We start from the raw sequence: 288,358 nt of genomic DNA on the forward strand, positions 1-288,358 counted from the left end.
AATTATAACTTTGTAGAAAACACCCCATCTGAATTATAAGAGTTCCACAGAGCACTTTGGTTGGAATGACACTGTCACCAGCTATCTCAGTACATTTTTAATAAAAATTCTCCCACCTTAATCAATCCATGCTCTACAATTTAGAGCTGAGATTAATTCTCCAAGACACATTATGGTTCAGTATTAACACTTGAAATCATCTTATAACTGCTTGCTTTCATATTTGGCATGACTATTGTACCACCTCAGAAATGTCTTCTATTGACCTTTAGATTAAAGATATGTTGGATTATCATGATTGACACTTTTAAAATGACTCATTCTTGCCAAACACAGCATAACAACTTTTTAACATTTTCTTCTCTTTACAACTGCCTCTACTTTCATTATATGAAACATGGCTGTATTCTACACCACCTCTCGTTGCATAACATGCTTTTTTTTTTTTTCATAGTTCAAGATTTACATTTGGAGCTAAATGTTTCAGTGATTGCTCTGTTGGATTTCATTATACCAGTGTAGTTAATCAAAGCAAGTCTGGCCTTGCTACCATGATTCATTGTATGGTTTTGAACTTAATCATTTACACAGAATGAATATACACATTATCGCCAGGGCTAACTTTCTTTAACAGCCTGCATGACGTGGTACTGTAAATGCCTTTGTCAACTGCTTATTCCTGGGAACTGCAGAGTTGCTAGGGTTTTTGTTAAGACATTTCATTGATAGGCTTTCGATTAGAAAAAGGCAAATAGGAAGCCCCTAGGTGGAGCCGCAGAGAGCAGAGGAAATGCTGGTGGACCACTTATCTCCAAGTTGGGCTAACTGGGAATCCTTTCATTTGCACATAATGTTTCCTTTCATGTGTGTGTGGTCTTCACAGTCATAATTAACAAGTAACCTTTCTTCACTCTCATTCCTAATCCCATCATAAATTATTGGCTGCCGCTGTCTGGGTAGGGTTTGGCAGATCTGGGATTTTAAGTACAGCCTGAGGGAATTACAGGGTTGTTGTTTTTAAAGTGAAGAAGCTAATTGTGTAAGTATTAAGATATGGGGACTAGGTCTAACACCAGTAGTTTCTGTGTCTAACAAGTCAAGCCTAGTGTTGCTTCCATGGACACTCTTCCTCAACAAAGAAAGCAGATTCACGTTTAACCAGGAATGGTGAGAGTGGAAGCCTGCTCCAGATTTGTGGTAGTCGACTCCCAATTTTTCAGGAATTTTATACACTGGTTGTTAGGCATAGTTATTATTAAAAATCAAAGTATATAAACGTTTCATTACATTAATTTTTTAAACAGTAAATACTCATAGCTCATAACTTTCTAAATAGTTTACTACATTTCACTGCAAAACTAAATATTTTGCTACTAATTCTTGAGTAATGATTTGGCTGTGGGATTCCATGGCAGGTGTTTTCTGACTTCATTGTACTATTGTCCATGCTCTTGAGGTTATTTGTGTCCAGTGGATGTGTATGGTGGGAAATACTAAATACAGTAGTGCCCCCTTACCAGGGTTTTACTTCCCAAGGTTTCATACTAGATTGCGTGCCATTCTGAGTATTGTGATGAAATCCGTGCAGTCCTGCTCCATCCCGCCCAGGACATGAATCATCCCTTTTCTTCAGTGTATCCACACTGTATACACTACCCACCCTTCAGTCACTTAGTAGCCGTCTTGTTTATCAGACCAGTTATCAGAGAAAGAGACAGACAGACCACATTCACATAACTTTCATTACAGTATATTGTTGTAATTGTTCTATTTTATTGTTATTGTTGTTGTTGATCTTTTATGGTACTTAATTTATAAATTAAACTTTATCATTGGTATGTATATACAGGAAAAACATGATACACGTAGGGTTCAGTGCCACCCAACCCTGGGTGGCACTGAACCCTACGTGTATCATGTCCCCCTGCGGGACAATGGTGTCTTCCCAACTCCACATTCAATGACATCATGGCCTGAAGTCAGCCATAATGAGAGTATTTACTTCATAGAAATTGCAAATACTGCAAACCAGGACTTGATTTATGTTTTGGGCTCCTCCTTGTATATGAAGGAACTACTATTTTATTTTACCTACCAGAAAACTAAGTCTTAGAAAAGTTTAGCACGTGATTTGTCTGTAGAATTCCACTGTAGGTGTTTTCTGATTTCCAAATCCATTCTAAGTTCTGTATTCTATAGCTCTCTTTCAGTGGGCCTTTTACCTGCCCCTGATCCTGTATACTCATAAAGACTGCTGGTGCATGGCTGGTATATTCATTGTGTTTCTTGAGTAAGGTACAACTTACATACATTTAAGTTAAGTTGCCTTTTTCCCCCCCTGAGAGCCAGTTGTTATGCATTTACCAACACATCACCATCCAGAATTGGAGATTCAATTTAAACAAATCTATCCCCAGAAATAACTGAACTCAGCTGCAGCAATCCCATCATTTGACTTTAATATCTTCCTTGCATATCTTCCTCACCATCTCCTAACCCCAGAAAACACTGAGACGTACTCCTAGAAGTAACTATTTACTTTCTGTTTATGAAAAAAGTCCCAGTTACTAGAATTTACAAACTGTCAAACCTCTTACTGCTCTCATTCACCATTCTTCAGGACTCACCATCACTACCACCAACTGTGTTTTCCATCATTAGCCAAAATGCTCCCATTTGATTCAATGTGCAAGCAACATAAAGTCAACCGAATTAAAAATGAGAAAAGGAGGCAGTTACACAGGTGTGCAAAGAAGCACGAGCCCAAGCCTCAGGCTTCATGGGCTTTGAGAGAATCCGGTATTGGACTACCTGAGTCTGTCCTCTCTCTATGCCTTTCTGATTTGCTCCCCAGGGGGAACACAACCTCTCAATAGGGAACTAACTCAGGGTAACTGAGTTCTACTCAATACTACCTTGCTGATGTAGAATGAAGGAATCGAGTGAGGTGGTAGCTGAGAGACCGACTATAAGGCTGGTGAAATTAGAAGGGGCTCACCCACTTCTGTTTCTCCTTTCCTTAGCATTATTTGTGAGTACACTCACAAAAGAAGTACTAAGTCATTCTGCGTGTGTATGTATGTTCAAACATCTTACCAGCTGTGTCTGCTATTTAAATTTTGCGAGTGAGAATGGAATGTGCACGTGCTCTGTGGGTGCAGCTCCACTGATGGTATATTTTATCCCACCCATGCCCTCCAAAGCTCTTTAAATGGTGACCCCAAAACCTGACCTCCTGACACATTTCGGTCTTTCTGTTCATTATTGGTACCATATGCAGCAAGAATTACCTTCAGCTTTACCGCTGATCCTGGAAGTCATGGCTTCCTCACAACTTTATCTACTATGGCATAAAGAGTAGTTCTTCAAAATTATTAGTCACGGCAAATACTTTCCTCATGCGTACCGTCATCAACATCTTGGCCTGTTTGGTAACTTCTGATAGAAAGAAGCTGACAAGTTTCTGCCTCACTCCTGACTCAGAAGCCCACAGATCGCTCATAAATGAAATTGTTTGGTGTGTTGCAATTAGATACAAATCACACCCTAACTTTCCAAAAAGCTTTGTTATCAAGTAGAAAAGAAAGGAAAAATGATGGCAAACCTCTTGAGTTAAAAAAAAAAAAAAAAGCATCTATACGAAAGTGATATCAAGAAAAAAAGGTAAAAGAACTCATTTAGTTCAAGTAAAACCTAAAAATTAAAGAACCAAAGACTGCTTACCACAAAATTGTTGCCAGTTGTTGGGATTCTTTTTATTCTCTCATTACAAATGCACAGTAGCGGTTGTTTTCCTATACATATAAATATTTTCCTCCTCAGCTGGACTAGGGATAAATTATTTTTCAAAGAGTAGCTGCTCAAAAACACAAGTCCACTGGCTGACTTCAAAAGCTGTGGGATTCTACAAAGTTATCCATTAAACAGATGCTTCCATCTATAAGTTACTCCTGGTAACACTATAATGCAAAGTTAGGCCTCACATAGGCTTGGTAATGACACTCTCACCTAGTGTTTAAATCCAATATGTCAAAATTCCAATCAGGTAGCAGGATGCTGGGAACATAGGTGTTGGAGGGCCCGAAATTTTGACCTTCCAAGCTATGCTGTTCCGTGTTGTTTCATTAAGGAAAACTTCTAGCTAATTTACCTTAGAATTGAACTGGAAGAAAAATAAGCAGTGAATACATGCAGTAAAACGTTAGAGGCAAAAAATTAACAATGTGCTTTGGTGTAACTCAACTTGGTCAAAGGAGCAATTTCTGTTCTGGAGTTTGGCTTTAGATTGCTAGTATGTTCTATGACTTTGGCCAAGTCTCTTTAACTCACCCACTCTCATACCTTTTGTGAAAAGGGGAAAATAATACTGTCTTAGACTGTTTGTGCTACCATAAGAAAATACCATATGAAATTTATGTGTTAATGTAAAATACCAAAGTGACATAAACAACGGAGACTTATTTCTTATGGCTCTGGAAGCTGGAAGTCCAAGATTAGGTGCTGGGAGGACCTGCTTGCTGATTCATAATGGCCATCTTTCTGCTATGTCCTCACAGGGTGCAAGAGTAAGGGGTCTCTGGGGTCTCTTTTCTAAGGGCACTAATCCCATTCATGAAGGCTCCACCCGCATAATCTGATCACTTCCCAAAGGCCTCACTTCCCAACACCATCATATTGGGGATTAGGTTTCAACAAACAAATTTGGAGGAAGGGGGTTGGCTTTGGGGGGGTCAAGGGATGGGCTGGGAAAGGCACAAACATTCAGTCTATAGCAAATGCATCACTGGAAAGTTTCCCTAGAGTTTCAGAAGATGAGAATTCTGGCCTTGATAGCTGCAAGTGCTGGAGGGCTTGGTCTAGGAGCTGCTACGCATTTCTGGCACAATGGTAGGGAGATAAAGAGTCAGGCTGTAGGAGAGAGGCACAGCTGCAGCAAGACGCTTTCTCAGCTCATAGCAGGGTTCTGGCCTCCTGAGTCTCTGACACTCAGATTCACTGAATGCAGAGAGGAGGAGGACTATATGTATGTATATATTGATCTGCATGCAGTGGTTTCAAATGTGATTCATTATGTACTATTTCCTCTACCCTAATCCATCTGCTAGGGTTTTCTTCTGCTGTGCAGAAGGAATTTGAAAAAGAAATGCGACTTTAACTGAGAAGAGAGTAACAGCATGACATAGTTAGAACCACCTGCACTAAGAAAGATTCAAGATGGTATTTGTCAAATATTGGAAGATGTGTGTCTGCTAGCTGAGGGATAACGGGATGTTTTCAGAGACTGTTTTAAAGTTCTGTGGCCAAGAGGAAAAAAAAAAGCTGCATTTGCTTCTCATAATAGTGGTTATCATTTCTCTTGTGAAATGTTTATCTACTGGTGATCTCACTATGGCTTCCTTTGGATTGTCTTCTTGTTTTATTTTCTCTCACTAGCAAAAGCAAACATCTTGCTTCCTGTCTCTTTCTATTATAAGTACCAAGCATGTGCAAAGTTAAAACAAAGGGTGCACATTTCCAAGGAACTAGATAAGTATAGTCAAGTGGATCCTGATGGGAATGCCATGGTGTGGGCATTTGGTAACAAAGGCTTTTTGATTCTGTAAGAAGTGGAGGAGAGATGGATAAAGGAAAGGGGCTGGGAGAAAAGAGAGAATAAAATAGTCCTTAGGTGGGAGTGAATATCAGCTCAACTTAAAGCTGGTCGACTGTGCTCTGTGTGCACGTCATACTAAATTTCACGTGTTGAAATCTGCTGATTTTCAATCAGGGATAAGCAAAATTAAATATCACACCGATATGGGCATTTAAGTTTTAGTCTACTGATGTGTTTATTATCCACACATGGATAATATGAAAGATGTTAACTTCACAAAATTGTATTTTTGAGCTTGACTAGGGTATTTATTATACCTGTATATTTTCCTTTATTCTTGAGTCTAAAAGAAAATTTTTATCATAATAGTAATATAACCATGTTGCAAAAAATTTATAAAGGAGTGAAAATGAGAACCAGAAAATATCCAAAACGTACCCCATGACCATCTTAAGAATGTTGATGTATGGCCTTTTCCTTTTCATTCTTTTCTGTTTACCTTGCATTTTTACATTATGTTATAATCATTCACATATATATCATATATTTATATACATATAACTTTTATATATACATATACAAATTTTCTTTCCTGTCTTTTCTCCATAAAATTATATTTTTGTCATTCTCATGTTAGCATTTGCTTTATAAATAAAATTTAATGACTGCATATTTTTTCTTAGTGAATTATAATTTATTAAATCTAGCATTAAGTCCATACAAATATATGTTATTTCAATAACTAGGGGTCCAAAAATAAACAGATTGGAATACACCTAGTTGTGAAATTTAAAGATGTTCTTTTATAACATCCTCCTATCCTCCCAGAGAGGACCTCACCGTGCTCATTTCTCAAACTTAATTAAATATGGAACCAGTTCACTATGGAGCATTGTACAACATTGGTGTTCCTCAGGGCACACTTTAGAATACAATGGTTAACCATTTCCTATTGTTGGATAGCTCGGTTGTAAGAAATTTTTCACTAAAATAAATAAGACTTTAACATCATGTGCAAATAGATTTTTCTACACTTAGAATTATTTTCTGAGCCTAATTTCCAGCAGAAGTTAAAACAAAATAAAACAAGTGGAAAATTTTGTATATTTTTCTACATATAGCCAAATTTGCTTTCCAATTGCTTCACCAGTGTGTTAAATATCCTTTTGGCAAATATAACATCATTGCAGAGTCATTTATGATACGATGGACAATCACTGCTGCTCTTGGATTTGACTATGACTGAAAAAAATCAACAAGTATACAATCAGCAATATATTTCTACACCGCTTTAGGTGAACATACAGTCAGTATCCTGATGTATGTGCCCTGGGAGACTTCTCGATTTCATGAGCTGCAAAGTAAGCTACCTGCTACTGATATCATACACTCAGGTTGAAGGCTACGATTATTTTCTGCTGTTCATAATGAGACTGAAGATGATGGTGTTGTATTGTTGAGATACCAAGAAGGTTTCTGACACATGGTGTTCATTGGTAAATATTTGCTGAGTGAAAGAATGATCAAATATATGAATGCATACCAACAAAATGTTTCTTTTTAAACCAGCCATCTTGGAGTAGCCCTTATTTCACTCATTATCCCCTCACCCTGGGCTTCACCATTGCTCAAACCATGGATGCCGTAGCACTTAGATATGGCTGACAGGAGTGGTCGAGGTACTCAAAATGCTCATCAAAAGGGTGATATGAACAGCAGGCCTTGGAAGCTCTTCAGCAAATTTTAGACCTCTCTGAGTTTATTTCTTCATATACAAAATAAAATTAATAACTCCCTTTCCTGGGTATCAGGAAGCTCAGATAAATACAAAGGCGTTTTGAAAAGTTAATACCGCATTGAAAATATGAGGTATAATTATTATTTTTACCAACTTTGTATTACCCATTCCAAATAGTGAGTAAGTCTATAAAATGGAGCTCGTAGATTAAAGAGAAAAGTTAATGGAAGCCCTAGGCATTCATTTTCCTTCAGGTGGCAAGCCCAAAGACAACACCAATGTTTTCCCTAAAAGAACAAAAGTCTTTCCTCTTGCTGGGGTTTCCAAATTCTTCAGAAATTGCCAGGAGTAGCAAACCTCAGAGTAATTTTCTGACTTAAAACCGTACATTGTTGGCAAACTGGAATTAAATGGTATCTTTTTCCTGATATCACTTTTTATTGGGTTTTAGTCAGATCAGATCTTGTGAAATGCTTTGAAACTTGATTAAAAGGCAACATGAATAAAGGCGAAGGAGAAATAACAGCAGTGTTGCAGACCTAAATAATAAATTAACACAAATATAGTGGTAATTATATGTAATTAGAGTAGACACTTGACATTCGTCAGAGATACTGACTGAGATCTTTGGAATCCCCAAATTTGTGAATTCAGAAATATTAGTACAGACATTCCTGTTGAGAGTCATACATTTCTTGGACATATCTTTATAGCAAATTAAACATTATTTAAAACTTTGAAGTTTAGATCTTACCCAGTAATTTTGGCAGTGACTGGCACATTTTTCTGAACAGTTTCATGAATCTAATGTCCTGATTTCCATATAGAGTTTATGATGGTCTTATTTATTTTATTTTCTTAAGTCACTGCCAAATAGATATTGCACTTAATTATTTTCCTAAAATTCTTAGTTGTTGTTCAATAATCCATTATTTCTTCTTCTCTCCCTCTTCTTTCTTTCTATCTTCTTTCTTTCTTTCTTTCTTTCTTTCTTTCTTTCTTTCTTTCCTCCTTTCATGCTCCTAAAACATCTTACAATGTACAATGTACAGCAATTTTCAAATGGTGTGCTGCAAGAATTTTTAAGACATACAATACCTGACTATTTAGTCAGGGCACTGACCTCTTTTCCCTTAGATTGTCAAATAAAAAAATATAGCAGCCAACATGACAGTGTTGTGAATAAATCCAGTGTGAATGAATCAAAATTATAACCACTTTTTTGTGTTAGATAGGCAAAACGTATAACATATTTTTTGGTGTGCTGCAGAATTTTAGTAGTTTATGTGTGGCATGAGATGAAAAAAAAAAACGTTGAAAATTGCTGCCTTACAACAAAGAATTACCTGGCCCAACGGTCAATCATGTCAAGTATGAGTAAACCTGATCTAGAGTGAATTAGAGTAATGTTAAACTTAGGAATGGTTGAGGATTCTTAAACCAGTCCCTTGCCCTTCCTTTTTCTTTTTGTGACTTCCCTGCTTACAGAGACACACATTGCCATCAGCTTGCACTATTCCATGGGGTAAGTTTAGTGGGGCTTCTACCACCCACAGGGCAGACCTGCAGTTTGGGGGTATTCATTCAATTCAGGGGACTGATAGCAAACCCACATATCTGCATCCCCTAAGCCTTATTAGTTTATAAAAGGGGACATTTTAATCTCCTTTAGCTTTGAATCCTGTGTGTCTCTCTCTATTTATTCTAAACTTGGGAAGGAAAGGTTACTATTTGGGGGGCTCCCTCAAGCTCCAACATTATATATAATGAAGAAAGCATGAAACATGGATGCTTAGTGGCCACCTGGGTTTACTGACTAGCTACTCCTCTTCCATCCTCATACCAGCTCTACTAACAAACAATTGAAACGGTGATGGGTACAGCAATGGATGCTAAAGACCTGGCAATTGGAAAAATTAAGGTCTTGTAAAGGTAGGAAAATTAAAGATGGACGAATGACTATAAATGGAAACAACATATATTGACATGGTACCCATTTGGAATATGCCCACAAAATATATCTGTCCCCAACTTGGCCACTAGAGTGGACATGAGTTATTTTTGTCCAGAAAACATCCTTTCAAAACAAGACCTACATTTTCCTTGGGAAACCGCATTTCTTACTCTCTTGGTCCATGTGAGCCAATACCCAATATCTGGCTCCAGGGGTAGGCATGAAACGCAGACCTGGCCCAGGACACCCTTGATTTCCCTGGGACTCAGTATATGGAGCAGCAATGGGCACATGCCCCAGTCAGAGACAAATGAATGCCAGGATTTTTCTGAAACAAACAGAAGAGAGACACTTTATTTCTGTGGACTTGGTGCTATGAGCATGTTAGCCTGAGCTTCCATAAACAGGATGCATGAAATAGAAACCAACATACAAAATAAAATGAACTGAGAGATGGAAAGCACCCAGGACCTCATGGAATCATTTGATCACTGAGAACCAGTCGTGCCTAAATCTTGGATTCCTCAGTTAGCCAGTAAATTCCACCACATCACCCTTTAAGAAAAACAAAAAAACTTTATCATAGAGTCTTTAGTAAGACTTTACCAAATTATATAACAACACAAGTAATATTAATAGCACCTATCATACTATGTGATCAGTGCTTTACTGCTTTTCACATACTATATAAAGTGCTCTCTGTATTATCTCATTTAATGCTCCCACCAACCCTGTAATGTAGCTTTTATTTTCCTGCTTCATAGAGGGAGAATCATAGAGAGAGGTTAGTAAACTAACAGCAAGTTGCGCTATTGAGAATCAGATCAGACTCCAGACCCTGTGGCTCAAACCACCAGTTCTCTCTTACTTGTCAAGAGTACTTGCTAATGGGTACCCTTAACCAAGACTCAACGCAGTCAAGGGTGGGAATCAGTGATAGTCCCTCCTATTCATTTTTTTCCCAGGAAATCCATTCACAGATTGACTCCTTTATGACATCTACAGAGGACAATTTTAAAATAAAAGACTTACAGGTAAAAAAAATATATAGTAGGAGATGTGATGCCCCTGGGAAGACACAGTATTGGTCTGTGACCTTGGTCAGCCTCTTACCTCTCTCAGTCTCAGTTTTCCTATGTAAATAGGAAACCACTGTAGCTCGTCATGACAGCGGTGACCAGTGACTGAGGCCTACTATGTGGTCGGCATTGTACTTGCCTTTTATGCTCATTGGCTCTAAGCAATCTCCCAGGCCTTTTTAGATACAACCCCTTTTAGGTATTACCCTTCCATGATGATAGGCTCTCTCTACATTAAGATATTTTTGAAAGGGACAAATGAGAACACAAAAATGCAGCTGCTTCAAAGGGTTGGATTAGAAATTCCAAATCATACAGTTCCCCCAAAGTTCCTTTTGACTTTTTCTTCTTCACAGGGCAGCATTGTCTGTCCTTGGCAAGTGTACACACTGCAGCCATTATCCCTGTCCCGGGGCAGCCACCAGTGGATTTGGTGTGACTAAGAAATAAAGTGCTGAGAGCTGAGCTCTTGGTGGCCTGCTTAACCTTTGGCTGGGGCCCATTGCCCCGCCGACACCCCAATGGACACAGAAGAAGCCAGAGCGTTTTGTTAATATGCAGGGGTTTCCTCCGAGGGCCCTGAAAGGCCTCTATGACTCAGAGAAAATTAGGTTCCTCCGCAGTAAACTGCCCTGTGGGGAAAAGGAAGAGAAATTCCAGAGGAGGAAAGGAATAAAAAGAAAGAATACGTTTCAACTACTCCCCTCGAGTATTCTTTTTAAAAAGGAGCACAGTAAACGACAATTGCTCATTTGGGGTAAGCGCCGCCGGCCGCAGAGTCATCTTCAAACTGGTTTCCTCGGTCTGTATTTATTTTTCTTTAAATATCCTGGGACGCGCACATCATTATCTTCCCTGGACATCTTTAGTAAACAGGGAGCGCAGGCATGTTTGCATTGTTCTGGCTTGTTGCAGTTGTTGACCTGATTGGATCACGCACCGCTTTGATCACTTAAAAAATGAAAGCAGCTTTTACTGCAGATTGCGCTGGAATGATTTGAAAACTAAACAAACCCAAAGGACATGTTCTATTTATTCTTTATTACTTACACATTTAAAAGAACACACAGACCACCCTTCTCTCACTCCCCCAAATATGAATATGTTTAGAACATCCTTCTGAACCACCTCCTCTTTGAACATTCCAGGCAAAATCCTCCCGAAGGTGCCTCTGAAAATGGGTCGACAGGCTGCCAATTTCAGTTTGGAAAAGCACTTTGTGTTGTTGATTTTTCACCAGACCCTCACCGCAGCCCTGTTTTTTAGGCACGGGAGTCTTTGTCTTGTCCCCAGAACTTACTGGCCAAACAAATTTTGATTCAATAGCTAAAGTCTCTGAGACTCACTGGGGTAGTAGCTCAAAAGCTATTAAAAGGATTGAATTATTAAAGTACAGGGTAGGTATCTTTCAAGCAATGATGGATACTATTTTGGCAGGGGGAGGGGGCGGCAAAGAAGGAGTAATTGTTATTTTCAATTTATAAATGAAGAAATCAGATCCCAAAGAAAGTAAATGACCTAAGTACTCACAGCTCATGAGTGGTGGAAATTAGAAACAAACCCTATTCTTTCACCTTAAAATTCACTTCTTCCTACAATAGAGACAAAGTAAAAACTCCGTGTTTGCTATACATATATTTTAAGGTGAATCCGTCCTTGTCACCCTTCTTAGGTTGTCAGCTCAGAGTCCCTAGTATAATAGACATTCTACCCTGACCAGTGTGGCTCAGTGGTTGAGTGTCAACCTATGAACCAGGAGGTCATGGTTCCATTACCGGTCTGGCACATGCCTGGGTTTCAGGCTTGATCCCCAGTAGGGGGCATGATGGAGACAGCCAATCAATGAATCTCTCTCATCATTGATGTTTCTATCGCTCTCTCCCCCTCCCTTCCTCTCTGAAATCAATAATATATTATTGCTAGGGCAATAAAAATATATATTTTTAAAAGACATTCTGAAGCTGCCATTTTCTCTATCCTATTTTTTAATTAAAATGCTTCATAATTAAAAGATGATGTTCAGAAAATGAATTGAGAGACAGTGATCCTAAAACCACTATTTGCAAAATGATGTATGTGTTGCTGTAGTTGCCTTTTCTTGTCTATTTGATCAAGACAGCCTTATCTTTTCAATACTACAGTCATGAGGTTATTAAAAGGGACCAAACACCCTACCAGCCTTGTACCTTTGATTTTCTGCCATTCTCTCCAAGTTAATGAGTAAAAGGGTCAGGGGAATTTATTTCTGTGCTTTAGGAAATCTACAAACAATATTAAAAGAGAAGTTGGTGGCAGATTAAAAAACTTTTAATAACCTTGTGCAAACCTTCCAGACACTCATTACTCAGCTTCGGTTAGCACATATAGGTGATTGAAATATGCAATTTTAAAGTATGCCGTGGGAGCTAAGAGAGAGCCAGTGGCTGAGAGGAAAGTAGTTTGGGCAAGAAAAAGGAGATTTCAGGGCCAGGGAGTTCAGTAAAAGAGTTAGCTCTTCTATTTTATGGTATTTTTAGCTAGAATGCCACCTAAGAGGGAATGTTGGAAGCCTGGGAAAGTCTTGCACACACACCATTTTGAAACCCACTAAGGACCACTGATTGATTAACGTGAGACATGTATACTTTGGTTGAACGGGCACACTATATTCTCTCTCCTATCTTCCTTTTTCTCTTTTTCTTAAGATGCTATTTTCTCCAGGCAAGCAGGTTAGTTTCCTAACTGCTTTATTAGTTTGGGTCTAAGAAATGGAAATTCTGACATATTTCCCTATTCATCTTCGAACAGGCATTTATCTTCCTAATGCTATTTCTCAAAGCCAACTGCAAGTGTATATATATATCTTGAGATTATCAACTGGATTCTAACTTCTAGCCTTAGCTCTTTCCTGTTCTAGGAACTTGTGCTAGCCACATAATGGTTTACCATAGAACACGTTAGTATTTTACCCATGATTGATAGATGAGAATCTGAGGCTTAGAAAAATTAAGTCACAGAGCTACTGAGTGAAATATTGAACATGAGACGTAGATCAATCTAGCTCCAAAACCCTTGATACTGGACTACATTCTGGCATCAGTTTTTGCTCCATAAAATAATACTAATAACCTCTGCCTTACCTTCTCAAAGAAGTTTTTGTAAGAATCAGTGAACTAATATTTGTGAACGTGTTTTGTAAACTCTAGATAATAATAAATGAATGTGAAATTTTTAGAGAGAAGAGAGGAAGGATAACTCCAAGTAAGGAAACCACATGGTCAAGGGCATGGGAAGAGAGACGACGTACCTACAATACAGTCAAGATCACATTGACTTGAGTGGGGATCCGTGTGGTAGAATGGGGTCTGCAAATTTTTTTTGTAAAGGGCCAGTGAGCAAATATTTTAAGCATTGTGGCCTATCTGTTCTGTCTCAAATACTCAACTCTGCATGAAAGCAGCCATGGACCACATGTAAATAAATGAATGTGTCTCAATTCACATAAAATGTTAGTGATAGACATTGGCATTTGAATTTCATGTAATTTTCACATATCAAAAAATATTGTTCTTATTTTGATTTTAATTATTTTTAAATGAAAAAAAGAGCACAACATTTTTAAACCACTGGCCAACTAAAAACAGGCAGTGGGCCCACGGGGTATAGTTTGCAGATTTCCTCCAGAGCTATGAAAACTGATGAAGTAGCAGACTTTCCGATAGTGTTTAATAGGCAACACAATGTCACTACAGTTCATTACTAAGAGGATTACAGGCTATATTAGTTTGGAGTGCTTTGGGCTACATGGAAACCAAAAAAACTGACTAACATCAGCTTGGACTATAAGGAATCTCATGGTATAGTTAACAAGTTATCTGAAGGTGGAGATTTCAGGATCTGTTCCAATCCTGTCGTCAGTGACCCAAACCCATTCCATCCTTTTGCTCCTCCATTACCAGCATGTTGGCTTCCAGTATTTATGTTTGAGGCTGGATAGTGCTAAGATTGCTGCTATGGCTCCAAATATCATGTCCTCTTAGTAGCATCGCCAGCATAAAAGATGAGGAAGGCTGTTCACCAACAAACTCTCTCTCCACATCAGTGACCTTTGGGTAGGAAGCAAAGGCTTTCTGGGAAGGCATGCAGCAGACTACCCAGTGGCTAAAATTGAGACACATGGCCACATCTTTGCACTGCAGAGGACAATGCAATTGTCATTATTGGTTCAGATCATTTGCTGTAGTCACATTGGGCTGCCATATCAGAATACCATAGACTAGGTGGCATAAGCAACAGAAATTCATTTCTCACAGTCCAGGAGGCTAAGAAGTCCAAGATCAAGGCGCCAGCAGACCCGGCGTCTGGTGATATCCCTCCTCCTGGTTTGCAGAGGGCCATCTTCTTTCTGTGTCCTCACATGATGGAGAGTAGAGAATAACCATCTCTGTTGTGTTTCTCCTTCCTGAGGGCTCCATTGTCATGACCTCCCCAAGGCCCTACCTCCAAATACCATCACACCGGGAATTTAAGTTTCAACATATCAATTTGGACACAAACATTCAGTCCATAGTAATAATTTATCATATTGGTCAGACAAAATTAGGATTTCATTAATAGAGAGGAAGTGGAGTGATGACATTTGGGTATGCCACTAACAGGAGCTGCCCATTAATGAATGAAGCATTGTTTTACTTGATCGAGACACGAAGATGAGGCGGGAAGAAATTTCTGCATTCCCACAAAATCCTCTATCTCTTCCATACCACGAAATATGGAAAGTACCAATAAATACTTCTATTTTCTAATTTGACCATAAGATTGTGGAGGGCCAGGACCACACCTTATTGACTAGGGTGCTCTCAGTGTCTGGCACATGTCCGCAACTCAGTAGGATTTGGGAATACTCGTCGAATTGAAACCCTAGAGCTTGCAGATAAAGTTAAAGAAAACTTCCAACGTAAAAAAAAAAAAGAAAGAAAGAATCTGAATCAGAAAGGAGGAGGGAGACATAGAAATAAGAAAGAGGAATGTTCATGCACTGACACTTATATGACCTTAACTATTTATTATCCCTGTGGGAGAGACCGAAGCCCCCCCACAGCTTCCTGGTCCTGGTGCCTCCTCAGGGGAATGGAGAAAATGAGATCCAGTCTTTGTGCATCACGGTGAGTTAGCCAAGAAATGTTATCAGTGTCCCACTGTGAAAGGGCCAAGGAAAATTTGAATAAATGTAAAAGAAATTTCAGTGAAATTGAGAAGACAGACTCATAGTATGGGTGCTTCACCAGTAACAATTGGAAGCTAGATTCCAACAGCAGAAAGTTAGGTTTTTCATCTTCTGTTCCCTCATTTTATGAGAGATGTATTATGATGTGTTATAGTCCCTTCTAACTTGTAAATTGGTGGCCATGTACTCTGAGCAGATGGTAATACCCTAGTGAATTAGGTAAGCAAAGCTTTGTCTCTAGCAAAATAAGGAGAACAAAGAATGATAAATGCCTTTACTCACTAATTTTTGAGATCATGAATTATGTAAGTTCAATGTTGTCATCAAGTGAAGTGCACAACAAAGAGAATTTTTTACACCACCCGTAATATGCTTATTTGTCCCGCTGCACAGTAAAAAGACTAAGACGGTAAGCAGTTCATATACATGGCTGTAATTATTATTAATCTTACATAGCAAAGCCAGAGTTTCACAATTTATCTTTTCTTTATTAGTTTACCCTTATCTATAACCATGACAATGCCTTTGCCAACATTTTATATAGTTTTATCCCCATTAGACATAACGCCTCGTGTACTCAAACAGCACAGTTCATAGCAAGAATCACGCACGCTCATTTACAGGCCAGTTTCTGAGATCTGCTTCCTTCAGAGCTAGAGGTTTCTGTGTGCTTCACCCTCTTAGAACCAGGATCGAAGCCCCTTGCTCCCTCCATGCCTCATATGCTTGGTGACCTCAGACAGGGATTACAAAGTAGCTCGATCTGGGGTGCCAGCTTCAACTGTTTGGGACTGTCTGGTAGAAGAACTATGTTTAGAACATTTGTGAGCAATTCTCCTCTGGACCTGGGGCATAAAGAGAGCCAAGTATCTGTCTTCCTGCAGCTCAGTGGTTCTGAGAAGGTTTTGTTCAATCCTCCCCATTCCTAAGGAGGACCTGTCCTCAGTGTCAAGCTCCTGAAGGACTTGAGACAGCAAGAACCCAGGACATGAGACTGCCGTGGCCCAGGCCAGTGAGAGCATCCTTTCAGTCTGCCTAAGAAAGAGAGAGGACGGCCAAAGAATGAGCTGAAGACAGGCGTGGGGGTGGACTTAAGAAAGAAGCGTAAACAAGGAAAGAATAGAAAACCATTCAAGCAAGAGGAACTGCTTGCAGGCACAACATCTCATACCTGTGAAATCCATTCTCTATGCCCAGGACCTTTATGGGAACAAGCTCTTAACTAAACTGGGTCTGAGGAAAAAAATATCTAGTGGCTGCACAGTCTCTCAATGGGAGAGCAGTGCTGCCCATCCACCCACACGCACACCCACCACGTATAAGCACACACACGCACACACACACACACGCGCGCGCGCACACACGCACACACACGTACACAGTGCCTTAAGCCTTCTTCACCACTCGGGTTGCTCCCACGTGGACCTTCACACTTCTTATAACCATCATCCTTCTCTTGGATTCTCCTGTCACCACAGAGGAATTGGTTGTGCAGCCCTGGAGCTGAAAGTTGTTTCTTATCAGTACATGGCACTGACCTGGAGGCTTATTTTCATTTTAGGTATGTGTGTTGCCAGGAGAGCAGAGTAGGCGGCAGATTACAAATAGAGGCCTTAGGCAGCGGTAATGGAGGGCTGGTGCAACCACAGTGGCACAAAGCTGAGAGGGAATATTGCCCCTGACCCGGTGGAGAGAGGCGAGAAATTTCCTTGTGGAAATAAGTAGACAATGTCAGTGACTCTAAACAGCAAGTGTCTGGGGAATCTATTTGCAAGGTTGCGTTAAAGTCCTAAGGTTGAAATGAATCCTCTATATTGTAATATTGACTGTGCTGCCCACACCTAGCAATTTACCTGAGGTCATTTTAAAGTCTGTTCTCTCTCCCTTTCACATTCATTGATCTGCAGGACTTTCCACACAGAAGCTAAAAACTTCCATAATACAGTTCACATTGATGGAATATCGGTCATGTGTTAGGTATTAGGTGCTTTGGGAAATGAATTGTGCTTGCCTCAAGGAGAGTACCATCTGGAAAATTAGAGAAAGAAACTAATAATTAGAAAGAAAAGTAAGCCCGGCCAACATGGCTCAGTGGTTGAGCATCGACCTATGAACCAGGAGGTCATGGTGTGATTCCAGTCAGGGCACATGCTCAAGTTATGAGCTTGATACTCAATGTGGGGCATTCAGGAGGCAGCTGATCAATGATTCCCTCTCATTATCTCTCTCTCTCTCTCTCTCTCTCTCTCTCTCTCTCTCTCTCTCTCCCTCTCTCTCTCCATTCTTCTCTTAAGTCAATAAAAATATATTTTAAGAAAGAAAGAAAGAAAGAAAGAAAGAAAGAAAGAAAGAAAGAAAGAAAGAAAAAAAGGAAGAAAGGCAACATCCTGGCTTAAATTGGCATTCAGGTGCTTATCTCTCTCACTATCAGAAATGCCCTCTTGGATATATCTCAAAACTGTCCACAGAAGAACCTCAGTGATGAGGAGAATGAAGGCATATCACTGACACTTTGGAGACAATGCAACAAATGGTCCATCACAACCACAAAAATATTTGAAGACGTCATGCCTTTTATCAGTGGTTTTCAACCAAGTGTGACTTTGCCCCCCACCTCCGGAGGCCACTAGGCAATGTCTGAAGACATTTCTGTTGTTACAACAGGGAAGAGTATGCCTCTGGTATGCACTGGCCAGCAGTGCTACCAAACACCCTACAATGTACAGGACATTCCCCACAACAAAGAATTATCCAGCCCAAAATGTCAATAGTGCTGAGGTTGAGAAGCCCTGCTTTATATTAAATTGTATGCAAGTTTTGCATTCTAATCAATGTTGGGAATAATATTTACATGTGTGTGTCTTTCTTTGAGTAAAATTGACAATGAAAGAAAGTGGGATCATGTTTTTCTGGTGCCCTGGCCTGAGCTCTGGCCCATGGCAGAACACCGTGCTTTGAAAACCATGACCTCATCCCTGCCTCTCCACCTCTTCAGGTCACAGAAGCCAGTAGCTAAGGATTGCCAGATGAGGCAAATAAAAATATAGGGTGCCCTGATTAAATCTGAGTTTCAGAAAAATAATAATTTATAGTATGTCGCATCCAATAGTCTGGACAACTGAAATTTAGAATTTTAGTTTAAATTAGGTATTTGAATTTTTTAAATAAAGGGATATTTTTTAAATATAAGTGTGCTCAATATGATATTTGGAATATAGTTATACTAAAAATTATTCCTTTTTAAATCTAAAATTCAATTTCCACTGGATATCCTGCATTTTATCTGGCAGCACTGCCTAACCAGCCTTAAGTGTTTGCTGCCTCCTCTCAACTCCTGTGATGTGGGTTCTATTCCTCCCTTGAAACTGTGTTTATCAACTGTATTTGAGAAATTGTCCTTCAGCAAGCATGTTTTAGACCCCCAAGTAAAATCTAAGTTTCATGAGGCCAGGACCAGTCCCCCATCATTTTTGTTCTTTTTGGCTAGAGAAGTGCACTGAACATTCAGGTACTCATGTATTTTTTGTGGCTGATGCACCATATCATTTTAATGCTATGCTGGAAAACTAGAAACCTTCTCAGGTAGCATTACATGATCAGTGCACATAAGACCCAGATTTTAGTAGTGGGTATAGACTATATTGATTAGGATAAGCCAAGACCAAAAAAATACCCTTAAAACAAGGCAGAAATTAAGTCCTCTCTTGTGTAAAAACAGGTTGTGCATTAGCAGGGCAAAGTGATCATAGTCAGAAACTCGGGCTTCTTCCATCTTCTCACTTTACCATCCATAGGGTGTGGCCTTCATCCTCCTGTTCCAAATGGCTGCTGGAGATCCAGCCCTCGAATCCACATTCCAAGAGCTCAAAGGGCCTTTAAAGACAATTTCCTCCACTTACATCTCATGATATGAGAACCCAAACAGCCACACACAGCTGCAAGGGAAACTGACAAATGTGGTCTGTATTCAGGGAGAAGTGTGCCCAGATAAAGGTGAGGTTAATTTGAAAGCAAGTGGAGAATAAATATTTGCTGGGAAAGGAGCAATCTTTGATACAGGTCTCTTCCGGCCTCAGTCACTAACACTAGACCCACTTTTGACTTATAACCCTTATTCTAGAGTAACTGGAAAACAGATATTGGAAGAATTTCCAAACCTTTGTTGTTTTTAAATGCCACCTCCTTTACCTAGCCTTCGCGTCTTCCTCATGCTTATCGACCCCTTACGAACTATCCAAGCACTCTGTGTACCTTTCTTGGGTCTGCATGATTTTTATCTTGCATCTTCACTATTTGTGTGAGTTTGCATTCCCTCCCCCTTGTGCCCCCCTGCCCCCCCCCCCCCCAGACTGTAGACATCTTGAGGACAGAGTAAGCTTTGAAATCACGTCTGTGGCCTCAATGGCTCACGCACAGGAGAGGTTCAATATTTGTTCCACGGGTGAATGACCTGTGGGAAAGAAGGGCAGCCTGGCACAGACACACTGGCACACAAGGAAAGCCTCGTTATCTTTAACGGTCGCAAAGATAATGTATTGCGGAGATTATTTCATTTTGTTAAGCGGATTTCGTAAAGGAAACAGCGGAGTGTGTTTTGGGGACTACAGGGAGCTTTTAATATGACTGATGAGAGAGTCTCAAGATCTGGGATAAAACGCTCCCCCAACCTGCTCAGGAAAGCAGCACGTTTGCAAAACTCGCCATTACTGAATGACATGGTGTAGAAAGGCTGTTAGTGACGGCTAATGCCTCCACAGATGGTATAATGAAGAAATGGGAGGTTTAGGCTTGGGAAACCACAGCTCCAACAGCAGGAGCTGAAAAGATATAGATAAGATTAGCGACATATGTAAAGGCCCAGATACAGTGTGACAAAGTCTACCCAGCTGAGTAGGCTGGGGCCAGAAGTAATAGGTAGGCCATGTTCTCCCTAATCCTCCAAGATAAGCTGTTCCATCAAGAATTATCAGCCAACAATCTTCAGGGTATCAGGCTGAAAATGAAGTTTCAGACTGCTTTGATTCCTCATCCATAAATGAGAAAGTGCCTGAAGGATCTTTATTTATTCTCACTCCCACCGAAACACTCTTCAAAAAGTGCCAATATACTAGCAACAGATGCATAAAGCCTCCCTTCCTTTGATTGACAGAACATGATATAAAGCAACCCTCACTTGACATTTCAGTTTCATAAGTCCCCTAGCAGGGGGAGGGGCGGGGGGAAATCTTGAAGAAAAAAATCCACTGGAAAATAAAGAGGATTTATTCAAACTTGCATGAATGTCTCAGAATCAAATTTAACAGTTTTCCTTCGCTCCAGCCCTTATTGGTATTTTAGGTTGCAGATGAATCATTTCAGCAGGAGTAATTTCAGCCATGTGCTTATTAATGTTGATGGCTTATTAAAACAAAGTATTTACATGTTAATGTTTGTTGATTGCTGGGTGCTTAAGTTGCTTAGTTATAAATTATTGGGCTATTCACTCTCGGGAGGCGATATTTAATTTGTGCTGTGTGTGCTTTAATTTTGACTTCAAAATAAGTAACTCAATGGGAAAATGTCATCCACTCCTATGCATTTCAGTTTTGAAAGGTCATACCTTGGTTAGTTTGTACATTTAAAAATCCTTGTCACATTGTTCAATAAGATATGGAAGTCAACAGCACCCCTCTACATATTTCTTGCAATTGACATATAAATGTTCTGTTTGAAATAAGAACTGAATTTAATGCCTACATATTTCTTAAGGAAGGAGGGCCGAAAAATCTTCCAAATGAGCCTTTAAGGAAGCTATCCATTCTTTTTTGTTTCATCAATGGTATTTCTTTTTGTATTTAATTTCTCTCTGAGTTTTGGGAAAGGTTACCTGGAGTAGTTCGCTTCCTGTGGCAACCATAGTGGACTAGATTTCCAGCATGCCGGCGTTTTTCTGACAAACATCAAAGCTACTTGGATCCCAGGGCTGACTTTATGTCACTCAAATTGTGTTTCAAATGATAGCCTCCAGACTGCAAAGAAGACCGGATAACAGCAAGAGAAAGAATATACCAAATTTGACAAAGCTTGGCTAGATGAAAGTCAGTTTCATTGCGAACATAATTTACTTTTTTGTATCAGCCAATGTCCAAGGACCTCTAAGAACTCTTTAATGAAAAACAATCTTAACTTTAGAAGAGGAAGTGTCTGAATTCTTGCATCAGGAAAAGAGGAATTTTATTTAAAACTAGAGACCCAGTGCACAAAAATCTGTGCACTTGTGGGGGGGAGGGATGTCCCTCAGCTCGGACCCCTCAGGGGATGTCCACCTGCTGGCTTAGGCCAGCTTCCCAGGGGATCAGGCCTAAGCTGGCAGTCAGACATCCTTCTGGCAGCCCAGGAGCCCTTGGGGGATGTCCACTTGCCAGCGGGGAGCAGGCCTAAGCTGCAGTCAGATATCCTTAGTGCTGCTGAGGAGGCGGGAGAGGCTACCACCACCACCACCGCTGTACTGGCAGCTGTCAGCCTGGCTTGTGGCTGAGCAGAGCTCCCCCTGTGGGAGCCCACTGACCACCAGGGGGCAGCTCCTGCATTGAGCATCTGCCCCCTGATGGTCAATGTGTGTCATAGTGACCAGCCATTCCCAGTTTTTCTGCTGTTAGGGTCAATTTGCATATTACCCTTTTATTATATAGGATACTGAAGAAAAAGTATATAGACTATTTACATAAATTTAGCAGAATTCATTTTAAAAATAGACTTCTCCCTACCCCTCTTTCACTTAGGATCCAAATATTCATCTTAGGTATAATAATTCAAATGATACTGCCAAAATGGGTGAAGAGCATAGGATAGGATGGAGTATTGGGGCTACACAATTCAGCTCCAGAAAAATGGATTTGATCAAATTTTACATATAGGCTCATCTATAAATCCTGAATCAGAAATTAATTGTTAAAATTTTAAATATATATGTAATTGTCTCCTAAGAAGTTCCAATCTTAACTACCAAAGACATCGATGGGATATATATTTTGATTAACTGTAGTTCACAATGCCTGTACTCCCTTACATCTATTTTATCAGTTCACTTGGCAATTAAATAAATTAGGTCATGGCACAAATACCTTGTCTTCTCATTTAAACCTTGCAAAGATGATAAAGATAGGCACTTAACATACAAAAACTTCAAATATACAGATTCCCCAAAAGGCCAACATTCTGTGCTATATAGGCAAACCTGGCGTTGGTACAGGTCACGTATAAGCCGATGCATTTTACTACAACGCAAGGCCACTATTTATCATCCCAATTTTTGACAAATGCATAATGTCACCTGTAGAAGGACCAGGTAAGAATGGGATGAATCAGTCAAGATTCCCTTACTCCCTTACCACATCTTCTGTACAAGCCAGCAATAGATCATGTTTACAAAGAAAGACTATGTTGTATAAGGTCAATGTGGATATACCCTCATTAGCACAGGAAATGCATTCTTGGAAATGGGAATGCTCAGTGAGTCAGTACCCTCTGTGTGCTATGTCATTATAGCATAGCCCCTGTGAGGTTGTAGTTCCTGCATGGCATTTGTTCAATCATTAACAGTGCCGAAAATAGTCCTTGTTCAAGAGCAGACACTCAATAAATATTTGTTGAATGAGTGAATGGGTTACCCATTCACTTCAGTTTCCCCGAAGTCATCACATGCCTTTGAACATTGTTTTTTCTGGGTACTAGCCTGTCTCCCTGTCTGCAGGGATGTTTATCTGTCTGAGGGCTTCCGCCCTTCCTGGGAGCTAGCTGATCTTTACCCTCTCTCTTCCCACCTGCAAGCTCATCCCTTGAAGGTACCTAAAGCCATTGTCTACCTCATATTTTAAAAACCTCCTTGATAGTCTTCCTTGCACGGTTGGCCTCCTCTGGCATGTTTACAAATACACTTATTACTAACTATTCTGAGTCAACGTTGTTCAGCTGAACTCAAAGCAACAGCACAATTAGATTCTCAAGAGAGTCAACAAACTGTCTGGCAAACACCAGTCACACGGAGCTAAGGATCTCATGGCCAGCTACCAGCCTTGAAAGAGTCTTGCATTCTGCTGCTCTTTTCTGTATTGTCTGCCCTGGCATATGAAAATTAGGTATTAATTACATTGTGCAGGATAGACATATTTAATAAAAAGTATTTCTGAGACAGAGAAAAATGGCAAATCAGTAGTAACAGAGAGAGTCCTAAATATTTGCCTGCATTCTAGTTAGAAAACAACAGTTTTGTTTTGTTTTACTCTTTTATTACACTGTAGCATACATACCAGAAACTGTACAAATTTAACATAAACATTTTAAGGAACTTTACAAAAGAAACATAACCCCCACATAATCCAGATATAGATTATTGCCAGCAAACCAGAAGCCTCCTTCATACCCGCTTCTAAGGTATTACTTAACTCATTCCCACCACACAGCAAAGAAACTCTGGAATCTGCTACCAAAGATCTGTGTTCCTATATTTCACTTTTTATAAATGTGTTATATAGGCCTCATCTGTGTCTGTCTTCATTCATGCAAACTTTAATCACCTGATTCATCCACGTTGTTGTAGATAGCTGTCATTCATTCATTCTCATTGCTGTATAATATTCCATTGTATTCATGTATCACAATTTATTGATCCATTCACTTTTAATGGATGTTTGGATTTTGCCTAATTTGGGCTTGTTATGAACATTCCTGTACATGTTTTGGTACACATCTATAACATTTCTGTTGGGTATATATCAAGAAGGAAATTTATCAGTTTACAGAATAAGCAGATTTTTAATAATTAGAAGATATTGTCAGTTACCCAAAGTGTATGTGAGTTCAAATTACTCTACATCTCTCAAACACTTGAGGCATTCTGGAGTATTGTGATTTGGATTTAGTTTAGTCATTCTTGTGACTAATAAATAGTATCTCTATTTGCATTTTCCAGGTACCTAATGGTGTTGAAAATATTTCCACATGTTTATTGATCTTTAGATACCCTTTTTAATAAAATGCTTGTTCAAATTATTGCCCATTTATATTATGTTGTCTATTTTTTCTTATTTATATACAAAATGTGAGTTTTTTTTATCATATACAGCAAATATCTTCTTCCACTCTCTCACTGGTCTCTTCACTATCTGAATGATGTCATCTGATGAACTTGAATGCAGTCCACTTAATAAAACTTTCTTCTATAGCTATCATTCTTTGCATTCTATTTAAGAAAACTGCCTAACTGAAGGTTTTTTAAAAAAAAAAAAAAAAAAAAAAAAACAAAAACAACAAAAAAAACACCGCTTCTGTATATTTAATTTTATATATATATTTATATTTTATATATATTTAGTTTTAATTTGTCCATTTAGTTCTGTGATGCTTCTGGAAATGATTTTTGTGTCTGGTGTGAGTTGTTAAGTGTCAAGATTCATTTTCTTTTAAATAGGTATATCAAATTGATTGAGCACTGTTTTTTAAAAAGAACCTTGTTTTGCCCTAGCCGGTTTGGCTCAGTGGATAGAGCATTGGCCTGTGGACCAAAGGGTCCTGAGTTTGATTATGGTCAAGGGCACGTACCTTGGTTGCAGGCTCCTCCCCAGCCAAGGGCCCTGGCCGGGGCTCATGTAGGAGGCAACCAATCCATGTGTTTCTCTCACATCAGTGTTTCTCTCTGTCTTTCCCTCTCTCTTCCACTCTCTCTAAAAATCAATGGAAAAATATCCTCGGGTAAAGGTTAACAACAAAAAAAGAACCTTGTTTTGAATTGTGTTGAAGTGGCACATTTATTGTGACTCCCTACCTATGTTCATTTGTCTCCGGACTCTATTCTTTCCATTTGTCATCTTTGCAATAAAACTATTTTGATTAATGTCCTCTTAATAAATGCCTACATGGGCCTCTTCCTTCCTCTTCTTTAGATTGTCTTCGCTAATTTTGGCCATTTGTACTTTCATATCAATTTTAGGATTGAGTTGTTAATTTGCACACAATAAATATCTTAAATTTTAACTGGATTTCAAGGGACTTCATATAATTTTTGAGTGGATTCACATTTTAACTATAACAAGTCTTCTAATCCTTAATAATGGTATGCCCTTTCATTTATTTAGGTATTTTAAATTGTCTCAGTAATTTTTTTAGGTATTGGTGCAGAAATTTTGTTCTTTCTCTGTTAAATGTATCCCTAGGTACTATATTTTTATACTATTGTGCATGTATTTTTATTTTAATATTTAATATATTTTTCTAATATACAGATATAATAATTTATTATTGACTCTATTTTTAGATTTTCTATGTACACAATTACACCATCTGCCAATAAAATGCGTTCCTTCTTCTCTTTGCAATTATTCTACCTTTGTTTTCCTTGCTAAGACCTCTAGTTAAATGTTGAATTAAAATGATGAAAACTGACATCTTTATACTTTTTCCATTCTCAGGGTAAAACTTTCAATATTTCAAAGTGAAGTTGATTATTTTTTATATTTTTATGATATCCATTATAAAATTTAAAAGTTATTTTCTATTCCTAGTTTACTAGGTTATTATTATAAATAAATGCTGGGTTTATCAAGTATCATTAATACATCTGTATTGAGATGATCATATATTTTTTCTCCTTTACTCTATAAATGTAGTGAATTTCATTAATTCATTTTCCAATTTTATTGCTAGAAAACTCTTTCTATTATTCTTTTTATATGTTTCTGGATTTAATTTTTGCCTCTATGTTAATAAATAGAAATTTGCAAACTAATCAGTCCCTACTTCTGAATTAGTAGCATCAAGTAACTTCCTACAGATGTTCTGTTAAGCACAATAGCTTGTTTTAATAAGAAAATTGGCATTTGGTATTGCATCTCATAAATACTAAGCTACAATGTCTATATACAAATACAGATAAGAGTTTTGAGTCTTCCTTGGCTATGGATCTGCATAGCAGGAGGATGACTGGAGGCACTGTACAGTACTTTTTGGATATGTCTGTAAGCCCACAACTTTCTCTTATAGGTGGGTAGGATGAATCCATGTGATGGTCTTCCTTTAGCATAAAGTCCAAACTCCTTAATATAGAACCCAAGTGAGGTCCATTCCTTTCTGGCTTCACATGTCAGTCTTCTTCCTAGCTCCCCACTGCAATCCTCTTGAAATCTAAATGATTCAGCCATACTGACTTCCTTGCAGTTCCTTCAATACACCAGGCTTTCACTCATCTTGGAGACTGTGGCTTCTCCTGATAGCACCTACACTCTCTATTATTTTAATTTCTAATATAGTCAATATCATTTGATAAAACCCACATAAACAACAGCTCTTTTAAGTTCTCAAACATTTTTAGGAGCCTTAAAGGGGTCCTGAGACCAAAACGCTTGAGAACCTCTGGTTTAGCTGGTAGAGTTAACATCAGTAAAAGAAATACGATCAATAGATGAAGTGAAGATACTCAAGATTATATACTAGTACATAGATACAATTATCCCTGCTAACCCTCCAACTTTGAACACAAAATGACAGACAGCATCTGCCTGGAAACTGAGGCCTTCAGTCAAACATCTATAATCTTCCTGTAAACCCAATGTTTAGCAGGTTTGGGGCCAAACTCTCTGGGTATTTGAGTGAACGTGGGCAGGGCTCCATCGTGAGGGAGTTTCTCATCCAATTACTTAGTGCCTCATAAACCCAGCCTGCGCATCTTCTGTTTTAATTGGGAAAATTTACAGCCTCTTGTTTTTAGTACGAGGGATAGAAAACCAGGCCTCTGTAAGTAAAATAAAAATAGAACCAACTCCTCAATTTAAACTTGTGGAATCTCCTAAATGCTGCCTATACGTCTCTCCAACCCAATTACTCTGAACCAGGACTGCTCAGCCATTGTCCAAGGTGATCAAGCTTGACTGCATAAAATATTCACTCACTCCATACCTCTGCCTGCTCCCTAGGTACCAGGGCACAGCATCTCCATTGCGTTAAAGTCTGATTTCCACTTTTACTGGTAAATCTAAAAGTAATGCAAGAGCTAGCCATAAGAGATCTGTTATGGAGAAAACGTTTCTTCAACATTCATTAAAAGCATACAAACAATCAAAAAACAACAACAACAAAAAACTAACTTTAGTCTTCTGTCATTCCCTCCCCCCGCCCCCAAAAAAGTAATCTATTTCTCTTTGCAAAAGTCATGCATGTTTTACTGTGTATCTGAAACTAAATTAGAAGAATTCAGCAATAAAAGAAACCACCCCAACAAAAAAGAAAATAGCAGAATATATTTAATTGGCAGATTTTGAGGGCTATCCTTATAGCTTTGTTTAATGGGCTGAACCCTAAGAAACATTTATATTTGTGCCAGGTTTTCAAGCATAAATTACCATATAATTCTGAGAATCCTTCTGTTTGAATTTAACCTTTTGCAAGGTTCTGACTTTTCACGTTGTAAACATGCTCAAGCAGATTTATATGAGGTAATGTATATGAAAAGTGCTTTATACATAAAAATGTATACTTAATACTAGACCAGTATTAGAAGTAAAGGAATCAAATTAAATATGATCACTTTACATAAAAGTTATTGACAATATTCCTATCTAATCCCCCTCCATTGATCCCTAACAGTGCCTCTTGTTTCTTGACTAATGGAACGTTTCTAGACCGACCCTTTCAAGTACATGCTATCAAGTACTCAATCTGTAATCTGGAACCCTCTTTATTTAAAGATATCTCAGTCCTTCTTGGACACTAATTAATCTATTCCATAAAGATTCTCTATTAGCAAAGTTATACAATATGCATTCTTCTATGTACCTGAATATTTGAACAAAATAATGGTTTGCAGATGTTCTAATAGACACCCTTTACCATTATGTTTAAAATTATTTATTCTAATTTCTCTGAGTGCATTGATACGTTCTCCAGAGCTAGATTTTCCAATTTAGAGAGTTAGTGGGTTCTTAGAATTTTAGGGGAAAAAGAAACATGAAAAATCTAGCAAACTCATATTTGTCATTCCTGCTCTGAGGACTCAATTTATTTGAACACATTTAACTAAAAAATAATATCCAATGGATGTGAGGATGTAGAATTGTTATACATTTCCTTGAAATAGACTATTATTAAGAGTTAAAAAAAAAATCATGACACAGTAAGATGAAACTGCTTCGGTGTAATTATTCTGTTAAGGATTATAAACACATGAACACAAATTTTGTCAACAAAATTTTATAAAATTTTCCATAAAGTGATCATTTATTTGGAGGCCCTTGGTCATCATATCACTTTAATGTTTTTAAGCTTTTTAGCGCATTGCGACTATGATTTGTAAATGGAGACAGAGGCAGTGCAGAAAATAGTTACTTCATGGATTTGCTTGTATGTGATAATAATCCTTTCCTCCCCCAAAATTTCTATATCCATCTTCATTTTGCTAATAATGTCACTCTAAAATGAAGAAAGGAAAAGGGAAAAATATGAAAATTCTTTTTTAAAAATCTTCTACCAACTTCAGCAAACTCCGACTTCACCCCCAGTCTGAGAGAGAGAGAGATGCTCACAAATCATATTTGGGATCCAGCTGTCCTACAAAGAGATCTCCTATTCTTAAGTACATCATATACTGAGAAAGAAAAACACCTTTCTGAGGGGGAAAAAGAGAGAAAAGAGTAGAATTTCAAGATTCAGCTTTATGATATAAGTACCTTTGCTTCAGAGAAGAAAGACCCAGTCAAATCTGACAGTCCTTACACATTTCCAGGAGGCAATGGCATGCCCTACATTGCCTGGCTTTCATAATCACTTACAACAATAAAATCATGGATGTGCCCCAAATATGTCCATCTGTCAATCATGCATGATAAATTGAATTATAAAATTATTACAATAAATTAATTGTGTTTAAGTTCCCATTTGTACTGTTAATGGAGATTTATATAAATGTAGACTAGCACCAAAGTCTATATAATGAGGAAAATATAATGCTTAGCATAAATCAGGCAAAATATTTAGTTTAATAGTTGATGCATCAGAACACTTTTTATTAGCATTTCAAGTTTCTCTTTCTTCATCCTGTCTCTAGGTAAAGTTAACAATGCAAGAGTATAACATATCCAACCCCCCTTTTATTCTCCCTGGTTGGAGCTAAGCAGTCGACTGGCACATTCAGTGGGGCAGGGGCAATTAGTTGACAGAGTTAGGGTTGAGGGGAAAGCCTATGAGATCAGAATATTGGCTTCTTAGGGGTATTGAACAAATATACAAATAAGAAAAGGAGGATAATAGAAAGCAGATTTCTCACCAAGGAAGTGGGGGTTACAAATATAAAAAGAGGGAATGCTGGGATTAACCATGTAGTTCTGAATTAGAATTGGAAGAGTCAATGTAGAATCATGGTTTTCAAATATGCATAAATAGAAATAGATATACTATATGTGTGCATATGTGGGTATATGTATACATGCATCTATTCCTTAGTTTTGTATGCACAAAGGGCCTAGATACAATGACCCCTGGTAGCAATTAGCATCCAAGCTACTCAGATCTTGATTTCTAAATAGTATTCTCTATTAAAAGAAACCAAAGTCCTCATCACAAGAAAAATATTTTTGTAACTATGTATGGTAATGATGTTAATGAGACTTATTACAGTGATCATTTCACAATGTATATGAATACTGAATCATTATGTTGTATACCTAAAACTTATATAATGTTATGTGTCAATTATACCTCAATTTATTAGAAAGAAAGAAAGAAAGAAAGAAAGAGAGAGAGAGAGAGAGAGAGAGAGAGAGAGAGAGAGAGAGAGAGAGAGAAAGGAAGGAAGGAAGGAAGGAAGGAAGGAAGGAAGGAAGGAAGGAAGGAAGGAAGGAGTTCTGGAGAAATGACTGAATCTAGGGTGGGGGCAGGGAAACAAAAAAATATCTTGTGACAGAAAGTAAAAATATATCTAAAGAATCATGAAGGGGCTTTATTGGTAAATTTGATAATCAAGATATATAATAATAACTAGTGGCCTGGTACACAGATTCATGCACATTGAAAGGAAATTAATTAGAAGAAAGATTCATGTGGTAATTATGTTACTGCAAAATAGTATATACAATATAGTATTGTAAAATTGAAACACGTGTGTGAATAGTGCCAGCAAGAGCTTTATATGTATCATGCATGCACCAGTCAACATTTATTTTAAAATTGCCAGTGCGCATCATATGTACCAGCCAGTCAGTCAGACGGATGGTCAGTCAGTCGATTAGCCTTTTATATCTCCTAGTATACTAGAGGCCCATGCATGAAATACGTGCACGGGTGCGGTCCCTAGGCCTGGCCGGTGATTGAAGAGCAAGTATCTGGCATGGAAGGGCAGGTCCCAGCTGAACTCTGGGCCCTGGGAAGCCCCCGAACCCCCGTGCAACCCCCTCCGCCTGAGTGACGGCACCTGAGTCCCCACGCAGAGATGCGTAAGCGCAGCCGAATATTGTGGGCTGGGGTGCAGCATGGGCCTCTGGGCCTCCCAACAGCGCTGCATGGAAGCAAAGCAGGCAGTGTGCTCTCTTCCAGCTGGCCTCGCAGATCAGCTCCTGCGGAAACCCACGGGAAACCTGATGGGCCCCTGTGGTCCCAGCAGCTGCATCCCGGCTCACCCGGAAGATGCTATGTGGGTGCTGGGTGGGCTCCTCACGGGTGCCCAGCACCTGAACACAGGGGATTCCCTGGCGTGCAAGCCCTGAAGTCCTGGGGGAGAGTAGCAGGGGGAGTGAGAGCGAGCTCCGCAGACATCCTGCATTCTCACCGCACCTCCGACCCATCACCTTCGCCCCCAGGTAGCCAGCAAAAGGTTGCAGTCCCCCACCCGGATGCCACAGGAGGTTGGTCACTGCCACCCACCCCTAGTTCCCCATCCCAGCTCAGGGCCCAGCCCCAATCAGACAATCAGGGCCTGCTGGCCACTGGTCACCATCTGTAGGGCAATCGATGGGGCGATTGGGCCCCCGCTCGCACCCACCTTGGCCTGGTGCTGCCCACTCACCTGCTCCACCATCCCACTGTGGTCCCACTTTCGTCAGGGCCCATCAGGGCTGTCAGGGCCTCCACTACTGTCCACTGCCAGCACTGTGTCACCAACACCCGCCATGTTCCACACTACCCCCTGGTGGTCAGTGCCCGTCATAGCGAGGGGTCGAACTCCTGGTCTCTCAGTCAAACGACTGCCCAAGGGGACAATTTGCATATTAGGCTTTTATTATATAGGATATATAAAAGCCTAAGCAACTGGCTGACCAGCCAGTAGCTATGACACAAACTGACCACCAGTGGGCAGACACTCAACGCAGGAGCAGAAACCACAGGCATGGAAACATGGAACAGACTGATGAATTTCAGAGGGAAGGCGGGGAGGAGGTGGAATCTTATATGCATACTAGAGGCCTGGGGCACAGATTCATGCACCGGTGGGGTCCCTCCACCTGGCCTGTGGGTATCAGGCTGAAACCAGCAGTACAACATCCCCTGAGGAGTCCCAGATTTCAAGAGGGCACAGGCAGGCCAAAGGACCCTACTGGTGCATGAATCCGTGCACCGAGCCTCTAGTATATAGATAATGAATTATAAAACATTGAGTAAAACAGAAACCTGAGTCAATACTGATATAAATGACAGATGGATGGATAGATAGATCAATCGGTAGTTAGATAGAGATTCTCTCATAGAGAAGGGAAAGCTGTATTTTATAGTAGAATGTCATACATGTAAAAGGAATAATAGAATTTACAAAACCACCATTTGCCAACCATTATAGAAATAACTGATTCAGGAATAGGATGTTTACAAAGTCAAAACTTTTCAAATTAATTACAACGATAAAATCATTAATTAATAGATGCAAAATACATATTACATAACCTTACAACACAGAAACCTAGAATATACCATTTAAAGCAAGTGATAAGAATTAACAGCACCAAGAATGAAAAATATGGACATCAATGTACCTCTAGTAATGATGCACTGAGAAGACACACATCACTTCTATGATACTTCTGCCAAAAACCCATAAATTATAAGGAAACATCAGACAAACCAAAATTGTGGGACATTCTACAACGTAATTGGCTTGTATCCAAACATTTCAAGGTCATGCAAGACTAAGGACCTAGATTGTCTTTTAAATTGAAGACAACTGAATAAATATGTCAACTAAACAAAACATGTGATCTTGGGTTAGATCTTGGACTTCATAAAGGAAATTATTAGGACTGTTGGAAAATTTTGAATGGAACTGTAGATTAGATGGTAATATTTTATCAATGTCAATTCCTCGATGTTTGATTATGATTCTGTAGGAGAGTGTCCTCACTTTCAGAAAATACACATTGAAGTATTAAAGAGCCATGGGGTAAATTATCTGAAACTTTATTTCAAATGCTTCAAAAATATATTGTAATATGCACATCTATGTATAGTGTGTGCTTGTATGTGTGTGAGGGAGAGAGAGAATGGTAAAAATAAAAAATGTACTAAAATGTCAATATTTGGGAACCTGATTAAAGGGTATAACAGAGGTCTTTGAGATTTTGTACATTTTATGTAAGTTTAAAATGATTTCAAAATGAAAATTTAAGAAAAAAATCTTAATTTTCCCCACCCTTTAATAAAAGAGCATGAAGCCATGATTTTAAAATGCACGTGCGCACACACACACACACACACACACACACACACACAAACAAACACACATACACACACATAAGGAACAATGGTCCAGAGAGTCTACAAAAAATAATTCAGGGTTGTATTAAACTATCAAAATATAACAAGGAAAGATTGTTGTCTATTGCACCCAGTTCTGTCTTCCAGGAGATGGATATCAAAATTTGAGTTCCAAATTTATGTCCACTTTTCTCTATTTCAATTTATTGATTTCTAGTTTCTCAAAGAATCATTTTGGCAAAGTGCATCCCTTTCCAATATTTCTCAGTGAGGCCATCTTCCAAATATCCTGTCTAAAGCTTTATAAATGTTCTCAATATGACCACCTATCATATCTCTCCCCTATAGAAAAACAGAGAGATTTTTACATTCTTAGACAATACCTCATATTTTCATTTGAGGTATTGTACCTCAAAATTATCTCTTTTCTCTCCTAGAGTTTGGACTTTAAGGCGGGGGCCTTAGATGGTAGCAGAATATCTACACCCTCTCTCTGTTTCATTTAGGGGTAAGAATTTTGTAATACAGCCAATTTCATGTTTTGTTTTTTCTGTGATTTTCTTTAATTCTAGATACTGAGTTTTATGGCTAAAATTCAAGATTTTCTTTTAGGTATGATAATTTTTAAAGGGCATTTTTAATTATCAATATTTATTTACATTAGAAGCTACAATGAGCAGTATTTTCTCTGTCATATTCCTCTAAATTTTCAAATTCTTGATCAATTAACAATTGTGTTTTAGGAAATTAAAAACTTCTCCACCAAAAAATTAAATAGTGTGTTTGCGGTATTGGGAAGATACAGTAATTGAGTTCTGGTAGAAATCTACTGTTGCAGAGGTTGCAGCTAGATCTGAGATGGTGATGATGACGATGATGGCGATGATGTTGATGGTGATGATGATCAGGATGATGGTGGTGATGGTGGTAGTTATGATGGTAATAGAGGTCGTGATGGTGATGATGATGGTGAAGGAAGAGAGAGAAGGAAGGAGATAAAACGAAGATGATAATGGTTATAAGTGCTAACATTTGAGAATTAACTTAGACCCTCCTTTAAGACTTAAACCCAGGACCTCCTTTCAGTGCCTCACATGCCCTTGACATAGTCTTTAAAATAACCCTGTGAGGTAGGTATTATCACTATTCCCATTTTACAAATGCAGACACTGATTTTCAGAGAGGCAGGTAAGTTGCCAGAGGTCACAGAATCAACAACAAAAAATGGATCCAGGCTCCAAACGCAGGTCAGGATGCTTCTTTCACCCTAACATGTTGAATCAGGATTTCTGTCCCCCCTACAAAACACACCTGTTATAGTCCCTGAATTTTCATAGAACCCAGGATTTAAATGAGAAAAAGTGTTAGCATTTCTACTCTTGTAGTTCAGACATATATAGACATGTTGACACACTTACGGGGCAGGAGGACTATGGACACAAGATCATACAGATATCAATCAAGATGCTTGTGTTTGTGTGTGTGTGTGTGTGTGTGAGAGAGAGAGAGAGAGAGAGGGAGAGAGAGAGAGAGGCTGCTAAGGTGATAGCAGCCAGGTGGCTTCAGAGCAGTTCAGCACTCAGCCACCAATGGGACAGGCTGAGCAAGAACAACGGCCCAGGAGAGCAGAGGAGCAGGCAGGGTGAGGTGCATTTCACGGGAAGAAACCTCTTTTGGAAGCCTGAACTGATACCCAAGGAAGCAAAAGGGCTGAATGTCTCTCTTTGAGGGGCAAGGAGCTCTGGAGTTCTGAGCCTTAGGAGTCGTCTTAAAATGTGACTCATTCTCACCCCCACACACTCTCAGCACCCAAGGGCATCTGGGTTAACACTCATATTGAACAGTTGACTCTATTAGATTTGCTTATTATTATTGAGTTCTTAAGATCCCAACTTTTACTGCATACCTTTCTCTTATAAAATATGAGCCAGGAACAAACAAACAACTTCCAAGTCTGTATTTTCCTGACAAACCAGCCAACCATCCAAGTGTGACAACTGATCTTTTATGTTGTTCTTCCCAAATATATATAAAAGTTGGTTTGACATTTAAATGGATCTGGTACACTGCCATGCCTTCATTCATTCACTCATTCAGAAAACAGTTGTTGAGTGCTTACTCTTCACCAAGTAGATGATATACACTAAGAACAAAGTTTGTAATGTGGGGACAGATATCATTAACACCGTGCATAATTAATAAGTTAATTATTTGGGATGTTAGGAGTCTCAAGTGATATGGAGAACAGAAAAAAGTAGAGCAGAGTAAAGAGGATCAGGAAGGGCAGACGAGGGGCAGGGAAGGTAGGTTGCAGTATTAACTAGGATAAATAGCTTAATGTGTCGTAATGGAAACAAGTCAGAATTGTTTAACCTAACCCATTCCAGGCTGTTTCAAAGGTGCTGCCACTAAGCCATTGTAAAGTTGTCCAGATGAGAATTTCCAGTTGAAATGATGTAACTTGAATTTAACTATTGTATATGTTGATATTATTGAATGATAAATCACAGAATTATATAGTTCTAGAGCTAAAAATGTCTAATTACACAGCTGTTGGCTACTCATCCTATAGGTAAGAAAACTAGACACTGAGAGTTTAAGTGATTTGCCCAAAATTAGTCAGCCAGAAGGTCTTATAAAAACCAAAATATAGTTTTATCCAAAAAAAAGTATTTTTTGTAAACACAATTTTCCATAATGAAATTATTCTTCTACTAAAGGCCTGGCACATGAAATTCATGCACAGGTACAGTCCTTAGGCCTGGCCTGAAATCAGGGCCATCTTCCCCAGCTGCCCACTGCCAGCTCCGGCCCCTGCCACCACCGAACCCAAGTTCCCCATTCCCCATCAGGCAATTGGAGCCTGACGGCCGGGGAAAGGGACTGAGAGGTTGGCCGTTCCTGCCTGCTCACCGGCCCCGGCCCCGCCCCCGCCGTGGGTCGCTCTCTGTATGTGGGGTGACCAGCGGGATGGGGGCCTTGGCCTGGCACCGCCCGGGTCCCCTACCACCTACCCCCAGTTCCCTGTTCGCCATTGGGCAATCAGAGACTGCCGGCCAGGGAAAGGGACCACGAGGTGGTCAGTATGCCTCCTAGTGACTGGTTGATCAGTCGTTCTGGTCGTTCCGCCATTAGGGTAAATTTGCATATTACACTTTTATTATATGGGATAGAGGCCCAGTGCACAGGTAGGGACCAGCTGGCCTGCCCTGATGGGGGCCCTGGATCAGAGTGGGGGTCCCCACTAGGGGGTGGGCTGGCTGTGGCGAGGGGCCACAGGAGGTTTGCAGGCTGGCCAAGCCCCTGATTGGGGTGGGGGCCCTGCTGGGGGACAGGGCCAGCCGGCCAAGGGCCACGGTTGTTCTGGTCTCTGGTTGTTTTGGTTGTTCCACCATTTCTGTCGCTGGGCTTTTATTATATAGGATTTCCTGTTTAGCTTTTAATCCTCATTCCCTCGGCATGCCCACTCCATCCGTTCCTTCTTGCCCTTAGTTACATGGCTGTGCGTGTATTTGTCCTTTAAGTGTTTTTTATGTATGTACACGAAAATATGAATACACCATTTAATCTCTTAAACACAAAACGAACACACAGACACTGAACTGTACTTTCATTTACTCTGTTGCCTTTCTAATGAAAGCCCTTACCTATTACCTAAATTCTCCAGTTCCTATCTTTCAGTGAAGGATAGAATACTAGCAGTGATCTTTTCTTAGCAGAAATTGGGACTGTGGAACAGTTCTTTAATCAGTCTTTCAGTTGGAAAGACTGCCGTTTGACTGCAGATAACAGAAAACCTGACTTTCAGAGACTGGAACAAATAGACATTTTATTCTTCTCTTATAACAAGAATCCCTGAGGTAGGTGGTTGCTGGCATTGAGTCAGCAGCTCAACAATAGATCAGGGACCTGGATCTTGTTTTTCCATGCTCTCATTCTTGAAAGTTGGCTTTTATCCTCTTGCTGTCTCCTTGCAATTGTGAAAGGCTATTGCGCCTTTAGGCATTATCTACATTGGGAGGAGAGGGATTAAAAGACCTTGTTCTCAAGTAGCTTTGTATTATTAATCAGGAAGGAAAGTCTTCCCTACTAGCCCTCCCTTTACACTTTATTGGCCAGTTCAGAGTCATATGCCCTCTCCTTGACCAATCATAGGCCAAAGGGAATAAAGTCACCTTGGCCCATATAAACTAATTATCCTAGGGGATAAGGGGAGGATCCTATCTTCCCAGAGATCCAGAGATCTTTGGTCTCTACCTGAACAAGCAAGAAGGGGGTCAGGAATGATTATTAGGCAGGCAACAGACAATATCTGTCACTAGTAGTCACCAGAAGAAGTGGTTACTATGTGCAATATTATGAAATTGAATATTTTGAGAATAGTGAGTGTTCTATTATTTTTCGAGGGTATATTACATCTCCTCACAACCCACCCATTGTTTTATTATGTGCCCTTGCTTTAATATATTCTTTCAAGGGTGTAGATTTTTTTAAAATTATGAGGAAAAATTACATGAGAACAAGAAAATGAAAGAATTGGGAGGCTTAATTTCTTAGAGAAATTAAAGCTTCAAAACCTGGTCAGATTGAGGTTATGTCAAAATACAAAACCTGTGCTCCATTAAGGCTATCCTAAACTATATAATACATACAGATATAAATAAATACATATCAGAGCTCTATCCTTATAAATATTTACTAACTATTAAGGGGAAAAATAATAACTTTACAGTGAGAAATCTGGCAGACATGGCCTTAATCAAAGGATCAAAGTTAATATCCAGTAATGAGATAAATTGAAACCATGATAGGATACAATGAGAAGAATAACTTGCCAATTTTGTATAACCTATACAAATGAGGAAACATCAGACAAGCCCAAATACGGGATAGTCTACAAATTAACTGTGTCAAGGTCCTAAAAGTTCAGAGAAAACCATGAGTGAACACAGATTAGAACTCAATGGAAGCAAAATGAGATGCATGATTCTGGACTGCATCTTTTTGCTATTAAAAAAAAAAAAGGGGGACAATTAACAAAACTGGAAAGAAATCTGAGGAGTAGTTGGCAGGAATATACTGAGGTTAATTTCCTGATTTTGATGTTTGTATTAATGGTATGCTGGAGAATGCCTTATTTTGTAGGATTTTAAGTTGGAGTCAGAAGTGAGAAAGCATTATGTCTGCAACTTATTCTAAAAATTATATATATAGAAAAAAAGAATTTTGTATTATCTATGCAAGCATTCTATAAGTTGAGATTTTCAAAATTAAAGCACTCTTCTGTTTTACTTTCTTGATATACAGGCTTGCTTTGTTTTATTGCGCTTCACAGGTATTGCAGGTTTTTTTACACATTGAAGGTAAGACCCTTCACCAGTAGAAAGATTATAATTAATTGAAGGCTCATATGATGGTTAGCATTTTTAAGCAATAAAATACTTTAAAATTAAGATATTTACATTTTTAGATGTAATGCTTTTGCACACTTTCTAGACTCAGTATAATGTAAACATAATTTTTAGATCCACTAGGAAATTAAAAAAATGTGTGACTCATTTTATTGCTACATTCACTTTATTGTGGTGGTCTGGAATCAAACCCACAGTATCTGCGAGTATATGCTTGTATACAGATGCTCATTCTTGGTGATGGCTGCATAGAATTCCATTGTAACTAGTTTTCTGTTGACAGACATTTAGATTGCTTCAATCTTTGGCTATTATATTACAACTTATGCTGTAGTGAATATTTTTGTACTTAGGTTAATTTGCACATATGCCACTTTATTTGTAAAATAAATATCTAGAAACAAAAAGTATATTTTAACTAATTTTAAATGGAAGCCATGTTCCAAGACATATAGTGCACAGTGCAAAAGGATGAATTATTTACTAAATATTTTCAGGCTGATTGATCTGGTTTATTAATATTGTCATTAATTCATTCAACAGATTTTTTTTGCTTTGATACTATAGAATAAGCTCTGTAGTGATAATAAATGCAAACAAAATATTTTCCTTCAAAGGACATATGAGTTTGAGAAATTCAGCAAGCTGAAGTTAATTAATTTAAATATTCTTCCAATTTAAGATATGTCTTAATATTGACAATATTTAAATGGAGGCCAAAAAGAATCAATAACCCTTTCCCCGCTAAGGTATATATAAGATTTGTCAACATGGAAAGAAAACACTTTATTTTTTTTATTTTTTAAATATATTTTATTGATTTTCTACAGAGAGGAAGGGAGAGGGATAGAGAGTTAGAAACATCGATGAGAGAGAAACATCGATCAGCTGCCTCCTGCACACTCCCTTACTGGGTATGTGCCCGCAACCAAGGTACGTGCCCTTGACCAGAATCGAACGTGGGACCCTTGAGTCCGCAGGCAGACACTCTATTCACTGAGCCAAACCAGCTAGGGCGGAAAGAAAACACTTTAAAAGTTTTAGATACTTCACTACAATCACTTATCAGCCTTAGTGTCACTATTAATAGTGTATTAACATTGTCATTGTTAGGGTCATTTCAGTTAAGTCCATTTTGACACACTGATATCTCTGTGTTTTTCCCCTATACTTTAAGGTTTCACTGTGCTTCCTTAGATGTAAGTTTAGTCAATCACCTTCTGAAAGATGGAGCAAAAAAGCCATCTCTTCAAGAACAAAATATTATTTTCAAGGTTGTTTTTTCCACATATTTTCAGAAAAGAATTCGGAAGTAAAGACATTCATAAAAATGTTTGTAACATAAGTGGAGGCCTTTAGACACCCACTCTGAGAAATTGGCACTGACAGAGCTGACAAATTGCATAAAGAGCCTTCTATGGATACTCATACCAGCTGTGCAGACAGAGGAGGCTCTCCATCAAGAATTTATCAAGGAGATCCTCAAAAGAAATAATTGTGTAACTCTCAGACTATTCCTCGCCACGTTGTTAAGGAATAAATAATAACAATTAAGGCTGTAATTACAAGGAAATCTCTTACAATCAAAATGTAATCGAGGACCTTGGTGAAAAGATTTTGAGTTGGAATTAGAGCATCAGTTCCAAATTTGAAGTCAACCTCTGGTTTTTAAAGGGCCAGGCAAAGACTAGATGCAGAACAGTGCAGTGGTTGGGAGCAGAGGGACAGCTTAGAAGCATAGCCTTAGTATTTTATAGTGTGAGCATCTCATGGATCATGGTTGATCTTCTCTGAGTCTCACTTTTCCCAGCTATTTCATAGAGATAACAAGCCTACTTGTTATCAAAAACATCTTAATCTAACTAGTAGCCCTTCTGCATTGTGTTGAAACTTGCATATGTGTGTGTAGCTTGGCTTTTGTTGGGTGCCTTAATGAGCAGATCATTAAAGATCTGCCATCAGCCTGCTTTTCAGCCCTGTCTCCACACCCTCTCTTACTAATTTACAATTTAGAAATAGTCCCAAGACCACGTTGTAGTTCCCCATCTGTTTCACATGTCTGTTCGTCTTGCCTGAAATACTTCAAAGGTAGCATCCACCAGGAAGCCTCCTCTCACCACTGGCTTTCCCACCAGTCCAAGTCCTGCATGTGCATGTGTGCTTGTGGGTGTTGGGGGTGGGGAGAAGAGAGTGAAGGGATTGGGAGAGCAGGGGTATACAGGGAGTAAGAGGTGCATCAGGCTGCAGAGGTCCTATGGAGTCAGATTGGGAATTGCCTTACATGTTACGCTAAGGATTTTGGCTGAATCTTAAGGGCAAAATCTTATGGAAGCTAGAAATGGTTTTAGTAGAAGAGGGACAGGCTCAGATCTTGTTAAATTAGGAAGATGACCTGTCTGCAGTAAGGATAGATGGAGAGAGAGGAAATGTCACAACCAGCTGGGGCCTGCCAGATGATGAGAACGATCTTCCTGCATGCTTCCTTCACCTCCCCTTAAGGGTCTCAGGAGTTGGCTGGTTGATGCATGTGCCAGTGGGGTGGCATTTAACAGGAGTCTTGGAGACTTGCAAAGCATCAGGGGGTGAGTGTCGGGATCCCTGGTGTGCGAGTCTGATTGTGGAAACCCAGCCACTGCCCACGTTCTGCTCTCAGCACCCATTCCCTTATAACAGAGAAGACAGTAGGCAACACTAATATCCTACATAATAAAAGGTTAATATGCAAATTGACTGAACAGCAAAATGACCGGTTGCTATGACACACACTGACCATCAAGGGGCAGACGCTCATCGCAGGAGCTGTCAGTCAGACATCCTCTGAGGGCTCCCAGACAGCAAAAGGGCGCAGGCCGGGCTGAGGGACACCCCCCCCCCCCCCTACCTGCCTCCCAAGTGCACAAATTCTGTGCACCGAGCCTCTAGTATTTTAATAATGAAAACAGAGAGAGTTGAAAAAACAGGGGAGACAGCAAATGAAGAAGGATCATGCTTATAAAGGTAGTTACCATTTTTGCACATGGATTCTGTGCCAGGGCCTTTTCCTAATTCACTGGTTCTCAAATCACCAGAATCACCCGGCCGACTCATTAAACCATTGAATCAGTGACTCTCATTCGGTGGGCCTGGGGTGGAGCCAGTAACTTACAATACGAACAAGATCCCATGTGGGGCTGATGCTGCTGGTCCAGGTCCATACCTGGAGACCCTTTGTCCTATCTTTTTCTTTGTTGATCCTCTTAATACCTGGCAAGGTAGTATTTCAACAGAATAAGAAACAGCTATTGCAGAACTGAGGAACCTGTTTCCTGCCCTAGTCAACCAGTAAGTAGGAAACAAAACTTGGGGGCCAGCTTGCATTTGGCTCCAAAGCCCACGTTGTCCCACTTCACACTCCCCTTCCCTCCATAGCCATCTTGAGACCTTGTGTGGGACAAAGGGGGCTCCCAGCAGTTTCCTTTCCATCAGTGTCCTAATTGCCCGCAGCTCTCGAGTATGAAGGCGACGTGTACAGGAATATATTGTACTTCTGAGCATTCTTCTTCTCCAAAAACCAGTTCAACTCCTTGACCCGTGGTTCCTCACTCTGGCCCAAAAGGCAATATCCAGATATTACACATGGAGTTGCTTCTAGAACATTTCCTCTTATGAAGGCACAAAAGGAACGTCCCACTGTTCCACATACAACATAATGCCTGGAAGCCTGGGATCTGCCCATGCATCTTGCCCTTCCTTGATGCCTTTCCCAGTAATCCGAGCCTCCCCCTGCGCTCTCATTATTTCCCCTCAGCACCGACACAACCACGTGTTCTCTGTGGACCTTTCCGCCTTTTTCCTTTTATAATATTTCCATATGCTATGGATGTCTTGCCAAACCCTATTCTTGACTTTGAATCATTTGTTTGAGCATCTTTATCTGCTGGTTGTCCACTTTAGGCTAGGGCCATGGTTGGCAAACCACAGCTCGCTAGCCACATGCGGCTCTTTGGCCCGTTGAGTGTGGCTCTTCCACAAAATACCACGTGTGGGCACGCATGTACAGTGCGATTGAAACTTCCTGGCCCATGCGCAGAAGTTGGTATTTTGTGGAAGAGCCACACTCAAGGGGCCAAAGAGCCGCATGTGGCTCTCGAGCCGCAGTTTGCCGAGCCGCAGTTTGCTGACCACTGGGCTCGGGGAGAAAGAAAACAAAAACAGAGCAGGAAGGCATTTACTTTGAATGTACCTGTGCTTTGAAATTAGTCATAAGTCTGTAAAAAGCCAAGATTATTGTTTTGAGCCAAATAAAACATTGTAACCCAATGTTTCATTGTTGTTATTTTCTAAAAGGTAATATTCAATCTGTAAAATAGGCAAGATGGGCTTGAGGAATGGTTTTTTTGTTTGTTTTCTCTTTTTTTGAGGAATGTTTTAATTCTTTCTTTTTGTGTTATTTGTAATATGTGTGTTTCCTTATTTCAGTCATCAGAAGAAGGCTCATTGGCCTGAAATACTTTTTTCCTGCAAAAGGTTTTCTTTTTTTCTGGGAGGCACTAAGCATCAACAATGAATTTTGCCCACCTGATTTTGTCCAAAGCAGGACTTCATAATCCTTCTGAACTTCCAAACTTTCCTCTTCAGTACTGTTCTTAACTTAATTAACTTAGTATTAGTTGACTTAGGCTTGACATAGTTTAGTGTTCTTACGTAGATTCCAGGTGGCATTTTTAACCATGTGGATGGTTTTTGTGTGTGTGTGTGTGTTTTTAATCATCAGCCATATATAGTTTAGGTAAAGGGAAAAATTATTGTCATAAATGTAAATTTTAACTCTAATACATCCTTTTTCTTCCCTTCCCTGTCTCTTTCTTCCCTCATCCCTTTCCCTTTCATTCAGTTCCTTTCTCAACATTATAGCACAAAAGCTATCACATAGTACCCATCAAGGCAGACGGCGTGGAGGAGGGAAACAGCTCAGCTTGCCATGTCAAAACTTCAGTGAGGTGAAGAAGGTTCCGCACTTGGTCCAACTCAGCCTGTGAGGTTGGCAAATTTAGCAAATAAAAACACAGGAAGCCCAGTTAAATGTAAATTTCAGTTAAACAATGAATAATATTTTTAGTATAAGTATATCCCATGCAATATTTGGGACATACTTATATTTTAAAAAATTAGTGTTTGCCTGAAATTCTCATTTAACTGGATGTCCTATATTTTATCTGCCAACCCTACTAGTGTGAGATGGCAGAGCCCAGCCTAGATGAGGAGAGGGCATCGACATGGAGGAGGGGACAGGATGAGCTGCAGGTTAGCACAAGGTGTCAGAGCCAATGAGATGACAAGGATATCCCTAAAGTAGAGGGATGATGGCCTAGGAGCTTGCTTGTATACAAGGGAATTGATCCAATAAAGAAATATATTAAGGATTATGTTGGAGATGTGAGTTACAAATTTGGAAACGGAGAAAATTAGAATGAGTCCTGTGTTGTGGGATTGGGATTGGAGATATCAGTGTGAAGCCATGGTTGATCATTTGAAAATGTGTGTGTTTATGTATGTGTGTGTGTGTGTTTCTGTATATATATATATATATATATATATATATATATATATATATATACAGAAACACACACATATACTTTATATGCATACTGTAATATGCACATGAAATTTATAGCAGTGTTTACCTTTAGGGAATAAAATTGGGTGGCTGGGGCATGAGATGGAAAAATTACTTTTTTCTTTGTTACTTTTAAAATTGTGTGTCACGTGCTCACATTACCTACACTAAACAATATTTTAAAAATATTTAAACATTAAAAACTGGCTTTATTTTAAATCAGAATATTAGAGGTCACTTGGACCATAGAGATTTTTCTAAGCAACATTCCTGAATTTAGAATGGTGTAACTGAGGACTAGAGCAGTTAAGTGACCTTTAAGGCCATATACCAACTAGTGTGTTACGTGGAAAAAGAATGGCCTCTGCATTCAAATCCTAATTCTATCCCATAGCAGCCTCATGCCCTTAAGCAAGTCACTTGCCTCCCTACCCATCACTTTTCCTCACCATAGTACAGACTACAAACCAAGGACTTGGGAGTCAGCTTGCTCAGGGACAAAGTGGCCCAGCTTCACCTGTCACCATGCATGATCTTTGACAAGTTGACTGTCCTCTTTATACCTTAGACTCTTCATTTGTTATGATTGTATTCGCTTTATTTCATCAAATCTAAGAAGCCTTGATTATTTAAAATGCATCATTACTTCATATTCCATTAAGGAATTTTAAAAGTGCTGCAATTAATTGTGAGATGGCAACCACCATCAGATGCATGCTGATTTCAGAGATGTTAAAATGTGAAAAAATATGCATCTTAGAATCAATGTAATATGAGAGTATTTACTAAAGGGAAAAGATATATAATATACAAGGTGGTCCAATAGTAATTTAAAAATAAGCAGACATAAGTGTAGAAAATCAGGCTGCCATTGAAAAGAACATTTGAAAGATGGGGAAAAACAAGAAATAAAATGAAGATATAATGGGAAGTAAATACCTCAATCTTTGTGCAGTTTGGATTTAAAAAGCATAGACAGTTTGTACACATGGAATTAACCAAAAAGAAAAACATAAATGAAATAGAATTGGAGTTACTTCCCAGGAAGACATGCACGGATGTCAAATAATAGGGCCAAGAACTGAACCCCGTCCCTTGTCTTGCATTGAATGGCAGATTAACAGTAGGCACAGATGTGCAATTCTAAGTTGGGCATGGAGGTAGGCAGCACTGGGGACCAACCAGGCTGGGTGAGGAATACAGCTGGGCAAAGTCAAAAGAAGCAAGAAAATAAGAAAGGGGTTTTGTGAGGTCTTTAAAATATATCGATCTAAGCGTGAATGTCAGAACTGTGGGGGAACTCTGCTCTGCGCCTATTTAATCCTCCCATTGACCCTGATGAGGTACAGAAATAAAAATATAATGTGATTGTGTATCCAGGTTGCCTCCCCCATTCTATCAAATAATCAATACCGTGAACCAGATTCGAGTTTCAGAAGAAGAGAACTGTATACCAAAGGGGGAAGCAAAAGCTCTCCCTATCGACCCAGTCTGGGTGAGAAGTGTCCAGGCAGGCAGTGGATCAGGTCAACCAGGAGGGAGAGGTTGAAGAGGCATTGAACACTTATCTCATAGAGGTGTTATAAGAATTAAATGACATCACCACATCTGGCACATGACGAATGCTCAATAAATGTTACTTGTTGTCAAATGCGGAGAGGGGCTTTCTCAACCATAAAATGCTATACAAATATTTATATTATATAGTCTTTTAAGCACCACCATGAATAGATCCTGATTGTTGAGACTCACAGTCTAGACCTCTTTGCCACATGCCAGATTATGCTTATTTCATGCACTATTGCTTTAAATCGAACCCCTTTTCAACAAACTGCATTATATATACTTGTTCATAAACAATAGTTTTATGCATGGGGTGCTGTGTATCTTCTAGATATTTCCATAATACATACACACATTGTAACGTAGAAACATAGATTTTTCTTTTAAAGAGCAAAGCTTCAGCAGTTTCTCTTGAATTTTATTCCATCATTTGACTGCATTATATTTCTGATGCTCAACTTGCACTGAGTACCTTATGGACCTCTCTAGGGAACAGGAAGAAATTTTTTAGATGTAAACATAAACTGCTTTGATAAATCAAAACATGTGAATAAGAATTCTATTAAAAACGTTCCAATTTGTTTTGAGACTTGAAATAAAGCTCCATCTTTAACATAATAAAAACTGTTAACCCAAAGGCAACAACAAAATAATAATAACTTATTTGTTACAGAAGTAATGCATCAGGCTTATTTCAAAAGTTGTTATATGAATCACAAAAGAAATCTTGCAATGAACTAATTGTAAAGAAACTTAAAAGCTGACGAGTCTTTGCTATCTGATTTAAGCTGGCAATAGAAAATGTAAATTGTTTGGCATCCACATGTAATGGTTTATACCATAAAGTAGCCATAGTGTCTCCCACAATGAAAAGTCAACTATCTATCCTAATATACAAACAGCCAGGTGCTGTCACGACCGAAATGAATGAACGAACGAACGACTGGTCACCATGAAGTGCATGGAGCACCTCTGGGTCCCCCTCATCCCCCTGGCCCCTGAGCTGCTCACCATGGGAGGGGGGGCGGTGGGTGGGACTGGGGACTGTTGAGCAGCAGCAGCAGCAGCAGCAGCGGCAGAGGGCTGCTTCGCAGGGCAGCAGCAAGCTTAACAGAGCAGTCACCAGGCAGCAGTGAGTTTCATGAAGCAGTTGCAGGGTGGGGGGAGTTTCGCGGAGCAGTCATGGGGTGGGGGGAGCCTCGCAGAGCAGACATGGGGTGGGGGGAGCCTCGCGGAGCAGTGGTAGGGCAGGGGGAGTTTCACGGCGTGTCCAGCGGCGAGCTTGGGGGGGGGGTGGCAGCAAGCTTTACTGAGCACTGAAGGGGTGGGGCGAGCATCAGGGAACATCCCAGGGCAGTAAGCTTCACATAGCATCGCAGAGTGGCAGAGGCCAGCGATGGAGGCCAGGCTAGGCCTAGGAACCCTAACCGCACATGATTTCATGCACGCTGGGCCTCTAGTATATATATATATATATATTATGCTAAGTGTCCCTCTGACCATCTGACCGGTCGCTATGACACACACTAACCACCAAGGGGTAGATGCTCAATGCAGGACCTGCTGTGACGCGCACTGGCCATTTATAAAGAAACAGCACTTTGGACCTGGCGCCAACAAAGCAACACTTAGCTTCCCCCAAGTGGGACACAGGCCCCACCACCACCTCAGAGAGGCACCCCACCAAATCGCAGCTGACATTGCCAAGACCCCATGGCACAAAATGCAGCCCACAGCCCAGCCCAGCCTGGAAATGGTGGCTGTGGGCGCCAGGTAATGACATGACATAGCAATGCCTGGCTTCCTCTCCATAGAGACTAACCCCCTTGGAGTTTCTTCAGCCCAGGAACACGAATTGCTTTATAGCCAGGTATAAATATTTTACACTTTAACCAAACGTCTGTGAAGCATTTTCAGGTGCCTCATCTCATTTTATCCTCACAGAAGTCCTGGAGTAGGTATATAGGAGGCTTGGTAGAATCCTATTTTCTTTTCATTAGCCAGAAAACGGAGATTTAGAAAGCTTAGATAATTGACCCAACTGAAAAGAAGTAAGAAATGGCGGACCTTGAAAATGACTTCAGGTTTTCTCACTGCGCAGAATATAATCAAACACTGCTACAGTTAAATATTTCACCCTTTGTTCTCCCTGCGTGATCTACAATAATAATCTGCTTCATGTTGATATTTACTGCTGTGTTGCTGACAATTGCCAGAAAGAGAAGTTGGGGTGCTTCACTGGGCTGGAAAAAGTTTAGCTAAATCAAACAGCAAGTCTAATTAAGCAAGTTTATCTATATATATAAAAGGCTAAGTTGACTCACACATGCACAATACATATAAAGCTCTCATTGGTGCCAATTGCACATGTGTGTTTCGATCTGTCATTGTTGATTGTGAATTTGGTTGACACTTGTATTATAGAGAAAAGGCGAATAGTGATATTAAAATATTTCTTCTAATTAATTTCCTTTCAATGTGCACAAATTTGTGCACCAGGCCACTAGTTCTAAATATCATGGAATATCAATATTAGCTCTATGAATGGGCCAGCTGGCCCATTCACAGTGGTATTTCCAGTAACTAGAACCATGTCTGCTATGGTTCAATAAATGTCTTAAATAAATAAATGACATAGACATTCCATGATTTAGGAAATCTTAATAATCAAAATTCCAAATAGTAAAAACCTACTAATTGGGGAATGATTATTTAAAATGCAAAAGGGTCCCATGAGCTGGCAAGTTTGGCATAGTTCAAAGAGCAGTAGATCAGAGATCTGAAAAATCTCAACGCAGCTGAATAACCATTGTGTTTAGCAAGTCACATACCTAAGCCATTTAACTCTTCTGAGTTTTAGTTTCTTCACCCCTAAATGAAGGGAAAGGTAGATGGCTGGCCTGAATTATTCTAAGGGTCCTTCCAAATCTAAAATTCTATTATGCTGTGAAATATAAAGCCTCACCTTCAGGTATATATATGTGTGTGTGTGTGTGTATGTGTGTGTATATATATATATATATATATATATATTCACTTGAGATGAAAACCAGAGAAACTTGTGGCTTGATCACTATCAACATTGGCAATGTGGTAGGGACTTCTGGGTCTCCTCTCAAGCCTGTTCTTTCCTTCTTCTTGGGCACAGAGTTAAGTGAGATTTCCCATCCTCCTCTATAGTGAGGTGTGGCCATGTGTCCAAGTTCTAGGGATGGAATGTTAGGAAGTGGTGTGCAAGCTTGGCTCATAAAACCTCCCATGGATGCTCCTCCAAATCCTGCCCCTTCCAGCTGTCTGTGATGGTGACATGCCCCACCTTAAAAGCCATGTGTTGAACATAGTAGAGTCACCATAAGTCTGGAGCTTTGAATAACTTTGTGCAGTAGATCATCTCCCTCTCTCACCCCAGAAATGTTGGGAGATAATTCTCCAAAGGTCTTGCATGTTTCTGCATGTCCTGTGGGCACAGGCATTGGCTGCCTTTGTTTCAGACTATCTTTTCAAGGATATTGGTATAATGAGCAGCTTTAGAAAACAGTGCTACTATTTCCCTTAGAAGCAAAGGGAATGCTTCTTTATTGTCCAGTATAATAAAGGCAATATCCCCCTCTGGGGCAAAAGGCATTTTACTTGCAGCTCTCTATAAAAGATTGGGGTTTCCTAAATTCAAGGATCCTTAGCTTTGACTCAAGCCCATTCCATACGCAGAGTTCACCTGGGACCCTGCATGTTGCCCCTGTAAGGCTTGGGGGACACGAAGCTCACTTACCGTGCTGCTGTGGCGTGAGTAATAAAGTCGCTTGCCTCTAACCCAGATATTCAGTGTCTTCTGTGCGAGCTTTCCATGAAACTCATGAAAGTTACTCCAGGCTAGCTTGAGAGTCTGGTAAGACCTCAGATATTCACTGTTCTTAATGCCCACTCACTCTCCCACCCCAGAAAACCCCTGGACTCTATGTGAGCAAACCATTACACTTTGAGTCTGTGTTTTACAACCTTAACCAATACAGCAGCAGTCACATTCGTATTGGAAAATCAATAAAATATTAGAATAAATTACTTATTTTTATCAAATAAGGTAATAAAAATAAAGGATATGAATCTGATAAACAAGGAATTGAATTAGACATTTTCAAAATGTACCACAGTAGACACTAGTCCTATCCAATATCTGGTGAAAATAATGTTCTATATTCAAATATGTTTGCAATACAATCACTGTTTAAATCTTATTCCCCTCCCTCCCTGGAGAGCCACAATGCATAGAAGTTTATTAAAGATACTGAGGAATCCTGTAGCAAAGAAAATTATTTGCATTATTTAGGCAACAGTATTTCCTAAATTTTTTCAACATAACCTCTATTGACACTCATAGAAATAACAGTTCCATGAAATACATGGGGGAAATGCAGGGCTAGCTCATTTCTAAAATCCCTTTACACATCTATGATTCAAGTGTCTGAAAAGCAAGTAAGAAACACATTTCTTCATTTATTAGACAAGTGTGAGTATATTCAATGCTTCTTAAACTTTAACATACACCTGGAAATCTTGTTAAAATGCAGATTCAGACAGTCTGTGTAAGACCTGATACTTTGCATTATTAACAAGTTGCTAGGTTATATCAACACCTCAGGTTCATACACCATTTTTCAAGAAGCAAGGATCTAAAAAAAAAAAAAAAAAAAAAAAAAAAAAAAAAAGAAGCAAGGATCCACCAGGGGTGGGCAAACCTTTTGACTCGAGGGCCACAATGGGTTCTTAAACTGGACCGGAGGGCCGGAACAAAAGCATGGATGGAGTGTTTGTGTGAACTAATATAAATTCAAAGTAAACATCATTACATAAAAGGGTACGGTCTTTTTTTTTTTAGTTTTATTCATTTCAAACGGGCCGGATCGGGCCCGCAGGCCGTAGTTTGCCCACGGCTGCTCTAGACAATATAGGATCTGAAAAAAAATGATAGTCACAGTTAAACAATGATCGTTTTAAGGCATATAGGAAACTGGTAGATAAGGATATATTACTGCACATAAGTTTTTATTACTAGTACATATTTAAAAGGCCAATTTTGGGGCTTCATGTTAGACAACTTGAGGTGATTTCAGAATTTCTCAGTATCAGTATCACCTGATGAGTTAAGGGACATGTTTACTTACTAGAAAAATGTATCAGTTTATGATTCTGTATCATCATGTAGCCCATTCCCAATTTAAATGTTTGAACACAGAGTCAGGATCTTCCATAAAGACTGACAGCCCTGGCCAGGGTTGCACAGTGGTTAGAGTGTTGGCCCATGCACCAACAGGTCTCAGGTTCAATTCCTAGGCAAGGGCACATACCTGGGTTGCAGATTTGATCCCAGGCTCTGGTCAGGGCTCATGCGAGAGGCAACCAATCAGTGTTTCTCACATTGATATTTCTCTCTGTCTCTCCTTTCCACTCTCTCTAAAAAAAAAAAATGGAAAAAATATCTTCAGGTGAGGATTAACAAAACAAAACAAAAAAAAGCCGCTGACAAATAATTTGTGATTTAACCCAGAGGAAGGGATTAATCTCATCAGATTGTTACCTCTATGGTCTGGATTAAAGATGATTAAACATTTTTCTCTCCAGAAAATTTTTTTATTTCTTTTTTCCTAGCTCAGATTTGAACTTCCTGAGCCTATGCTTTAAGAATCACTTCCCCATTTTGCTCTAACAGTTCTATAGCAGACTTTTTCAACAAAATATAAAGGCATGTGAGATCAGATAGAAGGGTTATAATGAGATGAGTTTACAGGAGCATAAAAACTTATTATTAGCAAAGTTACTTCCAACAGTAAAAAAAAAAAAAAAAAAAAAAGTTTGGCATGTGCTAATTAAGGAATTTGATATGTGTGAATTTGTTTCCAATTAGGAGATCTGAGTCCAATAATGAATTCTTTGAACCTGTTTCCAAAGTAACATATTTGGTTCTATAATTAAATATCATACCAATCCCTAAATAAAAATAACTTGCAATCTTCATGATAGTGAGAGGAACAATGTACAAAAGATACTCTGCAAGCTCTCAATGGAAAAGTTAAAAAAACATTTCGCCCAATATGTATTGCTCAGTGGTTGAGTGTCAACCCCAGAGGTCACTGGTTCAATTCCCAGTCAGGGCACATGACAAGGTTTTGGGAGTTTTAGATGTGCAGGAGGCAGCCGATCAATGATATTTCTCTCTCATTGATGTTTCTATCTCTCTATCCCTCTCACTTCCTCTCTCTCCCTAAAAATACATAAAAACATATTTTTAAAAAATTTAAATTATAAGAATCTGGGAAAATTGATGATATAACATGTGAAAAAATAATAAACAAGGTCTGCTTTTCTTTTAAGTAGATGGTAAGAAAATGAAAGCAGTTTAGAATGTGGAGTGATAAAGCATAAGTGTATTTTTCTATCATTTTGATTTCAGCTAATTTTATATTTCCACTATTAGTAGACATTATGTTATTTAAAATAAGTCTGTTAAGACAGCTCTTGCTGATGGCTCTGTGGAAACAGTACTAGTTATGTCAAAGGGACTTGGAAAAATACCATGCTTTAATTTTGTTAACATGTTGGAGTGGGAGGAATGTTGATTGACCAGAACTTTCCATCATTGTAGTATATAAGACTAAGCTATACACAAGGAACACATAAGAAATTCAGCAGGAAACAGATGGCACACAAAAAGTGAACAGTTGAGAAAGGTTTAATAGACTATTTACAGAAGTGTGGGCAGGGTGTAGGGAAACCAATAATGTTAGGGCCGTTCCTGTGGGGGTAGTAAGCAAGGAGCTGTTGTCAACTTTGGGCTTGAAGCAACAAAGATGGAGCAGTCCCTGGGACCCAGGTTGGGCAGCTGATTGGAAAGGGCCACCGAAGAAGGGAGGCAGCTAAAGCACAGCATCCTGGCTCAGGGAGCCTGAGGAATAGATACCCCAACCTCGCTTGCTTCCTGCCCTCTCATCTCCGCTGATGCATCTTAATCATAGATCCCAACCAAAGCCAAAGGGAGCTGGGTGGTGCATGTCAGCTTCCCAGGCCCACAGCAGGAATGGAGACGGTGGCCCAGGGATCTGGAGGGGTAAGTGGAAGAGAGTAGACAAGGGGCTAGACCACAGGGCAGAAACAGGATCTACACAGGTTCACATGAGAGCATGCTAAGTGCTTCAGGCTAATGCTAATGCTGAAAATTTGACTAACGGCATTTCTGAAAACTTGGAGCATTGCATCAATACATTTATTTCTCCTCGTGTGCAAGAATGCCCATGCTGTGTTTGCTTGGCAGAAATAAACTGTTCCAAGACATCCTGCACTCTCCTTTGCATTAATAGCAAGGGCTAATGAATCTGAAAATGAGAACCTCGGTCAGACCTTTGTTTTAAAAATCTCTCCTGATCAGTAGGTATGTGTATGTATTAAACACCCTTATTCCCTCATTGCAACTTCCTTGACTTCCAAATTTCCCCCCAAAAGATACTCTTTTTTTTTGCTACAAGTGTAAATTAATGATGATGGTGATGATGATGATGATAATGATAGTTATCGCTTATTGAATGCTTACTATGTGTCAAAGCACCTATGAGTTAGGTACCATTATTGTCTCTATTTTAACATTGTGTGGGTGAAGAATTGAGGCTAAAGGAAGTTCATTAACTTCTTCATGTCACATCATCAAAAATAAATGACTGGTGTTGGAGAAATTAGAGCACAGAGTCCCAAATATTAAGCACAATGTTCTCTCTCTCTCTCTCTCTCTCTCTCTCTCTCTCTCTCTCTCTCTCTCCCTTCCTCCCTCCCTCCCTCCCTCCCTCCCTTTTTCTCTCCAGTGCATTATGCACTGCACTTTTTAAAATATTGGAAAGGATAATTGGTGTTCTTTAACATTTTTTAAAATTTAAATTCTTTATTGTTGAAAAATATTACATATGTTTCCTTTTTCCCCCATTGACCTCTTCTCGGCTATTCCCACCCCCCAGCACATGCCCTCACCCTCCTATTGTCTGTGTCCATTAGGTATGCTTATCTGCATGCATACAAGTCCTTTGGTTGATCACTTACACACACACACACACACACACACACACACACACGCACTCCTACCCTCCCCTGCTTTCCCTCCAATGTTTGAAGGTCTGTTTGATGCTTCCATGTCTCTGGATATACTTTTGTTCATCAGTTTATGTTGTTCATTATATTCCACAAATGAGAGGAATCATGTGATATTTATCTTTCTCTGACTGGCTTATTTCACTTTGCATAATGTTCTCCAGGTCCATCCAAGCTGTTGCAATGTTCTATAACATTTTTGCTTGAAAACTAACCAAATAAAATTCAAGACAGCCAAAGATGGAGAAAGAATATCAGAAAAGATATCAGAGGCAAGGTGAACCGAAGGGAAGTGTCAGAATGAGGAAGGTTCTATGTTCATCTGTTTACTTGCTGGCTTCTGCCATTCACACATGTTCTCTCATCTGTGCTTTTCTATCTAAACTGGAATATTTGTCCCTCCCTTTCCTAAATGATTTCAGTGAGTACTTGGGAGCCACATTTAATCATTTTGTTGAATCTGTATTGAAAGTCCTACATACAAAGCTCTAATCGAATGGTTTTGCCATAGGCCTCAAACTTGTCCCAGGCCAGCTTTGTTCAGTGAAATTCTGAGAGATGTGAAGCAATTGTGTAATATGCATATGGCACACTGCATCTGACAGTGTAAAGTGGCTTTATTAACATGTTAAGCTGCTTTTGTAAAAATACTGGCCAACCAAACCCACCAAATAAAGTATTTATAGACTCCAATGTTCAAAGCATTATCAAGAAATAATTAACAATTCTCACTTTGGAATATCAAAGGATAAATAGACAATTATAGATTATTGAGCCTTGATACTTCTCCAACTCTGGACTGCTTGGCCCATTTTTCTATTTATCAGATGATAGTTCAGAAAAATATATATAAATGGAACCCTTCACTAAGCTAATGTAATGACTTGTTAACAGTTTTGACAAAAAGGTTGGGGGTGAATTTAAAATGTTTATGTAAGATGACATATTGAGGTTAACAGTGGGATTCAATTATCCATGATACCCATTAGCATGGAAGGCTAAGATGTTGTTGTAAATTTCCTCAAGCTTGGACCGCCCTATAGTTAAGCCATATTTAGCAAAAGAGAAAGAATTCATTGGCTCCAAACTGATCTGATTTGCCTCGTGGTTGTGTGCCAGTCTGTGCTAGTGCAGATGTGTGAATTGTAGGCTGCTGAATACGATCTTGTTATATCCCTCATCTTTGCCACATGCTAGAAGAGACTTTATCAGGGCTGGACCTGGACTTCCGAAATAGCTTTCTGTAGTGCTTGTCTGTTGTTTTGCCCCTCTGATATCTACTCCCTTTTTTCCAAGAATATATCAAATTTCTTTTGGAAATCTACCCCATCCCAAATCTCAGATCATGTGGTTTGAGATGGATCACGTGACCCATGCTCAGGCAGTAAATGCGCTAAATTTCCTTAGCCATGTTGATTGGTTCAGTGATGGGCTCATGAACCAGGCCTGCCCTAGCATGAAAATTCCAATCTTCTGGGCACAATGTTTTGTTTAGAGATGGGCATAAACCCAAATTAGTCCAATCACAGTTCGTTTAGAGTGTTAAGAAGTTACACTGAAAAAAAGAGTCTTTTCTGGTAGAATGACTAGCATAACAATCATATAATCTTATTGTTATAGGGCACCTGTATGGCGTTCAAAAATAAAGTCCATGGATGTAATGCAGACAAAGCTGAGAAGCCAATCACTAATAATGCTATTTGAGCCCCTGGACCACATCATGCCTGAAGATATGAGTATTGGATTTTCCGTGATATTCATTAATTTGTCCTTCTTTTTGCTTAAATGAGTTTAGCTATTAGGTAGAGTTTTCTGTTATATGCAACAAGAGAGTTTTAAATAATCCATCTTCTAACTACATTTAGTCTCACATTCCAGTTCTAGAAAAATCCTACTATTGATCTTCTTTTTTGACCTAACATCCCCCTTTTAAAGAACATTTGACAATGAATCTTCAGCACTTAGCCTGATAGGCACCATCTAGTCTCTGCCTTACCTTGGCTGGAGCAGGTAAGTTGCTTAGCAGCATGAGGCCAGTTGGGAGAAGAACAAACAGTATCTCAACAGAAGTAATCAGAGGCCTATGGACTGCTTGGGAGAGGACAATTGTGGTGTCTGAGAACAGTGCCCTGAAGTCATTTCTAAAATCAGGAGTAAAAAAAACATGGACAATTGGAGATAATAACAAATATTTCAGAGACATCATTCTGGGAAATCTGAGTCATCAAAAGGAATAGCAGTGACACTGAAGCTGAAGTGCTAGGTGAGTTTCCCTCAGTCCACTAGTTCTGCCTGGTAGCCATGTGGTTGGGCCACCAGAGCTCCCTCTGGAAAGCAAGTCACCCTGTTGATATTTACTTAAGACGTCCTCAGATGGTCCCAAGTCTGCCACACGAGTCCTTCAGTAGCTTCAGCTGGAGAAATAGAGGCAGAGAAACAAGGAGGCTGCCAACAGGTGCAGCCCACTTTCCAACCCTGGTGTGGGGTTGTACGCATTGGCTTGGAAACCAACCTAGATCTGGGCTTAAGTCCCAGATCCACCACCAGCTAGTGAAAGGACCTTCAGCAAGTGTTTAAACTGTCTAGGCTTCAGTCATCTCATCCACAAAGTAGTTCTTTCCTCAGAAGTAATTGTGAGGATTAATCGAGAAAGATGTGTAAAATGCTTAGCACAGAGTACTCAATACATACTATCTCTCAGTACACCCATGTACTACAGATAAGCTGGATATACTGCTTCCTGTGCATAGCCGGTATTCCCCGTCTGTATACATTCTATTTTCTACCCTTATGTTTCCCTACTGAAATTCTACCCACCCATTAAGATTTAATTCAAAAGTCATCGTTTCTATGAAGGCTTTCTTTTCAACTAGATGGAATCTTTCTTTCAGCGCTAGCTCTTCATAACAGCTAGAAACCACATTAAAAATACATTTTTAGAAACCACATGGAAATCTATTAAAAATATTGATGTCTGGGCCCCTATCCCAACAATTCTGACTTAATTGGTCTGGGGTGATGTTCAAGCATCAATATATTTAAAAAGCTCCCTAGGTGATTCTAATGTGCAACCAAGATTTAGAACTACCAAGGGTTGAATATGTTCTTAAATAATATTTATCAACAAATTCAAGCTAAGATATTAATGGCTTAAAGTTTTAATGGACTAACCTTTAGAATACTTGCATTTTTATTAAAAGCAATGCAATACTATGCCCAACAATACAAAGGTCAATGAGATTTTTTAAATGTCTACCTAAAAAGAAGGAATCATAATTTAACTAGGGAGACATTTATGAAGCTGGGAGCATAGAATGTGATATATGAGTGGTATGCTAGAAATATATTTAAAGTATTTTGGGAGCATGAAGGCAAAAAGCCCAATTATTTGGATATGGCAGAAGAAGAAGAGAAAAAGAACTTCATAATATGAGTGCTGTGGAGCTGAGTGTTGAAAGGTGAAAACAGGTTTGCAAGGTCAGGGTTGGGGAGACTTTCCAGGCTATAGATGGTGGTATCAAAATGCATGGCTCATTCTAATTCATACACCTTCCTAACTCAAAGAATGAATTGCTAATAGTAAAACACTGCAACTCTAGCTGCCTAGGTCTTAGTTGTAGGAAGATGAGAGGATGTTTTGGGGGCAGGAGGACTATTCCAAATCTATAGCAGTTGCAATGGACTAACTCCCAACTTGAGTTTAAAGAGAGACAGAGGTGATAGGAAGGACAGATGTGACACTGTGACATGTTTCAGGGATAACTGCGCCAGGAGCTGGAATGCCCCCAAGCATTCATTCACCTCCTTTTTTCCCTGTTCCTCTCTGGATATCAATTTCATTGCTGCAGTCTTGCATCATCCACACTGCCTATGGCTGATGTCAATTCCTGAATTCACAGATTCTCAGCTCTTTCACCAGTGGAAGCATTTTGACTAACTTGAATGAGGCTATCTCCACAACTAGATCAAGCACTAAGGCAAGATATGGAGGACTCTGATTAATCTAAGTTGTGTCAGGTGCCCATCTCTGTCTAATTACTATGGCCAGGAAGCAGAGTCAATAGGGAGATGTCAGCTTCCTTTTAAATAAAGCCTGTGGTTAAAATAAGCATTTCTTAGAAGACAGGAGGTGCGTGCTGCTTGTAAAAGAATAGAAGAGTCCTGGGCAGATCTTAGAGATAAATCTCCACCACTGTCCCTCTCTTGGCCACCTAACTCTCTCATACACTTTAGGTAATTTCCCCAAAACCACTGTGGTTGATTGATTGCAAAAATATCTCCCATCCCCCACCTTGCCCCTTCCTCACGCCCTTTGCTATGTGACTTTGCAGCAACTTCCATCAAGAGGTAGAGTCTAGCCCTGGCAGGTTGCTCAATGGTTAGACCATCAGCCCTTGGACTGAAGGGTCAAGGGTTTGATTTCTGGTCATGTTGCAGGTTCAATCACCCGCCCCAGTAGGATGCATGAGGGAGGCAACTAATCAATGTGTCTCTCTCATGTTGATGTTTCTCTCTCTACTCCCTCCTGCCTCCCTTCTACTATGTCTAAAAATCAATGGAAAAAATGTCCTTGGGTGAGGATTTAAAAAAAAAGAAAGAGGTAGAGTCCATTTCCCCACTCTTTGAATTTGGGCTGGCCTGTAACTTGCTATGGAGATAGAATAGGCCAGAAGTAACAGGGCTAGTTTTGAGCCTAGGCTTCTGGTGTTTCCATTAGAACCCTACCACCATTAGAACAAGCTCAGGCTAGTTTAATGGAGGATGAAAAACTTTGGAGGCAGATCATGTTGGGTGAGGTCATTTTAGACCAGGCAGCCCCCAGCCAACTCACCAGCTGAGTCATAGACGCATGAGTGAGCTCAGCCAAGATCAGTCAAGCCTAGCCAAGACTGAAGGATTACCCAACCAACCCACAAACTCATGAACTAAATAAATGGTTGTTGTTTTAAGCCACTGGATTTTGTGGTTGCATGTTCATAAAATTTTTGTAGAGATAGATAACCAATATAGCCTCCAGATTACAAATGCAATAATCCCACATATAAACACAGACATATCCAGCCCACCTCAATGGCTGATTGTCCAGTATCACAGAGTGATGTCTGTTCCTGTCCATTAGGTACAAATGTGACTTTTCTGATATTAATATTTAATGTGGCATAAAATTAGAATGATGCCACTCAAACAAAGCTTCCCATTTAGAAATGAGAGATAGGGAAGCCACATGCAAGGGCAAATGCTACACACAGTACTGATCTTTGCTATTGATCCTTGCTCCAATTGCTTTTGGGAGTTGCCCTTAGGAATTATACCTATGTGGCCTTGGTAAGAGGTGGATTATAGCATTCCTCATCCCCACTCCCCCCCACACCCCCACACCCCCGCCAATCCCCCTCACCAAAAAAAAAAAAAATCCTTCTTGTCAGGGATAATAAGATAAATGATGACTTTGGTAGGTTTCATTGTTGAATCATTTCCCTGGCAGTATGCTGAGTTCTTTAATTGGCCAATCTGGTAGCTCAGGTTCTGCCAGCTGGGAAATCTTCCTCCTCCATTATCTTTAGCAGCAACCTCGAGAGAAGGGACAGAGGCTTTGGGAAGTGTGGAGATTTTAACCACTCAGCTCACCTACAATTGTTGTAGATCTAGAGGCTTAAGTATTTTCCTAGGGCCTACACAATCGCTGGCTCCTGGGTTCAGATTTGACATTTCTCTGGCAATATCATAACTGCTCGTTAACCAGCACCAGAAATGTAGTCCAGACTGATATTTGAAATAAACATCACTGTCACTTTTTCCTCCTAGCCTCTATCTGCCCTGTCTTAGTTTAAAGTAGCAGGTCTTGCCCTAGCCAGTTTGGCTCAGTGGATAGACTGTTGGCCTGTGGACAAAGGGTCCCAGGTTCTATTCTGGTCAAAGGCATGGCTCCTCCTTGGCTGGGTCTTGATCGGGGCTCATGCAGGAGGCAACCAATCGATGTGTTTCTCTCACATCGATGTTTCTCTCTGTCCCTCCCTCTCTCTTCCACTCTCTCTAAAAATCAATGGAAAAATATCCTTGGGTGAGGATTAACAATAAGTAAGTAAATAAATAATAAAAGAGCAGAGAGATGGGAAACTGCCCCACTGCGCTCCCAAGAAAAGAAAGAAAGAAAGAAAGAAAGAAAGAAAGAAAGAAAGAAAGAAAGAAAGGAAGGGAGAAAGAAAGGAAGGAAGGAAGGGAGAAAGAAAGAAAGAAAGAAAGAAAGAAAGAAAGAAAGAAAGAAAGAAAGAAAGAAAGAAAGAAAGAAAGAAAGAAAGAAAGGAAGAAAGAAAGGAAGGGAGAAAGAAAGAAAGAAAGAAAGAAAGAAAGAAAGAAAGAAAGAAAGAAAGAAAGAAAGAAAGAAAGGAAGGGAGAAAGAAAGAAAGAAAGAAAGAAAGAAAGAAAGAAAGAAAGAAAGAAAGGAAGAAAGAAAGAAAGAAAAAGAAAAAATAAGAAAGAAAATATCAGATCTCTGCCTCTGTCTCTGGGTAAGGGAGCCAAAACTAACCTCTCCTCTCACCCCAGCTAACACTTGAGAGGGCTGGTGAAATCAGACTTCCCAATTCCCCAGAGCTTTTCCCAGGATTCCACTTTAGCTTGGGCTGAGAAATGGACTTGTGCAACTTGCATCAATGTGAGACCTTCAGTAGAACAGGAATACTGCTGAGGGATAAAATGGGATTCTCCTAACACAGCCATTTCTCTTTCCTGAAGGTCTGCCTTTAACACGGCCAAAGCACACCTTTCTCTAGCAGCACCATACTGAATGCCCTAAGAGCTAGCTTCCTCACTCCACTAGCATGACATTTTTCTACCACATCCTTCATAGATAGACATCTTTTGGATCCCAAAGGACCATGGGCAACAGTCTAACTTCAAATCTGCTTCACAGCCCAGGGTTTGAACCACATGCTTGGAAGCCTTTTCCCAAGGAAGCAGGGTACACTCACATTCTGGGAAAACAAAAGAAATCCCTGACTCCTATGACTCCACATAGAACACTGCTCCTCTAGGGTTGCCAACTCTGATTGATGGGTGGGGCTGCTTCCAGTGCTGCCTTGAGAGGGACTCTGAGGCCACGTCTGGGCTCATGAGAAAGAATGTCATGATTAATGAGTTGTGTCTGCAAAGGTCAAGAGAGAGAAGAGTAACAAGACATATGCCATATTTCCCCATCTTTGTTCTTTACCAATTAGGCGTAAGATCAGGTCTGCTAGGTGGCTTTGTCTTTGCAAAGAATTTGAGAATTTGATGAGCATTTGAAATAAAATTTAAGAAGAGCCTAAGATGAAAAATAACCACCTAAAATTCCAAGTAGAATACCTTCACTTGTTGGTAAATTAGTTCATTTGTAGATATAAATCAACATTGTTTACAGAAACATGTGTTTGCCCTCCAAATTGCCCCAGGCTTAAGGTTATACATCTCTTTCTTTTTAAAATAAAAAAAGTCAGATAATAACTGAACACTTTATATGCCGTAAAAATAATCTCATCATTTTGAGGCTCAGATATAATACCTGCTCTGCCTATATCTCATTCTTGTGAAAATTAGATATACTTTGAAACCTTTACAATAATGTATGAAAGTTATTTTTACTGTTTTCCACTTTGAAAACTGTAATACTCTATCTAAATTATTTTTGCTATCACGCACTTTTTAAATTTATTTTGGCTACTTAACATTGATCCTTCTTCCCAGAGTCTACTATCTCTCTCCTTTGGGGGTTGTCCTTGGGCACTGGGAGTGTGACCTTGGCGGGAGGGTGAGTCCAATACTCCCATCCACAAAAAGTAGGGCAAGGGTGGAGGCATCAGGTCCTGCTTCCTCTCATTTCTGAAATTGCCAATGTGCAGGCCTGTGAGAAAGCTCCTCAGAATGGGATGCTTGCTTCTGAGATATTGGCTCTAGAATATGAGTGGAGGTCAGCAGCAGCAATAGATGTGGCCCATGCCTTATGGTGGCCTTGACCTGATTCTAACTTGACCATTCTTAGGGGTGAGCAGGGCTGTGCCTCCTGATGCCTTTCTTCCCTCCCTGTCTTCTGTCCATTTTCTAAGTCACATTTTCCATCTCCCAGGGCAACTCTCCAGTATCCAGTATCTTCTATGAAATATAAAATATTTTCTATTTTAATGTATTTATTCCAGTAATTTCTGATACAAACAGGAGCCCTGGGTGATGCCATAACTGACAGGAGAAATGAATATGGACCCTGTGTCTATGTCTTGTGCACTGGGCTGGAAATGTAGCAGGTGCTCAGAAAATAATTGTCGAATAAATGCAAGTAAGAAATAGAGCGAGCCTCTGACCTCTGAACTCTAGTCAGCCACGTGCTGATCCCATCATAGCCACAGACAACACGTCTGAGGTCAAGGCAGGAAGAGCCAGGCCCATTGCGTCCGTCCTCTTGGATAAGGGGCATAAATCTTTCCCAGAAACCATTGCCCTGGCATCTTCTGCTTACTCTTCTTTCACCATTCCCAGCTGCCATGGAGGTTGGGAATCACATATCCCACTTGGAACTGGGCCCTTTGTTGCCACCAACAGATATGGAGTTCTATTAGTAAGGAAGAATTGGGCAGACAAATAGTGATGTCTGCCAGAAACAAGAAAAATCTACTACAAAAGAGACAATAATCATGGCCCTCTGAGAGTTAGAAACCATGGGAATCTGGACCACAAAGGAAGTGGGAAACCTTCCTCATGAACACGAGCCTTGGTCCCCATGGCGCACTCCCTCGGCCCCATGCCAAGCAAGAGGAAATGCTAAGTCTGAATACGGGGCCCTCCTCTCTGATACACACACGTGAGCTCTGGCTGAGAGGTGGACTGACTTCTTCAGAGGAACCAGGATTACTGTAGGTCGCCCAGGGGTCTGCACCTGGAGGCAGAGATGGCCCTAAACTGCCCAAAATGAGCGGCTCCGGGCTGTAACGTGTTTTCCTGCTGCAGCTATGCTGGCCAAGCGTTCCAAACCCTGCCAACAATCCTGCTAAATCCTTCCTGACAGCCTTACAAGGGCTGCCACAGAGTCCTGACCCCGCCCTGGCCTGGCCCCCTCAGGATAGATGGTCCCAGGAGACCCCACTAACCCAGCAGTGACCCTTGCCACTCTGACCTCTCCCGAGCTCCCAGCCTTTGACCACAAGAGCTAAACAGTCCCATACTCTGCCTGGAGGAAGCCCCAAACACTGAGCCCAGGGAGCAGCTAATTGGTTTTTTACAAGCCTAAGATAATTCAGACATTTAAATATTGATGTTCATTTCTGGGCAGCTATAAACACAAAAGGGGAAAAAGAGCATGTTTAACTGCTTCTTCCCATTGGGTCTCACCGTGATAATGGTCTTTAATCAATAAGCCAAGCTTTCTAAAGAGGAGACTCATTTGCATTAAAAGGGATGTTCAGTGTATTCTCTCTCATTGTGACAGAATGGTCCATCCACTCAGTGGATACTCTGTTCGCCCAGCACACCCACCTTTGGGGGCTGCAGGAATCTGGAGCACCCGGCTGAAGGAAGAATAAAAGCAGATTACATTCAGCACCCAGAGAAGCATTTCCCAGTAGCTGATGAGACCCTGGTATTCAACTCCAGAGCAAGGGTGGGAGGTGCCCACTACCTTTCTCTCCCTGAGCCACAGCCCTCAGGGGGGCACAGGTGAGGACGTAAGATACCAGGGACAAAACATTGGAGTTGACATGTCCAAGGGGGACAGTGAGCCATTTCTATCCCTCTCCCAATCCTGCTTACCTCCTCCACAAAGTACTTGTCTTGTCAGGCCCTCAAAATGCACTTACCCGTATGTCCCTGACATCTGCTCACTTTTTTCTTTTACTGTTTTGCATTATATCTTGAAAAGGCCCTTTGGCAAGCAGACAATGATTTTTTTCCAACTCTGATACTTCTGTGTTCACATGTATTTAACTGTTACCATCAAAAGGATAGTAACCCACCCATAGCATCTGCTCCTTTCTTAATCAGGATCAGGGAGTACTATTAAGATGTAGAAACAATGTTAATAGAGACAGTATCCTTTGGTTCAATTGAAACACCATTAGTACTACAGTATAGGCCATAGACCAGGGGTGGGCAAACTTTTTGACTCAAGGGCCACAATGGGTTCTTAAACTGGACTGGAGGGCCGGAACAAAAGCATGGATGGAGTGTTTGTGTGAACTAATATAAATTCAAAGTAAACATCATTACATAAAAGGGTACGGTCTTTTTTTTCAATAGTTTTACTCATTTCAAACGGGCCGGATCCGGCCCGCGGGCCATAGTTTTCCCACGGCTGCCATAGAATCACAATTTGCTCATTTATGCATAGTTGAAAGATGATTTCTCATAGGCTCTTAGGTTAATGGGCACCTTATGCTATATTTATATAGGTTCTCATATTACTACTCTATGTTCTAGACTTTTTGAGAGTACTAGTAATCTCTTCATTATTCTGGGATCCTCAGATCACATTTTCACTTTTAGTAGAAATAAAATATTGATAGAAAACATAGTTTCTTTCCTTTTTATCTTCACTGATCTGCTTTATAAATGACTAACTGGGCATCAAGAAAATAACAGTGCCTAGGAACCTATGACACATCCCAGTGAATCCTGGTTTCAGGGATGTAAAAGTGTGAAAATATGAGTATATCAAATTAGCGAATCACTTACGTTCCTGTCCACCAAACGTTGGACTCAAGAAGAAATACAGAGACACAGGCCAGACCACTACTAACCTTCCTCTCTCATTTCCTTCTCTCCACAATCCTCTAGGCCAGTGGTCGGCAAACTCATTAGTCAACAGAGCCAAATATCAACAGTACAACGATTGAAATTTCTTGAGAGCCAAATTTTTTAAACTTAAACTATATAGGTAGGTACATTGTTATTAACTTAATTAGGGTACTCCTAAGCTGGCCTTTGCTAAAAACGTCCTCAATCTGATTGAGGTACGTTTGCTGAGGTCGACTCCTTCCAACTCTCACATCCACACTTGTCTTGTATACTTGTTTCGTCTATCTCTTTTCCAAAAACCGACTTCTGAGCATGGGCCATGAAGTTTCAATTGCACTGTACGTGCACGCCTGCACGTGGTATTTTGTGGAAGAGCCACACTCAAGGATCCAAAGAGCCATATGTGGCTCGAGAGCCGCGGTTTGCCCACCACTGGCCTAGGCCAAGAGGGATAAGCTTTGGGCTTTTTGTTTCTTGTCATTGCATCCTCCTGCTACCCCAGGGCAGCAAGCTTCACCATCTGGCTTCCCCTGCCCATGGAGGAAACTCATCCATTCAGCCATATCTAGCTCTTGACACGAGTATACAAAGAATATGGAAAGTCCTTTCTATTTCAGCCAAACCTGGCTTTCTAGACTACACTGACTGTGACAAAATCCTTTTGGGTATCAGAAATTGAATATTAGCTCTTTTTTTTCTTTTTAAACCACTTATATAAAAATCCTAAACTTCTAGAAAGCATGCTTTTTGTATGCCTCTGGCAGAATGGGGAGGAGCTCAGTTTAAGAAAATACAAAACAAATAAAAATCAAAGCACATTAAAAATTATACCTTGTTTCAACTTCCCCTCCCCACAAGGCCTACCATGGAGCACTGGGCAAAATCAACCTGTAATAAATTCTAGCAGAAAAACAAGGAATGACAATATTTCTACTTGTTCCCACAGACTTTTTGTGTGAGTACCACTGAAGGCAGCATTTGTGTCATTGACTTTCTTGGCAATTTCCCACCCCCCTCCCCCAAAATAAATAAATAAATAAGATCTAATTTTCAAGGGACCCAATTGTGGATGTTGACTTAGTAGCTGACCTTTTTGCCATTTTCAAGTTGATAATATCTCTCCCACCAAAAATAACTCTGGAGCCTTAGACAAGTTTGTGTTTCTCTGTGTTGTAATCTTGGGATAAGGAGCAAATATATAATATTTTCTATTTTAGTATCTCATAGGCGGAATAGAGATTACAAATGAAATTGTTATTATCTTATATAAATATGTCTTTTTAAAACTATTATTTTGGAGCATTCCAAAAGATAAATTCCAGGGGCAGGACTTATAATGTAGAGGTTTTGTGCTACTGCTGAGGCCTTTTCTTCATTGCATTTTTAACAAGAAACTTTATTGAGATTCCCAGTGAGGTGAAAGGAGTGGTTTCTCTGTCCAGGACTTAGCTAGATGCATAAGAAAGAATTATCTATAAGGGCCGTTCTCCTGGCTTGCCTGTCTTTTGTCAGTGATGACAAAATCTTAATATAAACCTAACGTAATTGGCAGGTCAACAGTTGATAGTACTAGAAGTATACAAAAGAGATTATAATATAATTGCCCCAAGTTTGCAAACTGGTAGATGAAAGAAGTGAAAAACTTACAGAATCACACAGACTTTTTCTTACTTTTTCTTCACCAAAACCTCATTATTTCTTCTACTTTCAGTGTCTTAATCACATAACCACCACTTAAAATACAATTTCTAGGAAACTATCATATTCTTTAAATATGCACTTCAAGTTGTGACCTTTACCATATTTCAGGACAAAATTGTGTGTGTGTGTGTGTTGTCTGTGTAGCACTTAATCTCTAGAATGCTTGACTTGAATAAGGAAATTGTCAAGAGCGGGAGTGAATGTTGCTGAAATTCACATTACAGACATTTCTTTAGGATTCTGATGGTGAGCTAAACTCTCATCAGCTTTGCAAACTGATATTTAGGATCTTAAAATGAATGAAATGTTTTAGTTAGGAGATTTTCACATATATTGGAAGGATTATTGGAGGTAGAACTTACGTGTACAAGGTGTGGCAAAAGTTGATTTACAGTTGTGAGTACATGAGATTTTATTCTTAAATTACTTATTCATTATTGTATTATTTTCCATATAAACAACTGTAAACCTATGTTTGCCCCACCCTGAATACACACATACACACAGCTATATATACATATATATACATATATATGTGTGAATATATATATATATATTCTGCTAATGGCTTTCTCCAGGTGCAAGTATGGTCCAGTATTTCCTCATCAGTTTTTTCTCCTGTTTGCAATTGCTCCTGTGCCTTACTCTGAGTAGCATTTCCCACCAGCAGGTTAATAGGATGCAACACACAAAAAGGGCCAGTGAATCTGTTTGTTACAGTCTACTTACTAAAGCTGTGGCTACAATACTCCAGTGCTGAAGTCAGTGAAAAGGCATCATCCAAATACAATCCAAGGAAAATGCAAGCTGATACAGCACAAAGATGCTTTGTTTAAGAATGGCAGAAATTTCCAGCAACTATCTGGAAAGAAAAAAATGCAGGATGGGAGGGAATGTAATCAAATAACAAAACAAACCCAAACTAAAAAGAGAATCTTTATAAACCAGCACAAGGACACTTTGTTTTTAAGTGCACACAATGAATTTTAAAGATCTTTGTTCAGAAGGGAAATAAAGTATTATGAAGGACTGACACATTTGATGGATGGATGGTTTCTGAAAAACCACATTATCAATTACTTTTTCCTTGTTTGGCTCCAGTCCAGTAATTTTTATTTGAACAAGCCACATGCTAGCATGGTTTTGATTGCAGGAAGCGACTGGTTGTTGTTAAAGGCTACTATTTCACTGATGGGCTTATCTCTTCCTCCCCCCTCCCCTTTCCGATGGGACAGTGATATGAAAGGCACAGCTTCAGTTGTTATAAACAGAGTCAGGGATTGTTTGACAGACCCACCCGTGTTTTGCTTTCAGCCTTCTGTGGTACAATCCGGACAATGTATTCGGCAGTGTTTCAGAACACAAACACTTGAATTCGGCTTATTTCTGTCCTCCACTTTGATATGAAATTTTGATTTTTCTGACAGTCATAGTGCTCATAAATCTAAGTTTGTTAGCAAAATAACAGTTAATAACATGATATTTTTTTTCTTTTCCTTTTCTATATTTTTTATAGTAGACTACTATCTCAAGTGAGCCTTGCTAAGAAAAAGGATCTTTATGAAATAGTCAACCTAAAATGTGTCAAGGGTCTGCTTCTCAAACAATACGGTGTCTTGTTCTAGCTTTACTTATTATTCATCTAATCAAAACAAGGGGTCCCAGATTGGAGAGGGTGCGGGCCGGGTTGAGAGACACTCCCCCCTTCCCATGCATGAATTTCATGCACCGGGCCACTAGTTAAAAAATAAAAAGATAGGCTTATAGAGTTGGTCATTTGTTTATTCATCATAACATGAAAACAATTTGAATTAGGTTTTAATCTTGTTCAATGGAGGGAATATAAACTTAGCAACCATTTGTTGACGCACTGGTTCATATCAAAATCCTTCTAAAGAAGATCCCACAACATAGAGAGATACATAACATGTGTCATTAACCACAGCTTACGCCCTGAAAATAAAAACAAAGTAAAACAAAACAAAAAACCTTTTAGAGTAAAACAGTCCTGGATTTAAATCTTACTCTCCAATTTGTAGGTTGGGAAATTTATGTAAGTTAGGGGACCTGTCCAAGAGTCCATGGACTCACCTTTAAAATGAAGATGAGATTAAGATTAAGATATTCTATTAGATCATTTATATGACATGTTTGACACACTCAATAAATGTTAGCTGCCGGTGGGGCTGATTACATGTAACCTAGCTGTAGAATAAGTACAGATCATTCCTAGGATATAACAGTTCTTTGAGTCAAGGTTCATAATAGAAATCAGAGGCTTTCCAGCATCCTAAGTCTTGATACTGAAAAGATTAAAAACAAAATTACACATCCCCCCACCCCTTTTTTTAAACCACTATTTAAATTTCCAGTTGAATGGGCCAGATAGTACTTTATTTGGTAATTCTTCCTTCGTAAGCTATGACTTCACATATATTTGGTTTTAATAATTAGTAAAGTTCTAGTTGTGCATGCAGTAGCTTTACAGATAATGAAAATTTAATTAAACTTACTTTGATGCAACTTTGATGATAAATTTTCCTAAGCATTGCATAAATAATTCAAAATGTATGTGACTAACATACTTCATTCAACAAAAAGCGAACTTTCAAAAGCTAACTGTTAAATATGGTTGTTTGTGTTAGGCTATTGTAAACATTCTAGAACAGACAGAAAATGTAAGTTAGCATACCTTTTGCCAGTATAGTTATTACTAGGTAGCATTTTTAGAGCTTAGAGTACATTTCTGAATCTAAGTTTTACAACATGATTCACATGTTTACTGTTTTGGGAGCAAGTTGTTAGAGAACATTGATTGCTGCATAGAAGTCTAAATGTTATAAAAAGGTTTCTGAATACAATTTGCAATAAACATTTGACAATTCTTCATTTTACACTTTAAATGTCTTATTAACTTTTACTTCTACATGACAATTACCATCATAATAAATCATTTGCCACATGATTAATTATATATTTTACAATTTTCAAAGAATATAAAGGCCTCCAAGGACTTAAAAACAAACTGTTTCCTTTCAAGAAAGCATAAGTGCCAAATTTCTTAAGCCTGCAAAGGAAAAAGAGTCTATGCTGCTATTTAAATCCTTGATGAATGTCATTCCTGGAGATTATAAGATGATTTCCAGCATAGCTTCCCTTTAAAAATCCTTAATTTCTATTTAGGTTATGAAAAACTGGATAAATTATTTTTTAAAAGTCTTGGTTTGGATTACAAATTGAGAATGGAGAATGAGCGAGTTATTTCTGCATTTCTCTTTTATATACAGATGTTGAAAAAATCCATCAGATTCAGAAATCAATCCTAAGCTACAAAAGCAGCACACAGTAGTAACTGTATAATAGAGAGGGATGCCTTATTGGGACCTTTCCTATGAGATGAGGGCAGATGAAGGAAGATTTGCTAGATGGAACAAAGCTGGGTGGTGTCTACGACTGAGCAATTGAACAGGACTGACATAACCAAGGGACAGGGATGGTTAATAGTCTACTTTCCTTTGGATGCCCTTCTGAGTTAACTTTCTCCATCATCCAAACCTTCAGTAAAAGTGTGCTTCATACACAGTTTGTATTGAGGGTGTTTTCGAAGAGTAGAAGAATATCCTAAAGTGTAGCCTGGTATAGAAAAGAGACAGATAAGCAGAGGCACAGAGTGGAGATCAAGCTTTCATCAGAAGCAAGAGATCACAGCCAGTGATGATTCAGAGAAACAGAGCTCCTCCAGAATCCCTGAGCTACAGAGAAGGCTGTCGGGTCTCTGAAGGTACGTAGCTGATGATGAATCATTCCTGTTGAAAGCTGTAAGAGCAAGGAGTCCAGCAGGCTGGAAGATGAGGGAGTCCAATTAGCTGACATATGGGATATGCTGATAACACCTTTCTGACTACATATATTTTAAGATATTAGCTATTATTTTATATCAATATACATATAAATATAGATTATAGAGTTGATGTGTACCTGTATTATATACACACATGAATCGGGCCAGTCACTTTTCTCTGACTTACAGTGTCACATTTGTAAGATGGTTGCAATACTTGCTCTCCCAACCTAAAAGGGTTTGTAAGAAAGGAAGAGGCACGTGGAAACACTTTGTAAAACACAAAGCATTACAATTGATCTGAGTCATTTAAAGGAAGTTGTAGTGTAGTGGAAAGAAGTGGAACCTGAAAGCTCAACTTTGATTTCCAACTTGCTTGCTTACTAGTTGTATACTTGAAGAGGCCAATGGTTCCTCTGACCGTTAGTTTCCTAGTCTGTAAAATGGGGATTTTAATACCCATCCTTGCTACCTCTCAGTGCCTTTACATTTCACCAGATGTAATAATATGTGACAGCACTATATAAACACTCATAATCCATATAGATATAAGGTATCGAATGGTTACTTTTGTGGACATATTTATAAAAATCCTATATAATAAAAGCCTAATATGCAAATCGACCGAACGGCCAAACGACCAGTCGCTATGATGCACACTGACCACCAGGGGGCAGACGCTCAATGCAGGAGCTGCCCCTTGGTGGTCAGTGTGCTCCCACAGTGGGAGCATCACTCGGCTGACCAGGATGAGTGACTGCTCCCACAGCAGGTTGATCCCCGCAGGCCACGCCCCCCCCCACCAGTGCACGATTTTCGTGCACTGGGCCTCTAGTCTATAATAAAAGCATTCAAATATTGTTCTATATAAAATCAAGCAGTGGAAGCAGCGGGGTATCTCCATGAATGAAAATTTCCCAGAATATTATAATCTTTTCTAAAAGTATTAGTGCACTGGACTAGATATTATGCTGTGAATGATGGCTCATTCACACTATTCTTACAGGATTTCTATTATAGGAAGTCATGTGATTTACCAGAATTGTTCCAGGCTACATAATATTGAGGACAAGTCCTGAATTAAATTATAGCAGTGGGAACCCACATCCTAGCATCAAGACTATAGATCCTTTCTGTTTTGATCACTTTATAAGAGAACTAATCAATTTTCAACAAAACGCGTCTGCTTCCACTTTCCCCAGATAATATTCATTCCAGAAGTTCATTTCTTTGGAGGCATTAAAAGGGGGCAGGGGGAAGTGATCAAGCTTAACAGATGACCTTGAATAAAAATCCATTCTCTACAACATTCTCAGGTTATAAAATGAAACCTTTTTAGAGCTATAAATATGTGCATTTAGCGGAGATGGGTTTAAAGATCATACCTCCTTTATGGGTGAGATACCATATGAATGAGATTAGAATGGTTAAAGGGACTAACCAAAGTTAATCAGATCATGGTAGGTTATGAATTGAGCCCCAGTTTCAGGGAAAATAATACTGGACTTACATGAATTTTCTCTCACAAACCAGTGTGGTATCTAGTTATTCTTTCCTACACCTACCTCATTCCCACGCCACCCATTTCAGAAAGTAAATACACAGTTTGTCTCCTGTAATATCTGCCCTACAGGCTATTGTGATAGTTAGCAGGAGTGGGAGCCTGTGTGAAGTCATGGAGAGAACTGCTGAATAGGTGTGAACCCTGCTGATAATGGAAAGTAAAGGACTAGAGCTTAAGCACCATTCATCTCTCTTGAACTATGCTGATCACACCTTCAGAGACTCCCAGGTTGGAGGTTGGAGAGAGGGAGGGAAGGAAGAAGAGAGCCAGGTTTGCTTCCTGCGGCCTTGGGAATCCTCAGGTTTAGCTTTTGCCCAGTGGCAGCTGCAACACAGTCATCTCCCTGATTCATCCTCTACCCCCACTTAAGCAATAAAACATCTGCTTGAAAAAGAGTAAAGCATGCAGGTGAGTTGGGTAATGCTTACATTGCATACTTTAATTGAATATCCACTTGTGGAACTCTGGTTTTATACAGGAATGAAATAAGGAGGCAGGGGACCCAAGTTCTGATCTCAGCTTCAATACAAGCTATATAACCGTAGGTAAGTAAACTTGTTTCTGAGCCTCAGTTGCCTAATCTTCAAAGTGGGAATAAGACTATCTTGTTTACTTAAAGGTAGGATAATGGAAAAGAAAAACACTCTTAAAGATACCTTCTAGATTCAAGGAAAGTAAAGATAACATGAGTTCTTGAGCAAGAGAGTTATTTTTCGTAATGTTTTTCTTATATATAATGTGCTTTATCAGCTTTGAGTATAAATAACTTCAAAGATGCTTTAAATATTGACAATTAATTGTTCAGACTAGCTAGAAGTCCTGGATTCCTCTCTGACACTCAGGATGACTGCGGATATAAGGTGTGACTATTGAAGACAGGGGTCCTATAAGACCTTTCCCATCCTTACGCACTCAGCCATTTTTCCCAAAGCACACTATTAGTGCCAGATGAGTAAGCCCCCAAGGGGATGCCTATCTGCAACCATGAGTTTTCAGAATAAGAAAGACCCACAACTCCCTGCCTATAGCTACTCAGGCGGAACCTGGTCAACAGGTCCATTCTTCTGTAGGCTTCACGGTGAGTTATAGACAACCTTCCACACCCCACCTTGTCTGGAAAAAAGGCCTCAGTGTCCCTCTTGCCAGCAGGCTTAATTAGGGACCATCTCAACGGATTCAAACAATGTAGCATTTAAATAAAGAGAGTTGTTTTCTTCCAGAAACCTCCTTGGTCCCTATGCAAATTTGTCCACCTTACCGCCAAGTCTAGTGCCCCCACTCAACAAACAGCAATGGGTGTCCACTTGCCTTTTATCCATCAAGTAATGAAAGAGGTATCTTAACAAAAAGACAGCTAAACATAGAGGCAGTCGGCAAAGATAAGGCTCAGCGTAACCAGACAAGTTCAGAAATTTGTCTCTCTCATGGACATTGATGTACTAAATCTTTTAAAATAATGGGTATAGGATACAGTTATGTCCACTTTCTCATAGAAGGGAAGGTGGTGTCAAGTCAATTACGGTTCTGGAAACGGATCGTGTCCTTGATTCTCTAAGATCATTGCTATTCCAGTTGTATATTCAAAGCAGAGCTTGACATTTCTGAATTGCACATTAAAATTTACCCATCACTCACTAGTGGGGATTAGGCAGTGGCAGTATCACTGCTCAAAATAAAAATAATGGTTATTCTTTAATATGGAAAAAGGTTTTTCTCAATATTAGGCCAAATGTGAATAAGGGCACTCCTAAACCACACCTTTGTAATGATCCTGTTACTCTCTGCTTACAATCCTTCCTCCCCCAACAATGGCTTTCCACTGCACTCAGAATATAAAACAAATGCCTTTATCAGGTATAAGAAGTTCCATATGATCTGGATTCAGAGATATGACTGTGAATTGATTTTACACTATTTTACTCTGGCACACACCAGTCATTTAAAAATCCTCACATTCACCAATACCTCCAGAGATGGAGCCTTTGCACCCACCTGAAATTCGCTTCCCAGTGATCTCTGCCATGGTGGCTCTTTTCTGACATCCAGGCCTCTGCTTAGTGTCAACTTCTCTGAGAAGATTTCCACCACTCCCCATTTGTCCAAGATCCACCATTCATTATTTCTACCCCCTTACCCTGCTTTATTTCTCTTCAGAGCATATACTGCCGCCTTCATATTATGCTACTTGTTCAACTGTTTGTCTACTTCCCTTTATCAGCATGTAAGCCCAACAGGGAAGAGACTTTGCTTATGCTGTTTACTATATTAGTCTAAGTTTAATTAGGAGAAAAAGCACATAGTAATTTGAGCAAGGAAAGTTCAGTATAAAGAATGATTAACTATAACCAGAAATGGGAATAAAGAGGGACTGGTGAGTAAGAAGTAAAGAGAGCCCTAAAGAATATAGAAAGAGCAGATATAAAGAGCAGCTGCTACCCCTGGGGCCGATATAGAGGACTCAAGAAAGCGCCTCCCCAAGACCTACCCGCCCCTATGGCTGAAATCTAGGTCTTTTTTGAGGATACACAGCTGGAGCAGATGGACCCTGCTGGAAATTGGCCTTCTGAAACTTGCCAGAAATCTATACTCCTGAACTTACTGGAAATCCATTCTCTGGGGGGCCAGGGAAAGCTATGCAGGGAGTTGTGTCATCAGAGGTACTCAACTCCAAAACCACTTAAGGAAGCTGTTGGCTGCTGGGTGCCCCTGATTGCCACCTGTGCTATCGGAACCTGTCTGGCTTGCATACCAGAACCAGGAAGCAAAACTCTTTCCTCTTGTAATGTTTCTTTAGTGCCTCTATTGCCAAAGCTTTGGCACCAGCTGGCAAAGGAAACTACTTAAGAGGCCCAGATCCATTTTCTCAGAGCAGGCAAAGAGGATGCATTTGGAACTCAGAGATAATAAATAAAAAATAGCCACATTTACTGTTCAGGTCCCTTATTCTGGCACATATTTGGTGCTCAAAAAATATTTGATGGAAGAATAAATGATGTGTAACATATAACATAAGCAAAAACAACATGCTTGCTTGTATACTCCACGTTAGGATTGGAATCCCCAGGCCTAGTTTCCAACGTGAATGCTGTTGCTAAGCTCTCCCATATGGAACTTCTGAAGCTCCCCACTGTGCGGTAGGGATAAAACAAGCACCCAAGTGACTTCACATCTCGGCTCAACAGTTTGTGAGAAGCACAGTGAGAGGAGACAAATGCAACCATGGGCACCCCTTTTGTTTGGGCCCAGGCTGAGCCACTGGTTGCTTCACTTGGCATCTTTGTGAGACAACGCTGTAGATTATGTAGATCTGTCTTGTAGGCAAAATGTGAAACACATCCAAGTGCTGTATTTTAAAACTTTTACAAAAATAAAGAAACATCCTCATTTCTCTAGACACTCTTCTGTTGACACAAACTGTTGAGAAAGTTGAGGAGGCATGACCCTGGCTACAAGTGATTTGATACTTCCTAACAGAGCAAAGTTTTCCCCTTTGTCCACTGACCCTTTCAATAGCTCCTCAGGAGCTTTTATTAGGATTCTCATTCCCTGTCCTGGGAAAGGACTGCAGAGAATTTCAAGAAGTGTGGCCCAAAAGATGAGGAAGCTTTCTACATTGACACAATGTGGCATTCACTCAGAATGCCTTCAACAGATATTTACTGAGTGCCAACTATGCGCAAGACATCATTCTAGAATTTGGAATGCAGCCATGAACACAACAGGTCCCTCTTCTCATGGAATTTGCTAAGATTCTGGCAAGAACAGGTAACATGGAACTTTCTACAGAGGCACTGTGGGTGATTTAAGAAACGATTGAAAAGCTCCAGTGGCAACGAATTACCAACTGCAGACTAAAGCATGGTCTTTGCTGATGCTCTTAGGAAATTCACTGTTCTCGTGTAGAAATGATATCATTCCATCTTCTAATTTTTGGTTCTTGCAAAGGTTTCAAAAACAATGCTGTCCAATGGAAATATGTGAGCCACATAAAGTAAGTTAAATTTTCCTAGTATCTGGGTTAAAAAAGTAAAAAGAAATATACAAATTAATGTTAGTAATATATTTCATTTAACTAATTATATTTAAAAAATTAGAATTTCAACATGCAATTATCATACATTATTGAGGTATTTCCTATTTTTGTACTAACTTTCCTATTTTTGTACTAACTTCAAAATTGGTGTCTGTGTATTTACAGCACATATCATTTGGGACTGTCCACATTTCAAGTGCCCAATGGCCATGAGTGGGGGATTGCACAAAGAAAGTTCAGAAAACTGCCCACGGAGCCCTTCATCCTCTTATTTTGGGGATGGAGAAGATATTTGCTTAATTGAAACATTTTGTGACCTCAAGTTCCAGGATTTTAATAATAATAAAAAGAACTTATTAGAGGAAGTTGAAGACCATCATGGCTTTTGCCTCAGCCCTCCATAGTGCACAACACAGAGAAAGGCTCATATAATGTGCTAGGTCATTGTTTGATCTGTCCACTAAGGCAAGGGATATCATTAAGGAGAATAGTTTTCCACTAATGATAAACCATCTTGGCCAATGTCTCAAGTGAGAGTAGGCAAAGGATGCCCAGAAATGAATGTCCAAAACCCAGCCAGACTCTTAAATTAGCCAATCCCTGGCTTGACTTTTTCCGAATTCCTTCCTCCCCCCAAAGTTATAGGCTCACCAGGAAAGGCTGCGAGCTTCCGGCCTCCTCTGGATGAGGACTAAGGGTGCAGGCGTGCCCGCCCCAGGCTGACCCTTCTGGCCACCGAGTTCTCGCCCACCTACTTAGCTCCTTCCCCCTAAGCGTGCCCCTCCCCAGCCTCTGGCCCCGGGCCACCTCCACCTTCCCAGCCCTCCTCCCGCGGCGGTGGACCCTCAGATCCTCAGACCTTCCATCTCTAGGCACGCGTCCTTTTCAACCAAGACCAACCTGACTAGTTCCTCCAAAAATCCGGAAAAAGGGGCAGTCTTCTTCCTACGGAACTGGGGGAGGGAGCATCTCAGGGTGCGCAGGGGCGTTTTCTTCCCAGTGCCTGGGGCTGGCCCTCAGTTGACACTGCTTCAGTGCGAGCCGACTCAGTCTGCGGGGTGCGGGTAGCCCCCACCACAAAGTTTCTTCGGGAGCCGAGCGACCCCTGCCACAGGCCTCCAGCCCCTCCACCGCCCCCCAGTACTCTTCGGCTACGTCCCCCACCCCTCCCCTCATCCTCCCCCCGACTCCCAGGCGAAGCATTCTGGGGCACTTCCTTGCAAAGTGGCTTGGGGAAGGTGCTCCGCTTCGGGGGTTAAACGGCAATCACAGCCCCCTCGGGGCTCAGAGAGGCACCCCCCCCCCCCTCCGGTCCGGATCTGCGTTTCGCAGCTCGGTCGCCCGCTCAAAACAAGAACAGGGGCCCGAGTCCGCGTTCACATGGAAAATTATGCCGGCTCCAGCGGCGCGTAAAATTGATGTGAACCGAACGAAGTGGGATCGGCCTGAGCCTCCCTCTCTTGTCTCAACAGGGGTTTCGGCGCGTTACACAAGGCCGAGCTTGTCTCTTTAAGGAGACATTGGACCCTAATTAGTCCGCATTCCTGGCAGGACCAGGGAGCGTGGGGATGGGGTGTTGGGGTTGGAGGGGGCGGGTGGGAGTCCGAGACTCGGAAGGAGACTAACCTCTAGTCTCACCGCCCCCCTCCACCCTCTTTACTTTGCCACCACCATCGCCACCAACACCCATTCTGAAGATGCAGCCGGGGCAGCAGCAACAGCAGCAGCAGCCACCGCCGCTTCTCCCAGGCCCACGTTACTTTGATTGACAGCTGAACAAATGTTTGCCGGGTTCGAACGCTCGCGCTAAGGAACGTCAGCCCGGGCGCAGCTCCGCCTAGGGCAGGCCAACTCCGCCCCGCCTACGCCAGCCCCATTTCGTTCTGTTCATTGGTCCCAACTATGGACGACGCCCGGCCCCCACGTGGGTTCCAGCTCGGCCGGCTCCACCCCCCTGGCTCGCCATTTGTCAGCAGTGAAATGATGGGCAGTAACACAGAACGGCGATTAATGTTCAGCCATCTCTGATTGGTTGCTGGAGACGCCTACTGCGCCGAAGGTGGGCGGGGCGCTAGGAGAGCGCCCCAGAGCGGTCGCGTGGCGGGCCGGTGATTGTAGTCAATCTGGCCGAATCCTCAGCTGTAGTCGCCAGGGGCGCACTACATCTCCCGGGATGCCCCGCGGTCCCTCCACGGCCGGTTGTGAATATGTATCAGAATGTTAATGATTAGCTGATGCTAAATTTGGTCATAGAAGTCACCTACACAGAGCGTGTTGTTAGAGCTGTTCTGAGCGGGTGTTTGGGCTGTTGGCTGCTGTCTTCCCCCTCTCTCACACACTTGTATATTATTTTGAGGTGGTGTTCGCAGAGTTTCAAAGGGGAGAGAATTTTTTAAAAAGCCGCAAGCGTTTCACTCTTATTTTTATAATCCCCTTCAATTTGGGGTTAAAAAAAAAAGACAAGAAAACAGGAAGGAAGAAAAATAAGGAAATGAGATGTGGTAAAAGAAGCTAAAAGGTGCCTTTAAAAGATCGTTGCTGTGAAGTGAAAAAAAAAAAAAAATCTCCAGAGAAACCAGAAAGCACCGCCGAGACCTCTTCCGAACCAAAGGAGTTTGTGTTTGCTTTTAGGAAAGAAGAGAGCGATCATTCATTCGAAGGAATAACAACCAATTAAAAGACAAATAAAAAAAAGTTTGGAGTGGGACGCGGAGCGAGCGAGCCGGCGGGCGTCGCTGCCGGCGGGCACTGGGGCGCGAAGCCCGCACTTTCCCGGCCGGGGGAGCGGCGCGGCTGCGGCGCCGGGCTCGGCGGAGCGAACGTCGGAGCGTGGCCGCGAGAGACGCGCGCCGGACAATGCCCGCGGCGGGCCAGTGACGCCCGCGGGGAATGCGGAGCGGCCCGGCGGCCCGCCCGCACCCAGTCGTCGCCTCGGCCGGACGTTCCTGCTGCCCGCATCGCGCGAGACCCGGCGGGGGTCGGGACCGCCCGAGCCGCCCCTCGGACCCGGCCGGCCGCCGCCGCCGCCTCCTCCTCCCCCGGGCCATTCAATCCAATGAGCCGCGCGCCTCTGCCCAGCGCAGCCCACTAAATCGGTTTGGATGATTCGCGACCTGAGCAAGATGTACCCGCAGACCAGACACCCGGTGAGTGCGGGCGGCGGGGGCGCGGGCTCGCCGGGCACGGGCGTGCGATTCCCCGCGTCGCCCCCCGAGCGCGGAGTTGCGTCTTGGGTCGCCGGGGCGTGGAGGGCGGCTCGGACCCTGCGTCCCGCTCAGGGGGCCGCCCGCCGCTCCTCACCCCCACCCCCCGCGCGGGGGCACTCTCGAAGAGGGGGTGCAGAGAGGCGATTGAGTTGTAGCCATTTTCTTATTGTTGTCTTTGAAGCCCCTGGAAGCTGTGCGGAGCCGTTCGTCGTCCCAGCGCCGCGTCTTGGAGGAGGGGGGTGGGGGGGCGAGCGATGAAGGAGGCGCGACTCCGCGCCGGGGCGGGGAGGGCGCCCTCGGCGGCGGCGGCGCGGCTGGTCCGGCGGCGGCTCGGGAGTGCGGGGCACCGGCCCCGAACGCTTCGGGCCCCGGGGACTAGCGAGCGAGGCAGCCGGCCGTCCAGCCGGAGAGGGTGGTGGCCTCGTCCCGCCCTTCCGAGACCTGGCTGCGGCCCGACGCCATGGCGCGGGTCCCCCCGACGGGCCAGTTTCGATTCCGGGTGGGGAGACGGGGTGGCTGGGTGCGCCGGCCCCTGGGCGCACGCCGTTGGCGAGGGAGGGGAGCGGTGTCCGGGGCGGGTAGGCTGACGCGGGGGCCCGGGGCCACCCGGAACCAGCTCCTGCGGGGCTGTGCGGCGAGGTGGGGGTGGCGGGAGGAGAGTTCTCATCGCTCTTTGCCAGCCTGCGCGGTGCCCCCCCCCCCCTCCAACGCCGCGTGGTGTGTTTTCTCCATCTCCCCGCCTCGCCTGTGATGTGGGCTAATGAAATATTTTATTGTTGTTCTTTAGGCACCGCATCAGCCTGCTCAACCCTTTAAATTTACAATATCCGAGTCCTGTGATCGGATTAAGGAAGAGTTTCAGTTTTTACAGGCTCAATATCACAGGTAATGATATTTACTTTAGCTGATCCTCCTGTTTGCTTAGCTCTTGTCTCCCCCTCCCCCACATATACACACAAACACCCCCCATCGGTCCCCTCCCCCCCAACTACAAATGCATCACTGTAATTTTTCCTTGTGGGCAGAAAGGGCATGTCAGGGCCTCTTTTTCTTAGGCAGGTGTAAAGAAATTAAGCATTTCCTCCCTTCTCCCTCCCGTAAATTAAAAAAAAAAAAAAAAAAAAGAGGCAGAACAATTGAAACTGGAGAGACTTGGAAAACGCTGAGGCTAAACTTTCGGTATTGATTTATTGGGGCCAGGAGAATGGAAGGTTGGGAAGATTCTGGGGCCTTTTGACTTCCTTGGCTCTTTATTACTCCGGGCTTGATTCTTTCTCACTTCTTTCTGCCATTTCACTGAAATACCATGAGCCGCGAGCTCTGGGAAGTCACAAGTGAGCGATTTCATTACTTTTAAGCTGAAAAAAAGAAATTTTTTTTTTGTTTGTTTTAGAAAGGATCAGTAGGCTTAGAGTGCTTTTGAAATATTTTTCTTTCACTGGCTTCTAAGTGACGTGTAATTCTTATTTTATAAATGCAAGAACCAAAACAAGGCACTGAACCCAATCCACACTTTGCCCCCTGGGTGGTGGTATTCAACTTGTCTCTGTTTTGGAGGGGGGAAAAAAAAAAGACGTCATTCATAAGGGATGGCTTGATTCATATTTTCATTAATCTCAGCGTGGAACACTAAAGAAAAAATTCCCTTGTGACATTTTGGGGGACTTATTTGTGCTTGGATCGATAGATATTGATGTTTATTTTCTTGTTCTTAAGTGAACTTAGTGAATATTCAAGTCTGGATGAGGTTCTGGAATTAAATTGGCTGGAGGGTTTTTGTTTGGTTTTTCTTAAAACAAAAACCCCACAGTTGATTCTCATTGAACGGGCAAGTCCAGGCTGTTTCCAATCATCCCTTTTCTCCCCTGCCTCACCTTGAATAATGAGGGTGGTATTAAGACCGTTGACTGGTGTGTTGCCGGTGGTGATTTGGAGGAGAGAATGTGCCTTTACATTTAAAGGAAGTAAGTCAGCATCTGTGCGGCGCTTAGATCTCCTTGTGTCTTCAACAGCCTGAAGCTGGAATGCGAGAAGCTGGCCAGTGAGAAGACGGAAATGCAGCGGCACTATGTCATGGTAAGAAGCCGTGTCGGGGTCGCCCTGCCTCCCCGTGGGGCCCCGAACGCCAGAATGCCGTCGCCTTGCGGGGGGACGCGGGATAGGCCGCCGTCTGCGTGTCCGGGCAGCGGAGGTTGTGGGACTGTGCCCACTAGCAGCAAGCTGTCATTCCAGGACATGACAGCTTGCCTCTGACCACCCGCTTTGATGTGAAATTTCAGAAAGTTCACCTGCACGGGTATAATTTTTCTGTGCTTTGTTTTTGCAGATTAGGAAGCAACAACAACACCCCACCTCATTTATGTTTTGTTCAGAGTCACAAGCAAAATGTTTTCGTTAGTGGTTTTCTTTGCTGTTTTATTGCTTTTGCCCCGAACAAGGTTAACCAGTTTTTCTGGAAACTGTTAAAATTTTAATGTTTTATTTCTTTTTAAGAATGATAACAAAAGACTCCAGATACCTTTTTAAATTTTCCCCACTCTATGTTATGTGTGTGTGTGTGTGTGTTGTGCGGTTTTCAATTTCCATAGTGTTACATTGGTTTGAGGAGTGTTGTCTTCTGTATAACCAAATTTCTATAATGCCAGTCATACCACATGTTCAGAAAAATCAGATCTGCTTTTTCAAAAGTATTACCAAGCATCTTTTTATGCTTGTTCATAAAGGATCCAGAGTAACTCATTCATTTCCTGTCAAGCCTTTTTCCTTTTAATGTATGAATATTAGCAGTGCACCCGTCTGAGAAACTGAACTCTGAAGTAGCATCACCTTTTTGAACAGTTCTTTCAAAGCATCTGCATGTGTCTGAGACACATATTTGCCATTAACTTGCCTGCTGTGCCTAGGAATTAGAGACTCTGTGGCACCAGATTTTCATCAGACCTTGTTCATTCACCTGCTTGTGATGTATAAAGACAACCAGAGCTGTTTAGAATGCTCTGTTTGAACTTGATCTGAGTTTTGTGAGTTATTCTCTTAGAGTCCCTGTTTTAGGGTGGCGCCTAGTTTATTAGGCTGAAGATAGTGGTAGAATGTTTCTCCTCATTTAACAGCATAGGTATGGATATTTTGGTTTAGGTGAGGCTTTTATGTTTGTTTTAAACATACTTGGGGGGCATTTTGAACAAACAAGGGAGATTATTTGATGAAAGACATAAAGTTAATTGCTTTTCCTTCTTTGACAGTATTATGAGATGTCCTATGGGTTGAATATAGAAATGCATAAGCAGGTGAGTTATTTATTTCTTTATAACCATTTTAAATGGCATTTTGGAAAGAAACTTGTATGTTTTGTAGTGTTATTATGCACATTTTTGTAACTACAGTATTTTAAAAGGCTACTGGTGTGAATGCTATTTTTTCAGGTATGGTTTTCCCATTTTTGTATGTATTATTTTAATTTTAGTCATTTAAAAATGTGATTTAAAATGTCTGCTGCATATTCAACTTTGTACCCTTTTGAAAGTAGGATGCTAAATTTTAAAATAGGTTTTATTTTTCATTTGAAAGAGTTAATTTTATGTATTTCGGGCATTGCAAACTTGTTAAGAGTTTTTCTTGGAAAATATTAAAAAAGGAAAACTAATTTGTGTGGAGCCTCATTGGCTTGATGTGAAAGAATGGGTAGAGGGTGAGCTGGGGTGATCAAAATGAAATCTGTGGCGCTACGAAAGAAATGGATGTAAAATCTTTGTACTGGTCCCCCTGAGGCTATTTAGTTGGATCTTACCTGTTGTTACTTCCAAAATTTGTAACACATAAACGCCGCTGATAGGAGGATGTGATAAGGTTCAACACTGGGTCTTGAAATCTATTAATTAGTACAGCCAAAAAAGGAAAAGAAAAAAGATAATCATTAGTCAGAAAGCATTGATTCAAACAGTCTGTGTGTGTGTGTGTGTATAAAATGGCTTACATTTCCTGGATAGACAAACAGCTTATACATAAAAAACATTGTTTGGCAATAATAATTCCTCTAGGAGACATTTGTTTTTAGTGATCGCCTAGTGAAAGTGCTTCAGGTCTGTGTCTCAACCATTTCAGAGTTAGGTGTGTATGTGTTTACTTGCTGGGATAAGACGAGGGAAACTTAATGCTTTTCATCCCTTATTATATTCCGGGTGGATGTCACTGCCTTCTAGGTTTAAAAAATATGAAATGATCACACATTATTAGGCTTTTATTACTTATGGATTCCCTTTTGGATGTAGTTAATTACCATGTACTCAATATACTCGGCAGAGTTTTAAAAGATGACTGTTAGATAATAAAAGTGATCAGATAGGCAGTATTTGAAAAAGTTGGGGGGAAAAATGAGTTGTTCCTTACACTGAGGAGTTTTTATTTCAGGTACCTTTTTTACTTTATATGCTATTTGGTTATGTCAATATTAACATTATAATATAGTTTGCTCCATGTTAAAATTAGATTCTTATTTTGGCATCTTTGCCATTTCTGTTTAGATTAGTAATGTAAATATCTCCTGCTTAAACAAAACCCATGAAGCTTATGGATGGACTCCCCGTAGCGCTACCTTACAGGAATAAATTACATGAGGGATACTATTTGTTAATTATCCTCATTACATGTCATTTTAGGTCTGAATCTTATATACAACTTGTCTTTTTTTTTTTTTGTCCTCACCCCACCATCCAAGATTAATTGGTGCCTTTTTAAAATTGGACCAGATGATTAATGTCCCTTTATTTTATCCTCTTGTATCTTATTTACCATAGCCAGTTAGCCTCCAGGTCTTTCTGTACCATTTACAGGATGCACAGAGTTGATAGTATTTGGCTGTATGTATTTTTTTGGTGGTGGTGGTGGTGGGGGGGGGGGGTGCTGTATGGGAGATCCCTTAATTTTGCACATTTTATACCTTTGTAATTCTGCCATTTTCTTTCGCCGGTTGGCCTCAAATGCCATCTATTTAAAATTGAGAATGGAGTACATTTTCCCTTTTTTTCTCTTGCTTTTAAATTCAATCATATCAAGAATCCTGAGGGCAGTTTATCACATTATGAAATACAGACAGCCCTGCAAACCACCTACTTATTATATTTTCTTTCTTTTCCCCCTTAAGCACAGAGGCATATCTGTCTTTATTTGTTTTCCTAGGCAGACAGCCTTGGTTCCTCTTGGCCTCTCTTCCAGATGCACTCGTTGGATACCCTCGTAATGGAAAGCAGCAATAATGCAGGGAAGTTGCCCTGCGGCATAATTGGGCCTAGTTCTCAAGATCGGGTTAGGCTTATTCACTTATTAGATTTGTGTCTCTGAAGGGTTCAAGAGTAGGAGTCCCCGGAGTCCTTGGAAGCACCCTAGTAATCGGTGGCCCTGATATTTGAAACCTTTGTGTATTTTTTTGGTTAGCGCTCCTGTTCTTCTTGGCTGCTGCCAGCCACAGAGTATTTATTTTTAGAGAAATTTTTCATTGGAACAGAAAATGATGGCTGTGATGGAGTCATGACTCTGTGACTTAGCAAATTGATAAAAGGATAAAAGCACACAGCAGTGACAAACAGGGTTGGGGGTCTGGTATTATGGCCCCTCCCCTTTCTGTATGATGCTCATTGTCAGTCACCCTGTGTTGATTCTGATAGAGGACTATAAAGTGAAACCTATGGGGAATTTGTCATTCTGAAATGAAAGCTAATGTAATTAGTACCAATTAAAGTACATTTAGTAAATTGGATTTAATCTTAATTAAGCCTGCATAATGTTGCCAATTTTTAACAATTATGTTTGAGAACATAATTAATTTAAATTTTGGTAACTGAGTAAATAGCATTAGTCTGGTAGAATTAGTTGAATTTTTTTTTAAAAGGGGAACTCGGTGACATGATATGGAATTAGAGCATAAAATATGAATCTAATTTCTTGTAATCTTTAGTAGGATTGATAGAGCTGAGCAGAGGAAGCTGGGGAAAAACCCCAGAAAAGTTAGGGAGGAGTAGTATCCTAGGCTGTAATGTGAGTTAATGCTTCGCCACTATCTTAAGTTAGTATGAAAGCGAAGGTGACAAATGGGACATGGTTAGAAATGGCACATGTTTTATTGTGATGTCTTCATAATGGGACTTTTAATAATGAGAGAACATTGGTGTTTATTCCCTAAGGATTTTCCTAAGTGTGGAGTTTTTGTGTTTTGTTTGTGGATAGAGTATTTTACCCATCCTTTAGTTGTTACATATTTTGCTGATTGTTCCTTTTTATAAACACAGTGTGGCTTCTAAATGGGTCAGTGGCCGTGGGCAGAACAGGGTGATGCATGCAGTTGATAACATTGCTAAATGCTGCTTGTTCCCAACCTTCACCTGTAATGCTGTAATTAAAGAAGACTGCCCTGATTTAATCTGACAGCAGTAGTTGCGACTTTAAAAAGTGAATATTGGATGCACATTAGGCAAAATAGGTAGTATGTGAATTCATCCTCTAGGAACTGTAAATGGAGATGAACTTTTGAGAGCATCTCGTGACTTCCTCATAGTTAATATTCTGTAGTCTGAATCTCTCTTTGCTTCTAAAAATATTTAGCTTAGTATTTGAATTTTAGAAGTTAGAACATTTTAGAAATCTATAACACTTAGAACCTAAAAAAGTACTACATATTTATATATGCGTGTGTGTGTGTAAATGCATGTGTGTATGCATGTATATGTATATATACATAAAATTACTATTTTTAAAAAATCTGAGCAAGGAAACTCCTGTTTCACTCCAAGCCATGTAACTTTTATTATGAGATTTGGGCCGCAACCATTTGAGTGCTGCTAAAATATTAATTGAATAGAAATGAAAGGGCCTTGCCAACTGATAGGATATCATAATCGTAGCCTCTCTGGTCGATGGTAAATGATGATAAATGACATTAGGAACCTTTTAGCAAACTGTAATAACTACAAGGAGGGAAGCAGTATGGATTTGCATTATATCTGATACCCTCTAGTACCAAGTGGATTGCCAATACTGCTTGTTTAGCATTTTCTAAGGGCAATAGGATATTGATTTCTGACTTACAAGGAACAGCTCTATTTTCACCATTGAAAAGTATTGCAGGTTGTTAAGAAGAAATTGACTTGAAGAGGCCGACTGCTGCCCATCATGGAGCAAATAAAGCAAAACTGCCGAAGCATGGTGGAGCAGGGAGACGGGCCCTCAGCAATTTGTTGCTATTAATTTACCATGCTCGACAGCAAATCAATCGGCATCTACTTCATCTGCTGGAGAAAATGCTGTCCAGGGCAGATAAAAGGCTCGGCATGGTAAAGAGAATAGACTGGATTGGCCAAAAAGTGGCTGCAGTTAATGTGTAAATAAGTGAAATCAAGGCCACAGTTGCAGAGGAAGCTGTTGTTAATTAGGTTGGTGCTTTTTCGTGAACTATTTTAGAAAGCAGCTGAGGATTTGGAGAGTAGAAAGAGATTTATTGAGGTTGAAGTAATATATGACTGGCATGACATTGCAGCTTTGAGTGTGCTTGATTTTAGGGTGCAGTAAATTTATTCCAGTGCTTGCATTGGAAGTCAGTTTGTTTAAAGTTCTGTTTAGACTAGATTTCCCATAAGAAAACTTTTCTTTTGATCATTACTGATTTCTTGTACATCTCCTGTCTTAGATTGTTTATGGTTAGATTTGCAGGAGTAGGTGTTTGAGAATATAGGCAAAAATGTGTTTTACACAATGACTTTTAGAAAAGGATGTGATTAAGTCTTGTATAATAATGGAAGTGAACTAATAGAGCTCAGGTGTTCTATCTGAAAGTTCTTAATAAAACAATAAAAATTTTGCTGAGGGAACTTATTTTTGCTGTATAAACACTGGTAAATAATCTAGAGGGGCTGAACAGTGAGTGGGTGGACTCCACTAGACTGGAAAATCCCAAAGAGAGACTATAAGTGAAATTTTGATGACTGCAAAAAAACTCCAGGTACCATTAGGTGATCATGCACATGTATGATGTGGGATTATTTGCATTTTTATTTGTTTTTCATTAAGGTTTAAAGCCACTTTTTCTAATTTAAGATTATTCATACTTCAATAATAAAAGCCTGTTATACAAATCAACTGAACGGCGGAATGACCGGTTGGTATGACATGCACTGACCACCAGGGGGCAGACGCTCATTGTAGGAGCTGCCCCCAGCCCACAGGCCCCAGGCCAGGCAAGGCAGGTGCCAGCGGGGGCCCCCCCCCCCCCCCATCACCCCGCTGGTTGCCTCACAGATCGGCCCTGATCGCTGGCCAGGCCTAGGGACCCTACCCGTGCATGAATTTCATGCACCGGGCCTCTAATACTTCAATAATATTCCACAATTAATAGTAGCCAAATGGATGTTATTGGTATTTTTTTTTCTCCCTGCTGCACTGAATTGGCCATTTTTGGGGGTAGGGAGACAACTTCTGCTCTGTTTGGTAAGTCTAGATATATGTAGATTTTGTTATATTTCTTACAAAACTGAGAGAGGATCTAGCATTAGGACAGTTGATACCAAGTGGCAGTGCCTTGGGCAGGACCCAGTGACCTGTCATTTTATTTATCACAGAATCTTCAAAAGAAGCCGATCTGGTGGAGGAAATTTTACCTGTTAGGGTATGTGCATAATTAGGAGTGTTTTCTGGATGTCATAGGTCCCCCCCCCCCCCTTTTCTTGCATGTTGGGTTCTTAATTTTCTCATTCTTGAGTTCTCATAGGATATCTGAACATGTTTCACCTACAGCAGTAATTGTGGCACAGTGGAATTGGAATTTCCTTTTAATGGAAGTGAATGTTTATTATATATCTAGCACATGCTTACCACTGATGGGGCACATTGCCAGACTTCTTTAATTCTCACAATGCTTCTAAGAAAGGGATTATGTCCAGTCAAAGGATGATTATACTGGATCAGATCTGTATAAGATGATATAGTTATTAGGTAGTAGATTCAGGATTTAGGATGAATTGACCTGGGAGGATTTCTCCTAGGTCACAGTGGTCAGCAAACTGCGGCTCTTGAGCCACATGCGGCTCTTTGGCCCTTTGAGTGTGGCTCTTCCACAAAATACCGATTTCTGCACATGGGGCATGAAGTTTCAGTCGCACTGTACATGCGCGCCTGCACACGGTATTTTGTGGAAGAGCCACACTCAAGGGGCCAAAGAGCCGCATGTGTCTCGCGAGCTGCAGTTTGCTGACCACTGTCTAGGACAGTGATGGCGAACCTATGACACGCGTGTCAGAGGTGACACGCGAACTCATTTTTTTGGTTGATTTTTCTTTGTTAAGTGGCATTTAAATATATAAAATAAATATCAAAAATATACATCTTTGTTTTACTATGGTTGCAAATATCAAAAAATTTCTATATGTGACACGGCATCAGAGTTAAGTTAGGGTTTTTCAAAATGCTGACACGCCGAGCTCTAAAGGTTCGCCATCTGGTCTAGGAGATGGGTCTATGCAGGGTGGAGATTCAGCCTCTGTTCATTTCAGGAATGGAGAGCCTCTGGAAGGCTCGGAGAGTCCTTGGGTTTGTCCTTGAGTCACTGAACTTCAGGCTCATACCCAGAACTCCTGGGTTGATAGGCATTCTTTGCAGCTCTGTCTACACAGAGGTAGAAAGTTGGCCCTGGACTCCATCCAGACTGTTTTTAGTGGATAAGAAGGCAGGCAATACTTTCTTTGACATGGAGTTTCCCCACAAATGGGGCAAAGAGCTGTTTGCTTATCAAGATCTCATTTGCTTCCTCCCTGGGCAACCTATTTCTCATTTGTTTATAAACTTGCTCTTCCATTTAACTTTCATCTTTTCCTTGTGGCTTCTAAAACTATGCCTGAAGACAAGAGGCTGTTTGTTAATCACCATCTTGTGGGTTTTTGAAGGGGGAAGCTGGGAGGGGAAAATGTGATGTTTTGTGGCCTCTTTGTAGTTCAGAAAGAGGTTTTTAGTTGCAGGAAATCACACGCAACTCAAACTTTTAAATGAAGGCAAATGTTTTGCTATTGTTAAAAGAGTTGCTTTACAGCATTCAAACAAAGGGATAGTCCCTTCTCACTGCCCCGTATTCTCCGCTGGATATCGTTTATGTATTTTTTTGTTTTGGTGTGCAAAGTTCTTTGTATCCTAAGTAATATTCCTTTAAGCTAGGTTGGACTAATGGGTTGAGAATAAGAAGAGTCTTACTGGTAGGTACTGTTGCAGCCTCCTTGGAGAAGTCAAGATAGTGCAGGCACCGGCATTACCTCACACTCTTTATTTTATCTTTCCTAGAATTTTCCTTTTTAAAAAAAATCTTTTTGCACAATCGAATAGGTAAAGTCATTTGGGAATTAAATGTTTAAAATGTGCACTTAGGAGTTATTTGTTTTTAATGAGAACATTTTTATTGCCTTTGATTTGACTGGTTAGTCTGGTTTATCACTTCAGCAATAGTATATTTGATGGCTTTGGAGCCCGTGAAAGGAATGTGATATTTAGAAGGTACTTTCCCTTGATCCCTCCCCCACTTCCTCTTAGAGAACTCTAGCACTGCAGCAGTGGTAGCACACCCAGGGCCCTGTGGCCAAGGTATCATCAGTTTGGCGAGCGTGGCTGTTAGGTGCCCGCAACTGAGTATTTCCACTGGTGATGACAGTCTGCAGGGCTTAGGACCTGACTTGTGTGGAATTAGTGCACTGCAAACAGTTCATGAAATTATTGCTCTACTTTAAGGGGGAAGGGCCTCAAAACTTACAGTCAAACAAAAATTGGAGTTGTTTTGACTTTGCCTTAGTAACAGCTGCTCGTGGTAGTTGTTTTATGTCTGTAAAGAGGGATTTAGCTGGCATTCATCAACGCAAATCTGTATACCCTCTCTGTTTTCATTGGACTTGACCCAGCGCTTATGCCAAGCTCTTGCTGTTTTTTACCACCAAGCCAAAACTTTCCTCAGAGGGTTGCAGTGTGTAATCTGTACTCGATCCAGGGGGACGAAGGTCAAGGTGTGAATTTTCTTAGCCGGCTTGTCAAAGAAGCAGAAGAGAAAGCCTTCCTGATGCCCCCTAAATATTCTGTTTTCTGGTGAGTAGATCAGTTTGTCTTCATTTTTGAGGATTTTGCCCACAGGTACTTTACAGTTTGTATTGTGAAGGGAGCTTCTGTGTTTCATGGAAAGAAAGGATGGCTGCTGTGCTGGCGCAGGCTTTGGGCTCCATTCACAGCCTGGCTGGTCACGGTGTGCCTCAGGTCCTGCCGTGACCTGGTATTTGCAGCAACTTAGGCAGTGAGAGGTTCAGGGAAGGGAGGTGGATATTGACTTTCTGGTTTTTTTAGCAAGCTTATTTCAGTTACTATTCTAATTAGGATTCTGTTCTTATTTTCTGACTATGTGTCCTGCTATGTATGGATTATTTTGGTTGAAGAATTTGAAAATGCAAGGACATATAACTGGAAAGAATAGTAATCGTAGAAATTATGAGTTCTAGTACTTTTTCTTTACAGAGAGCTTAAGGCATTTTATATGTTCTTCTTAACCTTCCTGATGTTCCTATAAAGCAAGTAGCACGCTTGGATCCATGTACTTATTTAAATAGCTTCTGTTGGTGGAGTACCCGACAGTTTGCCAAGCAGTGTCATTCCAATGGCCTTCTTAAACAGATGACACTGAGGCTTAAGGGCTTAGACTAGCCCAGTGTCAGAGTATTGGAGGATCAGCATGCTGGCGGGGACACCAGGATTTACGTAGGTCTGCAAACGGCCCGAGGTTGCATAGCCAGTCTCTGTCAGAAAAGGAAATGGGTTTCTTGACTGCCCTTCCAGGGTTCCTTTCACTGACCATCCTATTTTCAAACAGCAAATAGTGTGCTTGTTTCTATGATGTTCTTGACGCTATGCAATATGAGGAGCAGGGGGTGCTACTGGCAGTCTAGGAGGTGGTACGGTGTCATCTCTAGCTAGAGGTCTGATCTGTGTGGATGTGCATGAGTATAAAGCCTCTGTCTTATTCCTTCTGTGCCCGGGCCTTGCCCAAAGGGAGGCTAGGATCCACAACTTAAAATATGCAGCCTAGGTCCCCTTTTAGCAAAGCGCTTAATAAAACTGGCTGTTCCTGCATTCCAAATGCGTATTGTGCAAACACAATGTACTAGATAGAAACTTGTTTCTTGCCAGTCTCCCCTGTCCCACTAGAACAGTGGTTCTCAACCTTCTGGCCCTTTAAATACAGTTCCTCATGTTGTGACCCAACCATAAAATTATTTTCATTGCTGCTTCACAACTGTAATGTTGCTACTGTTATGAATCGTAATGTAAATATCTGATATGCAGGATGGTCTTAGGCGACCCCTGTGAAAGGGTCATTCGACTGCCAAAGGGGTCGCGACCCACAGGTTGAGAACCACTGCACTAGAAGGTAAGCTCCCTGGGAACAGGGGTGTTTATTGTTCTCTGTTGTGTCCCTGGTGCTGAGAACTGTGCCTCTCACACAGTAGGTGCTCGGAAATATTTGGTGAATGAGGGAATACTTGCATTCAGATTGAGCTAGCCAAGAATATATGTGGTTTAATAATTTTAAGGATATATATCAGTTGCTGGATAACAAATGCAGAGCTTCCAAACTTAGATAGGTCTGTGGTACCTGCTTGTTAAATTTGTGAAAAAATACAAGGCAGAAAGGAAAGTAAAAGCAACTGAACTTGGTGTGCCTTTCAGGAGAGAGTTAGGCCAGTTGCAGTAGAGTTTATTTTAGCATGAGGAATCTGCCTTTTTGAAAATGCAAGCATGAATCCTTCCTAACTGAATTTAAAATTCAGTTTGAACATCACTCTATCACTAGTCTGTGTGATGAAGAATTCTTGTACTATTAATAGGTCAGTATGCATGTGGTTTGAGTGAGTGTGGGGAGATATTGATCTTAACTACACTGTGGTGTGTTCAGCTAACTTCCCTCCAGATCAGTAAAAGTGTAAGCTTCTAGTTCAAGGGACAAGGAACTTTGAAGATATGTGTTTCTTATTAGTGAAGATGGGATAGTGTTGTTGAATGAGTAATAATCATAACAAAAAGCTATTTTAGAGAGCTTATCGTGCAGGTAATATTTTACTTAGTCTCTCAACAACTTTCTGAGATTATAATTGATTATATTTCTATTTTATATATGAGGAGGCTGAGATGTAGATAAATAACGTGAGATCAACCAGCCAGTAAAATAGGTCCTGTGTTTTGACTCAATTTCAGATCACTGGTATGATAGTTTTGTCTGCTCTATTCCATATGCTTCGTTTGGAACACTGTGTATTACCAGCTGTGTGATATTGCCTAGTACCTTAACTTCTCAGGACTATTCTTTTCAACTTAAAATTAGAGTGTAGGTGAAGACCAAGATCTTTTTTAGCTCATTCGGTCTAAGGTGACTGTTTGGTTTTAGTTTGTTATTTTCTGTGACCTAGTGAACAGAAATTGAGATATCTATCACTTCTTTGAGTCTCAGAAAGTCCCTTTTAACAATTATTTTCAGAGGTTTTATTAAGTCCAAAATTAACCTAGTAAAGTTATGAATATAAATGGATATCTGTCTACATTTTATATAGTACTTTCTATGTTATTTACACATGGTGGGACAAAAGTAGGTTTACAGTTGTGAGTATGAGAAATAGTTAATTCTTGTATTATTTATTAACTAGGGCCCCAGTGCACGGATTCGTGCACCTGGAAAGGAACTGTGGGCCACAAGGCTGCTGTAGGCACAGGGGCAGGTCTCGTCCCATCTGCTGCACCCCCACCTGGTCCCTCCTGCTGCGGCCCCCGGTCCCCTGTCTGCAGGCAGCCCCAATCCTGCCACCGCCGCCGCTCCCATATGCTGACGGTGCTGGCCCCGCTCACACCCACTGACAGCGCGGAGCAATTGGGGCCAGTGCCAGCAGCGGGTGCGAGTGGGGCCGGCACCGTCAGCGGGTGCAAGCAGCGGCTGCTGCCCTGATCGCCCCTTAGGAGCAGGGGGAGGTGGAGGAGCCCTCAGGGATGATTGGGGCTGGCAACCGCTGCTTGCACCCGCTGATGGCGCCAAGTGCTGGCAGTGGGTGTGAGAGGTGGCTTCCGGCCCCAATTGCCTCTCAGGAGCAGGAGGAGGTGGAGAAGCCCTGAGGAGCGATTGGAGCCAGCAGCTGCCACTTGCACCCACTGATGGCACCAAATGATTGGGGCGGTGCCAGATGCTGGCAGCAGGTGTGAATGGTGGCTCCAGAGCCGGCAGCAGGTGCAAGCGCAGGGTGAGACTGCGGCCTGCTGGAGCAAAGAATTTTCCATAACCACCAGAAGCTCGCCCCAATGACAGTGACCAGCACCCTGCCTTGGTTTGGCGCCCCTGCTCACCTGCCACACCATCTCGCTGTGGCCGATGGCCACCATGTTCTGCCCTCTGCCACCTGCTGCTGACGCCTGTCATGTTCCGCGCGCACCCCCTAGTGGTCAGCGCACATCATTGCGACTGGTTTGGTTGTTCTGCTATTTGGTCTATTTGCATATTAGCTTTTTATTATATAGGATTATTGTATTATTTTCCATGCAGACAACCTACTCTTGTCCTACCCTGTATATAGATAGATAAATAGATAGATATAGTACTTTATATTTTATTAGGTACTTTTTCATTCATATTATAATGTTGCTAAAGGATTTTCCTCTTCATGTATATGAATAAGATGACAGGTGTTAAAAGTCCCACAGTCAATTAGTAGATGGTTAGAATTCAGTGATTTTTTCAGGGCCGGCATTCAGACTAAAGTAACGATGATGCAGAACTAGAGCAGTTATTGTAAAACATGTAATAAAAGACATACTTATATATAATACCAGTGCTTTTAGTACAAAGATGATAGACTGGGCCACCTGAGAAATAAACATGACACCTTGGTCTGTTCTGTCCCATATGAGGATCAGGGCAGATCTTGCTGCAAAATAGTCCTCCTGCTCTTTCACTTAACTCATGCAAACATGTCAAACTCGTGGCCCGGGGGCCACACACCTCGTTTATTTGGTCCATGTTAACCAGGGGTCCTCAAACTTTTTAAACGGGGCCAGTTCACTGTCCCTCAGACCGTTGGAGGGCCGGACTATAGTTTAAAAAAAAACTATGAACAAATTCCTATGCACACTGCACATATCTTATTTTGAAGTAAAAAAACAAAACGGGAACAAATACAATATTTGTATTTGCATGTGGCCCGCGGGCCGTAGTTTGAGGACCCCTGGTGTTAACTTTTGAGTTTGACATGCTTGGCTTCATGGTTAGGTCAGAGTGCATTGTGCTTGTCTCTGTGTGGCCCTGATCATATTGTAATAAATAAACAAAATGGAATGTTGGATTTTCTAAGTAATGTGTGAGTCTGGAACATGGGTTCGTTTTATTTTTGAATGTGTGGGCACTGATCAGTGAACCTTAGTTTTACTTGGGCTGACTTTCCCCCCCTGCATATTCGGTTGTGTTGTGCTATAAATGTGGGTAACTATTTTAAAAGCTTTTGATTTTTTTGGGGGGGGGGGGGACACAGAACTGTTTTAGAGTGTGGCTTATTACTTCTAAGTATGCCTGCCTTGGTTAACCTCAAAAAATAATAGTTCACTTTAAGTGGCCAATAAAAAGCGTAGTGGTAATTCCACAGTTACTTGCTTGAACATTTTCTTGGCTAAGTTGGGAAAGACACAATGCTTGTTTGGGCTTTTTAATGGAGAAATTGTGTCCTGCAAAATTCCAGGGAGCTTTTCTTTTATGTAAGTTCCAGGAAAGTGGGGATGACAGCTCTACTTCCTTGTAAGCTTTTTCTTACATTCATGAGATTTAGGAGAGTCTAGATCAGGCATAGTACATCTGTGTACAAAAACCTTGCTTTTTTTTTTTTTTTTTAGCCCTAAATGGTTTGGCTCAGTGGATAGAGCGCCGGCCTGTGGACTCAAGGGTCCCGGGTTTGATTCCGGTCAAGGGCATGTACCTTGGTTGCAGGCACATACCCAGTAGGGAGTGTGCAGGAGGCAGCTGATTGATGTTACTCTCTCATCGATGTTTCTAACTCTCTATCCCTCTCCCTTCCTCTCTGTAAAAAATCAATAAAATATATTAAAAAACAACAACAAAACCTTGCTTTTTAACATGGCAGCTCATTTCCAAATGCTCGATATAGCTGGCCTAAGAAGGAGGCCCGTAGTTATGCCTGCTTTAACCAGATTTAAGGGGAGCTAATACTATTCCCTTATAAGCAAAAACTCAGGATATTTTGTATCAGTTTAGGATGCATACAGAAAAAGAAAATTGGTGAAATCCTTGTTGGATTGTGAGATGGAGTTCATGCCTTTTCCTAGATTAGATTTAAATTTCACTCTTCCTTTGTTATTTAGTTTATAGTTTGGGGTTATGCTTTTGTCGTTTTTGTGTGTTGTAGGCTCATCTCCAAAATTATCTTTCTAAATGAAAATATTTAGCTTCTCAAACTGAAATACCTAGAACTAGACTTACAAAGATAAAGAAGATCATAACCTAAAGACTTAAACCTGAAAAAGAACTTAATCCTCATGAGGTTCTTGTAGTCTTCCTTCACTGAGAGAGATACTTGGTTAAGGGAGAGTGCTGGACACCTCAGATGTAAGGTAAAAAGGCAATGATGGCTTTTAATCATTCATTCAACAAATGTTACTTGACCTCATATTATGTGCAGGGTGCTTTGAGGGCTAGGAGGTCGAGCACTTGCCTCCGTGGAGAGTCCAGTCTTTTTTGTGGCATTTGGCCTAGTGTGAACAGTACAAGGCAGTGTGGTGATGACACTGTTGTGACATAGGCAGAAGAGGAAAAAGTCTTTCTGGCTCAGGAGTGATTAAGGATGCTGTTATGGAGGATATAGGGACATTTTAGTGGCACCTCAGAGCAGAGAGTCACTTAGGCAGGAGGAAAGGAAAGGGGGAGGATTCCAAGTGGAAGCCACAAAGGAAAGAAACTGCTGTGCATATTCAGGCTGTGGTTAGCATTTCCAGCTTATTGGGTGATATAGGAGAGAATCCGTAAGAAGGTAGGTTTGGGATGCCTTATAATAGGCCTTGAATGCTAGCTCTAGTAGTGGGCTATTGAAGGAATGCAAGGGGAAGATTAATCAGACAGTAGGGAAGGATCATGTCTGTTTGGTTAATTTGCTTTATTCTCAGCAGCTAGCCTGGGATCTGACAGCAAATCTTCAATAAATATTAGAGAGGGACAGAGTTGAGCAGGTGACATGTGGCTGGAAAGGAGAAACCCAAGTTCCCCAACAGCTCATTGGATAGTGTGTAAATGCATAGAGAAAGGCCTACGACAGTGACCTCTGCAGACTGGCAGAATCAGAGTACCATTAATAGGAAAGGGAACTTGGTCTTGGTTATGCTAGCTGGTGAGGTGCCTAAGGCGTGACAGAAAGATGAGGAGGGAATGAAAGTGGGTTTGTTGCTTCTTTCACCTTTATTCATGTCTTCATATCAGCACTTTCCCCTTATCTCCTGGCAAATCGGTACTCTTGCCAAGAACCTCTCGGATTCTTTTTCAGCAAGACCTGTATTTGTGCCTTTATTTTGTACCCCAGACCATAGTGGACTTTGCCAGGTAGCCCTCTGTGGGCAGTGGTTTTAAAAACTTAGGATTTTAAGAAAGGTGTTCTACCTTTGTGTCAGTGTATGAGAGAGAGTGTTTTTCTTCATTTTGCTTGATCACTGCTTCTAGATACTAGCGGTCCCGTGCACAAATTCGTGCACTGGTGGGGTCCAGTCAGCCTGCCCCGATGGGGGCAATTGGTGGGCTGGCTGGGTGAGGGGCCGTGGGTGGGTCTAGCCAGGGTGAGGGGTTTGCTGGCCGGCCCCGCACCTGATCGGGGTGGGGGCAGGGCAAGGGGCCGCAGGTGTTCCAGTAGTTCTGCTGTTTGGTCAATTTGCATATTACCCTTTTATTATATAGGACTAGTATATAGGATAAAAGATATAAAATTACCTTTTTTTTTTCTTTTACTTTTTAAACTTTTTCTTAACATTGGAAATAGACACAAGATGCTCTAAATCAGCGGTTGCCAACCAGTGGTCTGAGGCCCACTGGTGGTCCATGAAGTCCAAAAGGTTGGCGACTGCTGGTTTAAGGAAACCTTTGGAGCAGCGGTTGCCAACCAGTGGTCCATGAGGTCTGAAAGGTTGGTGACTGCTGCTCTAAATTATTTATTAACTATGGAAACTCCTTGCTCAGTTATTCTTCTGTTTCTTTTTAATTTTTATATTATTGGCTAAGAACTGTGAACAGGTCAGCAATTCCTTATCCTTTTTGTGTTGAGAAATTTCATGTAAACATGAGACCAAGTCTGTAATTCTCTTGAGACATACTATATTTAAAAAAAATAATTCTTTTCATTGTTCATTATGTATGAGTTAAATACTAAAATGACAATGGATACTTTAGTCAATGTGAATTATAAGTGTGTGGTTAATTTTCTTCCTTTTTTCCTAATGTCAGGCATTTTAAACTGTATTTTAGACTTTCCCTCCTTTAGATGCTAGTCTTAAGCTGCTGTAGTTGAGTGAGAACAGCAGTGATGGTAAGGAAAGTTAAGTAAACATGAAATTAAAAAGGCCATAAGAGTACATTTTGGTAAACCAAAATATTGCTTGGTGGCATGAAGCCACAGATCCATTCCAAAAAAAAAAAAAAAAAAATGCGGAAATGTGGTTTTGCTGTCTGTCATGCAGTCTGTTTCAACTGTGAGAAACATACGTTGCTTTATGGGGTATTTTTTTTTCAAGTCTGACCGCAGCTTTTAATTTCCTTCACTCCACCCACACCTCCCACCGCATGCCCATGTATCTAGTGGTAGTTTATGGGCAATTTAAATGTAATGGCATAATCATCAACCACCAAAAGGGTCAGCAGTTGTGGCAGAAGTTTCTTGTCTTAGGTGTGTTAAGTATCAGGTCTCTGCTTTGGGAAACTTTTATAATCAGAACACAGTGTTTGTCCTTGTTTTTTGGACTTTTCAATGTAAGTTAAAGTGAGGTTTCTTTTAAAAGGTAGTTTTGAAGTGCTTTGTTTTTTTTGCTGAAAAAATAATGTATTCACATTAAAGAAATTTTAGAAAGCAAAAGAAGTTAAAAGACTCACCCATGGTTCTACTACTCTGACCTAAATGCTGTAGTAGATGGAGAATTATGCTCCTTACCCTCTATGGAAAATATAGGTTAAGTTCCAAAGGGTGGTACCTAAAATAAGCATAATGTACCCTTCTTTCTTTAAAAAGTACAGAAGTACAACATAATGTATAGTAAAATGAAACCTTAGATCTTTAAAATTAATTTTGGTTTATTGGTAACTGTGGTTGCTTCAACCTTTTTTTATGAGCAACACAATCCTAAATATTTTTTAGGATCTACTCTTAATTCAGCCAGTAACTTCCTGTAATCTTGGTAAATCATTTAACTTTTCTGAATCTCAGCTTCTTATCCATAGCCATAAAACAAGGGAATAGGACTCGATCAGTGTGTTTTATAAAATGCTGGTTCCTGGGTCCCTAACCTGGGACCTGGGCATCAGTATTTTTCTGAATGCTCCAAGGTAATTCTAAAGTAGGGTTGAGAACCAGTGAACTAGAGCAGTGCTTCTCAAACTTTAATGTGCATACAAGCCACTGGGGATCATGTTAAAGTCAGATTATTTCTGCAGGCCTAGAGTAGTGCCTGATATTCTCCATTTCTAATGCCCAGATGCTGCTGGTTCACTGACCACAGTTTGAGTAGCAAGGAGCCAGAAACCTCCAAAATGTCTTTCATATTTATGTCATTTCTTATTTCCATGGTTTAATTTATATAGTACATGGGAATCCATGTGCTGCTTGAATGAGACCCCTGATTAGGATGTCTATATACATAGAGTGGTATCTGCGTAACCTTTGTTGCATCTCTGGAATAAGTCAGCCAATTCAAGTAATTTTAATGGTACTGTACCTTGCTTTAGGTAGCCTGCCTGAGCTCCAGCTGGCAGCTGAAGAGTTGGCACACTACTGCCTAGAAGAGGGGTACTTTCCATTTCTCCCTTCTCTGTTCACTGAGACCCTACTCTAATAGTTACTTACACTTTCAAATTCTGTCTCTCTTCTTTTTATCCTTGAGTGGCTACCCTACCCATAGTAGTGCCTTCTAATTCCTGAGCTGTATTTTAGTTAAATGGGCAAAAAGAATCATGAAGTAGTACATTTTATTTTAATTTGGTTTCTCTTTGAGCACATTCTCTGCAGAAAATACATTAAACGTAATTTAAAGAGCAAGCAAAACTCCAGTTTTGCAGTTTATTTTGTTGTGGTAGAAGCACAAACATCCTTGTACTGTCATGTTTTTCATGCTCTTCTTTAACCCTGTCATTTGGGAATAAGAAAATACTGTTTAGAACTGTGTAGTCCCTTATTTTTGTTTGTTGTAGCACAGCAACAGACTAGCAGGCAGCATGATGAGTGGGAAGACCTTGGCTGGCGTATCTGCAGAGCTGATTTTTAGGCTGTCACCTACCTTTAAGTAGTTAAGTACAATTTTGAACACTTCCCTTTTCTGCATAAACTAGCACGGGGATCATGTACTGCACCATTTATCAGGGCTGTGTTGGAGAGTTTTGTTGCCCTGAAGGAATATCCCTGTCACCTATTCTGAAGTCCCAGGCAGTTTAGGATTTAGAAGTGTTGCTCTAGAGCAGTGCTACTCAGTGAGGTCTGTAGGCTGCTGCAGGTCTGTGAACTATTTTTTAAAGGTGGGCGATATGATAAGGAGCTTGTGCTAGACTGTAAGTCAATATACTACTTCATCAAGAATGTCTTTATTAAGAAAAGAAAAAGAATTAAAAAATGCACCTAACTGAATTAAACAATAGTTTATTTAATTCCAGTACAAGCCCATTATCTTCTTGTCAATGGATAACAATTTCGGGATTGACTGCTTTCAGTAGCACTGCAATAGAGGTTTATTAGGGTTGTTTTTATAAATTAGGAATAGACTGAAGTCAAAGTTAGTAAAATAAAGGGAAATGTAACCCAAAAAAATAAAAGGTAAGTTTAAAGACAAGTTAGGTTAAAGGTATGATTCAGTTCAAGGTGGTGGGGACATGTGCAAAATAGTTAAGGCAGTTTACACAGATTCTGCAAGTAGGAAGCTGTAAGAGACAGTACAGTTTGCTTTGGTTAATGCAAAACTCCTTTAAGTTCTTTTAGTACTTCTGAATTCTGAATAGCTTGCCTTAAACAATTTTTGTTTTTCATTTTACCATCTACTCAATGGAAAGCACATATTTCTATAGGTCTCACACAACTGTTATTATGTAGTCTTAAATTGCAAGCTTTGAAATTCAGCCTGACTTCCTCTCCACCTCTCTTCTCCTCCCTCCCCCCAGCCTTATAGTCTTTACTTTTTTACTACTATATATAAAATTTACTTCATCCAGGGCAAGTATCTGTTTGCCAAGAAAAGAGGAAGAGAGATTCTTTGCCAGTAGCGAAACATAAATACTGACAATGTCTTTTCTGGGTCACAGTTCAAGAAAGTGGAGAAATAGCAAATTTTCTGGGACTAGGCCTGTGACCTCACTTCTCTTTTCAGTCAGTCCGGAGGCACTGACCTACTGTCCTCTGTTACTGTGCCAGTGGGTCTGCTCCCCAACCTCCCACCCCAGGGATGTCTTCTTAATTGAGAGGCAGGAAGAGCCCTAAGTTTGAATCAATAGGTAACAATACAGCTACTCAACTTGTAGCACTATCTAATCTCAGTTCTGTCTTAGAACAGAACTATTTACTTTAAGGCAGTGGTTCTCAACCTTCTGGCCCTTTAAATACAGTTCCTCATGTTGTGACCCAACTATAAAATTATTTTCGTTGCTACTCCATAACTGTGATGTTGCTACTGTTATGGGTCGTAATGTAAATACCTGATATGCAGGATGGTTTTAGGAGACCCCTGTGAAAGGGTTGTTCGACCGCCAAAGGGGTTGAAAACCGCTGGCTTAGAGTATAGTTCAGCTGGATTAGTAATTAGGGTCAACATGGGAATTGACTTCACAGTTGTATTGTTCACAATATGTGGTGTGCTTTCCAAATTGTTTTATCACTTGAATCTGGATTTTTCCCTTGCCTTTCCATTACTGTCCCCCAAAGCAAACCTTGAAATCAGCCTTGTGACTTCCTATTTTAATGAACAGTAGCACCATATCCAGGCTTTACACATTGGAATCATGGACTTCTTACTTTCATTGTTGCTTGTCTCCCTGTGCAGTGTGTCTCCTTTCCTCACCATCGTTCCACCAGACTCTTATTATGCCTGGATTGCTGTGCTGGCCTCCGGCTAATCACTGCATCTGCAGCCTTTGCCTCTCTGCTCCTTTATCTGGGCTGCAGGAGCTCAGGGTACGCTTCTCTATCTATTCACATTGGGTTGTTATTTGGGGGCCCTCTCTACTCCTGGAAATCCAGCTAGTATCTCCAACATGCCTCTGCTCTTCTCTGCTCCTTTTACCCATTACATAGGTGATCTTGTCCATGCTGCTAAGTAGATGGCTCACCAAATTTTTTCAATAGCCTGGATGTCTCTTCTGAGACCATTATATGTAACTTTGAGAATTCATGGGTACTTAAACTCAGCATGTCTTAAAAAGACATCCTCCTGCACAAGCCTGCTCTTGGTCCAGTGATCTCTATCTCAGGAAATGCCAGCAGCATCCACCCAATTTCTCAAGCCAGAAATCCAGAGGCAGGTGAGGATTGCTTTTCCCTCTCACTCTTTAGCTGCACACAGGCCATCATCTGGTTTCTTGAAATCTACTCCCAGTTACTCCTCCATTTGTTTACTTCTCTCCAGCTGTCTGATCATGGTGAGTTAACATTTGACACTTCCTTGGTTTGATCTTTAAAATGGGACAGCAGTAATCCTCTTAAAATTGTTCTGAGTTTAAGGAGCTTTCCATGAATTTTAGGATGATGGTGATGATGGCGACGATGATGACTAGCACCCTTAGACACCATAATTAAGATGGCTCTCATCTCCTACCTGGTCTAACCTTGGTGGAGATAATCCTGGTACACTAGGCTCTGCTGGATCTGCTTTTCCAGCCTCATTCTGTGCCGCCCGTTCCCTTTCACTTGGTCCCATGTGTCCAATTTGAATGAATTTGGACAATTTGTCCATTCACTTTTTGGAATGTTTTCCCCTTTCCCTGCTCTTTGTCTAGCAGACTCACTCCACCATCAGTTACTCAGGGAAACAGTCCCCTGTTAAGCATTTAAAACTACCCTACATTTTACTTAAATGTCTGTCTCATTTGCTAGATTATGAGCTCTATAAATCTTTCCTGTTCACCTACTCTTTTTCTCAGACTGTTACACTGGCCTGACAGTATTGTAGACAACTGCTGAAAACCCGAATTGATATGGATTACATGTTGCTCTCTCCCCAAAGCCGCTGTAATGACTTCAGCCAGAAGGGGTTTCTGCCATCCTCACACTTGGTTTCTAGGGCTCCTCTGTGTACCACCTTGATACCACATGATGTCTGTTACTATGCTTATTTCCATTTGTTCGTCTGGTTCACTCAATTATAAACACTTCAAGGCCCAGATCGATTGGGCATTCACTGCTTTTTCTGCCGTAGCTGCTAGCTTAGGGTAAGAGTGAATGAATGAGCCGGTATCTGAAAGCATCTTGTTGAATTTCCTAAGTCTGTGGTGTTATGGGAATTCATAATGTTTCTATTCTGAAATTATCTTTCATCCTCCATCTTTCCTCTTTTGGTATGTTTTGTGGTTATAAATCTTTTCTGTCCTTCCACAGCCACTTAAATATAATCAGTGGCAAGAAAGGGGTGTGCAGGGCAGAAATACACTGGAGTGTCTTAACCTCCTGTCTGGTATTTATCACAGCTTTCCTAGGAATCGTCCTTGATAGGTCCTTGCTGCCTTCCAAATAAAGTTCAAGCTCTTTAGCGTGGCATTCAAGACCTTCCACAGTCTGACCCCAGTGAACCCTTTCTGTCCTTATTTTCCACTTGGTTTTTTATTGCATGCATCCTGTGCTCTGGCTTAATGGTTTTCAATTTTGGCCTGTACATTAGAATCACCCCAGGAGCTTTAAAATAAAATACTAGCAGGTGGGTTCTACCCTCTGAGAGTGTGAGTTCATTGGTCTGGGGTGAAGCCTGTGTGTTGGTGTTTGTGAAAGATCCACTTGTAATGCTAGTGCAAAGCCAGGGCTGGAGACCATTGACTGACTCAGTGTTGCCCACAAAATATAATCTCCTATAAGAGCTTTGAGAAGAAAGGATTTTATAGTAAAAGAAGTTTGATTAGGACTGCATTTTATGTACTCCCTTCTAGAGATTTATAACATTATCAAGTAAGAGGCTCTGAGATGTTCAACAAGAAAGAAACCGGTTTAACCTCTGTGAAGTAATCTGATCAGAGAGCTCTTTATGTATGTGATACCTGTTAATGACATCTGCTAAACTTAGTCTAGAATCTGCTTTGGGCCATGCTGTACCCAGCCACATCTCAGCTTTTAAGTCACTTTTTTATTTGTCTTTCCTTGATTGTATCTAAACTGTACCACCCCCTGCCTCAGGCTTCTCTCTCAGCATTTTTCAGCATCTCTAATTCTTCTTTACATACTTATATGTTTGCTTCTGTCTCCCGCTCTGTGATGTGAACTCCATGACAGCAGGAACTTATTTGTCTTGTTTACCCTTGTGTCTCCATTCATCCCCTAAAATAGGCCTGATAGATAGTAGGTGCTTAATAAATATTTGAATGAACAGAAAGCAATACCTTCATGTTTTTGGCTTTTACTAATGTACATATGTTTAAATAATTTAAACTGCCTGCACAATTTAAAAGCTTGAAATACATTTTTAAAAGTAATAGGAATACAGGAGCAAATATAGATGACAGTAGTTTTCTATACCTTTAATTTTCTCAACCTGCCTAGTAAAGTATTAAAACAAAGAAAACAAGGAAAAATAGATATGAGCCTGATTGTAGAGAGAATACTATTACTTTTCCGATTAGAGAGAGTTCTTGGTCCATGGCAGTGATGGCGAACCTTTTGAGCTCGGCATGCCAGCATTTTGAAAAACCCTAACTTAACTCTGGTGCCGTGTCACATATAGAAATTTTTTGATATTTGCAACCATAGTAAAACAAAGACTTATATTTTTGATATTTATTTTATATATTTAAATGCCATTTAACAAAGAAAAATCTACCAAAAAATGAGTTTGCGTGTCAGAGGTGACCTGACATATGTCATAGGTTCGCCATCACTGGTCTATGGGATTGGCAGTTATTTTTTCTCTCTTAATTTTTTAACCAGAGTACCAGGGGTCACACCTATGTGAGACATTATAAGAGTTTAGGTGAGGAATCAGTGAGCAATAGTGGGCTTTTGTGTAGGACACACAGTATCAATGACAAAAAATAAAAACAGGCAAGGAACTAGTGGGTTCTAAGTAAAAACTTCTAATTATTAGAACTCTCTACAGTGAGAGTATTTCAACAGGTTTGTCAGGGCCAGTGGGTAGGGTCTTTGTGTACCTGAATCCATACTTGGAATCCCATTCATGTGGAGCTGCGGCATTCCTGGGCTTCGTTTGGAAGGAATTCCCATGGCATGTTCTCTCTAGAAGTCCTCATGCTATAGCTGTGCCCCTGGCTTCCTACACCTGTTTCTGACTCTCCAGGTGCTGAGTGTATCCGGAACCACTCTTTTATTTCCTGTGACACCAGGGATGTTGGTGCCTGGGTAGGGCCTTTTTTGGGGGGGGGGGGGGGGGCTCTTGGATTCATCCCCCTGGTTCACTCTGGAGATATCATTGTGGAGATTATTGTGACTCAGCACACAAGGTGCCCATCCATTGTGCTGTCTTAATGGTTACCCTAATTCCAGTGAATCAAGTGGGGGCAGTCTGGTGTGAGTTATTTCAGGAGGGAGGTTAAGTGGCATCTCCTTTATTGCATTTCTAAAATAGTCTTTTAAAACATGTCCTGCAAAGATTTCAGAATGGAACTTTAATCATTTACTTATCAGTGAGGAATTGTCTTAAATGAATTAGTATTTCCTTTGGGGGTCCACTATGATCACTTACTATTTTTGAGTTGCTTGGCATCCTAAATGCCAGAAAAGGTGTGTGTGAGGAAGGTTAACAAACCAAATCAGACTCTAAAGCAGGTCTTGCTCTAACTTTCCCAATTTCAGCATGCTTGCAAAGATTTCCGGAGCTTGCAACCTAACCTGAGCTGCAGTTACTTCTGTTCATTCAATTAGTGTTATTGAGTGTCTTCTACATACCAGGCAATTCTTTGGAACCTTGCTTCTTGGGGTGTGGTCTGTGGACCCCACAGCATAATGTCACCTGAGGGTTGTTAGAAGTATAGACTCTCAGGTCCCACTCCAGGCTGGATTTGAACAAGATTCCCATGTGATTAGTGTGCACATTAAAGTTGTTGAAGTACTACTCTTTAGTTCATGAAAACAAAAACATGTTAGCTGATTTCAGATGATTATAAATGCTGTGAAGAAAAGACTGTAATAGGCAGAGTGAGTGGGATGAGTGTGAGGAGTCATAGAGGAGGGGTGAGTAAGGATGTCTGAGGAGGTGTCCTGTGGGCTAAGACTTAAATGATGAGTTGGGACTAGCCCTGGGAAGATAAGGGGAAGGCAGGTCAGACGAGGGACCCTCCTTCATCCTTGCAGTGCTTTGTCCACACCTGTCTTTTTTGAAGCCGGGGTCACATCTTTGCTTCTCCCCCTTTGTGCTCTATCTGCGGAGTCACTTGTCTGCTGTGCCTGGACCTGGTTGGTAATGGTATTATTTGGCAAGTGCAAATAGCAGAAGAGCAACACTTTTGTTTTAGTAAGAGCTGGCTATTTATCATGGCAAGAACATAATCCAAGGGGATGGAAGGGTAACTTGGCGCAGTGATGGCTTCAGAGAGTTGAAATTATATATACTTGGGAGGAGGAAGGGCAATAGAGGCTAGAATTGAACGGAGAAGAGGAAAGGAAGTGTTGAGGGGTTTGGATATTGATGAAGTTTTGTTGAGAAATGGAGATAAATAAGAAAAAAAGAGACAAAGTCTTTGGCCTCACCTGTGGGTGAGAAATACAGCATATTTCTCAGTGTATAGCAGGTGTCTTATTGTTTCCCTGGTTATAGCTATCCTTGATGAGAACTTGGTAAGAAGCTAGTGTTTTTCTTTTTGGTTTTATTCTAGTATCCAAAGTTCCTTTGTCTTTTAGGCATTTTATCGCATACATTTTATTCATATACATCATGTGGGAGAAAAATACAGTGAATGATCTTCACCTATGATGGGCACAGGAATATTTGTCCCCTCCACTATGGTTAATTATCATAATGCTTAATCATGCATCAGCATTCGAAGGCCCCTATGCATTTATGTCAGTAGGAAATAGTCCGGGGGAAAAGAGAAAGAGAGAGCAGGAGATTGAGATTCAGAGAGAGAGAGATTCTGAGATAGAGGGAGAGAAAAGAGACATCAAAAAGTAGCTGGTAGTGCTTGCTGGCCCAGGAGTACTGAGTAAATGAGCATTTGCACAACTTGGGTGTGTGTGTTTTAGTACAGAATAATCTGGGTCTGTGACCAAACCCACTTTGTTCTCTGAAGGCTGAAGTTAAGCTCATCAGAGAAAAACATTTTCTTTCCCTACTCCTGACATCCCACTTTTCTCTCCCACCTTTTTTCCATTTTCCCTGCCCCACCTCTGTGGTAGAGCTGAGTATAACAGTGATTACATTGGTTACAGTGTTATTTAGACTTGAGAACTGAAATGATTTGACCTTTTAGGAGTAACTGGATATCAGGCACAGTGATCATCAGTCATTCTCAGCCATGATACTGTATCACTCTTAACATTTGAAACAGTATTTAACTACAATAACCAGAGCCCAGAAGATGTAGATAAAATAATAGTCAAATACGGGTATCTGGGATTTCCCTTAAAGGCCTTTTAAAAGCTTAAGGGGTGAGAGATAGGGGCCCTTTTTTCTAACAATTGCAAAAATGCTTTAGTAAAATACTACTTCACCTTTTGAGGACAGATGGGAATAGTTTCACGAAATGCAGGTGTACTGTGATAACTCCGGGAAAGACATTGTCCTGCATATTCCTACTGTAGCACTCCTATGTCTTCCTAGGACAAACAAATGGAGTACTTCAGTGTGTGCAGTTAGCTGAACTGTGCACACGGAGCACCCAGGAAAATCGAGTTCAAAACACAAAGAAGATTGCTTTCGTTAAACTTCTGGGGTTAGGGGCAAAAATATGGTTGAACATTGGCACTTTCAATTCTAAATGAGCACTCCTTAGCACCACTTTCTTCTTGGTACTAGAGAAATATACTTGGTAAAAAAAAGTGTTGGTAGTTTGAATCAGTCTTTTAGGGAACTGATAGATATCCTATTAAATTGATTATTAATATGTTACTACTTCATTATATTGCTTTATTAGTAATATAAAGTAATCACTTGAAGTATGCTGACAATATTTTGATCTAAATCTCTAAGCCTTATTCCAGTCTGGCTTTTAAAATAAAACGAAACAAAAAACACATAGAATTTGTGTTATCCATTACATGTTCTTAGATCTTTTGTAAAGTTGAATTTTGATAAGATAAAGTCTGAGTTGTCAGTGTAGAGCAGTGGTTCTCAACGTGTGGGTCGCGACCCCTTTGGGGGTCGAACGACCCTTTCACAGGGGTCGCCTAACTGTGGTCGGCAAACCGCGGCTCGCGAGCCACATGCGGCTCTTTGGCCCTTTGAGTGTGGCTCTTCCACAAAATACCACGTGTGGGTACACATGTATAGTGCGATTGAAACTTCGTGGCCCATGCGCAGAAAGAAGTCCGTATTTTGTGGAAGAGCCACACTCAAGGGGCCAAAGAGCCGCATGTGGCTTGCGAGCCGCGGTTTGCCTAGCCGCAGTTTGCCGACCACTGGAAGACCATTGGAAAACACATATATAATTACATATTGTTTTAATGATTAATCACTATGCTTTAATTATGTTCAATTTGTAACAATGAAAATACATCCTGCATATCAGATATTTACATTACGATTCATAATAGTAGCAAAATTACAGTTGTGAAGTAGCAACGAAAGTAATTTTATGGTTGGGGGTCACCACAACATGAGGAACTGTATTAAAGGGTCCCGGCATTAGGAAGGTTGAGAACCACTGGCGTAGAGCAGTAGTACTACTTGAATATTTTCATTACAGTTAGTATGGATTTTTATTAAGTTGGGAATAATTTCTCATTAGTTCTCTGATTTTTTTTTTTTTTAAATCTAGAGGCAGGCAAAATCAGTTCCAAAAGTTGTACTGTTTCTCAGAAAATTTGGAGTAGGTTGATGAGCAAATCGAGATAATTTTCTGATTGAATTAAAATTATAGCCTTTGATTCTGTAGTGGTAAAGGGAGGGTGAAGGAGAGAATTGCAAGATTTATTTGTACTTATTCCAAAACAAATTTCAGACAGAATAAGAAGGAATTATTCTTCACTTTAAAAAAAAATGTTTATACATAGTGGGTGTTATGTTCTTGATAAGCACATAATAAAATAAATAGATTCATCTTCGGAAAAAAATTTTGGCAAAGAAACTGCTGTAGAAAACATTATTCATGAGATGTTATTAAAGAATGTTTTTCTGAAACTATAATTGTTTAGATATTTTTTGTTCTTTTTTAATTTTTTTCTGGTTGGCTGCTAAAATGGTTTTCTAATGTTTTGTTATTCTGTTTTATTTCAATAATATGTAATAGTGTTTTTCCTATTTCAATGAGAGGCTAAAAATTCTAAGAAAAATTTTAAAATGATTGATTTTGATATGACTCTTTGGTTACTAAAATAAAGTCATCTGTACTTTCTCTCAAGTTTATTATGTGGTTAAAATAAAATTTGTTTAATTTTTTTAAAGGATATTATGTAGGCGGAAATAATATAAATAAAATTTAGATTTATTGTATTAGAACTGTTTGAGAGATTGCAATTCAATTTAAGCATAGGCTTAACCAGTTTTTTGTCTTACTTAAATGACTAATGTAATTTGTTATATATGATAAAGAAAATATGTTTCTGATACTGTGTGCTTTAGTATTTGTTGCTTTGTAATCTAGTGATTGAATCATGACATTCTTTTCAGTGCATGGCATTGCTTTTCCATGTTGCATGGTAGTTAATAATTTTCAATGATTCTTGAGTTGGAGTGTGAAGATGAAAGGGATAAAAGGTTCTCAGCATTTTTCTGTTTCATTACTGACTGGTTATGCTACTAGTCCACTGGCCATCACCACTTTGGAGTTAGCTTGTCAGCATTCATGTGCCAGGTATGGAGTGCATAGGTAAAGGATTTTCATAGCATGCCTTTTTTAAAGTTAACTTTTTTCTAAAATATTTAGCTCAAACGTTTTTTTTTAATTAGAGACGGTTATCAATTTTATTGCCTCTTTATTGGAGGGATGGAATAAAGCTGGGAAATTATAGAAGAGAGAAATAGAATGATAGTTGAGGGTGGGAAAATATGTGCAACTAGTTTTTTTGTTGTTTTTTTTTTTACTATATTTTATTGATTTTTTACAGAGAGGAAGGGAGAGAGATAGAGAGTTAGAAACATCGATGAGAGAGAAACATCGATCAGCTGCCTCCTGCACATCTCCTACTGGGATTGTGCCCGCAACCCAGGTACATGCCCTTGACCGGAATCGAACCTGGGACCATTCAGTCCACAAGCTGACGCTCTGTCCACTGAGCCAAACTGGTTTTGGCATAACTAGTGTTTTTTAATGAATATTTTGATGGATAGAGGAAGACATAATAGAAGTGTCAAAAATTGTTAATCTATTTGACAAACTATGGCTGCAAAAACAATCTTTTTGTTATATATTGACATGAACAATTGTTCTTTTATTGGGGCCGTTAATGCTATTTTGGTATGTCATGGGCAACTGAAGGCAATAGTTAGCGGTGTCCATAAAGCATCGAATACCATGATAACATCCAGTAATCCTAACAGCAGTATTTCAGAATCTCTGCCTGTTTAAATGGGCTATCTGTGAATGTACTTGCTCAGGGATGCATGAGCCACATCACCTATAAATTTGATTGGAAGCTACAGAGCTGGCCTAGGCTGATGGATAGCAGATTAGAACCCTGATTAACCATGTGATTCAAAGACTGGGAATATATTGTCTAAGCAAGATTCATCAGATGCAATCAGAATTTCAAGTGGTCAGATGAAATTCAAATGTGTATTGTGGCTTTTTCTCCCCTAGTGCTTTTCCTCCTAGGTTGCCTATTTTCCCCCTCTCTTTCCCCAAAGCTGAAAAATACTTCTTTGATGAATCTGCTCCTTACCCTAAAGCTAGCTGTCTGTTATTCATCAGAAAGCAGGTCGCAGTTCAGTGAGCAGAAGAAAAGATTTTAATAGAAGCTATGCCAAGGGCTGTAATGCATCATTTTAGGGCCCTAATTACATTACAATGACAAATATCAATGGTGACAACAGCAATAACCTACATCCCTTAATGGCTGTGCTGGAAAAGGAGTTTGGACCTCACGCCATTAGATTAGACTCAGTTTCAAAACATAGGCCATTAGAAGTGTGTGTCCGCAGTATTATTGGCTGACCACTGAAGCCCAGTGGAAAGGCCTGTAAATAAATGATGCCTCCCTAAAGCTGGATCCTATGGGACAAAAGAAGCAAAATTAGATGACCATGGAAGCAGCAGTGTTTCCGAGGCAACTTTAGCTTTCAAAGTGAAGAATGACTGGCTTAATTTTATGAAATCACACACACATCCCACCCCCCTGCTGCCAATTAGCCTGACCATGAAAATCCATTGGCATGACAACTCAAAGAAATTAAGAAGTCTTTTAAACAAAAGGAGGCCTTTAAAGAAAATGTTTGGGAGGTCGCCCCTCTGCTTTTTCTGTTAGGTGTGCATGTAAACATATATGAACCAATAAAACGACTTTTCTACATTTTTAAAGAAAATACAGACTTTTTTCCATATTTGTTTAGACTTGAAATAGCCTAGGTCCAAAGTTAAAGAAGCCAGATAAATACCTCTTGGTCTTTGTTTTGCCAGCTAAGTTTCCTTAGAGTAGTTTTTATTGCCTATAGGCAAACTAGAGAACTCAGTTTTCTTATGTGCCCACACATTTTTCAACTCTCCTAGCAAGGGACTATTTTATTTATGTAAACAACATAATGAGGAAAATATGCTTGGCAGATGGTTCTAAGCATTAGAATCATCAGTTTGGTCTGCCCCAAAGTGTCTCATTATCTTTTATTCTCTCTCCCTCCACCTCTTGCTACAGAAAGCTTAACAACCAAATGCCTTTGAGACACCGTGCTTTTAGTCTGGCGAATGCTACTCTCTTTTCTCAGCTCACACTGGAATTTCACCCCATAACCACTGTGGTATGTTCGTCCAGGTGGAGAGTGATTTGGTGATTCCCATTGCAGCTTTTCATGGTGGTTTAAGCATTCTTAAAGGATAGCTAAATGCTCCATGGGGCAAGTGCCATAAATTAAATCAGGTCAGCACAGTTGGGTCCTTATTCACTGCTGCTTGTTGGTGCTGGGTTTTTGTCCATCCTGTTAGGAATGCAGAATTGGAATGGAAAATTTAGGTTTGGAACTTGGTTAATTTGTGTTTTCTCCTGGCTGGCAAAGTTTGTAAGGTGCTGGAATTTAAAAGATGCTTTGCTATCAAGTCAAGGGTTGCTGATGAGAGAAGGAAACCTAGAATGCACAAGGCGTGTCGCTATCATTCTGGTAATGACTTAGTAAGAAAGAGAGCATTTTGTTCTTTTAAAAAATGAGGAACTGACCCTGATGGAATTTATTTTCAGAATGTTTGAAAAATAGTAATTGCTTTATGTTATCTGCCTTTCAGTACTCCTCTCCTTTTGCCCACCTCATCAGTAAAATATAAGCTATTTTATTTGTATGTATATAAAAGAAATGTGTTTACCTGTCACATGCCAAAGTCTATAAGGAGCCATCTATAATAATAAAAGCATAATATGCTAATTAGACTGGACAGCTGAATGACTTTCTGGACGTCATTCCGGACATCCAGACGAAGCCTCGGCAGCGGGGGCCGAGGCAGAGGCGGTTAGGGATGATGAGGCAGGTAAGCAGTTAGGGGCGATCAGGGAGGCAGGCATGCGAGTGGTTAGCGGCGATGAGGCAGGCAGGCAGAGTGGTTAGGGGTAATCAGGCAGGCAGGCGAGCAGTTAGGAGCCAGCGGCGCCAGATTGCGAGAGGGATGTCAACTGCCGGATTGGGCCTAAACCAGCAGTCGGACATCCCCCAAGGGGTCCCCGAATTTGGAGAGGGTGCAAGCTGGGCTGAGGGACATTCCCCCCGCCCTCCCCGTGCAAGAATTTCCTGCACCGGGCCTCTAGTCTGATAATACAAATTTACAAATTAAGATGAACATTGGTGAAGCTTTGAGTAGTGTTTTAAAGGAAACATAGTGGCAACCTTCCTTTCTTTCCTCCCTCCCTTCCTCCCTCCTTCCTTCAAACTTACTGCAGCATCCTGTTTTTGTAAAATGTGTATACTTACAAAAATTATTAGAGAAAAATCTGTTATCTGACATTATTGGGACTTTTACAGATATATAGTGCTATGATTAGTTCCCAAGGTTAGTTCCCATATACACACAAATTGCTTGTATAGGACGACTTTTAGCATGTTCTAAACCTCTTCACACAGAAAATCTTGGTTAATACACTTGGGAATTTTTATGGTTAAAGATAACATGCCATTTTTCAACAATTTATTGCTAAGGATATGAATTAATCAACTTTTGGGGGTTGGTTGGGTGCTATTTTTGGGGAGAGGTTGGGGACTTAATTATAAAATCCCAGTGAGTACTAATTGAGAGAAGTTGAGATATAGAGAAGAATGTATATTTATTATCTAAATTCTAAAAACTTGGGTTTTTATGAAAAACCACATCAGATTGAATAAGGGTCCTGTTGAAGCTTTTGAAACTGATTTCCAGTTATGAAAATTAAATTTTTTTATGTTGTCCTGGTTCTTGAAGGTTGACTTTTTAAGATGAATTCTGGTTAATAAATTGTGCTATTAGTGTGGCACTGTTGTCACTGCTGCCCTTTAGTGGGCTAGCTGATGAGTGTTTTCCTCTTCCTTATGAAGTATACCAGCCAGAATATAAAGTGTGTGTTAATATCATCTTGTTAATATTTTGGGAATTTGTAACCAGCTGACTGTTCTCTTCATTGCTTTCCTTTCCTTTTTTTTGTTTTTGTTTTTGTTTTTTTTTTTACAGGCAGAGATTGTCAAGAGGCTGAATGCTATCTGTGCACAAGTCATTCCTTTCCTGTCCCAAGAGGTAAGGCAGTTGGTTTCAGGCACTGGGCTAGAAGGTGCCGTTTTAGTGGTTTTGCAGAAGGGGGATTGTGGGACTGACTCTTTGCCCTTGTCGGCCTCTTGGTGTTTGTATTACGCATTTCTAAGGTGCAGTGTTCGAATTCCAACTTCTACACCTTACATTCAGTGGAAAATAATTGTGTTTATATAATGGAATGTTTCTAATATGCGAAGGAAAATTCAATTGTTAAAATATCTCCTGTCATTGGACAATGTAGTGTTACTCAGAATTATGACTGTTTGTCTTAATGGCATCTAATAGGGTAGTTTAAAAAATTTCCCAGAAGACAAAAGCTTGTTCTACACTTGTGTCACTGGGCAATGAGTTGTCAGAAGAGGCATCAAATAGAAACTACTTTATGTAGTAAACACAAACTAATGTAACTTTTGTGTAGCTGCTCTTAAAAAGTTACTATTGTTACCTCATGAAGTCTTTGTATTGCCTGTGCATTTGAGAAAAGATGCAAGATGGGCTCAGTGGACTCACTGCTCTGAACGCCATGGACTTCATGCATTGCCAAGGCCAGGGGGACATGCGGCTCTCTCGCTCTCTCTTGCTCACCACCTGTCCACAGATGTACACGTGCTGGAATGAGGAGGTGCATTTCTAGTGTATGGTGGCTTCCATGTGGCTTTTTTTGTTGTTGTTCATTTGCTTGCTTGCTTTGGGTAGTTAGAAATTTAGGTAAGCATGCTGGAAAGGGATGCTTTTTGATTTTGTATTACTGAATCCTTCATTGCTCAGGGGAGATAAGCTGTGAGAAGAAGCTAGCTAATGAAACATCTGCATGTCCTGCGGTCACAGAGCTATGTATTGTAGGGTAGAAAGTACTGAGCGACTTTCCTCCTACCCTTCTGTTCTTTTAAGTGTGTCTGTCCCTGCTTTGAAGGAGAGTGGTTTGTCGCCTGCCTATCAGTGGGCACGATCTGCTGATGTTAGTGTGCAGAGGGTATTTGTGATGCACGTATGTTACAGAGATGTGGATTCTCTGTGACTTCTTATTTGGTCTGAACTGGGTTAGACTTGAGTAACCATGGCTCCCTTTCATTGGGTATATATCCCTTTCTGGTGCTCATATTCACAAATCCTGGGCATAAGTTAAAATCCTGAATTCAAATGTTCTTCTGGATCACAAACAGTAAAGGGTGTTTTGTCTTTCTCCCCCTTTAGCTGTTACCACAGAACCACCACCCACTGTATCTCCATTTACCTATTTCCACTCGGGATTTGCTTATAACTAGATTAGATGGGGTGGTGAAGGAGAGGTAAGGGCCTGTAGGCATTCCTTTAGGAAGCCTGGGTGCCCTTTGCTCACTCCAGACCAGTGTGTGCTTCTTCTGACTTGAAGCAGCTCTGCTTTATAGAGAATGGGAAGACTGCGTAACCCACAGAGCTGTAACCAGGCTGAGGTGACACAACCCAAGGCAGAAGAAGTTTGAATTATCCCTGAGGTGGTATTAGACCTCTGCAGGCACAGACCTCTATATTATCACTAGACAGTTTCTTCCCATGGCATTACTGCAGGCTCGGTGGTGTTATATTTAGAAGTGGAAGGAGGTCTTGGGGATGTTGGTGGAGCTGATTTACCAGTAGGTGGTTTTCCCACATGAGTTATGTTGTTTATGTAAGCAGGTCCAGTAGGAGCAAAATGTGTAATGGTAGTGTTGCTGAGCAAGACTGGACTGGAATTAATTGGCTGAGAAGTTGTACCCTGTAGAGGAAAGCCATGGGGGTGATACTGGCAGCTCCTTTTATGCGTGAGGTGCGAGAGTAGGCATCATAATCTCATCACTTACTGTTTATTTCACCACTACCTTTGACATTTCTTGGTTGAAATGCTTGATTCATGTGTAATGAATGACCTATGTCATGGTTTTCTAAATCCTAATGCTGTGTATATCTTTTCTTCTGCTTACTTTGGATTAATTGGCTCATCTTTTTTTAGTTTCTTAAGGTGTGTTTATATCTTCTCATGTGTGGGCCACAGACATGTTTGTTCCTGACCAATCCAGTCCTTTCTGATGTTTTGTGTCTGAACATTGCCCACCTTCTTTCTCCTTCTGGGCATTCTGTGAGCATCAGACTCCTTGCCTTTACCCTGAGGCCAGATGGACGGTAATCTGGAGGGAGGCGAGGAGGCAGGTTATTAGAGGAAGATGAATTCTATTTCCTGTCTCTTCAGAGGCATGGAAAATCACTCTTGCATGGCTGCGAGCCTCACTGGTGCCAGGACTGAAGGCTCTTAATCTGATCTTTTAACACCAGCTCTCTGTGTGACAGTCTCACTGCCAAAACGGCAGCTGCGGTATTAGAATTTATTTTAAAATGTTTTTATTTTAAAATTAAATGATTGCATTTAGAGAAAAGAAAAAAAAAAAACCTTCCCTAAAGGACTAGTACATGAGATACCGGACAGTGGTTGGAGAGATTTTTTTTTCCCAATTTGATAGGAACAAGAGGCAAATTTACATAAATTTAGGTAAAGTCTATTTTTAAGTTAGCCCCCATGAGCTGATTAATGTACTTGCTTAATGCTTGTGTCTAGTGTACCACATTTTCTGAAATTAAAAAACACACACACACATAGTACTGATTGAAACTATTAAATTTAGTTTTAATTGCAAGACCTTATTTTAGAAATAAGTTGTATAAGTGTAAATCAAAAGTACTTGAAGGATCTTGGCCAGTGGGTTCAGTGGTTAGAGTGACAGTCTATGGACAGAAGGGTCAAGGGGCTCCATTCCCAGTCAAGGGCATGTACCTGAGTTGTGTGAGGGAGGCAGCCAGTCAATGTGTGATGGGTCTTTCTCACATCAATGCTTATCTCTCACTCTCTCCCCCCACCTCTCCCTCTCTTCCTCCTTTCTACTTTCTCTGAAAATCAGTGGAAAAAATATCCTTAGATGAAGATAAACACAACAAAAAAAGTTCTTGAAATGTATGCATATAATACAGAGAAAATTAATTTTCTATTAGATTTCACTAAAGCATTTTGAAGATTTTAAAAAATTATAGTCTATATATTTTAATGATGTACTTGTTTACTCACATACAACTACTTCCAAAGTCCAGACATTAAAAAAAGATATTGCCAACTCTTGTCATTAAAGTAACTTCATTAAAGTAACTATCAGTTATAGTTCTTAGAATTTTATAGGATTCCTAATATCAGAATTTAGAGAAAGCTTGTGTGTCTGTACCCATCTAAAGCTGGGTTTTTTCCCCCCTTTTCTTTTGGCTTTTAGGAATGGGTAAAGACTAATCTATAATCTGCTGCCCTCAAATTTCTTCTTAAAAGGCAAACCTCAAAGTAGTAAGTGGGAAGCTCTTCTCTATCCCACTTTGGGCCTTATTTTCAGGGAAGGAACTAAAAATAATCAGCTCCCCAGTTGGCAGTTCCATAGCAAGAAATGCCAGTATGATGACAGTCAGATCTGGGCCAAGTCTTGGCCTCCCTATTATAAATTGAGTGGCTTTCTATAACCGAGTTAAGCTGGGTGACCTTTAGCAAGTGATTTGCCTCTCTAAGCCTCAGTTTCCTCATCTGTGTGATGAGGTTAATAATAGCATGGAACACACAGTCACTTTGGGGATTACTTGGATTATGTACATGAAATTTAGCACATAGTAAGCACCTCCTGATGTTTACTACTAGCATCAGTACTAGCTACAGCAGCAGTGAAGTGCTAGATTTCCTTGTGAGAGGACCTGGAGTCAGCCCTCCTGCCTCCTTGTAGTCATTGCTTTTTGGGAAATTGTGAATTTCTCATCTTTCTCTCTAATATCCTTCTGGTAAAGGAAAAAAAGTGTAAATTAAAACCAAACCTGTGGCTGACACTAGCTGAAAATCTTAGTGAGCATTAGGTAGCCTCCAAAGTGATTCTCTTCTAGCTCCAAAAATTAATTTTCCCATTTAGCAAACAACTGTCTCTCCCCAGTCAGCAAGCAAAGGTCCCTCCATAAGACGACAGCTATTCAGGGTGCTCAACCAGTAGCACTCACCTCAGAAGAAATCGTGGTTTTGGATGGGGCCTGTGTTTTACCCACAAAGTTATACAGAAAAATAAACTTCTCAATCCCATTGAGATCTGGCCGTTTTCAAAATATACCTGATGGCTTAGCTGAAGTTGGTTTTGATTTTACAAGTAGATTATGTGGATGGATTCTTTTTTTCATCAGCGATTTCAGGATATAGCTTTTGTAGACCCTTAGACATTAGGGCCCTGAGCAAAGTTGGAGGATGCCAGTAAGTAGACTTGCCACCAGTGTCCCCCTCCTCCTTTCCCAAGAACATATCTTTAAGGAATTCCTAATGTAGATTGAAAAAGTATAGGCTCTTGTTACACCCTGGCAGCAAGGTGCAATGTTTCTGCTAATTTGAAATCAGACCAACTCTGCCTCTTCCTGGCTTTATGTTGGGAAAGTTGATCTATCTGAGCCTTAGTACTCCTGTAGAATGGTGGGAATAGCCCCATCTTAATAATGTATATCGCATGTACTGAAATGTAAAGCACTTGGGATAGTAAAGGCCAGTATTGTTTTGTTTTCCTTTTACTGGGAGATGGATTCTGTCCAGCTTATTTTGAGTCCCAAGACGTTTGGAGAGGAAGGACTTATAAACGCTGGGAAGAGTTCATGGTAGTATTTCAGAATGCTGGCTGGCAGCGTTCCTGTGAAGGTAGGTTGGCCTTGCAGCTTTAGGGGCTGCTTTTAGCAGCTGGCAGGTAGCTCCACACAGATTATCTTTCAGAGGGGGGGGGGGGGTACTTTATTTTTTGGTGAAGCAGTAAGTACGGTCTTAACCTGTTAGATTAAGCATTAAATTAGGCAGTAGCTGAGGACCTGATTTGGAGGACAGTTGTGTTTTTTGAACTCTTGTTTTCCTAAATTATAAAATTCTTTACTTTTGAGACAAGCAGGGTATGGTTCATGGTGATCAACAGATGTTCCTAAGACCTTTAAGAGCTTCAAACCCCTGATAGGCTGTAGGTGAAAATTTATTACGTTATAGTTGGAAATCTTCTCTCCTCAGGGCACAGTTGTATTTTTCAGAAACTCACTGGTCCTCTAACAAGGAACAGAGTACATTGGTAGAGTTATGCTATGTGAGAGGCAGTGTGATAAGATCCTGAGGGGTGGCACACCTGGAGCCCAGTCCCGGCTCAGCCACTTGCTTCCTTTATCTTACTGGGTAAAATACTTCACTTCCTGGGCTGCAGTCTTCTCATCCATGTAATGGGAAACCTATACTATTGGGTTGTTTTATATGGATTCGTGACAGTGTAAAGAACCTACCTGGATATTTGGCTGCTTTAATATCAAAGGAATAATAGTTTAGTTAAGATAAAAGCTGTTTTCTCTCACAGAACAGTTTGCATAGAAACAGCTGTAGCTAGTTTGGTGACTTAAGGGAGTTTCTGAAAAATACAACTGTGTCCTGAGTTAAGAAGATTTTCAACTATAATGTAATAAATTTCCACCAACAGCCTCTGGTGTTCTTCTTGTATTACCATCATCACTAGTAGCATCATATCCTGCCCCAGCCAGAGGAAGTAGAAGACAGAGCATATGCCATTTTTTTTAATGGTATGATGTTGAAGATGTTCAAATTTTTGCTCACTTTGCAATGAACAATGCCTAATTACCTGCCCACAGTTAGCTGCAAGGAAGACTTGGAAATGTTGGCTGAGTGGCCGTTAGGTTCACCTAAACCTTATACCAATTAAGAGAAGGAATATCAGGGGACAATTAGCGGTTTCTTCTAGACATCATGCTGCATATAAAATAAAAGCAGTGGCCATTGTTATTACTGCCATTGTTGATATGAAGGGAAGTCATATGAGCCAGTGGCGTGTCTTTATATGAAAACTCTAGCTCTGACTTTATAATTAGTACAACTTGTATTTTAATCTATCACATAAAATATAAACACATATGTCTTGTTATAGAATATAGAAGTCTCCTCCAAAAGTATGAATTATAAGGAGGAAAACACCCATCAGAGATTGTTTATCCTTCATACATTCACAGGAGGTGGAAAGGAACCCATATGAACAGTTGGCCCCTCTAGGCTGTCTAGGTCTACATCAGGGGTGGGGAAACTTTTTTTTGCCAAGGGTCATTTGGATATTCATAACATTATTGGTGGGCCATGCAAAATTATCAACTTAAAAATTAGCCTGCTATATTTGATCAAGCATTTAATTGACTCACCCCTAATGCCTTGTCACGGCCAGACCAAATGATTTTGAAGGCCTTAAACAGCCCACGGACTGGACAGTTCCCCACCCTGTTCTAGATTCACAGCTTATGTTTATGCCTGTATTTTTCAAAGTACAAAGACTCTTGAAGAGCTCTTAATTGAAGGGTGCGATGTAGCAGAGCATACATAGGCCTGCCCTATTTTGTAGTAGACTGGCTGGAAGGAAAATGCTAATTGAATTGAGAAGTTATGTTAAGAAAGTCTCTTCTGGTGCGTGCAACATTTTGCAAGTCTTTAACTTAGAACTTTCTCCTCACATATCTCAGACATCAGGCATATTCTTGTGAATATGTATTGCCTTTGATCTGGAGAGAATGGGATTAAAATTTTTTGCAATCTCCCCTCCCCTGTCCCCCCAAAAAATATCGAGTATATTTTGGATTAATCACTGTTTTGTTTTGTGGAATTATAAGACAGCTCAGAAAAATGAGCTCAGGTTGGTTGGTTTGCAGCGTCAGACTTGATCCATTTTACTGGTCTCGGGCCTCAAACCATTTCCAGACCCCAGCCTAAAGTAACTTGAAATGTGTGTACTGTATGGAGAGAGCAAGAGACCATAAAAGCAGTTCCTTATGACCAGTGGCTTTCTAATTCCCATTTATTAAACCCCTGGTCATCGTTACCTTCAGAGAAATAGCATTCATCTTTAACCTTGTTTTCAGCAGAATGTTACAACTTGTTTCGGTGCCAAGGAGGATAGATATCCCTTACCTCCCCCACTTCTCTGTAAATCCATAGCTAAGTTTCTTGGTGACTGAGTTACTTAAGTGGAAGGAGGGCTGCTTAGAGGCTGGTGGGGGAGCGCTGTAGCAGAGTCCTCATGGGGCTCACCTTTTGGCCTGGTTTTACCAGAGAGCAGCTATTTTTCCTTGCATCTGTAAATACTGATTTAACAAATGAAATAAAGAATTCAAATTAGCCCTAGCCCAGTGGTCGGCAAACTCATTAGTCAACAGAGCCAAATATCAATAGTACAACGATTGAAATTTCTTTTGAGAGCCAAATTTTTTAAACTTAAACTATATAGGTAGGTACATTGTTATTAATTTTATTAGGGTACTCCTAAGGCTTAGGAAGAGCCACACTCAAGGGGCCAAAGAGCCGCATGTGGCTCGCGAGCCGCAGTTTGCCGACCACGACCCTAGCCAATTTGGATCAGTGGATAGAACGTCGGCCTGACCGAAGGGTCCTGGGTTCAATTCGGGTCAAGAGCAAGTACCTAGGTTGCAGGCTCCTCCCCGCCCCAGGCCCTGGTTGGGGGGGCGTGCTTGGGAGGCAACCAATCGATGTGTTTCTTTCAGATTGATATTTCTCCCTCTCTTTTCCTCTTTCTAAAAATCACTGGTGCCAAAACCAGTTTGGCTCAGTGGATAGAGCGTCGGCCTGCGGACTGAAAGGTCCCATGTTCGATTCCGGTCAAGGGCATGTACCTGGGTTGCGGGCACATCCCCAGTGGGAGATGTGCAGGAGGCAGCTGATCGATGTTTCTCTCTCATCGATGTTTCTAACTCTCTATCTCTCTCCCTTTCTCTCTGTGAAAAATCAACAAAATATATTTTAAAAAAATAAATAAATAAATAAAAATAAAAATTAATGGAAAAATATCCTTGGGTAAGGATAAAAAAATGGAAATCATTCTTCTGACCACATTTAACAATACTTCTATGATCATTAGAAGTTTTGGAATATAAAAGGAAAATCAGAAGTGAACATTTTAAGCTTTCTTTTTTTATTCTTATATTTACCCAGGGAAAGAGAACATCCCAACTTGAATGCTTTCTGGTGCAAATTTAACTTAACCCCAAATTCGGGATTTATTTCCCTGTTAGCTTTTCTAGTGAGTAGTACCAAGTAGTTAAGAGTTTTGCTCCAGAATTCCGTAGATTTATTTGGGTGCTCTACATTACATCTAAATAGTAGAAAATAATACAGAATTACATAATAATGATAATATGCATTTATATAAATTCTAATTCCAATAGGCTAGAGTAACTAGTCAAATGAAATGACACATGAATTTCTATATAAGACATGCTATTGATTTGATCCTTTTAATTTGATATAAAACATACCCTTTCTACATTATGAGATATGGGTGTATCTTAAATGCTACTTATTTGGCATCTGGGTTAATTTAAAATGGTGCTGAATTACTCTGAACCACATTTTGCATGTATGGAATAATTGTAAAATGGAAGTTGAAAAATGTGATCAGCCACTTTCATATTGAGCCTCAGGGAGGAAATGAACAAAATACAGTGGTTACATGCACTGGTGGCAGTGTTCTCGCTTCATAATGGCACCAGGTTAACTCCTCTTACTGCTTGTTAACTTTGTAAGGAAATCAATGACTTGTGATAACATGGTTTGATGTAGGAGAGGCTGGGTGAAATCACCAGAGATCTCCTGATAAGTATGCAGTGACACCGGGAAGACCATCTTCAGAAGTCATTCATTAAGTATCAGCAGCCTTCACAGTGTCGTCTGCTTCCCAGTCAGGGTCATTTTTGTCAGTGTTGGTTAATGTGTCATGACAGTTCTGTATATCTAAGGAATGTCTGGAACTAAGTACACCTAGATTGGGGCTTCAGGGGATTTGGTACAGTTTTCTGATTCTTGCATAGGATAACCTTTAATTTAAAATCCGCCTCCCCCCCCAATACTGAATGAGGCATCAGAGAGCATAATCCTGTCCCATGTTCCCTGGTTGACTAATTGGCTTAGTGTATGTGATTGCGGTGGCAATTGGATGTTTGGTGAAATCCTTATAGTGACATGATGGCCAATTTGCCCTCCGTAAGTGAAAGATGATTCTCAGGAGGGGTTTCAGTGTAGGCCTCCTTCCAAAGAGCAGGGCCAATCCTTATTTGTGTGTCTAAAAAAAATTAACGTATATTTGAGAAACTGACTCATGTCTTTGACTTTCAGTTAGGTAGTGATTAGTTTATTACTAAAGCTAAGCTTTAAAATACTTTAAGTAGGGCAGCAATGTCTAATATAGTAGCCATAGCCACATGTGGCTATTTAGATTTACATTAAAATTAATTAAAGTTAAAAATTAAGTTCCCCAGCCCCAGTAGCCACAGTTGCACTGCTCTGTGCCCACTCATATGTGGCTAGTGGTTATATTAGCACAGACCTAGGACAATTTCAGCATTGCAGAAAGTTCTCTTGGAAGCACATACTTGTGGAGCTTATTGGACATATCAGTGAAGAATACCCTGTCTCTGTGTGAGTGAGAGTGGAGAAGGCAGGGCTAAACCCAAATCCCACAGTGTGCTGAGAGCTTTAATTCCAAAATTCCACAGCCGAAATTGTTTATAAAGCTTTGCATGCATACTCACTCTCTGTGAGATTTGAAGCTCAGAGAAGACCTGCAGTTTACCAGGTATTAGCTAAATTAATCATGATGGGGTTGTTTTGTAACACCTAATTTCTTGTGGGTCTAACATTTTTTGGAATACCATTTAGGAAAGGCTGACTTGAGTTTTGGTTAAGTTTAAAGCTTATTTGTGTCAATAAACTTGGTAGAGTTTCTGAAAAAAGGCTTGGTAGGATTTCAGCCTGACTTACTGCACATGGAGTGACACTTTTCACTCAGATTTGATCTGCTCAGCTGTACCTGAAGTATTGTGTTTAGTTGCATTGAGCAATACCAGAGGAGTAGCCAGAAGAATGAGAGGCCGAGAGCCAATGACCTGGGGATGTTCAACCTGGAATACAGAAAATTGAAAACACACATTATTCCATTTTCAAATACTGAAAGTGCACTCCAGTGGAGGAGAATTTAGAGGCAAAAGACTGGGTCCAGTGGGAAGAAGTTATCTACTTCAATTTCTACTCAGTATTAGAGTCCATTATCCCCAAAGGGAAAAAGCTTATCCATGAGGTAGTGCATTCCTTTTCAAAGGATGTGATCAAGTAGAGACAGCCTGACTACCTGTTGGATATAGTAATGGCCTTTGGCCTGTTGTTGGTAAGGCAGTGCCACCATCCCAATCCCCTCAACCCAGGCAGCATTTGGAAATATGTAAGCATTTGGAAATATGGAGAGATTTGTTGGTTGGTTGGTTGTTACAGTGCTTGGGCACTACTGGATTCTGGGTGTCACAATTTCTAAAGATCCTTTCTAGTTCTGAGTGAGTGGCTTTTTGTATCTGTGGATAGTGATTACTATTAGCAGGAAGGGATTTGGTCCAAGTTCAGGCCTATCTAAATTTCACCCTAGATTATTAGATTAACCCTCTAACTGTGCTCCCTCTAGTCTGGTTCACTTCCCTGCCATCCACCTTCTTACTGTTACCAGGTATATTTTACTAAAATGCAGAACTTATAGCACTCAGCTGCTTAAAACATTTTTAGTAAAAAATGTTTTACTGGGATCAGGCCCAACTTCTTTGCACATTTGAAGCCCTTCTCTGTTTGGCCTCCTCTTGCCTTGTGGATTCCACTTCCCACTAGTACGTGGTTCTATAGAGCAGAGGTCCTCAAACTTTTTAAACAGGGGGCCAGTTCACTGTCCCTCAGACATTCCACACATGTGCACTGCTTGCCCAGGACGAGTCGGCTGCTAAGCAGGACAGGCAGCGGCGGCAAAAACACCCGGCGGGTCGGATAAGTGTTTTCGGCGGGCCGCATGTGGCCTGCGGGCCGTAGTTTGAGGACCCCTGCTATAGAGTATGTGTATGCTGTACTCTAATGATTTCATGCACTTGCCTTTGTTGTTCTTTCTGTGAATATCTCTTCCACTTTAAAGAGTTTAGAATTGTGTCTTGCCATTCCCAAGAAGGCCCTCAAAATCCAATCTGCCTGTCTCTCCCAACTTTTCCTGTACCCTGTATCCTCTTCTAGACACACATTCTTCTAATTAAAAGAAAAAATAAAAATAAAAAAAATAAATAAATAAAATAAAAAAAAGAAAAAGTATTGAAAATATATACAACATAAGCTCCTAAGTCCAACAAAGCCTGCTAAGAAACAGACCTTAGCAAACCACGAACTACAGTGTGTACAATGGGTGTTCAATACTCTCAGGAGATTATATGACAATACCTGCCGTGCAAAAACTTTTCAAGCATGGCAATAGATATTGTACTTTTGATAAAATAATTTAAAAAATACTACTCTACAGTAGTATTTGACAGACAAGCTTCTTTCTCCTTCAGGGACCTTAGCCAAACTGTTCGCTCTCCCAGAAATTCTTTTCTCCTTGCTCTCCATCCACAAGACTCCTGCAAATCCTTTAGGTTTCAGTTGTCGGGTCAGCTCCCCTAGGGAATCTCCCCCAAGCCTGAGATTCAATTAGATATTTCCCTGGTAAGTGATTGCGTAGCATCCTGTAATTTTCATCATGAAAATGATCCTCTAATTGTAATTACAAAACCTCTTGAGTATTATTAATTCACTGAATGTCTTGTTATTACTTTTATCTCAATTCCTACTAAAGTGCCAGGTACATAGTAGGTGCTAAATAAATACTTAACGGATGAAAATGCTTTTGTCATTTCTTTTTATAACCTTCCTTAGTATTTTATATCCTGCATTCCTGTATGTCTGGGAGCTCTTTGAGGAGTGGGGCTATTATCTGTTTCTCACTATTGGATCTCCATATGTAAGGAACATTATTGTTCATTATAAGAACCCCACTTATTTTACATCGTTGCCCTTACTTTCCCTTTACTATCCCTGTTGATAAATGGGGGTATTAAAAAAAAATACCACAAGATCTCACTCATTTATTGACAATAAAGAACATTACAAACTGTTGGACAAACATAGAGGGAAAGAAGGATTGAACAGACTGTCAAACTACAGCAGGAAGGTAGGGGAGGGTTGGAGGAGTAAGAGATCAACCAAAGGACTTGTAGCATGCATATAAACACAACCAACAGATGCAAGACACTGGGGGCGAGGGGACAAGGGCAAGTGCCGGGGGGTAGGGGAGGCCGGGGGAGGTCAGGGGGGGAAAAAAGAGACATATGTACTACTATGTGTAATACTTTAAACAATAAAATAAAAAATGTGTATATAAAAAAATTCTAAGTTACTGTAGAGTAGTATTTTTTAAATTATTTTATCAAAAGTACAATATCTATTGCCATGCTTGAAAAGTTTTTGCACGGCAGGTATTGTCATATAATCTCCTGAGAGTATTGAACACCCATTGTACACACTGTAGTTCGTGGTTTGCTAAGGTCTGTTTCTTAGCAGGCTTTGTTGGACTTAGGAGCTTATGTTGTATATATTTTCAATACTTTTTCTTTTTTTTATTTTATTTATTTATTTTTTTTATTTTTATTTTTTCTTTTAATTAAATCTTTATTGTTCAGATTATTACATTTGTTCCTCTTTTTTCCCCCCCATAACTCCCCTCCTCCCAGTTCCCACCCCACCCTCCGCCCTCACTCCCCACCCACTGTCCTCATCCATAGGTGCACGATTTTTGTCCAGTCTCTTCCCACAGCTCCCACACCCCTTTCCCCCCCCCAAGAATAGTCAGTCCATTCCCTTTCTATGTCCCTGATTCTATTATAATCAACAGTTCATTCTGTTCATCAGATTATTTATTCACTTGATTCTTAGATTCACTTGTTGATAGATGCATGTTTGTTGTTCATAATTTGTATCTTTACCTTTTTCTTCCTCTTCCTCTTCTTAAAGGATACCTTTCAGCATTTCATATAATCCTGGTTTGGTGGTGATGAACTCCTTTAGCTTTTCCTTATCTGTGAAGCTCTTTATCTGACCTTCAATTCTGAATGATAGCTTTGCTGGATAAAGTAATCTTGATTGTAGGTTCTTGGTATTCATCACTTTGAATATTTCTTGCCACTCCCTTCTGGCCTGCAAAGTTTCTGTTGAGAAATCAGCTGACAGTCGTATGGGTATTCCCTTGTAGGTAACTGAGTTTCTTTCTCTTGCTGTTTTTAAGATTCTCTCTTTGTCTTTTGCTCTTGGCATTTTAATTATGATGTGTCTTGGTGTGGTCCTCTTTGGATTCCTTTTGTTTGGGGTTCTCCGCGCTTCTTGGACCTGTAAGTCCATTTCTTTCACCAGGTGGGGGAAGTTTTCTGTCATTATTTCTTCAAATAGGTTTTCAATATCTTGGTCTCTCTCATCTTCTGGCACCCCTATAATTCTGATGTTGGTACGTTTGAAGCTGTCCCAGAGGCTCCTTACACTATCCTCGCATTTTTGGATTCTTTTTTCATTTTGCTTTTCCGGTTGGGTGTTTTTTGCTTCCTCGCATTTCAAATCATTGACTTGATTCTTGCGCTCCTCTGGTCTGCTGTCGGGAGTCTGTATAATATTTGTTATTTCAGTCCGTGTATGCTTAATTTCTAGGTGGTTCCCCAATATAAGATCGAGGGTCTCATTAGTTTTCTTGTAGATCTCATTAAGTTTATTGGCGGCTTCTAAACAGTTCTTGAGAGACCTTAAAAGTGTGGTTCTGAACTCTAGATCTTCCATTGACAATTTTGTCCTGTTTCTTTGTCTCCGCATTTTGTTATGCTTCCTTGGTGCACCCCCTAGTGGTCTTTGTGCGCAGTCTTATAGTTAAACCTTGATTGTTGTAGCTAATACCAGGGAGGGTTTGACCTCCAGGCCAAGTGGCTATGAGAATCAGCTGTGTCTGCAGTGAGAGAACTTCTGTCCTCTAGGGAGGTGCTAATCTAGCCTTTGCCTGAGGCTATCCGGCAAATGCCTCTGTGCAGGGCTTGGGCGGGGCGGGGCGGATCAATAGGGTGGGCCGGAGAGAGCAGTTATGGCGGCTCTCAGCCCTGTCCCCAGGGGCTCTGCCTCTCTGAGTCCCAGCAATGGCTGCAAACCTCGGAGAGAAAGCTGCACTCGCTCTGACCGAAGCCAGACAGTCCCGCTTCTCCCGTTTGAGTCTGGGTCCCTAAAGACTCGCCCGGATCTGGAGCTCAGAGTCTGCGACTCCCTCCCGATTGAAAACGCCAACCGCGCCCTCCGCCGCCAGCCCGCTCTGCGAGCACTCCGCACCTCAGACTTTGACTTCAGCACTGCGCCTCCTCTGAGTGTCCGTATGCGTTTCTCTTTCCTCCTAGTTGTAGGACTTCCACTCAGCCAGCGTTCCTGTGGTTCTGGGTGATGTCCCTTCCGTTTTTTGGTTTCACTTTTGAAGTAGTTGTTCAAAGCAGCAAACTCCGGCGTTAACCTATGCCGCCATCTTGGTTCTTCCAATACTTTTTCTGAACAAATGCAAAAAAATAATTTTATGATGAAAGTAAGTAGGCAGTTGATTTAATGTATAGAATTTCATTTAGTGACCATGTTTCCCAAAGATGCTTGTATTCCTTAAATCACAGTATTTTATTGAGATATAATTTACACATCATAATATTTACACATTTTAAGTGCACAATTAAATGATTTTTAGTAAATTTAGAGTTGTATAACCATAACCACAATGTTGGTGTTTTTTTTTTAATAAGGATTCTTTAAAAATTATACATCAGAGTATTTTAAAGAATAATTAGGTCTCTCTCCCTCTCTCTCATCCAATTCCTGGTTAAAGGAACTCCCATCTTACCTTTGGATTATTAATACATTCTTAGTGGTATTTTATTTGTTGGTGCTGGTATAAAGTTCAAACTAGGAGCTTAGCTGAGTGAGCAGCTTGAGCAATAAAAGAGGCCATAAGGATTATTGCTTAATGCAGATTTACTGGGTCTAGAGTGGCTTCACCACTTGTGGTGAGGTGGCAGAGGGGATAGGCAGGAAGTGGGAGAGGAAATGAGATGTGGTGTGGAGTGGGAGGAGAGGAACAGATGGGGAAGGGAAGGAAAAGGGGAAGCGGTGGCAGAAATAATGGGAAAGCCATTCTGTTTCTAAGAAGATGTGAAAAACTTTTGCTGTATTTTCTAATTCAGATAGGTTATTTGTTAAAATTTGAACATAGAAAAAAATGCTTCCTTTGGGTCAGTTTATGAGAGTACTGTGGGCTGCTTCTGTGTTTTTTCTTCTCATTTGCCCCTTCTCTCGTTTTAATTTGCACACCTTGTGCACACTTCTTTAGTCTGGTATAATGGTAGTGTGTTGCTGAGTGAGCCATGTGGGGGTGTTTCTGGTGCTTTCAGAGCACACAGGGGAGGAAGCATATTTTGCCTTAAGGAGCTTCTGTTCAAAGACTCTTTCCTTAAACAGCAGATGATTCGAAGAAATAGGGAAGTAAAATTCTGAACTATAAGTAAGTTCAGATGTGGCATAATATGGCCAGTGCCGTGAGAGACAAGGAAGGAGCTGAATCATGACTTCCATTGTCATTCTGGCTTTTTAATAAGTTTCTATAGGAACATCAGATGTCCGTGTTATGGCTCACTGGTGTGTTTCTGGTTTTCTCAATCAATGCATTTGATTTTAATACTGAGGCAGAAAGATATCCCCACAGCCTAAGGCAGCTTTGCCTATCTTGGCAGCTGGAATACAGTTTAAGAAGCAAGAGTTGAACAATCTTTATGGTAGAAAGGCCCTAACTAGATGTATTTTCTGCATCTTTATCTTTTGGAACTGTTCTTTGAATGCTTAATACAAAGTATTTTAGTAATATGATATTTTAATAATATACAGAAATGGCAGAGGGTAAGACACGCTTAAAAGCTTATTGAGTGAATGGATGCATGAGTAGAATGAACGATATGTGCGTTGGATATGTGTACATGTGGTTCCTGGGCTTTCGGGTTTTTAGAAGTTTTGAGCAGCCATTGTTGAATTTCAACAATTTCATTGTTGAAAATAAAAGGTGGAAAAGATCATAAAAATTTCTGTCCATATACAGTGGGGCCTTGACTTAAGAGTTTAATTCGTTCCGTGACGGAGCTCATAACTCAAATTACTTGTATGTCAAATCACCAGTGAACGAGTGAGACACGTGATGCTGGGCTGATGTTGTGGTGTTCACTGTGACATTCGCTGCGCCAACTAGCAGTGGGGTATCTGAAGCTGGCTCTTAACCAGAATTTTAGCTCTCAACTGAAAGCAAAAAATCGGCTGAGAGACAGCTCATATCTCAAGATACTCGTTATTGTGGACACTCGTAAGTCAAGGCCCCACTGTACTTACTTTGGGTATTAACCCTTTGAGTGCCAACCAATATCCTAGGAACTATGCTAAAATTGCCAAGGCATTTTTGCTGATTTTACAGCAGTTTAGGAAAAAAATTATGAATCGCAAGTAAATGAAGTGACATGTTCAAAAACTTAAGGAAACCTTTACATTTGTTTTCATCTTTGACATATATTGTTTGCTGATTGTATTGTAAAATACTAGTAGAAAAAAAATTTGAACAAAACATATAATGTTAAAATAGAGGGACACCCTTCTCCAATATCTTCCACAAAATCGTCATCTTCACAGCAAGAATTGACATATTTAGCAATATCATCATCACTAATAAAAGCAGACTTAGAACTGGACGCCATTTTGAAGCTTTAGGGCTACAAAATCTGAGTAAACTTCATAAAACGTAGTACCTGTAAAAAATTAGGCAGATAAATGCCAGTGGTCGATTTTAGAACCACAAACATTCGGCATCATAAATAATCTGCACTTAGGTGCCATTTGTCAATAAAGAGTGAACTACTAGCATCTAATAGTGACACTGCAGGAGGAGCGCGATCGCGCTCCCCGGCACACTAGAGGTTATATGAATCCTAGAATTGTCCTACATGTTGTCTTTTTCTCTGCTTTCCAAATACTGCCATTTTCATTACTCAGAATACCAAATAATCTAAATGTGAGCTCTGTACTTGGGCACATAGTAAGTAGGTACTCAGTAAGCATACATAGTCAGGTTGGCTTTAAGGGAAAATTACTATTATAACTGGTCATTTTATTGATTGTGCCTCTCCTAGTGTTTTCATAAATTTTTAGGTTTTTTTTTCTAAATATATTTTCATTGATGTCAGAGAGGGAGGGAGAGAGAGTGAGATAGGAACAGCAATGATGAAAGAGAATCATTGATTGGCTGCCTCCTGGATGCCCTGACCAAGAGTCAAACCACGACCCCCTGGTTCATAGGTCTATGCTTCACCACTACCCACACCAGCTGGGCAATTTTTTAGGGTTTTTACTTTTCTTCAGAGAAAGAGAGAAATGAGGTATTTCACCTTGGCAGACATATTATTAAAGAGTAAGAGAGTGAACAGGGATATCTATAAAGACGTTGGGATTGCTTCTTAAGCCCTTGTTTTAAAAGTCTTACCATTAAAAATAATCAAAGGTATATTTAATGTTTAGAGTTTATTAAAAGCTTCAAATGCAATGATCTGTTTTTTGACATGTTTTTTCCCATTAGTTGTAGGCACAAAATACATATTACTGTTAGGAAATCAAGGGTGAAAACACCACATGTAGATAACTGATTTAAAGCAGTTTCCTCTCTCACATCACCTCCTCCACTACCCCTATACAGCTTGGAGGTGGAAATGGTGGTCACCCTAGTTAACCTCAGTAATTATTTATTTGAGGGTTTTGGAATGTGTAGTACCAGGTAGCTCAAGGGGAATTTCATGTTTCATGATGGCCTAGCTCTTTGTATGTACTACTTAGTATGATAACTGAGCTTTATATTCACTTCAAAGCAGTGGAGAAAGTTAGCTACTTTTCTCAATTAGGATCAACCAAAACAAGACTGTTCCCAGGGACACATAACAGCCCCTTTGGCTCTTCATTCACTCAACTGAGTTAAAAGGAGTGCAGAAGAGACCTATTTTAGACTGATCCTAGAATGTTAAGTGTATTTAGGTGGGAAAGACATTTATATTTGGAGCACTTGTGTATGTCCAGATGTGAGTGCCTCCATGTGGAGAGTTCTGTGCTATTTAATTTTTCTAATGTTACACAGATCATTTTTTGTAGAACTGAATCATGGATAGAGAAATGACCGTATACTATCCATCTTAGCCCCCCCCCCCCCCAAAAAAAAAATGACTTAAAATTGTAGGTTTTAGTTTTTCCATCGCATTTAAAAGAAATACCTGGAATTTTTAAACTTGACTAGTAGCAAGAGTTGTACATTTTAAATCCCTTTCAAATATGTAGCCCCTCATTACATTAAGATATGAACTCTTTTCACATTTATAGAGGAAACATCAATGTTCAGTTTTGCATATCCTTCTAGTGTTTAACAAAATTAGGAAAAATTTAAAAAATAAGTGTTTCTAGGAAATATTTTGAATATTTTTTTGTGTAGGTAGATAGAGAAGAGGAAGAACAAAGAAAGCAGATGAAATGAGTTGTTGTATTTTGTTTGTTAGTACTGGTGGGATGAGGTTGAGTCAAAGTGTACCACTGAGATGAAAGTAACATTTAAACTGCTTTTACCAGTTGTAAGGGAGCATCTTTCATGGGGGCACAGTTGGATGCCCAGTTGCTTCTCAGCAGCCTAGACCCAAATGTACTGTAGACGTTTAGTCATCTACTATCCAGGCGTTTCTTTGAAATGTGGAGACCCATAAATCCTGTTTTGCATGTAATTGAAGTTAGAGGACATGCTAGGGAAAGCTATTCTTGATCTACTAGAAAACAAATAATGGTATTCTGTTTCTGATCTTCATTTATAGCACCAGCAACAAGTGGTGCAGGCTGTGGAACGGGCCAAGCAGGTGACCATGGCAGAACTGAACGCCATCATTGGGGTACGTGGCCTTTCCATTTTAGCTCTGATTTTGGTGTTTGTCATCAGTTCTCTCATTCTCTTTTAAATTTCATTCCATCAAAAGGGCAAAAGGCAGTAAAGGACCACAAAATGAAATTAAGCACTTTACCTTTAATCTCATGTGAATTTTGGTGGCTACCTTAGAAACTTTGGATGGTACTCTCATCAAGTCAGGTTGACATATTTCCGAAAACTTTCCCCTAAAGAGAGACTGATTAGTTTTCACAATATTTCTTTCCTTTGCAATCAGCTTCTGTTGCTAACCGATGCTAGAAAAAGATTCATATCTTCCTGATATTAAAATGACCCGGTTTCTTTTATCTTTCCTCAAATACAGAGTATCTTAATTTCATTTTTAATGAAATGAAATTTTTGCATCACCCTACTATATCCTGTGATGAGTGGTTCTTATGGACTAGCATCCATTTGTAGTAGAAATGATAGATGAACAACACTTTTTAGAAAATCAGTGGCCCAGTTAAAAAATCTTTCCTGGTGATAGTAGCATTAATAATGTTGCTGGAATTCATGGATTTGGGCAGTCACTCCAACTCCACTTGTATTTTTGTTCACCCCAGATTAAAGTAACAAGTGATAAAATAAGGTGCGAAAACTTAGAAATCAAGTGAGAACTTGTAGCTGAAAGAGCACAGTATTCACATCTCTATTTATATGGCCCGTACAAGCAGTTCCTTCCTTATTGTAATGAAGACACTACAACTGTACTTGCCTCTTTCTGCCCCTCCCCAATTTTTTCTTTTGTGTATAGATTACACACAAAAGTCTTCTCTCTTTTTTCCCCCCAGTGTATCAAACACACTTTGAAATGCTAATTATTCCATTTACTTTCATTAAAATTCAAATTGCTGAGTGAAGATGCGGATAAGGGTCGCTTGATAATCAATCTGAAGTGAAGATATTGCTTCAATTATGCCTCTGTCTTTTAACAAGGAAATCAGAACTCTGGGATGACTGTGATGGTGGCAGAGCAGATAGTCTGATTGTAGCTTGTATGTTAATGAGCTGTTTTGAGCTTTATTTTCTGTCCCTCTGACCACAGAAAAATACTGATAGTAAATTAGAAGACATAATGCATGGAATAAAGTGACCTTTATTTCTTTGGAAGTGCCCTTGGAAAGAAGAGGCTGAATCAGAACAAACCATGTAGACTCATTTGTCACACATTTTCTTTCCTGGGGGGTTGCGGGAGAGATCAGAGAGGAAAATTTCATAGTTATTTCCTAAAATTTCAGAGCATTGTTTTTAAAGTTAGAATTATATGTAAAGCTAGTGTCCCTTGGCCTGGCCTACACCCTCTCACATCCCGGGACCCTTCGGGGGATGTTGGACTGCCAGTTTCAGCCCTATCCCCCCAGGCCAAGCTGCGGGACCCCACCGGTGCACAAATCCGTGCACCAGGCCTCTAGTATGCATATAAGATCTTTAGTGAATCTCTTCCCACCCTCCCACTTTCCCTGTGAGATTCATCTGTTCCATATTTCCATGCCTGTGCATTGAGCATCTGCCCCCTGGTGGTCAGTGCACATCATAGCTACCGGTTGAATGGTCTAATGGTCGCTTAGGCATATATATCTAATCTAATAAAAGACAAATAGGGTAATTAACCGTGCCTCCGACACGCTTCCCATTGGCTAATCAGGGTGATATGCAAAATAACTGCCAACCAAGATGGCGGCCGGCAGCCACGCAGCTGAAGCAAACAGGAGGCTTGGTTGCCCCGGCGATGGAGGAAGCCAAGATTCCCCGCCTGCTGCGCCGGGCTCTGAGCTGCACTCTAAGCAACTGTGTTGCAATTATAGAAGCTAAACAAACCCCAGAAACCTGCTTTCAGCCAGCCGGGCCTCAGAGCTGGAGCTGCAACAGTGTTTCAATTATAGAAGCTAAACAAATCTCAGATACCTGCTTTCAGCAGCCGAGGCCTCAAACTGGAGCCGGCTCTCAGCTCCAATGACAACCATAGAAGGTAAATAAATCCCAGAATAAAAAAAGAAAAAAAAGGAGGGGTTGGGAGCTTCAGTCACCCACCAGCCTGAAAACAGCCCTCAGCCCCTCACCCAGACTGGCCAGGCACACCAGTGGGGACCCCACCCTGAAGGGGGTGCAACCAGCTGCAAACAGCCATCGTCCCCTCATCCAAGCTGGCCAGGCACCCAAGCTGGACCCCCACCCTGATCCAGGACACCCTTCAGGGCAAACCAGCCAGCCCCCACCTGTGCACCAGGCCTCTTTCCTATATAGTAAAAGGGTAATATGCAAACTGACTCTAACAGAAGAAAGACTGGGAATGACTGGTCACTATGACACACACTGACCACCAGGGGGCAGACGCTCAATGCAGGAGCTGCCCTCTGGTGGTCAGGGTACTCTCCCATGGGGAGCTCTGCTCAGCCACAAGCCAGGCTGATGGCTGCCAGTACAGTGGTGGTGGTGGGAGCCTCTCCTGCCTCCTCAGCAGCACTAAGGATGTCCGACTGCAGTTTAGGCCTGCTCCCCGCTGGCAAGTGGACATCCCCTGAGGGCTTCTGGGCTGCCAGAGGGATGTCTGACTGCCAGCTTGGGCCCGATCCCCCCAGGGAGCAGGCCTAAGCCAGCAAGTGGTCATCCCCTGAGGGGTCCCAGACTGCGAGAGGGCACAGGCCGGGCTGAGGGGACCCCCCCCCCACCCCAAGTGCACAAATTTTTGTGCACCGGGCCTCTAGTGTGTGTGTGTGTGTGTGTGTGTGTGTGTGTGTGTGTGTGCACACATACACACACACACACGCACGAATTTGTACACGGGTGGGGTCCTTCAGGGTGGCCTGCGGAGATTGGTCTCCAGCTCGCGCCCCCAGCCTCGCAGCCCTGCAGCCCTGCCTGGCACCCTGCCTTGGCTTCGCCCCCTTACCTGCTCCACCATCCTGCCTGCGGGTTGATCGATCAGAGCCTGGCCTTCCCCCTGGTTCCTTCAGCGCCTGTGAGCTGGGCAGCGGCCCTGCTCCCCCGCCGTCACCACTGGAAGCCGTCTGTGGGGCGATTGGTGGGGCAGTTGGCGGGGAGATCGGGCCCTGCTCGCACCCACTCACCTGCTCCACCATCCCTCGCACCCACTCACCTGCTCCACCATCCCGTCGCGGTTCCACTCTCGTCGGGGCCAGTTGGAACCGGCAGCGTCTCCACTGCCATCCGCTGCTAGCGCCACATTGCCGACGTATGCCATGTTCCGTGCCACCCCCTGGTGGTCAGTGCACGTCATAGCAAGTGGTCGAACTCCCGGTCTCCTGGTCAAACGACCGCCTGAGGGGATAATTAGCATATTAGGCTTTTATTATATAGGATTGTTATATAGATACCAGTTGTGCTTGCTTGAAATGTGTGCTGTGTTCACCTAGGGATGTATTATTAGGTCATTAAGGATAGAACCTACATTTGTCAGGCACTGCACTGTTCGCTGGTGAAGGAGTGAGAATGGGTGAAATGCGAGCTTGCTGGGTCATTTCTGGCTTAGTGTTCATTGTTTGTAGGAACTACTAAAATATAGGTATCTATCCTACCTTATGTCTGGTTGGCAGTCTTCTCTAGAAAAACAGAACACTTATTTTGTTTCTTTTTTGAGTCTTACTAGTTACTGTCTCTACAGTGGAGAGATTAATCTAAATAAAAAACATTGTTTTGTGTCGGATGTTGCTTAAAAATATGAGGGAAGATATAAAAATCAGAACAAGTTTCCTTCCCTTCACATAAAGTATATTTTATTACTCTTTTGTATCTATTTCATTTTACATGCTTGGTTTTGAATGGGATGGCAGGTTGCCTTTTCTCAGGGAAAGGGCGATTTATTAGACTGTAGCCGAATAACCGATATAGATTGTGTATATATGGATTTAATTATTAAAATAAAACTAAATTTAATTTTGTGACCTCAAAACTTATTTGAAGAACTAACTCAGTAGATCTGCATGCTGTCAAAAGCAGCATATGTATAGCTGGTGGATCTGGTGGCAATTCCAGATTATTTGTATCTGAGCAGAAAATGAAGTCTAAATCACATAGTCTGACTTCTGAAAAATAGGTTGCAGAAATAGAAAAACAAACCTCCTAGATAGGGAGAAGGAAAGAGCTTGAAAATAAACTCACATGATGCATTTCTGCTGCTGCTGTTCTGTCTCCTTGGTCTTTGTTTCATCCCGGATAGTGCCTTGTGTCCAGTAGTTTCTGAGTTGTAACATTTTGGAATTTTAAATGCACCTGCTGTTGCCCTTGGGCATGGCTGAGTTGTGAGGTGATGGTGATTTGACCTGCAAGCAAAAGTGATGAGGGGTCAATTCTAGATTGTTACTTGAGTCTTAGACTGTAGTCTGCAATGATTATATGCACCGAGGGGATGAAAATTTTTCTCCTGAGAAGCAAAGACCCACCTAAGCTCCTGCAGACCTTCATTTATTTATCGCTATATGTGTATCTTTTTTTATATGTATGCATACCATCCAGACAAGTGCAAATGTTCCCAGGTTTAATGAAATCTGATGAAGCACCTTTTTAACTCTGCAATATTATTCTACCTTCATTGGTAAATGAGCCAAACCAGTGATCCATGCCGTTTAAATGCAAAATGCTGAAGTGAGCCCGGAACCTGCAGAGGCTGCTTGTTCTCCTGACAATGAGCTAGTTGTGCTTAATGGAATGAAACACAGTTATAATGATTTCTTTCACAGGTCATGTTCAGTTTAAAACTGTTGATAGATTGAAATAAGTTAAATATCATTTGTCTCTTATTTATAAGAAAAAAATCAGGAAAATTCCTGTGTTTTCTACAATTAATATTTTGTGTTTTGTTTTGAATTTGTTGTAGCTCTTGTTTCCTTGAAGCTTCCTGGAGTTCCCTCGAAATGGGCTAAGGGAGTGTTATGCATTTAGCTTGATCTTGTCATGTGTTCTACTAGCCACTGTGTTTTTAAATTAGAATCTCTGCGAGATCACACTGTTGGAACAACACACAAATTGTAGTTTTAAATCAGTAATATGATCTAATTAGAAATGATGTTTTCATTTCCTATATTATTAAATTGAGTCATATGACTATCTTAGAATGCTTTTTAAATCCATTACACTATATAATCAGCACATGCTGTGTGAATGTGGTTATGCTTAATAAAGGAGGCTGACATAGGAACCTCATAAAATTTCACCAAAGAAACTACCATAAAGAAACAAAAGTTTTATTAGGGATAAACATTGGAAAAGAAAATGTTTGGCTTGTAAAAATAGGAAATGAGGTTCCTGTGGATTCCCCCCACTTTTTAAACCCAACTCTTTGGAGAAAAAACATGATAGAAATAATGCATTTTTTTAAAAAAGCACACCCCTTAAAAAATCCTTCAAGAACAGGTATGCTATGGTGTTGTAGGAAAATGCAGTTTAGCACAAGAAATGCTGAACCTCAATTTTTAGCAGTGACATTTTAATGATAGGAAGTCTGCAAAATTATTTGCCATCAATTGTGAAGGCAATAACAAGCCTTGGTGGTTTTTCACACTCTCTGTGTTAAGTGCTTTCAGAATGACAGCGTAAACTGTGTTAGAGAACTCCAAGGAAGTAAAACTGATTAAAATGTTCATGCTTGAATGGTGCTGATGGAATAGTTCATTTGGACTTTCTCTACCTCCTGCAGCTCAAGCTGAAATATTAAAATTCAGTGGATTTAAATCTCTCTCCTCTCAGCTCAGGAGAAAAACATTACATTTTAATAGGTTTTAAACCCATAATTCATTGGTTTGGAGCAGCACTATTAAATCTATTTAAATATTACTTGTATTACTAAGGAAATGATTTAAATGACTTTGCCTTTACTACCCTATGTGTTAGAGTTATGTTTTTTAAAAAAGAAAGACAACACCTTTGGGGTTTTTTTCTTCCTCTTAGCATTTTGTTTTATTGTCCTTGTCATATGATTTGCCCTTAAATTATATATGTATACATTCCAGATTGGCATTTTGGCAGAAGGTTTTGCAGTATGACAGTTTTCAAATATATGCCACTCTTTTTCCATGGTAGATTTCAAAACTGCCATTTTAAGTTTCAGAGGCATTTAGATGTACCATTGTGGTAATTTCCCTTGTAGTCCCTTTAAAAAATGATTAGCATTAAGGCAAAAAACACTAAAAGATATAAATATGTGGGCATATATAAAAACGAGTGTGTTTTCCCCTCCCTTACAACACAGACTTTAACACAAAATTTGAAATAAAATAAAAAATGTAACTGCTTTTAAACAAAAGCAAAAATGTATTAAGTATCCAAGAGCCCTGTTTTCATCTCTTCTGTGTTTGATAATAAAGGGCTTTCTAGAGGTATTGTTCGTTTTACAGTAGTTGTGCTATTATCTTTCTGAGACACAAATGTTGTTCTTCCTGGGCCCACTCATAACCCCTGTCTCTCTAGCCATTGATTGCCTTTACCTATGGCCTGGCTGGACAACTCTGCTCAGCTACAGTGCTTTTCCTGGGGCCTTTGTGGGACTCCACTCTTCATTTATGCATATGCAGCTCTGAAAGGTGGGAGAGTCACTACCCTATGGGGCAAATCCCGGATCTACAGGCAAATAGGCAGTGGAATGTGCCCCTCCTGCCCCGTGGGTGGACAATTTTGAAGTGCTTTCTACATTCCTCCACAAAGGGTCACAGTGGGGTGGAGCTTAAGTTGCCCATGGTAGTGATCAACTCTTGGTGTAGTGATCAAGAATACATCCTCGTTTTGTGTTTCCCTCCTCTGATTAATTTTCCCTGCTCTGGGATCATCTCTCAAAATTATCTGTAGCCAAGCCCTGTTCCTCCTCTGCTTCCCTCTAGGACAGTGGTTCTCAACCTTCCTAATGCCGCGACCCTTTAATACAGTTCCTCATGTTGTGGTGACCCCCCAACCATAAAATTATTTTCGTTGCTACTTCATAACTGTAATTTTGCTGCTGTTATGAATCGTAATGTAAATATCTGATATGCAGGATGTATTTTCATTCTTACAAATTGAACATAATTAAAGCATAGTGATTAATCACTAAAACCATATGTAATTATACATGTGTTTTCCAATGGTCTTAGGCGACCCCGTGAAAGGGTCGTTCGACCCCCAAAGGGGTCGCGACCTACAGGTTGAGAACCGCTGCTCTAGGAACAGACACTGGGGACTGGACTCAGGCCTCAGGCTCTGTAAGGGGGTTTTCTGGTATAGGTAGCTCATCTCACGGGCTAGAAGCATGATTTGTGAACAGCTCATCTTTTACATTATTTTTAAAATAAATAGTTTTCAATAAACTTATTAGGTGAGCTTCCCTTTCTTGTTCTTCTCCCAACTGATTACTACTGCTATTTTCTAAATGTATATTACATAAGATAAACTTAAAACTGAGTTATAACCTAGATTTGCATTTTATCAGAGATTGTTCTAGCTTTGTTACTGTCTTCACTGAACAATGTGCATGGAGTTTAAAGGCTTTATATAAAATATTCTGGCCACTGGCTACTTCATGTACACAGCTTGCTGGGATGGAGGTTGGGAGCCAAAGAGAGGTTTTCTGCAATTGTAAGGCTTTGCTCACCACTCTCACGGAGTATGATGAAGCTGTGATTGCTCATAAGCCAAAGCAGTTTTATGTTGTAGGTCTGCACTTCACCCTTGTTTTTAACTGGTTCATGTACTGTCGATCAGTGATGTAGTCATAATCTAATCTTTGTGCTATAATTCAGTGAGGCTCTAAGAGGCAATAATTTCTCTTCTCATAACAAAGACTCATTATTTAAATCATTTTTTAGCTCTGCCTCCATTTCAGAACTCCCAAAAAATCTAGGTAAAGGACAGGATTTCTAATTTGTTCTTATGTTCTGTACTCCATTAATTTCTATTGCAAAGTTTCTCTAGAAGAAATTTCTAGAACCTAGTCTCAGATTTTGTTGTTTTTTAATTGTTGCTACCACGAAGTGCTACTGTTTTTTTGTTCCGGAAAGGAGCCCTTCTTTCCCTCCTTCTAATGTATTTCCACAGGTCAGGGTAGAGTTCAGCACACCGTGTTACAAGAGATGCTGAGTGTGTCTGGGTGGGTGTATCTTACATTGTTTAAGGCTTGTGGACACTGGGCTTCCACTCTAGAAAGCAGTTTCCCAGGTCTGTGAATCTGCATTTCATTCACTCCAGGCCTGTATAGGGGCCCAGGGATCCTGATGGAAATGTTACAGAGAAGCAGCTTACACTCATAGCAGTTTGCAAGCTTGTACATTGTTATCCTTTTTTTTTATTGCTTAGGTTTTTATTCTTTCCATTTTGCTACATCTTTTCTAATTTTCTTACTGACTGCTTCCCAGTAGTGTTCCTACAAGCAACATCACCAACTTCCATTTAGTCAGACCTTTTCCCTGTGGACCCAGCCTGCCTTGTGTCTCTGAGAGTTGGGAGGGAGGGATGAGGTAGGCTCATTCCAAATAGGCCACTTAAAGGTTAATAGCTTAAGCTAAGTTTTAAGCAGGATTGGAAATCTCTGGGAAATCATTCGGGGAATTCTTTTACCCAAAAAATGCATTTGTGATTTTGAGTGTTCTAAGCATCTTTGCAAAAAGGGTAGAATCTTTTAGGAGAATAATAAGAGTGATTAATCATTACATCCACTCATTCATTCAGCAAATATTTAAGTACCTTTACTAAGTCCTATTAAAGGGGCACATTTTATTTTCACTTAGAATGATATTTTTCAATGTTTTCTGAAATGTATTCTGAAATGATCTTCAAATTACGTTTAAATCATCTTACTAAAGTTTTGGTAGTTGCAAGATTCCAGGTTTTACATTTTACTATACCTAATCAACTTTTAATTAACACACTTTAATTTAAATAAAACTTTAGTTTCCAAGGATAGCAGAGTAAAGGGAAACAGACAATTAAAAAAATAATAATAAAAATGAGGTTGTATACGTTTACAAATTTGTATATTTCTTTATACTTGTGGATATGTGGAATTAGGAATCTAGCAGTACACATTCATTGCTTATATATTCTGTATTCTTTTTTAAAGTCAGATTTATCAACGTATAATTTGTGTAAAGTAAAATTTACCCCTTCTAGCATACAGTTCTGTGAAACTTGACAACCGAATACAGTCATCTACCACCACTATCAAGATCTAGAACAAGCATGTCAAACTCGCGGCTGGTGGGCATGCAGCCTGCCAGCCGTGAGTTTGACATGCTTGACTAGAATATCTCTCTTCTGCTCTGCCCTACTCCTTCAAATTCCTTTGTTCTTTGTAGTCAGTTCTTTTCCCTATCCTAGACCTTGTCCAATCCAGGAGAGGCCTTTTAAAATATTTTTATTGATTTTTTAGGGAGAGGAAGGACAAGAGAGAAACATCAATGTGTAAGAGAAACATTGATTGGTTGCCTCCTGCAGTGCCTGGGATGAAACCTGAAACTTGGGCATGTATCTTGACTAGGAATAAAATTTGCACCTTTCGGTGCACAGGACGTCACTCCAATCAACTGAGCCACACCAACTAGGGCCCAAAGTAGGCCTTTTTGAGGCTATCATATATATGGAATTATATACCATGTATGTAGCCTTTTGAGTTTTCATCTTGCATTAAATACAATGCGTGATTTGGTTGTTTTTATCAGTAGTGAGTTCCTTTTTATAGGTGAATAATATATTGCATTGTGCAGATATAACACTTTATCTAGCCATTCACTCCTTGAAGGACAGTTGGATTTATCTCCACTTTTTGGTGATTGTGAATAAAGCTCCAATAAATATTCATATACAGGCAGAGGTACTCAAACTACGGCCTGCGGGCCACATGCGGCTCGCCGAAAACATTTATCCGGCCCGCTGGGTGTTTTTGCCACCGCTGCCTGTCCTGCTTAGCAGCCGACTCGTCCCGGGCCCGCAGTGCGCATGTGTGGAATGTCTGAGGGACAGTGAACTGGCCCCCTGTTTAAAAAGTTTGAGGACCCCTGATATACAGGTTTTTGTATATGAATATGTTTTCCTTCCTTTTGGGTCATTACCTAGAAGTGGGATTGCTGAGTTATATGGTAAGTCTGTATTTAACTTTCTAAGTAACTGACATACTGTTTTTCAAAGTGACCACAGTGTTTGTAGTCTCACTAAGATGTGGGAGAGAGTTTTGCTCCACATCCTTATCAGCACTTGGAATTGTAGGTTTTTAGCCATTTCTGATAGATCAATAGTGGAACCTGTGTTTTTTTGTTGTTGTTGTTTATTTTTTCCCACCCCCCTAGCACATGCCTGCTCACCCCCCTACTGTCTGTATCCATTGGTTATGCTCATATGCATGCATACAAGTCCTTTGGTTGATCTCTTACCCCCTCACCCCCCGCCTCCCCTCATAGTTTGGATAGTCCGTTTGATGCTTCTATGTCTCTGGATCTATTTTTGTTCTTCAGTTTATATTGTTCATTATACTCCACAAATGAGTGAGATCATGTGATATTTATCTTTCTTCGATCGGCTTACTTCACTTAGCATAATGCTCTCCAGTTCCATCCATGCTGTTGCAAATGGTAAGAGTTCCTTCTTTTATATAGCAGCATAGTATTCCATTGTTTAGATGTACCACAGTTTTTTAATCCACTCATCTGCTGATGGGCACTTAGGCTGTTTCCAAATCTTAGCTATGGTGAATTGTGCTGCTATGAACATAGGGGTGCATATATCCTTTCTGATTGGTGTTTCTGATTTCTTGGGATATATTCCTAGAAGTGCGATCACTGGGTCAAATGGGAGTTCCATTTTTAGTTTTTTGAGGAAACTCCATACTGTTCTCCACAGTGGCTGCACCAGTCTGCAATCCCACCAGCAGTGCATGAGGGTTCCTTTTTCTCCGCATCCTCACCAACACTTGTCGTTTGTTGATTTGTTGATGATAGCCATTCTGACAGGTGTGAGATGGGACCTCATTGTTATTTTGATTTGCATCTCTCAGATGATTAGTGACTTTGAGCATCTATCCTATCTAATAATCCTATCTAATAAAAGAGTAATATGCAAATTGACCATGACTCCAACACACAAGATGGCCGCCCCCATGTGGTCAAAGATGGCCTGCAGGGGAGGGCAGTTGGGAGGGACCGGGTCTGCAGGGGAGGACGGTTGGGGGCAGTCGGGCCAGCAGGGGAGCAGTTAGGCATCTATCAGGCTGGCAGGGGAGTGGTTAAAGGCAATCAGGCAGGTGAGCTACTGGGAGCCAGCAGTCCTGGATTGTGAGAGGGATGTCCGACTGCCTCTTTAGGCCTGATCCCATCGAGGGAGGGGTCCCAGATTGGAGAGGGTGCAGGCTGGGCTGAGGGACACTGACCTCCCCCCCAGTGCATGAATTTTGTGCACCGGGCCTCTAGTATATATATAAGTCTAAGGGACCAGTTGACCAGCCTACTGGCCGGTAGCTATGATGCGCACTGACCATCAGGGGGCAGATGCTCAACGCAGGAGCTGCCGAGCAACAACTTTGCAGAGTGCCCTGTCACACTCCAGAACCCCTCAGGGGATGTCCGACTACTGGTTTCAGCTGGATCCCTGAAGGTCAGGCCAAGGGACTCCACTGGTGCAGGAATAGATGCACTGGGCCTCTAGTGTTTTCATATTTCTCTTGGCCTTCTGTATGTCCTCTTTTGAAAAGTATCTATTTAGGTCTGTTGCCCAATTTTTGATTGGTGGAACTTGTGTTTTCATGCACTTCCACAACAGCTAATGACCTTGAATGTCTTTTTTTTTTCGGTGGGGGGGGGGGTGTTTATTTGCTATCTTCTTTGATAAGTATCTTTACCTCATTTTTCCCTTGTCTGTTATTTTTATTAAGTTTTGAGAGCTTTTTAATATTCTGGATATAATTCATTTATGTATTTTGCAAATTTCTTTTTTACAATCTGTAGTTGTCTTTTATTTTTTTAATGGTATCTTTTGAAGAGCAGAAGTAACATTGATGAACTCTTGTTTATGTATTTTTTTTTCTTTATGAGTGTTACTTTTGGTATTATCTGTCAGTAATCTTTTCCTCATTCAAGACCACAAAGATTTTCTCCCTGATTTTCTTCTAGAAATTTTATGTTTAGGCCCATGATACAGTTTCAGTTAATTTTTGTTTATGGTTTGAGATGTAGGTTGAGTTTCTTCCTTAATTCCTCTCTTTCTCCTTTCTTTCTTTCTCTTCCTCTCTCTCTTTCCCTGCTGTCCTTCCTTCCGTTTTCCAGATGGACATCTGGTTCAGTTGTTCAGCATCATTTTTTAAATATACTGTCTTTTCTCTATTGAATTTCCTTTGTACCATTGTTGAAAATCTATTGACAATATATGTGGGTCCATTTCTGGACTGTATTCTCTTATGTTAAAATGAGTGTTCTTTTGCCAACGATATGTGTCTTGCATTCTTAGCATTCATTATTGATATTTTCCATTACATTTTGTGCTTATTTAGTACTTTACAGTTTTTTTTTCGTCTTTCCAGTACCCCTCAGATCTCAGGTTCTTACTGTTGGTATCCTAGAGACTGACATATGGGAAAGAATCCAATCTCAATAGAAAAACTTTCTCTTATGTCAAAAATGGTATCTCTTCTGACCCCAAACTGTTCCCTCAAGTGTGAGTACATCTTCCATCTCCTCCTGGCCCCAGGTACACCCTCTTCTAGTCGTTAGTAGCCTCCTCCTTATGAGGCTTGTTTGTGCATTTGTTTTCTGCACTTTATTCTGCACACAGCAACCTGAGTAATCTTTTTCTGAAATATAAATTAGATCTAGTTGCTCCCCTGCTTAAAACCTTTCACTGATGGCTGCCCATTTTTCTTAGAATGAAGCTTAAGTTTCTTACCACGGCCTTCAAGACTGTGTGAACCTACCCTTCACCTGCCTCCCTGACTTCACACACCACTCTCTCTCTTCACTTGACTGCCTTTCAGCCATGTTGGCCTTTTTCTTCTGTCCCTGGGTCACCCCAGGCATCCTCTTGATTGAGGGTGTGTGCATCAGCTCTTCCACCTCTAGAAACTCATCCTCTGTGTCTTGACATGGTCTTCCTCATGTCATCCTTAAAGTCCCAGCTCAGATGTAACTTCCTGAGAAAGGACTTCCCTGGCTGGCAGACTTTAGTAGCTCCTTCACCCAGTTCACTCTCTGTCCCATTAACATGTTTTATTTTCCATATGGCACTTAACCATTTATTGATGTGTGTGTCACTTTCCCTTCACTAGCAAGTGAGATCTTGTTCACTTTTATAGCCATGGTGCCTAGAACAATATGTAGTTCATTAATTTCATTAAATATTTGTACAGTGTATACTCAGTAACTATTTGTTCAATACACATGCAGTACTGTGTTTATAATAGTTAATGAAGATATGTCCAGTAAGTATTTATTAAAGGAACAGATATTCTGTTTTGAGCTATTTTCACATTTGGATTTTTCCCTCTGCAATTTTGAACCAAGATTGAAAGAAAACATGGGCTAGTAGGAAATACACTATCCTGGGTGTCACTTACAGTATGATCTTAGGGATTTCATTTTCTCGCCTGCAGAATTCAAGGATGGAGCTAATAGTTTCTAAAGTGCTATCTAGTTTTCTGACATTGTATAGCTTTGTAAACATATTTGTTTCTTTTGTTTTATATTTTATTGATTTTTTACAGAGAGGAAGGGAGAGAGAGAGAGAGTTAGAAACATCGATGAGAGAGAAACATCGATCAGCTGCCTCCTGAACATCTAACATATTTGTTTTGATGACTATGGAGTCCTTTGTTCTTTTAGTTTAGGGGCCTTCCTGTCAGTTATTTCTCTAGATTTGGCATATCCTCAGGCTTATATTTTTTCCCCCCAAATGGGTAACTAAAAATAGAAAATATTTATTGAGTACTTGCTTTTTGTCAGGTACTGTACTGTGCTAAGCATTTGCATGTGTTATTTTGTTTAATCTTCACATCAACCCATGTGGAAGGCGGTACGATTATTGTCCCGTCCCCGCTTTACAAATAATGAGACCAAGGCTCTGAAGGGGGGGATAAGTAGTTTTCTGAAGGCCACACAGGGTCAAAGTGGCAGAACTGGGATCTAAACTTAGACTTCAGAGCTCACGCACTAACACTTGTCTTTTTTTTTGTTCCCTCAACTCCTGTTCTTTTTTCTTTTACACTAAGATCAGTAGTTTCTTCATCCCTATCCACTAATAGGATTGCCCAGTGTTTAGTGTTCAGAGCTCAACAAGGGAAATGGAAATTGGGTGTGCCTGATGCACATACTAATTGGTTAGCATAAATTGTCTGAATTATATTAGTTCCATAGTACACTTGGATACCCTTGACTCATATGATACTAGGTTTCTTCCTGTGTGTTGTCACTCTCATATGTAAGAATCAAGAGACTTCATAAACACCACTGCAAGGCAGGCGTTTTAAACCTAGGTCCGTGGATCTTCTCAGATTTCATGCTTGGGTGTTAGGCTGTCCATTAATTCCCTGAAATGTTTGCAGAATTGAGTGTCTGTTGGGGGGGAGTGGGGGTGGTAGTGGTGCACATTTTCTGGGGAAGAAATTTTGGTCTTAGAATCATAAAGGTTCCCATGACATCAAAAAAAGGTTTGAACCTGTGCTTTACAGGACTAGAACTATACAATATCTAGATGTGAAATAATAAAATATTTGGTGGAGTACATGTAGACAGAAAACAGTTGTCTATAGCATTATAAGGAGATAATACTGGACGATGGTTCAGAAGCCTGGAAGTCCTGAGTTTACACTGAATTTGTTTGTAAATATTGCCCAGGAGTTGGGGAGTTTCTTGAACTGTTGACAGGTTAAAACACACACACACACACACACACACACACACAAAACAACAAAGCTATGTTTTGTTTGTACTGTCAGAGGTATTATGAAAAATAAGTTAGCCAAATTAAACTTTTAAGCTTTAACTAACAATGAATAATAATGACTGCATGGGATTATGCTTAGATTAAGAAGAAATAATTGGAGCTAGCAGCTCATGTATTCATATCAGAAGAAAAAACATGCAAGTAAATATTCCTTCAGTTTACTTGTTTCTGGTTGTTTGTTTCCTATTCGTGGAGTCATCCATTAAAGCAGCAATTTTTAACTGGTGTACTGCATGAATTTAAAAACAGTGCAATACTTGACTACTTAGTCAAGCCCTACCTATTTTCCCTTTAGTCAAATAAAAAAAAAATGACAACAGCCATCCAGTGTGAATGAATCAAAAGTGATACTTATTTTTTTTTTATCAGATTGGTAAAAAATATAGTTTTTGATGTGCTACAGAATTTTAGTAATATATGTGTGCCATAAGAAGAAAAAGGATGAAAATCACTGCTTAAAAGTTCTGGGGCTCAATGACAGCTCAGAACTGGCCCCTGCCTCTTTGGTGTTTCTGGTTTCTTGGGAAGGATACATACAATACATAGATGGATAAGTCATCTATACTAAAAAAGGATAATATGCTAATTAGACTGGGAGATTTTCTGGACAAAGCCGTGGTGGCGGGGCCAAGACAGAGGCAGTTAGGGGCAATTAAGCCAGGAAGGGAGAGTAGTTGGGGGTGATCAGGCTGGCGCGGGGTGGGGTCAGTTGGGGGCAAGAAGGCCAGCCGGGGGTGGGGGGCAGTTAGGCGCAAGCAGGCCGGCGGGTGGAGTGGTTAGGGGCGATCAGGCAGGCAGGCAGGTGAGCTGTTAGGAGTCAGTAGTCCTGGATTGCGAGAGGGATGTCTGACTGCCGGTTTAGGCCCGATACCTGTGGGATCGGGCCTAAACCGGCAGTCGGACATCTCCTGAGGGGTCCCAGATTGGAGAGGGTGCAGGCTGGACTGAGGGAACACCGCCCCCCCCCCCCCCCATCATGCACAAATTTCATGTACCAGGCCACTAGTGTTTATATAAAGTTATGAACGGACAGGGGGAGTTAGAATGGGGTAGCAGTTACCAGGTGAATGAGGGAGCAGTGAGGGAGGGAGGGAGATGACTGGTAGGGGAGGACAATCAAAGGCTCACATCAGAGGCCAATCAGGGATCATTGGTTTAGAACCATAGGCATTGCCAGCATATTTTTGAAATTATTTCATTGCCATATGATATACTGTACTTTTCCTCTGCCTCTGTTTCTCCATCTTGAGAAAATTTTGTCCTACTTGTGAATAACAGCTAATTCTTGGGATGTAGTAATATTAAAAACTTAAATAACAATGTTGACCTAATAATTATCAAGAATTTAGAGCAAACCCCTTTCCCTCCACCCTAGACTTTGTAGAAAAACTAGAAATGGCACATTTCTTGAACCCTTTTTACTCCACAGCTAGTCTGCTCTTTGTGGTTCTCATACATTTTCCCCTTTGGTAGATTCATAAAAAAGGGGATAGCTTATCTTGGCCAACGTGGTCTTCTGTGACCAATAAGGGCAGTGCCACTATGGTCCCAAAGCAAAGTGGCAGTCACGTTGTATGTTTATTTAGTTATTTCCCTAGAGTGTTTCTGGTTTGACCCAAAGCAATTTGTAGACACAGTAATATCTGGGAGAAGAAACTGTTGAGGGGAGAAAGACAGTTTCAGCTGCTGTCTACTGGGATTGAAAGCTCAGAGGTTACTTTTGGGTTTCTTTCAGCTAATAACCTCAGAATAGCTTCTGAGCAAAGTTAGGTGTTGAGGCAGGCTTGCGGGTGTGTTTTCTTGCAGGCAGAACAGATCCTACCTCCTACTATGGAAGGTAAAGCATTCGAGGGGCTCTGTTCAGCCTTCCTCACAGCTGAAGACTTACTAGTCTTTATGTCGGCCAGTGAAATAAAGTACTCCAAACAGGCCCATTCGAATGTCAGAAGGACCATCTCTGTGTGGGGAAAGATGGACAGTAGTAAATAGTACCAGGGGGATAGATATTTTTGTGCTAAAAGTGAAATTGGATCTACTTGTCTAATGTGCAAAACCTTTTCAGAAAAAGAAAAAAAATTTTTATCTTGGGGTAGAAAAGGATTTCTTACTGGGTCACAGGAAACTTAAACTATAAGCAAAAGATTGCTAATATTGCTCAGTTAAAATTAAAAACATCTGTTTATCAAAAGATATCCTAAAGAAAAGAAAAAGCAAAGCCAGTAACTGAGAGAAGAAATTTGCAACACATAGCCAGCACATGATTATGGTCCAGTGTATACCAGTAACTACAAACTAAAAGTCTAACTTAAAACAAAAAAAACCTCACCACAGCCTAAAGGTCTCAGTATTCTTACGTGAGTCTGAAACCATGATCTGATTTCCGTTATATTTGCATTGTACCGCACTTTCTCTTGCTCGTTGGGTTCCCACCAGACTTCCTTTTTCTTCCTTGGTTGCTACAGAGCCTTTCCTATTCTGGGCCTTTGCAACTGCTTTTCTCTCATCTCTGATTCTCTTCTCCCAGCTCTCTGCAAGGTGCTCTCATTCTCATCCCTCAGGTGGCAGTTCAGCTCATTTCCCAGAGTGTCTGTCTCTATTGATTCTTATGAATAAATGATTGCTTACCTCTTACAGTAAGACTTTGCTAGTTAGGCAAGGCCCTGATGGTGTAGCCAGTACACCACTGGACTGGATGGTAGGGACTTGTGCTCCATTCTCGATGATGATAGATCTCCCATAACTTTATCTTGGGCCTCACATGGGCTGGTGTTGGACTGTAAAATCCTGCACCCAATTCCAATGTGGGGGTGGTTTTTCCACCCACCCAAGCTATTCTCTGACACTATCTGGGTACCCTACAATTCACCTCGATTCTGATGCTATTTGGCGATAGTATTAGATCCCAAAAGTTCAGGGCTTAGCCCTATAACAGAGCTCCCCACCCCACTTCAGATGACAGTTGCAAGTCCAGGTTGTCATCTGTGCTGCCAACAACCCCCTTCTTCGGTTTGATTAATTTGCTAAAGCAGTTCAGTCCTGGAAACTTGTTAAACAGGTGTTATAATCTATTACAGTTATGATGCTTATGTTGTCTCAAGTTTTGCCAAAGAATACTCCTATTTTGTTCGTTGTCCTATTTGTCACTCCTCATTAGACTACTTCCTTGCTCACCTTTTTTTTTTTTTAAAGCAACTAAGCTATGGCACTAAGTGTTCTCATTGCTACTAGGTATCATTGCATCTAAGCAAGATTTTAAGGTTCCTTCTGCTGTTGATAGTGTAGAAGAAATGTAGCGTGGTAGAAAGAAAACTTCTGCCTAGTTTCTCAATTTTGTTTACATAGAGTGTATTTTATTTAAATACTAGGGGCCCGGTGCACGAAATTTGTGCACTGGGTGTGTGTGTGGGGGGGGGGGCGGGGCGGGGAGAGTGTCCCTCAGCCCAGCCTGCCCCCTCTCACATACTGGGAGCCCTCAGGCGTTGACCCCCATCACCCTCCGATCGCCTGATCGGCCCCTTGCCCAGGCCTGACGCCTCCGCCAGAGGTGTCAGGCTTGGACAGGGGACCCCCATTTCCCCCCGATCACTGGCTCTGGCCCCCGCCCAGGCCTGAGGCCTCTGGCCCAGGAATCATGCCTGGGCAGGGGACCCCCATCTCCCTCTGATCGCTTGCTCCACCCCCCGCCCAAGCCTGACGCCTCTGACCCAGGCTTCAGGCCTGGGCAAGGGGACCATCATATCCCCCCAATCCCCGGCTCCGCCCCCCACCCAGGCCTGATGCCTCAGCCAGAGGAGTTGACCCTCATCACCCTCCGATCACCAATCACCGGATCGGCCCCTTGACCAGGCCTGAGGCCTCCGGCAGAGGTGTCAGGCCTGGGCAGGGGACCCCCAGCTCCCCGCGGTTGCAGGCTCCGCCCCTGCCCAGGCCTAAGGCCTCTGGCCTAGGCGTCCGGCCCGGGCAGCGGGGACCTGCAGTGGCAGCGGGGGGTGCCGCGATCGTGGGCTTCCCTTTAGGCCCAGGCAAGGGACCCCTAGCTCCTGGGACTGCCAGCTTCAACCATGCCCAGCTCCCATCGCTGGCTCCACCCCTACTTCCTGCTATCACTGGCCAGGGCGGCAAAGGTGCCTGATTCTCCGATCATGGCTGGGGGGCAGGGCAAAGGCGGCCCCAGGGCGGCCTTTGCCCTGCCCCCCAGCTCTTAGCTCCCCCCTGGGTTTCCGATCACTGTCAGTGGCAGGGGGCTTCTTCTTGCTTTCCCTTTCGCCTCCCTGCATTGTGCCTACATATGCAAATTAGCCGCCATCTTGTTGGCAGTTAACTGCCAATCTTAGTTGGCAGTTAATTTGCATATAGCCCTGATTAGCCAATGAAAACGGTATCGCCGTACGCCAATTACCATTTTTCTCTTTTATTAGTGTAGATTTAATTGGTCTGTGCCCTCCTCTTTGATTCTTTGGCTTGATCGTTTTGATTTTTTTTCTTCTGAAGTCAAACTTTTTAAACTGCAAAATTATAATTATCGTGAGTGAGGATTTATCTTAAATTATTTTAGTAACAAATCAGTGCTCTTATCCTTTTCCTTTCCTTTGTCTGTATTTCTTAGTGTGAGTGTGACTAGAGGATAAAGCAGTAAACCTTTGCAGGTTAATTGCTCCATGATTAACACTGATGGGGCAGAGGCAGAGCTCAGAGGACGGGGGAAACTCTAGGGAAGAATGAGCAAGCTTTTCCTGTGTTGTAGGACAGTCCCTGAGGTGACACTCTTCTCAGTTCCCTGAACAATAGCCACAGAGATCTGACTCTGTTTCCTGGGAGTCTGCTTTGAGTTGCTCTCTGTTGTTGAGAAGACTTGATAGAGATTTTTAAAATATATTAAATTCTTGTGTTTTGTTTTGTTTTAAATTTGACAAGTTAAAGCCATTTATTTAAAACTGGAGGCCTGAAGCATGAAAGTTGTGCAACAGTAGGCCTTCCTTGCCCCGGCTGCCTGCACCAGCTTCCCTCCAGCCGCTGGCAGGCACCCGGGACCCGGGCTTTCCTCGCCGCCCTGGCTTTGTCCAGAAGGACATCTGGTCTAATAAGCATATTACATTTTTATTATTATTAAAGACTAGAGGCCCGGCGCACGAAATTCGTGCACGTGGGGTGGGGGTGTGTGTCCCTCAGCCCAGCCTGCACCCTCTCCAATCTGGGACCCCTTGAGGGATGTTCGACTGCCCATTTAGGCCCGATCCCACCGGGCAGTCGGACATCCTTCTCATAATCCAGGATTGCTGGCTCCCAACCACTCGCCTGCCTGCCTGCCTGCCTGATTGCCCCTAACTGCTTCTGCCTGCCAACCTGATCACCCCCTAACCACTCCCCTGCCAGCCTGATCGATGCCTAATTGCTGCCCTGCCGGCCTGATTGCCCCCAACTGCTCTCCTTTGCCAGCCTGGTCTCCCCCATCTTCCCTCCCCTGCCAGCCTGATCACCCCAACTGCCCTCCTCTGCAGGCCTGCTCACCCCAACTGCCCTCCCATGCCGGGCACCTTGTGTCCACATGGGGGCGGCCATCTTGTGTGTTGGAGTGATGGTCATTTTGCATATTACTCTTTTATTCTCACAATCCAGGACTGCTGGCTCCCAGCCGCTCACCTGCCTGCCTGATTGCCGCTAACCGCTTCTGCCTGCCAGCCTGATCAACGCCTAACTGCTCCCCTGCCAGCCCAATTGCCCCTAACTGATAGGATAGAGGAAAGGGTGAAATTCGGGTTAGCTGTTGGTGACATTAGTGTTTTTATTTAAAGACTAGAGGCCCGGTGCATGAAATTTGTGTACCAGTAGGGTCTCATGCAGCAATCAGGGCTGTCCAGCTGCAGGCCAGGGCCTTCTTTTGTTCTGCACCGCTCCCTGGTTTGTCAACGCACGTCATAGCAAGTGATCGAACTCCCGGTCTCCTGGTCAAATTCCCGAGGGGACACTTTGCATATTAGCCTTTTATACATATAAATTGCCTCTAATACATTGGTTGTACTGACTAATTGGGAGTCATTATCAATTACAAGTACATCTGCCACTCTACTGCTAAGGTAGTTTCTAAGGGGAAAACTTACAAAGAAGCTTAAAAATGACCACTGAATACAGAAAGTGGTCTGTTTTACTGATGTAAACATTTTAAAACCTACTATAAGTACTTCAGTATATTTCTCTTAATTTTTGTCATATGCCTTTGGTGACTTATTTAATCTTATAATTTTATATGATAAAAATTGCTCTTTTCTATAGGACTCTCTACTGAGTGTGCTTTTGTTTATTTGATTTTAATGTATAATGGATGATTTGTAAAATAGGTTTATGGTAGCCAACTCTCAATTTATTTCTCACCTAAGCTCAAGGAGTATTCTGCTAAGCAATTTGACTATAATGTGGATATTGCCATTCATAAAATCTTGAAAATGGCTTTATTATTTTGGAATGATAACAAGGGAAAAATCAGAACCTCTCTAAATGCAGTGTAACATCCTGGATCATGACATTAGTGGGAAAACTGGGGAACTCTGAAGAAAGTTTATAGTCTGATTAATAGTAATGTATTTATGTTAATTTTTTAGTTTTGATAAAAATCTATGTTTATATAAGATGATAACATTAGTAGATGCTGGTTAAAAGGTATATAGGAACTCTCTTCATATTTAGTAGAAATTTAATTCATCAAGTGCTTTAAATGCATATTCATATGACTAAATAGTGGTGCTCTAGGTGCCAGGCGTGCAAAGAGGCCTGATACTGGTCTCTTCATTCCAGAGTCTTGCAATCTTACTGGCAGGCCAGGTCTTCTTGTTCATAAAAAGATGGATAACTGTGCCTTTAAAAGGCAGATTGTATCAGTGAATGGTACCAGGAGCCCTGTAAGACCCTTGGGGTGTTTGGAAAAGCCTTTGCAGAACAGATGAAACATAAGCTGAGCTGAGATCGGTGAGTGCAGCTTAATTTAGATAAGTAATAGAGAGGTTGTTCTAAGAGAGGAAAGATGACATGAATTTTGAAAAAGAAATTGCCCATGATAATGCAGGATTGGAATGGAAATGAGCTAATGGAGACTTGTGGTAATCAAAGTATGGGGTGATAAGGGTCTGACTAGTGTGGTGGCAGTAGAAATAAAAGGTTATTTGAGAATGGACAGGAGTCGGTGTTTATGAGTAGAGGAGCACAGAGGAAAAATGAATTGATGGTGACTGATAGATATCTTGACCCAGTGGAAGTTACTTTGGGAATTTGTGTTAAACATTTTCATTTTCAGAAAATGCTGGACTGCCAAGTGGAACTGTTTGGCAAGAAACTAGACCAGAGATCCTGGAGCATGGAAGAGGAGCTAAAGATTTAGGACTCTTCCCCTTTAGTGAGCAGGAGAAGGAAAAGCCCAGAAGGAGATGTAAGGGGTGCAGTCAGAGAGTTGCAGAGCTGCCCTGGTGGTGGCAGAAGCTGAAGAGGGCAAAAGAAGGTTATTTTAATTAAATTTAAAAATATTTATGTGCCAATTAATGTGTAAGGCACTGTTAGGGGCAATGGAGGACACAAAATGTCATTAAAATATAGTTTTTTCCCTCCTGAAAAAAAATGCTACCTCAAATTCTTTTGGCATTAGATAGGCAGTTCATCTTAAGCAAAATGTTAGGGATCCTGGTATTAAGCTTGCAAGCAGTAGGGCACAATCAGTGGCAGAACAATGAAGATGGGGGAGAGAGATGAACTGATGGAGCAATGAGATAAGGAGGGGGAAAGATGATCCCCTTGTGCTGGTGAGGGTCAGCCTTGGCGGGAAAGGGGGGCCTCCTCCTCTAAGGCATAGGGCAGAAGAGGGTAAGGGAGTGTTAGAGCTCTTTGGAGGTAGAATAGAGCACAAGTGAGGATCCCAGGAAGTCTTCACTATGAATAGCATGTGCAACTGACAGAATAGGGGTATAGTTTCTGTCTTTGAAAAGTTCCTGGTCAGATGGAAAAATGGGAATGTTGGTGCTTACTTTTCTCACTATAAGAAAATATTAAAAGTGAAACACCTGCATCTCTGAAGGTGTTGCTTTTGGCTGCAGGTTTGTTTGTTTTTTGATGTCTAAAGAAATATACGTATCTTTTTAAATAGCTCAGATATTATGTGAGTGTCTTGGTGCTCTTTAGTCATCTAGGGTTTGTGTCAGACGTATGTTCTCACAGAGCTTTAGAGTCTAGGAAAGATGATCAGAGAGACATATATGCTGGCTCTTAATAAATGCTTGCCAATTGCACTCTGGTCTGAGATAGAAAGTAGCTATGTGCTCAGCCCGTACACACAAAGTAAAATATTAGGGGATTTAGAGGAGAAAGAGAATTGGAGCAATTTTCTGGCAATTTCACATGAACAAGGTCTTGAAATAAATTTGCCATATATTTACCTGAAGTCCTTGTTTTCTTCATAGACATTATTTTCAACTCAATTAGAAAATGTGATTGTGTGCTCATACTTTCTGGTCACAACTAAATAACAGTACATAAAGAATTACGAACATGATTTTGGCCACACAAATGAAGAAATACATTATTTTGAACTAGACAGCTAGTTACTGCTTTGGCGGGGCTTGGGTGTGGGCATGGCTGGGTGGAGTATCTGGATCATGGCACTGATTTTTCCATCTTATGTATGTCAGCTTGCCTTAGAAGTGTTAGTGCCTTACTACAGTATTTTAAGTGCACGAAGCCAGAATATAGGTGCAGGTCAATTGGAGAAAAGAGCTAGTAATTAGTGCTATGCTTTCACTTTTATAGTCGGACACAGGAAGCCAAATAGAGGGGAAGAGGAAGGAAATAGAAGTAATTTTAGGAGCAGAAATAAATTCTTATTTTTTTCTTTGAAGTACTTTCTTTAAAAATAAACACATTTCAGGATCCTTCTGACCAGTGAAGGGAGGCAGAATTTGCCACCTTACATATTTTTAATGAGCTATTTTTTGAAATTCTGCTTAGAAAATTATAGAAAAGACTATTGGGCTATCATCGGATGGCCCTGACAGGTCATTTATTTAAAGGCATTAGTTAAAATGTAATCACTACAGAAGTTAGAGAATTTCTCAGCACTTGTTCTCATAGAACATTGTTAAGCAGGGTCTCAAGTTGGAGGGATTTCTTTTGAGGGACGTATTAACTCAACATCCTCCTGTCATCTCTCCCCTCCCCCTTTCCACTAGAAGAGGCAGCAAGGCCTGCCCACAGCCAAGCTTGATGCGGCCTCAATCTAGATGCGGCCTCTGCTGAGGTCAAGCACTCCCATTCCAGCCTCTTGAGGGCTTTCTCCGTGTGTTGCCAGTGTGCTGGTAAAAATGACTTTAAACTCTTGTCAGCACAGTTACTGGTGCATGCCTCACAGTCCCACTCAGATAAACCTGTCACAACACAGAGGCGGCTGCCGGGGAAGCGTACAAGGGCAGGCTCTAGCTTTTCATTCGAGCATCACTAAACGTGCACAGAGTGCCCAATTATTTCAGCATTATTGAGCAAGCCTACAGGAGGACCCAAGCCTTGCTACATTAGATTTTCTTTAGTAATTTGCTCAAGTACCGCTGAGGACACTTAAAGGGGCTTAAAACGGTGGCTGCAACCAGTTTCCCTCTCTGGGTTGTTAATTCAGGTTTTCTCTTTCAAATTAACTCGCACTGCATGCTGTGCAGTGATTCTGGGAGAACTGTTTAACACTAATTTTCTCAGTTTTCAGCTTTTTTGTTCAACATAACTGCTTTAACAGTTAGTCACGTATATGTTTTGATTAGAAATGCATGATGGTGCGGCCTTATGTTTTGGAGAACAAAATACACATGCTTTATTAAAGGAAGCTGAATTTCGGCTATTAAAAGTTACTTAGATAATTTCAGTATTTAAAAATTAAGTTATTTACAGTGCATTGCAAAATCCTCAGATCTAAGTCAAAAGACAACATTTCTCCATTAAACATCTTCCTCCCTCCTCTTTTGAATATATATAAAGGTTAAATCTTTCCTTCATGGGTGCTGAGTTTTCCATGATCTTATCGTATGTCTTCTCTCCTTTTATTGGGGTGGGGGCAGGTGCAGATTTAGGGAACAAGTTCAATATCTTGGTCTCATTTCTCACAGCAGCAACAACTCCAGGCCCAGCATTTATCACATGGACATGGTCTGCCTGTGCCTCTGACCCCACACCCTTCGGGACTGCCGCCTCCTGCCATTCCACCCATTGGTAGCAGTGCCGGCCTTCTGGCCCTCTCCAGTGCCCTGGGAGGCCAGTCCCACCTTCCAATTAAAGATGAGAAGAAGCACCATGACAATGATCACCAAAGAGGTGAGCCTGACATTACCTACCTGCTGCTCATGCCATTGTTTATTCTGTTTCTCTCTGGATTTAATTTTACCATAGACTAAACAAAGGATTTCTGCTGGAAGGTAAATTAATTATTGGAAGCAGTCTTTTGCCAAAAGATACCCTAGTGGTTGGCAAGAGTTAACGGCACTCCTCCTAGGTAAGGGCTTCTGTGTCCTAGTAATTACCTTTGATCCCTTGCTACTGTCTCCTAGGTTCCCTGAGTCTAAATCAATAATGAAATTCCACAGTGCTCTGTGTTTGAAATAGTGAGTGTCATTAATAGCTAATTTTCACCAAATCTATTTTGGGGAAAGACTTGCTGATAAAGGCTCACTTTATTGTTTGACAGAATCAATTATTATTTATGAATCAGATCAGCCTATGTAGTACAGTAAAAATCTCACAGGTATGAAAACAATTTTAGTAGTCTGAGTAATTGAGGAAATACAGCCCAAATTAGTGAATCTGTTGGTTTAACTACCTTTCTCATCCAGTCTGATTACAAGCATGAAATTAACTCCTTTCTTTCTATAAAAACACAATTGTTTGTGCAGCATAATTGATTTAAAGGCCAGTTCTGCTCCTTTAGGTTGGTTTCCTCTCTACACTAAAGGAGGTGATGGTGCAGAGACCTTTTGATGTGACTGTATGTTTGTATGGTGCTTACTAATAATTTTTTTTTAGTTAATGGCAGAAAAGCAAATGAAAAGGTCTCTCCCAGCCTTCCTTTGTGGGAATTTACTTTTAGCACCAGGATGGTTCATTGGTTGGAAGGGTGTGGCTCATAATTAAAACCTTTTACCTACTCTTGTTGCAATGTCATTACCATGAATTATAATCCTAGGTAAATGATATTTATCACATGAAATAAATTTCCCATCTCTGATGTTAGAAGCACTGCAATATTTGTCGTCCGGTTATCTTACTGTTATGGTTCTGAGTTAAGGCATGATTATAAACACTTTTATAAGCGGGGAAGTTGATAAGAATATGAATAGGAATATCCAGCTTTAGTTTCCAAAATTGTGTTAAAGGTAGATTGGCTTTTGTGAATCTGGTTGAGTGTTATTAATAATTAACTTTACTGCAAAGTTGACATCTCTGTCATTTATGATTTAGCAGTGTTCAGGTTTGATAAATGTATGCTTTTATGTAAACTAACTAGTTCTTTTCCTTTTTTCTTCTTCCCACCACTTGATCTACGTGTGTTGTTGCTGTTTTGCCTGTAGACAGAGACTCCATCAAGGTAGGACTCAAATTCACAGGCGAAGGAATGGTTGTAAGGGGCTCAGAGTGATCTGAGTATAGTGAATAATGGATTCGAAATTTAGAGAATGATTTGGTGGGCCTTACCAAATAGTGGTTAGCTGCATTTTTGGATTACTTTCAGTTGTGTGGTTAAAATTTTTGAAAATATTAGTTCCATTTCTCTATCAGAATTAGATTTGTATACCAAGATTGAATTATGAGATCTGGCTTACATTGCTCATTTTTTTATGTCTTGACATGTGAAAAACGAACAAATGGAAAAACTGTTTTTCTTCAGATTTTGGATATAAGATAAATAATAAGGAAATGAAGTAAATAAATTAGTTTATAAGGAAATATGCATTAGTCTCATAGTTTGGGAAATAATTTCATCCTACAAAACTCCTTATCAAAACATTTGTTTAAAATTTTTCTTCACCAGAGATAATCTATAATAATAAAAGCCTAATATGCTGATTAGACCAGATAGCCGAAAGACCTTCTGGATGACGCCATGGCTGCGAGGCAACCCCCTTTGCACAAATTTCGTGTACTGGGCCTCTAGTTTTTTGTGTTTTTTTTTTTTTTTTAATTCAGTAACATCTTGGTTTCCAGTATAGCAAGTTATTCTCCTTAAGTTTTGCATCTGTCTTATTTGCCTTCTTTGTCTCTGAAAACAAGTTTTCAGGAACGTAAAAGTATCGAGGGCCTAATGCTTTGGATATGCTTGTGTAATACCAGAATGGGATATGCTAAGGATCCCTGATTTTATATAGTAAGCACATAAGAAAAACAGGCTACCATGGCAGGAAATGAGTAAAATAGGATGAAAATTGCTTGATCGCTTTTGAGCCAGGCACAATGTAAACATGGTACTGATTATGTATAATTGTATTGTGTATGCCATTGTGGTCTGTGTAAATTAGGAAGGACAGGACAGTTCTCAAGCGATGGCCAAAGTACAGATGCTGTCAGTTACTTTGCTTGTATTTCAGTTGAATGTTTTGGAGCACAGGCAGTGAAGTTCTGTATGAAGACTAAAATCTTCCCTTAGAGCCACCTCTGCTATCACTTGGAATGCCTCTTATTTCTGTCCTTACTTAATCAAAGGGAAGTAGGGTTTTTGCCAAAGGCCTTAAATAATGGAAAATAAAAATTAATGTCTTTTACCCTTTGAGAATCTTTATAATTTGAAAGGGCATCTGCCTACCCATAGAAATGTCAACATTTACAATTAGAACACACATTGAATTATTTAATTAATGCATTTACAGTAGTATTTTGTTATATAATATACATATCAATACCTAGATTTAAAAGCATTCTTAGATTATAGTAAGTGTTCCACCCTTGTGTGCTTAGGCTGTAGTAAGTATATGCACTGATCAGGATTAGCTGGTAGCAGCCATTGGAAAGCCTGTCTAGTTATTCTGAATCCATAATATAAACAGTGCCTGCCTTTTTATGATAAACTAGAGGCCTGGTGCACAAAAATTTGTGCACTTGGGGGAGTCCCTCAGCCTGTCCTCTCGCAGTCTGGGACCTCTCGGGGAATGACCACCTGCTTGCTTAGGCCCACTCCCTGGGGAATTGGGCCTAAGCTGGCAGTCAGACATCCCTCTGGCAGTCCGGGAGCCCTCAGGGGATGTCCACTTGCCAGTGGGGAGCAGGCCTAGCTGCAGTCAGACATCCTTAGCATTGCTGAGGAGGCGGGAGAGGCTCCCACCACCACCGCTGTACTGGCAGCCGTCAGCCTGGCTTGTGGCTGAGCAGAGCTCCCCCTGTGAGAGCACACTGACCAACAGGGGGCAGCTCCTGCATTGAGCGTCTGCCCCCTGGTGGTCAGTGTGTGTCATAGTGACCAGTTATTCCCAGTTGTTCTGCTGTTAGGGTCAATTTGCACATTACCCTTTTATTATAGAGGATACATACCTTTAGGCAGGCCAGTGAACTAAACAAAAGCCTCCCCTCCTGCCCCACTCACAGAAGACTGTGAAAATATTTACACTCCAGTGCACACTTTTGTGTCAATTACATTTCATACTCTCTCACATTAGAGTAGGGTGTATTTTGAAATCATCTATAATCATTCAGTATGAGTCTGGGAGTGAGTTTCTAAATGGCTAGAAGCAAGGGGAAAAACATAAAGGAAATAGAGGTGGATGGTTTTTCTTGATTTGTTATGGAATGGTAGCCACAAATAGATTGGGGGAGGAGGGTATCCTTCCCAAATTTGAAGTCATCGAGTACCGTTCTGGGCTGGCCTATGGCTTTGCAAGGTGAAATAGTTTGCTAATTTTCTGAACTGTGTTCTGTGATGCTCAGAGAGCAGTTAGTTGCTTGTTCCATCCATCGTTCTCATCCTGTAAGTGGTTCCTGGTTAAGAGGGGCTTTTTATGATTGTCTGCTGTGTGACTTGAGATGGTTTGTATCAGCCAGAGCATGCCAGTTGCCTGCAGCTGGAGTCAGGCTTGTATGGAATAATTTATTCATGCAGGATAATGCTCCTTAACATTTAACAGGTAATGAACGTGACATAAATTTCCTTCTTGCTTTTAATTTTTCCCTTTCCTCTTCTAATGTGCAAACAGGCAGCTCTGGTACTCTAAATAATAAGTAATTTTTGGCCATCTGTCAAAAGGAAATTTCAATACAAATTTAAATTAATGGTGCCTGAAATTTTTTATAGCTCCTCTAAAAGCCTGTAATGTGCAGAAAATTCTGAATCTGCTGGTAGTAATTAGTGTTGCATGTAATGAGGATGTGGGCAGTGTTATACAGCCCCAGTGTAACATTTTGATATGGTAGCAAAATTTTGATTTATACAAGGTTGTGGATAGGTTTAATTGTGAAAGACACTTTAAAATGTTTTCTTGATGTTACAGATTATTAAACAGAGCAGATGTCAGAATAGCTCATAAAATATAAATTTAAAGTTAATGTAAAGATTCAGGTAATTAAAGTGCTTTACCTTTAGGTGTCAAATAAAATGAAAGAAATTCACCTTTAAAAGTGTTGAGCTTTTTCCTCTTTTTTAAATGTTCTGGGACACTAAACCATATGCTATTGGCTTTATTGATCTTGTTTTCTATATCTCCAGTATCCAGGTTCATTCCTAAGCCTGTTATTTGCAGGCCTGTATCTGAAGTTTTTCAACACTGGTGGTGAATGTAAATATGGACCTAAAGGACAAAGCACTGTAGGAGCCCAAGAATCAACTTATTTGGTGATAAGAAACCAGAACGGTGTATGTTGTAGGGTTGTTGACACCCGCTTGTCACTTGGCTACCCAGTGACTCCATGTGCCCAACAGTAAACCCCAGATTTGGGAGCTTAAAATAGCAAGAAACAGACCATGATCCACTCTCACGATAGTGGTAGGGTAGAAAGCCCAAAGCTCTAAAAAGCCTCCAAATAGGTTCCCATTTCTCTTTTCTGGGTGGGGGCTTCTCATAGCCTTCTAGAGTGTTTAAAACCATTTCTCTCATCCATCCCATGAAAAAGCATAAGTGAAAACCAAGGAAGTATGTTCTGAGGTGATGGGTCTTTCCCCTTCCTCCTGCCCATCACTCCTACTGAGGACTGAGAGGTAGAAGTTGGTTGGCTACAAGTGGTGGCAGAGAGGACATTCCCACATGCTGCCAATTGCTTCCCAGTTGCTTGAGGTTCCGGCTCATGAAGGAGTCATTAGTTTCCTCACATCACTGTCTGTTTTCATCTGAGTGGCTGGAATGAGGGTGATGATTCAGAGCTGTGAAGGACAAATTGCCTAAATCTCAGTACGAATTTAAAGTTGAGAAATTAGTCTAATTATCCACCCCCTTCCAAATGTCTGACAGTTCTAATACCTTCGAGCAAAAAATAGGCACCAAAATCAAGACCAGCTTGAATATAAAGAGCAAAATTCACTATCACCAGCTATTGATTACCCCTATGGCCTCTCCCAACTTGGTATTCTCTTGTATGGTTTATTACTGCATAAGACCTTAATATGTAGTATCTACATGGTCCTCCTGAACACAGTAATCTCCTCAAGTCAGGTCTATGAGGGATTTGCCATGTTCTATTTGTAAAATATTGCATTAGTACCTTCCTTACCTCTAAGTGGTATTATTTTTATTATTTCATTGGAATATCTTCCCCCAAATGCTATATGGTCATCAAATAGTATGATCATTTTTAGTGACTTATACATTGCCAAATTTATCTCCAGAAACACTATCATTTTAACATGCCACCTGCACTTGAGTATGTTTCCACACGATCCTCCAATATTGAACTTTATAGTTTTTGCAATTTTTGCTAGGCTAAGTATGAATTGTGTACTTTAAAAAATTAATATGCAGAGTAGGGCAAAAGTAGGTTTACAGTTGTTTGTAGGGAAAATAATACAATAATTAACAAATAATTCAAGAATAAACTGTTTTACATACTCACAACAGTAAACCTACTTTTGCCCCACCCTGTATACAGTTATTTTTTAAGCTGAATACTTTTCTGTGAGTGTATATGCTAAGCTTTTTCTCCTCCTCTGTGGATTCTTTATTTTTAAGTGTTTTCATAATGATCCATTCATTACTTATTATAAGGCAATGCCTGTTTATTCAACCCCAGCTATATTTTGGTGTATATTCTATGGAGATGACTAAACCATCATGCATTGCTTTTATTCTTGTCTCTTTCACTTATTTTCTGTTGGCAGTAAAGGTTTATCAGTGGGAAATTAGACTAGAGCTGTTTTTCTGTTCAAATTGAAGCGTATGTATGCTTCAGACCAAAAAAGAACTTATGCTGCTGTTAGTTGGTGTTACAGGTGAAAGTGGGTTTTTAGTCTGAATTAACAGAATGATTACATCTTTTTGTCTCTTCTCTTTGTAAATCCAGACTTAATGGTCAGGGTTATAGTCCAGGATCTTGTGTGACCTGTGTGACTTGGTCCACCACCCCCATTTTTCCTGTCTCAGAGGAATATCAGTCTGAAAAGAGATGCCTTTAAGATGTTTACCCCTTGGCATGTACTGTGTGGGAGAAGACCAGAGAAGAAACCACTTGAGGAAAGGAGAGCCAGTAGAAGATGGATGGCCACGTTGGTAGAAAAACTAAGTCTAGATTTGTATGTACATGTTAGTGATGAACAGTTTAATGAAGTTTACCAGTAATTAAGGGAGTAAAATATCTAGAAATGTATGCTGATCATCAATAAATAGAATTCTTTTTGCATCCTTTAATCTTTAAATACAGACTGTGATGTGCTTAAAATTCAACTCCCCTTTCCAAACATAAGTATTAAGGTATACTTTCAAGTATATTTTTAAGTAGGGTTTTTAAAATATATTAAGTAAAATTATTTCCTTGTAGGTGGTGCCCCTGATGCCTGTTTCCCACAGAGTAAAGTTCTTTCCCACTAAATTTTTAGCTCCTTGAGGGCAAGAATCAAACTTCTTTGTGGAAGTTCATAGGACAAATCAAGGATTAATTTGAGAAAGGAATTGTAATAGAATTAGGAAAACCCCGACTCTGTGCTAGATATCCTCTCTCCCCCTCTAGGCAAGCTGTGTGTCAGTGGGCAAGTCACTTAACTTCCTGTATCTCGAAACTACTACTCTACGCATTTGGAATGTGGATATTTTCTTATGTCATTCAACCCTATCCTAGAAATGAATTTTACAATAAAAACCTTATACCAAAGGATATGTTTCAGCAATAAAATTAGCCATATTATTAGCCAAATAAACACAACGGTGATTATATTTTATTTTGGGTGTTTGGTTGTAGGGGAATAGTTTAGTGGTTTAAATTATGCCTTTTAAGCATTTAATGTTTAACTGGTAATTTGAAGTTCAGTGTTTCGGTACTACTGTTGCTTTTTAATTGTCGAGACATTTGTTTCTACCATGTATTTTACTTTACCTTATCAAAGAACAATCTGGAAGTTTTATTCTATGGGTTTATGATGCAGTACTTTTTCAGTATTAATTGGTACCTGCCTCTGGGTGTGTAAGGTTTGTGAAATGTAACAGGTGCTTTAATTCCAGAAAATATGTTGTAATTGTTTGTCCAACAGATGAATAAATATATTTAGGGCACAGCCAGTCCGCATGCGGTGAGCATGATTGGGGGAGACATGCTTGTTTGTTGTGCCCTCTTGTAGGAGTCACCAAAGCAGAACAAATATTAATTAACGGTGGGCTGGTTGTGGGGTCTACCTTTTCAAGCTGATTTTTGGCAAGGGTGGTTTAATTCTTTTCCTCCATAAATGAACCCTCTTAGTTATAACAAACATTTTCATCCTGATGTCCAATGTCTTTAATTTTCTTAATTAGAATGCATTTCATCTCTTGCAAAAATACTACACCATAAAGTTTTATATAACTGGCACATGAACTTCACATTTGCTTCTCAAAATGTAGATAATTCTTCCAAATAATTGTTCACCTTTTCTGTATTCTTATACTAACATTTTCCCATAAACCATTCTGGGAAAACCATAAAATCACCTGGGGGATGTGTATTACTCTCATTTCTTGCATTCTTAAATCTACCTCTATCCAACTTAAATATTTTGTTCTACAGTGATTTAAAGTAATTCTGGGTTAAAGACTATACTTGGGGGCCACTACTAACAAAGTTTATAATTTTGGACATGAAGAGGAGTCATATCTAATTATTACATGGCAACTGCTTTGGGACGGGATTGAACAGAATTCCGGCTTCATGAAAGAGGGCTAGAAAGAAGTTTGCTAAGTAATACTTTGTGTGTAATTCTTTTAAATAAACTTGCTCTTAAGTGAAAGTAATAAAATTGTATTTCAAGATTAAATAATGCTCTTAGATATGACAAATCAAAACTTTAAATCTTGGAAATGATCTAAATATTGAATAAAGTATTACTTTAAGTTGATCAGATTCATTATGCAGAACCAATCCATTTATTTCTGTATGTAATAAATTATACTGCTTTAAAAAACATTTTAAGCTTCAAATACTAGTATTAGAACTTTAATTTGTGTTTATGTGTAATAGTTGTAATTAGTGGCCAAGTCCCGCCTTCCCCAGGTTCTATGAGGCCTCCAGTTTTGCTTCCTCAGAAACAGGAAAACAACAACAGCAAAACACACACACACACACACACACACACACACACACATACATATACACACATAATCCACTCACGCACAGCCTGCCTGTCTTCCCTCACACTGCTTGATATTCTGTCGCCTCTTCAACCATTTGAATGTTTGTAAAAAGCTTACTCTTTCCTGTCCTTTACTACCCTCTCCTTGACTGAATTGCAGGCAGTGAGATGGACATTAAAATGGCTTAAGTATTGTAAGTGAATTTTCGAAGATAAGGAGATAAGGTGAGCTTGAGGAATTCTTTTTTATGGAAATGACTCATTAATGAATTGTGTCACACCCTAAGGATTCTTGAACTATTTTTCCTAAATTTGTACTTTTCAAGTTGCTGAATGTTCAAATGTAAGGACCAAGGAGGTGGTTAGGTAAATAGGTTAATGATACCACCCAATGAGAGAAGCCATATAATACCACCTCATTTTTATGCATTCTTCCTTATGGTCATTTTCATTATTCTAGAAAATTTTGAGTATTTCATTCATTGATCTTTTTTAAACTTCTGTTTTCTTGAGCGACATTTGGCCTTTTGAACAACAAAATAAAATTGGAAATGCTAATGTTTTAAGCCAACTAAAGGAGGAAAATAAAAATGTCGCCATGGTAACAAAGCTGCTTTCTAGATGGTTTCCTAAGATATGCCTGAACTAGAAGCAGATGTCTGATTTGAGAATCTTGCCTCCTTCAATGTAAACAAATAACTTCTGGGCAGGTGTTGGAAATAATATGGAAATCCTATTAAGGGGCCCTGGGTTCCTGTCAGTCAGGAAGCCCGTGCCACAAAAGGGCTGGTTGTCACATAAAGGAGCAGAGTAAATTCTCATTAGGCTTGAGCTTTTCCCAGGAAATGATTGTCTCGGTGTGTTCTTTCTCCTGTGAATTTTGAATGTAAGCTGTTGCTTCTACTGATCTATTCACTGGTTTTATTTTCTCCCTCTTCATTCCAGATCCTCTCTCACCCCATCAGCCTGTATTCTCCCCCTCAGCCACCCCTTCCCGTTAGATTAACACTTGATCTGTGCTACTGTTCTGAGAGTTGTGACATTTGTGATTTTAACCTCCCACCTTGAGTGGAGAAGGGGAGGGGAAGAAAAGGAAGGGGGAAGTCAGTCTTCATTCCTGGGCCTTTTGGACAAAGAACCAGGCTGCTGAGGCTGAGTGCTGAGAACTATTTGGAACTGGCACAGCGAGCAGCAGCCGCAGTCCTGAATGCTGTTCTGTGTACATTTACTTGGAGTTATATTTTTTATGAATTAAGCAGAAACTATAAAAGCATGGAGAGATAGCTTTTTATGAACTTTTATAAACCTCCACTGGTAAGCCTCTAAACCTCCACCGTCCGTCCAATATGGTAGCCACTAGCCACATGAAGCAATTTAAATTTAAATTAGTTTAAATGAAATGATATTGGAAACCCCAGTTTCTCAGTTGCATTAGCCACATTTCAAGGGCTCAGTTGCCACATGTGGCTGTGGCAACTGCCCTACCAATGCAGAGGCAGAACATTCCCGTCCTCGTTGGACATTCTGTTTGATAGGAAGAGACTTGGGGCTGATAAGCCTGCTGTTTCTGCTGTTCCATCTGTGAAAACTGACTACCAAAACTGCAAAGCAAGGTTCTTCCCGATGCCCAGGAAATAAATGGCATGTGTGTATTGTGGTTTTGTAGCTTCTGTGCTTCTCAGGCATGGCCGATGTGGTTGGCTGCACTAATATAGCGATCTTTAAATGGTTGTAGGTGTTCTTTTTCCCTGTGGAACTGATTGAGCAGTTTAACATGGATCTTCTCAAAATGGACCCCTAGGAGATGCATTTTAATGTTCCTAGATAGAAAGAAGTTGTGAGGCAGTTTGGAGGCGATGGTGATGGTGGTGGTGGTGGTGATGGTAGGGGGTTTGAAGGCTATGCATAACGATGCTCTTTATAATACTCAGAAGGTTAAATGTGGATAAACACAAAACAAGGCTTTAGAAAAGCTACACTATTATTATGCAGCATTCTCGGACTATAGCCCCCGCGACGCACTTCATAAAGCCAATAAAGCTCGAACTGGTGGTCTCCCGTTGCCCTAGCAACCGACCATGGGGCACAGTGTATGTGAAATGCATGAACATCTGTGAATTAATCTCTTTCAGTTTGTTCTTTTCTTGGCACTGATTGGGCCACTCAGGCTTGTGCCTGTGACATGGTGAGTGGAGGGGTAATCTGGAGCGTTCCCCCGGGCCTTGCCCTAAAGTGGATGGTGGAATGGCAAGTAAGGGGAGATTTATCCTGGTAGTGCATTCAGCAGTGGAGGGATTGGGCCTGACAACTCTCAGTAGGACATTATTAGCTTACTTTCTGGTGCATGGGGAAATGAATAAAAATTTTTCTAGTAAATCTGAGCATTATTGGGCTGCCCTGAAAAAATAATCTTTAGAGAAAATTGAAATAATCACTTGCGTTTATACCACAGTTATCAGGATTTGAAAGGTCTCTGAGTTATATTCTACATCTTTGTCCCAGCCCCAAACCCAGGCCCAGCCTGTGCCCTGGGGATCTCCACCCCGGAGATCTTCCCCCCAGGGATTATAACCAAACTATATTGGACTAGTCTGAACGGGACTCCGGAATTGGCTGCCTTGTCTGGGATCTGTTTTGATAAATCGGGTAGTATCCTAGTCGGACCTTACTTAGAGAAATTTTAAACTAAACTGGTGGCATTTTTGCCCTAGGGAGAATAGAACGAACAATGACTAAATAGAGAAGCATTCAGGAGCAATCCTTTGGTTAGTTACTCCCTCTCTCCTAACAGGCTTTTCCTCACTTCTTCCCCTTTCCTGCCCTTGCCCCCCTCTTGAGACCAGTGCACCACTCTGCAGCCAGTTCAGTTCCTCCTGCCCTGTGCCAGATGCTAACTTGTAACTGTTTTACTCACCTTTGTCATTTTCAACTAGAGGCCCGGTGCATGGAATTTGTGCACTGGGTGGGGGCGGGGGCGGCGGGCCCTCAGCCGGCCTGCGCCCTCTGGCAGTCTGGGAGTCCTTGGACATCCTTAGCACTGCCGTGGAGGCGGGAAAGGATTCCACCACCGCCACTGCACTCACCAGCCATGCGCCTGGCTTCTGGCTGAGTGGCGCTCCCCCTGTGGGAGCACACTAACCACCAGGGGGCAGCTCCTGCATCGAGTGTCTGCCCCCTGGTGGTCAATGCACATCATAGCGACCTGTCATTTCACTATTCAGTCAATTTGCATATTAAGCTTTTATTATACCCATCTCTTCTCTTCCTTTTTCTCCTCCCCTTATTTTTCCTCTTCTTGCATTATTCCTTAAGGGTCAACCCTTTTTCTTTCAAGGGAAGAAAGAAAGACTATTACATTTGACTCCTCACTCATGCTGGATGTGGTCCGTATGTTTAATATTTAGGATGAGAAATTTCTCTAATAAGTGTATTAAGACTAAAGTGTGAGCTGCATGCTAGTCCATTCAATTTGCTTGATTGCCATTAATATTGAGGGCACTTAAGTAGGAAGAACTACTTGTTGATCTGTTCATGTTTTCCTTTGGACATTAAAAAGGTACCACTGTAGTTTTGTAGCGGAGAGATTTTCTGATTTACTGTTAGATAACTAACCAAAAATGATTATTTTAATGGTTTCTGACTTTGAAACCTGTTGGTGTTGATAGATAAGCTTAAAAATTGAGCAATGAAGTCTAAATAAAATATTTAAAGGTAGTAGGTATTGATTTGGCAGCCAGAGGGCAAATAGGTCTGCATTGCATTATTGGGGGCACATAGTAAAGATTAGATTCAATTCCTGGCCTCAAACCATTTTTCTATTAAAGTATGGAACTGAGATAATGCTGCCTTCTGTGGAGAGTAAAATATATTAATAGATTGTTGTTCTTCATTTCTCTCAGCTTCCGGTTAGTTCTGAATTCCTTAAAAATGTGCACGTAAAACTAGCTTATGATGATTGGAGGGCTGGCTTCTGAAGGCAGTATTCCCAGGAAGCTGCCAGGGCTGATGTGCAAATACATGCAAACAGGGAGCCTTTAGCAAACATTGACAGCAACACTAGTGGTGACCGTCTATAGACTCCCAATCTTGACTCTGCCTTTTGCTGGCATTCAGTTAGTGTTTTGTAGGAATCAGCAAAAGAAAATACTCATTTCGGACTTGTGGGTGTTTGAACCCCCTCACTTGCTTTACTGGCAGTTTCTTTTAAAAGTTTTTTATTGCTGCTCTCAGTAAATAGCCCCATTTCTATTCAGATGATATTTTATTCTTTCAGGTACCAACTTTCTAGAAATACAGCTTCAGAAATACAACAGTTAAAAGCATTACTAGAGCCCGTTAGAAGGAAGTAGAGCCCTAACCGGTTTGGCTCAGTGGATAGAGCGTCGGCCTGCGGACTAAAGGGTCCCAGGTTCGATTCTGGTCAAGGGCATGTACCTTGGTTGTGGGCACATCCCCAGTGGGGGGCATGCAGGAGGCAGCTAATCGATGTTTCTCTCTCATCGATGTTTCTAATTCTCTATCCCTCTCCCTTCCTCTCTGTAAAAAATCAATAAAATATATTTTTTTTATAAAGAAGGAAGTAGAATTCTCAAGTTGTGTTTTTCATATCCTATGTTAGTATTTGGTTTTTGAAAGCACAATTCTTTATGCCCCAAACTGAAAAATTTTAGACCCTTGTAGTAAGAAGGGAAAATTCCACCACAGTGATAAATGGCAGTGAGTAAACTGGCTATGATGAAGAATGAAAATTAGTTTGAATGAGTTCGACTCTGTTGTTTCCTTCATCTGTGTTTGACTGTGTTAAAAGCAGTAATTTTGTAATGTGGATGTTCAAAGGCTGGGAAGGGAAAGAGATCACAAACAATCTAGAAGAGAAAAGGTCTCTAGCATTCATATTTTTTTATCCCAACTGTATGTGATAGCCCAACAAACAGCAATAATCTTTGACTTTTATTTTTAATTATTACTGTATTTTTAAAGAATTTATAGAAATAAAATGAGCATTTTCATTACTGGTGTGCATATGTGGACCTGTAAAAACAAAAGGTATTCAGGAGGAAAAATTCTTGCATGGTTTTCTTAAATATAGATTATAGTGCATTGGGTAATAGGACTCATCTCAAAAGGTGGAGTCCCTAAAACTGAATATACCACCTTCCTGTTGGGACCACCCCTGGCAGTTGTGGTGCCTGGAAAAGAATAAAAGTGAAGGCCCTCATGTATGTCTGAGTATTTAAAAGTTATAAATCCACTTAATAAATATACCCTCATTATGATCTGAAAGGCCAAGTTTGAACTTTAATTTCTCAGGCTCCTTGCCTTTTATTGCTGGCACTGCGGGGCTATCCCCCTCCTCCCCTTTTTTTTCTTCCTCACATCAAAGCTTCCTTTCACCCCAGTGGCTTCCCTTAGGTCTGAGTGTGCTCAAACCAACAGCTTAGTTTACCCCTGAAAATCCCAGGAAAAAGACTGATCAATCCTGAACTTGGGCTTTGGGGAAGAGAATCTCAGGGTCCTGGTATCCAGCTCATGGTCTAGAGCGGGTGGGCAGAGTATGGGTGTGTTCCCTTGGTCCTGAGGAGGGGCTTAGCCACATGAGGGCCCAGACCCCAGGTCAGGGGCCCCTCTTGCCAGGCTGTTCGGTTTGTATATGATTTCACGAGCCATACATTTAAGAGGAAGGAAAGGGAAGTGGGAATTTGCAACTGTTGCCTCTCAAAATAATTCTTTGTTAAATGAACATCAACATTTTAATCAAAATTAGTCCATAAATTGATATTCTAAAATACAATCTTTAGAAACAGGTATTTTTAAACTACGCTTTGTAACTTGTTAATACATGTCTAACTGTATTTTAAAATACTCCTAAAAGTCATAAACACATACTGCACCTATTGGCAGCGCTTATGAAAGGGAGAGGTTAATTTTTAAAGTCGAACAAGGTAAAAGATGGCCAAGGGCCATGGTTGTGGGTTGTTCTGACGGCTGAGTCCCAGACTGGTCCATAGTGAAGCTTCAGCCTGTGGTGGTAGTGCCAAGCCAGGTTAGACTTAACAGGATTAGATGGAGAGGCTGGGCTCGAGATTATCCCTGGGAACTAACCCGGGTCACGATTCCTGTTTTCATCTGTTTTTGTTCCTTTCTTGTGCTTCCACATGGGCAGTTGGACAGCTGGAAGTGTCACAGAAATATTTCAAGAGCCCTGTTTAGTAGTTTACATGGAAAGTTGTTGAATAATTCACATAACAAATGACTAGACAAGCACTTGTCCATCTGACTGAATTATTGTCCGTGTTTGCCCACACAGCATAGGAGGCGCAAGGCGTTTCCTCCTCCAGTGGGTATGCAGTGGCTGGATTGGCCCATCTAGTTATTGGGTTTCAGTCTTTTGTTGACACTGTTGTAAATGAAAGCAGCCCAAGTGAGCTCAGAGCAGTTGGGCTGGATAATTGTGAAGGATTCATGCTTGTTGCTGTTACCCCCAGTGTTTGCAGTGGGTTGTTTGCTTTGACTTTTGTTGAACTGTTGACAAAAGCATTAGATACAAATGGGAACAAATAAAGTGGTGAGATGCCAGGAGGGCTTGGCAGCAGTTGTGGTTTTCATTCTGACTTAAATGGGGGATGTCAGAACTTATCTAGATGGGAAATGGAAGGTGTAAAGTGTGTGTGTGTGTGTGTGTGTGTGTGTGTGTGTAGCTGTTTTCTTTTCAGGTACCAAACTGGAAAGTCCTTTGCTGTTTATTACCTTGGCTCAAAGAGGTGAGAGAATTAAGGAGCCACCATGTCTTATAACCTTTAAAAAGCCACCTTATACGTATGTCCTTCAGGTGTGTTGCTGGCCAGGAATGCTGTAACAGAAATAGTTTCTGGACTCCCCCTCCCCAACTTAGAAAAAAAAAGCTTTTTTAATAATGGAAGTATTTTGGCTTGGGGAGATGACAGGCATGACATTGAGGTAGAGAGGATTAAGAAAAACAGTATACGCTAAAATAGTATAGCTAGGAAAATGGAAGTCATTTACTGGAACGCTTTTAATTTGGTTTAAACAAAATACTCTTTTGTATATTCAAATTGGGAGTAGCTCAGCTGTTGTGAAGCCAGAAAATTAATGGTATTTTTAGTGAAATAGCAAAAGCATGTCAACAACATAGCTGCGGATGATAATGCTGGCACTTTATTCATGAGGAATTATCAATGCAGGTTACCGGACAGCGTAGTGTGACTGAAAATGATTGAGTGTCGGGGAAGCCGCTGTCCTTCTGCTCGGTGATTTCATTTTGCATTTAGTCCTTCCACAGGCTTCATTTGTGCATGTATTTTCCCTAGCACCAACCAAAATATAGAGTCTTCTTGGCTGAGGATTGTGTGCATATTTCTCCCTTTAAAATTTCTTGAAATGAAAGTTCTCTTTGAGTATGGCCTTAAAAGCTACAGAGTGTGTTTTCTGTGCGCAGATGGTCAGTGGAGGTGGGCAGGCTTCAGAGAAAAGTCTCTGCAGATTTCATCTGAATAGGTCTACAGGAGTTGTTTAAAGGCACTAACCAGCACAGCTCACCAGAATGCAGTAGGTGGATAACTGGCACAGAATTGCCTTCCCTGGCAAGGAAAGGATTTGGAATACTGGGGAGTCCCAGTGCTGGACCAAGGAGAAACCTGGTGCTTCCTCTTTCTGTGTTCTGTTCTCCTACCTCCTCTGTTACATTCCCCTCCCCCACTAGTGACAAGAAGAATGGCTTGTACCTTTGTGTCATTGTTCTTTGGTTCCAGTACCTCATATGACCAAGTCCTAAGGAATTATAGCGGGAAATGATAAGAATCTACTATGTTATGTTAAAAATGGGAATGGTAGACTGTTTTGATCATTTTAGCATCTCTGGTCCTAGAGACTAGTAGTCAGTTGATAGGTGGTGACTTTATGGGTAAACAGAAATGGTAGTGTATATTACGTGACTGTGCTCTGTAGTTTGCTAAAAAGAAACGCAAAATTAATGCTCCCCAGGTTTCAGGTCACAGGTGACATTTTGCTTATTTCAATACTAGATCATTAAGTGTAGGCACCTAGATCTGAAGTTTGTAAGGAAGAAGCCCCTGAAAGATCTGGTATTGAGTGGAGGAAAATGCATCCCTGTGACTGAGAAGTTGGTGTCTTCTGGGGTTTTGTCCTCAGGAGACGGGGTGAGGAAATCATACAAGTTAGGAAACTTTAAAAGATAGTGAGGCAAGAAGTTTATCATTGTTAACAAGCTAGAAGAAGAAAAGAGAGATTGAGCCGAGACTCCAGACTTGACTCAGCATGACTCCAAAATTATGAGTGACCGTGGGCAAAAACACAATAAAAGGCTCACAAGTGAAAAAAATGAGTTCAAGAGAAATTGACTTAGCCAAGACAAATAGATTGGTACCTGCACCCCTCAGGCAGTGTCCAGAGCTACAAGAGTAAGCATATTTTGGAAGAGGCCGGTTTTATAGACAGATGGGTCTGTCTTCCCTCCTCCTCCTTTCCCACTACTCAATGGGTATTATTATGCTCACTGTGCTCTTACAGCTAAAATAACACGCTTGAAAAGAGTGACTCAGGGTGGCTCTTTGTATGCTCTGTATGAACCACATTACTGAAGTGGGAAGCTGGTGTGTGTTGTGACCTATCCACATCTGTGCATGTGACACCCTGTGACCTCTAGTCAGCCTGCAGGTGAGAGACAGTGATGGGGATACTGGTTAGAAACTCAAGCTCAGGAGTCAGGGGGCTGGGTTCAACTCCTGCCTTCGACATTTACCAACCTGTGACTTTGGCGAGCTACTTCTCTCACATTCTGTTTACTCCTAACAGGGATAGTAAAGGCAACTTTTCAAAGGTGCCTGATACTTAGGTACTGTTTTTGGTTTTTTTTAGTACACAATATCGATAATTTGAAAATAACTTATTTTTCATTTATTCTTTTGGGGTTTAATCTTTAAATTAACTTGCATTCCACAGGCAAGCACCAGACTGACAGCAGAAAAGAAGTAAACTAGAAATGTGCCAGGCTGCAGGGAAAATTATTCTGGGATTAAAATTTTGCTGTAAAAAAAATCTACAAAATGGATCTTGTACGTGCAGATGGTTGAGAATTAACTTTAGCTGATCTGAGCACATATTTAATTCCAAAAGGGATTTCAGGTTTCGGGGTAGTTCAGCCTCGGCTGAGAACGTGACTTTTATGTATTTTACAGCAAAAACCACTTGCCACTCATAATAGATGAAATTGGAGACCAAACAGGGAGAACCTTGTGGGTTCCTGTCAGTCTCAATCTAAATCCTCCTTTTACAAGTGATTGACCTGCTGTGCTGGCTCTGTGTGCTTCTGGTGGGAGGAGAAGCTACTAACTAGCCTGACAGGCACTGAGGGAGTGGCCTTCGACCATGGTCCTTGCGTTTTGCAGAGTGTTAGAGCCATGTCAGATTATCTGTAAAATGGACTTCTCCCGCCAGTCTGGTAAGCCATAACAATTCTGGCGCCACCCCCCCCCCCCCCGCCCCTAATTGTGTGGGGAGAAGGGAATACACCCAACAGATGCTTGTGGAGCAGGGGAGAGACTTGCTGCTTTCCATTATTTTACTACCCAGACGCCTAATCCCCTGTCAGCAGGTTGGCTGTTTTGGAAAGGAACATATTTCCCTGCACTGTAACGCTGATTGATCTGCAGCTCCTTTTTTCCCTTCAGGCTGAGTTAACAGGAGTCTCACGAGGCAGTGACAAGCAGGCTGGAAACATATTTTGGCAGGGGTGCCTCTGAGGAAAAAGGGACATTTGCAATATTGAGGGGCTCTGGGGACAGCAGGCCCAGGCCCAGCGGGGCAGGTAAGGACAGGGCCCAGCCCTGTTTGAGGAACGCTCCTAAATGTGCATGGTGAGAGGAGGAGGGTTCCCGCGGGGTGTTAGCCTGGTTGCTGTGTTTTCAGAGTCGAGTTTAGCCCCAGTTTCTCAAAAAAGTGTCAGTCTGAAAGATTTTATACTGCCTGTGCTTTTTAGGCTGTTGGAATATTACTTTGCTTGTCTTCGCTTATTTTTTGGCGTGTGCCATTTCAGTGATCCGATCTCTCTGCACACTGTCTTTCTCAGAGCTGACCAAATGAGGGGGCCCTCCTGTCTCCTCTCATGGGGAGAGGCTGTCCAGAACGTGAATTCGCATTACTCAGAGTCACGCCAACAGGGTTCTAGCAAATTTCCATGTTATCTTAATAGGAATGATGAGAGGGCCAGAGTTCTGGAAAGAGGATCCACTCTGGGCATAGGGTGGTGCTTGCCCTCATGGGGAGGATGCTGACAGAGCCAGGGTTCCCACTGGGGCTGGGCTTCCAAGGGCGTTTGAGCAGATAGGATGTCAGCTCTCCACGGTGCCAGGGCCACCTGGCAAAGCCTTGCAAGTGTCTTTCAGGTGACTGTTTTTATAAGAATTACCTCCTGGAAGTTCAGTGCCATCTCCCTAGATGATGTTTTCTTTGAGAATCGGACCTGGGAGCCATCAAGTGGCCCATTCAACAACCACCAAACCTTCGTATTTAGGAAAGTGATATCTCCACCAAAGGCCCAGGAAGCCTTGCTGGGGTCAGCTGTGCTTGAGAATTCCTGGCTCTTTGCATCTCTCTCCTTTCTCCTACCTGAGATGTCACTTCGGAAAGTTTTTTAGCTCAGGTTGGGAATCTGTTGAAGAGGAATTCAGATTTTTCTGGTTATCAAACTAAACAACAACCCTGTTTTTTTTTGTGGAGATTTATTTTGTTTAAAAGATAAGGAAAGGGAATATGCATTAATGTAACTTAGAAACTTATTGAGAAAAGGATTTGAAGTGGAAACTTTCTATGCCACCGTTAGAGTTCTGGTAAAGAAACAAGTGCAAGTGAGGGGCAGGTGAGGTGTAGAACACTCTGAGCCCAGGGACTCAATTAAAAATGCTTTCAAAATGTAATTCCAATCAATTTGGATAGTCTTAGAACATTGCAAGATGTGTGAAAACATGCTTTAAATGCCAGCAACCAGTGAAAAGGGCACGGTTTCAGAAACCGTGCTATAAATTATCTGCCCTTGGCTTTCAAAAATGTGGGAGCTACATCACTGAAATATTCAGAATAAATATCAGAGAGAATTGTACATTCTACATTGCACATTCTACAAGGAATGAAATTTTTAAAGATCTAGTTTTGTTTGACCTAAGATCCTAGAAATTTTTTTAATGGTTGTCACAACATTTTTTTGGGGAGACATACAAATCAAATCTGATTATAACAAATATCTTTACAACAAAAATATCCTTACAACCAAACATTTTCTAGATCCCCAACCAGTTGTCCACTTACTTAAAACAATATTGAATGGAACCCAATTCCATTAAAAGAAAACAAAGTGGGTTAGTCTTGGACGTTTTTTCTTCATGTTTTCTTACCTCCTGGAATCCATGTACATGGATTGGTGGTAATTGATTTAAAAAATACTTGTCTATCTTTGAAATATACTAAATGATCTTTAAAATGTAGTTTCCCTTACAGATTACTTTCCATATTGAAGTATTTTCTTTTGTGGGAAGAGTCTACCCCAAATGAAATGCTCCTGTCGATTCCCTACTTTGCATGTTTTAGATTGTTATTTTAATACCTAGAAAGTTTTTCATGTAAACTTTTCCCTAAAAAGAAATTAAAAGTAGTAGCATAATTTACATTTCATTCATTGTCAGCCACCAAAACCATAAGCCACAACTAGATCAAATGTAGTAAATGTGAAACAAAACACAGGCTCAGAGTAGTTACAGTGATTGGTCATTGTCATGTGTGAGTAGTTTGTGCCCAGTTGCTTCCAGCCCTGGCTGTGTATGCCCTCCTCTGTGGCATGACTTTGTAGAGGGGCAGTTCTGGTCAGTGCCAGATGGCTCCTGCTTCTGGCTGGCCCTGGGCCCATCACCCCGGGTTCTTCCTCATAATTGTCCTCACCTTCTCTAGTCTTAGCACATGACACTTGCCTCAGGCTTTCCTTCCCAGATAAGAAAAATTCAGAGGTGGCTTATTGCTTTTTCTCTATGTTTATGAAAATTGCTAGAAGGCTGCTTAGCACAGAATGAAAAGCGTGTGCTTTGTGGCTGCTGTTAAGGGTTCTAGAGACAACTCTGCCACCTGCTAGCTTTTTGACCTTGGACAATGATAAAAATAATTAGTACTAAGGGTGCATTTCCTGTGTGCTGGCCAGGTCCTTACTGCCTTCCCTTTGTTCAGTCATAAGAGCCCCTAAGGTGGAGTTTATTGTTATTTCTAAATTGCAAATGAGGAAAATAAGACACAGCAACAGGCTAAGCAACTTGTTCACAGTCACCCAGAATGTAACCTATCAGCTGAGCTATTCAGAACCAAGTTAATCTCTAAAGCCCATCCTCTTAATCTCTATACCAGGGTCAGTTTAAACCTCATCTGGGATGTACCTTATTTGGTGTGCGTCAAGTAAATATTAGAGCCATCTATGAGGAGACCCAGCCTGCCATGCAGGAAGTCAATTAATAAGTCATACATGAGCTTCTTCCCTTTCTTGTCTGTCACATCCACAAAAATCCAAACTAAATAGATGCTGATTTTGTATATCTGTAGCAATGCTGTTGTGATGTATTCTTTTGTGTCACTTACCTGTCATATTCCTTAGGGTATAAGCTTTGCACGAAGGGAGGAGGTGGCATATTTTTAATAGTTCATATTTTGTATGCCTTCAAAATGGTGATTTGAGACCATTTTTATTTCACAGCATTTTGGAATGTCATCACACACACATGGTTAGTTCTATGTGTGTTTTGTGTTAAATGTCTCATATCTAGCAGATGTATCCTCCTCCTCTTACAGCTCAGAATCTGGTTAATTAAAATTTATGCAAATTAAAATATCTGACAAAGAATTTAACTTATAGTCTCATCAGTTTTTGGAGGTTAATAGGAATATTCTTACAATAACAGAATTCCTTAATTTGGATTTTATAGTTAGTTGTCATTTTCATTTCATGGAGAAGCAAGAGTAGTTTTTTGTTTTGTTTTGTGTTTTTAAAAACCACTACCTACATTTAGTGATTTTTTTTAACTAAATACCATAATAACTTATAATTTTTAAATTTATTTATGCTTTCTGATCTTTAATTGATGAACAAAGACTCATGCTTTCAGTGTTTTGGCTGCTGACCTATCAACCGACTTTTGGAGATTTATGACATGAATTGAGGAGGGACTGACAATTAAATACCTTTAGAATAGAATAAATGGGGTGATTGGGTGGGAGTCATAGAGGAATGAGTGCTTGATTCCAGTGCTATATCAGTTTGTTGAGGATAACTGGAGGAATTAAGTTGAGGGCTGCATGTGATGGTGATTTATACTTTTAGAATACCAATTAGGCCCCATGGTTTGACAAAAGCATTTTTGTACTGATTTGTGAATCCACTTAAAAAGAATTAAGACAGAGAAATTAAATCTCATTTATTCTACATTTAACAAGCCACCTTTATTGAAAACAAAAATAAAGCATGCTACCAGGCTATCCTGTAAATCCAGAATATGTAATCATTAACAGCTATTTGTGATGGGGGGGGGGGGTTGTTAATCATTTTCAAGATTCCTCTTTTGTTAACTAAGCATTGTCAGTGTCACTGTGATTAGTCATTTTGCTCCTCTTTTAAACACAATTTTCAGCTTACATTAGGGACCTAAAGTTAGGTGAAAGAGATGTCTTAGAATCCTATTCCAGCCAATTTGATCTGATTGGATCACAGGCATCATGCAAGATACTTAAACCTAGTGTGCCCTGGTAAAGAGAGGCAGTAAGGGAACCTATTTTATTATGCACATTTTATTCTACTGTCATATTTGATGATCTGTTAATTGCCACTGATATTTGTTTCAGACACTCTAATTAATGGGATCTTCACTGTTTTTGTTCCCCAAGGCCTTTCTAGCAAAGGGCACAGTGGATAAAGTAAATAAATTCTTGCTTTTGTTACCACTGACACTGTCTTGATTAAGTAGTCTAACTCATTGTTGTTGTTTTTTAATATGTAGGGGGGGGGGGGCGGGGGAAGCCAACCAGGGATATTGTAGAAAGAGCTCTGGACTGGGAATCGGAATCTGTCACCAGCATCTGGCCTCGAGTGTGCCCTCTGTTCTCTTTCAGCCACAGGTTTCTCACCATATTGCATGGCTGGTCAGGTTCTCTTGAACCTAGAGTTTATTGGTGTATTCATGATAAGCCCTTTGAAGTGTTTTTCGTATTAGCAGTAGTTCACTATGCAGAAGGCCCAGTATGTGAGAGCCAGGTGTTATTTCCCTCTGCATTCAGGTATTCTAAATGGAATGTTGGAGCTGACTCAGACATGTATTTCAAAAATTTTTTCGATATTTTAATTTATTTTCTGTTTGAAGCTTTATTTCCCCCAAAAAATTGAGTGAGAATTTTGGATTTAGCCATGAATCAGTGGTATAATGGAAGGAGCCTAGATTTGGAATTGGATAGATTTAGGTTCAAATCACAGTCTTTCACAGATTAGGGATAGATGACTTAGCAAATTACTGTTTCTTCCAACAGTGATACTGTCATTTTCAAAATAATGACAACATTAATGATATTACCCATTTCATTGTGTTATTACAAAATTAAATGAGACAATGTGTGTAAAGTCCTTTGCAAAGTTCTTGGCAACCAGTCTCAGTTCCCAGTAAATACTAACATCATGTATTTAAAGTGGTATTCTGGCTCCTTGCATGCTAAAAGTTGTAGTGCCTAGATTAATTCAGTTTGTGGCATCTTCATGATTTTATCTTCTTCTGAAGATGCATCCACAGTGGAAACAGCATTAATAGCTTCACTAAGCATGTGGAGCGCGTGTTGTGGGTCAGACATGTGGTCCATGTGCTTTTGTGCCTTGTCACATTTTAGGGTGTCCTTTCCTTGTTCTTCAAGATTTTAATTACCTGTAAGTACTGGACTAAGATAACAGCAGGGACAAGATGACAGTAGAAAATTTTAAATTTTTAAAATTGATAATCGTGGGTCCTATAAACTTGTTAATAGTTACTTATTCATTAATCTCTTTTATAAGATACTTCTGTATTCTGAAATTATATATAACCAAAACGAACTTATATTGAGTCTGCACTGTCCTAGAAGTTTTAAGATTTGACTTCCTCACAACCATCAGGATTTTTTAGGCTTGTCATTAATTTCCCATCTGTATAAATGTGGTCTAATTGTGGGTGCTCTTTAACTTATAGAATCAGAAGTAGACAATGTAAAACATTCTTTACACTTACCAATCTCAGAAACTTCAGAAGGAACATTACTGAGAGGTTAACCTTACCCCAGATAGTCTTAGGAAAATTCTTTTTTCTGTGTTTGTGTGTAAAGGTGAGTATGAAATCAGAATCTTGTTAGCAAAGCAAGTAGTAAGTGATGCAACTGCTGTACAAGTTCAGGGAACTATTTACTACTGAATACAGTCCCTGTGTTTGTTTTAGAAAATAGTAGGAAATACGTGAACTATGAGGCAGAAAAGGAATTGTACACAGGCTTACCAAGGATCCAGGATATTTAGGTCCAGGGATGATGAGCTTCATCCAGTTACATATGATACTGTCTCTTTGATAATTAGAACCTGTGTTTCCTCTTAATTCTGACTCTGTGGACCTAATGTAGTAAGACCAAAAACAATCTGTAGACTTTAATCTGTACATATTGTATTCGATAAACGTACTAGTTTATCAACAGAATTTCATTGCCAGCTTGAATTTGAAACCACATGCAGACACCTTATTTTAATCCTAGCTTTGCTTCTTACTAACGATAGGACTTCAGACAAGTCCCTTCATTTGCTTTTACTTAGTATTAACATTAAAGTATTTGGACTAAAAGCTCTCTAAGCTTGTGTCTACATCTAAACATTAAGTTAAGATTCAATCTGGGGCAAGTTATGTATTGAGTCTTGGATATACTCTATCCACTCTGGTAAAAGGAACTTGCCATCCGCCAATTCAATTAATGATATGTTTTGTTCTTCATGTTTAGGTATACCAATGAAAATGGCTTTCATGTATTTGTTAGATTTTGACAAGGGGCTTGCTGTATACAGATCTTATAGCAGAAGCAAAGGTGAATTGGGCAAGACTTTTCCCCTATAGAGTGACAGGACATATACACTGAGAGGGTCAGAAGATCGCTAGCTTTCTTACTGGGTGTTTGAGCGTGTTCTCTTGGTATTTAGTGATTTAATTGGTAATTTATTAGGAAAGCTATGCTACATAATTCCCAAAGATTCTTAACTACCTCCTAGATGTATTTTTTAATCTGCTTTTTTAATGACTCTTCTGTGGCAGAAGAAAATGCTACTAAAAGTCAAGTCTTAATTAGCTTGAACTCACCTCACAGGTGTATCTGGTGACCTATTCCTGTAAGGATCTGATGCCATAAAGAAGGCCACATTAGTTCAGGAGAGGTTGGCAATTGCTTAGAATTTGGATCTGAAATCACTACATCCTGTGGCTCTCTTAAGTTAAAATTTTATTTTAAAAGAGAGAGAGAGAGATAAAATAAATTTGCCAACTCTTCTAAGATTAGACAGGCCCACAATCCCTTATCCACTACTCTGAAAGCAGGGTTTGTTTTTGTTTGTTCTTGCATCTCCTTTGGTAACAAAATTGACTTGACTATAGAAATTTTAACGCTTGACTGTCGTGGTGTTATCTTAGCCACTGCTATTATAAATGTATCGTTACCTTTCCCCTCAGATTATTAAAGTACTGAATTTCAAAGCACACCTGGCCCCAAAGGATTTTCTGACATGCAGTCTCTAGTTGTAGCCTTGGAATTTATGTGCTTATCTTATCTCTAACTTTTCAAGACTCTTTTAGGGCAAAGACCTTGTCCTTTTCAGCTTTGAACATCCTTGTATTCCTGTAACCTCTGTTATAATAGTCATTTGTTACACTCCTGAATAAATCAGTGAAGGGGGAGAAGAATGTTCAGGCAGCTTTAGCCCATTCTACCCCAAATAAGTCAGCCAACATTTTCTCCAGTGTCCTAGACATAAGTTAAAACATGAAACTGAGTTGACTAATAACTGAAGTTATCAGATCATGACTTACGACCTTTCCCCTGCATTTAAAATTGTGAAAATTAAATTACTTAAGCATCTCAGAGTGGTGAAATGACTCCTGGGTGGAACTGGAGATCATATCTGCAGACCCTCATCTCTCCTTTCTGGAGTCCTATTTAGTGCACCCTGAGGAGCGAATGCTAGACTCTTGATAAGATTGTCATGGTGATAGTTTTTGGATGATAAAAATTGTAGGAATACACCACATTCTGTTTTAGCTACATGGACGAGGGGGTGGGCAAGCTGTAGTCCACAGGCTAAGTCCATTTTCTGGGTTTGTTTGTAGCCTGTGAGCTAAGACTAGTTTTTATATTTTTAAAGAGTTGTAAACAAAGAAACAAGAATATGGTCATTCTTCTAGGGCTTAGGTGGTACTTTTTTCATGAGATGCTAACCCTAAAAGATGAATGCTTTTTATCCCCTTTCAACATTCTTTTCAGGAAGAAATTTTAATGAAAACGATATGTAGAATTAAGCTGAGCATAAACATGAGAATTCTTTTAATAATAAAATGTGGAGAGAACCAATTATAGAGCTTCCACAGTGCCTGTCGAGACTAATTTTATGATGGTATTCATTACTTTCGTCCCTTTATCTTAAAAATTCCTTTGATTCACAAAGTTGTATACACAATTTGAATACTGAAAATATTTTTAAAAATACTGATTTGGGAAAATAGTCACTGTTTTTTAAATAAACGACTTTTTAAAACAACGCTACATGGATAAATTATGTAATCCTGGAATATCAAGGTAATTTAGGGTGCATACTGTGAGACATTCTTTTTCCTCTGAATTATTTCAGGTACATCAGTATATCTTCTTTTATTACTCTATGAATTGATAAAGTGAGTAATGTCACTGACCTTTTCATATTCTTATTTCTTATGAGGGTATTAGTGAAAATCAGTTGAGGTCTACAGTGAGGTGTCCTATATTCTAATACCAGCTTTATTTCTTTCTATCTGTATGACCTTAAGCAGTCACTGAATCTTGCTAAAGTTCTGTTTGCTCATCACTAACATAGTGATAATAATACTATCCTAACAAACTTGTGGAGCGGAGGGCATATACAATGATATGTGGAAACAATCTGAAAATTAGGGAGTGTTTTCAAATGTTACTTGGTTTGAGTTTATGATCATTTACCATTTCTATATATTTTGATTCATTTCTTAAAGTATTAGTGTTTGTGTCAACTGTCAGGGGAAGTCCTTTTCCCTGAGCTGGGCTTGGCTGATCTTGGCTGAACTTGCTCATGTGTCTTCAGTCAGCTGGGTGCTCTAGAATGTCTTCAGCTCAGCTAACCTGGCTCTTCCCCAGGGATCTCATTACCCTCCAGCAGGCTTGTTCTTTTGACAGTGGCATTGCCCAAGAGGGCCTCTCTTTGCATCAGGTATGTTACTGAGTCCTTGGCCAAAGCAAGTCACATAACCAAGTCTGACATCAGTATGACAGAGCACTGCCAAATGCAGATACAGGGAGGTGTGAAAAATCGTGGCCACTATTAAAGCTTGTCTACACAGTGGTCTTGCAGGTAAAGAAAAATGTGCCCAAGTGGAAACAAGATTGTAGCCTGGTGTTATGAGTCCTGGTGGTGCCACGTTCTTATGAATGGCTTGCATAATTTCAGAGCTTACATACACTCACATTCCTCATCACTAAACTAGAGCCTTGGAAACCTCACAATCTGACTGCTGGGAAAGAAATATCCCATGCCCAAATACACACTTCTTGTGTTTTAAATAATACAAAGAATATTGTTTCCAAGACAACTTTGATGAAATGTCAGCTTTCTCTAGGTTATCCTCATCCCTGCTGGGTAATTTGTATACTGCAGGAGTTTGTTTGGAAACATGCCTATTGTTCTTTAAAATATGCTTAATGCTAGATTAGAGAACAGATTTTTTTTCTGTTTATGCAAGCTCATTTCTAAAGCATTTAAAGTAAAGAGCTTGGGCATGTATGGTATTTAAAAACCCTTCACATGATGTTTTTAAAACAGATCAATTTCAGCATTAAAATGTTAGGAATTCAGCCAAGGAAAATTCAACTTGGTTTGTATGGCTATAATGATAATGTATTATAGCCATCTTCTTTGAAAGTGATTGTACCAGCAGAACTGAACCTGGCGAATTACATAATTTAAGAGTGTTTGCCAGAAAAACGTTTTAGGGAGATTATTCAAGCCTTTTCTAAACAAAAGCAAAACGAAAGATGGATTTTATTATGAGGTACTTAAATTCCAAGAATAGTCGTCACAAAATATCTAAAGATAACTCATGTGAATTGAACAGAAGGTCATATGTCTGAATGTGAATTATCACACTTAACTTCTTGGCAGATATTAGGATGTAAGAGAGTATGATTTTTGCTTTTTAGCTATGTTGGCTTGAATTTTGAAAAGGTCCTGAGTTTGCTTATTGCTTACCCAAAAAGTAGTTTCAGATCAGAAGTAACTTCATGGTTGAAACTTTATTGGTGGCACATATTGACTCCTAAGTAATAAAGAAAATTTATGTATCCACATTATTTAGGCATATCATTAAACTTAAAAAAAAATTTTTTTTCAAGGAAATAGCTCATGTACTTTTAGCTCTTCTTTAACTCAGTAGCCCTGTGTCTCAAAGGACCCACCCTATATTGCATAAGGAGCATTTTTGTGGGTCTGTCACACCTTGTTTGTTGCTGCTTTCACTCATTTAAGTTGAGTCAGAGAATGTTTGGATGGTCATGTTAATCATTTTTGTATTGTAAATATTGTTTTCTGGAGAAGGGCTACAGGTTGAATTCCTTAGGTGGAGATGATGCAAGTGTCCAAAAGAAATAGGAAATGGATGGGAGAACTTTTGTATAGGAATCCTAGCTTTAAAAAGCCAGCCATATGGATATGGTGAGAAAGTCATCTAGAAGAAATAGTTACTGAGATACTTCAGTGACATTGTCATCATTGCTGGTAGTTGGTGTGGGGACAGGGAAGTACATAAACTAGAAAGAAGGCGGCCATGTGAAGGTAGGGGCAGGCATTGGAGTTATGCTACCACAAACCCAGCAATGCTAGATTTGCCAGCAACCACCAGAATCTAGAGGCAAGGAAGGAATTTTCCCAGAACTTTCAGAGTGGCCTGCAGACACCTTGATCTTGGGCCTCTCTTCTCTAGAACTGTGGAAGAATACATTTATATTGTTTTAACCTATCTGCTTTGTTGGAAGTATGCTAGGTCAGCCCTAGGAAACCAATATGGCTCCCAAGAGTTAAGTTTATCTGTCAGCATCTATATATAATAAGCCACAAAATTGTTATGTGTTAAATGTTTTCAAAAATTTGTTATCTCATGCCTAGCCAAGTGTCAGCACTGAGCTATAGCTGTGGGGCTATAGTGGTTAAAAAAGACAATGAAGTGTCTACCCTCGTGGAGCTTACATTTCATTGGGGGGAGACATTCATTATATGATTAACAAGTCTGATGAAATTGTCTCAGTTGGCTTCTATGTAGCCTACACTCTTGTTCCTTTTTTTTTTTTTAATTCCCTGGAATTCTAATTGACCTTTCAATCCAATCTTAGATGAAGCAACAAACTTGCCCATGGGCTTGGGTGGCCCGTGCAGTAGTGCAGCGCACAGTCACAGTCCTGACTTGTGCAACTCACACCCTCTGCAGTCACATGTAGAGGCCCCTTGGATGCCACATTTTCCACATTTTTTTCCTCTCCCTTCAAAAAAATAGCCTTTCTAAGTTTTGTTTTGTTTGGGGCGGGGGAGGGGGGTTGCACATTTTAAGGTCCTTTTCATCTTTCGTTTTTACAGAATTTGTAAGTTTTCACTTCATACATGTTTGATAGAGTTCTTGGCCTAAGTCAAATAGATATGAACCCAGATCTGTCAGACTTAATGAAGCAGGCCCCTTTGTCATTCCCTTGACCTCTTTTGTGTCCTCTTTTATTAATGGTGTTTTGCTGCTCTAGAAACCAGTTTGTTTCTTTTCACAGTATCCAGGCACCATTTCTTGTGCCTGTTATTAAAGTCAGAGGGCTGGATTGTCTTCTAGATTTGTCTGAGTTACGTTGTGTGAGTTACGTCATTCCTTGGGATTCAGGTTTCTTCCTATAGGAAGTGAAGGGGTTGAAGCAGATAGGTGCTCCTCGAACCTTTAGTGAGCATAAGAAGCACACATGTGACTTAAAATGCAGATTCTGATTCAGTAGGTCTGGGGAGTTGGGGCCAGAGATGCAGAATTTCTAGCAAGTGCTCACATCTCAGTGCTGCTAGACTGTGCACCACACTGTGTGTAGCAAGGGGCTACATGTCTTCTCTGGTCTCTCCCAGCTAACTATGAGAACTTCCTTGCCTTGTTTGGTAGAGCCTATTGGTAGCTGCGACCTTCACACTGAGCCCCACTGCTTGCTGGTCTTCACATTCCGGGATTCTTACTATCCCTGCACACTGTGTTCAAAGGAGAGTGCGAAGTGCACGCGGTGCCATCCGATAGTGCTCCATAGACCTGCTGTCTGAACTTCTTGTTTTATAGCTTGGCCCCCTCCTTTTTTTTCTGAGTCTAAAGCTAAACCCACTATCCAATGCATAATTAGCATTCTCCTTCAGGCTACATAGTTCTTGTGGCTATTTGCCTTGGGTTTCCCCCATTCCTTCATCACACAGCAATGGTAGATTTATAATCATCCTGCTAACTATGATTAAATGTCTCAGTTCTTTTGCTTTATGTGGCGTTCTTGGCCACTTAATTACGCCACATTAAATGGTATGTTGTTGCTGTCAGTGCAGTTGGGTTGCATTGTGGATAGCATCTTTGGGTATTTTGAAAAATGTTCCTGTCATACAATTTGAGCTGGTAAATAGAAATGCTGAGCATGCATAAATGCGCTTAAGAAATTATTTCTTTATTACTGTTTAGTTGAACTGATGGTGACACTAAACATCAAGGCTTTGATGTTTTATACGGCATTCTTCCCCACTAATTAACTTCATTAGCACAGTTAATTACTGGGAAAAAATACTGTATAAAACATCAAAGTCTCGATGTTTAATCACAGCTTAAAAAAGAAGTTTTATACTCTTCGATTGCCACATACATTCCAATTACCCGAAGGAAGGTCAAAATTTCTGTTTTCACTCTTCTGGCCTTCAAAGCGTTTCCTGATTCTTTTCTGGTTGACCAGTAGTTACTGGAGCCTGACAAAATGTAGACAAGCTGACAATGGCATCTGCAGGGCGAAATACCTTCCCACCAGCCTAACTGAGACTCGGTTTTTGCAAAGGCAGGGAAGACCTCTCCTCTAATGTGCTAATGGGTTGGAGGGTGCAACTCAAGAAGTTGTGGCATTTTTTTTTTCTTGTAGCCACTGTTTATATGATTAGTTTAGAGCCTCTTCATTTTTCTATATGTTAACACATACTGCCCTTCTGAGCCACTTCTCTTATGTCTGATAGGCATGTTTCCCTAGTGAACTCAGACTGCAAAGCTGAGAAAACATACTTTAAAGGGATAGGGTTGCTTACTGGAATTTTTAAATGACCAGTAGTCAAGCAACAAGAACTCCTCAAGTATTTCCCTGTGGTGTGTGTTAGATCAGTTTTTATAGTTTTATTTTTTTAATCAAGTGGGGTTTACAGTAGCAATAATGTAATTCAGATAAGCAATTATTGTAATTGACCTTGGCAGTGAGTATCCTTGGCTTTTACCACAGTTTGCTTAATACCTGAGGAGGGCCAATTATCTCATAATGCCCACTTTATTGAGGTTATTGTTTTAATTGTGGCAATCAAAATACATCACTTTGTCAGCATTGTAGGGTCACACATAGGAACACCACATTCAGGCAATTCAGAGAGCATATAAAGAGCATCATGCCTCATTTTGTGACATGGTTGTGATTGAATTGTTCTCTCTCCCAACTCCAAACTTTGATTTTGAAATATGTTATTTCTTACTAGTTAAATGTAGTTCATCATGACGAGAACAACCACAGAGATGAAGTCACTACCACTGAGCTAACTGTGTGCCCTCTGAAAGGGCTGGAGGTGTGGTGGGTGCTAATGGGTTGGTGGGTCTCGTTGATGAGGCCTCATACCTGACAGCAGTCACAGTGCCTGCTGATTCTCAGTATGCCTAAGACCAGAGGCTCTCAGCCTCTGAATCACCTGGGGGCTTCCAAAGAGTCAGGCTGGGCCCAGGCTGGCCTATTTTTGTTTCAGGGTTTGTTTGTTTTTTTAAGCTCCATAGGTAATTCTGACAAGCAGCCAGGGTTGAATTTTGTTTGAAACCTGCCGGTTTGTCTTATCCCTCCCAGCTCATGACCTTGTCCATTGTCCCACAAGACAGGACACCTTTTGGGCTTTGCTGCTCTGTACGTTTCTCCTTCCTTCATTTCCTCAAAAACAGCTTCCTCACATGCCTGAAACTCCACAGTCCGGGTGTGGGCCCTGCAGTGTTTACTTCCCCATCCCAAGCAGTTCCTGGGCCTGTGTCTCCCATGGGAAGTCTCAGTGGATAACACGCACTTCTGAAACCTGAGAGCACCGTTTCTTATTAATGTCTCCCTGTGCTTTTATAATTCAGTTTTCTGTTGATCATAGAAATGTGTCTTCCTTTCCTTTTTTCCAAGTTTCTTTGAGTAAGGATCAGCATTTATGCTTCAGCATCTGTCTCAAATACCTGGTCTACCACTCTGTGGAAATGCAATTCAGGTTTATTAGGTCAGCAGTTCTAACCCTCCCAGTTGTGTTTCTCCCTTCTGTAATAAACTCAGAGGATGTGGGTCCCATGAGCCACTTGAGGTTGGGAGCATTCTTGTGGGCTACCTAAGACTCTTGCTCTTTCTTTTTCCAGTAAGAGCCTATATCAGATTGCAGATGCATGAAGATGACATCAGTATGTTGACACACTTGATCCCATTCTAATTATACACATGCATATATACTTACACCCATGCATACTTATGTGCACACACATACCCAATATTTGTATGAGTCAGTGGGTTACACCTCTGTATGTCTCTCAATCCATCTTCTTCCCTTCTCCAGTACCTTTTCTAGTCCGAGACACCAGCATCTCCCCAGACGCTGCTTCCCTCCAAAGCTCTGTTACCTTGCAGGCCCACTCATACCCACGCTGACAGCACTTGGAAAGCAGGGACACCAAAAGTGATGACAGCTCAGCTTGGATGAGTTGATTGGGAATTTTACTATTTTATTTTTAACATACCTATAAGGTTTATAGTGTGTGCTTAATATTGGGCAACACAGTCTCTTCTGGTCTGAAGTGCTTTTAAAAGTATTACTCTGACTTCGGTCCTAGAACTTTCTGAAGATCTCCTGGGAGATTTTAATACACACACGTATGTCATCTCATTATTCCCCTTCGGTGGCACTTAGCATAAAACCCAGACTTCACCATGGCCTTCTGGGCCCTGTGCAGCCCCTCTCTCCTCCCCACATTGTCTCCTCATGCTCTCCCTCCATGGCCACACCTAGCCTTCTTGTCCCTCCAGTATCACCTTAAGTTTTCCCCTTCGGGGCCTATGCATGGGCCATTCCCTCTGTCTGCAGCATTCTTTTCCTGGCTATTCAAATGGTTGGCTCCAACATTTGTTTTCAGTGTTAGACTGAATGTTGTCTCTTTGAAGAGGCCACCGCTGACCACTTTGTTGTCTCAGTCTTAGCATTCTGTTTATCTCCGTTGTACCACATTGTCATTTGTACTTTTTTAAAATTAATTTTATTAATAATAATTTAATTGACTTTATTCGTGCATGACTTACTAGAACGAGTGCTCTATGAGGGCAGGGTCCTCCCACTCTCTTTAATTGTGTTCCCAGTCTCAGTGCTGTAGGGCCCAGCAGACTGCCCTGCACATAGTTGGGACTCCATTCAGCAGCTGATGGTATTCAGTTATTAAGAAGGGATACGTGCTGTGTTCCCTCACCCCATTAGTCCTGATGCCTCACTCACTTTAGAGTCATTTGCCAGGTTCCAGTGTCACTCTTAATTCAAGGTCATGCCAAAAGGTGGGTTTGACATGCATTCTACAGATAAGAAGAAAGAGCTGAACTTTGAAAGGAGGCACCAAGCAGAGAAGGCAGGTAGATGCCTGGACTGAAGAACATGCCATCTGAAATGTTTGAATCTGGACAGTCGGTTTTCCCCAGAATCCAAGGCTTGAGGAAGTGCCAATTGACCTCTTTCAAAGGAAGGCCAAGAGGAGACAGTCACAGCCTCACTGCTGCTCTCCAGGCCTCCTGCTGTGCCTGGATTGGGTTGAGTTGCTAGTAAAAGCTTGGCCTTTGACTGTTAGATCAGATTCCAGAAATAAGCATGAAAGGAAGAGTAGTGTGTCTGCCACTTCATGTAGTTATCTCATTTAGACTTTATGACAATTCAGTAGGATAAATATCCTTATCTCTATTTTACAGGTATGAAAATTGAGGCCTTGAGAGGTTAATGTTGCCAGTACACAGTTAATAAGTACTGGAGTTGAGATTTGAAACCGGAGTGCTCTTCACTCTGGAGCAGCAATTTTCAACTGGTGTGCCTCAAGAATTTGTGAAGCGTGCAGTATCTGACTATTGAGTCAGGGGCACTGATCTCTTTTCCCTTAGATTATCAAATTAAAAAATGGTAAGAGCCAGCACAACAATAGGTGTACGGTATGAGTGAATCAAAATTACGCCCCCCCCCCTTTTTTTGTCATATCAGCAAAGACTATTTTTTGGTGTGCTGCAGAATTTTAGTAATTTATGTGTGCCATGAGATGAAAAAGGTTGAAAATCGCTGCTAGAGCCAGTAATTATTATTCCATTCCATCCCCTTCCCTCTAGACCCCACAGTGCTGTGACACTGGTGCCTTATTCACTTGGTGTCCGCAGTGTCTAGCAAAGAGTAGCCATTCAGCTACACTACAGTATTCGACTGGCGTCACAACATGAGCCTTTGCTTGCAGAGCCTATTATTCTTCAGATAGAGGAGTAAAGCCTCATTTTTCCATTTACTAAATAATATTGAAAGTACTAGAGCAGTGGTTGGCAAGCCGCGGCTCGCAAGCCACATGCGGCTCTTTGGCCCCTTGAGTGTGGCTCTTCCACAAAATACCACGTGCGGGTGTGCACGTACAGTGCGATTGAAACTTCGTGGCCCATGCGCAGAAGTCGGTTTTCAGCCTGGGCGAGTCTATTTTGAAGAAGTGGCGTTAGAAGAAGTGGGGGTACGTTTGTGAAGTCGATCCCTCAGATTGAGGACGTTTTTTAGCAAAGGCCAGCTTAGGAGTACCCTAATTAAGTTGATAACAATGTACCTACCTATATAGTTTAAGTTTAAAAAATTTGGCTCTCTAAAGAAATTTCAGTCGTTGTACTGTTGATATTTGGCTCTGTTGACTAATGAGTTTGCCGACCACTGTACTAGAGAGCCACCTGCTTTCAGTGGTCTGGCTGGCTTTGTCAAGGCTGCTAATGGCCTTTCTGACCCACTCTCTATTCCCCGTAGAAGGAAGGCCATGGGTACCTGTCCTAGCAAACTTTGTCAATGGCTCACAGGTCTGCGACCTGACATTTTTATTAATCCTATGCTCATGGATGCTTTTTTGTTTATACTAGGTTGTGGAATCTTCTGCATCTAAGGTGCCTGTTCCCTGGATGCTTATAAATCAAAAGGTTAGCATAATAGTAGACTGTTGGTTGACAGCAGAGGGCTGTCCTGTAATGGGATGTGTGTGTGCGCACATGTGAAGAGACTGACGTGCCCAAAAATCATACCTACACTTGTAGTTATTTTTATCTTTAGTCATTCGTTCAGCAAATACTTACTAGAATGTACTTATGCTACAAAGTGCAGGATGTCCTTCCAGCCATATTTCCTATTAAATAGCAAAGGCATTCCACTGAGCTGATGTTCTTCCTTTTTAATAAAATAGTGATTGATCGAATGGTATTCGCCTCGTTTCCCAGTGTGGTGAGTGAGAGTATTTTCTTCTAGTCCATTTTCAGCATGCTGCTATTACCGCACCATTTAGCTCGATGCCAAATTGCAGTTGGCTCCATTCAGTTCTGTTTACCCGAGTAGCACTATAATGATTAAATGTCACTGGGTACACTGAGTATACAAAAGTAATTAACCTAAAAGGACATGTTAGAATAAGGGTCAACAACCTCTTTAGCCCATAGTGCAACTGGCAGGACTAAGTATTGACAGAGGTATTGCTGGCAGGTGGGGGCTGGCTAAGGGGGAGGGAGATGGAGGAGGGAAAGGTCAGAGGAGTAGGAGCTGCAGAGCAGCACTCACACTTGCTTGGGATGGCAATAGACAGAGCTCTGGGACATTTTGCATAGTGACCTATGATTATTTGAGGGGAGCAGGGAGATTTGACCTTGACCTGATTTCCCTTTCAGCAGCTCAGCCGTGGCTGGACCGGAGTCATTGTGGCACATGTTTGATGAATTGACCTGTTCTTCCAATGTTTGTTCATTTTGTTCAAATACTCGCAACTTTAGGTCTAAGTTGTCAAATGAAAGCTGCGACTTGAAATCATTTCTTTGGAATGATTTTAAATTATGTCTCTAAGTAGCTGTGTCTCATTTGTTTTCATTCCTCCGTATACTGAAGTCATTGTTAAACTGACATTAATGCTTTATATACAAAAAATTCACATAGAGTTCTAGAAGATGTTCTATGATTTAAAAATAGACAATGTAAAGCTCTTTAAAAAACAAAACAAAAAGTATTATATTGTCTACCCTATATTTGGCTTTCTCTTTCATCACCTGTATGGTGGTGATTTACTATCCAGAAAAAAAAGGAAGTACTGAGGATTTTTTTCTTTTTACTGCATACCTCCTTGAGGGATAGACATTTCCAGGAATTCTCCAGGGATCCCCATTCTCCAAATAAGCAGCCACAGAAAAACTGCTGGTGCTGTACTCTTCACGTGGTGGTCAGTTAAGCAGGATTCATTTAAATCCTACCTTTTCAGTAGCCAGACTTGAGTGAGATTTGTTTCTCCCTGGTCATAAACACACATGATGAAAGATGAGGACAAGGACTAACCAGTTGAAAAGTGTCTCCCTTATGCTGAAGATTTATCTCCTTTTGAATAAAGAAAAATTGGAGGCCTTGATACAGTTATGCAACAACACATATTGCATGCCTACCCAGAGGTCAAGCCTGTGCTAACCTTGGGGGAAGGGGCCTGTGTGTTTGATTAGAGGAGCAAACAGGGAAAAGGCTCCACTCTTGACCTTCTTCTCTACATGGTACCATTCTGATCTTTGTTTCACTTTTATTTTTTGTATTACCTCTTGATATCAGCACAATCCTGAAAATTGTTTTACTGCTATATCACTTTCAAAATTACCACTTTTGAAGGCTGTCTCCTTCCTTTCGTGTGCCTACATACATGCCCCTGCATATACCACACACACACACACACACACACACACACACACACAGCTGTTGTTCTGACTCTGGCAATCATATTGAGTGCTAAGAATACAAAGAAGTAAGATACAATAGTGCATGCCTGTTAGGAATGCCTAATCTCTAATCTCAACATAATGAAAATAATGTGGGCACAAGGAAGGCATACGCATAAGCATTGGTGCATGAGCAAGTCAAGTGCTGTTCTCATTTGTCCAGCAACTGTTCATTGAGGCATTAAAGCAAGTACTGGATTTTCATGTGATGAAACCAGGCATAGACTTTGCCTTCCAGGAACTTCTAATCAAAGTAATAGTTGTGATACAAATGCTAGGAAATTTTAAAAGGGGGCTTTGATAGAGATTTTCAGGAGGAATCTTGGATAGCATCATTCACCAGATCTTTCTAAGAAGGTGGCATTTAAAGCTAAGATATAAAAGGTGGAAAGAGGTTAGTCACTCAGAGTCTGGGGAAAAGAGTTCTTGGCAGAAGCCTGTGCTGAAAGGTGAAAGAGATGGGGTGTCAGCACTCCAAGGAAAAGAGGCTTTCAACTGAGATTGGAGGAAAGAGGCAGCAGCCACATCGGGCCTGTACTTCTATAAAGCACTAGATGCTTCTATTAATAGGTGTTGATTCCTATTCAAGAAATTTTAGACCTGTGCCATCTAGTATGGTAGCCACAAGCCACATGTGGTTATTGAGCACCAGAAATATATGGCTAGTCCAAATTGAGATGTGCTAAAGTGTGCACCAGATTTTAAAGACCTAGTACTAAAAAAGAATGCAAAATATCTCATTAATAATTTAGATATTGATTACCTGTTGACATGGCGTTTTTGGATACATTGGGCTAAATAAAATTCATTACAATTTTATATGTTTATTTTAATTTTTTAATATCTGGCTACTAGAAAAATTTAAAATACATATGTAGCTCATATTCTATTTCTGTCTGTCAGTTATGTTCTAAAACACAACTCATGTCAATACTTTAATGAAAGGCCTTAAAACCACATTGACTAAGTGATCACTAGAAACTATTTCACCCTTTGTGGTGGTACAAAGACCTGGAGTTTTTAAGGATTAGCAATCCTAAAACTGCTAGGCAGCCTACCTTTAAATTGATGTACTGTCATTTCCTTCTCTGTTCCTGTGGAATTACCCTCCAAGATTATAGAGTACATTTGCATACATAATACATAAGGATATATATGAGGCTCTGTAGAGTTAACACTCTTTGGAAGAAAAAAATATGTTTAGCCTTTCAGATAGATTAAAACAGTTTACTGGAAAAAAATAAGCAACATGAAAATACTTTCTTTTTCAATAAATGTTAATAGTTACTAAAATGAGGATTCTGGTCCATTAAGATACAGCTTGCCAAATCTTAAAGCTGAGTCACTTATTTTCTCTGAGCAGCTAGCTACCCTACTTTAACTTCTTTCAAAGCAGCTGTTAGAAAAAGTATGTACATATTTTGATTCAAGAACAGAGCACAGTAGAAGAATAAATCTAACACCAATCACCTTCTCAGAAAATTCAGGAAGGAAATTTTTGGGCTCCACCCCCCTTGTTTTTAGGGCAATCAAACTCCTATACTGATTTGTATTTGTCAGTGAGACTTAGTAACATCCTATCTAATAAAGAGGGAATATGTTAATTGACCCTCATGCCATCACAAAGATGGTGGCGCCCACAGCCAATAAGGAGGGAATATGCTAATTGACTGCCCTGCCCTCAAAGATGGCGGCACCCATAGCCACAAGATGGCGGCACCCAGTCCCCTCAGCCCCACTGGGGCTGCAGGCATGTGGCAAGGACGCGCCTGCCCCCAGGCGGGCCCGACCACTCCATGTGCCTGCCTCTGGAGATCCCCAGTCCCCTCAGTCCCCCAGCCACCCAGGGCTGGCCCGAGGCACAGGCAAACCTCAGATGGTGGCTGCCCAGCTGCCCAGGGCTGCCCGAGGCTTGTGCTGCCGGCAGTGGCAGCAGCAGATGTGTGATTGGGCATCGCCTTCCCCTGATCGCCGGGTTGCCTCCCGCCCCAGAGGGCTCCCGGACTGTGAGAGGGGGCAGGCTGGGCTGAGGGACATAACCCCCCCCCCCTTCAGTGCATGAATTTTCATTCACCGGGCCTCTAGTTGATTATAAGGCAATAGGTGAATAAATGATTTAGGATATATTTGATAGGTGCTAAACAGAAAAAAGTAATCTCAGAATAAGGTGGTGAGTCTTTATGATTAATTTACATACTGTGTCTGCATACAAGATTTGTAGAGGGAAGGGATTTCTTGGTGGAGTACAAGTGCACTTAGGAATGTTAGGTCTTGCAAACTTGGAGGAGGTCCATTGGATTGGAGAGCATGCAGTGGCCTTGGGTGATTAGACAGTTTACTTGTAAAAGATGTAAGTGACTTCTTTGCTACATTTATGTGCACTGGCTTTTTTTTTTTTACAGTCTGTGGGAGGCTGTTAATCCTCTGCCATCTCTAAACTCAGGAGTGAGATTACTTAACTAATTTAGCTTGTGCTTGGGCTCTCCTCCATCAGTGGTCAGGGAATGTACTTGTCTTCTCTCAGTTCCTCTAGTTCCTTCCTCATGTGAACCAGTTTGGACCACATGTAGCCAGTGGCTGTCAAGAGGAAACTAAGGCGCCTACACGAGATTTAAACCTATATCTTTGGTGTCAAAGCATCTTGTTCCAGCAGCTCAGCTCACCTGCTAAAGTAACAGTATTTAATGAAATTTTTGGGGTGGAGCCAACAGCTTTATTCCAGGAAGAGGAAATAACAGTCAAGAAACCCCAAGAGGACATTAAGTTAATGTTCTAATTTAAAATCAATTTTATTGATGCCTTATAAATTATTACGGCATTTTATCCTGACCAAGTAATATATAATGCTGAGTCCATGGCAACAAAACATGAGTGACTGAATACCGGAGTACTGTATATTGTACCACATGAAGGAAAAAACTATATCGGACTTCTGTATTCTAAGTACTTTCACCTCAGGGATCCTTATTGGAGGGCAAGGGTACTCAGTAAATACTGAGTGAATCCATAATTGGACTACGATTGTGTGGTGGGTTCCACATTAGCAGCAGCTCTTCGAGGTGCTGGGTGCTGTGCTTCACAGCATGCAGGCACTCCTGCATCCTTGCAGCAACCTTTCAAGGAAGTACTCTTATTATCCTCTTTTTACCCACCGGGGAAACAGAAGCTTGGAGAGATTCATTAACTTGTCTGTGGTCGTAGAACAAATGGTACAGCCTGGCTTTGAGCCCAGGGCTCTCTGACTCGAGTACCCATAGCATGACCATTGTAGCTACTGCCTCTCTGGTTTGATAGAATTTTGATTATCTGCGAAAGAAATTCATTGTAAACCAAGTGTGTCTTATCCGGTGAGAAGTTGGAAGACAAAGACAACAATGGAACATTTTAAAGAACATGTTGTTCATGAAATGTTATAAAAGGTGAAACCTTTATTAAGAACAGACTCATTACTTTATATAGAGATTATATTAAATCTTGTTTTAGCAAGGGCAGGTCTGCAGAAAGTCCCAGTCATTTTTGAAGATGAATTTTGATTTACATTAATTTGAAAAAAGTGAGTTCTGTGAGGGTTATATACAGATTGTGTTCTTAATGACTTCCTTAATTTTAAAAAGCTTTATTGTAATGAACAATAAACTGACACCATAGTCAAGTATTTCACCACTAACATGTGAGACATTTTAAACTAATTTACATTCAATTGCATGTGTTATCAGGCAGTAAGATATGTGCATTTTGACCAAATTTTTTTTTAAAGTTCTTATATTTACTTTTTCCCAGTTGAATATTATTTTTTTCATCTCTCCTAATTATTTTCTTATAAATGAGATAATAAACTTTAAAATGTTTTATCAGTTAAAAAGAGTTCTGTAAACAGGAACATGTAAACATTTTGTTTACATAAAATCTCAATCAGAAATGCACTGGGATGGGGTTTGGTGTACATAGGTTTATTCAGGATACTCTTTTCTTCAGGACTTGCTGAAACTATTTTGTAACTGAAATGCCTGAGGACTGGTGACCAGAGTTGATTCTGAATGACTGTGGTTGTGGGTTTCTGCTTAGGAGTGGGTTTAGTCCCTGCAGAGCTCCAGGAGTACATTGGCCTTTCTGAATTAAAGGAAGTCACCAATATTCATCTCTGCTCTAGGTATTGGTCTTTTGCAGAGGAAATGGTGATTGGGTACTTTGGTTATAGCATCAGTAAAGGGTCTACAAGGCTCAAGACCCTGTCCTCTCCATCCTACCCATCTCCACTGCCATAGACAGACTCCCCCTGAATTATTCCTGACCAAACTAATTCCTGTACAGAATGAACTACAGGTAGAGTAGATTTTTGTTGTGTCCCTGCCCTGTCATCATCCCCTTTATCTGTTTGAAAATGGATTTACCATTTGGTGCCAAGTAGATGGGGTATTTGAAGGCTGTAGCTGATGGTCACACAGATAGTAACGAAGGAGTTGAGAGTTCTTGATCCTGGTTGTCCAGTTGGCCTTTAGCATATTCTTTCTGGTTGGAATCTTGTAAGTGAGCAGGGAAGTCTGAGCGCTACACCTATGCAAAGGGAAAGCATAATCAGCTTGATGTGCATTTGAAATCAAATTAGAAAGTCCAATGTGGAGGTGGTATTTATAGTCCTGCCTGCAGTATTGAACCAAAAGCTTACTGTGATTGTTGAAAGGAGATGTTTTGGTTAATAGCAGCCCATTGGAACCCTGTCATTATGGACCATTTGTATATCTATGCTGAAGGGGTAGTGCTACACAAATACCTAGAATAGTCCTTATGTGAGGCTTAAAATAGAAGATCCACACCAGCTCTATAGTAAATAGAGTGCAGTCCACAGTAGTGCTGAGTTGCTATTGTAGAGGGCTCAGTTGTCTGCCTGGGACTGTGCCTTGTACCTTATGTGGATTCTTTCACTTAGTTCTCCAAGCAGTGCAGTTGAGGAAGTGGGTGGGGTGTTGTTGACCACAGACGGGTGAAACTGAGCAGCATCCAAGGCTACACACCTATTAAGTGGAAAACTCTAGACTCAAACCCAGGCAGTCTGACTCAGAGAGATGATCTTGCCTGCTAGTAAAGTCTGGGCTACCTGTTATTCAAATTAGCTAATTATAACAATACTACCTCTTCTAGGGGTAATAGTTTTTATAGAACTCTTTCTTATACAAGGCCATCTTTGATCCTGAGGTGGCAGAGGAATAAAGTGAAGGGGCGAGTCATTTCTTTAGATTGCTGGAGGTATCACTTTTTCCAGCTGACTTGTCAGTCTTACTAAGTCTAGGTTGGATTTCAAACTAGGATCTATAATTTTTCTCATTTTGAGATAAACATAATTTGTAATGTTACTTACAACTGTCTTTAAAGCTTATCTCTTACTAACAAAGCAATTAGAATTTTCCGTAGAATAAGGCTTATAAATTATTTTCCTTAGTTTCTCCTTGTTTATTTCCCTCTTCTTTTTCTCTCATTAAACCTCTATCGTGTTCTTTTTAATATTCCAATAGAAGTGTTCATTTTTTAAAAATACAGAGCTTTTTTAAAAGTTAATTCTAGATGATTGTTTTATTTTTCACAGCTTTTTACTAAATATTCACATTTAAGGTATTTTGCCTTCTTTAGATTGGCCACAGGCTTTCTGTTCATAACAAATTTGCTAGTATATTTATATGATCAAACTATAGTAAGAAAAGATTTATGTTTAATGTTTCTAGATGTATAGATTTTTACAGAATCATGATGCAGCTCCAGTAGTTTCTTATGTAGTAAGAAAGGGAAATAGCTCACCTAGGTAAGCTTTTAAAATCAGAATAAATAAATTAATGTAAGCATTTCTTGTAAAAGTGAGACGCTGTTTTATCAGCATTTATTTAATCCCTCCTGTTCACATGCCCAGCAAAGACCAAGGTGGTCTTCAGTGGCAGAATGGTGGATTTGTAAGATTCATGAGAGTCCATGCCAAGTCCAATTTGATTTCAGAGCAATCATGCTATTAAACATCACTTATTGCCCAGTGCCCATTGTTCAGCTTAACCTTTAAATGCTAGTGATAATTAACTACTTTATTGTTCTACCAGGAAACTCCAACATGTACCTCTGATCTACAGTAAAATTCACAAATAAAATACTGCTCTTTGTATATGTGTGCCAATAAATAAGCATAAAAATCTAAATAAGCATTATCATTTAGTATTAATTTTTAAGAAAGTACTTAATCATTATTTACAAATCAATGTGTCCTTTTGGATAGAATGGAAATAACTTTTAATAAAGTATATCAGAATCAAAATAATCAGATAGTTATTAATCATACACATGTACATTAATTTTTTTTAATATCAAATTAGTAAGATTAAGGTATTTAGACGTAGGTTATCACTTCTTGGTCTTTTGGCTAAAATCGATTGTAGAAGTAGTGAAGGAGTAAAGGTGAAGAGACAGACATTCCATAATGCCAGTTCCAAGGGGCATCACTACTCAGATCTTACTGTAGCGAATGGTTTCCCGTTGAAACTGTTCAGCCTAGAGGCCAATCTGAAGGAAAATGTATCATAGGAATTTGGGATTAAGATTTTAAGGAATGCAGAGGGGATGTTTTGTCATTTATGTTCAACAACATTTCTGGGCAGTTCTGTGCCGCTCCCTATGCCAGGTTCCCCTGCCCCCAGGATCCTACAGCTGGAGTGGGAAGTGGCCTTGCAAACAAATAGCCATAAATTGATTATCAGGGCTCTGTTCCTTGGGTGAACAAAATGTTAAGGGGACAGAGGAATGAGTAATTCTACCTACCAGTGTCTGAAGGAGCTTTGAAAAGTGATAGTAGAGCTGGTTCTTAAGAATGAGGAAATTTCAAAAGATGTTGAGGGAAAGGGCATTCTCGGGAGCCTGGCAAAAAGGCTACAGATGCAATATAAATACATGGAGAATGGGGGAACAATACTAGGGGTAAGCTCATAATGCTGAGAGATGCCAGGACCCTGCATCGAAGCAAGAAGTGAAGGCCTTTAGAAAAGAAACTTTACTCAGAAATTTGGATGGTGGGAAACCACTTGTTCCTTTTTTTAAGGATTCAGTTTGTTGAATATCTGGGAAGTATGAGTCTCAGAAATGTAGAGGATAGACTGGAGAGGGGAGGAACTAGATAAGGGGCTCTGGCATTAACTGTGGTAACTCACAAATGATGGTTGTGTGCATGATTTCAGTGGAGCAATGGTCATAAAAACCTGAGTTCATTGGTGTGAAAGCAAAGCAGAAGCATTGAACCAAGTCTTATATCTTGGGATGGAGGACTCAGTGGAGATATATGATTGTCAAGAAGCAATCCACTTTTAAAACCGTTTGGCTTCTAATGTTTTAGTCTTCCTCCTTACTAAATAATGCCTGCCGTCTTTTCTACCACTAAGCTTAAGGATGAACGTTTGATATGGATAATGACAGGTTTTGGTGCATGCATGAAGAGTATTCATAAAAAATCTTGAGAGGAATTGGTACAGGAAGGAAGAATTTAGAAATATCCAGCCCCTATCAGTGGGAACCCACTCACTGGTCATTCTGATGGTTCTCCTCCTCTAAACTCCCACCTTATATCCCTGCCTTTGGAGCTGGTGGTGGAGTTGTCATCACTACAGAAGACCTCTAGGGGGTGATATCTTGGTAGCTACACCAGCCTGGGTGAGGAAAAAGTTTATTGGTTTTCCTCTAACTACATGCATGAAAGTTTAGCCAGAAAGGAGAATATGGCATCATGGTACAATGGAAGTAAAACAGAATATAGAGCCCAAAGTTCTGCCTTCCATAGTTAGTTAAAATGTCCTTGGAGATTTTGTGTATCTTTATATGTGTTCAGTATTACTAGCAAACTAAGATAAAGGAAAAAAAGTACAGGAATTAATTTTATTATTTTTATTTATTTATTTGTTTGTTTGTTTGTTTGTTTAAAGTATTACAAATAGTAGTACACATGTCTCCTTTTCCCCCATTGACCTCCCTCCAACCTCCTCTACCCCCCTCCCCCACACATGCCCTTACACCTTGACACCCCCCCCCCCCCCGCCACGCCAGTGTCTGTGTCCATTGGTTATCCTTATATGCATGCATGCATACAAGTCCTTTGGTTGATCTCTTACGCCCCCCCTCCCCAACCCTTCCCTGCCTTCCTCTGTAGTTTGACAGTCTGTTCAGTGCTTCTTTGTCTCTGTATCTATTTCTGTTCATCAGTTTATGATGTTCATTATAGTCCATAAATGAGTGAGATCATGTGATATTTATCTTTCTCTGACTGGCTTATTTCGCTTAGCATAATGCTCTCCAGTTCCATCCATGTGGTGTTGCAAATGGTAAGAATTCCTTCTTTTTTACAGCATCGTAGTATTCCATTGTGTAGATGTACCACAATTTTCTAATCCACTCATCTGCTGTAGGGCAATTTAGGCCTGTTTCCAAATCTTAGCTATTGTAAATTGTGCTGCTATGAACATAGGGCTGCATATATCCTTTCTGATTGGTGTTTCTGTTTTCTTGAGATATATACCTAGAAGTGATATTACTGGGTCAAGTGGCAGTTCCATTTTTAATTTTTTGAGGAAACGCCATACTGTCTTCCATAGTGGCTTCACCAGTCTGCATTCCCACCAGCAGTGCAAGAGGGTTCCTTTTTCTCCGCATCCTCTCCAGCACTTGTCCTTTGTTGATTTGTTGATGACAGCCATTTTAACAGGTGTGAGATGGTACCTCATGGTTGTTTTGATTTGCATTTCTAGGATGATTAGTGACTTTGAACATGTTTTCATATGTCTCTTAGCCTTCTGTATGTCCTCTTTCAAAAAGTGTCTGTTTAGGTCCTTGCACATTTTTGATTGGATTGTTTATTTTCCTTTTGTTAAGTTCCCTATAAATTGTGGAGATTAAACCCTTATCAGAGATAACATTGCAAATATGTTCTCCCATGCAGTGGGCTTTCTTGTTTTGTTGATGGTTTCTTTTGCTGTGCAGAAGCTTTTTATTTTGATGTAGTCCCATTTGTTTATTTTCTCCTTACTTCCCATCGCCCTAGGAGTTGTGTCAGTAAAGATTTTGCTACAACAAATGTCTGCTATTTTGCTAAGGAGTTAATTTTATAGAAGACCTTCACTGAACAAATTTTCTGAACTGATTTGGGTGCCAGGCAAGGATATTCTTGTGGTGATTCTTTGTTCTTCCTAGAACTATTGTTCTTATCTTCAAGTATTCTTGCCCTTTAAATCAGCCCTTTGCGACCTCAGGTTGGGCTAATTTAGCACTTGGAGTCTTGCCCTGGTGCCTACTAAGGGACTGGCTTCTCAGGCGTTTTCAGTCCTCCCTCAGCTGGTTAGCCCTACACTCAGCCCTGAGCCTTCTCTTACACCTCACCTTTATGGAGAGCTTCCGTTTGATCTTTCTGAAACTGAGCCACTAGCCACTCAGTTCTTAAGGTTAGTTCCAGTTTTTATCAATGCTTTCTTCATCTATGGGTTTAAGCTCTCAAACCATGTAGATGTGCCCAGTAACCACTTGGCCTTAATGGCAGACAGACTCATTCATTTTCTGTGCTTCAGATCTTGTCTGTGGTATTTGTTTTCTGTGTATGGAACTCCTCAGGTTAAGAGCTCTTTGAAAGAGCAGAGATGACAGAGGTGACATGAGCTCATACAGATTGCCCCTGACCTTGATCCAGAAGGAGGGACCACCTTCCTCCACTCCCTGGGCCTAATGGGGTACCTGGGATTCCAGAGAGAAAAAAGAGTGGGGTTATACTAGCTCCAAGAGTCAGAAAGGAATAAAGTGTATTTTTGTAGGTGTAGGTTTTATTGTTTTGTTTTAATCTGTCACTGCATCTCCCAAGCCCTTAAGGTATGGGATGAAGCGAAATTCTGTAAATTGTGCACATGATCATCATATTAGGATGCTTAAATCCCCAAAGAGTACCTCTCCTCTTTTTCTCATTGAGGAACTACTAAATATCTCTCAAGTTGACCTCTAAATTATTCAGTTTCTTTGTAGAGCCTTAAAATACTGACTTCCCATTAACCAGCCAACTTCAAAAAAAGAAGCCTGCCTCTTCTTCCTTACTTTTTCTTTTGTATTTGCCTCCTTTCTCAGTTCTCTAAAGCTCCTTTAATAGTTTAATATTAGCAACTCATTTAGACAAAGCCATTCTCTGTCTTTGGAGTTTGCACTATTCCCTGCCTCCTTTTTATTCCTCTGTTCCCTCTGTCTCATCTCTGATTCTGTCTTGTTCTTTCCTTTTTTCCTGCTCCTCTTCTCTTTCTTCTTTTTCTCCTTGTTTTTCTCTCTATATCTGTTTTCTTTTTCACTTCACCCTCTCTCCTATTTCTTGGTTCCAGCTTTGCAAGTGTGTACTAATGAACAAAAAGGAGATAAAGTCTCAAAATGATAAAGGACTTGTATGCATGCATATAAGCAATACCCAATGGACACAGACACTAGTGGGGTGAGGGCACGAGCCGGGGGGATAAGGACACATATGTAATACCTTAATCAATAAAGAAAAAAAAATAAAATTAAAAAACAACAACACACTGTTAAATGGCTGATAGTCTCTCAACCTTGCTTCCCTTTCTGATTTCAGAGCTCTTCAGTATCTCCGTCAGCCAGTTTCCGAGGTGCTGAGAAGCACAGAAACTCCACAGACTACTCCTCTGATAGCAAAAAGCAGAAAACTGAAGAAAAGGAAATTGCAGCTCGTTATGTAGGTTCATTCACCTTTGCTTTGGGGGAGGCCAATTTACCTTGCTTTTTATCAGTAGCCATGTTATCCTTTAACTGTTACCAGCCAAAACTAGAATACAGGATAACAACATCCTAGGAAGGAGGAAAATTTATTGCAGTCAAAGTTTTGTCTTAACTGATTAGCCCGAAGTCCTGTAGTGCACACATGTATGTGATGGGAACAGAGTGCTTTATCTGGCAACTAATAGAAAACTCGGGTGTTCTATATTATTTCTATAGACCTATTTGTTTCCCTCCATATATTTCCAGGTGGCTGAATTTTTTGTGGTCAGCTAGAAATGTGAAAGAAAAATACAAAATCATAGGAAACCTGTTACAATGTTTAGATGACCTCCTGTGCTGAGGAGTACAGAAAGCCTATGGTCTGGGACTTGCAGAGACATCCAGTATGTCCCTGGCGTTGGTTGACACTCATTTTTCTTCAGTGACTGGTTCTTTAGGCCGCGTAGTAAAGGGAGCAAGCTGGATGGGATGGGGATGGAGGCAAGCAGTCCCCACTCTACTTCCTGTGATGATGCCTAGCAGGACTGCAGGCCTGAAGGGCAGACCGGGGGTGGGGTGGGGAGTGTAGGCTGAAAATGAGGATTTTCTTGTGAAAACTGCCAATTTTAAAATTATGGCTACTTATATCCGGATTTTAAAAAAACACTAACAGAACAAACACAGCACATCCATGTGTAGGCAGATTCAGTGTGGGTGTGCCAGTTTGCTGCTGATACTATAGGGTAACAAGGAAGCTATAAGCTTCAGTTTTTTCAACTGTAGAATGGAATCATCATATTACCTACCTCAGAGCTTCCAGCATGAGGATTAAAGGACATAGTACACTGTAGAGTGTTTAGCATCGTTTGGTACAGTTCATTTTTATAAGACATGACCAGTTAGTCTGGACTTCTGTGGTTTTTTTTTTGTGAACTGGGGAAGGAGATAAAACTTGTCACTTGTCAATACAGGACAGTGATGGTGAGAAGAGTGATGACAACTTGGTGGTTGACGTCTCCAATGAGGTATGTTTACGGCTCATCTAACTTCCTATTTTTACCTAGCTTTAACAATGACTAGTGTCCTAAAAATTGGTATCCACAATGTTTTCTTAATTTCTAAAAGGACCTGCTTTATAGTTACCTGGAAAATTTGTGTATTACTGACTTTCTATGGTACCGATCCTTGTTATTGTTATTATTTTCTATGATGTGCAAGTGTGTTTTGCTACCACCATAAATGCACACCAGACCTCTGAGTTAGCCTATAGATCTTATTGACAAGTGACTTGCCAATTTTTAGAGTTTGGATTTTTGTTTTAAATAAATACTAAAAATATGTAGTATTTTCTTTGACCTCGATACTGAATATTTTCTTCAGTGATTCGGTGACTCTTATCTATTCCAGAACATTTTGCGCTTCTAAGCTATTAAATACGTAAAGTTAGAAACGTCCACACGCACGTACTCAGCATTGTGAATGTTCCACGCTGCATTAATACCCGAGATGTTACTTTGTAGGATCCGTCTTCCCCTCGAGGGAGCCCAGCACATTCCCCCAGAGAGAATGGCCTGGACAAGACTCGCCTGCTCAAGAAAGATGCCCCCATCAGCCCAGCCTCAATTGCATCCTCCAGCAGTACTCCTTCCTCCAAATCCAAAGAACTTAGCCTTGTAAGCAGTTCACCATCTTTCTCAGTATTGCTGTTTCAGGATGGTTGGGTTTGACCTTTTTTTTTCTTTTCACATTTTTCTATAGGACATTTATTTCCAAATGTATGTATATGTTCAGCATTCCAGTTTAATTGACAAGCGTTTTTGGAACAGATGGGTTTACCGACTTGTCAGTGATGGATGTTTGTCTTGTGAGTCTTTCTGCCAGGCGAGAGGGGGAGGTGGGGACATTGAGTAAAACATGTCTTAGTGAAGATGGAGAAATGCACGCTGGGGTCACAGAGATAGTTTTGTCACCTGTGGTTTATGGTAAATTTAGTTTTTGGCATGGATGTGATTTTGTTGCTAGTTTTGGTTGAATTACCACGCTATATATGACTGCAATAATTTTCCTTTTCTATCTAAAAAATATTCTCTCATTTAAAAAAATCCACCTTGACTCACACTACAAATCAGAAATGCAAATGTAACTGCTCGCAAGTCAGGATGATCTCCTCATAACCCCTTCTGTGGCTATGCAGTTAATTTTGTTTTTTGTGGCGCCCTCCTTTTTCCTCACCTGTTATTTCCTTGTAACATAACATTAACAACAACAACAAAAATGCAAATTTAGTTTTGAAGTAACCTTTTGAAATCACTGCTAAAAGAAAGAAAATTCATCAGTTTTTCTGCAAATTAATGGAGTATGTCTGACCGAGAGCTAGATTAATTTTTTTGTTTGTTTGTTTCTCGGGCCTTTTTGCCTTTTCGTAATGGCAACTCCTCTGTGCTGATCTGTATGATGATTCAGGCTTGGATCTTTTCTAATGGGATCTGTTAACCAGGAAGTCCCAGTGACTTAAACTGTCCACCAGGAGCCCAACTCACACCATTCAATATTAAAGCCACCAGCAAGTGGCGGTCATAGAACGCATGACCTGTCCGCCTCCATAGGACACTCACCGGTTTTCTGGAAGTGGTCTACTTTACTCTAGTAAATTCAGCTTCCTTGTATGTTCTCCTGAACATTGGTTTTATGGTCTTGGGGGACTCTTTTTAGCTTTCTTTAATTAATGAAAATAGAGGCCCAAACTGAAGAACCTTTTCCTGTTTTTCTTTTTTCTTTACCTTTTAAAATGTAAAACATCATTGTTTTTAAACACCATTGTTTTTAAACATTATTCTTAAAACTGTGTTCTCATTGCCAGTGTATCTTATTGCATCTCTTGTTAGAATGAAAAATCTACTACTCCTGTTTCAAAGTCCAATACCCCTACTCCACGAACCGATGCACCCACCCCAGGCAGTAATTCCACTCCTGGATTGAGGCCTGTACCTGGAAAACCGCCAGGTGTCGACCCCTTGGGTTAGTAAAAAAAAAAAAAGCTTTCTCCATATTTATATGTTGCTTGTTTTTTACAGAAATTAAAGCAGTTTAAAGAGTACAGTTCTTTAAGAGTATTAATAACCAGCATTTATTGGCTGTTTGACTAAGTTGTTTAACCCGACCAGGCATGATGTACCTACTATGTCTGGCACATAGTAGATGTTTAGTAAAATAGAGTGAATGAACGAACTCTGATGAAGGCCTGAATGATTTTTGAGAATATAAAAATAAGCTTATTTGAATCACTGATCCTATTTTTAATGTATATAAGAATGTCTTCATTATTGTTACCTGTGTTCTTTGTTTTTCTCTTTCCTCCTCTATCCTTGCCTGTAGCTTCAAGCCTAAGGACCCCAATGGCAGTTCCTTGTCCATATCCAACCCCGTTTGGGATCGTGCCCCATGCTGGGATGAATGGGGAGTTGACCAGCCCTGGAGCCGCCTATGCAGGGCTGCACAACATCTCCCCGCAGATGAGTGCTGCTGCTGCCGCCGCCGCCGCAGCCGCTGCCTATGGGAGATCACCAGTGGTACGTCTGTGGGTTTTTTACAAAATAAACATTTCAGAGCACAGAGGATTGTTCATGCATGTTCTTTTAATGCGGTCTGTATAATTTGAGTTATTTATAGTGTGTATTTATAAATTAAACTATATGTAATTATATCATGAGATCCATTTTCTCTTGTGAGGGAATTTCTTTTTTTTAATTTATATTCCATTTAAAATGTTTATAAATGTATCAAAGAACAGCAAGTAGTTTAATAATTTTGTGAGTGCTTCCTTTCCTTCATAAGCATGAATAATTAGCAGTATATTTTTAAGTATATGCCACTCCCAATTATGTTACCTTGAAATCATACACATCCCATCATTTCATCAATAAATAGATAATTCCATGTATGTTTCTAAAATGTTATTTTTAAAGAATCTGTTCTCTCAGGTTTTAGAAAAGATATTAAGATGAAATGAGTAAATGTAACTGTCTGTTTTTATTATTTTTCTTGCAAAAAAAAAAAAAATGTAGGTTGGATTTGATCCACACCATCACATGCGTGTGCCAGCAATACCTCCAAACCTGACAGGCATTCCAGGAGGAAAACCGTGAGTATCTCTGTCCCCCACCTCACCATGCGCCAGGCCCTGGGCTCTGCAGGCCCTTTAAACTTTGGGCACTGCTAGACAGTGTAGGGCAGTTCCCGTGGCTTGCATTTTTTTCTGTGCAAAGTATTTTCCATTTTCTCTTAGCATAGGAAAGAGGTAATGAGGTGGGGTTTGTGTTTTCAATTTAAAATCTTGAGCTGCTAATATGAAAATGCAAATTGCTGAGGCATCTCCAGCAATCAGGTTTTCTCTACGTCTGTTTCTGTTTTTGAGGCAGTTCTTTTGTTGCCTTAAAAAAAAAGTCTCATATGTAAACCTGGATGCTCAAAATTTGAGCATGTTGGGAAAAGACATGCCAGACTTTAACGGCTGAAAAGAAAGAAGTGTGGTTTTATGCTCGATTGTGTTTCCAGAAAAGGTGGCTTGCTCTGTTGTCAGCTGGCTTCTTGTCTTGGGAGCTGGGTATTTGGAGTCCATGTATTCACAGCCCCCTTGAGTCATGAATGCAAAACCTGTACACATCATTGTTCCAGCCTCTTCTTGAACATTCCGATCTTGCCATATCTCATTCCACATCCTTCATTTCAATCCAGTGTAACTTTCAGTTAATATAACCGTAGACCGGTCTCTCTGCTATTTGGCTTCATCTTCCCAGATACAAAGCATTTACTATGAAATAACACTGGCTTTTCCTTTAAAATCCCAGCTCGCTTCCTTTCTCCTTCCTCTCTTTGGGAAGTATCCCCTCAGGCCCTCCCTACCTTATTAGTCACATGTGTTTTCTGTCCTCATTGCTCTTTCCCCTGGTATCCTGTCTGTCACCTATACACACCATATAAATGCTGCTTCCCCAATCACTGCTGCTTTCTCACCTGCCCTCTGCTTTCATAACTTGGCCCTTAGTAGCAGCTGAATCCCCTTCGCACAGAGTCTTCCCTACTGGCTTGCCTACCTTGGGACATTTGCTCTCTCTAGTTCTTCATGCACATCCAGGTCTTCTGTGGCCTATTGTCTCACTTCGGGTCTATACTAAGATGTCACTTTGAGTATTCAGCCCTAACAACCTTATCTAAAATAGCATCCTCCTTGCCTTTTCTCCCCATCCTTCTTTTCTGTTCCTTGCCTTTTTCATACTTGCCTATAGCCATTATCTGTCTCTCCCTACTTGAATGTAAGTTCCATGATAACAGAGCAGAAGAGCTCTTGGCTGTTCAGAATGGTACCTGGTTCATAGTTGTTGATCACAATTTATACCTATTGGATGGATGGATGGATGGATGGAAGAAAATATGTGCCAATCTCTCCCTTTTCTGACCTCCCATTGCTTAGTTATTTACTAAGTATACACTCAGGGACTGGTCACATTTTTGTTTCCTATGTGTTCTCTTTCTCTCCCCAAGTTGCCTGCCCCTCAGTGTTAATCATTCCTGACCGTAATCCTTTTCTTCACTTTCCACTGATACATCAAACTCTTGGTTCTTCCTTCTGTAATTTATTGCTTTACAGACGCTTTTCTGTTGGATCAGACACGTGCTGGCTCTGTAGTCAAGTTGCTCAGTAAATATTTGACTGATTAATAAGGGAGGCAAGACAAATTAGACTTCAAGTTCCTTGAGAGTTGAAGGTATAATCAATTATCATAAAATTCTGTGTACTTATGTGTGTTCTGGAAATAGTTGTTTATTGACAAGTCTTGTTGATCAAGAACTCTGATGTATTTGAAGGTGAAAAGTTTGGTCTATTGCAAGCAGTGACTAAATAACAAGGTCAAAGGATTAATCAAATAATTCAAATACCTATCAGTTCTATATGAAGCTATGGGGATGGAAGGGTCCCTTAGGGAAGAGGTATTATCCCATGTTCAGGTGCTGCAGTCACTGCTTAAACAGCAGTTGCACCCACAGCTATAGTAAAACCACCAGAGTAGATGAGGTGGTGCTTCTCTCAGCTGCTGCCCAGAGACTCCCTTCCTTCCTCCAGTCTTGACTCCCAGTATTATAGACATTGTGAAAGCCTTTTAGAAGGGTTGATGGGTTGGAGGATGGTTGAGAAATTTTGTTCCTGGGAATGTTAAGAGTCACAACTAATGTAATTGGCAGATGACACCAGGAATCCCAAAGAGAATGTGGGATGGTCCTCAGAGTATGGGCTCTGGAGTGAGGCAGATGCAAGTTCGATTCTGACTCTGCCAATTGACAACTGTGAAGAGAGTGACTTCATTCAGTTTCTTAACTTTGTGAGCTTCAGTTGGCTTATCTGTAAACTAGGGCTTGCATCACCAAACAAGGAGGATGTGAGGATGAAATAAGACAGTATGTTACATGTTTAGTACCATGTTTGATACACAGTAGCTATTCACTCAACTGCAGTATTATTTTCTGTTTAACTTTGCCCCAGGGTTTTACCAGTTTTTCAACCTCATATTGTAGGGTGCAGAAATGGCCAAAGAAGTTTAGATTGAGTACATTAAACTCCGCATTCCTGTTATTGCTGTGTCTTTCTATAATGGCATCAAGGCGTAAATTCACATTCATTTACACATATAGAGATAATATACTTTTATTATAGATGTTTACAGAAGAAATGATTATAATGATTATGTGACTCTTCAGATTATAAGATACAAAATTGTGAAACTTTGTGTTGTGCATACTTTTCAACAGAAAAACTATATTTTGTGCTAGAACATCTGTATATATAAAAGGCTAATATGCTCTAAGTGTCCATCCAGGTAATGACATCATGTAGCAATGCCCGGCTTCCTCTCCCTAGCGATTAGCCTCCTTGCAGTTTCTTCAGCCCAGGAACCCAACTTGCTTTATAGCCAGGTGGAAACATTTTACTCTTTAACCAAATGTCTGTGAAGTGTTTCCCGTGCCTCATCTCATTTGATCCTTACAGAAGTCCTGGAATAGGTAGATAGGAGACTTGGTGGAATCCTATTTTCTTTTCATTAGCTGGAAAATGGAGATATAGAAAGCTTAGAAATGTGACCCTACTAAAAAGAAGTAAGAAATGGTGGAACTTGAAAATGACTTCAGGTTTTCTCACTGCACAGAGTATAGTCAAACACTGCTGCAATTAAATATTTTACCCTTTGTTCTCCCTGTGTGATCTACAATAATCTGCTTCATGTTGATATTTACTGCTGTGTTGCTGACAATTACCTGAAAGAGAAGTTGGGTGCTTCACTGGGCTGGAAGAAGTTTAGCTAAATCAGAAAGCAGGTCTAATTAAGCAAGTTTATCTATATATATAAAAGGCTAAGGTGACTCGCGCTTGCAAGATACATTTAAAGCTCTCGCTGGCACCAATCACACACACGTGTGTTTCAGTCTGTCATTGTCGATTGTAAATTTGGTTGACACTTCTATTATAGAGAAAGGGCAAATAGCGCTGTTAAAATATTCTTCTAATTAATTTCCTTTCAATGTGCATGGATCTGTGCACCAGGACACTAGTAAAACAGAATAAATCACCTAAGGTCTCCCCCACCCCACACATACACACACACACACACACACAGACACACACAGAGTAACTGCCTTTCCCCAGAAAGACTTTAAAAGTTGAGCATCTCTGTCCTAATTAGTTTTACAAAATGAATTGCTAGGTATTATAAAAAATTATAATTAAATGCATGTTCTAAACTAATGAATAAAATAGCATTTATTTGATAATTCACATTGGGTGCTCTCGTCTCTTCTGGTGAATTAGCAAGGGTTCCACTCAGTATGTAATTGGAATGACAACATAGTTTAATTTCAACATAAGCCAAAATGGACTTTCTCTCTCAACTCTGCTTAAATGAGGCTTCTATAAATAGTGTGAAACTATTCAATTAAAACCATGGTACTAATTGTATTATAGGCTATGGCATGTGAATTCAGCCATAACAAAGACCTCAGGTTTATGGGGTTTAGGCTGCTCACAATTCAGAAGTCTTTTCATGCTGGGGTTTTTTTTTTTTTGGGGGGGGGGTTCATTTTCTGAATAAAGCAAGATTTTTCAAAATAGGAACAATGCTTGAAACATGGTAAATCCTCAAGTATTTGTTGACTGGCTAACCTACTAGTAAGTTCATGTGCTACTTATAGAACCTACTTTTCTATCATACTTTATAAAGTATAACAGCCAGACCTTTAATTGTGAATTCAAGGTCTAGTTCAGTCTTGAAACATTGAAAAATTGGAGAGGGTGTTGCAAAGTATGAGAAGGGAGAATGTAACATTACAGAATTGGGCCTCTTAGGGAGGGTAAAGGAGGTGGATTGTGGGAAGGCCAAGGACCTTCTTTAAGCTGGGATTTCATCAAAAGGTGATGATCCAAATAAAATAATTGTAATGAGCTTTTTTAAAAAAAGAATGATTTGCAGATTCCTTGATTGTTTGAAGTACAGTTCTGTCAGAAAGTTCAAACTTCCTATGTTCTCTTCACCATCTGCTTTAGAGATCCGTTCTTAGCTCTTAGTAGCTTCATCTGCCTTGTGCACGGCTGGTCACTATATATTTCTCTGGCTCCCCACACCCTCTCCCTCCAGCCCTGTGTTTCTAAGTATTTGCTGGTCTTCTCAGCTAGGCATCATGAGTATGTATTACTTCCTCTTCAAATTCATCATATTCACAAAATCCCTCTCCCAATTTACCCATTTTTCAGTAACTACTAATATTGTTTCTTTTTTTCCTGAAGTCAGAAACTCAGTTATTGGCTCCTTCCTCACATCTCATAATTTCAGTCCTACAGAATCTTCTGTCTGTTGCTTCTAGTGAGTTAGCCTTCTTCTCCTTCCTAGTTCAGGACCCTCAATACCTCTCATCTAGATTATTGAAATAAGTGTGTGTGATTCCTCCTACCAGCATACTCCTTGTTACCAAATATATATATATATATATATATATATATATATATATATATATATATATATATATTTGCACTTAATCACTAAGCATTCACTGAATCTATTATAACATCAGTGCAACAGTGGTATTATAGTCACTTCTGTACTTTTCTCATCACACTGCCTGGATGATAAACCATTTGTGGGTAAGGCCAGTGCCCTGCCTGATTTTGTATTCTTAGCATGACATATCAGAGTATGTGGCTTGGAGTGTACTTCCTGATGCATCTAATTGGATAGAAAAAGAATAGTTCTTAAAGCTTGGGTAGCTCTGATTTCTAGAAAGTTTGGCTTTTAGTACTCATGCCAGTACTTATTGCAATGTACACATCAAAGAGTTTGTTGAAATTTGATACATAGTATGTACTAGAGCTTTATTTTATTTTTTTTAGTCTTAAGTATCTCACATAAACTTGTAGCAAACAGAGGACCACATTATGTCCTTCATGCAAATAGGCTTTTGAAATTCTTAATAAGGGAGTTCAGGACCACCGTATGTGTTCACAGAGTGGTTGTGGTTAAATTGAAGAATTCTCCTATTGAAAACCTCAAAAGAAATAATATGTCTGGTTTCTTAACTATTTAAATTCTCAAAGCTCTTTAAAAACCACTTAGTGATTCTAGAGAGGAGAGAAGGGATGTCTTTTCAAGTAAATTATCATTAAGAATGTATAACACCGTCTAAACTTGGAATAACCTTTCTTTCCCTGCCTTTAAGATTTAGTCTTCATGACCTCTTAATTGCTAAATCAATTAGCCTTTTTTTCGGTCATCATCCCTCAGAATCTCGGCCTTTCTCTACAGGCAGCACCACCTTCACCCTCCTTGCCTGAGCCGACACCTGGCTCTCTCGTGAGGGGCCCCTCCACTGCAGCCCTGTTTCATAGCCACAATCCTCAGGGCCATGGCATGGTGATAAAGGCTGTGTTGTCATTGTCCTCCGTCCCCACTCGCTTCTCCTATCTCTTCTAGAATCAGACTCTTTTACCTTTTTTCTGAAAACACTGTGCCTTTCAGGCTCAAGCCCTTGGACTCTAGCTGCTTTTTTACCCTATTGGGGGACTTTCTCCAATTTATTAAGGTCTTGGCACTGGCTTAGGGTCTCCCTCCCAGCAGAGTCCACCATCATCCTGGCTGACCTGGTGTTCGTTCACAAGGTCAGTCCCACAGTAATTGCATCTTGGGCCTTGGACTGGGTCACCTCCAGTGAGTTTTTGCCTTTTTCAACTTTTGTTACCTACTCACACACTCACAAAGAAGACCTTGTCATCACCCCTCACTGTGTCACCTTCAAAATTCAAATGTCCCATCCAACACAGCTTCCTCTACCTTCACCCAGCCAGAGTAATTTTTTGAATTGCAAATTTATTCCCAGCTTTCTCACAGTCTCCCAAGCCCTAGCTTCCCACTTCTCCCCTAGATTGCCGCACTAGCCCCTGGCTTCTTTTCCTTCTTTTATCCTGCCACTAACATTTCACTCTTCACCCAGCAATCAGAATGATCTTTGAAACATTAACTGAATCATGTCACTCCCCTGTACAAAGTCTTCCGTGACTTCCCATTCTACTCAGAAAAATGCCCACACTCCTCATGACAACCTAACAAAGTCCTTGTGAACATGGCCCTGCCTCTCTTCATCTTGTCCTTCTCCACTGGGCCGGGCCTTCTTGCTTGGTTCTGCTTCGAGGACTTTGTATTTGCTGCTCCTCTTCCATAACATTCCCCTTCACATGTGCAAGGCCTGTGTCCTTCCTTCTGGCCTCGTTCAGACACTACCTCAGACCTCTCCCTGCGTCTTTAGTCTCTTTTATCTGAAAATAAAGTGTGTGTGTGTGTGTGTGAGAGAGAGAGAGAGAGAGAGAGAGAGAGAGAGAGAGAGAGAGAGAGAGAGAGGGAGGGAGGGAGAGAGAGAGAGAGAGAGAGAGAGAGAGAGAGAGAGTTTAACCACCATTGAGGTTATTTATCTGCTGATATGATGTCTTTTCCCTTCTGGGATGTAGGCTCTGGTGGATAGGGGCTTTGTCTGTCTTACTCACTGATTCTCCAGCACCTGCTAGAATGGGGCTCTTGAGGCATTTAATAAATATTCTCTGACTAAATGATAAGCATTGTATCTCACTCTACTCTTCAGTTTTCCATGCTCTTCCTCCTCATACTACCCTTGCTGAGGAAGTTAACACCCATTCCTAGATTGCAGCCCCATTGCCATTTCCCTGTCCTCTCACCATGTCAAGTTGCCAGAGTGCTGTGGTATGAGCAGTGTTCACAGCATTGACCATCTGACGTTTTAATATTTATTTATGTGAATCTGTCACTAATGAAGTTGCCCTTGCACCCACCTGCTGCCACCTACCCCCAGGCTGTAACTTCAGGAGAACAGGGGTACGTGGATTTTTTCTTTCTGTTGTATCCCCAGTCCTGTTAGCATAGTGCTTGGCACACTGGGGTACCCAGGAAATGAGTGTTGAATGAATGAATCTCTTGGTTGTCATATAATGAACCATCTTCTCCCCCTTTCTTTCCATTGCATCTTCTCTCCTGATTATCTGCCTCCCTGGTTGTTCTTGCTGTAGATTCCTTAAAGGTAGCCTGCTCTTAGATTCTGCATTTGTTCTGCTTATGACATACTCTGCTCCAGATTATTCTTCCTGCTCCTTAGCTTCACTGTCACTTCTTTGTGGGTGACCAGACTGATCTTTTAGCCTGACTTCTCTCCTGAATCTCAGTGCTCAACTTCTTGTTGAGTTGTTTGGGTTTTCCTAGACCCTCAAGTTAAAGAAAACCAAACCTTTTAATGTACTGCAGTCAACCTAGTCACCTGGGCTCCAAGCCTTAGAGTCCTCCTCAGTACCTCTCTGTGTCAGGTCACACATCCACGGTCTCTCCAAGTTCTATTGATTTGACCAGAGAAGTACCTTGTGTCTGTTGTGTTCCTAGCTTCCCCCCTCCTTCCCCCTCAGCAAGTCTGACATGCTGCTTTTCTTGTACAGACAGTTCTGAAGTCCGCACAGACAGAGAAAGCGCTCCCCCTCTCTGGTGCCCACATCTTCCATAGCCACATACTTGCTTCATCCTCATGGGGTCCCTCAGTGATGGGCTGAATTTTGATGAATGTGTCTGTCCTGTAGATGTTTGCATTAAGGAACCATAAACTGTTTTAATTTGATTCTAAATCTTCTCTGCAGTTGCTCCAAGTGCTTGTTTTTTGTGTACCCACAGATGCTTTCCCTTGGTATGACTTTGGTCAACTTCTTCCATAAACAGCACATTCTGAAGCTCCATGCAAAGCAGAATGGCATCATTTCAAATGGGCTCTGTACCCCCAAGACAGGCCCAACCCCACACCCCACCCCCACCACCGCCCACACCTCCTGCCTCCAGAGGCATAACAGCCCACTCTCATCCCCGGCTGACTTAAGTGCCCTCAAGAATAGAGAGGTCCGTGAGGGAGATGCTTTAACTTCAGTTGCATTGAGAACCAGGTACTTTACTGGAGATGGAGCTGCTGAGAGGTATCCACAGGTGGGCCTGGGGGCAGTCGCACAGGACACTTTCAGTTTCTAATTTCATTTAGAATTACTAGGATTTGTTATTCAAGTCCTATAGGACTTTTTTTTTTTTTTTCTTGTGCGGCACGTTTGCCATCTCACCATGTAGGCCTGGAGCCTCCTTAAGCTCCATAGTTTTGGCTTATTGATCTCCAATCAGTAAGTCCTGATTGGTGTGAAGTGATCTATAGGCAAAATCTCATCCCAGGTTCTGAATCATCCAGAGGGGAAGGCAGTGCCCTACGTGACTACTGAAGTCATACAGCGCCTAGTAAAGAGTTGACCTGAGGAGTGATTATAGTTCTAGCTGTGACTCTGGAAATTATATTCTTTCCACTGTACTGGGTAAATCTGACTTGTTTGCAAATCATAAGTAGCGCTGAGAATGTTTAATGTTTCATCTCATTGCACTGATCAGTTAAGTGCCACCTTTCACATTCCCTTCTTCCTGTCTTTTCTCCCCTCCGCGGCCTTAGAGCATACTCCTTCCATGTGACGGCAGACGGGCAGATGCAGCCTGTCCCTTTCCCCCCCGACGCCCTCATCGGACCCGGCATCCCCCGACACGCTCGCCAGATCAACACCCTGAACCACGGGGAGGTGGTGTGCGCAGTGACCATCAGCAACCCCACGAGACACGTGTACACGGGTGGGAAGGGCTGCGTCAAGGTCTGGGACATCAGCCACCCCGGCAATAAGAGCCCCGTCTCTCAGCTTGACTGTCTGGTGAGTGAGCATGATGCACAGGGCTTAGACCTCCTTTTAGAAAACGGGGTGGGGCGGTGAGAGACCAGGATGTACGAGCCACACGGTGTTGACCCCACGTGGGCAGTTGTTTTCTGTGGTTTGTAGTCTTTCACGTGAAGATGTGAAGCGCTGGCGAGGGTGCATGTCTTCTTTCAGTTCCTTAGGGCGGAATTATCCAGTTGTTCATGTGACACTGCACCAGGGTAGCTGTCATCAGCTGGCTCAGTGCCTAGGAGCCTGCAAACCTCTTGTTTTTCCGTCTGGTAAAGGGGTGTAGGAAAAGGAAGAGCCCACGTGGTTTCTGGGAGAGTGCACCTAACTGTCCTAATCTGTCACATTGCGAGAGGAGAGTAACTTCATATATCCTGTGACAAACACTGCAGACCCCCTTGGCTGTTTCATGGGTATTTGTCCTTGAGTTTTTAAGGAAATTTTAGTTTGGATTTTTGCTACAGCACGATGCTAGGTCAGTTTAACATAATTAACTTACACAAGATTCCCGTGACCTTATGAACTGAGAAGAGATTGGTTTTTTTCCCTGTCATTTAATGCTCCTTAATCATATTTTGCCTCCAGCTGATGCTGCTTAATCAATCAAACCCACGAAGCCTTTAGCCAGGTAATGCAGGGCCAGGTGGAAGGAGGAGACTGTTAGGTCTCCTCAGCAGCCTGGCAGTTTGGCAGCAGTGGTGGGGCCTCTCCCCCGCCAGGTCGAGTGTGCCAGGTCCCCAGGCGTGGCTGCTTCAGGACTGCGTGGGTCGCTGCGCTAATGAGCGTGCGCGCCTGTGTGTGCAAATGACTCAGGCAGCTGGTTGCTTTGGTGGTGGTGGGAGTAGGTCTAGATCTTTGCATTTATATGCTAATTAAGATTAAATATCTCAGTGCTAAATTTTGTAGATCAAGTTTAAGTACTTCTCTAATTTCATGTAATTTTCTAGCATTAATCCACTTTATCATTGTCATAAGTAAAAATGGCTCATTAAAACCAGGAGGGAACACAATACTTTATGGATTTCTGCTCTCGTGTTAATGCTGTTTTCCTTTCCTCATGAGTAATCTCTTGATGGTTTTTGTCTCTACAGAACAGGGATAACTACATCCGTTCCTGCCGATTGCTCCCTGATGGTCGCACCCTAATTGTGGGAGGGGAGGCCAGCACTCTGTCCATCTGGGACCTGGCCGCCCCGACCCCTCGCATCAAGGCGGAGCTGACGTCCTCGGCCCCTGCCTGCTACGCCCTGGCCATCAGCCCCGACTCCAAGGTCTGCTTCTCCTGCTGCAGCGACGGCAACATCGCCGTGTGGGACCTGCACAACCAGACGCTGGTGAGGTGGGTCAGCAAGATTCCTCACCAGGGAAGGAGGAAGAGCTGTTGTACCACATTGTACCCGAGATCTGCATGCGTGTCTGTCTGCCTAAAAGATGAAATAGAACTATCTGACTAAAAATTGTTATAAATAGGCCCATTTTAAGATGCTAGGAACATTATTAATATAAAATCTTTGTTTTCTGCTGTAAACTTTATCAAATGAATGGGGTTGCCTTCTTCCTTTTTTTCTTTTCGACATTATATTAACTGGTGTCATTCAGGTTTTTAAAAAATGAGGTCACTTTTACATAAGTAATGTGCATAAGGTTCTCGTGACCTCATGACTTGTTAAACATCCGTAATTTGCCATCTGTGCTTGCTAACAAACTGCCATTGTCGATAGCCGCTCTCTGAGAAGACTCACAGTGCGTGGTGCTATTGGTGCCACGTGCATCTGATATGGTCGTTCTTCAGCAAGTGACTGTTGAGCACCTGCCATGGGCCAGGCATGTGTTCGGAGCTGTTCACCCTGAAAAGTCTGGATTATCTGTAGTCCCACCTTTAAGGGTGGATAGACATAACTAAGATGTCTGCTTAGAAATGAGATTGTAGAAGGTGGTGTTGATATGTAAGGCCCTAAAACAAGCCTCCACATGTCAGCACCAGAGAGAGCAGGAAGCAAGAGGTGTGATCCGCTAACGGGTGTGGGAAGGTTGTAATCAAGCCTAGCTACAAGTCGGGGGCGTGTGCAGGAGAAGAGGCCTCTGCTGTCTGTTGCAAGATATGTGGCAGGACGAAGCTCTGTGTATGATTCCAATAACAAAATAGTCATTACTGTGTTCCCTTTGGGTAAGGTTCTTACGAGGAACTGCTTCTAATCCCTTCTTCCCCCAGTGCCTTTGACAGTGTACCAGCTCCTGCGGCATCTGAGTCACCCCGAGTTTCTTTCCTGTGCCTTACCTGAGAACACAGCCTCCTGCACTTGCACCTGGAAGAATTCCTTCTCCCTGCGCCCTTCCCCATAGTCTGTAAAGGGAGCTATTCCCCCCTCCCTCTTGCACTCTCTCCTCCCCTCATATCTCAGCAAGAGGATAAGCCTCAAATGTGGCTTATATAGTCCATACATATGCCACAGTGTGTTTTTGTTTACTTCAGTTGGAGATTTTTTCCATCAGTTATTGCTTACCAGTAATTTCAAGTATTTCCTACGTGGTTAAGGATAAATAAAAATACAGCCTCTCAATTTACCTTTAATCTCTCTTATATATGTGCTTTTTCATTACTAAGAATAATCAGAAAATATAATGAAATCCACAAATAAGACCTGCAATAAAATTGATTGCTGAGGAATTCTAAAGCAAATTCACCTAAAAACTAACTTTTCAAGGATTTTTCTCTCCATTTTGACATTTTTAGGCAATTCCAGGGCCACACAGACGGGGCCAGCTGTATTGACATTTCTAATGATGGTACCAAGCTCTGGACGGGCGGCCTGGACAACACGGTCAGATCCTGGGACCTGCGCGAAGGGCGGCAGCTGCAGCAGCACGACTTCACCTCACAGGTGTGGTCTTGCACCATAACGTTTCAGAAGCCTTCGTTTTGTGAAATAGGTGGCATGCTTAAGAAGGGGCACTTCCTTTATAGTGAGACAAAGTCACTTTTGACTCTGGATTAGACAGCTGAAAATTCCATTGTTTTCTATCAACATAAAACAGTAAATATCCTATTAAAGGATTAATAAATCTCTTTTATTATAAGCTTTTAGCATGTTTTTATTTCAAAGTCCATTACTCTATATATAGTTGACTTGTACATCATTTATTACTAAATTATATTGGTGGAGATCTGTCTCATTAATTTGGCATCACTTGTGTGGCTTTGATTTTTTCCCCTGTACAATGTAAATAATCTTGATTTCCTTTTAATTTAAGTAGTATACTCAGAAGAAACAGTGCCTCCCAGTTAAAGGAAAGTGTGTCTTCTGTAGCCATTATAACTGTCACCTGTTTTAATTCTAGATATTTTCTCTGGGCTATTGCCCAACTGGAGAGTGGCTCGCAGTGGGGATGGAGAACAGTAACGTGGAAGTGCTCCATGTCACCAAGCCAGACAAGTATCAGCTCCATCTGCACGAGAGCTGCGTGCTGTCGCTCAAGTTTGCCCACTGTGGTAAGCAAGCCCTCTGTCCTCTCCGGTCAGCCAGAATCCTGCCTTCTGACCTCCTGCTGATGCATTTGAAGTCAGACCCTGCAGCTCATGAACATGTCTCTCCTCAAAACTACCACTTCCTTACACAAGCCTACTTCCCTGACGCCATGCCATTTCCTGGCATTCAGCCACTGTCATAGTATAATCGACTGAATGTAGGAGCGTGAGCTATAATTTTCAGTGAAAACAACTCTTATTTGTTGCAAATTAGATGAGTTTCCTGTGAATAGCTTGAAGCTCTGTAAAGCAGGTCTCAGTGTCTGACAGAGTATCACGAACTGCTTTTCTCGAAATCTTCTTCCTGTAGGCAAATGGTTTGTGAGCACTGGAAAGGACAACCTTCTGAACGCCTGGAGAACACCGTATGGAGCCAGTATATTCCAGGTAACAGCTGGTTTAGCTTTCACTTACCTTGTGCTCACTGCATGGGAGTAGTTTAACAAGCTCTTTCCGTGCATCCTTGCAGATTAGTAATGGGTAGGTAAGTGTCTAGGACAGTGGTTCTCAACCTTCTGGCCCTTTAAATATAGTTCCTCATGTTGTGACCCAACCATAAAATTATTTTCGTTGCTACTTCATAACCGTAATGTTGCTACTGTTATGAATCGTAATGTAAATATCTGATACGCAGGATGGTCTTAGGCGACCCCTGAGAAAGGGTTGTTCAACCACCAAAGGGGTCGCGACCCACAGGTTGAGAACCGCTGGTCTGGGAAGTAGGAGTTAGTGTGACTCCTGTTGCACAGAAAGAAGACTGTGCCTGGGGAGGCTAGTGTCACAGCCACAAGCCGTGGAGCCGGGAGCCTCTCCGGTTCTCTCTGCGCCCAGAGCCCAGGTGCTGTGCCTGCTGCATGGCCAGCTCTTTGTGCCTCAACCCCCTTAGACGCTGTCATGGAGGGGTTTTGTTTCTGTAATTCTTTTTTGTTTGCATGGTTTATTTAAAATTTTTGTTTAATATTTTAGCATTTTGCTGACTATTATTATTGCTCTTTCTTTGAATTCCCACCCCCCCAAAAAGAGAAAAGAGTGTTATGGAAAAAAGTTCAGTGAATCTTTATTAATTTTATAAACTTTTATTCTTATTGACTTAATGCTACTTTTTGTAGTTTGTGAAATTATTTGTAAAAGAAATAAATTTTAGACATGATACACACAATCTCCTCAATCTCTTATTGGTATGGAGAATTTTATAGGCAAGTTAAAGAAGATTCTCTTTATAACCTTATTTAATTAGGATGTTATTTTTATAGGTTCTTTTCTTTTTGTATTAATAACATAACTGATTTGCAGTTTTTTTTGACCTAGTGATATTAAGTCATCGTAGAGTAGGTTATAATTGAATCAAAAAATACATAGATTAAGTGAAAATACTGTGCAAGGTAATCAATAGAAGAAAAATTGCTGATTCTTGCTGTCATAAAGTTTATAATCTAATACAGTGGCAGGTTTTTTGTATTGTGGTTCACAGCCTCTTATATGGTCCCAATTAGGCCTTTGAAAATAATAATAATATTAGAGTGCATGTTTTGTAGCAAGTATACATATGTATCTTATGTGTATACTGGATTGTGAAGTAAAATGTATTTATTCAGGTCGTGATGAAAAAAGTTTGAGGGCCCCAGCTGGGTGCCTCAGTAGGCTGGAGCATCATCCTGTGTACCAGAAGGATTTGGTTGATTCACAGTCAGGGCATATACCTAGGTTGGGCGTTTGATCCCAGGTTGGACCACATACGTGAGGCAACTGATCAATGTTTCTCTCTCACATTGATGTTTCTCCCTCCCTCTACCCCTAAAATCAGTTTTAAAAAAAACACATAAAAGTTTGAGAAACACTGGTAGTGGGTTAGCAGCTGCATGTCAAACATTTATTTTTTAATTATTCAAAGTCCTAGTTAAAATTCTGTGGGTATTTTTGTTTTTTTGTTTGATCGTTAGTTAGCACAGTTCAGTTAAAAGTTAACATTAACCCCTTTGTAGTTAGTACAATTGAACAAGGTATCCAAGAGCTCGAAGTGTGATACATTTTTCTTTCTAAATATTGACTGCCTCCCTGCTTGCTAATTGTGTTCCAGTTTTTCACAGGGGAAAATTAGAAATATTTTTACACCCCCCATTAAAAAATGTAGTGTTTTAATTTTATTATTTTATTGGTGACACTATTACAGATGTCCCCATTTCCCCCTTAGCCCACCTCTATCCTACCCCCGCCCTCTTCTCCTCTGACCATCACTACTTTGTTGTCTGTGTCCATGGATTTTGCATACATGTTCTTTGGCTAATCCCAGTGTTTTCATTGCTCTGGCCCATGTATTACCTACTTGAACACTATGGCAACCCTCTAGAGAGGGCAGGACAGTAAGATGTCTTCACCTGTGTGCCTTTATTAGGAAACTATACACCATTACCAAGTGGGATTTATTCCAGGGATGCAAGGCTGGTACAATATTCGCAAATCAATAAACGTGATACATCACATAAATAAATTGAAAGACAAAAATCACATGATCATATCAATAGATGCAGAAAAAGCATTCAACAAAATCCAACACTCATTTTTGATAAAAACTCTCAGCAAAGTGGGAACAGAGGGAGCATATCTCAACATGATGAAGGTCATATATGACAAACCTACAGCCAATATCATACTCAGTGGGCAAAAGTTAAAAGCATTTCCCCTAAGAACAGGAACAAGACAGGGATGTCCGCTTTCACCACTCATATTCAACATAGTACTGGAAGTCCTAGCCACAGCAATCAGACAAGAAGAAATAAAAAGCATCCACATTGGAAAGGAGGAAGTAAAACTCATTATTCGCAGATGGCATGATATTGAACGTAGAAAACCCTAAAGACTCTACAAAAAAAAATAGATTAAATAAATGAATTTGGCAATGTAGCAGGATACAAAATCAACACCCAAAAATCGATGGCTTTTTTATACACTAATAATGAATTCTCAGAGAGAAACTAAACAAACAATCCCATTTACCATTGCAACAAAAAAATTAAGATACTTAGGAATAAACTTAACCAAGGAGGCAAACACCTGTACTCAGAAAACTATAGACCATTGAAAAAAAGAGAAGAAGATATAAACAAGTGTAAAGAAACTGAGGCTCAGTCAGGTTAAGTGACATGTCTGGTGTTTGTAGCTCCACCTGAATCCAAGTCAAAGGACTGAAGCTGAGGGGTTTTGTACTAAGACACTCTGCTCTGACCTGTCTGGAGAATAGGATTTGAAATAGGGCCTTGCTTCATCAGGTAACTTGCCTGGCACCTGATGTCCCCAGGGCAAGAGCCTGCTGACTCACAGGTGAAGTGTCCCCGGAGGGCGCCTGGCTCCGCTGCTGTGTTAAGGAAGCACCATGACTGCCTTTCCTCCTTCGGCTCCTCTTTGGGCAGCGGAACACACTTACGCTTCTTTTCGCTCTAAGTTCTCCAGTCCTGCCTCGCAGTATTAATGGGCTTCTCTTTTGTATTTAATCTTTTTATTTTTATTTTTCTTTCCCAGTCCAAAGAATCCTCATCGGTGCTCAGCTGTGACATTTCTGTGGATGACAAATACATTGTCACTGGCTCTGGGGATAAGAAAGCCACGGTTTACGAAGTTATTTATTAAGGACAAATCTCCATGCGGACTGGACTCCTTCTCCTTGTAGCACTTTGTTCTGTCAGCCTCCCCGGGCCCCTCACCCCCATCTAAAACCAAGGATTTCAAATACTCATTGCAGTAGTGGTGACGAGCCCCCTTCCTTCCCCCTCCTCCTTGCTATGGAATTGTGAATACTCATTAAGAGAACCTGTGATACCAAATCTTCAGCTCTCTACTTGGAAGAACGTGGAATAACCATACTTAACAGTGAATGGAAACTTTATGTATTATATCTGTAATATATTTATTTTGTTTAAAGAAGGCTTTCTAACAATGACTGACTAAATAAAGCTGTCTGCTCCTGCATTGATAATGAAGATGCGTTGTATTTGGTACCCCTCCCCCCTTTTTTTGGCAAAGGAGGGGAAAGGAAGGTTTAAAATAATTGATTAAAAATGTCACTAAATGTAGACTAATGACTGTATAGAGATGTGAAATGTATAATTACATATTGAAGCAATATGTTGCTGTGTTGTTAGATTTATTTTCTACTTATTTTCAAGATGTTTGGAAATTTGAACAATTAGAACATGACAGGCCACATCATATTCATTTGAGTCTATTTGGACAACTTTAATCAGTATATCTATAGCTTTAGATTATATTCGATAAAAGTAATTGGACTTTTTCTTTTCTTTTTTTTTTGGACTTGTTGGCAAGTGTCTTTGTAATATGTTCCTAATTCCTTTTTTTTATTGTATTATAGACAAATGAACAAGTTAAATTTGGCCTCAAAGAGAGAACTTAATCCCTCTGAATATTTTTGCCACATTTCTTTGCAAAGGGAGAAGTTTCTCTTGGGGCAGTTTTGTCATTAGGAGAGATTATGGGCTATTTTTTGGCATGTTCGCAGACTGCACAGATTCCTCCCGCTGTGCAAGTCAAGTCTTTTACAAAACAAGGACAGCAGAGGAGGATTTGCAAGGACCCCCCTCTGACCTCCAGAAAGAATGGACTCTCGCCTGGGATGAGGACTTACTTCCTTACCTCCGCTTCTTTCCATGTCTTAGTTGGATGTCCCTGAAATGGACACAGGCTGTGCCATTGTGCCAGAAACATTGTGTTATCTTTTATGTTGTCGTTGTTGCTGTTAAACTATGATATGTGACTTCTTTTTTATTATTATTTTTTGTTTGAATGCTTTAAAAATCTTCTAAGTCTGTGGATCTGCTGATGTACAGTGCCTTTGCTGCTATGGATCAAAATCAAGAGAACCGTGTAGATAAACTTTATTGTATAAGTAGAAAATTACTTAATTTCATACTAGAAATGGATGGATGCTGCAAGTTGAAATGGGCTGTCCATTGACGTTCCTAATGTGGTAGCAGAAAAAAAAAACTGGTGTCTTAAGTGCTTAGTGTTTGATGTCATTAACAGTTTCGTAAAACCCTACAGTGTAGAAAGATTTTGATACTAAACTGTGCATTGTACATAGTTTTAATGCATTGTATTGACCACCAGTACTTCTATAATGGTAGATTGTTTGTGCATTCAGACTTTTAAGCATTAAACATAAATAACTTCTAGTATGCTCATTTCTAATTCTTTGATCTGCTGGCGATAGTTTATTTTTGTCTTGGACTATGCCACTTCTAGCTATTAAAAATTATAGGTTTTATTCAAGAAGATTAGTGTTAAACTAATGTGGACTTTTTTTTTTTAATTTATTAAAATATATTTTATTGATTTTTTTCCAGAGAGGAAGGGAGAGGGATAGAGAGTTAGAAACATCGATGAGAGAGAAATATCAATCAGCTGCCTCTTGAACACTCCCCACTGGGGATGTGCCTGCAACCAAGGTACATGCCCTTGACCGGAATCGAACCCTGGACCCTTCAGTCCGCAGGCCAACGCTCTATCCACTGAGCCAAACCGGTCAGGCTAATGTGGACTTTTTATTGTTGCTATTTTTATATTTACTTTTACTTGAGAAGAGCTAGAGGGGGAGAGGTTATCAATGACAGGTTGCTACCAACTATTTATTGCGTGCCTCTTTGGTGTATAAAAGTTCTGTCCATCAAAAAGTGGTCATGTTACTCAAAGCCTTGATGCTTTAGAACTGCTGCTCATTGGTTACCACCAGCCATCTGTGCCGGTTTAAGTAGGTTTATTAAAATTAAATATTCAGTTTATCAGTCACACTAACTACATTTCAAGTGACTATGGGTCGACACGAATTGGTAGAACCTTTCCATCATTAAGGTAAGGTCTGTGGGACCAACGCTGCTTTCGAATCGCCCATACATACCATTTCCAGCCATGTGGGTTTGGGAAGCATTCCCAAAACAGTGCATGAAGTCTCTTACAGCACAAGGCCTCATGGACGGCTACTGGTTGGGTGTGAAAATTTGGCATAAGAAGGAGCTTAAAAGAATTCCAAATTCCTGGGACTCAAACACCTGTTATTTTCAGGCTTTCCTGGGTGGGAGCCTGAGATGGGAGCCCCACGGTGGTGTAAAGTGTGCTCAGTGCTCAGTGGTAAGAGATGTTGACTTCTTGTGCTAAGAGTTCAGTGTTCATCAACACAAGGTTGGAAGCAGCACTTCAAGTGTGAGTACTGTGAGAGCTGCTACATCAGATGATAACATTTTTTAAGTATTCTTAGCTCAATTAATTGCAGTGTATCCTTATTAAAACTTCTTAAAAAGTGAGATCTGGAGTACAATCATTTTGGCACAAACAGTAGGACATTTGCATACTGAGTTTAAGCTTCCAGAAGGAGGAAGTGCCATCCTCAGAACTTAATTCCTTTTGGTGTCTGATATGTCAAATCTGGGATGTCCTTCAGTTTTTTTCTGACCCAAACATTGTCTGTTGTATTGGAGTAAAAATTGAGGTGAATCCGTAAATAGATCTACCTCTTTAAATAGGCATCTGTCTCCTCTCATTGCAGAGGTTTTATCAGGTTCAGTTGTTACATCTTCTATAGAATACTCAGGCCTGGATTGACCTGCACAGAAATCTTAATGTTGGTGTAATCATAACTTGGTTTACCATGGTTTTTACTCCCAAGTATGGTGTTGCGGAGTCTGAACAACAACAGATAGGAAACACCCAAGGGAAAATTAGTTCCAGTGAAAGAACAGAGTGGTATAGGACTGGAAGATTAAATTACGTGGAATTACCAAGAAATGGGGGGAAAAATCCAGACTAAAGCCATCAGACCTTTCCAAGACTGGCAGGTGAAATGGAGAAAAAAACTCTAAGATCTTCAAGTGTCTGCATATACACACCTCACTTTTAGCCCACTATTTAGCCAGGTTGGCTTCTTGGCTAGTGAGCTGCAAAAAATCCGCTGAGTCCTGGAATGGTGAACACGGAAACTTGAACTGCAGCCTGAAACACCTACAAGTGGTTGAAATTGCACAGGCATGGGATAGAAACTTTCAAAGCATCTCTCATAGCCCTGGGATTCTGGGACACTGCAGCCGGCAGTAGGGGAAATTGACACCCCAGAGTGAGAAGACTACAGACAGAAACAAAATGTCCAACACTGTCCGCTGAGAATTTTGGCAGTTGTAAGAAAATCTTTACTGCCGCAAGTAAGCAATTACAAAATTGCCAAGATGTCGGTACAAAAAAAACTTAATTCCTTCACACTCCAGGCTGCTCATTTCTATAGCTCCCCAACTCCTGGGCCACCTGTAGAATGACTTTCGCCAATGAGCTGTGGGGCCTGCTGCCCATCAGAGGCTACTGACCAGTCCTGTTGTTTTGAGCTAATTGCATTGATTTACTTTCCTATTCCAACTTCTATTCAAAACTGACAGTGGAAATGGCATTTTTGTTAACCCAAGCACATCAGACAACCTCTTGGATATTACACTTTAATAGTGATGCTATCATAATGGTAGGGACTAACTCTGGCTGTAAGTTGCCATTGACATTTTATTTTAGTTTTGTTTGGGCTTTTGGCAGCAAGTGACAGAATCGTTTGGGTCTCAGGTAGAATTAGGGAAATACCCAGCTGAAATCTTAGGTACAGGGCCTGCAGGGAAGGAGGGCTCCCACAGGGCTGCCTGTGTCCAGAGGAAAATCATGAGCACAAGCCTTTTTGCAGAAGCCCCCCCTTGATCTCACAGCAGGCCCACACAGCCGGATGCTGGAACACAATTTACGCAGGGCACCCAAAGGACTGGAGTATGAGAAAAGCAGTTCACCCAAACTCCTACCCTCCCACGGAAAACTAGCTGACCTGACCCCCAGTGCTCCGAATTGCAGTTGAAATTCCATGCCGGTTGCCCAACACGACAGGTTGGAAGAAAAACGAGAAAATGTTCCACATGCTTCCACCTCCCTGCTCTTTGCTTCTCAGTTTCACGCACATTAGCTGCTTGAGATTTCAGCATCACAAACGTCTGGAAAACTCCTTAAATCCATGACAAATTGCGTTCTGAGTTCCTGTGATGTATGTGCCTACTGTGGACTGAATGTAGTACATACAAGGCAAAAACCCACTTGTGGGTGAGTGGACTTCTCTAGTCGTGACCCTGGTGACCCTTGGCATCGCCACAGGCAGGGAGCCTCCCCCATTAACTTCATATTGTGGCTTGATGAGAACATCCAGAACCAACAAGTTTAATGTTATGTTGGAAGAATAAACTCCCATAAATGTCATGCTTTATTTGACTTGAGCCCAGCAAGATACACACACATACACACACACACTAGAAGGTACTTGTGGAGTATGTGGTTTTGAGAATGTAGGCAGTAAGTTTTTGCACTCTGTTACGTTGGAGTCCAAACTAATGCCCAAATGGTTTTCAGTGGCCCAGCTTTTCTCCCCACACCCAGGTAGCAGTTGGCCATTTCCCAAACTTCACAGTCTCTTCTGACAGAAACTAGCATAGAGCGTACCCTGGCCGTATCCCGTGTCATGTGGCAGAGAGTTGGACTTGAGCTAGAGATTTTTGTTCATCCCCAGGGTTGGGGAAGTAGAATGTGTTAGCAGTGGGAACTAAGTCAAAGATAGAACGCTGCCGGCCTTGTGATCACAAGGGCTCCAACACAGAAAACAACCAGGTCAGCATGTGCCTGCCTTCTCCCAGGGCCAGCACCGTGGGGACAGGAAGAGACACCGACAGGAACCATCACGAGGGCTGGAGTGAGAACTGGAACCGCCATGCAGCAAGCAGAGCAGTTTTCCTTACAGGGCAGCTTCTCATTAGTTGAAGAACTTCAGTATAAAGCCTGCTTGCCCCCAACATCTATTAGGTCAAGTCTTGGCACCGTGCATCCAATGCAGAGGAGGCTGATGCAGCTGGGAACAGAGCACCCCCTGCCCCCCCAAGCCTGTTTGTGGTTCCTGGGTGAATGAAAACAAGACTTTGTTTCTGGATTCACTCAAGAAATCGTGTTAAACTTTGTTCTTTTTAAAAAATATATATTTTATTGATTTTTTACAGAGTGGAAGAGAGATAGAGAGTCAGAAACATCAATGAGAGAGAAACATGGATCAGCTGCCTCCTGCACAGCCCCCACTGGGGATGTGCCCGCAACCAAGATACATGCCCTTGACCAGAATCGAACCTGGGACCTTTCAGTCCACAGGCCGACACTCTGTCCACTGAGCCAAACCGGTTAGGGCTAAACTTTGTTCTTAAATCTCAGATTTTCACTGCCCCTTTTATTTCTTCTCCAAGCAATCAGTGTCAGTGAAATGTAATTTCCAGTTTTATGACTGAGCTGGGAAACTCGGGCTTTCTGCAATGACGATGGGTCCACCTGACTCCAGGCACATCTCTAAGCATCAGAGTCTCAGTGTGGTCAAGAACAGCCTCCTGGGCACCGGACAGTTGTGAAGGTGACTCTGAGGCCAGTGGCCTTGGTTCCCAGACACTGGGTTCCTGAGAAGAGATGGCCTTAAAGACAAAGGGTGAAGTGCCCCTAAAGAGATTTCCAGTGGGGACTCGAGCTAAGAGTGAAGGATTTAGCCCCAGTGGCTGAGCGGGTGGACTCGCTTTCACACTGAGTGGTTGGGCTGGACCTTGCAGACCTGTGGGTGCGCTTTGAGCCAGAAGAACCCAAAGGGCTTGTGTTCAGTTCCTTCAGACTTGGAAGACACTGTTTCCACGTAGTGGAATGTTGTGCTTGTTTGACTTTTTCTGCCGAAGATTTGTTTTTGCACGAGTTACAAAGAACAGTGTTTGATGTCTGTTGCCTATTACATGTTATTAGGTTTGTAAAACTCATGTAAACTTGTAACCCGACCATAGACCTGCAAGGGGAAGAAGATACAGCACGTTGGTGTTGCCCAGGTTTATAAAGTTGTGTTTTCCCACGGCTTTAATAGGTTATGACATATTATGTAACTTGAAGGTGTGTATACAAGGTGATGATTTGATACACACGTATATATCGTGAAATGGTTGTCACAATGAGGTTAGTTAACACATCCATCACCTCAGTTTGTGTGTGTGTGACAACAGTTAAGATTTACTCTCAGTAATTTTCAAATGTATAATACAGTATTGCTGCCTGTAGTCACCATGCTGTATATAAGATTCCCCAGAACTTACTCATCTTATAGCTGGAAGTTTTGCCCCAAATGCGTCATGAAAAAACTTCTGGTATTCTTCGAATATTCCATCTTGGCATTGGAAGTAGGGATTTGTGGGTCTGTACCTCTGTATTCCCCGTGTTACAGGTGAGAAATTGGATCCACGGACGCCAGATGACTTGAGTGACTAGTGAATTGAGTAGAGCCCGTGTCCTCCGCCTCTCCCCACGGTCAGCAGGCCAGTGACCGGAACACGGTTGCCCAGAGTGTTCCTTTGGCTCCCTCGTTTATACTGCTCTGTCTCACTCCCATATACCACTTCCATGCGCTCTCTGCTCTCTTCTAGTCAGTAACTGAGCATTACTCTCTCACCATGCACAAGCAAACGTTCATACATTTTCTTTAAAAAAAAAAAAAGGTGAGCCTGGGCTTTGCTACAAGTGGTCTCAGCTCTGAGAAGCTTGCTTCTTGGTGATGCTATTTACTACGTGACTAAAAGTCTGATCTTTAGTCAACAGGTATTGTTACAAGTTTTGGTTACTTTAATGGTAACCAAAACATCAGCAAGAAAGATGTGGCACCAAAAAATATCTATTTTTTTTTTTTTGAATCCTCACTCGATATTTTTTCCATTGATTTTTAGAGAGAGTGGAAGGGAGAGGGAGAGACAGAGAGAAATACCAGTTGGGTGCCTTTTGCATGCCCCTTTCAAGGGCCAGGAGCCTGCAACTGAGGTATCTGCCCTTGACCGGAATCGAACTGGGGACCCTTCAGTCCTCAGTCTGATGCTTTATCCACTGAGCCAAACCAGCTAGGTTGATATCTTTCAATTTCTAATTGGAAGTATTTTAATTCATGTGTTTTCTTTCTCTTTCAAACTTTAAATGTAATTAACTTAAAATTTTTTTTTTTTTTTTTAGTTTGTATTGCTCTTTTGATAAAATGGCGTGTTTTGTTTGGGACTTTTTTCTTCTTTTTTTTTTTTTTGTAAAGCACTTTGTAATGTGCAAAATAGTCTAATTTGAAAGATGGGTCACATGGGAAGATTTTCTTTGATTACTAGTGTGTGTTTTGATGTATGGGCTCATGAAGGCCCAACCATGGTGGTTAAAAAAGAAGTATTTTCACTCATGTTAAAATTTCACTGAGGTGACTGGAGGCCCTGCTCACAGGACAGATTGAGCTTCAAGGCAAAGGACACAGGTAGTTTGAAATTCTGGGAGCCACTATTCTGGGCCCACAAAGGCGTTTTGATTGATTGATCTGGTTCAGGGACAGTTTGATTATGTACTAAGTGCTTGATAACACGCACCTCTATTAAAAAGGTCAATTCTCTCCACCACCAAAAAAAGGAACTCTTAGGGTGTTTGAAGAGATGACTTTCTAGAATTTTAATTAAGATCTCATCATAGAACTCGGACCAGTCAAGTTACTATTTGATTGCTTTCCTGTAAAAAAACGGGGCTGCCGGAACCAGGGCAGAGATGCATGGCTGTTTAGACAAGTGCGTAATTGGGTTCCTGGAGGAGAAGTGAGCAGCTGTGAGTGTTTTAAGGATCACATTTTAGGAATGTGGCAAATCCATAATCCTGTTCATCTGTGGTCCTGAAAAATCTTTCCTGAAATATCTAACAGCCCGGAGTATCATCACTATGCCCATATTTGAACAGTGATGCCCTGCTCATGTCACCCTCTCTTTGGAGGTGACAGTTGTTTATGATGCCAGTGGCTGGCACACCGGGCAGTGAGAAATGTTAGTTCCTTCCCTGATTCACACACTTTCCCTCATGCTGTTATGTAAGAGAGCATTTTTAGTGGATATTTCTTCCAGACTATTGTTTGACTAACCGATATGCATAGAAGTTGCCATGTGGCAATAATCAAGCAGGCTGGCAATGGTGTTCAATAAGAAAACACTGCACAACTCTTTACAATGAAGATGGAGGAAACTTTTGAAAAATAAAATTCTGTTTTAGTCCAATGTTTTCTAAGGCCCATAATCTTAAGGAAATGAGCTGGACATAGACACAGAAATCCACAGAACAGAGTTGGTCCCTAACCTCACAGGGTTTGGGATGGAACAGGACTTCGTGTAAGTAAGTAATTGATGAAAACATAGTTGGATGGGTAGGATGCTAGGAGAGTTCAGAACACTACAGGACCACACAGAAGGGAGCCTAGCCCATTGGAGGGTCAGGGTTGGCTTTTGGAAGGTAGAGTCGGGATAGATTTTAGAAAGAAGTGACATCTAAGCTAAAACCTGGAGAATGTGTAGGGATTGATCCGATAAGGAGTTTATGTAAATGGGAGAGGAAACCAGTGCAAATGCCAAGAGATGGCAGAGAACAGGGAAACTTCAAAGAATTTAAGCACAAAAAAGAGGGGGGTTGGGGGGAGGTAGAAGAGAGGGAGGGGAGAGGAGCATCTCTTGAAAGGCCTTGAGGATAGGCCACAGAATCAAACAGCAAGTGAGCAAGCAGCCTGGGGATCCAGGAAGCAGGGAGCTTCTCTCCAGAGTCTGCAAGAGCCCAAGGTGCCATTGTTTCTAGAGTGCTGCTGTCAAATGAGGTGGTATTAGTCATTTCCTGTCTCAGGAAAGACCCTGGATTCTGTTTTGTTCTCTCTCTCCCTCTTGGACCACTCACTCTGCCGGCTGTCCTGCTGTGAGCACCCAAGGGAGCTGTGTGCTGAGCATCTCAGGCCTCTGGCCAGCCCCCATGTGAGTGAGCTTAGAAGCAGACCCTCAGCCCTGGCCACACTTCGTTTGTAGATTCATGAAAGACCCTGAGCCATTATCACCAGGCTAAGCCACTCCTGGATTTTTGACCCACAGGAATTATGAGATAGTAAACTTTTGCTGCTTTATGCTACTAAGTTTTGAGGTGATTTATTAGGCAGCAATAAAAATGCAGGACATAGTGTCTGTAACTGTTGCTCCTCCTACATCAATCCAGTTCTGTTATTCAGTTCTCTTTACATCACCTTTTATTTCTGATCTCCCTCCAAATTATTATTAAACCAATAATGACTTTCAGGGGTTACTTGTTCATGTATAGCCATATCTATTTATTTTTCTCTGTAAGCATAAGTCCTATAGCTGTAACGTCTTGGGATTTTTATTGTTTGAACACATTTTTTTAACATCTGAGGAGTAACATATACAAAGAAGACTTTCTTTAGTTATAGGGAGAAAATGGAGGCCAAGGAAACTGACTTGATAAAAATAAGAAAGGAAAGTTGTCAAGATGGGGAGATGTCGAGATTGGAAAGAACCTGCCGATAGTACTTGAGCATTTCCTTCATGCAAAAATGGTCAGCTCTTAGAGGCAGCGGCACTATCTCTCCCTGGGAGGGCAGAGAGCTAAATGAAATCTGGAAGTTTTAAAGAAAATGTTAAGTGGCGATTATATTCTCATTATACTCAAATAATTTAATGATCCTTAAGAGCTGGTGGGTATTATTGCATTAGAGAATTCCCTGAAAGAGCAATTAAAATACTGTTTCTCAAAAAAAGGAATGGGGACCGTAGTTCTTTATTTAACCTTCAAGTCACTCTTATGTAACCATGCAAATAACAACAGTATGAAATGCTTGTAACATATATGACAAAGGTTTAATATTTTTGTATATGGTTAGCTTTTACAAACCAATTAGAAAATGTTCCAATGAGAACTGGGCAAATGACACAAATGGACTGTGTAGCATAAGGAGGGGCAAATTTTTTCTTCCCTAATATGCTGATCCCCACCCACCCATTCACTTTGGAGTCATGATGACTCACCAAGCAATAGCTCTCCTACCCATCATCTTTTCACTGAACAAGTGGAAAGTATTGATTGAGCCCGTACTAGGACTGTGTTTGGGACTGATGAGCCTAATAGACCATCCAGGAGCTATTCATTTCTGGGCCAAATATCACACCAAATAGCTTCTACCCAACACCCTACCCACCAACTTAAAGCTGTGACACTGAGAACTGTGTCTTGACAACAAATTTCCTCTGAAGTCATCTGTTGATGAGCATATCATGGAAGTTGGAATCAAGAGCTTTGTAAAATTCAAGTTCCATTACATCTATTTCATCCCTCTGATCTGCCGGGCCTGTCACTCTGTTTTAGAAGGAAATTAGATGGTACTGACAAGACTGCTCTTCACAAAGCAATGTTGATTGTTACCTGGGATTCTGCGATCGTCTGGGTGTTTGCAAATTGATTTTTTGATGATTTGTTCTAGTATTTTTCAAAGTATGAAAGCTAAACTGAGTACTCTATGATTTTCAGAACTATCCCTTTCTCAAATATAGATCTTATTTTTTTGTGGCCACACTGATCTCCATCGAATTTTTTAAAATTGCTTTTGAAAAACGTCATTAGATGTGCTTAGAAGTGATGAAAGGGTAAACACTTAAAGGAAATGATGACTTGAATATTTACAGTTAATTGGGGGAAAAAACACACAGGGTACGAAGAACTGAAATCTAGAGTGTTTCATGAATTGGCAAAATCCTCAAAGATTTGCTAGGCCACCTCTACTACTCTGAGGTTGGCCTTAAACAAAACTGGGATTTGAAAGGTTACCATTATAGGGGGTTGACAATAGGTAATGCTTAGTGATATAGGTAAAGATGTTTAAGGCAAATTGATTCAAATGTTTCTTCCCCTCGTCAAGCTTGCCTTGTAAAAGATACATGCAGATTACAGGATAACATATACTTTTGAGATATGAAGAGATTTGTTTAGCCCTCCAAAGAGAAGAATCACTGATGGAGATTGGTTTAACTGCTTTTTTCCCCCCTGTCATTAAGATAAATTCAATATCATATTAGATGATGATATGATAAAATGCCAGTTATAGAGTAAGGCCTGCCCGTTGAGCTGCTGCTTATAAATACTAGAAGCACGGGTGAAATCTCCTTCTAACTAATTTAGGAAAATCTGTTCAGCAACCAGCCTAGCCTGTTAGTTAGTATGTGGAAATGAAGATGACAACTTCTGAAGTTGTACCAAACTCATTTGTAGGAAAACCAGCGAATAGATGTGAAAACTCCTTCCCCCCAAAACATTTGTAGGTTAAAAACTAGCAGAACACACCTGGATGTGCTCCAGACAAAGAAACGAAGGGATTTTCTTCCTTCTCTAGTTACCTTCTCGGCACAATCGTAGGCCCATTGGTACCCTTAGCTTTGGGGTCTCAAAGCGATAGTTCAGGAGAGTTGTGTGACTCCTAGGCAGACAGAACCATTTTTTTTTTATTACAGGAGCACTTAATTCTTTCTCACTTTAAGTGTGAAAGCCATTTGGGTGATAGCCCAGGCAGGGTATTGCAGATTGGGAGTGAAAAGCTCTTGGCCTCTAAGAAGCAACAGTAGGGGGAAAATTCAGTTACCATTTACTAAGAGACTAAGAAAAAAATTGCATTTAGAAAAAAATTTGTTTTTGGCAACTGTGCTTAATACTCTCGACTTTGGAAGTTAAACATGGGAAAATGTTGTAAACGGGTTGCACCATATTTGTCTATCACTCCCTTTTTGAAGTGGCAATCTGGGTGACTGGAAAGTATGAACACATCTCTAGTCTGGTGCAGCTTGCCGAGAAATGCAAGTTACAGGAGAAAGCCTGCCTGTGGGCTGCTGCTTATAAATAGCAGGCATCTGGTTCATGCCCTCGAAGGGGGGGCTTCCATTGTGATATTTTGCATGTGTGTGAAGGCAGCTAGTGTGTACCGGACAGGACAGCTCAGCTCTTGTGAGCTGGCAAGTAGTGACCGAAGGAGGAAAGGGGCCCAGCAAATAGCCGCTCTCCTAAATGTGCTCCTTGAGAAGTTGGGGTGTTTCCTGTAGCAGTAAACCTCATGCTTGGTTTGGGATGCTGGGCTGGCTGGAGGATTGCAGAAGAGGCCGAGAAAGTTCCGGGGTGTCACAGAGCATCAGGGCTGCCCACAGGTAGTTGGTGACATCTCATCCTCTAAGATGACAGGCGTGCTCTTCCTCCTCCTTATTTTTTGATGGTGGTAGTCATTTTGTGAAATGATGGGCCTATAGAAAATTTGGGCAGATTATGGGATGTCGATATTCAGGTAGGAAAATAATATCATTAGAAGAGAGATAATAGTGTCTGCTCAGTAGGTTACCGCATTTACAACATTTTATTTAATTCCCTTGGTAACACAGTTATGTAAGTGGCATCAGCCCAAGTTAAATGCATGGAAATGGAGGTTCAGGGAAATGAAGGGATGGGCCCAGAGTCTAACCAGTAAGTGGTGTGTTCAGTCTACCCAACTTGAGCTTGATGGCCCATGATCAGCTGCTTCATCTTTTCCTCCCGTGAGGAAAGCACGCTGTGGGTTGCATTGAGAAGAAAGCCTGATTATCCTAGGAGACCAGGGAGCCTTTGCCGTGCAGCCTGGGGTGTGCCTCCCACTTCTACAGGGAGCAGTGGGAGCTCAGAGGCCAGCCACTCTGGCAATTCTGTTGAGAGGTTACATATCGTAGTTCAGCACCAGGCCTGCATTACAGAGGGGATTAAAACGCCACTTGTCAACACTCTGTGAGCCTTTCAATTTTCAGGGTGAGCAAAAAGTCCTCGTTCATTCCTCTGGGATGGCTGTCATCCAGCTGTCATCTGGGCCCTTAGAGTGCATGTGTTTGTGCCGTTCACCTGGTCATATGTTTCACAGTGACATCTGGTGCTCTCTCCATCCTTCTCTGGTCCCTGGTTCAATTTAGATGGATATATTATTGGGTTTCTTGTGCTTAACATCTAAATAAGCCAAATACATCTTGATGACTTGATACTTCAGGACCACCATTGTAGGGATATTTTGAAGCCAGTTCAATGAAAATACCCAATGATTTCTAGACTCTATTGGTTTGGTGATAAATTCCTCACCAACCTGTTCACACAAAAAATGTGTCCTGCCGAAACCGGTTTGGCTCAGTGGATAGAACGTCGGCCTGCGGACTGAAAGGTCCCAGGTTCGATTCCGGTCAAGGGCATGTACCTGGGTTGAGGGCACATCCCCAGTAGGAGATGTGCAGGAGGCGGCTGATCGATGTTTCTCTCTCATCGATGTTTCTAACTCTCTATCTCTCTCCCTTCCTCTCTGTAAAAAATCAATAAAATATATTTTAAAAAAAATGTGTCCTACAGTATCCTAGCTCTGCTGCCTTTCAGCAGAGATCTTGTAAGAGCTTCATGAGCCCATCTTGGTTGGGCACACCCAGTTGCAGGATCCCAAAAGTCGGTCCAAGGACAGCATCATGTTCCTGATGATATTTTCACCAGATCTTTTCAACAAATGAATTAACAAACAAATGAATAAATAAATATAATAAGTCAGTTTTTAAAAATGAATCCATTTAAAGAAATGGTCTTTATTCTAAGTTGATGTTCCTCATGACTGTGTGTATATGTGTTAGAAATGTCTTTTCCATGAATTGATGGAAATTATAGGTGGTTGATGTTTATTTTCAATAGCCTATTTTGCCCTTCCTTGTTAGCAAATGGTCAGTTCCTTATTAATTTCTAAATTTACCAAGAAAAAAAAAATCCTACTGTTCTCTAAAGTCCTAAATCTGGGGACCAGTAATGCTGAATATGTTATTTATTATCTTCACCATCCTACACCCACATCCCCAAAATCCCATCAGTGAAGAGATTATAAAAAGGGATAAAGCAGCCCTAACTGGTTTGGCTCAGTGGATAGAGTGCCAGCCTGCGGACTGAAGGGTCCCAGGTTCAATTCCGGTCAATGGCATGTACCTTGGTTGCGGGCACATCCCCAGTAGGAGGTGTGCAGGAGGCAGCTGATCGATGTTTCTAACTCTCTATCTCTCTCCCTTCTCTGTAAAAATCAATAAAAGATATTTTTTAAAAGGGGTAAAGCAGAAGGAAACAGAAAGAAGGAAAGAGTTCCATTTGCTATATATTAAAAAAAAAAAACACAAGAGGATATCTATTTACATATTTAAATTATTTATAATGTAATTATATGTAAGTTACATAAAATACATGGGTTCACATAATTGCCTGTATTTGTTTCTAGAAGCCCTTTAACCTAGCTGAGTTGAAGTTTCCCGTTGGGCACTCTAGAGTTTGGGGGTATCTCTGACAGAGCCTGTTAGGTTAAGGGCTTTTATTTCTTGGGGGTGTGGGAGGTAGTTTGAGATTATTTATCATCTATTGTTTCTTTCTTTCCTTTTGTCTCCTTCCCTCTCTTCATTCCCCTTTCTCCTTCTCAGTACTGAATTCAACCAGACAAAAGGGACTCTTCCCTGGCCTCACACTTTAGAGAGCTCCACTTTTCACAAAGAGACACAAATAAATGAAAGGACACGTGGGCACCTCTGTCACACGGGGTCCAGTGTGCAGGGCTGGGACAGTGGGACCCTAACTCGCTCACTTTCAGAAATGACACTGTTCAGGCCCCCAGGAATTACTTCTCTATCCTTGTCCTTTGTCCTTAGAAAGGAGAAAGGGACTCCGAATGCCATGAACACTATGGGCTGTGATGCTGCTACTTGCACCGGAGATGGACACCACCTTGATGGATGTGGAAAGATCGGAGCAGCACAAGTGCTTAGGTAAGAGAAAAGACAAATTAATGAACTTGTCAAGTCACTTTCTTTAATAGTGTGAATGTGACGGGGTCTCGTGATAAGTATCATTTCCCAGCTGTATTGAGCATCCACTCTTTTATTTCTCTTTATGGTTCCAGAGGTATTTACAGATTAGCACAGAGCACTAGCACATGGAATCTTAAAAACGTTTTCTGAAATGATCCAAATGACTGCTAAATCTGTATGGTTGCGGATCTAGATATGATGTGAGAAGTATTTTTCTTTACATTATTATATGGCTCTACATATTACATTAAAAGATGGTGGAAATCATGATGATAATTTACATATTGAAATTAAAATACTTTGTATATTTTTGTGTTGACAGTAACCTATTACATGCAACTCAAATACAATGTTTGAACATGACATATAAAGGAATTTGATTATCAACTTCAGTTGCTACTACTTTAGTAGAATAAATGTTCTCCAGATAGAAATTAATAATAAAAAATTACCTGAGAACTGTAATATTTCAAGAAAATGTCTCTTTCAGCATTACTGTCAATAGAATATAAAATGTGTGGGAGAGTTGATGGTGGCATAATTAGTGTTTTGCTGAAACAAAGGCAAGAAAAAAATTTATGGAATGTATCTGTGAATTAATGAGCTATTTTATTACTTATCAAACATTACTAGCCCATCATGTAAACACCCAGACATGCCCGATATAATTAAATCCAGTCATCTTTGAGAGTTTGTTGACTTTCAGTCTATAAAAACCATAGCTTTAAACAATGTTGTTCTTTCTACCTTTGTGACTATTCATTTGTCAAGGAATGAGACAGAATATATGATTGAACAGCTTGTTAACTTATTTTACAATTATCTAGGTCTATGGTGGGTGGGCCGCTATTTGAACTCTTGCCATATTTTGCCTTCTTTCCCCTCATTCTCTGTTGTTTACCTTTCTCTTCTCTTTGTTATGGCTGTATTTCTCCCTCTTCTCTTCTCTGTCCTTATAACTCTGACTGCAAACTCTCAACTGCTTAATAAATGGAGTATTTCCTTATCCTTTCACCCCTGAGTCTCTACCTCTTCTAGACAGCAAGAAAGTGCAATCTTAGCCACTACGAAGGAGAACATGAGGACAGAATTCTCTTCTTTCTCTTTCTCTGGGGACATCGAACAAAAATCAGAAGAAAGCCCTCTCACTTCAGGATGTCAGACTGACCACTGACGCCGTGTGTTCCAGGCTACGGGGCTCACTGAAGGCGGGAGGTCCTTGCGGGGCTGGGACTCCTCTCAGCACTGCTGCTGGGGCCCAGTGCTATTTCCTTCTGGGGTCCTGCCACCCTCCGTGGTGCGGGGAAGCTGCGTGTGAGTCACCCTGTTTGAGGGGTGTGCCAGCCTGAACCCCTTTCCAGTCTGGGGAAATAGCTCTTCTTCCTTTGCAATCCTCGCATTCCCCCTCCCTCCCATCCCCAGGATGGTTCTTTCAAGAACCCTACCTTCTGGCAAAACAAGCCTGAGAGTCAAATCACCTAAAGGCAATTTCTGCCTTTATGGATCACAGACTCCTCTAAAGAGGAAGTAAATACAAAGGCCTGGCTTTCTGCTTGAAAAGGGGGGTGGGGGAGGGGAGAAAAACACAGGAAGAGCAAAACAAATCAATATTTTAAAAATTCCTCTCCCACATTTGGACTTTGGGGCATGATGGTAAGAGGTCAATGTCCTACATAATCTGGAGACCTGAGCAGGGCTGGGAAATAAAAGCAGGGCCCAGCTGATTACGATTGATTTTAGGTTTTAAGGGAAATTTCAGATTTTGGTCTAGGCCAGTGGTCGGCAAACTCATTAGTCAACAGAGCCAAATATCAACAGTACAACGATTGAAATTTCTTTTGAGAGCCAAATTTTTTAAACTTAAACTATATAGGTAGGTACATTGTTATTAACTTAATGAGGGTACTCCTAAGGCTTCGGAAGAGCCACACTCAAGGGGCCAAAGAGCGGCATGTGGCTCGCGAGCCGCAGTTTGCCGACCACGGGTCTAGGCTACTCTTTGGGTCACTGGAAAAGGGATGCAGATAGACTCAAGGTTATCCTTCCGGCCAGGAATGAAGTCAGTGCATTTGGCTGGTGCATTCCCAGAGGTGTATCTCATAGAAATGAGTGTTTTCTCCAAGCTCCAGGCTTGCCCTGCCACCGCCCCCCGCCAATGCTACTTGCTGTACCATGTATATTTAACATATAGACAAAAACGCAACAGGTTCAAAAGTGACTTCCTTCTTTACTTTATATGCTCCCTTACTCAACAAATATTTGTTGAGGGTTTTCCAATTGCCAGGCATTGTGCTAAGTGCTAGGTGGACCCTGGTGCATAAAATAGATATGATTTTGCCCTATGGAACTTACAATCTAATAAAGGAGATATTCAATAAACAAGAAAACAAATAAATATGAGTTGAAAATTGGGCTAAAAGAGTGAACATAGAAAATGACCAGAAAGTTAAAACCAAGATGTTGTATGAAGAACTGAAGGAATTAGGAAGGTTTTTGCCTCTCCATAGAAGGCTCAGGAGAACTTTTTAACTGCACATAAAATTTACAGGATGATATAAAAGTACTTTCACTAATTGTTGAGTTAGCATCAAAAGCTAGAAACATTAGGGAGGTCCATGTTAGATTGACAGGATGAAGAATTTCTTGAGCTGTGAAAGAATGGAATAGCTGATTGGGGGGTGGAGTCAGGTCAGGAGTTCTCTTGATTAAAAACAGCCACATTACTGCTCAGTAGTAAAGAGGAGTAAATACACAGCAACATGGATGAATCTCAAAAACATTATGCAATCTACAGCCATACCATCCTGAATGCGTCAGATCTCGTCTGATCTCGGAAGCTAAGCAGGGTTGGGCCTGGTTAGTACTTGGATGGGAGACCGCCTGGGAATTCTGGGTGCTGTAGGCTGCAAAAACAAGAACAAACAAACAAAGAAGGCAAAAAACATCATGTAGAGTAAAAGAAACTTACACCAAGGACTACATATTATATGATTGCATTTACTTGAAATTGTAGAATCTGTTATCACTGCTATGCATTTTAGATATAGTACTTCTAATATTCCTGAGGATAATAGATGGAGGACATTATATTTTTCTGTTGTATATTTGTAAATTGTAAATCAGAAATTTTCTTGAGGCTAAGAAAAGTTTGATAACGTGTCCAAGACTGTATGATGGAGTGGCAGGACTGTCTGTTTTCCAAGTGCGCACCTGTGCCATCCAACACGGTAGCCACTAGCACTGTGTGGCTCCCAAGCACTTGAAATAGGGTGAGTGCAACTGAGAAACTAAATTTATAATTTTTTAACTTAAATTTAAAAAATTCATATGAATTTAGTTATTGGAAAACTCCATTTAGTTACGGAAAAAAGTCTAAGTGTATCTGTAACAATTTGTTAAATGAATCTACTTTTTCAATTGAAAATTTTATGAAATCTAAAATACTCATCAAGTATCCCCAATCGAAATTTAGCATCCCAACTGGAATGTGCTGTTACTTAAAATAGACATGTTTCAAAGACTTATTGTGAAACAAAGAATATGAAATATCTTATTAAGAAATTTTATATTAATGACATGTTTAAATGATAATATTTGGGTGGATTGGCTTAAAATTTTAAATATTAAAAGTAGTTTCAGCCCTTTTTTACTTTTAAAAAATTTCAATGTTACGTATGTGACTCATATTCCTATTGGGCAGAGTCAATCTATGCTATTTCCGGTGTACTCCGGCATGGCTAATATTCATATTTAGGCTAGGGGCTTCAAGTTCCTGGGAGTGGGGTGGGGGCACACTGAATCACTAAGACTCTTTGTAACTGTGAGATTCTAGGAAATTTTATGTAATACTTACTATATACCAGGGGCTACTTTCAAGACTTGACATTCATTAATTCATTTCAGCCTTACCAAAACTCTATGAGGGAAGTACTATCACTATTCCCATTTTGCAGACCAGAAACTGAGGTGCAGAGACCCAAACACAGGTATTTCGTAGTGCCGAATTCAGTGGGATATACTCAGAATTTAAAACGTGGTCCTTCAGGACTTTCTTCAGATGGCTTTATTTAGAGATTTGGTTTCAGTCTCTCAGATTCCTGAGAGCATTTTCCTCCTTTGAGAGGACTGGCCCCTTTCTCACGTACAAGCAGCTCACTGAATTGTCCTCCCTTCCCAGAACCTAGAGCATTTATTCAAACACGTGGATCAAACTAGATAATTGGCCAGTGGGAGTACACTGTAACTGAGCAAATGGATGATTAGAGGGGTCCCATTGGGGAACTGATCATTTTCTTGCAGTAGAAAGGGTAATTTCATCTCTCTAAAAGCCTGCCACGCCCTGTGAGAACTGACTTAGTGATGGAGTTGTGCCTGCATTTCTACGGCAGTGCTGCCGATGGAAACCTTGAAGAGGCCCAGGAGCTGCTGGGTTGTTCTCTCCCGATATTCGCAGGAGGAGAGAAGGTGACCACTGTTTCAGAGGCTGTTAATTTCCTAAGTGCTCGGCTTTGTTCATTTGGAAGAGAACTTGAATTGGCTGGTCTTCTAGGAACTGCAACAAAGAAACTCAGAGGAGTCATTAAAGGTGATTTGAGCAGTTTGGATGGTCTAGACCAGCGGTTCTCAACCTGTGGGTCGCGACCCCTTTGGGGATCGAACGATCCTTTCACAGGGGTCGCCTAAGACCATCGGAAAACACATATTTAATTACATATTGTTTTTGTGATTAATCACTATGCTTTAATTATGTTCAATTTGTAACAATGAAAATACATCCTGCATATCAGATATTTACATTACGATTCATTACAGTAGCAAAATTACAGTTATGAAGTAGCAATGAAAATAATTTTATGGTTGGGGGTCACCACAATATGAGGAACTGTATTAAAGGGTTGCAGCATCAGGAAGGTTGAGAACCACTGGTCTAGACTTTACCCTCTTTCATGAATATGTCTTAAAAGTTCCGGTCAGTCCAGATGCCTGCTATAATCCATGTCTATTTCCAGAAGGCATTGCCTGCCGTGGTCTTGAGACCCAGTGTGCTCTATGCTCTATTGGCAACTCTTTCCAACAGTGGAAGAGGAAGCTCAGAATGTCACCATAGGCCAGTTCCGAGAGGGTGGAGGGTGGTAACATGGAGAGGTCTTGAAAACAGAACCCTCTGAGGCGGACAAATGGCAACTTCCACGTTGTCCTAAAAACAGGAGGCGCCAAATATAAATATCTGAAAGGTGTTATATTTGGGACCACTAAATTAAAATATTCAGGTTTGTCAGTCATTGGTGACAAATGGGGAGAATCTAGTGTCTTGTGTGAGTTAGCTCAGTGCCACTTAACGTGTAATTCTGACCAGCAGCAACAGCCTCACCTGGGATTTTGTTTGAAATGCAACTTCAAGCCTCACCTCAAATCTACTGAATCTAAATCTCTGGGATGGTGATCGAGAACCTGCTTTTTAACACTACCCCTAGACTATCTATGGTGAAGGACAAGGATTTAAAATTTTTTTTAAATTAACAATTTATTTTTATTTTTATAAATTTGTCACTAACCCATTCTTTTGTAAAATGTCCTATTCAGGGAGAGAAATCCAGCAACCACTCCTTGGGTGGTTGCTATAAAAGTTTTAAACACTTACTCTCCACTTGCTTTCCGTTCTTACTGAAGACTGGTAAAAAGGGTTCATGGGCTGATGCCAGCCCGCAGACCACACTCAAGCCCTCATCGGAAACATGTACACTGGCCTTCTCCCTCCACAATGGCCCTGTCACTGCCTGGAACTCACAGGTCTTTGTCAGAAAACACCAGAGAGCCTCCCAGAGAATAAAAACATGGGGATGAGAATTAATTAGAAAGCACCCTTCCATCTAGGTTTGTCAGACGGTTACTAAATCCACTTCAGAATAACCCTTTTCAGCTAAAATAAATCAGGCAAAATTTTAGTCATGGATCGGTCGTCTCATGTTATTGCATTAAGATGTTAAATTACAAAGATTTGCTTTTCATGTATTACTGTTGTGGTTCATAAAGCTCCCAATTGTCATGAGTATGTAGATATTATGGAGCAAAGTAAATTTATTTTCACGTCTCTCTTCCAAATAGAACTGAGTTTCTAATTTTCTGCTAAAAGGCTGTGCTCGGGAATTTGGCAGGTCCGTTGACATTTGGAGTCCATCAAATTCTAATTGATGAAGAAACACAGGGAGAATGCTTCTCTCCTGGACTTAAATTATAGAGTTGTCTTTGTCCCATGAGATTGAGGTGTTATAAAAAATTTTGCTTTAATGTGTACTCCATTTGGTTGTCATCATCCCATAGCCACATTTCTTAAAATCTCGTTAAAATACATTAGGGCTTATTACATCTCTTGTTTATATTAGGGACTCAGTAATAGAAGGTGTCAATGATGTAAACATTACACAAAAGTAAAGGCCTCAGAGATGAAAACAGTGCTTAATGGAGCTGCTTTGCTAGTGGGAAATAAATTCTGATATTATCCAGAACCGGTTCTTACTCTGAGATGCTCCCCACTTACAGAGAGTGTCAAACAGCCTTTTAGCAACCTTCGAAAAAACCCAGGATTGTTTACACGAAAGTGTTTCAAACCCTTCATCTGCTGTAAATTGTGTACAGTCAAATGGGTGCATTAGGATTCATACTAAATCTCTTTATCTGGTAAGATATAAGAAATGTTTATAATGCCCCTGAAATGTACTTGCTTTTCCCATGACTTCAGATAATAACATTAACCCCCTAAAAGGAGCCAGTTAAGAAACAGCTGTTGAACCTACACCACAAACAGTAGCATAAGCCCTTTGGTATTTCCTAAGGCCCAACAATGAATAATTGTGCCTTTTCCAAGTATTTGACCTCCGGTACGAAAAGGGGCCTGGCTTGTGAAGTTTACCCAGTTTGAAAGAATATTTCTGACACGTCGCTTTGGGGTCTCATCTTGGTTTCTTGAATCCACGTGTGATGAAAGCATGTCCTGATGGAAATGCAAATTAAAATGACAATAAGATCTCATTTTACACCCACCAGAGTGGGGGGAGATGGGGAAGTCGCACTCTGTTGGTGAGGACACAATACAGAAAGAACCCTCATACACGCTGGTGTCATTGTGCATTGGTGTGTTCACTTTGGAAACCATTTCATCTTATGTAGTAAAGCAGAGCGTTTAAATACTCTACAACACAGCATTTCCCCTCCTCATATGGAGATTCTTGCATATGTACACTAGGAAATACACAAGAATATTCCCGTCAGTGTAGTTCCTAATAGCAAAAATTTCCAACTGAAAACTAAAATGGCCACCTAATAGAAGAGATACATTCATATTGTGATATTCATTCATGCAACTGCTGCAAAAGTGAGTAAAATATAGCTTCATGCATCAAGGTGGATGAATCTTAAAAACATAATGCTAGAGAAGATAGCGATTCTAGAAGATAGGATTCCTTTTGAATAAAGTTAGCGTAAAATGGTTAAGAAAAGCAAGCGCCCATGAGGTAGGTGTGATGGCCTTGAGTGGGCTTAGTCTTCCTTGTAGAAGGGGAAGGCCAAGCTGTGCTTGATCCAGGACACAGTGACATTGGGGAAACTAGAATGGCTGGTGGCCTCTCAAGAAGTTAGTTGCACATCAGCTGAAGCATTTGAAGTACTGGCCCTTGTCACAGGGAACCCTGCATCTTTGTTTGACTGACTCACAAGTCAGAATTCTGAACCTAAATCTTGATCCCCCCACTTGTTATAGGTGTAGTCTTGGGAAAATTCCATAAGCCCTCAGACCTTGCATGTCCATATCTATGAAACGAGGAGTGAGATTCAAATGATGCAATTGATATAAAACACATAAGAACAGCGACAGCAGTGCCCAGCACATTAGCATTCCACTGTATTGGCTCCCTTAATTCTTTCCTCTATTTGATATTAAGTTCCTTGAGGGAAGGAGCAGGGCACATTCATTTTGCATTGCCCTAAGGGTTCTGAACACCGTCTGGAACATTGCAGATGTTAGGTAAATGTTATTAAATGTGCAAATGAAAGGGCTATTGGTGAGACTTTGGCACCCTAGTAAATTAAAATATTGACCTTTTTCTCTCCATGAAATTCCCTTAAGATGAATGTATTAGGTAGGCTTTAGTTTCAGCAGCATTTAACAGAGACCCAGATAGCAGGGGCTGAAAAGACAGAAGTTTATTTTGCTCCCATGTAAAAGTCTTCATGTAGGCAGTGCAGGCTAAGATTGGTGTAGTGGACCCCTGTGTGTCCCGGTGACCTTTGACCTCATTGTCCCAGATGGAGGAAAGGGAGGAAGAAGGGCGGTACTGCCACTGCCTTTAGTGACACAACCAGGAAGTGACACAGGTCTCCTTCCCTCGCCTCCCATTAGCCAGAAGTTCTAGCTGCAAGGGAGACTGGGAATGGAACTTTATTCCAGGCCACCATGTGGCTTCCATTACTTCAGAAAGGGAGACTAAACAGTAAATATGAAATTCCCTCAACAGTCTGTCTTCTCTAATACTTGTTGGGAAATGGAATGATTGCCTGAACCACGAGGATGGCAGCCAGTGACGGAGGACAGAAAGTCTAGAAGCATACTGAATCCCCGATAAATGAGGAGTTGCCAGACAGCCTTAAATTTTCCTATTTTCCTTTTATGTGTGAGAAAGAAGTTGCTTTCTTAAAACCCCTATTATTTGGGATCTTTGTTGTAACAACCTGCATTCTATATAATGCCATAGGGCCGGTGCACACGTGTGTCTGTGGCCATGTGTGAGTTAAGGAAACTTGAACCCATGTTACTAACCACCCGGGAGCCAGTGGTCCCTCTCTCTACTGAGTCAGGGCTACACTGACTCGCAGGAAACCATCCTTCTCTCCGCCCAGCTGTGACTTCACTCTATTAGGTTAAATTTTAAATCAGGGGTGAGTTAATATGCTAAATTGTACCCAAGTGGCCTCCAATTTAGTCTCTTCTCACTTATAGGGTCAGGGCTCGTATACTTTTATACCAGCAGTACAAACTGTACGAGACTCTTTAAAGAAAAATCAAGCCAATCAGAAATAATAAGATGATAAAACACAGTCCTGCCTCACTATAGGAAATCTCAGGGTGTGAAAACCCAGATATATTTGGAGTGATACGGCCTCTCCCAAAAGATGGACCTCTACAAAATATTTTACCTGAATACTTAACAATTGCTGAATACATAAATACCTTTAAGTAGTGACATTTCCTTGCACATTTATAATACTGTGCCCAAATTACTTGCAGTTTCCCCACAACCCATCTGTTACTTAAAGTGAGATACACCAGCTCAAACACCCATCCTAGGTCTGAATAAAATAGGTGGAATTTTGTCAGTGTAACATTCTTCTTTCCATGTTACTGTTTTGACATTAACAAAGTCAGTATGAATAACATGAATGAATAGTAAAGAAATATTAAAAGAAATAGTAAAGGAATTCCAGTGATGTTCCAGTTTGTACAAGATCAAGCCTTCCATGTTTCCTCCTGTTCCATTTTATCAGAGTTCTGACACATCTTTTCCCCACACATGTTAGAGTGCATGCCTTGTATACCTTATAGTTTATACCTTGTATATTTTTAATGACATTTTTAAAAAAACAACCTCAACTCTAGGCATTTCCTTTTTTTACATTTTAGTGATGATACCATGGGAAGGTTGAAACTTAAATAACTATGATCCCCTAAGTCAAGACCTCCAGCTTTGAAGTAGGCAGACTTCATACCTAACAGCTTTCACCTCTAATGTCACAGAGAAATACAAAAAGAGCCTGCCAGAGAACCAGCCTTTCAACTGGGCAGTCCTTTCCTTATGAGTTCTTAAAAAATAAACACCCCCCCCCCAAACAAACAAACAAACAAACAAACAAACAAACAAAAAATCCTGCTGTAATGATCTATTCTCTTGCTTTTCTTCAGGAAGAATGACGTCTGAATTTGAGTGTGGCATCTTTCTCTCCCCAGGAATCCATGGAGTCCACTGCCTGTGAGCAGTCAGTTCAATACCTCACCAGCTTTGCAGCCTCAGCTCCATTCGCAGATGATGCTGCCACTTTGAGGGGAGGAAAGGTCCTGGCGGGCACCAAGTCCACACACCAGGCAAGGAACCCGACGTTTGCGATCTCCGCTGGATGATGCCAGGACGAGGGACGCATTCAGACCTGCTATCAGGACCCTAGTTCAGGTTCATTACCTTCTCTTTCATTCCCAGGGCATGTCTCCTCTAGATGGGCAGGGATTGGAAAATCTTTTATCAGTTCTAGACATGTAAGTTCGTAGAAAGAAATTCAGTTCGCAGAGGGAAAGCCATACATAGATACAGACTATCTAGGACTATCAGAACTACTCTTTTCTGCCCAGAACATCTGCCCTATGGCCCGTTCTCCCCACTCTCTGCCTCTGGGAAGCAGGAGGCTCCCTTTCCAGGGCTTCTCTTCCAAGGCTGCCTCCTTTGGGGATTTCACACTCCCAACTCCGACCTGGAACTTCTTTGAGACTCCACTGGACGTCTGATTTGGCGGTTTTGTATGTCTGGTCTCTGGGTTCCCCGTGGTGGTTGCTGAACTATAGTGCACTCCCCTTGGAGGAAGGAAGCAGAAAACCCACCTCAGATTCACTTCTGTAGTACTGCTTTGCGTTTTCTTCTTGTCACTGAGTTGCCGGCCCATTTCCTGTCTCCAACTATATTCACTCTAGACCCAGCAGGCGTGAGAACAGTTCCTCTCTCTGTTTCAGAAATGACCAGCAGGACTGTACCTAACCACCGGCCAGGTGCATCCAGCCTGGATCCTTCTGCTGAATGGACCCCTCCCTGCCTGTGAGCTCTGGTAACCACTTTCTGTTTTGCCTTTTGTTTACTTCCTGCAAGAACCAAAGATGCTCGTGGGACTGGAGGACTGTGGAGTGGCATGGAGAGAATGTTGAACTTGAAAGTAGATAAATAGTAAGATCAATCCTCCTGGTGTGCAAACTTAGTATCTTTGCCATTGTCAGATGCCATTTAACCTCACTTAGACCCGGTTTCTTCATCTGGAAAATGGATGCACACATGCCCTTGCCGAGTCAGCAGCAGCCAACAGAATCCCCTTCTCCAGGGATTTCCCTGAGACTAAGTCTCCGTCCATCTTTTTAAAGATGTACCACACATGTTCTGTTTACAGAATCTAAAAGTCAGAGTCCCTCAAGAAAGCAGAAATGGAAATTAGCATAAAAATCTAGGGGTCTTCTAATGTGAAGTTTAGTTGGATTAATTGATAGAAGAGAACTCAGCAGAGCAGGCCACGTGGTGGAGACTCTGCAAGATGAGTTCTCTTCCCTTTTCCCTTGTAGCGGGGCCTGGTGGGCACATCTTCATCCCCAGATTCTGGGCACAGTCCCTAGGAAATCAGGGATGAGGGGGTGAAAGTATCCTATCTCCGCACAAGTCATTTGGAATGTTGGGTTTGCTTTCATAGGTTTGTTGGTGTGTGTCCCTTTAAGCAGAAAGGGTAGAGCGAAATCCCACTGATCTAATTCTGTTCAGGAATGATCACTGAAGTTGCTGGAATGAACCTACATGGGGCTTCTCCCAGCTTCCGACACCTCCTTATTGATTGTGATCTGAGACAATGGAGCATGCAACCGCCTGAGACGCCTGTTAAGCCAAGGAAAGCATTGGTGGGGCGTGTGGTCATTTGAAAAGCCACATAACCACGCTTGTGGTTGAGACTGTAACGGCCCAGAGGGGTGGGTTTGGATGTGAGGAAAAGAGCTGAAGCTATGACTAAGGAGGGATTCTTTCTTTAGAAAGCCTTTCTATTCCTCTCGGCGTGTGGTTTTGGTTAGCAGCAAGGAGGTGGGAATGGCATCCTGCTCAGCCTCCATCACGCCACGCTGCGCAGGCTGGGTGTTCTGCAGGGCTGACACTGTATCCATTCAACCTGTGCGCTCACTTACTGATGCTTACTATGTGCCATGGATTGTTTGTAAGTGCTCTTCTAGTCTTACTTACTCCTCGTAGCACTGCTGTGAGGTAGGCACCATTTTTATCCCCGTTGCACAAAGGGAGAAACTGAGGCAGAGAGAGGCGAGGCTTTTTTCATGCCCTTCAATTAGTAGGAGTCATTTTAGCTTTAGAGTGATTGACTTGAAGGTGGCAATTCCTAGAGATTTTTCCCCCAAATGATCTGTTCTGAACCATTTTTTCACTAAGCAATTCACATGTTTGTTTCAGACAGTGGCAGACAGTGCAGACAAAGCAAGGGGGAGACGGGGAGTCACTGATATTAGGCCAGACTGTGCCATGAAGCAGGTGGCCTGGTGGTCATGTCTATGGGTGACACCTGTAGTTTACAGATCTCCCATCAGTCTCTGACCTTGGGCCTGTGGTTCTAGAATGGCAGTCGCCAACCTTTCAGACTTCATGGACCACCAGTGGTCTGAGGACCACCGGCTGGCAACCGCTGCTCCAAAGGTTTCCTTAAGAAAACATCCCACATGTCTTTCCAAAGCAAAGGCATCAACATGCATCCCTTCTCAGATGAACCTTTAAAGGAGCCCATTCTGTTTGAATCCATCTGTGGAACAAAATCCAAATTGCATATTGTATTTTCTGTCATGGCTACTTTAAAACAAATAAAGAGAGATTAAAAAAGGAATTAAATACCCAATTACTCCATTGGCAATGAAGAATACTGTGGGTGGGATGGCAGCAGCCCTCACACTGAATTTGAGGCCCACTCCTGCTCTTTGAACTCAGTAGAATGTGGTGTGAGATTTGCCTGCAGATGTGACCAGGGCAGGAGACCCACAGCCAGGCACTGGTTGAACCCTGGTGGTCTTATCAAAGCACCTATGAGACTGCAGTGGAAAGATAAACTGGGATTATTGGGAGCTTGCTGGCAGATAATATTGGAAAATTAAAGTGAGTAAGAAAGGATATGGAATTGACTAAGGCAAGTGAGTCAAAACTTAGGCTGTAAATCCCAAATGTTGCCACCGTGCTGTTTTTCACAGTAGCCACTTACCGTAGTGGCAGGTGAAGGGCCAGCAGGACCTAGGCTGGATGGCACTGGACTAGCTCATTATGATCCAAGACATGCTCAGCTATTCATGGAAACAGGCATGTTTAAGGTAGAGAAGGAGCAGGACCTGATTCCCTGCTCTGTTCTTATCCCATGGCCTTAGTGGCAACACAGTGCGTGTTTCCAGTTCATCTCCAATGCCATGATCTTCAGGAATTCTGTCCATTTGGCCTCAGGATGGGCTAGTCCAATGCAGGGTGGAAATGCTACGATTTCATTATCTGCAGGCTCTTCCATGGCACTTCCCTTTCCCCCCACCTCTTGAAATCCTCTATACCTGTGGTTGGCAAACCGTGGCTTGCGAGCCACATGCGGCTCTTTGGCCCCGTTAGTGTGGCTCTTCCACAAAATACCACGTGTCACCTCCCCCACAACCAGCCAACTGGAAGCTCCCCCCACCTCTCCCCCGCCATGATCTCTTGGTCCTTTTTGCTTTTTTTTTTTTTTATATATATATATTTTATTGATTTTTTACAGAGAGGAAGGAGAGGGATAGAGAGTTAGAAACATCGATGAGAGAGAAACACCTATCAGCTGCCTCCTGCACACCCCCTACTGGGGATGTGCCCCGCAATCAAGGTACATGCCCTTGACCAGAATCGAACCTGGGACCTTTCAGTCCGCAGGCTGACGCTCTATCCACTGAGCCAAACCAGTTAGGGCCCTTTTTGCTTTTTCAAAAATTAACTAAACAGGCTTCTTTTTGGGGGGTGGGGTATGCTCTAAAGGCCTCACTAGCATCTCCTTTCCTTTTTGAGAACTTAGTTTATCAGCAAAGGGGGGCCTCTCTGGGTTCCCTCGGGGTTGCTGTCCTCCTCACTCCTCTCTCAGCTTTAAGTCTGAAGTGTGAGGCGGACTCTTCCCTGTCAGGCTTGGACTAGTACAGCATAAGGAGATGATGGGGTAATGTAAGCAACAACTCACTTTTAAATAAAAAATAATCCTGATTGAGGATTAGCCTCACCAGCCCCAAGGCAAAGCTTACCTTTGCTTTTTAAAAATAATAAGCTGTGATCATTTTTCTATATCTTAGGGACAAGGTCCAATAGTTTAAAAATAGAAAAAAATGAATAGAGGATTCTTCTTCTCTTTCTACATCAGTGTTTTAAATTTTACTTTATTATTTTCCATATGTTTTTAAAACCTAGGGAATGCTCTATATCCCTAATTGCCCCTAGCTATATGAAGTATTAGACAATCTCTAGATCTTGAAATAAATTCTCATCTCTACTTTCTCAAGGGACACTGGCCTTTGGCTATTTAGCAGACTTCTATGGTAGGGAAATCTTATATAAATACATGGAGACAAAATATGAGGACTGGGCAATTCAGCTGGGCTATGGAAGACACAGAAGAAGAGGGGTCTTTGGAAGCAGGTGGCAGGACTGGACATGGCTCATTCAGTCCATGTGATCAGCAGAAACCTGAAAGGGGGTGAAAAATGTCCCCTTGTCTGTCCAGTCTATCTTGTATATTTTACACCCCAATACTGTTGATCCCTAACAAGTCACCTTCTTCAGTCTCTTTCTGACCACAACCAGGATCCAGTGACTGAAAGCAAAAGAATTTCACCCATTCCTAAGTGCAGACAAGACACTGGAGAGAATGTGTATAAATAATCGAGTCAAAAACGCAGCTTCCACAGTATGTAACAGGCAAGTTTAACAACGGTCACTTGTGACATAAACAAAACACAGCACTGTAGACAGTCTTGCACCCAACATACCTTTAAGCTTGATTCCATGAGACTAATATCCCCTGCCCCAGATGTCAGCTCTGGCAGGTCTTACAGCTTTTGCCTCCAGTGTTATATATAAAAGATACTCCACGGTCACTTTAGGTTGCAAATACAATCTCAATGCAGTAATTAGAATGTCATGGTAAGGATGTTAATCAAAACTTCGAATGTGACAGCATTCAATCTTCAGCCTTCCTTTAGCTCTGACCTACTTCAGGCATGCTTCTCTAGTCTTCACTTCGCAGCTGCCTCTCCCTTCTCCCCTCCCCTCTCTACTCCTCGCCCACCCTGCTCACCTTGCCCTCCTTGTTCACCTCTTCCTCCCTGCAGATTTCCTCGCCTGCTGGTTCCTTTCCAAGGTCAAAGTAGGAGAAGAGAAGGGAACATAATGGTTTTCATGAGGCTGGCAGCTTTGTTACCCTGGGCCTAAAGCTGCCCAGATTTGTCAGGTTTGCTGATGATTAAAACAGGCCTTTTCTCCATGAATGCTTTTTGGGGCTCTTTGAGGTACCCTGTTGAGGTCTTCCTCCTGCAGCTTCCATGACCTATGGGGACTCATCTCAATTGCGGTTGGTCATTTGGAACTCCTCCCTCAGCCCATAGGTATCCAGTGACATTCTTCCATCTCCTTCTACTGGGGTCTTCTCACCTGCTGTGTTTCCTTATTGGGCAGGACAAGACGAGCTGGGTCTCTCTCTGGCATGCCTCACATCAGTTCCCAGGATCCTTTGCCCAATGGGCCTCAACATTTTCTGAGGGGTCCTCAAAACTCTGATCACCATTCTTGAAGACAAAAGGTGGTACCCCCATCACTCTTCCACAAAGGGGAGGACGGGGTTCACAATACAGCAACACCTTTAAAAAAAGAAAAAGAAAAGGGAAGTTTAAAAAAATGGATAAAAAACCTTTGCCAATTTCCTTTTTCTACTCTCTCTGGTCTCCTTTTATATTTTTTATTTGGCTAAAAGGTTCAGGATTCATAGGGTAAGTTTCTGAGGCCATTTCCTTTGGCCATTTGTACACAGAGGTGAAGGTCTTGTCTTACTCTCACTTTGCTATATGGTATCTGTTGTTTTATCCCAATCAATTCTGAGACTGGAAGAGTTCCATTCTAACATGCTGCTGCACATCTTACCTGAAGTAGCTCCGATTGTCTAGTATGTGCCTCTACTCTGGCCCTGCCCAGGGATGTTAGGTAAACCTATCAGGCCTGAATACTTCAGAAGCCACAGAAAAATAAGCCTTTTGGGACAAGTCCTTTTTATTTATATTGCCCTAGACAATGCCAAGATTTCTACCCAATTCTTGGAGGTAGACATGGGGAGGGTAATGGACAGGTAGGAAAGGCTTAGCTCATTTCTCAGGGGAGGAATCTATACTAATAATAGAGGAATATGAAAATTGTCTGGGATGCCGTCACAGTAACAGTAACGACTGAACAGCAGGCTGCGTGGGGCAACCAGGCCAGCTGGGGGGGACAGTTGGGGCGACCAGGCTGGCAGGGGGAGCAGTAAGGGGTGACCAGGCCGGCGGGGGGCAGGATAGGGCCTAAACTGGCAGTTGGACATCCCCCAAGTGGTCCCGGATTAGAGAGGGTGTAGGCTGGACTGAGAGAACCCACCCGTGAATGAATTTTGGGCACCGGGTCTATAGTCTATATATATATAAAAGCCTAAGGGACCAAATGACTGGTCAACCGGTTGACTGGTCGCTGTGACGTGCACTGACCATCAAGGGGCAGATGCTTAATGCAGGAGTTGCCCCCTGGTGGTCAGTGTGCTCCCACAGCGGGAGCACCGCTCAGCTGACTGACCCGTCCTGTTGGCCCACCAACGTGGAGCAGCCACTCACTCCCTCAGTAGTCCTGCAGGTCCAATCTCTGGAGAACTGATTTACCGTAGGTGTGGGACTGCTGGTTTCGGCCTGATCCCCGCAGGCCACCCCGAGGGACCCCACTGTGCACGAATTTGTGCACCGGGCCTCTAGTAGAAAACAAGATCTGCCCTCCTTAGTGTTTCAAGGATGAGGTGGGAAGGGAGAGGTGCATATTCATTAGCATTTAGAAGGAAATCATTAATCAGCTCTAGTAGCTAACCACAATCTCTAATTAGCAAATTCACAAACTCCACTATTGCATAAGTATTTCCCTTTATGGGCTATATTGGCTATCTATTAATATAATAATGCTCTATTACAAATAACCACAAGCTCATTGGCCTATAACTAGCAGTCTATTGCTCATGCTTCAGGGAGTCCTTTGGGATCCACCAGACTGGCTCAGGAAGATGAGGCAGAAAGGCTAGTGGAATAGGCAAGGACTCTTGAGGCCTAGGCTTGGAACTGGCTTACCATTTTTTCAATCTGGGTGTCCTGTTTTCTTTTTATTTGCTAAAGCTGGCAACCAATACCTCTTTTTACTGGGCAAAACAAGTCACATGCTTGAATCCAGAGTAAGGGGCAGAGCAAATCACCTTGCCCACAGTGGGAGGCTTTGCCAAGTTACTTGGAAAGGCTCTAGGGATGTTTAGAGTAGTGCAGTGAATCTACTGCATGAGCTGTTTCATCAACTCTGATTTTCTGGCTAAGGACCATCATATGCACAGTGCTCCCCCTCATGCTGTCTTCCCCGCATTACTAGCAGTCGACATTAACTTTTCTTTGAGGACTGGTTTCTGCTTGCAGGGGGAGCTGAGAAGTGGGCATACTCTTGCTAAAATGACTCCTGACCTTTAAAGTGTTGCAATACAGAGGATTCACAGTACTGCTTTGGCAACACGACCAATTTCATCACCTTTTTTGGCCCTTCATGGTCTAAAGAGTCAAAACCATACTGGTTAACCCTGAGAACATTGGGGTATTATAGTGCCAGCATCACTTGTGAGCTGGAAGACAGAGGCACAAAGCCAAGTGGGCCAAATGGGGGATGGAGAATTTGAAAGACAGATACAAGGAGAGGCAGGAAGAAGATGGCAAATGGAACGTAACTAGGGTCATGGTTTCCAAGCCTGCTTAACCATCTGAATCACCTGGTGATATTCTACATTCCCTATTTCCCTGGGCAGAACGGGAACTTCTGGTCCATGTCAACATCAGAGACAGAAGTCTAGATACATGTCACTATGAGTGGGAAATGCCCCTTGATACGATTAAGATTCATTTGGAAAATCTTTCTGTATAAAAACTAATTGCACATAAATATTAATTAATGTCTATTTTTCTCAGTTATATATTGTTAATTTTCTATGCATTAGAGGTAATGAATATAAAAATTATACTTGACTCATCACATATTTTCTTACATTTTGAGTTACTGATTTCCCCAGAGAGAAATCATACCAATTTTATGTTAGTGTGGAATATTTATAATTTGGTTCTTGTTTTTGTTAAATGTAGTAACCTCACAATCTTTATTATATGTAAGTATTTGTTTTGAGCAAATAAGATTTGAGGATTGAAAAGAAGGACTATTAGCATGATTTAATTTCCATTGCTTTCCAAGTAGCAAATACTCATCGATTTGAGGGTGAATTATTTTATTTCTCTAAAACAAATGATACAATGAATGAGGACCGATATGTGTTTTCTTAACAAGTACTTTTAAAAAGACTATTTCTAAATGCAAAATTCCAAGCAAAATCTTAGGAAGATGTTACATATTTCTTTAGTAAGTTCATAGTGATCTATTGTGCCCCTTTCATTTCTTTTTTTAAAAATATGTTTTTATTGACTTTTTTAGAAAGAGAAAAAGGGAGACGGAGAGAAAGACTGAGCAGCTGCCTCCTGCAAGCCCCCTACTGGGGATCAAGCCCTCCACCTGGAATCAAACTGGGGACCTCTCGATGCATGGGGTGATGCTCAACCAACTAAGCCACACTGGCCGGGGCCCCTTTTCATTTCTTTTGTGCTCCTGAGGAATCCTTTCTTTATTTATTCAGGAATTTATCTTCCTGCTTTGAATTGAAATACTCTGTGGAGAAACCACTTGATATACCTGTTTTAAACTCTGGCTTGGTTCCTTAAAGTGAATTAAAATTTATATTTTCGTGTAACTTAGATTTATGACCCTAAACACTAAGGTCATCAGAGTCTGGTATGATTGATGGACCAGAGGAAATATTTAGTGCAAAGTACTGAAGTTTTACAAGCTTTGGCAATAGAGAGTAAAGATCTATATTTAGAAACTAATCTTAGAAAATATTGCCTTGTAATTTGATAGCTGATTCTCAAAATAATCCTGTGTGATGTAAGCAGGCCAGGTTGTCATATCCCCATGTTAATGGTCAGAAAACCGAGGTTCACAGAAGTTGAGAGCGTTGGCCTGTGTCATAGAAATCCAGGTTTTCTGTCTCCATGTCCTGGCCTTATGTCGTTACAACATTATGATTTTCAAGACAGGATTGGTTAGTTAGGATTAGACCTGCATTTTACAAAGATGAATGAAATACCATCCGTCTTGGGTGCGTTAGTTGGGAGATAGACAAGCCATGAGATCCCGGCAGTGCTATTTGGTAAGGACAATAGTAAGAACTGTAGAATGAAGCGCTGGGGAAGGAGGGCCTTATTCTGTCAGGATCAGAATAGGGAGGAAGTGTAAGCTCTTGTGTTTAGGAGAAGGAATTTTTTCTTTTTAAAAAATATTTAATTTAAATTTTATTTTTCAGTTATACTTTACATTCAATATCATTTTGTATTAGTTTCAGGTGTACAGAATAGTGGTTAGATAATTATATACTTTACAGTGTTTCCCCCGATATTTCCAGTACCCACCTGGCACCTTACATAGTTATCATAGTATTACTGACTATATTCCCTACACTGTACTTTACATCCCCATGACTGTTTTGTAACTACCAATCTGTATTTCTTAATCCCGTCACCTCTTTCTCCCAGTCTCCCATGGCAATATTTCCCTTCTACAAGACTGGTACTTGAAAAACATTATTTTCTTATTGCATTCAGAAGACTGAGTGATTGAGGAATTCAGTTGACGGTACTGAATGTAGCAACTCCCGCTGAGCAAGAAATTTTGTGGTGATTGAAGAAGCATTCCCAGGGAAAGGCAGTAGCACAAGATGGCTCCAGGCCTTTGACCACACCTGGAGCTTCAGAAAGTCATGGAGGCAGGTGGTATTTTCCAACGATGGCCACAATAGCTTTAGTCTCCCACACTCTTCTACAATGGGACTTTCTACTCCCCTATCAAGAGGCCGAGTCTCATATTCCTCCCCTTGAATCTGGTGGACTTGTGATTGCTTCAACCAATAGAATATACAAAAGGGATGCTGTGTGATTTCCAAGGTATGAAAAGTGAGGCAGCTTCTCACTGTTTATTGGAACACTTGTGTTATTCAGGCTATTTTCTATAAAAATGAAATTGATACTGTGAGGTATTAAACCATTTATGTATCTTTGATATATCCATCTGTTTTTCTTATTATGAGAGAAAAATGCTTCTATTGAAATTAGTTCTGCCTGGCCGGTGTTGCTAAGTGGTTGAGTATAGAGTAGACCTATGAACCTAGAGGTCACGTTTTGATTCCCAGTCAGGGCACATGCCCGGGTTGTGGGCTGGATCCACAGTGTGGGGTGTGCAGGAGGCAGTCAATCAATGATTCTCTCTCATCACTGATTTTTCTATCTCTCTTTCACTTTCTCTTCCTCTCTGAAATCAATAAAATATATATTAAAAAAAGAAATTAGTTCTTTTCTAATATTCGTTCTTGTATTGGATTCAATGATGGATATGTGAAATTGGTTTTTATAAAAGATCAGAGTGAAATTTGAAGGTGAAAATGGATCCATTTGTTTAAGAAGACTGTAGAGAAAGAAAAAGGGTGGTGAAAAAAGGGGAAATGTTATACCCTATCCTGAAATAGTCTGTTTACTCTTCCATACATTTTGGGGAGGGGGGGGGCGGGGAGGAGGTTTTTCTCTCTTTCTGGCTTCTACTCAGGTTTTTATAAACTCTCTTTGTTCTGTCCACCCTTTCTTTTAGGTGTTTCCCATGGTTAGTTCTAAGGCCTTCTTTTTCTTCCCTTTTTTCCCCTTATTTTCCCTTTATTTCTCCCTCCCCACACTCCTCAAGCATAATCATATCTCCTCTTTTGGCTATTAAATTGCTATTTATTATGGATAGTCATTGACTCCACAAACATGTATTGAGTGCCTTCTGTGTGCCAGGCATTCTTCTGAGGCTGGCGATACAGTTACAGCTTAATAGTTTCAGTGGTGTTATGCTTGTGAATTTGATTTTCAACTGGCAGTAATCACCAGCGAAATTCAAATATTATTGTATAAATTGACATTAACATAAAATATGTCTTCGGAAGTGAGTGTTTAGGAAACAACAAGTAACTGGTTAGCAGCTTGCGCCATCAGACTTTCCTACCTCTCAACTTGGAAAAATTATGTGTTTGTCTTGGTATTAAGGTAGCAAGACTGATGAGAAAATAACTTTTCTTTTGACACATATTGCACCGAGTAGGATGCAGTTGGGAAGTCCTCTATGATGACAGCTGTTCATGGCAGGAAACCTGTTTGAGGCGGACGCCAGGAGGGAAGGACAGAAAGTGTCATCTTACTCTGGTCTACTTGGCTCTCAGACATTACGGATTGTGCTGGATCACTGGGAGCCAGGTTTCTGGACTTCAGATTATCTCGATTGACTTCTTTCTTGGACTGGAGTTATTTGGTAATGTTAATAGGGACTTTCCAGAAGAATAACTAGGAAAAATACCACAAAACCATTCATGCAGTTGAAAGCAGACGTCTTCGGTGATGTTTATATTGGGCAGAGACTGTGCCTTATTTTGGGTCATATTCTTGGCTTCCAGCAAATTCTAACCTTAATGTAATTGGCAAAAGTAGTGGGTTTGGGAAGGTGCAGAAACGCAAGTTTTAAATTGTCATGTAGCTTTTACTTTCAATCCCTTGAGGAGCTAAAAAATCAGCATAAAGGCACTTCCCCATCGGTGTTGCATTAATAAAAACAGACCCTCAAATAGTTCATCTTAAAGATAAAAATCCCATCTAAATAAAAATAAACAGACAACATCTTTTTCATAGACTATTTGCTTCTAGGCTTTCTGGGTATTCTTATACTATTTTTCATTATCATGCTGTTTTAAGATTCCTTTTCCTTCTGAATTCAAGACACTGTAGGGCTTTGTTCTGAAACTGACTTCCACCAAGGCACCTGTGGTGTGTTACATTCACATGACTAAGGGACTTCGGTTTCTTGCTTATGAGCTTGTTTTTCCCTGTAATGCTGTAGTTCCCAGTGTGTGTGCCATGGAAGTCATAGAGCAGAGGTATTACAGATCCCCTCAAACATTCCAGTTCATAAGAAGACTCTTCCATAATGTATTTGCTACATTATTTCATATATGTAAATGAAATTGGGATTAATAAAGTGCAATAATGCTTATAAGCCTTACTAGACAGGGTTTAAAATAGTGATGAAAATCTGTAGACCTGTATTACTTGCTATGAGAGGATGTTGATATGTTATTTTGTGAGAGAAGTGATTTATAAAACAGTATGCAAAGTATGATATCATTCTTGTAGGATAGTACATAAAACATTAGATAGATAGATAAACAGATTCAAGTAAATCAGGACAAAAATGAATTATCTGACAAGTACGCCTCAGTTTTAGTTTATTTATTTTGGTTGAATACATCAGTTGATTTCTGAGAAAATAGGCACAGAAGGTTCAGTTTTTTCGATCATTTCTTTCTGTCATATTTTTAATTTTATAAGATTTTTTTATTGTTTCCATGTTCTTTTTGTAAAAAAAATAGGATTTTGTTCTTGTTTCATGGAGATGAGTTCCTCTAGCATCTTGAAAATTTAGTTATAATTTTCTCTTATTTTTTTCTGCATTTTTTCTTTATTTGTTTGTTTTGATCTTGCATTTTCATACTTGTTGTTGGTGAACCCTGGAGATCTCTGGCCAAAATGGTCACATGGAAAAGCAAGGCAATAAAGGTGAGTGGAAGCTCTGGGGTGTGATGGGGCTCTAGCAACTGGTGGTCTTTGCTGGGTGGGTTTGCTGACAATTTCATTGGGTCATCCAGATTCTTCCATTTTCCTGTGAGGATGGGGCAGGTTAGGAGACTGCCTGCCAACGTTCTAAAAGGCAACCAGGGAAGCGACCAGGAGATCACTGGTTAGTCTGCACATTTTCACTGTAATTGCCCTCTTTTCCACTTCAGGCAGGATCCCAGTGATCAGGTGTGCCTGGTCAGAGCCTCTAGTTTAAGTGCTCTGGATAAAGCCCCTCATTCTTTATCCAGAGTAGGTGGGAACTGAACTGAATGCCTGGGCATCCAACTACTGCCTATATCAGTGGTTCTCAGCCTTGGCTGCACATTAGAATCACCTGGGAATCTTTTTAAAATCCTGATTTCTGGGCCTTGTCCTCCGGAAATTCTGTTTCTACAAAGAAACAGCCTATATGGACCTCAACCATAAAATGACCTTAAAATATAATATACAAATGTGTAAAAGATACATTTGACTTACAAACATACATTTTAACATATTGTAAGTATACTTAATATAAATGTGCATTTAATATATTTTAAATACAGCTATTTTTAACTCAGAAAAATCACTAGTGTTTTGACTATAACTTTAGGATATATTATTTGCTGGAAATAGCTAATTACTTATCCAGGCAGTTAATTTATTTTTACAGTTTTTTATAGAAGTATTGAACTTAAACAGGTGATTATTTTTCATATGCTCTCTTCCTTTCTTATATTATTTTAAACCATCACAAATACATGCTTGCTATAAAATACTAAATTGATACAGAAGGGGGTATAGTAGCAATTGAATGCCTCTTCACCTTGTCTCTCATTTCTTAATCACAGACTCCTTCCAAGAAGTAATTACTTTTAAGAATTGCTATCAGTACTCTATACTGCCATTTTTATTATTGTTTCTGGCATTCTCCTTTCAATTAATTTAATGTCTATTAGCATGCCCACTGGAAAATAGATGAAAAAGTTTAGGATACTATCTCTCGAATGCATGTAATTTATTTGAATATTGGAGCAAGTTTGGTGGAGGATAAAGAGCTGTGTCTTATGATATCTGGCTGCTTTTAAGAGCTTTCAATTAATTATAACAGGCCAATATTTTTCCAGTTACCATGGTTAACTGAAGGCTATCATACAAATTAGTTTTACAGATCATAGCAGTGGGCATCACACTTTAAGGAAGATTATTTTAAAGGGTTTCCGTGTATTCCATGCTAGGAGAAAGAGCCAATTGGGAGAATAAGAATGAGATGAAGAATCTAAACTGACACCCAAATGGAAGCCTGTGTGCTGTGAGAAGCATTCAAATAATTTTTTAATGAACAGCTTCCTTTGACTTATTTTAAGATCTAAATGTAAGGGGGGGGAATAAAAGCATGGCAGGGCCCTAACCTGTTTGGCTCAGTGGATAGAGCGCCAGCCTGCTGACTGAAGGGTCCCAGGTTTGATTCTAGTCAAGGGCATGTACCTTGGTTGAGGGCACATCCCCGGTAGAGGGTGTGCAGGAGGCAGCTGATCGATGTTTCTCTCACATTGATGTTTCTAGCTCTCTATCCCTCTCCCTTCCTCTCTGTAAAAAATCAATAAAATATATTTAAAAAAATAAAAAAGCATGACAGGAATAGAATAGATGGGAAAAAATTAAACAAGATTCTGCCCCATTTGTTACGAATGACAAGGAAAAGATCATAGCCAAAAACCAAATGGAGTTTGTTAGTAGAAGGAAATAATGATAATGGAATTTTCACAAAATAGATCAGGGAAAAAGTAGATACAATTTTTTAAAAAAGTTTGCTAATCACTAGAGATGGCATACTATGAATGTCTCTAAATGGCTGAGATATTGGTGTTTAAATTCTCTCATTACCAAGAGAAATAAAGAAGAAAAGTTTAGATCACGAGTGAATAATGAGTAAAATGGCAAACATGGCTACTAAAGATGCAGATAAGTGACTGTTGTATTTGGAAAATTTAAAACTTAGATCTATCAGCACCTCTGGTTGACATGTCTCCTCTTGGGTAATATGCGAATCAGCTAATGTGCTTACCAAACCACTTATGATGCAGAATTTTTATAAGATAATTGTGCTGATTTAACATAAACTAAATATCTAAATGCATCGATCTCCTGAGCTGCCAATTTTCGAAGAAGGAAAGCAGGACAACTGGAATAACAAATATTTAAAGGCTCTACAGTTTCAGTCTTCAGATTGAGCTTCTCCCTCCTTTTGCTCAGAAGGCTAATAGTAACAAAAGCATATGCACATTCCTGTAGCTAATATGAATTTAAGCTAATGAAATGTAAGCACACTTATTATCTGATTTTTCTCCTTACATTTATTTGCCAAAAACAAAAGAAAAAAAAAACTTGTTTGTTGATTAAACTCAGGGAAATAATATAGTAGACTGTCCTATAAAGCATGTCTCCATGAAAGTATCTATTGAGCTTTGGTGGGAAAATATTAAAAATTCTACTTATTGTTATATCTTCTAATTCTGTTAACATATTATAAAGAGGAAATTAAATTTACTAATACTGTATTTAATTTACTGGTTGACTTATTTTGGAGTGTTCCACACAAAAATGGGATGTTGGCAGATGGTCGTCCATTTACTTGCTTTCAGCATCCTGCAACCTCTTATAGCCTATATGGGCCTGTTTCAGCGGTTGATTTTAATAGGGAATCTTGTTTGCATCTCAACCTTTAGCTAGGAAATGGACTAAAGGATTCCTGCAAATACATCCCAGATAAAATATAATAACAATGATTAAGCACAGGCAAACAGCAAGAACTTGGCAGAGCTGACATTTAACCACCCTTAATATGAGTGCGTATTTATCCATTTAAAAGATAAAACAATAACAATCTAATCATCTAATTTATTGGGCCTAATGCTTGGAAATTACCAGGAAGGCCTTTTCACATGTGAATTTATACCCACAACAAAGGGATTACCTATTGACAGTGTGAAGTTATCATGATTCACAGAATGTTTAAAAATACTGGTAGTTTTATTTCATCCTTTTAATTGCCTAAATGTGCTGCATATATAAATGTATAAATAAGTATCTAGAAATCCCCACATATAGGAGCCCCACATATAGGAATTACTTTAAATGACAGCAGTATGGAGGCAGTGGGTACCAAACAAACAAATGATCATCAAACCACAAAGCAACTTGCCAGCCCAAGGAAAAAGGGGTTCGGGGGAGGCTTATCTGTCTTTTTGATTTGAGTCGAGCCTTGTATGCCTTCCTTAAGCTACTTAAGTCACAAAAGTAAAGGTCTGTAGCTTCTGGCTATGGCTGGTCCTCTTTCTGAATTTAATCCTCTTCTGCTCCAGCTCTCCTCTTTGGCTCTGTTCTTCCAGAGCCAGGGGTGGGCAAACTTTTTGACTCGAGGGCCACAATGGGTTCTTAAACTGGACCGGAGGGCCGGAACAAAAGCATGGATGGAGTGTTTGTGTGAACTAATATAAATTCAAAGTAAACATCATTACATAAAAGGGTACGGTCTTTTCTTTTTTTTAGTTTTATTCATTTCAAACGGGCCGGATCCGGCCCGTGGGCCGTAGTTTGCCCACGGCTGTTCCAGACCATGGACTTGGTTCCACATATCCCACGGGGAGGGTACTATTGTGCTCTCACCCAGGATCTTGTCACATCCATCGACCGACTTCATTTGTTTCTCTGGCTCTTTTGACAATGATTTTTTTATGATTCCGGTATATCATGCCTTTCCTCTGTTGAATAGCCCTCCAGCTAGGTTTCAGTTTAGTTTGAGAGCCTGTCTTCAGACCTTCAGACCTGGGCTGTGGAAACAAAATGCTCACGATAGATACCTGAGTGGGACATTAGTCCATGGTTTTCTAATTGCTGTTATTTTATTCCTGAGTTATAAAAATTTTAAAAAATATAAAGAGTATAAATAAGACTATAAATACCACTTTTAATCCTACAATTTAAGACTATCCTTTGTTAACATTTTGGTGCTCTTACCACCTGAAATTTATATGCATATAAATGACTAAAAGAATAGGGTTTTAAAAAAGAATTGGATTTATACTTTATATACGAACTTTATGCTGCTTTGTTGTTTAACATAAATAAATATGATCTCAAGCCCATAATAATCTTTTTAAACACAATTTTAAGTGATTATATAATATTCCAGTATTTGTGGGGATTTTAACCTTAATATTTTATTCTGATTATTTGTATTACATTTGTTATGAAAGTCTTGTATTCTGCCTGATAAAACAATGACATTTGCTAGAATGTTTTACGTCCTGATATCAGTATATTTTCTAAGTCAATGTTTTACATTTCTAATTATAATTTTTTTTAAAAAAAATAAGCAACATAATGCTGAGATTCTTAAAGGCAATGCAATTTTACCTTTGTGAAATGATTCATTTTTTTCTTTTTACTTCCCTTTCATAAGTGAATTAGCTTTGGGTATTTTAAAAGATTTAGCGTCTGATTAACCTAGTGGAGTAACAACTAAATCTCCAAGTCCTTTAGAATTAGGACTTATAATGTCCCAGGAGGGTCAGCACATCAGAATATCAGCTTCACTTTCCATTTCTAGGGAGAGTAAAGATCACGTTTCTAAAATGTCCCCAATTGCTTCCAGACCAATGAACATCTTCTTTCATAAATGATTAGAAACTTAAGGCACGGAACTGTTTTCTGTTTCACCTCTTCCTCCAAAACCTCCAGCCCGAGTTCCACTTGCTAGCTGTGAGAGCTTAGGAAGTGATGGAACCTCCCTAATCCTCAATTTCCTTATGCGCATAGTGGGGGTGAAAATCATATCTTCTCCCTCCATGGGTTGTGGTAAGGATTAAAGATCATTCATAGTGGCTCATTAAATGTTAGGCACTATTAGTATTGTTCTTACGCTGTTGGTGGAGATAGCATAACATGTGGTTAATATTATGGACCCTGGAGCACAGCTAAGCGTCCATGGAAAGTCACTTATCCTCTTTTGTCTCAGTTTTCTCATCGGTAAAGAGGATACAGGGTGGGGCAAAAGTAGGTTTATAGTTGTAAGTGAAACACAGAGTTTTTAGTCTTGTATTATTATTTATTAATTATTGTATTATATTCCATATGAACAATTATAAACCTACTTTTGCCACATCTGTATAATAATAGTGTCTACCCCATGGTATTGTTATGAGGATTAAATATCTGGATATATATGAAAAGTACTGAGAACAATGTGCAATACATCCTAAGTGCTATGTAAGTGATTGTTTAAGTAAGATAAAACAAAATACTGAATTCATGTTTTAAGTAATTGGTGGATGGAGTACTCATAGAACAGAACTAAATCATGTCACTCTAATGTACATGTGTCAATATTTCTTTTTTTCGGAAGTGTTCAGTGGCTAGAAGCACTACATGATATGAGACTGTTGGCCTGAAAGTACTCAATTTGACCAATACCCAAGGAAGCACTGGCCAGATTTCTAGGATGGAAGGTTAATGCTCTAGAATCATCAGCATCTGAGATGAGCCAGCTAATGCCTAGCTCTTAGTTCTTCAAAAGAGACCAAGATTAGGAGGTAAGCATTATGAATAGGTAACTTTTTCTATGTATGCTTATGGGGCCATTGCCATCCTTTTAAATGCAGAAAAGTATTTGTGGATTAGAAACATTAATTTGCTTTTAGAGATTAAATGTTTTGAACTGTTCCTGGGCAAAAAAGAGTTCACATAGAATGAAATAAATATAAATAGTATTACTCTATTTCTCCCATATTAAGACTTTTTATAAAGAATGAGCCAAATAGGCTATAAGACTTTCAAGAAAATCAAAATTATTTTCCATAAGGCAAATGAGCAGTTTGATTGCCTCCCTATGTTTTAGAAGTATTAAGAGTTCTTCAAATGAGGTCCAAAGTGCAGCAAAACATAATCATCCAACTTGGAAGGCAGCCATTGAGTGGATGACTGAATAAATATTACCATGTAGCATCATTTATCTCAGGCTTTAGTGGGAATGGGAGAGGGATTTCCTGCCAAAATCCAAGGTTAAACCTAAAGAGAAGCTAGTACCCTCCAGGGGCCATTGTTTCTCCATTATGAGCCTTGGGTAGAACATTATGTTACTGATTATTTTAAAAAATTATATTTTGAATGGGGGTAGGCAGAGCTGGTTTTGAACATCTATAATTTGAAAATTCATCTGGAAATGTGATGGTCAATTTGCATTGGATATGAATATACTTTTGCTGCTGGCCTTTTCTTCAGTATATTTTTCTGCTGACAAATTAAGGTCATTAAAATTTCCTTACAGTAGAGGCAGTTGATTATTTAAGGTGAGATTGTGCTCCATTAGCCTTTGACAGGGGACACAAACCATAATTTGGAACCTGTAAGGTAAACCTTGAGATAATAGAGTAACTTAACTGATCTGAATCAGGCATAAACAATGAAGGGTTTGAAAGGATTGGTCTCCCCAAAATGTCATGTTCCACGGAAGAATGCTTTCTCTATTTGATCTGTCACTAGAACTCTCAAAACATGACACTCCTTGAACATAATATACTTTGATGATAAACTAGATTAACTTTCCCAGTACAAGGGAAAGGCCACCTGTTGCCCGAATGGCCATATTCCTCGTTGGCTGTCTTGTAGCTGTCATCACTTCAATGCAATCTGCAGCCGACATGCTGGAATATAATGAATATGTCAGAAGTTGGAGGTCAGCCATCCAAGTACATGAAAACTTGGCTTGCCTACAGTGTCAGCATGGAGGCCTCCCCTATCATCTTGTGCAAAGGATTTCTGCACCACTTGATTTGTTTGCACAGGGTTTGTTGCTGTTGGATGGGGCACATTTCTGAGAGGCTTTTTGACAGCCCATTCAAATATTTTCAGTGTGGAAAAATATGACTTCTGGTTTCAACCTCTTCAAATAATAAGAGGTGGTGTGAAATGGTGTGTTAGCTGATGGCAGTGGGGGATCTATTGTTGGTTTTTAGTGGAGAAATATTCACAGAGACTGTTAGAAGTGTTTTGACTGAAGTGGAGAGGAGGGTTGGTTGGGAGATCTGAGCTACTGAAGAAATATAAGTAGTGCTCAATTCTACCCTCTTCTACTCACCCTTAACTTGCAGTGGGGTTGGGTCAGTTGAGTCACAAACTCTTGGTAGAGGAAGGTACAAAATGGTGCATTATCTTTATATGTCATATATTTATAACGTATACAATATATGTGTTTGTTTTTCCAGGTCACAATAATGAGGAACAATATGAGATTTTTGTTTATTCAAGGTTATAACTATTCTTTTCCTCTTTCTTCTCAAAAAGTAAAGTCTGTTTTAGCTAGCAGCATCAGGAAGAGGCCTTCCGAAGTCTTGGCCATTGTGATTAAAGAATCACAAGCAGTTCCATTGGCTGAAAGCAAAAGAGCTTCAAAGCAGTCTTAGCTGTTGTTATATGCTTGCTCCAAACTGTTAAAGGCCAATTAAAAGGAGAAATCTCAGACAGAATTTCTTAACCTCAGTTATACTGACATCTTGATTTGCACAATTCTTTGTGGTTGAGGGCTGTCCTGTGCATTGTACTCTAGACCATAATTCACATTCATACATCCTAAGCGTATGGGTCTGGGTAGCCAAGAGTCTCTGATCTGTTGGCTTTGGTGATAATAATAATGAGGGACAGTTATGGTGCCTCCCTGTGCTAAGTCACTTACATGTGCTCTTTCACTGGATCCCTGTAACACACAGCCCAAGTTTGTGCCCTGAGTAAATAACAGAGTTCAGGTTTAAATCCAGGTGATTCCCTCCAGAACTTGTACATTGAACTACTTATACACAGTTTCTCCCCATGTGGACTAGATCGCAAGGGAAGGAAAACTGCTCCCACGGATGCCATGTTACTGGCCCTTAATTGCTGATGCTCAGCAGATTTCTTTCTAGCATTTTCACATAATTTAGGCCTCAGTGAGTCACATCCTATAATCGTTTTATGAGAACAAAGTGGCAAATAGCTCATTTAAAATTATCCCTGTCAAAAGAAGATAAGAAAATTACATGTGGGTTTGATTAAAAAAAAACATTTTATATCTCTTCTAAAACACTTGTTAAATTTTATCAAGATGTGACCTTATCAACTTAGACCTATAATGCATCTGCAAGCTGCATGCTAGGTAGGAATTCAAGTCCCCACTCAATATTTAATTTGTGTTAATTAACTCAATACTTATTTTTTGGTATTTGTTCCCATCATCTCTAGTATTTTCTATGTGTGTTGACAAGGGGTAATATCTGACTACTGAATTACATGTTTTCTCTCCTGCCCTGCCAATAGAAGTTTAAAAACCAGTGAAATAGTAAAAATTAAGGCAGATTGAACAAAACAGAACAAAACAAAACAAAACAAAACAAAAACAGAGACACCAATTAATCCATAGCCTAGAAATTGAACTAACAAATTTGTCCTTATCTGTGTTTCCTTAGTCTAACTCCAGAGCACCTCCCCACTTTTTATTTATATACTAAAAGCCCAGTGCACAAAATTTGTGCATGGTGGGGGAGGGTCCCTCAGCCCAGCCTGTACCCTCTCACAATCCAGGACCCCTCAGGGGATGTCTGACTGCTGGTTTCGGCCTGATCCTGGCCTAAACCAGCAGTCGGACATCCCTCTCGAAATCCAGGACCACTGGCTTCTAACCACTTGCCTGCCTGCCTGATCATGCCTAACCCCTCTGCCTGCCTGCCTGATTGCCTCTAACCACTCGCCTGCCTGCCTGATCACCCTAACCATTTGCCTGCCTGCCTGATTGCCCCTAACCACTCACCTGCCTGCCTGATTGCCTCTAACTGCCTCTGCCTCAGCCTCTGCCACCTTAACTTTGTCTAGTGAGAAAGAGAGCAAGGGAGACGAGCAAGATAGGAAGTCACAGTCTATTGCAGTGATGGCGAACCTTTTGAACTCGGTGTGTCAGCATTTTGAAAAACCCTAACTTAACTCTGGTGCCATGTCACATATAGAAATTTTTTGATATTTGTAACCATAGTAAAACAAAGACTTATATGTTTGATATTTATTTTATATATTTAAATGCCATTTAACAAAGAAAAATCAACCAAAAAAATGAGTTTGCGTGTCACCTCTGACACGCGTGTCATAGGTTTGTCATCACTGGTCTATTGCAACCAAATCATCAGAGAAGTATTTCATCATCCATTCTGAATTCTATCCTTTAGAAAAAAATCACTAGGTCCAGCCCACGCTAAAGGAAGGGAATTACATGAGGGTGTAACTACCAGAAGGTGGGGATCTTTGGCTGCTCTTTTAGAGGTCTGCCTATTACATAGACATGCCCCTGTTCACTTCTATCTTCCATATTATTTTGAAGCAAATCTCAGATTTCATCTCATCTCTTCTGTAAATATTTCAACATGTATCCCTAAAAGATAAAGGCTCTTTCAAAAAATATATATAACCATAATGCCCTCTCTACACCTAAAATCCTATATAATAAAAGCCTAATATGCTGAGTGTCCGGTCGTCCAGTCAGCCGTTTAATCAATCAAAGCGTAATATGCTAAGGCCGCTCAACTGCTCACTATGACATGCACTGACCATCAGGGAGCAGACGCTAACTGACCGGTAGGTTAGCTTGTTACTGGGGTCTGGCCAATCGGGACTGAGCGAGTTGGGCCGGACACACCCTGGAGCCTTCCTGCATCCCTCCCTGGCCCTGATCATGCACAGGTGGGGTCCCTCTGCCTGGCCTGAACCCTCTCGCAATCTGGGACCCCTCGAGATGTTGGAGAGCGGGTTTCGGCCCAATCCCGCAGGCCAGGCTGAGGGACCCCACTGGTTCACGAATTCGTGCACTGGACCTCTAGTTGATAATAATTATCTGATATTTTAAACTATTCAATCAGTGTTCACATTTCCAGTTGTTTCATGAATGTGGTAATACATTGAGGTGGATTTATATATTTTTTAATGTCTTCTAAGTCTCTGTTAATCTATTCTCTTCCTCCTTCTCCTCCCACCCCCTCGTAACTTATTTGAAGAAACCATTGACCTGTAGAGTTTCCTGTGGTGTGGGTTTTGCTGACTGGATCCCCATAGTATTAGTTTAGTATGCCTTTAATATTTCCTTATAAACTGATAGTCATTGATTTTTAAGATGGCATTTTCTACCATGAGGTGATTCTTACCATAATCAAAAGCATTGTGTAATTTCTCAGCTGATAATTATACCATGCTGTCCTTGCCTCAGCATGTGGTATGACTACACTGTTATCACTTCACTCTTATTATGGGCATTATCACTATTCCATGTGTTGAGTTTAATCATTACTAAAAATTTTCTCCCAAAAGATTATACTATGGATTATGCATTGATAGGAAAAGTCATTGTGTGTGTAGAAAACACATAAACAGAGCAGAAGGGTAGGGATTTAATTTATTCATGACTGGATCACTATGATCCTTTGAGGTTCCAGACAGCAAACTAAGTAGAGACATTTGAAGAAGAAAAATAGGTCCTTACGTTGTCTGAGAAGGTCAGAGAAGCAGCAGTGTCAGCACTTGCCAACAGTGTGTCAGCCCCTTGGGAGAAAAGCCCATAGTCAATAGTGGAGCACTTTCTCAAGTTCTATTAAAAATATACATTATCTTTCAATGAAATCGTGTGGGAAAACACAAAAATCAATCACTTTGAATATAAAAGTGATTCCTGTTGGATTCCCTTCTGCATTTTTTTGGTAGAACATTTATTGTTTTGGGAAATACTAAGTGAAAATAGTACAAACAAAATTGCATAATCAGTCTTCTCATAATTAGTGTACAAGGAAAAAATCGGAAGAAAATATATCAAATTGCCGCCAATATTGATGAGATTCTGGGACAGTAATTTTTTCTTCAGCTATTGTTATTGTTTTCCTGAATTCTTTCTAATGTACAAGGACATTTCATGATACCTGATACCATAAGTTGTTTCATACATCATTAATTTTGAAACAGCATTTTAGAAAAAAATGAACACCTACAATATTTCACAACTTTTCTTTTTTAAAAAATATATTTTTATTGATTTCAGAAAGGAAAGGAGAGGGAGAGAGAGATAGAAATATGAGAGAGAATCATTGATCAGCTGCCTCCTGCATGCCCCCTGTGGGGGGTTGAGCCCGCAAGCCCAGAATGTGCCCTTGACTGGAATTGAACCTGGGACCCTTCAGTCCATAGGCCGATGCTCTATCCATGAGCTAAACCAGCTAGGGCACAACTCTTTTTTCCCTTTCTGATAGACATACATCTTTTAGTTCATAAGTTTTGTTTGAGCCAAAGCCTTTGTACATTTAGAGTCCAAATGTGCTCCTGAGTCTATTTTGGACACTGTCTGTACTGTCATGGTGACCTCTTCCACTGCATCTCATACTCTATCCTATATAATAAAAGGCTAATATGCAAATAGACCGAATGGCGGAACAAACAGACAACTGAACAACTGGTCGTTATGATGTGCGTTGACCACCGGCAGGGGGCATGTGCGGAACATGGTGGGCGTTGGCAACGGTGGGGTGTTTGAGCAGGTGAGCGGGGGCGCCAGACCAAGGCAGGGCACCAGTCACTGTCATTGGGGCAAGCCTCTGGTGATTCCTGAAAATTCTTTGCTCCCGCACCACACGGTCCCACCCAGCGCTTGCACCTGCTGCCCGCCTGCTGTTGGCGCTGGCCCCACTCGCACCTGCTGCTGGCGCCAGAGCCACCACTTGCACCCACTGCCAGCGCCTGGCGCTGACCCCGATCACTTGGCACCATCAGCAGGTGCGATCGCCTCTCAGGGCTTCTCCACTTCCCCCTGGTCCTGAGGGGAGATCAGGGCTGGCAGCTGTCTCTCACACACACTGCCAGCGCTAGCCCCACTCACACCCGCAGCCAGCGCTGGAGCTGCTGCTCGCACCTGCTGCCTGTGCCCAGCGCTGGTCCTGATTGCTTGGCACCATCAATGGGTGCAAGCAGCAGCTGCTGGCCCTGATCACCTCTCAGACCTTCTCCACCTCCCCCTGTTCCTGAGGGGTGATTGGGGCAGCAGCTGCTGCTCGCACTAGCTGATGGCACCAGCCCCAGTCGCTCGCGCCTTCAGCGGATGTGAGTGGGGCTGGTGCCATCAGCACGTGGGAGTGGTGGTGGGAGCAGGGCTGCCAGAAGACAAGGGACTGGGGACCACAGTGGGAGGGGCTGGGCAGAGGCGTGGAGGATGGGCCGAGACCTGCCCCTGTGCCCACCGCAGCCTCGCGGACCACAGTTCCTTTCAGGGTGCACAAATTTGTGCACTGGGCCCCTAGTTTTTTATAAACTACTAGGGGCTCGATGCACAAAATTTGTGCAAGAGTAGGCCTTCCTTTTCCCGGCTGCCAGCACTGGCTTCCCTCTGGCACCTAGGACCCGGGCTTCCCTCTGGCCGCTGGCACCCAGGATCCAGGCTTACATGCAATAATGTTACATACAATAAACATTAATACATTAATGATGCTCAACACAGGAGCTGCCCCCATCCTGTAGGCCCCAGGCCAGCCAAGGTGGGTGCCAGTGGGGGTCCCCCAATCGCCCTACTAGTTGCCCCACAGATTGGCCCAGTCGCTGGCCAGGCCTAGGGACCCTACCCATGCACAAGTTTCATGCATTGGGCCTCTAGTTTTAAATAATAATTATAGTCAAAATTTAAAATAAAGTTCAAATGCATTTCATGCTAACGAGCTTCTATCTGAGCTTAGGTGAGACTCAGAGGAATCTATAACCTTCTAGGCACATATTAATTATGCACATGTGCAGGCATTGACATCCATGTCACAACTCACTCCTCTGCCAAGTTTTTTTTTGGCACTGACTATGCATTACATGTGAATTTGAGATATGTTAAAATGTGAAAAGTTCTGTATCTTAGACTTGATGAAATGCAGTAATGACATTTATGGGATGTGGTATAATATGCTAGATACTTTGCCTATATTATTTTACTTAACCTTCATAATTATCCTATAAAGCATTACTGTTATCCCCATTTTTTAGATGAAGAAAACTGAGTCTTAGGTAGTTTAAGTCATTTGCCCAAGTAAAAGACAGAATCGAGTCAAAGCTTGAACTTGAAAGAATATGCCATCCCTACCTCCCCACTTCCATCTCAGTAAAGCATTACTTTTTTAAAAATATATTTTTATTGATTTCAGAGAGGAAGGGACAGGGAGAGATAAAAACATTAATAATGAGAATCATTAATTGGCTGCCTCCTGCACGCCCCCTAATGGGGATTGAACCCACAATATGGGCATGTGCCCTGACCAGGATTTGAACCGTGACCTCCTGGTTCATAGGTTGACGCTCAACTGAGACACACTAGCCGGGCAGCCTTACGTTTTTAGTGTGCTGTCCAATAGAACTTTCAATGTGGCAATGTTCTCTGTACCATCCAACATGCTGGTTGAGTAATTATGGATTCCTTCACCTCTCCAGGTCCTCCTCAATACCCAAAAAGTACACAAAATGGGGGACAGCCACCTGGGGCTATAGAGCACTCGAAATGTGGTTAGTATGACTGAGGCATTAAAATGTACATTTATTTAAATTTAATTAATTTCCATTCAAATGGGCACAGGTGGCTGGTCGCTCCCACACTAGAGAGTGCAGCACTAGAATGAAGGTCACTGTATTTTCAGGAAGATACCAAAGAATTAAGGGACACAGATTTTACTTTTGCTCTTGCAAATGCATGTCTACACAGGGGCAAATATTCTGAAGTAATAACTTCTGTGCTGTGCTTTCAATTACAAGGAGCTATTTCCCTACATTGGCATTCAAGTATAATTTATTTGAAAACAAATAAACACCAAACAAACTGCTGATAAAAACTCTGACCTTGTGGGGGTGGGGGGGTGGGGGGGGAGATGAATCCATGCAAGCGCCATCCAGTGGGACATTGGTCCCTCCCCAGGGAAGGCTTACCAATGGGTTGAGTTTGTCACTGTTTTCAGGTTGGCTGGCTTCATGCCCAGTGGCTGTGGTGGGAGATGAGTTGCAGGGTCCCTAATCCTGCTGCTCATCAGTGTGGCCATTTGAGCAAGCATGAGGTTTCCACTTTGCAGAGAAAATGAATACGTCATAATCCCAATTCCTCCCCGGGTATTTTGGTTGGCTTCAAGTACCATTCTTTTTTGTAATTAAGTGGGAAAGGGAAAACAGATGGTCACCTTGTCAAATCTTGTTTTCAAGTTAAATACACATGGCCCTCTTTCCTAGGTAGGCTAATTCCCTTTTAATGGTAACACTTTTAAGAGAGGGAAGCTCTGGTGTTTTCGCATAGGATTGATGAAGGTGCATGTGACGTTCATCGCTTGACCAGTGCGCTTGGAAAAATATTCCTTAATTTTCGTGGACTAGAACAGTAACCATTCAGTTTCTCTGTGCTTTAGTCTCCTCGGGGTTACACCTTCTGTACAAACACCCACAGCACACCCAGGGAGCAATAACATTCATCTGGGCACCGTAAGGTGTCATTCAATAGGAGATTAAAGAAACAGTGGGAGAGAGTTCCCCAGATGGTCCCGCTGTCCCCCATTTTGTGTACTTTTTGGGTATTGAGGAGGACCTGGAGAGGTGAAGGAATCCATAATTACTCAAAAATGGAAGCCATCTTTTTCTTACCCACCTACTAGAACAATGAGGGCCAATTGATTAGGGAGATCTAGGCCAGTCCCAGATTTATTCTCCATTTAATTAATTTCCATTTAAATGGGCACATGTGACTGGTGGCTCCCACACTAGAAAATAGAGAAAATATCATCAGTTAGGGGTAGGAAAATGAACAACTGGTCTTTTTGTCTTTGCCAATTCCAAAGTCCCACTCTCACACCTTTTTTACGGGTGTCTCTGTCTTACTTCCGTTTGCCATCTTACTGTCACACTCTCTGGCTCATCCATATCGCATAGAATAAAAGTGGACCTTCAGACAAAGAGAAAACCTTGACTCAGCCCATTTATAGAAAAGCTTGAGATTTGGTCACTGCTTTTCTACCAATCAGCAGTGATTTATTGAGCACCTACTGTGCACTTAGACCTCTGTTGTAATTCTCTGGCCCTGAGGCAGAGCACATTAATTTTTGATCCATATTTAGTTAAGTCTCTAATTTAAAACCCAATATTTTTAAAATGTGTGTCATTCCTCTTGGATTTCTGAAGTCTTTTGCTTCCTATATTTGGAGGAAATTTCCCCTTTTCTTTTTTTTTTTTAGTTCATTTAGCCAGAAGTAGTGGAGAAAGCTTAAGCATGGTATTTTTATGAAGTTTCTTTTGAAGTATGTTGATGTTTCGGCTAGCGGTCTGATTAATTCATAAAGGAATTATAGTTACTTTAAATACATATGTTCTAAAAATGGGAGATCAATTAGTTTGGGAGATCAGTTAATATTGTGTGCACACCTTAAAAAGATACCTACAAGAGCATGAGTGGATTTAGGCTCAGTTTACTGGAGTGTCTTTTTAACTAGAATATTACATACAATCATTTTATATTCAATGAACATATTGTATAACTTACATAATCTATTTTTTTAAAAAAAAACCTGTATTTTGGGGGCAGGGCCAAGCTAGAAGGGGTCAATGGGGAAAAAAGGGAATATATGTAATACTTTCAAAAATAAATAAAGAGAGAAAGAAAGAAAGGAAGAAAGAAAGAAAGTTAAAAAAAAAAGTACCTGCATTTTACTATTACTAAGCAAACATTGTTACTAGCTCAGAACAGGAGAGCTAGATGCCAATTCACTAATGTTTACTGAAATTTATTATTAATGAATTGACTGGTCAAGACCAGGCTGGGTCATGTGAGTTCTGCTATTAATGAGGCTACACTACAAAAAAAGGTCTTTTTTCACTGTCTTGTTTTCTTCTATGGTTTTTAAGGAGGGTCTTCTTTGCATTATTCAGTATTTTTGGTTTATTTAGAATTCTCACAGGAAATGTTATACAAAACCACAAATATTTCAAATGTCACTGTTATTATTGAATTACTCATTCAGACTGCAAATGAAACCAGGGACGACTTTGCCATTTAAAACTTTCAAAACAAGAGTGAAGAGAAGGGTGAATTTCCAAGGTTAAAAACATGGTCATGCCATATTTGTTTTGCTAACAAAAGCACAAGATTAAATATATGTTACGGATTTCTCTTTCCCTCATCATTTTGTTAAGCCATTAGTTGGTTATCATGTTTAAAAAGGAAATAATAAGAACATACTCTTCTTTAAGATCTGAAAGCTCAGGTATCCTTGATTGAGTAAATTCTATTTTTTATTTTTTAAATTAATGCATTTGTCTGTGTGATATTGGGTTTGTCTCTTTGTGAGAGTCTAAGTGTTCTGATGACTAATCCGTTATCAGCTATATGATTTGTAGTATTTTCTCCCATTCTATGTGCTGTCTTTTTCACTTTCTTGACAGTATCCTTTGATGCACAAAAGAGTTTAATTTTGTAAAATCTAATTGATCTATTTTTTGGTTGCTTGTGCTTTTTAGAATTATCCTACTTTATAGTTCTTCCTATGAAGTTCGCACTATCCAGTTGCTTCTAAATGAGATCAGTTATGCAAAGTCCCTGCCACAACATCTGACACATCATAGAATTTCAATGAATTTAATTCCTTCTTCTGCACTTAGGCAGCCAGGGAAAGAAGGAGCTTGAATAGGATAACTGCCAGGGGTGGGCAAACTTTTTGACTCGAGGGCCACAATGGGTTCTTAAACTTGACCGGAGGGCCGGAACAAAAGCATGGATGGAGTGTTTGTGTGAACTAATATAAATTCAAAGTAAACATCATTACATAAAAGGGTACGGTCTTTTTTTTTTTTTTTTTTTTTTTTTAGTTTTATTCATTTCAAACGGGCTGGATCCGGCCCGCGGGCCGTAGTTTGCCCACGGCTGGGCTAGACTCACATAAATTAAGAGAAATGTTCAAAACCTGAAGTGGGGACAGAGGGAATGGGATAGTAGAGTCCATGGAATGTGACAGCTGAATAGACACAGGCTAAAGGGACATCGAAGTTGTTGCCAAGTTTTCTTGACTAGACACCTGGAAGAATGGAGTGGTTATTAAGAGGAGTCAAGCTGCAATACAGGTTGGGTCATTCAGTGAAGATATGTAGAAGTCAGTTAGAAATAGAAGGCTCATGCAAAAGAATAAAGAAGATACTTATTTATGACTTTGAATTTGAACATAAAATTCAAAGGTTCTAAGCTGGAAAGGGATGTTGTATTTTAAAATTGTGAATAAAGTCTCATTTCCTTGCTTCATAATTGGCACTATTTTCCCACAACCTGGCATGTAACTTTGGTTTTGCCAGTCAGACATACTGATGGAAAATGTGGGAGTGGGTAGGCATCACTTGGGCAGGTCATTTGGAACTTCTGGGGGCAAAAGTGTGGACAGGTTTCCTGAGGGTAGCCGCAGGGGCTCTGGCACCCAGTCTCATATACTCACTGTCAAGTGGAGGCGGTGGAGTGGTGGTGTTTCACCAGGGTCACACGGAGGTGTGCGTCAGAATTTTTTCTGGCCGCAATGCTTCTGGCTGTGTTGTTCCGGGCAGTCTTTCATGGATTCCATAAGCTACCTAATATCTGGCAATATTTATCATTTATTTCTGATTACATAGCAAGAATGGATTCAGTCATTTGCAACTATCTTGATCAATAGCAAACCTGATGTAACATTAATTGTGATATAATTTTATTCTGGTTATGTGTCTGTCCCTGCTATTTGATTTGAGGGCAGTGGTTCTCAACTGGCTGTGATTTTTCTTCATCAGGGGATATGTGACAATGTTTACATACACTCTGGTCTGTTATATTTGGGGTAGAGGAATTGCCACTAAACAGCCTACATGTAGAGGACAGCCTTCCCGCTCCCAACAATGGATTATCTGAGTCAAAATGTCAGCAGTGGCCATGTGGAGAACCCTGGTGTTGAGTACTTGAGGGCTGAAGTCATAACTTGCTCATCACTTTGTCTCCAAAATAGTGTCTCACACCAGTGACAAATCCCTGGTGAAATGCAATGGAGGAAGATGAAAGGTAGCACTTCATTAAAAATCATTTAGGGAGTGGTTGGAAAGAGCATGCGCTTCCTCTTCATCTCATTTTTGTTATTCACTAGATTCATTTTCTACCCAACCCACTAAATGTCACTGTCCCCAAGGACTCTCTCATTGGCCCTTTTCTCTTCATTTATGCTCTCATTTCCTCTTTTCCTATTCTCTTTGGGGTCTTCTGCTCTCAGACTTCCTAAATAATCTCTTCCAGTTGCAAAACTCACTATTAAATATATATGATCAGATATATATAACAGATCACAAATTTTTGTTTTTAGTTCAGCCATCTCCCCAGGGCTTCAGAATTGCCCATCGACATGTGAATGTTCACAGACACCCTCTCATACAGAATCCATTACACACAGGACACGTGAGCAGAGGGCACACCAATCCTATCTCCTTCCCAATTTCCTAATTCAGCACATGCATGACCAAAATCACAGCCAAATGGACTTCTCTGTTTCCCAACCCCAGTTCAATCCTTACCATGTGTTGAAAATTCAACTTCCTAAATATTCTAAAGAGATGATGAATTTATACCCTGCTCTCCCACATTACCCCTAGAAACACATTTCTGACCTGGATCCTTTCCACTATCTCTTCGCTGGCCATCTGGTCCCCAGTTTTGCCTCTTCCAGGCCCTTCCAATAAGACATCCACTTAATTCTTGCACAACACATTTCTCATCATATTCCTATCTTAAAACCCCAAGACTTCTCTATCTGGATCAAATTCAAACTTTCTAGCTCTAAAATTCCAGAGAACTCATGACTTTGCCTCTGCCTATTTTTCAATCCAACTCTGTAAGCTTTTCCTTCCTCACTCTGAGCTTCCCCCAGTTCCTCTTTGTGCTTGCTGCTCTCACTGTCTGAAACTCTCCCCCTCACCTTTTCCCAGCTGTTGGAGGAGGGTAGACATTTCTCCTCACTGTTCGTGATGCTTGGTCTTATGTGTCTACTTGGCTACACTATAGTCCCTGGTTATTCAAACACTAACCTAGATGTTGTTGTGAAGGTATTTTGTAGATGTGATTATCAGCTGTAATCAGTTATCTCTAAACAAAACAGATTATCCTGGATAATCCAGGTGAGCCGGATTGAGGCAGTTGAAGGCCTGAGATTTCCGACTGAAAACATTCCTCATGGACAGCAGTGGCAGCTCCTGCCCCAGAGTTTCCAGCCTGGCCTTCCTAATGATCCACTCTGTGGATTTCAGACTTGCCTAGCCAGTCCTTACAATTGGGTGAGCAAATTCTTTGCAATACATATTATTTTACACATGTGTGCACGCGCGCACACACATACACACACACACCCTACGGTTGCTGTTTCTCTGCTGGAACCCTGACCACTAATACACTCATGCCTCTCAGTCTGGCACTCTGAGCAAAGGAGGAAGTGTTACAGTAAACACTTGGTGTTCTCCTGTTTTCAATCTCTCTGTCTCTCTCATCTTTCTCTGTACCTTACTCTTTCCTACTGGAGAAGTAGCCAATCCAAATAGTCAGAAGCTGGTATTCAGTGGCTCATGCTTTCCTAACGGGTGGAGTTACTCTGTCTTATAATTGGAAAAAGACTGGCATCTTCTTTCAAATCCCATGCCCAGGTATGCACACCTGGGTGCACACCTGTTTCAGCAAACTTCTAGTCCAGGCCTATGGAGCTGTTTGGGTTAGAGCAGTGGTTCTCAACCTTCTGGCCCTTTAAATACAGTTCCTCATGTTGTGACCCAACCATAAAATTATTTTTGTTGCTACTTCATAACTGTAATGTTGCTACTGTTATGCATTGTAATGTAAATATCTGATATTCAGGATGGTCTTAGGCGACCCCTGTGAAAGGGTTGTTTGACCGCCAAAGGAGTCGCGACCCACAGGTTGAGAACCGCTGGGTTAAAGGATCAAACGTTCATTTCACCACATTTAGTAGTAGCCAGCTTTGCCATGATACTTGCTTGGTGGCCTTAATGAACCAGGAAATGGGTGGTTAATAAGGGGTGTTTTATTTGTTTGTTTGTTTTTTTTGTGTGTGTCGCCTCTGAGCAGTTAAATTAAGAAAAAAATTGAGAAGACAAAGCCTTTGGGGTCATTATTTCTCAGGGGCCACTGCAGTACCCGTTTGGGGGATTCTGATAGCCACACAAAGCTATAGCTACAGGAATCCACAGCGACTGCAGGTTTTGGGGGGATAAGCACATGGCAAACGGAGCCGGCTTCTCCTCAGCATTTTGAGGGAGAAAGAGCCGACAGCAGGGGCTCAGGCAAGGCAGCTTTGGCCTTATGTAAGGCTCCGGGTGGAGCATATGGCAGCATGTGGAAGCTCACGATGGAAAATTTTCCCCATTGAGTTTAAGTGAACATGTTGTATACTCCAGACAGCTGGCATGGAGTAACTGGCATCCTGGCAAATCTAAAGACAAGCTGATTTTTTTTCTTCATACTTTTCCCCCCTCTGTGCTACTTCCTCACCAACTCTCTGCTTTGATCCACTGCTGGCTCAAGCAAGAGGGGCACATTGCTTCTATTTCTGACATGCTTCCGCTGGGGATCATAGACGAATGCTATTTGTACGGGTCTGATGCTCCGTTCAATCATCTCCTAAGTCCGGTGACTTTTTGACTCTTTAAGAAACATGGGTTACGTTAGAATTCAGAGGGTGGACAAATCCATTCTTAGGAGGGTTTGGCACAGCCTGCAGCAGCTGGGTGGGACTCCCAGGCTCTGAGCAGATTGGGAAATGGAAGAGGAAGGTAAGAATTAAAGGAAAGGGAAAGGGATTTCCATTTTGATTTCCCTCTGGAACACTGATTTCTTTGAGAACTTTAACAGTGAGAGAAGTGATCCGTTGTTTATATTTGGAGCATCAATGTTATGTGATTTGGATCCATAATCTCTGGTGAGCTATTTTGGTCAATGTGTGGGGATATAGTTTGAGATAAGAATTCAGCCTACAGCTCAACTTGAGCCTTTGAAATACCTTAATGTCCTTGTATGACCCTTCCATAGCCTCTTGGTGCACAAGCTAAGCTACGCAGCTCACTTCAGCCAGGAAATGATACTCAGAGTCTTGCTGGGTTTTGGGGAATTGCCCAAGAGAGGCAGGACTGCCCTGACACACTGCTAGCACCCTCCTTCAGGGGATAGCCTTGTCCTTGGCTGACTGTAGCCTTAACCATTAGTCCACAGGTTGGAGATAGAAGAGAAGGCTGAGGAGAATTCGGGATACCCTGCCACCTTTCCCTATGTTTGTGCCTCAGGCACAGGAGAGAGATGATCTCTGTCTCATCATGAGGGGAAATGTTGGCAAAGGAGGTTCTGTTGCTTTCTTTGCTTTTTCCATTCACACCTTTAGCCGCTCATCCTTTGGGGAGGAAGGAGAAGTTACTGGTCTTATAAGGAGAACTTGAAATACTCATTTAGCCTCATTGTAACTAGTGGGCACAGTTACCGGGCTCACACTCCCTCTCCCAGTGCCTAGTTCCAGACAGTGGGATACCAAGGTGGGTGGTGGGGGATGGTAGATGTCCGTGCTTGCTGTGAGGAATGTTTTATTACTGACATTGTCTAGAATTGTCAGTGCATGATAACAAAAAATGGAGGAGGATTTTGGTCGGTGTTATTATTGTCTTAAAATTCCCTACAGATGCAGTATCACTTACTGGTTGTATTACCAAGATAGATCATTCTTGCCACCCTGCCTTCAGGAGGGACCCCCTCGGCTTCCCTCACCTATCCCAAACCATAGCCCCTGTCAGTTCATCTCTCCCCATCTCCATCTCTACACTCTAGCCAACACCATCATTTGTTCTCTCTCATGGACTTCTGTGAAGAGCTTTTTATGTCTTTTCTGCTTTCTGTTTGCCCATCCCATTCCATTCTCTTCAAAGCAGTCAGAGTGAGGTTTTAAAATGTCACCCTCTCATGCCTTCCCATCACTCTTAGAACCAAACCCAGCCACTTAACCCCAGACCTTAAAGCCCTTGTCATCCTGTCTTCTGCCTCCATCTCAAACTCTATGTCCTCCCTATTACCTTCTGGTCAGTAAGCTTAGCCATACTGGTTGTCTTAGTGTGCTTGAGCTGCACAACATAATACCACAGACAAGGGGCTTAAACAACAGACATTTGTTTTCTTGTAATTCTGGAGGCTGGAAGCTCGAGATCATGGTGGCAGCAGGCTCAGTTTCTTCTGAGATGCAGGTGGCTGTCATCTCATATCACCTTCCCTCTGGCCTGCATACTCCTGGTGTCTCTTCCACTGATTATAAGGACACCAGTCATATTAGAATTGGGCCCTGCCTTTATGACTGCATTAACTTTAACGACCTCTTTAAAGGCCCTATCTCCAAATGCTGTCACATTGGGTGTTAGGGTTTCAACATGTAAATTTTTGGAGGACACAATTCACTCCCCAGCATTGGTCCTTCTGCCACCCATGGCCTTTGTTCATGCTGTGGTCTCTACTGGGAGGGCTCTTTTCAGGTCTTTGCACAACAGCTCTTTCTTGTCATTCAACATTTAGCTTCAATGTCATCTCTTTAGAGAGAGTATCTGTTGTCCTATCTAAATAACCCCCGACCCTTCAATCAATAGCCATGACTTTACCTGTCTTGTTTCCACCACAGCACTTGTCAGCTCCTGTTGTACATCACATATCAGATTGTGTGTTTGCTTGTTGCCACCTTCTCTCATTAGAATAAAAATTCTGAGAGAGCAGAGGCCTTGTCTGCCATATCTGTTGTTATTCACCACTGTGCCTCCTGCTACATTCCAGTGGCACATAGTAGATGCCTAATAAACACTCATTAAATGAATGAAAAAAATGCTTTCAGTGTTAGACTAGTAAATCAATCCATAGTGAGGTAAGTCAAATATCGTTCTAAACTGAGGAATAAGCTATTATTAGTGCCTAAAGATCTTCTAATCAGGTGAGCAGAGTGTATGTAGCTTGAGGCCAAGTGGCATGAGGGAGTTAAAACATTGGCAAAGCTATTGCTAAGGTGCCTTCCAAACAAGTGATGGCTGCTTGCACGTGCAGGATCAAATACTTAGAAGTATTTACCAATTTTACAGGTAAAATACAATTGTGTTTAAGTTGTTATTTCTTTAATTATAAATGACATTGAGTATCTTTTCATTTCTTAATAACCAATTGTATCTCTTTGTCTATCATATACATTTTCCTTAATTTAGTTTCATATTTTTATTTATCTTTGACTTATTCATAAGAACACTTTGAAACTAAAATAACATGCATTATTTATCAAGCTAAAAAAATATGCTGCATTCTCTGACCCAGGAATTACACTTCTAGGAATTTAGGCCATAGATAGGCATGCAGTAGTGCACAAAACTATATGCACATGGATATCAATTGCAGGGTGTGTTGGTTTTTTTTGTAATGGACCCAGATAAAAGCCATTTCAATGTTCACAGGGATGAGTTATATAAATTATGCCATAACTATATATAGAACACTAGACAGTTGAAAAAAGGATTACAGTAAATCTTCATGCCAAAACACATGAAATTAAAAATAAAATTACAGAATAATATTTATAGTTTGATTCCATTTGTGTTTTTAAAATGATATTTTCTAAACAAAGAAAATATCGGGAGAGGAAACTGTTAACGTGGTTAGTGGTAACAGTAATGAAAGTGAGTGGCTGAGAAAGGGATTGACATTCCACTGTAAAGGTAAGTCCCTTTACAGGTTTAAAGGGTTGTGTGTCATTTCACGCTTTGTTGTTGTTGTTGTTGTTTTGTTTCTTAGTACAGGCCTTGGAGAAGCAAATCTTTTTCTGTCATCCCTTCAGCTCAATTCCGATACTCCCAGTGGCTAGCAGCTGTACAGACATTCCTCTGTTACCCATTTCCTTGACAATACCCTCTTTAAATACTTCTACAATTGATCTTTAATCATTGAGGCATTATGTTTCATCAGTCCCCTCCCTTGCCACACATTAAGCCTAGCTATGAGGGCGAGTGCATTAAATGGGTCTTCTCTCTGCATATGATACTGCGCAACTAAAGGCACATTACATGAATTCTAATGCGTTTGAGCATTTCCACACTAAGCAAGGGGCTTAGATTGTGAAAACTGAGTGTGTGCTGGCCAGAGACCTTGGAATTCTTGCCAGACTTGAAGAGGTTTCCCCTGGAGCTAGCTGTTCTGAAAGGGTTTG

At 40.8% G+C, this 288,358-nt stretch overlaps 1 protein-coding gene across 9 annotated transcripts; it reads left to right on the forward strand.

The window, feature by feature from the left end:
* Positions 1-78,130: 78,130 nt before the first annotated feature.
* Positions 78,131-227,581, forward strand: TLE4 (TLE family member 4, transcriptional corepressor; the record flags this gene model as incomplete). 9 transcript variants are annotated; one of them, XM_081103239.1, is made up of 20 exons in its annotated part: positions 78,131-79,010; positions 79,858-79,955; positions 81,083-81,146; positions 82,313-82,357; positions 113,482-113,544; positions 132,430-132,504; positions 157,565-157,766; positions 159,017-159,033; positions 205,406-205,525; positions 206,520-206,573; positions 207,069-207,221; positions 208,434-208,566; positions 208,924-209,117; positions 209,613-209,689; positions 218,611-218,860; positions 219,964-220,211; positions 221,607-221,754; positions 222,212-222,362; positions 222,709-222,785; positions 225,915-227,581. In XM_081103239.1, the coding sequence occupies 20 exons, from the start codon at positions 78,966-78,968 to the stop codon at positions 226,020-226,022; spliced, it is 2,322 nt and encodes a 773-aa protein (XP_080959365.1). In that variant the 3' UTR covers positions 226,023-227,581. The 9 variants fall into 9 exon arrangements, with proteins under 9 accessions (XP_080959365.1, XP_080959371.1, XP_080959364.1 ...); XM_081103238.1 differs by having other exon boundaries at positions 78,307-79,010; positions 157,562-157,766; XM_081103240.1 differs by lacking the exon at positions 78,131-79,010 and adding an exon at positions 79,363-79,569 and having other exon boundaries at positions 157,562-157,766.
* Between the last annotated feature and the right edge of the window lie 60,777 nt (positions 227,582-288,358).

This window comes from Myotis nattereri (genome assembly GCF_964212035.1).
Source record: "Myotis nattereri genome assembly, chromosome: 12".
Taxonomy (NCBI): domain Eukaryota; kingdom Metazoa; phylum Chordata; class Mammalia; order Chiroptera; family Vespertilionidae; genus Myotis; species Myotis nattereri.